The 243,793-nt window shown below is 41.8% G+C and overlaps 1 protein-coding gene across 2 annotated transcripts; it reads left to right on the top strand.

Annotated features, from left to right (window-relative positions):
• Positions 1 to 1,029: 1,029 nt before the first annotated feature.
• On the top strand, positions 1,030 to 126,216 carry ESRRB (estrogen related receptor beta). Of its 2 annotated transcripts, none has more exons than XM_050335330.1 (7): positions 1,030 to 1,140; positions 88,156 to 88,565; positions 97,950 to 98,066; positions 112,485 to 112,595; positions 113,207 to 113,368; positions 119,476 to 119,745; positions 125,869 to 126,216. In XM_050335330.1, coding segments are annotated over exons 1-7 (1,317 nt in total). In that variant the 5' UTR covers positions 1,030 to 1,138; the 3' UTR covers positions 126,114 to 126,216. The 2 variants fall into 2 exon arrangements, with proteins under 2 accessions (XP_050191287.1, XP_050191288.1); XM_050335331.1 differs by lacking the exon at positions 1,030 to 1,140 and adding an exon at positions 6,079 to 6,108.
• The last annotated feature ends 117,577 nt before the right edge of the window (positions 126,217 to 243,793 follow it).

The following is a 243,793-nucleotide window of genomic DNA, read 5'->3' as shown; positions in this document are numbered from 1 at the left end:
GTATTCATCAGAAGCTGCCTTGCCTTTGAGTCCTTTTACTATGAAACTACCTAGTCATTAAGGTTCTACTGGAGATCATGAATATCTAGAAGCTGATGCAGGCTTGGAGAATGAGCTGCAGGCTGGAAATGTTATTGGGCTTGCTTGACTGGGGATCTAAAGAACCTGTAGGGATTAAATATGGGAAAATCCAAGACCATTACCCCTACATCTCTTAATGGGAACCACGGCAGAAGCATTTGTGATGTGTTCTCTCAAGTCATTGTCCAGATGGTGGGCTCCCAGCTCAGCTTCTGTCTGTAAAAGAGCTTTTCTGGTATCTGTAACTCGTCATTTTCTCCTGGCAGCCAAGGACAGAAGCAGGAATGAGGGTTCAGGTCCTTGAGTGCTAAGTTACTTCTGCTGAGTCAATAGGGGAGGTACCATCACTGCCCTGAGTTTTGTTTGCATCAAATAGTGCTTGTAGGCAGAGACCCTAAGTAGACTGACAAGCTGTTAAATTACCAACCTATCCCCTAGTTTATTCTGCAGCAGAAATACAAGCATGCCTGGATCAAGCCCTGGAACTCATCTCTGAACTCCTCTCTCCTTCTGTCAGAATTTCCAACTTGTTTTTACAATGGCATTTATTTTTGTTAAATTGCAAAAGAGTTGGATGCAGTCTGCTAGTTGTACTTTCCCTCTCCTTTATGCATTGAATTCTGTTCATACGCTTTACATGCCTCAAGTTGCTGTAATGCTGCTGGGAAAGTAATTGCCTTGCACTTTCTCTTTCTGATGCCCACGGGTGACTGTGGGGGACTCCTCCCTGGGCACAGTGCAGAGTTAAAAGCCCAGCTTTTGCTGCCTTGCTTAAGACCTGGTTATTTCTTTTCTTTTTTTTTTTTTTCTTTCTCTCTCTTTTTTTTTTTTTTTTTTTTTTTTTTGTCAGCTGCCTGTTATATCAATCACAGAGCTGGGATCTATTTATAGGTTGGGACTCAGAGTACTGTGTCCTAGTCACAAAGAGAGGCAGAGACGCAGAGGGGACTGTCGGCTGGTGCAGGCAGAACCAAAAGATATTTAATCAGCAATTAGAAACACCTGAGGGCAAGGGAAATTCTACTCCAGCCTCGAGCCTCATCTCTCAGCCCGCAGCATGTAAGTAGTGAACTTCTACCTTTTATTGCATTTATGGGCTTGTTTTTTGGTTTGAGGTGGGTTTTTTTTTGATCCAAATGTTGCTCTGCATCAACCCTTTTATCTGGTCTAAAAGTTATGGCAGCATCTTGATACAGTTAAAGGTAATATTTTTTTTTCTATTTTCACACTGTCAAAGGAAGGTCAGTGTGACCCACAAGGAGAGGAGTTGGTTCAGAACTTTGTAGAAATCAGGCGGTTTCACTATTTGAGTGTGGCTTTTTCCTCTGGAAATAAGCAAATGAAAGTTTGAGTGGAACAGTTTTGTTTTGGGAATAGAAACGGTCAGGTTTGCTGGCATTCCAAAAAGGTCAATGTATAACATAACTCTGCTTAAGGGCTTACCAAGGACAGGTGCTATTTATCCCAGGCTGGTAAAGGCAAACCTGGAAACTTCAGCAGTCCTGTCTTAAAAGAATCAAGTGACACCCTTTCCTCTGTTAGTAAAAAATCCACCCCCCAGCTTCATATCAAATCTTCTCTTATCAGGGAGATGAAATGAAATTTTGCTTTTACTGAAAGCATTTACCATTGAGCAGTTGATGTTTCTTTAATTTTAAAAGTCCCAAAGCAACTGAAGTCTCTTCAATGACAAAAGAGGGGTGCAAGTCTTTGCAAAGTCGGTACAGTGACAATCAAAGAAGGAACTTACTCTCTCATTGTCAGCGAGGTGTTTGCTTTAAAGCAGCCAAGATGCAAAATGTTTGAACAATGATATATTTTTAGAGTATTTTTGTTAACACAAATATGAAGAGAGGGAGAAAATAATTAGTCAGCAATTGTGTATTTTAATAGCTTTTAGTATAATATTTTTGTCAAAATAAAAGAGCTCTTTTCTTCTTTCATATTTTTGCCTCAGATGTTTGTGTTACATCTTTTACAAAATGTAAGGGGTTTATTTATTTTTAAATATAGAAAAATGACCTTGATTTCCTGTGTTACATCTACCCCAAAACCCATAAATATTACAATTTTTGATTTCGGTATGTTAAGTTTTTTGTATAAATTTCTAATTAAATATATGTTCTAAAAAATTTCTCCCCTGCCAATTTACCATTTTTGAAAGTAACAACAAATAAAATGAAGCTAAACTTATAATAATTTGGAGGAATGAGTGTCTAATAAAAATAGGATAAGAAAACCAGAGCTGTCTCACAGTTAAAATATCAAGTCCTGAGAAAAACACAATAGATGAATTGCTTGGACTGCCTGTAGAAAGGTGACAAATAGGCTTGTTCTTTATTCCTTTATTTTGCATTTCTTTGATGTACATTTTGTAATGCTCAAAGCATTTAGGTTAAGTTCTGTACTGACCACAAATTAATGCTTTCTAAGTTTTTAACCATTGATATGGATACTGTATCGTTCAGCTAGAATTCCTATATAAGGAAGGCAATGTGGATAAACAAGGTGAATTAACATACCCAATTAACATACCCAAATAATGCCCCAGAAGATCATTACAACACACCGCTTGCTATGAAGCTTCCCTCCCCCAGATAAAACAAAACTGTGAGACTGATCATTCTTATCACATGAAACTTTATTTTGATTATTAAGGCTTTTTATTTGACTTAAAAATGAATGTATTTTAATTAAGTCCCTTTTTTGTTTGTTTTGCTATAATATTAAATTTATTTTTCTCTGATAATGCGATGTTATTATGCAATAAAGGGAGAGCAGATTTTTCTGAGAGGCATTAAGGAATAAAATTGCTGACTTTGTAACTAACAAACAATCTATCATATAGCTAGTCTGAGACCCCCTAAAAATTGAAAACTAAGAGACATCACTGAAAAAATACAAATTGAATCAGTTTCTTCTCTACACACAAAGAAATATCAGCATGACTATGCTTGGGAACTACTGCAAAAAGGCTCCCTCACTTACCATACATTTTTGCAGAAATCTGATCATTCCCAAAGAAGTCCTCCAAGTATAAGGCTATAAAGGATTCAGTCTTAAGAATTTGTTTGGATGATTCAATAGTTGTGTCCACATAATTGCTGGACTTTATCCTTCCCTTTCAACTGCATGGGGGTCTTTTGCCCTGACATATCTTTTTTTACTACATTGGAAAAAAAAAATAACCAAGCACCAACTGTCCTGTGGCATGCCAATCAGTGGCTTACAGGACCACTTATTTAGAGGGAGGGAGTTACCTGTGGTTAGAAGTAAGACTGATGCATTATGTGGTAGAAAGTGTTTGTTATTTAGTTTCTGCTTCACTAATGATTCACATTTTGTGGACTAAACACCCTATCAACCTCCAAACTGTGTTACTGAACACATGCTGTTGCATGATTTTTTTTTTCATTCCTTAAAAAGACAAACATCTTTTGTTTCATCCTAGTTTATTTGTTTCTTTGACTGCAAAGTAATGATTGACGTGCAGGTTCCCTTTTCCACGCCTCTCCTTTCATTGCTGAGTATGACATCTCTTGGGAATTATAAATAAAACCTGTGCCAAATCTGTTGCACAGGTGTCTGGAGTACAGCATGCTCAGGTGTCTCACTGTAAATCCCTGAGAATATGAAGTAAACACCAGCAGGATAAAAATACTCTTCTTGAAACAATTCTGTGTTTTGAGGGGCCTTCTGAATAAACCCCCCAAAGCCAGGAGACAGTTATTAAAGACTATGTAGCTATCTCTCTCTCTTACCTTTTTTTATCACTTCACCTGTACATCTGTCCATCTATTTCTCATCTCTCTATTTTTACATTTCATTATGCTATGCTTGCTCTCCAGCTCTCTTCTTTTCCTTTCCTGAAGACACATTTCTATCTGGCACAGAAAATAAACTCAGATTGCGGGTAGTTATGTTAATCTAATTCAATCCTCTGTGGGTTAGGAGTGAAATTCTAATAGTGGAGCTGTTGAGGGCTTTTTTGTTAATGGCTTGGGGATTACATTGAGTTAAAGGCTCATTTCCTAATCAAACAGAGAGGGAGAGAGTGACTCCGAATATTTATGAGTCTCCCAGCGAGAGTTAAACATTGAACTCCAAAAGCGGGATTTCAGTGCTGCAGAAAGAGTTAAACCCCCTCAGGGCTGCTGTGGAGAGGGGAAAAAAAAAAAAAGGAAACCAGTTAAGCCATCAGCATTTTCAACTGCTGTATAACTTCAGTTTGAGAGAAAATAATCATCTCACAGAGCTAAAATGGAAACTGTAGCAAGATATTTAAAACAAAGTCAAGTGATGCTTCAAAAAGGCTCTTCTTCAGTGAAGCAGGATGCACGCAATGCATGCAGCAGCCTAATAGAAACTCCAAATAAATACTCTTCTAAATGAGAAGGATTGGAGGGTGGGCTCTCTTTTTATTAATAATGCCTGGAAGATACACGATTTAATTTTTTAATGCTTTTTATTTTTGGTTCTACTTAACTCTTGGTTAACCTTTTCTTTAAAAAAAAAGTTAAAAAAAGAAAAAAGAAGAAAGAAGTATAGAAAGGTCAAGATCTAAATTGTTTTACTTCTGTTCTGTAAACTGGTGTCCTTTGAGGTATTTTTTCTGTCCTTCAGTTTATCTGGAGTCTTGCATCAAATCATATAGTTGGAGAACTGGATTCTCTGTGACAAGAATGATTGACCAAATTAATGCTTGATTGCTTTTGTGATGAGTTTATCATACATGTGTGGACAGCTTAGGTAGACCATGCTGTTGCTGAAAAAGAGCAGACCTGCCTGCCTGCAACAATCTGAGGACTTTGGTGTTGCTAAGGCCTGGTGTGTTGTGAACTAGCCAGCTGTAGACTCTTTTGCCCTAAGCTGGGGCTCAGAAAATCTGTCTGTGGTAGGTGAACTGCACAAAATCAAGACTGTGCCATGATCCTGCCTCTCTTCTGAAGAGAGGTCCTGGAAAGGAATGGAGATAGAAAAGTGCTGTCTTCTGACACATGGCCAAGTCATATCTTTGTGTTCCTCAGTTTTCCTGTCTGTAAAATGATACATAACTGCCATCAAAATAACTCCAAGATCTACAGAAAGCAACCTTATATAAATCCCAAGTGGCTGATTTGTCCATGGGAAAAACTGCAAATCACTGACATAGGTACATAGCTTGAAAACAAAATGGGTTTGTGCTGGAAACAAGAGTCACCCCACTTCACTTTATTTATTGTTGTTATTTATTTGTTTGAGGGGTTGTTTGTTTGGTTTTAGGGGGTTTTAGTACATTTTGTACAAACCACCAATAAGATTTTCTGATTTTGGCATGAGAAGCAGATAGAAATCTAATGTAATTCTCAGGTAACATTCAATGGTGTTGTCCCATATACTAGGTCTGAATTTAGTCTTGTTGACTCTTTGGAGATGAAGCTCCAGGTTTATTATTCAAAAGTCATAAATTCTGGCTAAAAAAGTAATTTACTGTTTCATTCTGGAGCCACGTGTATCAATGGTCATCCTGTATATACCAAACTTTTTGGTTTTGCTGACATGTCTATCTGGATGTAGCACCTTGAGGTAAGAATTGGCACTTTGCCCTAGTTTTAAAATTATTTAAAACTGTGACCTGATGTGAATGCCTGAGGCCCCGTTCTCTTTGTGCTCTGTGCCTGGACCTGCTGAGGAGAGCACCATCAGCTAGAGTGTACTTTATTAAATGCATTTGAAATACACAATAATTGTGTTCTTTCCCTCTAATAACTGGCACCTACAGCAGATCACTTTGAGACAGGAGCTTTCTGTGGCTGAGCTGAAAACTATATAATATTTTTTTCCTGCCTTCCTTTCTTTCCCATCCCCATTTTTGTTTGCCTCAGCCTTTTCCTCTCCTGCACTGTTCTGCTGTGGCCATGACCTAGCAGTTTGTACTTAGATCTCCCCTGTTGACCTTTCGGGCAAAATACACTTCCTTCACTTCTTTTTGTTCTTTTCAGTGCTATGCTGAATCCTACGAATGACCTGCTGCTGTTTACCCTGAAGGTACCAGCACTTCAGTGCAGCTTTGCCTTGCATATATACAGCATACGAAGAACTGGGGAATGAAAACTGATCCTCAACTTTCCCACAAGCTACATAGAAAGCTATTGTGTTCTTGCATGCCACAAGTACTCAAAAATATAGTAGTGTAGGAATTTCAGGAAAGGAAATACTGCAGCTCTAAACTTTTAAAACACACAGCTTTAAGACATGAAGTCTTCAAAGTAATGACAGTTTTAAAGTCTCAACAATCTTGAAAGTCTCCAGAAAAAGGACTGCATCTTTAGGGGAAATCACCTTTTCTAATGGGATAAATCTTGCAACTAAATCTTACTATTTAGATACTAGAAAGCATATATCCAGCAAGTATGACAGGAAAGCATAAATGGCTATTTTTATTCATTAAGGAGTTGCTGCCCTTTCCTTTCGCTCAGCCGCATGAGATATGAATGATCCTGCTCACAGGAGTTTCACACTGCTCTCAGAATGGATTCTCTTTCTCTTCATAATTGTGTTTGCTGGATCAGCAAGAAATATATTCCACAAGTTCTCATTTCCCCAGCCTCCTGTGATCACCTCTTTGTAGTAGGCCTGTGCCAATGACTGGTGGCTGTGTACTAAAATATAGGACATTTAATTGACATCCCTCTAAAGCTCACAGGACCTAGAGGGTGACTTTCTGGGTGAGCAGAGAGGGTATGTCTACCACCAGACTTGCCAGGCAGCTTTCTTTTTTTTTTTTTCTTCTTCTTTTTTCCTTTGTTATTCATCCTCAGGCCTCTCTTTTCCCACGGGCCCCCTGGACTTTTTATAATTGCAGTTACTCTCATTGGCAGCTTTTTCTACTGCTTCCCTTTAAACAAGAAGTTCTTCCCTGTTGCATCATGTCTCCATGGCCTAGCACGAGGGATTTCAACATTTCTCTGTTGGTGATGTGAACTAATGTAGATTGGTGAAGAGCTCACATGAATAAGATTTTCTCAGTCATATTTTTGAACCCACGGTCTGTAGCACTGAGAGTGTGGCAGCACTCAATTTATAACCATTGGCAAATACTGTCTTTGCATGGGAGAGGGAGCAAGGATTTTCTGTGTGAAAAATTGACTAGGAAAGGATTACTTGCATAAGCATCCTCTCTAATGTTTCACTTAAAAGTCATTCTAGGAGCCTATCCCAATCCCACTATTTTTTAGGTGGAAACATCTGTGTACAGGTTAAATTTGTTCATGGCCAATCTTTACACTGAGTTGTTTGTTTCACTGTTGTTCTTTTATTATAGCTCTAACACAGACTCCCTGTTCAGTCTGAGTCCCTTCCCAGTGAGATGTAGTTTCCCATTTTAAATGGGGTTCCTGCTTGCACTGTTCTCCATGGTCTATAGAGAACTGCATGACCACATAAAACTCTTCATCCTACTGCAAGCTCTGAGTACAGTCCTCTGCCTCTGGTAGCCTCTGTTCCCTTTTTTACATTACAAATAATCCCATGATCCATTCATTCTTCCTGAGCTTTCTCCCCACCTCTCTTACTGTCTTTCTGCTACATAGGATTAAACTTCATTTTTGTGGTCTCTAATTAGGTTCTACTCTTGTGACTCTCTGTAATGACTGTTCATGCCATCTACTGCCTATACAGCCCCTTGTGTGAGTGTCAGCCAGTGCTCTGGGACTGTCTTATATTCTCTGCACAGAGAAGTAGTGGGGGATAGAGAGCTACGGTTTCTTTGGGACCCTCTGTCCTGTACCAAGAAATCAGATGCAAGGATGCCTCCAAGTGCTCCAAGAGCAGTATATATAGACATGTTATTGCTGTGCTGAAGTACTGGGTCATACTGCTCAGCAATATTGTGTTTACCTGGATACATTACTTCTAGCTCTGTAATCTCTTGTGGTACATGGGCTTGTGGAATGTGTGTTTAAGGAGGACAGAATTAATGGGGCTGCTGCTGTGTTTGTGAAGGGTTAAATGATGGGGGATGGGAGCCACAGCTTCTCATGGGGAATAAGGACTAGCCAGAAGAATTGATTGTCTTGGCTTATTGATCCTTCAGGAAACAGCACTGAAGTGATAATGCTGTCCCTGCCACTTTGAGGCACTTCGTACCAGCAACATCCTCTGTTTATCTAGGATAGTGCAAAGGAAGAGCTGCTCTGTTGCTAACTCATTCCAGAAAAACCCCATGCTAGACGTGTTAAGTTTACCGCTTGTCTGTCTGCTCCCAGGGAAAGGTGGATGAGCAGAGGTAGTGTTGTTATTTTATAGTGCATAATGGAGATTGCTGCAAATGGTAGTTTGTGAGTTGCTATACTGAGTCTTTGCTGGCAGTGTCTTGGTCTGTAGCATTATATGAAGTCTCAGACTAACATGTCACAGGATATCCATCTCTCCCATCATTTCCCTCCCTTCATCTTTCTGGGCCAATTGACAGTCACTCCTCAGTTGGTCTTGCTTGTAAGTTGAAACAGGGTGGTTGAGTGCTTTTGGTCTTGTGATCCCAATGCTAACTTCTAGCCACCTGCATGGGCTGATCGGTAGTGGATGATAAAATATCCCACCTTCTTTGCACTGAAGTGTCAAACCTGCCCTGAGAAGTCAGGTGTGTATTTCTGGCCTCAGGGTGGCAGCAGGAGAAACACCCACCTGCTGCAGGAGCTGCTGGAGGAGAGCAGTGCTTTTTGTCTGCTCAGCTACACCACCCCTATAGATGCATGAAACATATTCAAAAGCACAGCAACACAGAATGTCAACCCCGAAGATCTGTTGGGTGCTTCTGCAACTATGGGCCTACAAGACGTGAAGGCCCTGACTGTTTCTGGCTCTCAGTTGTCCTTGTAGCACAGTAGGCTGGGGGAAGCCCTCTCACACTGTTGGCCCTGAGGCACCAGCTGCAAGCAGGTGATGAACTGGGCTTGGCTTACACCATTAGCTGGACCACTGCTGAGAAGTGCAAGATTTGGACTCTCACTTGTAGAAATAAATAAGCAGCTTGCTTATGGTGCTCCCTAACTCTTTTTCTCTCTGCTTTGTATTTGAACATGCTTTACACCATTTCTTTTTTTGGATGTGTTGCTGTGTTTTGTGGAATCTCAGGCAGGTCTCTGCAGCTTCCCATAGCCAGGTCAGTAGGCCAAGAAAGCTTGGGACCATTTGGAGGGTATTGCAAAATCTCACACAAAGCCAGGAGGGCCAAAAGGCTATTGTGAAATGCTTTTTTATTAACTTAGGCCAGCTTATATAGAGATATGCAAATAACATACAGAGCCATTTAAATACCCTATGTATCATTTCTATACTTTATCCTCTTTGATGTCGCCAACAAATTCATTGCCACGCTCGATGTTTGACTTTACATCTCCACCATGTGAAAGGGAATGATGAGAAAAATTGCAGTATTGTTTTAAGAGAAGAAAAGTGCCTAGACCATAGGGTTTCAAGGAACAACTGAAAACTAATTCCAACTATCTTTTTTTACCCCTGAAAAAAAAAATAGGGAGTGATATGAATAACCACCAATGCATACTAGAATATATAATTATGTTTATTTTGGGACTTGATCAGTGGTTGAACATTTGAGACTCACAATACTGAATTTAATATAGTATGCAAAATTATATATTATGTAATGTGAAATTATCATTTGCTACTTAATAAATCTCATGCTGTGACTGTTCTACTTCTTCTTAACTAGTTCTCAGACTATACTTATGAGTTTTACTGGCAGCTTTGGCTTTTGCTTCCATTTTGTTCTTGTTTGTATCATGACACTGTACTTGCCGCTGTTGCTGGGCTGCTGTGTTTAGCCATGAGACAGCTTCTGTCTGAAAGAGCTTCCAATGTGATTCAAGATAAGAGACTACCAGGGGGTAGAGTCAGTCCTGAAGTCTGTGGCTAGATGAAAGATGAGGGTAGCTGAGATAGGAATTAGTGGTAATGTACTGCTGAAAATGTGACTCTTTTGGAGTACAGGTGGCTTTACTTGATGCACACTGTACTAAAAGATACCAAAAAGGTCTTTATTTTCCTGTGTAAAACCTGCCTAATTCTTTGCTTTGCAAAATTAGCACCACCACTTTCTTAGCCAGGAAGACAGCTCTGATACATGTTTTCTGTATCTTTAGATTTGCATGTGTGTTTTTCTTATTTTTTCAATACAGTAGTTATCTTTTTGTCATTTAAAAAAAGTGCTTTATGTAAAACAAATCAAATATCCTTTCACATAAAAGGATGCCAAGATACTGATTGTGAGGTCTGCAAAGGTGCAGCAAGGTGAAGAGCAGGGAAAACATTATGTTTCTTATAGTCTTTCCCTGAGCACAGGTTAGTGTTTGATATCAGAGATAGAATATGAGACTAGGTGATAACTTCACCTGACATAGCTGTTCCCATAACTTTCTTGCAACTGGATCCAGAGTTGCCACTCTTCATAGTTAGTTGTTTACATGATACTCTGTTACAAACATGTAGTATCTGTATTTTGGGGTACCCAATCTTGCTTACTCTGAATGTTTTTCTATTGTTATGGGTAGTATTTCTAAAGCTGTGAAAGTCCCTAGGATAGATAAGCTATGCCACCTTGAAAGTAGCAGTGAAGACAAGATTGCAGCTATGGAGCAAGACTGAGCTAGGCAGAAATGATGCTTCCTGAATTTACCCTTTCTGAACGATACTGTGTTCCTTCCCACTGATGGAGTGGTTCTTGTGGTAGAATTTTCAGGGCAGAAATTAGGCCCAAAGGGAAAGAGGCAATAGGTTAGAGGATACTTTCATGTATTTATGTTTAAGACCACTTTATGCAGCAGTCGCGAGTTTGTTTCAATGTATAACACGAGTTGCTGCTGCAATGTGTAGCTCTGCAGAAGATTTGGTCACCAGATGGGTTTTGGTTTGGTGGCGTGTTGAGACAGAGGAGCATTGCATTACTTCATCAGCATTAGCTGATGAAGGTTTGTTGAAGTTAATGGTCACTACATTAGAACACCCAGCAAGGCCTTTGCCATGCTGGTACTTGTTCCTTTGTAACTTTGACGTTGGCTTCTGGCTTCAGCTTTCCCATGTGTGAGTGAGAGGGAGTGATGTGCCTGCAATACCTTCCTTCCACAGTGCAGCATGTGGCAACACCTTCCCACGTTTTACCTGACAGAGAAGCATTTGGACAAGCATGAGATATTTTGCTTTTTAGATGAGAATCCAGTGTGAGAAACAGGAAGGACCACAAACATTTCTGCACTCAGTAGTTATATGATGCAACCTGCTTATTGTATCCTGTGAGCCCGGAGCCCTGAAGAAGTGCCCTGTTACCTGTTGAAAACTGTAGCTTAGTGGTTTGGGTTTTTTTCCCTCCAGGATTTCATGGGCCTTCCTCAATACAACCATCTGTAAACCTTTAATTGTAAACCTGTGTAAACGTGGAAGCTCATGTAGTCCCATGTAGTTTTGCTGCTTAATGTATGTCTTCAGTAAAATGTGAATGCCTTGGGGCTTCTGAGCACGTTTACTTTCATGGCCCAGAATTCACCTCTGTGGTGAGGGGACAGCTTTGCACTACTTTTCGGGAGCTAGAAGAAGCCAGTCAAGGGACAGCAGTGCCTCTTATCTTGCTTCAAATGTAGATTGTAATCTTTTGCATATTTCAGTACTTTGCATTGGTAGGTACTGACATGCATGGGAATCAACCTCAAATCTTTTACACTGAAGTTTTGATAAGCCCTCTGACCTGAAAAACTCATGACAGGCCTGGAGTGTCAGGGAACCATGCTAGCTTTAGCTCTCCATCTCAGCCACAAATATTCCTAATATCCTTTTTTGTTTTGAGACCATCAATAATGTGGGGCAATAATGTGACTATGAAGACTGATTTGATATTGTACAAACATCTTTTTGTACCATTTTCTATTTAAAAGCAGAGCCAAGCAGGAATTTGTGCTGCTGGTTTCCCATTCATCTGGGAACTGCTGCAACTTTAGTAAAGGCACGTTTCTGTGGAGAGAGGACTCAAGCTGCTAATTTGACTGTCGGAGTTTATTTCTGGAATGCAGCAGTGTTTCACCAACAGAGCAGCTGTCCTGGAAACACTTACCACATGGGGTCATTTTCCTCTCTGTGTGTAATCGGCAAAGCCACCCCAGTTAATCTGAATCCTTTTAAGTCTCCTAAACTAGACCATAGGGAGTGCAGAGAGGTCTACAGGACTCTGACCTCCTTAACTTCCTTCTCCTGTCATTAGGGAAGAAAAAATAGTCCCATGCTTAAATGTCCCTTAAAGGCGAAACCTATAATCTCTTGTGAGCATGGTAAACTGTTTCTAACAGTAACATATTACTGATTTGGGGGGGAGATGTCGGTCCTCCATTTTCTATGGATATTTTGTGACAGTAGCTACACATCTCTGAGGTTTACTAGCTATTCCAGGTTGTGGAATTACAGCAGTCAGAGGTGGGAAAAGCTTCTTGGGTTATTGCATTCTTTTTCTTCTATTTGCTTTGCTTTGCTTGCACAGCTTTCTTCTATCCCTGTTCACTTCTGGGATGACAGTTCCTTCTGTTGTGAGAGAAATTTTCCTAGTTATTCAGTTTAAATGATTTCTTAATTTATTTTCCTTTTTATTCTCCCTCATTCTTTCTCATGTTGCCCAGTTCCTTCCTCACTGTTTAGACTCTTCAGTACTTTTTTTATATAAGTCCTGTCTCTGAAGCCTCCTTGCCTCTGGTAGGCTCTATGGGGTTTTCTTTTCCCTCTGCTATAACCTTGCATCAATTTCTTGAACTGCTGTATAATCTTTATTGTGGTTCTATTGAGAATGTTTCACTCTTTGAGTTTAGTGACTCCCTTCTTTGTTTTAAACCTGTCTTCTAGGCCAGGGTCCAAGGCCAGTCACAGGTAGCAATTCTTTGTGGGTAGGGGGACATTCTCTCTCAAGTCTGGACAAGTCCTTTTTCAAGAGGCTGCCACCTGGCAAGTCCTGCACCTGTGATCTGGGCCAGCCTTGCTGCAGCCCTCATGTGTGCATCACTGGAGCTCTGTGAGGGAAGCCTGCATCTGCCAGGATCCAGAGACTGCTCCAGTAAGGTACTTGAAACTGATAACACAAATTACTTTGATCATTGCTGTCTTCTCTTTCCCCAGGCTGTGCTAGTGTAGCTTTTCAAATGATGAAGTATGACTTGGACTTCCTAAAAATTAACACTGTCATCAAGATTTTTACCCCTACAATCAGTTGTTTCAGAAAGCGATTTCAAAAGACACCTCAGTTAATTCAGCTAGAATATTTAATAGTTTAATTTCAGAGTAAAGAAAACTCTAAAAAATATTCAGTGGATGTGTAATTTCTTTTTCTAAGTTCTTTGCCCTTCCATGTGAGTGATGAGGTGAACATAATTTGTCCTGCATCATCCTTATGGAAAGGTAGAATCCAGAAGGATGAAAAGGCTGGTGTGATCCCTTTAGAGGAAGGGCAATATAGCTTTTCCTTGTTAAGGGGCAGTAAGTTGTAATGGGAAGGTAAGACTTGATTATTTGAGAGATGTCACAGGAGGACAGGTAATCACTTTTTAAAAACAGCCTACTATGATGCAGATCTGAGAGGGGTTGGAGAACATCAATGCATGTCTTTGAGAAGCCTTCAGTAGGCAATAAAGTAGTAAATTCTCATGTAATGAAGAAGAATAGAAAAATATTTTCTCCAGTGCTATGAAAGAGTCTTTTTTGATGGAACATGGCTATGTTCACTTGAAATTAAATGATGGATTTGTGTTATCTGTTAAAACTAGAGTGCTGTTTGGTTAGCCAGAATATGTGAGAACTGGAAGAACAGGGATTTTCCTCTCTCTTTTATGAGCATGTTACATCAGAGTTCTCAGTTTGACTTCAGGCTTCCAGTGCACCCATACTAAAAATGAATACTCTAATAAAGGCAAACCTGGACAGTGGGGCAAACATATTGGGATTGACTGACTGACAAACAGCTCTCTTCACTCATTTTGTAACCATGATGTAATGAATTTATAGTATTTGTTCTCATTGTTAACCTGCTCTATGAAGCTTAAATAAAATTTCAGAACACTAAAGGAAATATTAAAAAAATTAAATCTCATTTTCCTCACCTCTAACCAACCCAAAGATTACTGAATTCAAGACATGGACAGATTTAAATGATCACCTTTCCTCTTTATGATTCATACACTGCACAGCAGTTGCCATTAGCCTTTATATGTTCTTTGTATATGCTTTATACTTCCTGGTAGATAAATAAAGCATATGTCCTCTGGGGAAAACGGTGTAGTTTTTTGTAGCAAGGTTAATATAATGTATAAGAAACTACCTTATAAAACCCATATATGACTCCTCTTAATTGAAGCTTATTGGGATCAAAAAAGTATTGGATGGTACATACAGCACAAACACGTCTCAGTGAACAGTTTCAGCAGACCAAAGCAGATGCTGTCTTTGTACACACTTGTCTTGCTTTCTACAACTCTTAAAGAACCATAAGGAATCTAAACAGATTTTAAGGCAGACCCATACTATGCATGCTCTAGGCCTAACTGCATTAAAATCTGAAATCCACCTAGTAACTCCTGCACTTTTGTAGGCAGCTTCTCAACATTGATTTAGAGACGCTGTGATAGAATATCCAACATGTCTCATGACAAGTGGTCCCAATGGCCAGTTCATGCTGTTTAAAAATGTCTTTATTGCTAAGTGAAATTTGTCTGGTTTTGGATACCAAGAATAGTCTTCTCTTACATCCTTTTAAAGCTAGATTAAAGAACTTTCCACTATTAAATTTTCCCCCACTTACAATTAGATCAGGTCACCTCTTAGCCTATTCTTGGAATTAAATTTATTATGCTTCTTAGATCTCTCACTGGATAGGTTTTGTTTCAGGCAGGTATTATTTGACAGCACAATGTTTTTCAGTTAAAAACTTCTGTCTTTCAATCTCCCTCTGTCTCAACCATGTCACCATTTATCTACAGAAGTGGGGACATTTTCAAAGAAAAATACTGCAGATATGAATGTTTTTAAGAAATCCTTTGACACTGCTAGTGGTTTCACAGCTTTCACAGCTGCTCTGATGTGGGGGTCGTGTCATATGCCATGTACAGGTATTTGTATACAGGTGGACTTACAGTAATCCTGCACGTGGTCAGTTTGCGTTAAACTAAGCTTTCAGCATTTTTAACACATATCAGCTCCTCAATCTGAGCTGTACAAACACATGTTAACACAAGGGAGGAGGCAGGACAAACGTGTCTCAGATGAGGACAGTGGGATCTCTGCTTTCTGCAACAGAGGTGTATTAAAGAGCCTATGTAGAGAGACTTAATTTTTTCTGCAATACAATTTGTAAAAATTGAACTCCTAAAGGAAGCAAAGAGGCATAAACAATATAGTTTTTATGCTCTTTGAATGTAATACATATATATTATTTGTGTCAAATTAAAGGAAAATCTACACTTCTGCAGAGGGCAGGAAGAGATGGGATTCTTTTATTGGTAATTTAAAATACAAAATCTTACTCTAAAATCCACCAAAGAAAGATACTCAACCCACTCTAAAAGCCTTTGGGCTTTGTGCATACTATATGTGGCAAAATGTGGTTGTGTTGCTCCAGGAAGAGTTTGGAGAAGAAATCCTGGTTTGTGGGCTTTTATTTTCATACTTTTCCCGCATTGCACAGGAATGGACGTTAAGAACACAGTTACTTAAGGAAGTTGAGCTCTGAAAGAAAATGAGTTGCACATGAGAACAGAACTAGTAGCCTGTTGCTGAGAGCACGATACAGTCAAACTGAAGGGAAAAGGGCTTTCTTCTCTCCTTCAGGATTTTAGAACATTTGAACATTTCTTCTGACATCTCCCCCTGCTATAATGCCATGAAAAGGCCACTTCCTTTCATCCCTCTTTGCTAGGATATTAAGGCTAGTCAAAATCAGACCCTGTTAATAGATGTAGTAATGAAGCACATTCATCAGTTTCAAATGCAGGTGGCCTGTACATCCATAATTTCACCACGAGTTTTATTCCTTTTCTGTTAAATTAGAATTTGGTTATCAAGAGAGCAATTGTAAGTGCTTTACCAGAGAATTCTAGAACCAGTTGTTAGGTATATTGAATTGCTTGTTCATTCAGTATGGCTGTATCCCTACAAAGAAAATATTTGGATTAGGAAATCAAGGTAAAGGGGCTTCATGCATCAGGATTACAGCTGCTACAGTGAAATACACCCTTCTTTGTACTTTGTCTGAATGTGATTGTTTCTGCTATGGGCAATCTAAAATTTATGGAAATAACTTCTCAGCTAGTGTAAACCGGTACAGCTGCAGTGAAACCAAACAAGCTCTGCCACTGTACACCACATTACAACTTGGCCCTTGGTGTCACTAGGTACATATTTCCTTGCTTTTAAGTGGTCAGGTTTTATATGTGCAGTAACTACAGGGTTGTCAGAACCTAAAACAATCCTAAGCATGGTTCTAGCAGAGGGTTTTACTTTCTGACTGTACCTAGACAAGGGGAAGTACTCCCATCAGGTAAGTGGAACACATAGGTGAGAACTGAATGAGAGAGTGTTGGGGGAATGGTAGTGGTGTCAAGTCTCATCTGAGTTGGCATTGTAGCATGACAGGCCAAGGGGATAAAGTGGGCAGGTTGCAAACGTTGCCCTGTGTATGAGACTTGATTGTGTTGTATGCAGGCAGGGCACCAGGAAGCAATGAGGTAGTGTTCTTCCTTGGTGCTGTTCTGGTGAGATATTCAGCTCTGGGCACTAGCAGCAAAAAATGCAGAGGAAACTTGGAAGGTAGTAAGAGAACAACAAAAATGATAACAGAGCTGGAGGGATTGTTTTTATGAGGGAAGATCAAAAGAACTAAATACGTGAAGCTTTGCTAAGTAATGACTAAGAAGGGAACGTGAAAACTACCTACAACTGTTTGAAAGATATAAACACTAGAGGTGAACAAACAGCAGGGAGAAATAGTCTGTGAATTTGAAAGTCATTTTCAGTTCATCTGTGTTTCTGCCCTTTAGTGATCACTTTCTGTTAAGACTGGTGCTTTGCTGAAAATATTTTCAGAAAAATTTTACTTATGTATTGAAGTGCTTCGGTATCTGCAAGGGAACTCTGAAATGTAAATTCAGCTTCAAATTTGAAATTTACTTTAGCTTACATAAGTCATCTAGCATATAGCACATCGTGCTAATCAACAATATGCAAATTTTTTGCATGGCAAGTGAAATATGTGCTTGAAAACTGTATTTTCAGTTTTAACATGGCACTTGCATGCTTCCCTGATGAAATTACTTAGTTAACTAAGTAATGCAGGATGGGTTCCAACTGCTTTCTGTAAACTTTGCACAAAAAGGTGGGGCATTTGCTTTTGTTGACGGACATACATTTTATAAACGGTAAGATTTGCTTGCTGAACTGTTGGGGAGGTATTTTTTCTTTGACAAGAGTTTAAAGTGACTAGAGCCCAAAAAAAAAGCATGCTATGTATATAATGGTTGTTACTACAATTTTATGAAGTTGTCCAGATGCACTCATACGCTGCAAGGGAGATCCTTTTGAAGTTTTTGGTGCACAGTTTGTCACCAGAGAAAGGGAATTTAGCTCCTGTGACCCTCCATGGACAGTTGGAAAAACTGAATTAAGAAGAAATTTCAGGATGAGTATAAGAAAATATTGTGTTAATTGTAAAATTTTCTTCTCATGGAGGTCCACTTATCATTTAAAGCTCTTGGGAAAAGCAGTGGAGATGGTTGCTGGGCAAGCTTCAGGTGAACTGACTAGTTTGGTAAGTCATTTTCAACTTCGGTGATTTGTGAATTCAGGCATGAAAATACTACGTTAACACTCATCAACAGGCTTTTCTAAGTATCTTTCCCTGTTAATGCAGCATTGATGTGTGCTGCCCAGTGAATAACAAGAAATGTATAGTCAGCTGTGTAGATACCCACAGTTGTTTCCAGAGGCATTTTCTTAAAGAGCGTATGTATGCACAAATGTGTCGATCCATACTGTACACACAAACTACAGGCTTTGACCTATGCAAACATACACCAAATTATTGCTTTCTATAAACAAATTAGCATGCTTTAAAAGGTGAAAAACTCCATAAAATTGTCTGCCCTGTTGTTTATGGTGTGAGTGGAGGATGCACTACATTACAGAGGGGTTCACATTTCTCTCTTCTCCCCCCCTCTCTAAATGGACGTGTGCTCCGTCCATTTCACCATTGTTCCTGCCAGCCTGATCCCAGCAGGGGTTCCCTAATTAGCAATCTCTTCATTTCCAATCAAAGCACAAAGCGGCCCCAAAAGCCTCTCTTTATGAGGGAGCTGAGCGGTGGCTGGGGACGTGGAGTAGGATAATTGCCTTCGCCACTGGCAGCAGTAAGCAGCCTGGCTAATTCATTATTGTAATAACTTTGCTTGTCCTTGGGGAGGGGGGGGTGAGGGTGAGGAGGACTGAGCCTGGCAGTGCTAGCTGAGGACAGGGGGAAGGGGGAATCCAGCCAGAACTGAGGTAGAAGATGGGGACAATTGGCAGGCATGGAGAAACTGTTCAGGCTTTTTCTGTCTGTCCCCCCAAATAATTTGAGGATTATGTCAATTTGTGGCACGCTAGCCAACACTCCCTGAGCATGACTTCTGTGAGCACCCGTCTGCTCTGCTCTTGTCATGTTCACAGAGAGGGCAGTCCGGTAAGGCATGTAACTTGGCCCCGGGAATGCTGGGGAAGCTGGGGCTTAGTGGATTAGGAAAACTCAGGGATTGCCTCTCAATCCAGTAGGAAAAGATGAGACTCAAGCATCCAGAGAAGGCTGAATGACTGAGGTACCCACAGTTTGCAGCTTTCAGTGATGCCCAAGAAGTCACCTGTCCTTGTGTGGAAATTGCATGTTATATAGCTTTGAAGGAGCCAGGAGCTGGCAAATCCTGTAGCAGAGCCTTCTTCCTATCTATTGTCTCTTTAAAATACCTTTAACCACTTGCCTGTCTTCATGTGGGCTGCAGATTTGAGTTTACTGGAGCTCCGTTGGCTTTCAGTAGCCATCAAGACTCTGCCCTTGTGAACAGACTGCTAAGCTAAGATGCCAGCAACTGCCTGAGCTGCTGAAGGGAACAGACAGTGGTAGCTACTTCCTCTTACTTGAAGGGAAATATCTGTGGTGTGGCACAGCAAGTTTACTAGGTTTTGAAAAGTGTACATATTTTAAGTAGGTAAGACCAGTCATATAATTCCAGACCCCCTGGTTCTTCTTTTATTTCTCTGCTTTTATCTCAAATTGGTGTGGCAGGGTTTTGTCCATTCCAGCTGATGGGACGGCCTCTCTTCCGAATTCCTTTGGACTATTATTGCTGTGTACATTCTTTGAGCCCATCACTTTGAGATGGTCACCATTCATGTTTCTGCACTGAGATGGCTGGAAATGTAGCTATGTGTTTTACTCTCAGATTTTTTTTACTGAAAATAATTATTTCTGACATAAAAGAAACAGTGACATCAAATGCAAGTGCCAAACATGCAAATTGTGTGTGGCAGGAGCAGTTTAACATTAAATTATGCCCTAGTATTAGTGAATGCTTCATTCTGGAGCTATTTGTATTGTATTTGTGTTATGGAGAGGCAGACAGAGCAAGTCCTCAGCCTGATGGGCATTTCAGTGATATGTAACTGATCCTTTGATTCCCAAACAGTTTAGCCACATAAGATGCAAAATACTTACTGGGACCAGATATTTGAGGTAGTTGAATAAGGCAATAGAGAATTAATAGACATTTGAAGCAGAATTTATAGTTGGCGTTGTCTGGATTCTTGTGATCAGTGATGTTTTCCCAGTTGCCTTATGACAGTTGCTTGTCTAGCAGGTTTCTCCACCTCTCAACTAGACATTGAACCTCTTGGACACTGTGCTGCCTACAGCGAAAGGAATGTCAGCTCAGTGAGTTGACAAGCAAGAACAAACTTCCTCTGCATGGTACCAATGTGAATGAGCAGTAAACAAAGGTGATGCTTAAGTCCCAAGAGAAAATATGCCTTTTCGTTTTTGTTCTATATGATCAGTGCTGTAGTCCTGACTGTGTTGTGCTTCTTGCTGTTTATGTAAACACCGTACAATGAGGAAAGTTCAAACAGGCCAGTGAATGCACATAATGACACTTACAGAGAATTTCAATCACTTGTTTTGTGTCCTGTGTAATTTCTATGCTTCTGGATTCTTTTTGTCAAAGGATCACTGTAGCAGTGATGAGGGATTTGCACATCTCTCACAGCTTACCCAGTTAATAAGTTGCAGCAGTAACAGCACATCGGGTTGATGTGAGCTTGTGTAGGTAACTCTCTGTTTGCTAGAAAATGAAGTATCACCCTTTGTACATTTGTGGAATTCTCCCTCGTGTGGTATGTCCTACCCTTGATTTGCATTTATCCCTTCAACCAAAATTTAGAATACTTTAATTGTGTGGAAAGTGTGGTGACCAAGAGTTAGAGCCACAAGTGGCTAGACTCTTAGAATGAATTGTTTTCTTTCCTTGTGTTTCCAACTGCTTAGGACTGAGGATAATCTTGAATCACATTTCTGATTGCTTAGGAGGCTATGGATCTTAAGAGGTTTTGGTAGATAATTTGGGAAAGGCAGTTCAAAGGACTGAAAGACATCTGATATGCAGAACACTGCCATAAGTTTGATGGGATGCCAGGATATGGACAACAATAGTAACAATAGGCAGTTTAGTCTTGACTTCGCTTTTAGTCTGAGACCCTAAATTGTTGCATTGTTAACAATTGCTTGAGGAGAGGTAAGAAATTGTGGCAATGGGCATGAGAAGGAATATTAATGATCCAATTTCCAGCTGGGTTCCACTCCAAGGCTTCGCTGGGTGATGTGCATTTTTAATCATAACAAACCAAACTGAGAAGGAGCTGTTTGCAGCAAAGCAGGCCTGTGTGTGGAGCCACAGTGTGCGACACTATCTCAGACCTCTGCCCCCTGCTCTAGGGAAGGCACAAGTCTGCTCTGCTTGAGTGCTGCCACAAACAAGGTTGGACTGTGACAGTAAAAGCTGGATAACCACTAGAAATGGATCCAGATAGGGAGTGCAGTAACTACCTTGAATAGCCTAAAGCTCTTGACCAGAAGAAATCACTGAATTCAGCTGGAACTTTTGATCAAAACTGGCCCTGACTCAAAAAGGGCAGAAATATAATTTCTAGATGCTAGAAAGCATTTTGCTATAGCCATACTGAATATCCTGCTAGCTACTTTTACGGTCTTGATGGTTTCTGCGATAGGGTCTTCTTACTTGTTTATGTTTCTGGAAAGTGATTTCTCTGACTTTCAAGGGCATGCAGTCTGGCTGAGTGGTACCCAACAGAGATACAGCTTTTGGTCTTAAGAGACACAGAATTTGGGAGAACCCTTGAGGTTTTCTTTACCTCTGAGGTGCTTTTCATTATGAACTTTCAGCCACAGAGAGCTTTGATGTACTACTTTGGGAGCCCATTGTCACATGGTTCAAGTAGCCAGTAGGAGTTGCTGTTGAAGGTCTGGCTTTCTCAATACAGGACTTCCAGCACACGCTAAGCAGGACAGTCATTCCATCTAGAAGTAGGCAGGGGTGCCACACTCTCTCACTATAGCGCAGGAGCTAAGGGAAGAAGAAATAGTTGTCTCACATCCCCTCAAGTATAAGTTAAGGCCAGAAGTAAAAACTGTCTTTCCTCTTCGAGTTTTCAGGAGCCATTTAGTTGCTTTTCTATATATTAGTGCTAACCCAAACCAGGGAAAAGGGCTGAAGTGCTGCATGCTTGGTCTTTGTAGCATCATGTTTTGTGTATCTGGCAGAGGAAAGGTGTCTGGTGGTTGATATCCCATGCTTCTGTTTATTATTTTCAAGTAAACAAGATGGGGAATCTGGAAGAGATATGGGAAAACTCCTGTCCTGCTTTTTATGCTATTAAACTGGGAGCTAGCATTCTCTGGGATAGTCTGTGCTGATGCAGCCATCTGTATTGTTCAGGCAAGGGTTAGAGGATCACTACAAAAAGATGGGACATTTTCTTTCAGAGAAGGAGTTTCTGAAAGATCATACACACCTGTAAAATCAGAACCAGTCAGGCTACTAGAGTCTGCTGCAGTGACAGGGAAATTCTAACAGCTTAAAGACTTGTGTTGTGCTTAGGAGTAAAAGTTACACGATTTGTGCAAGAGGAAGGGAATTCCCTGAGGTGGTTGAGGAGGGAGTGGGGAGGGGATAGCAGGACTTGCCTTTTACCATCCACAGTAGATACTGCCTCTGGCATAAGAGACATGGTTGGAGGACAGTGAGGGGTTTATTTGTGTTGGGGTCATGCAGCAAGTCAGGCCCTGAGAAAAGCACCTTTCCACTTGCAAAGCTGTCTCGTTGCTGCTGCTTGACACCAAAGCAGACAATACGCCTCCTCCGCAAAAGGCTTGAAATGTTGAAAACTGCAATTTTGTAAGGCTCTGGTCCCCTCCTGATGGGGGGAAGGGGCTGCAAAATGGATATAGCTTGCTGTGGTTTTAAAAATGCTTTTTTCGGGAAGATGAATACCATTTGCTGAGATAGGTGTTTGTTGCCCAGGCAAAACTCCCAGTGTATTTACCGCAGCTCTACAAGGTCTGTGTGTATGTGGTAGGTATGCGTGTGTGCATGTACATGCTTGTGTATGCCTTTATTTCCATGCTCCGGCTGCCTGCCTCTGATTTAAGGGCAGGTTTTATTCCCCAGCTGCCTCAGGGCTCCTCTTTTCTGATTGCATTAAAGTCTCCGTAATTCTCCCCTCATTAATGATTGGCATATTTTTACCTCTCACTAAAGGAGCTTGGAGGCAACTCCCGTGGGGCCCTGCTCGCCAAATGAAACAATTTCATCCTGCTCCAGAAACGCATTAAAAAGGGTTTGTCAGGATCTTATCGCTAGTTAGGGAAAGCTAATCAAATTACTTCTATTTATTAGCTGCTGCAGCAATGTGTCATTCCATCAAGTACAGGTAGTGGGACAGACAGGGATTGCACGGAGAGCTCTGTGCATCTAGCGCTGCTGCCTTGTTTTGCACAACAGCATCTCTTGCCAAGGGAGGCCAGGGGCCAAAAGAAGTTGTGAACTTTGCAGTGACACTGCTTCTGTCACCATTGCCACCAGGACCTCCTGTCTGCTGCCATTCTTCACTCGTCTTTTCCAGAGGATTCTCTGAAGACCCTTCCCAGTAGCATTCCTGAGCTTTTACCATTGAGTCTACTGCTTCTGTATTTGGTTGATCCCTTTGTGCTGTTGCTGATTGTATTTTGTTATAGACTATTTGCTTTAAGATGGTTTGGGGTTTTTGGCAAGTTTAATTCAGTATTAAACCAGTCCAGGAAGGATTTGGGCATGGGCTGACGAAGGGAACAGTGGGGAGAGATTATGGCAATTTGGAAAATAATAACTATCAGTATTTTTTTACTTTGTGAGACTTTTATAAAATATATTTTTTCTAAGCTGGTTTTTTTTCCCCCTCCAGTCCATGCAGTCTGGAAAAGTAATTACAGCTGAGGAAGTGGGAAAGAAAATAACAGTGTCTATTGGATAAACTAGGTCCCAAGGACCTAGATGGGACTCTGAAAAGAGCACCAACTTATTGCTGGACTGTTGCTGATTGTATGAGTAGTAGTGGTTTGTGAAGCAAGAGGTGTGAACTCAGATAGATAAAAGCTCACTTTTTTTATTGATTTCACATGTGGAATGTGCAGGTCCTTCATGCACATACACCGTGCACTTGTATTTGCAACTATGTGTGCACTCTTGCTCTTGCACATAATCTTAATTCCCAGGGTAGCTGTACCTTCTGTGGGCTTACTGAAAAGGGACATGGAGGCAGGTGCCTAACAAGCACTTTAAAACTTTAGAAAGTATAAATCTACTTCCATCTTTTTACTATTTCTTTCATCTTGAAACTAAGAGCAAGGAAATCTCAGGTGTTTCAGATAAACATGAATTTGACAGTGAATATAGGCTTGTTTCCAGGTAAAGCTGATCTCACATTAGAGAAAACCTCACAAGAATAAAACCATGTAGTGGATGTATTTGCATGAAGTGAAGTGTGTCTAAATATAGTTATAGTGATTCACAATGACGATATTGGTGTGCACTTCATGAAAATACATTTGCTGTTTCATTTTGTGCTTACCAACAATTTCACCTTAGCACACAATCGTGGTACAGCAGTGAAAACATACCATTCTCATGAATAAGTGTACATGTAAACACAAAGAGTGTGCACATTGTGTGTGGTGTTTGTTTCATTTAGGGAAGGTTTGTGTTGGTTCCCAGGTTTCTGCCGTTGAATGTACACAGATGCACACTCTGTGTTTGCATAGAAATGATGGAGTGGTTAGAGGTTTGACAGTGTTTTGACACTACAACCAATGGTATCTGGAGCTTGGATTGGTGGAGGGTGGGTAAGTGCCCCAGCTATTATAACTTTATGGATTCACTATATGGTGGGAGTGGCTGCCAGGCTTCAGGGACCCTGGAAGCAGCAGTGTAGCAGGATTAGGGAGGACTCCAGCCCTATCCATCCCATGCAGTGAGCCACGCTCCGGCATCCTCATTATCCACACAGTTCAAAAGGCAGTCCTGAATAGACCATCATGTTCCACAAAAGGCTGTATCGATTGGTCTGTTGAAGCGTTTCCCGGGGTCCTTTCTATGTCTCTGCTTCGTCGTCGGTAATGAAGAGGCCAAGTGCAGAGAGAGTCAGCAGACTCCCAGCTGCTGAGATTTCTTCATCTTCTCATCAGGATTTTAATTAGACACGTCCGAGAGGGCAGCACTGTGTGAGGGCAGGCAGGAGCTTTATCAAGCAGGCCACTTCTTTAATTACTGTTTACTGACAGATAACAGGGGAGGGGAGGGGAGGTGGCAGCAGAGATTGTTGTAGGGGGAAGCAGGGTAAGGACGGCAGTCGGCAATCCCCACAGAGCACGTACTCAGCAAGGAAGGCCTTCGCTTTCGAGCAGAAATTGTTCCACTCTCCCCATCCTGACATGCTGTTTACCTGTTGCGAGAGTGAGAAAGGTTCCCCTTGCACCTTTCCTGGGGGCAGAAGATAGATCTGAAAGGTGTTAAGGGGTAAGAGACAGAGACACAAGGAATGGAAAGTATAGGTTTGGTTAGAGAAAAATGAGAAAACTGTCTTCTCTAGGCTACCAGGATCCTCAGCTGAGCTGTCCTGTGTCTTCTTAGCCCTAGGCTGCCCTCTGGGTTTTCTGACACTGCACAGTAGGAAGCAAAATTATTTTCTTCTGCTTCTGTCTGGAACTGACAACCCTCCTCCCTCCCACTACCACCATTGCTGTTTTGTCTGAAAGAAACCTTCTTCTATCTTTCCATGTGTCCTCAGCATTGGTGGTATGACAGCAGTCTGCTCTGTGGCTGATGCTGTTGCGGACTTCATCCCTACTGTCTTGTGGGCCAACTCTGCGCCTGGTGTGAATAATACCTTCTGCCAATCTTCTATCTGGCCCCAGAATCCACAAATTCCTCCCACCTTTTGTCTCCTTTCTCTTAAGGTGTTTTTTGGTCACCATTTGTATCCCAACTGGATCATAGCCCTTTTTTAGTTTTGTGGAGCTTCATCCTGATGGTGTTGTATTATCACAGGGGAATGGTGATCACAGCCCCTCCCAAACAAGAGGCTGGGCCAGACTGGTGTGGTAGGTCCCTGCTCCCTGGTGCATCCAGCCCTTTGGGACATAGGAATGACTGCAGTGGAGTGCAGCAACTGGTGTCCACATAAACAATCCTTTGGTGAACTAAGCTCAGCAGCATGTCACTCTCCAGAAATTTGATTGGAAGTTCATGCCACAGTCTTGGCTGCATTTGTATCTACTATAAAGTAGTCTGATGCTTTCAAAATACTGTTGCCATCCCATAATGGAAGATGGTATGTGCCAGAGCTTGGTTTCCATTTTTGCCAACAGACTCCCACTGCTCTGAGCAGTACAAGATCTGGAAGATGTGCTTGGGATCAGCAAGGACTTGGTAATTGGACTGTTGTTCTTTCATTTTGCTACGCAGTAGCGAGCAGATTATAGAGCCCACACATTATAGATTTCCTGTCATCCCTCATGAATCAAACTCCACCGTCTTATTTACTGTCAGCCAAGGCCTGTGAATAACATCACTGAGGGATACACTCTCAAGCAGTTGTGCAAACACACAGTACAGAGCAGTTGCTTGTGCCTTTGAGCTGTCAGTTCACCTTCCCCCACCACAACACCTATGGTAGAGAAGGGCCTTCTGTTTCCTATCTGCATGGCTACTGGCTTCCCTGGGAGCTCACAGTTTGTAACACTGGAGGCAAATCTGTATTATCTAATTAATAATAAATCCCACATTTTTAACTTTCTGACATTTCTAGTTACACTTCAGGTCATTCTGTACACCCTCATACCCACATGCACCAAGGATGCAGGCTGCCAGTTTCTGGGGAGCTGATTCATATTAAATCTGGCTGGTTTGTACTCAAGGCACAGCACTGGAAAGAAGAACTATTGAAACAGCTCTCAGCTTCATCCAGGACTGCAAAGGAATTCACCTGTTCTACTACTTGTACAGTGAACAACCTTGTTCCTTGTTCTGGATGTTCATAAAAATTCTGTGGCCTTCCAAGTGATAAACTTGGAGACCTGGAAATGAAGTTAGAGGGGCTGAAGTGCTAATTTGTTTCTGATAGGTAGGTTAATATTTCTGTCTTGGAAATCTAAATATTAGGCAAGGTCTGGGGAATCTGTCTTCAGATAGTAAGAGTTTATCCAAGAGAAAGTGATTAAACTGTTTGCTATTTTCACTGTTGATAGAGCTGGAAGTAAATGGGCTTTGATTGCAATGTGGGAGATTTCAGTTTGATGTTACAAACTGGTATTTGCAGTGATACAGGAGCATTAGAACAGACTGTCTGAGACGGGCTAAAAGTTTTGACAGATGTTTTTCCAGCCTTTTCTGGAAAAATAATGCTGTTATAGCATTATCCATTGGGATGGGGGGATGCACCTGACCTTCTTCTAGCCCTATTTTTTGTGATTGTGAAATGTTAAGATATGTATGTCCAGCTGATGCAAGCTTGAGATGCATGCAAGCCTATGTATCAAATAAGCACTAGCCTCTATAAGGTACCAGGATAGCTTATGAAGGAGTACAAGTTCTCCAAATTCCTTTAAAGGCGTGCCATCCAAATGCTAATGTAACCAGGGTAAGTCTTAAAAAGAGATGGCAGCAGCACTCTTTCTTGCTCAACCAACTTTCTTAATTTTTATCCTAATTTTCACTGCCACATAGAACAAACAGACTAGTAGCACCACCTTTGTTGTAACTAGTGCATCCTGTAGAGTTTAGTTTCAGTTGTTCATACCAGTCCCAAACTTCATTGATTGCTGCAAACACTTTCTATGCCTCTGATTTTTTTGCAGAAAGTTTTGTGGAAATTTTTATTGAAACCAGCTATTTTTATTTTTTGAAGAAAAAGTCTTGAATGATGTCTTCTTTCCATTTACAAACAAATCAAGAAGATTCCTCTTTGTGAAGCTCTAAATCAGCTTGTATCAGGCAGTGTCAGCTTGTGTGAAACATGATGGAATGGAAAGACATGGCAAAGGGAGCTGGGCAAAAAGGAGAGGATGGGAAACAAATAGTTATAAGCAGTATAACAAGTTGCTAGGGCTGTGGAGTGTGGGGGATGGTGTTTGAAGGTATGAGAACCAAGGAAGGGATTGAGGTGAGAAGAAAAAGGCAGTGAAGAGAAGAAAGTGGGCTGGGATGGTCTGGAGAAGAGAGAGGCATGACTTGGATTGAGTGGTTGGAAGAGCTTCTGAATGATTATTCCTCAGCTGTCATCACTGTCTGATATTCACACAGTGTTTTGTGCTCCTCATGGAAGTTTTCACAAAGGAGGATGAGCTACCTCTGCAGCCCTTTTATTACCTTGGCTGTAGTGACCAATATGATGGATTTGTCCCTTCTGATAATCCACAAGAGTGTCACAAGACGCTTCACAAGGAAATTTCTTTGCTGTAAAAGTAACAACAGAATCTGAAAAGGGCACTTTGAATGGTACTAATGCAAAAACTGGAAGGTGGAGAAAGACTAGTTATCCTCTGTAAGCACTTCTGTTTGACTGACTGTCTTATACATCTCATGTTTTAGCTATGTCACTGCGTGCTGCTTCTTTCACAGGACCCCTACCTCATTCACTGCATGTGATGGACCTACTCTGAGATAAATCAGAGTTCCACAGTGAAAGAGACCATCTGTAGGACCCCTGCCTCATTTGTCAGGTGTGTACTGAGTGAGACAAGGGACTGCAGGAGAGAAAGGGAAGCTTTTATAGCTGAGGCAGTGAAATTCCAACCTGCCAGTTGACTTCTTTTCTGTATGTGACCATTTCTGTATGATAGTTTTCAGGTTTTTGAAGCAGTTGCTGTGCCAGTCATTGTTTAATTGTGTGTTCCTTATTTTATAGGGGACCTTTTTGATCCCAAAGGGCCTATTTTACAGAAACACTGAGAGCTTACAGCTGCAAATTAAGTGAACAGGAATCCACTGAACCCAAGGTGCTATACAAGCACAGATCAGTCAGGCTGTTGGTGTCTCAGAGTGGGCACCCAGAATTAGCAAATATGTTTTAACACAGTCTTCAGTCATTCACCCATAAAATGGGAATAAAAATGCCCTCTCCTCTCGTAGAGGTACGTGAAAATAAATGATCTTGGGCTAGTGAAGCTCTTGGACAGTGTAATGATAAGCCCATATAAAAACACATAAGGAAATGAATAAATCTCTAGAGCCAGGTTTGAATAATGTGTGGTAAATAAGGCCTGGGGCCACACACTGAACAATGAGCAGAAACCAGCATCTCAAGCAGCTGCTCATTACATAGGAACAATCCCTTCTGAGTGCAGTCTGAGAGGGGGTACTGTGGAAAAAATATGATCTTGTAATTATGGAGTATAAAATAATGAATATGTACATGAGGGCTAAGAGTATTTTTCACAAGTAAATAGAATTGTGGTGTTTCCTAATTCTTGATTTCATTTATAGTCTTCCCTATTTAACATACAGTTTTTGTTTCTCTTTGTTTCACGGGTCCTGTCAAGCTTTGCAGATTTATGTGCTGTAAGATGATTTTGTCCTAGCCTCTCCTTTTGGATTAAGTGTTGCCATTTCATGTTGTTGCAGATCAACTAAATGAGGTAGTCAAAACCTGCTCATCTTATACATTATGTATTCCACAAGTTGTAATCTCTGCTGAGGTGCAGTTTTGTGTGTATAAGGCAGATCTGACCCTGTAATTTGCCATCATGAGCAAAACTGACATCCAGATGCTGTTGTTCTTAATAGTGAAGGAATTTGGGATATTTGAGAACTTACAGCCTGTTAGCAGTAGTTAAAACAATAAAACCCCCAGTAACTTTTCCACACAGCAATAAGCTGGAGGAGAATGTCACTAGGGATATGAAATGACTGTAGAAGTCTTTGCTGTAACAACTGCAGGAAGAATGGCAAAGCTTAAGTTTTTAGTAAAAGTATGCAGAAATACAATGCTCAAAATACATAATTTAAATAACCCCACTTTTGATGAATACTTATGTGCCTGTTTAGGAACAAATATAAGAGGGGCTTTTTGCAAAGGCATATAGCAATAGGACAAGGGGAATGGCTTCAAACTGTAAGAGGGTAGATTTACATTAGGTACTAGGAAGAAATTCTTTACTGTGAGGTTGGTGAGGCACTAAAACAGATTGCCCAGAGTAGTTGTGGCTGCCCCATCCTTGGAAGTGTTCACAGCCAGGTTGGATGGGGCTTTGAGCAACCTGGTCTAGTGGAAGGTATCCTGCCCATGGTAGGGGGGTTGGAACTAGATGATCTTTAAGGTCCCCTCCAACACAAACCATTTGTTGATTCTATGAAATATGTAGTGCCTGTAATAGTAATGGAGAAGTGTTGAACTCTATCAAGCTGAGAAGTAGAAGGTTAAAGATGCTGGGATGATCAGTGTCCAAACCTAATGCTGGTTAACTTTCCATGACATGTCTGATATTTGCTATAATTTGAAGGGATAATGTTACGAATAGTACAGGAAGTGGATCTGTGTCATGTATCCCTGATATTTTGCTTGTAGGAAGTAGGATTGTCTGTTGCAGATGTCTAAGAGATATGCCATAAAATCTTTTTCTCTTATATTTTCTCCCTTTCCCCCCCATTCACATTCTCAAATATTGAAAGAAAAATTCATTGGCCTATTTAGGCTGTAGAATGTGATGCATCTCTCAAGGATGACAAGTATCACTGTTGGCTAGTTGATAGCTTGGAAACTGGTTCCCAAATGTGCTGAAGATAATGGTTCATTCTGGACATGAAGCAAACCAAACCTATTAAACACATTTTAGCCTGTGTAAGAGACTGAATGAGTGTCCTTTGTGCAGTGGTTTAACTGCTCAGTTTTAACAGTTTCATCAGATAAGTGTATGGTTTAAAGAGGACAGAAAAAAAGTGATGCCAAGGTACCCAAGAGTAGGAACTTTCACAAAAATGCCCGTAGGCAGAGCCTGGCATTACTGGCCAAAGGAAAGAGGAAAGAACAATTAAAAAAATGCAACAATCTGTTCTTGTAGGGGTCAGACAGCAAAATGCAGCACATGTGCTGGGTGGGAGCCATCAATGAGAGCTGGTTTCCCCATGGGATATACAGACCTGGACTATCAAACTAAACTGGGGCTAGGGCAAACAGATGTTATGCCAGACACGTTAGCAGAGCTAGTCTGTTTTGCGTAGGTGTCTGATCTTACTTGGCATGCTTTATACTGTCTTTTCTGAATCTCAGGGTGGAATATAACCATTATGACTTAATCCTAACTGCTCTATTCTCCACATATGATGCAACCCTCGGGTATTACTTCTAACCTTTGCAAACAGGAAGCTGAGGCACAAGGTGGTGTGTTGCACAGCTCCTGAGTGTACAACCTCAGTCACACGCCTCTGCTTCCCTTTGATGATAGAAGGGAGGCTGTGGGTGACTGCATTACCAAACTGAACAGTCTTTCCCTACAGGTGTCTTATTGATAGTTAGGTAGTGTCAGTTCCCCAAAACCAATGTTTTGAAAACACCATCCTGAAGCATCCCTGTACAACAGGCACTCTGCTCTCTGGAAATCCAGCTTAGGACAGAGCTGGGTAAATTGAACCTGAACAGAAGGGCCAGTGGCCCTCACATTATTGTGGCAGTGAGGGGGTAAGATCAGGCCTTAATTTGCAAAAAGTGCATCTGACCAGAGGGTATGATCCTAATCTTGCTCAGTGGCAGGCAAGTGGGAGTCTCACTTTTACAGACCTGCCAAACAGAAAATGTTTACTTCCTACTCTGGATCCAAAATCCAGGAGGAAAGAATAAAAGTAATTTAATCTTCAGTGTGAGGAAAATCACCTGATTGAGCAGGACACAGAGGACAAATGGGACAGGGGGCCTTTCCTTGCCCAGACGGGAGGGATGGAGGAAACAGAAGTGAGGCACAAGATTACAATCCTTAATTGTTATTTATTATTAATTTTCTAATTTTTTCCTTGCTCGGATTCCACAATTGCTGGAAATCAGGGCTCCTCTAGCCGTCTGGGTGCATCTGTGACATTGAATCTGTCTTTGAGATGGGGAGCACCCTCTGGTGGTTAAGGATATTCTGACATTTCCTTGGATTGGCACCCATCATCCCTGCAAGCCACCAGTTAAGGTGGAGAGGAGGCAATGCGGACTTTCCGTAGCTGTTGGGAAGGTTGTTTGGTGCACAAACACTTACTCTGACTTTCTGACCCAGGAATTCTGACCCTTGCGAATCCTTTTGGCCCTGTGAAAAAGGTGTAAGGTGTGTGTGTTCTCCCTGCCCTGCTGTTGTGAAAAGCTCATGCATCTCCTTCTTGCTTTCTCCTGGTGAGAGGGCAAGTAAAGCTCAGTTTCCTTCCTTAGTTCCCAGTGGACACAAAATCCTGCCCTGGCTCTCTCCCTAAGGGATGCTGTTTCCTGCCTCAGATCTTACTCATGTCTCCTAAAAGCACAGGTCTTGCACCCAGAGCTCTCCCCGGTCCATCTCCGTCTGGATTTGCTCTGCCTAGACTCTAAAGCCAGCACAGTACAGTCCCTTCCAGGGAACACAGGAATTCAGCTCAGGTTTCCCTTCTCCTTCCCTAAATGGATTAACAGGCTGAGGGGATCGTCTCTGCCTGCTTTACTCAATCTTCATTAGCTAACATGTTTCGTCAGCTGCAGTCACATCCTGGTCCAGAGAGCTGTTTGACAGGAGTGGCTTCTGGCCCCAGCCTCCCACAAAGGCTGTTGCATCTTCTGAGCGGTTTTTCTTGGTAACAAGGCTCTGTGGGCTGCCCTGGTGGTAGGGATGTAGGGCAGGACTGCTGCAAGATGTACATCCTTGCTCTGTGCGGTGCTCTCTTTACAACAGCTAATCCGCATCCTTTGCTGACTGAGTCACCTGCACCCCTATGTAATGCATGTGCTTTTTAAGTGTCGGAAGACATTCTGCAATTCTGAAAGTGATGTGCCTTCCCCCCCCCCCCCCTCAGGTTTTTCAGCCCAGGTAGGATCCTGAGTATATTGGGATACCCCTGAAACTTTTCTTAGATGGCTGTTGCTTCTGGGTGCCCTTTTCTGGGTGCTTGTAGGCAGTCAATTTGAATGCAGTATTTCCTAGCAAGCTATGTGTAAGCAAGTGACCCTGCCTCTCAGCCACTTCTCCCTGTTGCTTTGTGATAGTCATTAATGGGTGTTGCACCCTTGAACAGGGAGCCATTTATTTTACAAGTACTGCTGTTTCCTCAGTTCAAAGAAGATCTTTTCTACACAAGTAAGCTGAACACTTTAAATTGCATCGATTTTGGAACAATCCATTTAAACTACTGAAAATCCAAATTGTGGATGCTCTCCTGCCAGTTTGAGGATGCTTCATTTTTGCTCATTAGATGTCCTAACAGGTTTAGTTTCAATAGTAATGAGTGCCTTTTGCACCAGCTTAAGTTAATCTATTTCAAATTGTACCTTGAATTATACTGCAAAGAAAGCCTGCAAGGAGAGGAGGTGAACACCAGACATCACTAATACCATCGAGGGCTGCTTATGCCCAGCAGTAGGGAGGCAAATGTTCTTTTTTTTTTTTTTTTGTAACCTGACAATCGTGGCAGGGGAAGTTAGTGTGCCATGCTCTGAGCGCAAGGTCAAGTGGCCAGAACCAGAATCAAAATGGATTTTTTTTTTTTTTAGCAAGTTGGAAGGAAAATAAAAAAAGGCAAATGGGCATGAAGGGGCAAAGGACACTGCAGACTCTGAAGGATTTTAGAACATAAAGCTGTGTTTAGCAAATTAGGGACTGAATTTCCCAAACAATATGTGTTAAAGCACACAAATGAATAACCCCAGCACTTATAAACGAGCAGTGTATTTGTTTTGGCCCTGTAAAGCCACAAGTCAATGGCCAAAGCAGAACGGCTCCCTGGAGAGCCCTGGGTTGATGGTTCTAGCTCCCTGGGGAATGCAACCCTCTCTGGAGCAGTCCTCTGTCAGGGCTATGTAGCTGTCAGTGCTCACTGATGTGCTTCCCAGAGTGGGAAACAAAGGTTACACAAACCCTAAAAATGCAACCTGTCTCGGAATGGGCAGCAAACGAATTTTCCTTTAGAAGACCAAATAAGACCTGTTTTATTGTATGGAAAATGTATCCTTTTTTTACTGCTCTTTGTTTGGAGGAACATAAACTAAGAGAACACACCTGGTTTTATATATTTACAAGTAGCAGAAATCACTTTATGTTTGGGGAGGAGCAGACTGGGTAGGAGGCAGTCTGAGTTAGGACTTGCTGAAATACTCTCATGCTTAGATTCTGTGCCTCTTTGATGTTGAGGTTACCTTGGATCACCGATCTTGATGAAGAGGATACTCTCTTGTTCTTGAGTCCTTTCCTTTTTAAAGGTTTCCCAAAGCACTTCATGCATACTGAGTTATTTTGCTACCATGACTGGCTTTGCAGTAGCTTTAATGGCACAAAACAATGTACTGCTTTGAGACCAGAACTGAGGAAGAATATCATTGCTGTGAAGTAATGCAAAATACACTAGCAAGGTGGAGCAGAAATAAACTGGGATAGTTGAATGAGATGTGTCTAAAGCAGTACTTTGCTATCTGCTCCTACCCTTTTCATTTTAATCTCTGGTATCTCATCAGTAATGAATTGCAGGGAGACATGAATTGACACAGTGCAGGCTGTACCACTCACATAATCTGTTCAGTCCCTATCAGTGACCCTCTTGTAACGCTACTCTTGCAGCATCTTCCAGTGAAAAATTCTGATAGTGGTTGCTAGTTTCCAAGACCTGGTACTCCTCTGTCGCCCTCTGACCAAAGCCAGAACAACAGGATATTTGCCAGATCTGTCCATCTGGGCAGATGTCTTTTGATCTCCACAGCTTTTTTTAGTTAGTGATGAAGGAAGGGTCATCTCTGAATATTGATTCTGTGATTTTAGGGAATAACTCCTTGTCCTGCAACTTTGGGAAACAGTGAGAAACTGCATTGAGAAAGACAACAATGTATCTTGATATGAAATTCTTAATACCATATCAATAATTCTGTATTTCTGTGCTGACTTTTTCAATTCACATATTTCTTCACGTTTAATCTGTTAATCCTTCCCTCCTGGTAAGTTTAACATATTTAGATGAGCTTTGGATACAGACTAGGCTGATGTGCTTTCTGTGCAGTTAGGATTTGCCTGCATGTAACTTCAGAGTTGCTTTCTCAGATGTGGATTGAATTGAGGATGTCTATTGGGAGTTTCAGGTCTTGGTTTTCTCATTGGAGGTCCTTCCATCAGGCAGGTCTGTTAAATGCTTGCTGAGTCCCTAGAGACACTTGATCTGTGTTTAAAGGGAAGCAGCTGATCCATGAGAAGAGAGATACGGCTGTGTACTCAAGCGCTATTGCTCTGAAGGGATCTTGCTGAAAGCTGTGCAAAGCTTGCATGGCAGTCTAGGTGCCTGGGGCTCTCCATGTGCTTCATCCCAGCAGAGATCTGTGTGGTGCTCTTTCTGGCCTTTCCTGCTCTGAGAAAGGTAAGTTGATGGCTCCAGGATGCTTTGAGCATGAACTGCATTTAACTCTCCTGAGGCCCAGGCCAGGAAAACCTCTGGAGGATTCCAAGCAGCACCTGCCTCCTGCACCCCACTCTTCTTAAAGCTTCCCTAGTGGAGACATCCACTCCAGGAGAGCAGGAAGTCCATAAATAAACAATTCCCTCTGTCTCTCCTGATCAGCCCAAGCAGCTGTGATTGCTCCTGAATGCCTGGGTTGCTTTCTTCTTAATGGCTTTTAAACCACTTTTACCCTCATTTGATGACCCAGCTCCTTCTCCTACTTTTGGAGGAACAATTTCTTCTTTTAGAGAGAGGGTTTGGGGGGATATTTATATTATGTCAAGAGTTTTGGCTGAGGTGAAACAGTATCACAATGCAGGCAAAGCTACAGTTTACTGGTTCTACCAGGCTGCCCCGGGCCTTATTCTGACAAATTCTATAGGACATCTCCCAGGGTATTGGAACTAGCATTGGCTCTTGCTTGAGCGCACTGGACACATGTGATGCTCTTGGACATCCCACAAACATTAATAACTCCTATACCACTCTTAGACATTATGCTTTTCGGTTGTGTTTTACTGTTGGGAGATTTAATCACTAAGACATCCGAGTGCTTACCTTTTGCTCCATAGTGTGTAGGTAAAAATCTGGGAACATAAGTTATAAGTGTAGGCTCTCATTTGTCTATTCAGTTGACCTACAGCATCTCATGAATGGGCATTGACAGCTTGCCAAATATTTAGACCTTATACTGGTGCTTTTATACCTTGTATATATGAACTGTAGTAGCTAAAGAAAAAGAGTGGTCCTTAAATAGCAAGTATATTGCCAAATCTAAAGGTGTTTGGTTTGTATCCCAGTGTAACCCTTGGAGATATTTATTGTGCATCTGATGGGTGTCTATGCAGAAATATTAGCAGTATCTCCACCAGCAGATCCTACCTGCTGGGCAGCAGGGCATGCATATTCTGAGCATCCTTACAGTGCTGCTCAGGTATCCTGTGTGATGTGTAGTAGCACAGCCTTGTATTGTGTTGCAGGCTAGTGACTGTCCCCCACACTGCCTTTGGAAGAGGCTCTAGTCTATCTGAGTGGAATGCAGCTGCCATGCCTATGTTTATAATGCCAAGTGGGCTAACTCAGCCCAAATAATTGCTAGCTAATGATCTATGTTTTTTGTTTGTTTTAACCATGCTGCTTGACTGGTCAGTTTAATGACTATCCTCATGAAATAAGCCCATAGAAACAAAGTGGTCTCTCAAGGTGGTACTCTTGCCTAATACCTTCCATCTCATAAGCAAGGCGTGTCATTGGCTGGGTGCAATGTCATTGGCTGTTAATCAGACCTCTGTATCTGAAGCAGTGACAGTCTATCCTACCATCTTCCTTCTGTCCTGCTTCTGTCTAACTTCTTGGTATTCTGGAAAAGCAATGGGTTTAACAAGGAGAAGTGCTGTCCCCAGACTGAATGGTTCTCAGGACAAACCTGGTAGCAACAACTTCCGGAAGTTATGTCATAAATACCTACCCTTTGCTGAGTTGCTGACTGCATGAGTTATGAAGTACTGCCAAATGTTGAAGGGCAAGGTCTAAAAGATGAGTTGAGTACTACTAGCTGGCTGGACATGTTTAATGGAAGGTTGGTATGTTCAACAGAGGAACAGATAGGCGAGGAATTGCTAGTCTTTGATCATCACTGAAATAAAGGTGTTCAAGAGATTAGCAAAAGACCAAAACTGGATTTTCTTTTGTAAGCACTGTGGAGACCATGGGGACCTGTTGCTAGGAGGCTGCAGCACCAAAGTCACCCTCCGACCACATGGGACTGAGATTTGAGTTTGCCTTAACAATGATACTGAAAAGTAATCTTTTCTAATGCTGCCATAGGAACAGTGAAGCTGGCAACACATGACTTTGAAGAATTAAGGCATTTTTGCTGAAATCCAGTGGCACATGATCACATCTATGAGGAGAAGGCTCTACTGCTGCCCACAACTGCCTCTGCACCTAGAACTCTGAGTAATTTTAAGACTCAGAGCTCATGTCAATAAGACCTTTTCAAAGACATCCAGGGGCTTGTACTTTCTCTAGAGATTGCCATCCTTTGGAGTACACAGAGCTGCATAACAGAATTAGGACTAAGCTGATGAAACTTCTCTGCTCCTTTTTTATAGAAGTACTTTTTTCCCCTGGTAACTAGCATCTATCTTTTTGTGAGTGGCTACTCTCTTGATACTGCATGTGCATATATTGTGTAGCTCAAGTAGACATGTTTATATGGTCCAGAGTTACCCTGCCTCTTTTAAGTGATATTTTGCAGTATAAGCAAGGATTATTTTTCTCTTTATTTTTCTCTTTATTTTTTAAAGTGTACTGCAAAAACATGATCATTCATGGTCTATAGGCATAGTGTTTGAATGTTAATGACCTGTAGACAAAGCAGTGATTTCCTAATATGTTTTACTGCAGGTTTCTGAATGAGGTACAGACACACATCTCATGATGGAACTTAGAAGTTAAAAGTAAGTTAAGAAGACTGGGATAGGGTTTGTTGGCAAAGTTGTCTAATCAAATAATCTGTTACAGCAATTTCTCTTGTCCAACAAGTGAAATAAATGTAGTTCAAGTAATAAATAAATTCAAGAGGGAGCTGTGAAAAAAATTTGCATTGTTCTTCAAACACCAAAGTTAGTACAGAACAAATCTTAAAAAAGGTCGTGTGCTTAACTGAGCTGTTTAGAGATTCAGAGCAAAGGAGACTTGAGGTGGTTGTGCTGCTGATACACAGAGTATCAGAACAAAGCTGGGCTCTGTTGTTCGGCTCTAGCCAAAACCTGTAGCGTCTTACTGTTGAAAACTGGAGTATTCTGAGGCTGGAGAAGGTGACTAGGTGACTAGGAGAGCACTCCTGATCATCTGATATCTCTGCTTTTTCCAGACAGAAACTACATCAAGTTTGCTAATGTCACTTGGGACCTGCAGGTTCATCTCACTGTTAAATACTTTTGTATAGATCTGCTGTTGGTGAGCTCTTCTGTATTTGGCTTGGCTGACCTGGTGAAGTCAATAGTCTTCTATCAACAGTGCCCAGATGAGGCCAGATGGAGGTTCCTGCAGGGAAAGGAAGGTCTTTAATACTTGCTTTTTTCATCCCTTACATCCTGGATAGAAAAGTCCTTTCAGTGTTTTGCTTACCTATAACTGCCTACCTCATTTTCCAAAAGGACTCTGTTATCTACTCAGAGAACCCAGCTAAGAGCAAATTGCACACTTACTTACCCACTGTTTTTTGTCATATCATAGTATGAAAACTTTAGAGTCTGGGTCACTGGAGCCACCTCATTTCTGTTGCTGAAAAATAAGTTATCTTGCCTACCGTTTCCATCACAGACTTGGAAAAATTATCCTCCATCCTCACTGCCTAACCCTTGGTGGACATACTTTCTTAACATTAGTAACTCTGAATCATTTTGCTTCTTTAAGCCCCAGTCCTTTTCTGGTTGAGACACTTGTACATGCCAAACATGTTTTCATTTTTTGCTTCCAGTGTAACAGTAAGTAACTTATTTCTTTTGACAAGACAGATATTTCTTTTGATCAGTTCAGTAAATAAGCTGATACCATGAATATTATGGTTTTAGGGTGATTAGAACTGATGGGCTTAAAGTGCATGGACTTGAAGAGAGAGAATCAGCTAATCACCTCCCCAAATCAGAGCAATGAACAAGCATGCCCAGTTCTCCTGACCATCTTCCTTGGCCTTTTGCAATACAAGACTTGAAGCTAGTGTAATGAGGTAGAACAGTTAAAGTTGAAAAGATACTGGTTGACTTTATGTCCTTTATGACAGGATGAACCACCATATTAGGAAGGCCATGCTTGTGATGCCTCTATGCTGGAGCATTGGCAACAGCTAAGCAGACGTAAAGATTCCTTGATGCCTTGTGTTCTCTCCTTCCTCCTGGTAGCTAAGCAAATAGCCCAGCTACTGCCCTGTGGACATCTAGGGTCATGGATGGGAAAGGATTAATTTCTACTTTACTCCAGTTTGAAAAGAGGTTATGAAATAGCAGTGAGTGCGCTAGTAAATGATGTGTAGGTGTGAGTGTGAATAAAAGCACTTTCCAGTCAAGGTCTTGGTCACGTTCTGCCTGACCACTGTGGCTCAGCTGAGGGTTAGTGTAATACATCACAGAAAACAGATCAGCAACAGGTCAAAATCTGGAGCTAGATTGCAGCTCTCCATTAAGTCTTTGAAGTCTACAAGATCCACCTACCTCTGTAATTACATATCTTTTTTGAGGAAGGTTTCTGTCCGTTTAGTTAAACAAGAGTTAGGCAGAGACTGACTAAGAAATAAATTGCCTAAACATAAAAGAAGATACACTGCTGTCGTTCTGGGCAAGGAGGATAGAAGTTCATATCAAATACCCCAGCTAAGTGATGATGCAAGAGAGAGCAGAAGGCATAATCCCAGCTATATAATTTCCTCTCCTGTCTCTTTATATGTTTCTTATTACAAGTCCTTCCATAATCTGGAAAGAAATGTCTCTTCCCATTGTCTTTTTTTTTCTCATTTGGTAAAATACTCTGCACCTGCCTCTTACTCTGATGCCCTTTTTTAATTTTACAAAAGTTATTATAGCTTTGCCTTGTTTGTGCATGTGTGTCTCTGTAGTGCACTTTCATTTAAGATGTCAGCAGGAACATATTCTGCTCTGGAACTAGAATCCTTCTATTAACAGTGCAAAGACAAAAAAGGGTATAAAGGACAAAAAACTTCATTGACCCTACCAAAAAAAAAAAAAAAAAAAAAAGAGGGTTCTTAAATGAAAGCCTTGATCTTTCATTGGCAGTATAGGGACTATCTCTGTTTTATCTCGGAGCTCCTAACACAGTCGTGTCCAAGCACAGAATTTAATGAAAGCTCATGATTTTAAAGATGAGGTAATACTTGAAGCATGTTTAAGGATGTTCAGGTGGGTGTTCATTGTTGGTTAAAAATCACAATGCGAAAACTATTTTCTGCTTAAATAGATGTTGAGCTTCAGCAGTGATGGTGGTGATACTTTTTTGATGGAAGCATATTGTTCTTAAGGCCAATTTGTTTTTTTAGGAAAAAAACCCCTACTGGGGTTTGGTAGAAAACAAGGCATTACTTTTGGTGGGGAGAACAAGATGTTTTGTTTGGGTGTAGCAAGGGAATATAGAATAGAGCCCAAAATAAAGAAGGCTGGTCTGTCCTCATGGATTGAGTCTCTATCTGGGATAGCTGTTTATTAAGGCAGAGAATATATGTGCTGAAAGTCTACCAGCCATTAGGGGTCTATGCTCAGAGCACCTAAGTTTCTCTCCAGGGCTACTAGCCTTGCAAAGCAAAGGGATCAAGGCATGCAACTCTTAAGTCCAATCAGTTCTATTAGCCTCAAAAGTGTGAAAGGGTTGTCTTCTAAATTCACCCCAATGACCACTCTGTAACTCTTTCCTTAAATGAGGCAGGGACTGGTAAAGGTTTCTTGTCATCAAACTGCTGTTTTTCCAGCAGACAAGATAAAAATGTGTATACCCAAGTCTGTTCTGCCCAGTTTAGGTCTCCTAATTATTATTAATTTTTTTTTTTACTCTGTGCCAATACTATTTCACTGACTTCCTTCTGAGAATACAATAACAGGGCCTTCATAAAAGGGAAAAAAAATTCCAACCCCCCAAAAGTAACTAGATCTCTCCCTCTTCTGCATTTTCCTTATTCACAAAAAATAGCCTTATCAACAACTGAATCAAGTTTGTTTGGCATGATTTGCAGGTTACTCCTATATTAGACCAAATGAAATTTCAGCCAATCAATCAGTCAACTTGATGAAAAGTTGATCATTATTCCATGATAATTTTTTTGTAGCAAAAAATTAATTTATCAAAAGCAGATTAGTCATTAAAGGCCAGGGGAAAGTCTTCAAAGAAAGTCTCTATCCATTATCTCTTGGAAGAGCCAGCAAAATTAGAGGCATGTCTCACAATTCTTTTGTTTCTTTTTCTTTCTTTCTTTCTTTCTTTCCTTCTCTTTCTGTCTTTTTCATTTCTTTCTTTCTTTCTGTCTTTCTTTTCTTTTCTTTCTTTCTCTTTCTCTCTTTCTTTCTTTTCATTCTTTCTTTTTGTTCTTTTCTTTCTTCTCTCTCTCTTTCTTTCTTTCTTCCAAAGGGGTTTGCATGTCTCAAAAGAACTGATACTTGCCTATCACTCCATCAGCCTGTAGCACTCTGACTTTGAACTGTCCAAGGCTAACATTGATGGAACATCATTCCTCTGCATTGGGACAAGGTGTGAGGAGAGCTGGTGACCTTTCGAAGCCAGAGGCTGCCTTATGAAACTCATCCCAAAGGGTAGCATTTACTAGAGCACCTGTGGGTAGGCGCTGTTCAGAGCCCACAGGCTGAGTGGCTGGAACTGTTTCCTGCCCCTCCTGCAAGTGAGAGAGCAGCAGTTTCAGGGGAGGATTTGGTCAGGGCAGCAAACAAAGGCTGTGCTCACAAGGCAAGCTAGTGCTGCTGTTGTATGTGCAGTTCTGCCTTGGATTTACCCAGAGTTTTTTTGCTTCCAGATCTACCAGTTTAATCTTACAGTCCTTTCTAAGCTTGCCCTAGTACTGTTTTAAAAACACACATATTGGAAGAATGACCATGTTTACATTCAGTGTTTCCTTTATTTTTTGAGGAAAAGAAATCGGCTAAAGCTGTGAGATCTCAGCAAGTGCAGTGTGTGGAAAGGTTTGCAAAGGATGAAGCCTCCTGAAGTTCCAAAATCAGCCTTCAGGACTCTTGTTCTCTTTTTTAGGGAATTAAGTTTGGCAGATCAAACCCAGCCAGTAGAGACTATTCCTTTCTATCCTTATCAGAAAGGAAGAGCCAGATCTCTGCACAGACTTACTCTTGAGGCAGGGGAAGCTCCATTCATCCATTTGCAATGGGTCAGAAGAGATTAATATTATATTTCTGCACCACTCTGCAAATGCCCACGTCACCCAGGCAGTCCTCTGTCAGCAACAGCCCATTTCCAGAGTACAAACTCACTATTGTACTGTTTATATCAGTTAATTCAGACCTGTGGACCTTGTGCCAGGCAATCACATGGCTCCCTGCTTGCCTCACCTCAGTCTGGACAACAGTTAAAGTGCAAAATTAAAACATCAGCTTTGGGACAGCAGGATTTGCCTGCCAAGCCATTCCCACCCTTGCCTCCCATTCACTGAGAGCGTACACCAGAGTTAATTTCTGCACAGTCAGGATCCAGCCAGAGTGCATCTTTTTGGAGAAAATTGTTTTGTGTCAAAATCAGTGCACTGCTAACACCTTCACTTGCTCTTGAGCTGTAGTATGCCCAGGCCCTGACCCTGTGTGTCTCCTCCAGCCTCTCTTGCCTAGTGTACATCAGCAATCTTCTTTATGGGGCAACCAAGTCATCAGTGAGTTCCTCTCTGGTCTCAGATTTCTGTTGGAAACACAGTGGTGCTGGTTTTATTCTTCTTGCCTGTGCTTGGGTCAGGTGTTCTCTGATGTGGTTAGTGAGATTCCTAGCTTACAGTCTTGGGCTCTACTAATGCTAATGCCTTGCTAAGGCTTGTCTCTTGTCTTTTCATCATTTAAAGCATCTTAGAGTTTCTGCTTTGATGATCTATCACTTAATTGTACAAAGGTATATGTATATATCTTCCATTTGTATTAATTTTGTTTCATGGAAAGATGTATAATCTGGATTGTGTCACCTGCAACATTCAGGTAACCAGATTCTGCTGTACTCTTAAAACTGAATGAGTCTTCTCTGTGTCTCAATTTTCTAAACCTGTTTTCTGTGCTGTCTTCATGTGTACCTTTCACCATAAATGACCTCTGTCTTGACATCCTTAGGCTGTCCTGTCTCAAGGACAGTTGATCAGAATCACGTCCTCACACAGTCTGAGGACATGCTAGGGCACACCGTTAGTTTATATGACACTTGTTAAGACCTCTGGTAGAGGAGATAGTGAGGAAGTTGCACTGATAGACTTCAATAAAGCAATGACAGTTTACACTGGCTGTGAATTTTGCTCTTCCTCTTTTCTGAATATTCTCAAGTTTCTACAAATACTGGTTGTGTGAGAAGTTGTAGCCTAATTTAATCTGTGTTTATAGTTTATAGCTGAACCACACTGCATTTTCTTTTATGTTGTATCACCTCCATCATTCATAAAGCTCTAGTCTGCCCTTTGCTTCTCCTGGTATTGCCCACTCTTGCCTCAAATTAGATTCTATGTTTTATATTAAGAAATACTCTCTTAGTTTTTACATTTTTATTTTTGTTTGCCTGGCATAAGAGAACAAAGCTTTTATCCAGGTATGTTTGTGCGTATTTTTATTTTAACAAGGCCTCTAGTTTTTGTTTATCCGTTAAGGTTATTTTATGTATTTGAGCAATGAACGTGTAAACATGAAGTAGAAGCATAGGAGAGAGACAAGTCAGGTTTGTGAGTGCAGTTTGGAAAGTGGAGAGTAGGTAGCAAGGGACAAACAGACCCTTTAGTGCAGCTCTGTGCGAGTCAGGGGTTTAGTGCAAGACTGTGTGTGGTAGGCATATGCCCGAGAGGTTTGCGTGCTTATATGGAGAGGGACCTTCAGATAGGTGTTGGTATGTTGCTGTAAATATGCAGTGGAATTGTATGAGTGTGAAAATGCATGTGGGACCTGTGAAAGCACACAGATTCTACCAGCAGCCAGTACATATGCAGAGCTTTGAAAATGTCTTTCATTAAATTAGTTGTGTGTGCCAGTTTTGATGTTTGTGAAGATTGCAGAGGGTCTGTAGCTATGGTTTTTGTGCCTGGGAATATGTGCTGTTATCCTGAATGTCTGATTCTGATCTCATGTGCCAGGATTTATTCCAGTGTAGTTTCATCAACTGCATTGAAGTGACATCTGAATTACAGTGCTTTAAGATGGCATTTGGGCACTCTTCTGCACACGTTTGTGCGTGTATGGGAAAGCAGATGTCCGAGTGCAGCGATTAGGCTGTGCCGCTGTGAGACGCGGGTCTGTGCATGTGCACAAAGTGTGTGTTTGTGGGGTTGTGCGTTTGCATGGCACATGCATGTTCCAGTGCCACGCTGGTGCCCTGGGCCGTGGATGTGGGCTGCAGTGTGGGCGCACAGCCGCCCGCCGGCATGCCCGTGTAAACAGTGCACGGGGCACCCTTCCCCTCAAGTTTTTTCACAACCCTAAACTCTAGAGCCGGTGTCCACGAGAGGCAGATCACTGGGTGAGCGGGAAGGGGCGCGTGCGCTGCCGCTGCGCCCGTTCCCGCGGCGGGACCGAGCTGGAGCTGCGATTCCGTGTCACGGGCGCTGCCGGCGGCCCTGCCGCCCCGGGTCTGTGCCGGGGCCAGCCCGGTTGGCGGCCCGCACTGCATCCCACCGTACCCCAACTCCTCTGACCCCGGCTGGCCCTCCTGCCGGGCCGGGGCTGCGCGGGCACCGCCGGTAGCGCTGCGGTGCCGGTGCCAGGTCCGGCGGCCCCCCCGGCCGTGCCTCCCCCAGCCGCCCTCCAAGCCCAGCCCCTGCGCGGGAGCCAATAGCCTCCCTGCCGTCTCCATCCGTCTCCCGGCGTTAATGCTACAGCGGGGCTCGGGGCGGCGAAATCCCCCGTGGCCGTGTCCTGCGCGCCGCCCGCCTCCTGCCACCGTCAGTGTGTCCGCACGCGGGTGCGGGAGCGGAGCGGAGCGGCGCTGCCTCCCGCCCCGCCGCCTCTGCCCCGCCGCCGGGCTAGGGCCGGCTTCTCTTCCCGGCGCTCCCAGCCCTCCCAGCCCGCTGCAGTTTAGTTGTTCTCTTGTGTTTTTCTTTCCCTTTCCCCCTTTCTTCTTTTTTTCCTTTCTTTTTTTTTTTTTTTCTCCTCCAACCGGGAATGCTCAAACTGGACTGATGGACATTTCCGAGCTGTGCATCTCCGACCCGCTCGGCTACCACAACCAGTGAGTGTGCCGCGCCGCGACCGGGCGGGCCGAGGGCGGGCTGGGACCGGCTATGCGTCCCGCTGCGGGTGGGATGGGGTAGCGACCCCGCAGTCCCGCTGCCTTGCCTGCGGCAGAGCCGCCGCCTCCCGCCGCCGCGGGGCACGGCGTGTGCCGGCTGTGCGGGGCGGGCGGCCGCGGGCAGGGCAGGGCAGGACAGGGCGCACCTCCGCGCCGGCAGGTGCGGCGGAGTGCGCGGAACAGCACTTGGGGGGATGTCGGCGCTTTGGTATGTTTCTTTCTTGCTGTGTAACTTCTCCCTCTAATGCTTCATCTCCTAGGAACAGGCAGCTAACAGTGAGCGCTGGCAGTCCTTTCTGCGCAGTTTTACTTTCCGTCTGTGCTAGGATTTTTATTAGATGAATTACTAGGTGTCTACAAAGAGATGTGCATATAAAATTATACGAAGCAGATCTATTAAAGCACTGTATTTTAAGAAGTCTGTTTTTCACCTGAAATGCCCTATGGAAATTCAGTTTCCCGCAGCTTACTGTTTGGATAGCCTGCCCGGGGAAAGAGTGGAGTGAGTCGGAGGGCTGGCAAGCAGACATCCCGAGCTGGGACCGGTGGCTGATACCTTAGCACCTGCTCTTTGTATTCCGAAGTGGGCTGTGCCTGGTAATGCTGTGTTTAAAATCACTTCATCATGTTAAGTTTGATTTGATCCTGTTGGGGAAGTTAGGAAACAAGACAAAACCTTCTCAGCGTTTGTACACAGATGACTGGAACAATTAATTTGAAATGCAGTTCTCCTCTCCGATAAATCTCACCCTGAACAGAGTCCCCTTTTGTGTGTTTGCATGTTAATCCGTGTGTCACCTCTGCAGGTTTTGTAGTGTCATCAGAGGTGAGAATGAAGTAATTTTGCCCATTTCATTGCTTTTGTCTTAAGAACACATTGCATTTAGTAATATAATTTAGTAATATAATTTAGACCAAGCAAATCCCCCCACAAATACCACTCTTTCCTAATTTCAGCTTTTATTTGTCTTTCTGTCTCTTATTTCCCAATATTCCATCTGTCTTTACACTCATTTCTCCCTCCTTTAATCCCCAGCTTCCAGCAGTTTCATTAAAATGAGACTTAGTATTGTTAATAGAAATTAATAATCTAACCCTTGTGATTTTCTTTTCCCCACTGGTGCTTCACTTGTGGCTGCTCCATTTTGAATTAAAAATAAACAAACAATTTCTTAAGGGAAATGTGTTCTCTATGCTGCTGGGAGTCTTGTAAAATTAAGGCAAAAATAGAAAATGCATTTACCTTAATAAGAAAAAAAAAAAGAACAAAATGCCACAATCATAAGATATTTACTCTATTGTCTCTTAACTTTTTCCTTTTATTTTTTATGCTTTTGTAATTGAGAAAAGAATACCTAAAATATCATGAAAATAGGAAGAAGTAATCTGCACGTTGTATTACCATTCACCCTTTTTACTTTTTCATAGGCTCTCAGTCAGCTCTCAAAAATGTCAGGTGCACCTTACCTGTATTCACAACTCTTTGGCTACCGAGTAGACAGATGAAGATGGCCCTGGGGGAAGTGCCACTGAGCCCCTGTAGCTTTACAGTAGACAGAGAGTGCTGCTTTTTGAGACGAAAAACTGTTGGAGAGCTCTTTGTTTAAAGAATTGCTTGGTTCTGTGTGCCAACATACATTCTCTTTCACATTGTTGAGGCTGGGGAAGAAAGACAGAGAAATATAATTTAAAATATCTCAAGCTCAATTTTTTCTTTCTCTTTTTAATTAAAGGGGTACAGCGATGCAGGAAAGTCTAGGAAAAGTTATTGGTAGAAGTAAGCAGTGGGAAGCTTTAAAAATACAATATATTTAAAGGTATATGTGCAGCGCGTCAGGTACTGATTGGATCTACATTCGGGTTTTATTAAGGTTAGATTTCACATTACATTCCTGTAGGTAAGGATAAGAGTTGGCCTAGTAAATATCTGTTTAGCCATCTTTTCTCCCCCTGTAACATAATTACATTGTGAATATACAATGTAAATACAGGTGTTGCATTTGTGCCTCTATCCCTAACTAGCTGAGTGAACATATTATTCGTACTGTACTGATTTACTCTTCTGACTGCTAGCTCTTGAAATTATTTTAATAGTTATTTTCCTTTTTTTTTTTTTTTTTTAAATACTGCATTTAATTCTGTGGATGGCAATTTTTGTGAAATTAAACCTTAAATTCCCAGAGAATTTAAAAACATTGCAAACTTGTTCTTGTTTAGTTACCTGTTAAACTATAGGAAAAAATATGAGGAAGAGTAGAATGTCGGAAGAGAAGTGGATGTGGTCACTCAATACGTGATCCCTACAGTTCCCTGGAAAATGTATTTCACCTCACAATTATTGAAACAGAGAGAGAAGGAACAGGGCAAGGGAGAAGAGAGGTGACTCCCTTCACCTTGGAGTTTGAGGTGATCTTAATTTTTTTTAAGAGTCAGACTCAAGAAGAGTCTAAACAAAAATTAAGCAAAATAATTCCTTACCCCTAGTCCATTCTTCAGGTTTTGTATTTATCTTCCTCTGGCAGTGAAAGTTCCTTGTCCATTGCCTGTGTGTGTTGATCTGAGCGATTATACCAGGAACCCGCGGAAGTCCTGGTTAGCAGGTTGTGTGGTTTCCTTCAGTGCAGGATCTTGCAAGGAGAGTAAGAAAATGCATCTTGCTAATTTTGACCCTTTGTGCATGTGTTCTAAGCCTATGTATGTATTTAATTTCTTGAGTAGAAATCCACTCTTCAGCTTACTACATTTTGGTACTGACCTTGGGGAGAATTATTCCTGGGGTAGGTGATACAGCTCCAAGAAAGAAGCTTTTGTATGAGTTTGAATTGGGAAACTAACAAAGGCAAAGATTTGTACCTGCAGTTTGTCTCTCAGGTGAGGGCATATGGTGAGAATACTTTAGTTACATTGTACTGACAATGTCTGTCTCCAGTACAGAAGGAAGGGAATGTGTGTGCAGACACCACAAATGTACACTGACATATAAAAGATGTGATTATATTCACACACAAACACAGGTGTACATCTGTAAATATTTATATGCAGGTAGATACACATGCATATGTATGGTCATATGGAATATTGGTGTTGTGTCTCTCTCATATGCAAACCTAAGGCTGTTTCAAAGGAAGTGGAATATGGCATTTTTACTTTTCTGTGTTAACTTCCACATCCCATAGAATTTGTTTTTGCCTAGTTATAGTTGCCACCAGAAATGTTGATAGGACTGCAAAATAGCCATTTCTGTTTCTAATTAATATTCTACATGACAGACAGAAACTGACCAAGGAGCCATCATGAAGGTAAAATAAAAACCATTGACAAATGAGGGCATCCTGCCAGATGGTATGTCTCTCACACTGTTTCCTCTGATGTACAAGAAAGATGTGAGCCATTGATCTAATAAAAATAAAAATTATTTTATGAAGAGAAGGAAGAAGCTGAAACTAATAAATTACATATTAGATAGAGAGATGGAAAGATATAACATTAGAATTTTAAGGCTGTGAAGGAGCAAATTCTGGCCCTGTGGCAGAGAATTAACAAAGTTGCTGTCACCGACCCTAATGCACAGACTGAAGAAATGTGATTTGATTTCAGAAGTTATTGGAAATCTCCATATTGTGTGAATGGGAGTAAATCTGAGTCAGAACCTGGATGCAACTATCTGCTCTGAATATCTCTGGGAGGCTGGGATAGGGAGGAGTTGTTAATTGGGGAGAACAGGAGGGAGTTGTTTGTTTTGTTGACAGAATAAACTGAAAAACCTCTGTGAGGGAATTGTTGTAAGTACTGGGTTTCTGACAAGGTTCCCGTCATAAAATGGTGTCTCAGTACAGTAAGTTTAGTAAGCACGAGGCTGATGAGGAAATTAGTACCTTTAAAGTATTTGTATTAACTTTTCCCTCCTCTTCTGATTCCACTTGTAAAAGTAAACATGATCTAATCATTACCAATTATTGAGAAATATGGAAAGGTCAATATATTTAAAAAATAGGATTTTTTTTTCATTTTATTGATTTGAAGTAATCAATAAATATTGCATTTAGCCTGAAAGGGGAAAGACTTTGGAGAGATTACATCAGAGAAAGTTGCTGTGATAGAGATTTCACATCCCGTTTTCTTCCTCTCCAAGAGAACGTTCCTCTGCTTTCTGTGCCCTTTCTGCTGTTATTTCCCAGCCCTGTTTCTGTGCTGTCATTACTGCTCTGAATTTCATGTTGTTTGAAAATACCTATACTCTTCAAGTAATTTCAGTTCAGGAAGAAGTTTTGTGCATTGTGCCAGTGGGTCTCTTTACAAAATTTTTCAGAACTTGAAGGATACAAATTCTCTTGGGAAACACAAAAAGGGAGAAGGTAAAAGGTTTAAACCTGAAAGTATATGAACTTTAGGGGTTTCATTGGGAGCACGTTAGTATTTCTCCAAAGAGTGTAAAATGCCTAAGAGAGATTTAATTAAGAAATAGTAAAAGTAGAAATAAGTGGTGACAAAGCATGGCTATAAAAGCCAAAGTCCTTTTCCCAACTTATTCTAACTTACGCTTGTTGGTTTAGGAATTGGGGGTTGTAGCAGCAGCTAGTGTTGCATGTCAACAATTCCAGTGTAGACTGTAGAGACTTGGAAATTCTTCCCAGTCAGATCTGTTCTTTATTCCATGGAGCTACCGACATACAGCCAAGGAACACAACAGAATTTTTAGTTTGTGCAGTGTGAGCAAGTAAATTTAGCATCAGTCCAGAACCCAGCAGTGAGCTTCTTAGGTAATGCTGCTATAGAAACTAGGGGGAAAAAGGGGAAAAATCAGAGTTTCTATGGCAAACTGTGAGCCAGATAGTTGTTTGTTTAGTGAAGGGACTTAACGAAGAAGATATTACCAGTACACACTACGGTGACCTTGCCAAAAAAAACCCAAAACAAAACATGATTTCTGTCTTCCTGGTAACAACTGCATTTGAGTTGTGAATATAGTAATTTCTATGTAACTTGCATGTGTAAAGTGCTTTGTGCCTGTCATCAGGAACAGAACGTAATATAATATTATTTATTAGTAATAGCTATTGACCTGGTGAGTTTTACTTCTTAGGAATTAAATTGTAGTAACTTATTTTTTCCATTTATTTCCATCCTTGCTGTGCTGCCTCTCTCTAAAGCTTTACTCTGTCTCTTCAGAGCAATAGACATGCCCACAAAATGATGCTTGCAGCTGGACTTTGATTCTTCCAGTGCTTGAGAGTCTGGCTGCTGGCAGTGACTGTCCGTGAGGAGAAACATGTCTGCTCAAGGTGGAACGCACTGTATAATAATATATTTGTCATGTTTGTAATTGCAAATGTAATTAGCAAACAAGCTCTGGGGGATTGAGGCCTTGAAACTTTCACTGCACATCATCTGACCCTATCTTGACTGGACCGAGGCTTGTATGTTACCGTTAACCCTTGCTGTTCTTGCAGAGAAGTGTTCTTTCTAATCTGACTGCTGCTAAGTTTCCTGTCTTCCTCCACATTCCCACCCTGACCCCTCCTTTTTTCTCTGGTTATGAGCAGCATTGTACCTGTATTTGCTTATACCTTCCTTTAATTGTAATAGCAAACGCTTATGTTCCTCCTGTGACACATGCACTAATATTTCCTCTCCTAGCACTTCTGACACAGCCTGGAAAGCATTCTGCAATGTCCTTTGTGAAGAGCACTGTGTACCAGTAAGTGCTTTTGCATACTGAGCTGTTCAGTGCATTCCTATCACCACAGGCAACGTTACTACTCAGTGCCCCTTGCACTTCGCAGAGACAACTTGCGAAAAGCAGGTGGCAAGCTGTTATCACACAACCTGCGATGGCTCTCTGTCCCTGCTGAGCTGGAATTTTCTTGCAATCCCCTTTCTGAATGGGGGAGGAATAAATATCTAACAAATCCTGTTCACTTTGTGGAATCCTGGTAAATCTCAGTCTAGTCACCCTTAGGATGACTTTTTTTGTCCTACAAAGAATATTCCTGATTTAGTGAACAACAATATAGGATTTAATGAACAACACAGAATCTGTTTGTAAGGTCACAAACCTATGTGTGCATTGGAAGCTATAAGGGGCTACTTTGCTTTTTTATGTGAATATTATCTCTTTTTACTTTTTTGATTTCAAGTTAGGACAATTGCAATAAAATTTGTGATCGGACTGTTCTTGTTTTGGACAAGAATATTCTTGCATTTTTGTGTATGTGAAAGGAAATAGGTTAGAGTGGGGTAGCTGTTTTTATACAATTTTTTGTCATGACTGTAAGAACATCTTGCAAATATTGCATCCTGTTGAAGGCTTGGAAGGAAAAGGAAGCCTATTCCAGTTTCTTCTTGGTGGGGTAAGAGCCTCTGAGTTCCCCTTCTTTCAGTCCAAATTTTCCTTTTCCATTCACAGAAATTGTGTTTGATTTATCATGTATTTTAAGGGTCATATATTTTTCTTAAATTAAAATAGCCCACAATTTGGGTGATGGAATTGGGACCTCCAGCGTAGAGTATCCTGCATAACAGGAGAAAATTTCTTACAGCACCTTTTGTTTTGAATTGATTGTCTGTATTTTACTGCAGCTGTTTGTACTTGAAAATTACTTCTTGCTGTGTGTCTGCTGGTCTGAAAGGCTGTTTTTACATACAGCATATTTAGAAGTGTTATTTTCTAGTTCCTTCCCCTTTTTTTCATGGCTCTTTAAAGTTCGCTTTCATAATAATGGCCCTCAATCTCCGGTGATGGAGCCGTCACTGTGAACAATGCTGGTGAGTGTATTGTCTCAATGTCCTTTCACTCAAGACAAAGGTCAAAAGAACAGCTTTAAAAAAATGTTCAATTCTCCTGTTATGATTTTGCATATGAAGATGATAATTTTAAGAATGTGTAAGCACTTGTTTGAAAATAAGACAGAAATACAATTTTCTATCAGCAACCGCAAGTACTTTTTTTTTTTGATGTACTGACATGAATGATTACAAACCAAATTTCTCACTGAGATTTATATCATTTTTTATATTAAAAAATTAAACAGCTGAAGGACACTGAAGAGTTATTCTTCAACAGATTTTATTTTTCAGAAATCCTCTATATTGCTTTTATTTTTATTCAGTCAAGCTGACAAGTTTCTAATTCTCAGACATATTATTTGTTTCCTGATTTAAGAAATTATACTTATCTAGATGAGTTTTTCACAGATAGGGTAGCATAGCGGAGAACATAGGATGGTGCTGATTTCAGGAATTTGTTTAAAATTTATTTTTGGTGCACATAACCAGAATTAACCAATACACATTTTAAATGTGTACATTTTCTACATACTTTGTTTTTTATTTTTAAAACAATCTTTGATTTATACAGCAATTTTTAAGAGTTGCTGTAATTTTATTTTTCTTTGTTTCGGGAACATGTATGGCATAGGATTGTCATCTAGTTTTAACAGTTCAGAAAGTGCTGAAGGGGAAGAGCGATTTAATTTTTTAGAACACACGAGTTCAATCCTTCTTCAGTTCCTTTTCAGACGTATAGGATATTGCTTCCGCTTTTCTCTTTAAGAGTTTAATTCAGTTTCTTTGTAGTTTTTGTATTTCTGTTGACGGGGTTTTTTGTTTTTTTTGTCATTTTTGTATACTAAGGGGGTAATGGTACCGGGAGACACTTGAAACATTCTCCTATAATTCTAAAAGCTTTGGTGTGCACTGCCTGACACTTTAGTAGACAACTTTTGTTACCTGATTCATCAGTAGTGCAAAGGTATCTGGCTGGATCAGGGCTCTCCATACACCTGTGTTAAACAGCGATTTCCAAGCAATGATGTGCAGCCTGCAATGCAGCCTAACCAGGGACTGGGGTAGGGAGGGGACCATAGCTGTCTGATACAGTTGAAACTCACCTTCAAAGCCGAGGGCATCCTGACACAGGAACTTGCGTATTGGTGCTTGGGCATTGCGAAGAATGATGACTTTACCTCCTGTAGGCTCTCTTTGCCTTAATAGATTGTAGCAACTATGACCTTATGAAAACAATGTTTAAGTGTATCATGTGTCCGTATGTAGAATTTTACATAGATGATGCCAGATGCATCTCCTTTGGAATAATTGATACAATTTGCGTAGGGGCACCAAGCACGCTGTAGAGGACTAGAATGCATCGAAGTAGGAGAGAAAACAGTTTCCTTGCCTACAGCGATCTGTAAGTGCATGGATGAATGTCTGTTGGAGGGTGTACACCCTTAATTTTACATACTTGTGCCTATACTATGAATTAACAGAACACACATGTATATGAACTGTATAATTTTATGTATAGCCAAGTGTTCATTCAATACTGCGTAGTACTATTTCGCTTATCTGTATGTCTCGTTTTATGCATATGCAAACCTTTCTGCATGTGAATGCGTATTTCTGTGTGCATTAGTGTATAAATGTATATAAAAAAATAAGGATAGGTATGTCTGTCTTCATCACAAGGTTGTTCCGAGTCTTTATTAATTCAAGTTTGTAAATCTGTTCATAGCCTTACATAGAAGGAGTTTTGTAAATGTAAAATGCTGTACAAATATACCATATAGAACATTTGTACTTATAAAAACAATTGGATGTTTTTCTTGGAATATATGTAATTATGGATTATGTAGGGTTAGGTGCTACTAAATAACTGCGGTTAGATCTTCTGTTTATAAATCAATTAATCGGTGATTTTTAAAGAGGAACAGAGATTTTCTTTAAACAAAGTATCAGAGGGTAATTTTAAAAACAGTATGCAAACATATATCCAGCTATAACATTGTCCCGATAAAGATGGTCTCATGTACCAGAGCCGTAAAAGAAATTCCAAATCATTGACTTTTATCTATTTATTTAATTTTTGGTTATTTTGGAAACTTTTTTTAAATGTGATTTTGGTTTGGTAAGACAAAATATAGTGTGCTTCCCTTTACGGAATTGAATCTTAAAAGGTTATTTTAATTATAAGATATTTTGGGGTTTTTTGTTTGTTTTTTTATTTTTCTAGCAATTACAGTTAGAAGGCTGTCATTATAGAGGAACTATAAGCCCTAATCTCTGCCCATGATCATTACTTCTCTAATAATATGGACAGTCTTTGTTGAAATTTCCCTTCTCGATTTCCTATTGTAAGATAGACTTATTTTTAAAAATATGAACAAATTTAATTCCACAGCCTTTTTAAAATAACATTATTATGAAACAAGAACAAAAGCTCTCACGGTACAGTGATGTGATATCTATACATGTTTTAATACACTAACTTGCCTTAGAATTTTCCCCCAAGTGTTTATGGAAAAACAAATTCAGGTTCCCCCCCACACACTTTAATTGTTGGTTGAAAGAAGAAAAAATAGCTGCTTTAGGCTAGTTTACTTTTTCAACATACTATCACTTTGCTTCAGTCTCTGCAAAATGTTATAGATTCAATTCCCCTGTTGGACCAAGAGTTAAAAATTAATTCATGAATAATAAAAGCCAATCAGTCTTGTTGAGTTTAAGAAGGATTAGAAGAAAGGTTTTTGTACAGAAACAGTTATATATCTTGGTGGTGATGTTGTTGGACTAATAGGTATTGTACTAGGTCCCACTGGTTATCTGATAAAGGTAACTGATTTGTAAATAGGATTGTTATCCTGATGACTAACAAGTTTAATATTGGATGGATTAAAAGAGGTTGGGTGGCTGGTGTCTATTAAAAGTTCTTGACTCCCTCTTCTGAGACAATAATTTGATTCAGAGGCATAGGTTGGAAAGGGAGTAGGTAAATACATATGAAGAGACCGTTCGAGCTATCTTAATGCAACTGGAATTTTCAAGGAGAGTTATCTCCTGTGGGCATCAAATTCCGCTTAGTGTCAGTGGTGGGGAGCTGTCTGTAATGCGTTGAGAGACCTATACACCTATACAGACATCAGGCTATTCTGTACTCAAAGCATGTAACTGATAGAAGGTGGGCACAGAAAAACTCATGTATCCCTCCAGACAGATAGAGAATTTCACACAAAATTTTGTGATGTAAAACACCCTGTCCCTACACATATCTGTTGTGTAGCACTGGATAGAGGAGAAGGAAGTAGGAGACATGGCTTGGGGGAAGGAGGGCATCCAGAATGATGGAGAGCTCAATTTTTTTATATTTTTTTTTTTAAGGATTCAGAGCAAAAGGCAGAATTTAAGGGAAAGCCAGTGGACAAAGGTGGCTTGTTTCAGGAACAGTGCTTGAGCCTGACATGAGGTACAGGGGCAGCGCACTTAAGTGGAGGTCTGGGGAAGGGAGAAAGAATACGGCGTCATGAGCAAGAGAGGAATGGATACATCTTTTCAAATATCTGTTCCATTAGAGCTTCTTAGGACTGCAGACCCTTAGTAAGAAAAGCGACAAATTGTCCTCATGTATGAAGAGTTCTCTGTTGCTCGGCTTAAGAACTGCAGTGTCTCTGTCTTTCAGCTGTCGTCGTGGGAAAATTTGTAAATAGAGGATCTTTTAGAGGTTAAAGACAGTGATATTCAGCCTGCAGGTGACTGGCTGTTACATTTGGGTAGAAAAAAAGGCAGCATAGAGAGAAGTGTCCATCTTTTGAGAAAACAGTGTTGCTTCCTTCAGTGAGGGACCGGCCAGTGGCTTTGCTGCCAACTGCCCACTGCTCTAGCACAGGTAGGAGCTGAAAGAGCTCTGCAGCCATCTGCAGGGCTCTGCTGACAGTGCGCCAGGTTGCAAAAGGGGCTGCAGGGCTTGCCTGGAGAGCAGCCATTGCACCTTTCTATTCACAGACCACCTCTTCCAAAATGTTCAAATTACTCTGTCCTCTAAAATTACCTGTGGGTTTCTCCTGGGCATCTTGGTAGTGCTCTCATTACTGCATTAAGAGAGAGTTTCCATTTTCATGGACCTCGTGGAGCCTCCAGGGAGACACTGTCATCCCTGTTGTGTCCTACTCTGCACACTTCCTTCAGCATCTTACTAGTATAAGTTTGGATGCTGTCACCACATCCCCTGCAGAGTTATTCCACAGTCTATGAAGATCTCATGGTGAAGAATTTTAATAGGGAAAGAGAAACCTTAGTGTTTCACATATGAATTTCATGCAGTCTTTGAAAAATGCATTAATTTTTACTACTGCATCATTTGTGCATTTGTGCAGTTTTCTAAATAAAGCGATCTCTTGCTTTCTAACAGAATCACAGAATGGTTGAGGTTGGAAGGGACCTCTGGTGGTCATCTGGTCCAACCCCTTGCTCAGGATCAGGTCCAGACAGCTTTTGAATATCTCCACAGTGGGTGACTTCACAACCTCTCTGGGCAACCTGTGCAAGTACTTGGTCATCCACCACAGTGAAAAAGTGTTTGCTTATGTTCAGAAAGATGCTACTGTATTTCAGTTCATGCCTTCATGTTGTGTTCTTTGAGGCTTTTTACCTTATACTTGAGTTTACCCAGTTGTTTTATGGAGTCTAAAATTTCTGTCTAGTTTGTCAGTCTTTTCCTAATAAAGTGACACACAGAAATATATGTGGAAGAGAAGTATCCCTCTCCTGGTTTCCTGGGAGTATGAGTGTGTCATTGAGAACTGAATTGCTGGGCTCTTGCAGCCTGATTTAAGAATGAAAGGTATGTTGTCAATTTACAGTTGGTTCATCAAAAGCATCTATTGTGTGTAATTAGGAGATATAGAAATTTCTCATCTAGTTTAGATTATTGCTTATCCACATCACAGTATGATGAATACATACGGTATTTGTTTTAAATATCCTCTGTATCTTTTTCTGAGTCAGTAGCTGATTTATCAACTGGTTTATCAGCTACTCTGTCTTTTCTTAACAGGATAAATGAATAGCAATGAGCAACAATTAAATGCAGATTTAAAAGGAACAGTCCAATTATTTGAGGGTTGCCATTGTTCTGATCCCTGTTCTCAATCCTCATTGTCTCCGGTTTCTTCTGGGAGAATGACATCTGAGTGGTCCCACTGTAGCTTTGGTACCTCACCAATGTCAGAGCTAGGACAAGGATTTGACACTGTTCATGATGTGGACTACTGAACCAGTGAAAAAAACTTGCAATAGCCATACAGAAAAGTCTTTGAGGATAATGCCATATTAAAATGACTTTGACTGTAATAGAAAACCTTCCCTCTGTAATAATGTAGTTAGTACTTGCTGCCTTCTAGAAGTGACTACTCTGCTAACAGGTTCTGTTTCACTCGCAACAGTAGGTAATTTATATTGGATTACTCATTTTCTGAGAGCAGCTAACAACCATGAAATGCTGTCACTGCTGTTGAAGGAAGCGGCTGGTTTTGAGAATTTATATGGGAAACTAGACAAGCGGAAGCCACAGGATGAAGAAACCGTCTACAAGCTTTGAGTGTGTTTGGGAACTTTCTTTTTAAAACTGTCTTCTAAGGTACTTTGAATATGGATCTGCTGTCATTTTTGCTTGTGTAAATGACAAGTAACTGTGAAAATAGATGGGCTACACCAATGTAAAACTGGCACAAGATTAATAGTAGGTCATTCAGTTAAACATCACAGTAGAAGAAGATATACCTGGAACCAATATAAACATCACATTGAAGTGGAAGGACAGGAACCAACTAAAGCTTTGGATGGGGATGACAGAAATAAGTGATTTTGCTTCTGTAAAACTCTACCAGGTGCTGTTACCTCCTCAGATCACTGGCTGCTTCTTTCAGAGTTCAGGTTTCATACTTCTGATGCATGAAATGATTCTTTCAGCTCTTTGGGAAAAATAAGGAATATGTTGGAGAAGGCTACGTAGTGGTTAATTGAGGAGCAGTTTGATGCATTGCTAAAATGCACAGAGGACAAAATGCCAGATGAGGTATGAGAGGAGGTGAAGTGTGAACTCACTGAAGTTGCAAGGAATATTATCGGGATAAAAACACACCAGAGATGAATAAAGGAGGACTCCAAAGAAGGATTCCAACATGTGGAGAATTCCAGAGATCTCCAGAGGAGAATGGCCTTTGACAAATTTATGAGGATGAAACCCATGAAAGAAGTCCTGTGCAAAGAAGAAAGAAGACTGCAACAGGATAGCTGGGAAGAAGAGACCTAGACTCTGCTTTCAAGCTCCTTTTAAGGTATCTATATAATGCCATCAAACTGAGCAGCAATTGTATCTTTATAGCAATAGATAAAATTAAAATTAAGAAAAAGAAGAAGGCAAATGTAACAGAGAAATCTAAGAGGAAATCTAAGTTTAGCACCATCTGATTCTGAAGAATCCTGATAGCTATGATGCTGCAAGGAAATGAAGAATGCAATGCCAAACAACACTCTACTTCTCTACACAAGAGATCCAAAGAAGAGTTGATGATTCAGAATGATCTTGAGCATTTTGGATTGTAAATGGTATACTTCCACTGGACACTGTTTGAGCTGTGTTTGATCGTGAGCTGAAAGAAGGGCAAGCAAGGGTAGAGCCTGTGTCATGGAGGCTGAGATCAGGCTGGGATGGAGCAATGGTGGCCAAGGGCAGAAGTCCAGTCACTGTGGCTACATCTTGACATGTGGCTAAGGTTTTTGTCTGATGCATCTTAGGAAATATATATTTCTCACCCCTTTTTCATTTAACTTACTGAAAATTCACTGGCAGTGCTTCCTGCAAAAAGCTGGAATTTGAATGCAACAGCTTTAGGAGACATCACAGAGGAGGAAGAAAGATTTTGCTAGCACATCCACAGGTTTCTATTGCTAAAATTGAATGAGAATTGGCTTTAAAATTGTGGTCAAACCTTGCAAAACTATTGCTTTGTTTTTTCTTCCAGCTTTTTAATTCAGTATGCACTATGTGATCACTGCACTGGAAGTGGACTTTATTTCACGTTTGCAGACTGTCTTGTTTTGTCTTTCTGCTACAAGGTGAAAGTTGTCAGCAGGATCCCTGTGAGGTGAGGAAGAGGCAATATGTAAAGCTTGCCTGCAAAAACACACAGGTCCCTTCCACCTGACAGACCCATCATGGTCCCTGTCACTGGCTGAAAGCACAGCCTGGCTCCTGAACCTGTTGTGGGGAACCTGAAAGCCAGGCGGTGCTGGGAGCAAATTGCACTGGGAGAGGTGATGAGGCATAGAGCAGTGGGATATTTCAGAGGCAAAAGGAGCTTTGAAATAGAGCTTTTGACATTGAGAAGAGCTGCTGTGTGTAATGTTGTGGGGGGCCTGAAGAAAGGGAACTGTTCTCTTGGGATGGGGAGATTTATTACAGTGTGTTTAGTGTGCCTGCAACTAGAGAAGAAAGATGCATGTTAGCAGCTGCTAGGAGGCCTGTGCTGCACTTCTGCTCCGAGGGAATGGAGAAGGCAGGAATGATGCATTGCTGTGAGGTGGAATGGAAGTGGAATCCTGTGCTTCGGCTGGGGCAAGTTAGAGCAACACTGGCTTGGCATGGAAGAAGGAAAAGCTTAGCTGACCTTTTTAATTGAGATAGAGAGATATTACAGAATGTTTCCTGGAGAAAAAGCTCACAGTTGGTGAGCTGGAAAAGAGGGGGACTTGGGGACTACTACCAGTTTAAAAAAAATTTCTGGCCTGTTCTGCTGGTCACTGCTGGCTATTCATATGGTGTCAAGTCTTTATGCTGTGTTGCAGGATTATAGGTTACTTGCCTGTTGCCTTCTTGTTGGCTCCTGCACTGTGGTGCAGGAGATGGTTTCACTTTCTCCCAACTTTTACTTTTCTCTGGAGTCCTTTCTGCTGAGTGGGATGGGGGGAACAGAAAACAGCACATGGCAAACCTCTTCAGCTTGAGAAGTTCATGGGCTGATGGCATTGCTCCTGTTCTGGTGGCTCTTTACTGTTGTGCTGTTCTTGGTCTAGAAATTGTACATTGAGATGGGGAAGAAAAGGAAGGTTATGTGTTTTACCTGGTTTTGAGAAATACTTTGCATTGATATTCATATAAATACTTCATATGCCAATGAATATAAGGAGAGTTTCATAGTGTCTGCCTTCTACTTCTTGGTGTAAAATAATTTGCTACCTTACCTATGTGCCTTATGCATGCAACCTTTACACACCTCCTGTGTGTGTCCAATTGTACTAAAGCTTCATCTCTGTTACAGGAGATGCTTCTTGCTGCGCTGAGTCTCAGCATCTCCTCGGTCTAAGGAAGGTGCTGTTAGGATGACTCCTGTAAAGGTAGTACATAAAACATGAAACAACAGGAGCATGAACACATTAAATCCGTGAGAGAATCCCAGGAGGAGATATAGATTTGGGACTGGGGCTTTTGAGCCCAGCACTTATTTGAAGTGTCATCCAGATTAAAAGGTACTTTGTGGAGGTTGGCTGAACAGCATTTGTTCTGAGAAGCTACAGTTTTAATGGACAGGGAGCAATGTAGTGCTGGACAAGAGAGTCTATCATCTCAGAAATTAGTTTTGGAAAAGTTAGTCCATGACATTGCTTAAACAAGGTTGTTGCCTATCCCCTGCTTTCTGCAAGGATTTAAAGGAGCAGAGTGAAAGAACTTCACAGGATTAGGAGGTAGAAGGTGAGCCTTGTTTCCATCAGTGGTGCTGAACCTCTGTTACACATATCCTTTTCATGATGTGCATTCTGACATTTCCTTATCACTCGGGTAGCAAGGACGCACCTTTTGCCTCCAGCAGCCCAGCTGCCAGGATGGAGTAAATATTGCTTTATGGCCAAAGGGGCCTGTTAGCCTCCAGGAGGCACAAAATAGCAGCACTCAGAAAAATTAGCAGCAGTAAAAGTACATTATACAATTCATCAATCTTTTGTTTTCAACACTGAAGCAATGCTACTCGGGGCACGTGGGTTACACAAGGGTCAGCACTTTCATTAGGTGATCCCTGGTTCTCTGTCCTCCTCCCAGCACCCATCCCCAGGGGTGCAGCAGAATTGCTTCCAGCAGTGGGTGAAGGCAGTTGCCTGGCATGGGTGAGTGAGACTGGGAGCAGCTGCTCAGTTCTAGGCAGCGTGAAAAATCAAAGGCAGTTAGGTACGACTAAAAATATTATAAGTTTCCCTGGTGTCAGCACAGGCCAGTTCTGATTTTAAAAATGAAATATGGCAGCTAATTAATCTAGATCACAGCTTAATCGCCTGTGGTGGGTTTTAAAAAAAACATTTTTGTGTGAATTTAGCACTCATGAAAGTGAGAGGCTGGGATTACTGCACAGACCAAAGCACAGCATGGATAAGCTGTCTCCTGCTGGCTCTGTTCATGCTCCCCTGTAGTGGCCCGCAGTAGCCACTATTTCCTCTGGAGCTTGTCTTTCATGCCCTCCTCCTCTGCAGCAGCCATTCACCCAGTGTGACACACATCTCCCCTCTGCCTCCTCATGTCCTTTTGGGAACAGTCACAGAGGTTCAGACACACAGAGCAGCAGATCTGCAGGTTCACCCTAGGACAGCATGGGGAATGCCTCTTCCTGAGGCCCAGACTGCTGTGCACTCCCAGCTGTTAGAGGTGTGATGAAACATGGTACTGCCCTGGAAACTGTGGTGTGGATAGGGAAAGCAAAAGGAGCAGCAGAGAAAGCACTGAGGCAGAGATCAGAAAGCTGAGAAGATGAAGGATTTTCCAGCTTTATTCTTTTTTCCTAGACTGACAGCAGACCAGCACTTGGGAAAAGAAAAACAATCTATCCCATTTTATAGGCTGTGAGTGCATTTATGTTTTGTACAGATTTCAAAAAGACAGAGCATGAGTCCTTCATTGAACATCTCACCGACCATTAGCGAATTGCTTTCTGCCAGTGTTTTCAGTAGTTGTGGGTCTTGTAGAGGGATGCATTGCAGGCAGTGGTTGCAAGACAGTGTCAGCCAGCTGGTTGAGTGAAGTCAGTGATGGTATGGGGGAAGGCAGGTGCGTGTTTGAAAGACAAGCAAAACATATGGACCAAGCTGAGTGCATGTGATGGATCATGGAAAGGACCAGGACAATGTGAGACAAGACTGTCTATTAAATTTTGTGGAATGGCTTTAAAATAATCCATCAGCAAAATGAAAGCTTTCTACTCTGTCTGCCTTTTTTTTAACTGAATCTCTAGAGTTAGGAACAAACAATTTACTTTTTTCTTCCTCTTTCATTCATACTTATGCTAAATTGTGATCCTGACTGTTGTTGCAGGCTAGCAAGGCTTAGCAGGAGGCAACCAAGCAAACGTGGAAGGTGCAGAGCATGAGCTGGTGTTGCTTATGAAAAATTCTTTGCTCTGAGAGCTAGCACCTCAACCAGGCACCAGCATTGTGTCTGTGCCCCTGGCACCACATCGTGGCATTGCAGTATTGGTTATTTGGTAGATACCAATGTTCTGATTAAATTTCAGCTCTGGCATTTGCATTTTTCCTTATTTTCTATTATAGCTTAAATGGACAGACAAGTCTTTTTCTTGCTTCTTGAGCTCTGGCTGCAGAAGAGCTTCTGGGTTAGACTTCAGAGATGGGATGAGTGAAACAGTCCCTTAATGTGCATATAATTTTGAATAGCAGTTTGAAGTCCTTTTGGGTGAAAGATACACCTTGTTGGTTCTTATTCACTGTAAATTATCATTTTTAACATATTTATTACAGTGACCTGAGTGGATAAAAAAGGAAGTTTCCATTTTGTGAGGTAATAACTGTAACCTAGGCAAGATAAAATACAAAGCCAAAAGCTTTAAACAAAACTGAATTGTTAAATTTAATAAAACACAATAGTCCTTTTTTGCATCTGTAACCTTGAGTGCTTAGACTGACCTAAGTAGGAGCAAATACTTGGTGATTAATTTGAATAAAAATGTTATTTCATATTTTGTCATTTAGATTAATTGAGAAGATGAAACAGTCACATTTACTGAGGGTGTGGGGATAGTGAGTCCAGAGGGCAATAGAGATGTGAAGAATACAGTTCCCATTCAGTCAGTGTTAAGACCAGCAAAGAAAGTTCTGTCTCAGTGTAGCAGCTGGGGAACAACATGATTTTCAACTTGAAAACCAGATATTAGTGTATTGTATTTTGTTGTGTAATATTTGATCCATGAGGGCCCTCTGGCTGGAAGCCTGTAATGCAATTTGAAAAATGTAAGGAATGTGTAAAAAGTTAAGAACTAAGAGAAGAGACAAAGAATTCACAGCAATGTGGAACGGGTTGTAGTGGAAAAAAGGGAGAGTTGCACACATCAGAAAGCACTTCAAAATGATTGGAGATATGCACATGGTCAGAAACAAGGAGAATATGGTTTGTCCTCTATAATTCACCATCATTATTACGCAGCATGTATCCCCACAGCATCTCAAATCTCGATGTTTTGTCTGAGGAAGAGTAACAGATTCATGAGTTTTTTGAATACCTGTGATGTGTTCTTGCAAAAGAGAGCTTTAAGAAGCCTGTGGGCACAAAATTAACTCATTTTAATTCAGCCCTTGTGGGAAAGGGTCAGGGTCTTTCACTCTGTCTCTTTGAAATTGCTTTGTAAAGAAAAGGGTTAGTTAGCATCGACTGAGCATCTGCCGTAGAGGCTCAGTGAATAATCACACTCTGCAACAGAAGAGGAGAGAGAAATCAGACATGACTAAACACCAATGATTAGTTAGTTTTAGTGCAACTTGGGGATGCATGTGGTCTAGGCAGGATTTATTTGGTTTTCCCAGTTTTAATTTCTATGTTTCTCTGTGAGCTAGTCAAGACAAGGCAACCAACAATCCTGGAGGGAAAAATGCAGAGCTGATATCTCATTTTTATCTTACTTTTTTTTGTGGAAATTTTCCCCTTTTTTGTTTTCCTTCATTTGAGATTTTGGGTCACAGAAAGGTGAGAGCATCCCTGAAGATGGCAGCACAGGCTCCCCAGACCCTAGCTGCGGTGCTCACAGAGTGCAGAGTTAATGCTTTCTGGCCTGGCAGAGGGAACTTTTCCCTGTTTCCTTCATTCTCTTGCAGACACTCAAGTGGATGTTTCTCCTGCCCAGGGCTTCTGTTGTCTGGTTTGTGTTCCCAGTGAGTGGAGATTATTTCTAGGGCTTTAGGGGGTTTTTTAACTTCCCAAGGCAGTGGTAAAATTTTAGCTTGAGAAAATATTTTTTTCCCTAGCTGTGCTGAAGAAAAACTTTCACTGTTGTAATTTCTGAGAGAAAATGATCTTTCTCTTAAAATAACTGAAGCAAAATAAAAGCGAACATACCTCATGAAGGAAAAAAAAAAATTAATGAAAACTGTTCAAATGCACTTCATAGAGAAAGTTTTGGAGGAAATGCAGAAGTTTTTGAGGATGATATTTTTCATTAAAAAGAAATTTTTTGTTTCTGTGGTATTATGTCCCCACCAATAAATGAAGTACATATGTAGCTCTTGGAAGCACACAAAGTAACTCCTGTGATTAAGTAGCTTTCCCACTTTCTGTTTCATAAGGAGGCTGGGTGTTCTAAAGCTGGAATCAGGACTGGAGCCCAGTTCCCAACTCTTCTGTAACTTCCCTAGGTGAACTGAGCAAACACTTCAAGTCTCTGATTCTCTCCCTGTCTGTAAATTGTGAATAAAAACATTTTCTGTCTTTTACTCTGTCTCTGGAATGCAAGTTCTTATGGATGAAGACAGATCTTTAATACGTAGTACACTGCATAATACTTTGGGTCTGTGAAGTGCTTTTGTAATGAGAATAATGCCTTTAATAATACAACCTGTCCTATCCCAGTCACCATCACACAAATTATTTTGTTTTCCAGTTTTGCTTTGGTTGGAAAGAAGTTCCTGAAGATGGGTGCCCTGTGCTATGCCCTTTAGCTTGAATTTCTGTAGTCATAATGAAAGCTTATGTGCTGTCCAAATGCACCAGTGCTACTTTGTCACAGGTTTTTCAGTAAATACTACTTTACCTCTTCTTCTAAGTGTGTTCCTACATGTGTATGTGTAAACTTAAAATGAATATGGCAGTCCTGATTTGCACACTCAGATATTTGAGAATAGCACATTTTGTAGTTCTGGAAAACATCCTCCTTTGTGAGGAGGTCTCCATGTACTGCAATGTGTGCGTAAGCACTGATTTCAGAGACCTTTTTTCCCTAGCAGCATCTGTATTACACTGTCTGTGTCCTTCATCTGTTCATACTCTGTGCTGAAGTCATAAATGACAAAGTGTTTTTCTTACTTCTGCTTATCTGTTGACTTTCTCCTTTGGCGATGTATCTGCTTCAGTCTAATCCAGATTGCCTTTAATTTATGGTTCTTGGGACTTATTTTTCGGTTTTTCTTTTCTGTCACCTTTTAGAGTTTTCAGAATTATTTCTCTTCTACCTTCCCCTCCCCACCATGGTTCCCATCTTCTTCTGATTGTTTCTGTCTCACTAGTGAAATCCAGGGCTTCCCAGGACTGCATCACGTATCTTTTTGAGCCACTGAAGGTTTGCTTCTCCTTTCACCTCAGCCTAATCTGCAGTGTTGCTTTGCCCCAGACTGGATGAGTTAAAGTCTTTGAATTCTACCAGTGTGAATGCTATGTGGCTCTGTTATTCTGGGGAGCTTTGTAACTTGAAGAAGGGCAATATTGATGGGTTAATTACTTCCCAGGTCAGTAAATAGGGCAAAGTTATTAATCAGGTTTATCTCCTGGGCAATTCTGCAGTATCATCGTTTACTTCTCAAATTTAGGACCCAAATGGCCAAAGGCTCTTTAAAATGAAAGTTCCAATAAGGAAACTTTCCTTGGTACCAACACCAGACAAGGTGACCTGTGGATGGCTGATGCTGGAAGTCTCTGTACTAGGAGACTTCGTCTAGTCTCTGTTCACCATCTTTTTGTCTAATGTGCTCTGCAACCGTATGGCTCTGTTGACACCCAAGGAAAGCTTAATGGTATCCACAACAAAAATATTACTTCCTTGTTCCTTCCTTCACCACCTGTTGGCTGTGCTAACGTTGCATCTTCACCTGTCTGTAAACTGCCACCTCCAGCAGCACTTACCTTTATTGTGACAGGGTGCCATTCAGCAGGCTCCCTTCAATTTCCCAGGAAAATGGGAACCACAGATCACTGACCCTGAAGTGCAGCAATGAGAGTATGAAATGTTTTGTTTGGGGTTGTAGGAGATCCTTTTCCCTGTCTTGGATTCAGTTCCAGTTGTCCTGACTTACCCACTAGAGCTAAAATGTGACAGTCTGTTTCTGTAATAACAGGAGAGGAAATTGCTCTTTAAGAGCTGAGACATCACTGAACATGCCAGGTATGAGAACACTTCTTGCCCTTTCATGTGCACAGGTCTAAGTTTCTTCAACTCCCCTTTCCTATAACCAAAAGTTAAAAAAACCTCAGTGATCTCTATCCAAAGATTGTCATCTTGTATAATAATAGGCTCCAGACTGACCTCCATGGGAAGTAGATATTACTGGATATCCCATAGAATGTGCATAACCCCACATTGTGAAAGAGTTAACAATAATTAATTTTTTTTCAAAATGTGTTTTCCATATGCATGTTCTGTCTCCTGCCCTATTTCCTCTGCCTTTGAATATTGAGGTTCTTTGTGAAGTTTATCCTGTTCCATGAGGTCTAAAAAAACCCAAGAAAGCCTCCTAGTGGAAGGTGCACATGGACAACACATCTTAAAGCTCCTAAGGCCAGCAAGTTGGCAGCTCTTCTTTCTTTGTTTTCCAATGAGTGAGTATATGAAGAGGAACTAGAGTTTCATGTAGAACGTGGACTTGAGTTCTGAATGTGTCCTGGCTATATATTTATCACACTGGAACACTGAAATGTACACTGGGTGTTTGAAAAACACAGCAACAGTTTGTAAAGACAGTGAGGAAGGTGTGTGAAAATAATGATGCTAAACATTGCAAATGAAAGCAAACTATTGAAAGAAGAAAAGCAACAAATATGGAGAAAGGAGGACTCTGTAATCTTGCAATATTTGATGGGGCCTTTTTTTTTTTTTGAAGTGTAGTGATGCACCAGTTACGGTTTTGTTTCTTAATCCAAATTTTTTTCTCTCAGCATTGCAGAAGGAATTTGATATCATGGCTTGAGAACATGAAACAGAAGACAAGCAGTTTTTTTATTTGCAGGATTTTTGTTTTAATACCATTTTAATAATTTTAAGAGTATAATTTAGGTTCTAATGTTTTGAGTGCTTGAGTTTGGAGACCTCTGTGGCAGGTTTGAAATTAAGGAAGTGTGTTGGACTGAGCGCTGCAGGGTAAATCTCAACAGAGACTGTTAAAGTCATAGGCAAATGTGGGTCAGATTTACAGTATTGCAGAACTCCAAGACTGAAATCCCTGTGGGCTGTATTGTCAGGATGGCTTGATGTGCGAGTCGAAGGTACCCATTGCTTTCTCCACATGCCGTGCCTTTTTGGGGCCTTAGCATGTAATACCAGGTTTGCACAGCTCCCCTTCTCCTGTCTTGTCACATGCAGAAGTTCAACAGCTAGGAAGAAAGAAAGAGACTCCAAAGTGTCAGCTCTTAGGGTACAGTAGTTGCCACCTGCCCTTGGGAAGGCTGTTATGCCTGTCTTTCCAGCTGGAGAATAAAAGAGCACAAAATCTTGAGGCTCCATCACAGATCTGGTTCTTCCTAAGTCACAGAGAAGTGTGCTGCCTTTGTATCACCCCTGGGGTAGTCCATATGCTTTCCCATCTGAGGAAATTTCCTCTTCCTCCCAGCTGTGTGCTCCTGCTGCCCAGGGTATGTTCCTGGAATAACGCTGCCTGTGACATAGCAGATCAATGGGCACAGACCCAAGTCCCCTCTCCCAAGGATCAATATGATGTTGGACTATGATGCTGGGGCTGGCATTGCCTACTCCTTTCAGGTCTGGCATCAGCTAGCTGCAGCCTGCAAATAGAAGTGGAGCAGTAACGCTCTGCAACCTCGATAACCCATCCTCAGGAGCCTGCCAGAGTCAAGGGGCTCCTTGCTGCCACCACAGCCAATAGTGCCATTTCATTAGGCTGGAAAGGTTAATTGCATTGAAAACTGGCGTCATCCTCAGCACGTGACCGTTGTAGAACTCCACAATGGTGTGAGGCCTGAAGCTGTCTCAGGGAAAGTGGAGCCCCTCTGAGCTCTGAAATTTTACTCAGCAAAATTGTGTAGAGCAGTTAGACCCCATATCTGCCACAGCTCTCTTGCTGAACCCTTTTATTTTGTTTAGAGGAACCTGGTGAGGGGGTGAATGGTGAGTGTGGTAGCTGTGTCAGAAAGCGCTTGCTGCTTCATACAGCCTTTGGATTGTATCCTGTATGCATGCGCGCAGTAAATGTGGAGGAGCAGCTTATACAAACTATAGGTTTGACTCTGAGCCTTGCAACATGAAGAGAGACCTGGGAGTTGTGGTCTCTGCACATTGCTGCTTTTCACTGAAAAGGCGCTACAGATCCCTCTCTGCTGCAGAAGGCCACCTCTGTCCTTCCAAACTCTAGGAACTGTCACCCGTCTGAAAAAAATCCAAGGGGAAGGCTCCTTCTGTTGAAGGTTGGCCCTGTGAAAGTTCAAGTGGTCTCTTCCAGTGTGTTGTTAGGCTTGTATGCATGTTAGCTTGTTCTGGGTCAGAGAAATTTATTCTGTGGTTGACTTATTTTTGTCAGGATTTACTGGGGAGCCTACTGTGTATGTAGAATGTCACAATTCAATTTGCCAACGAGAGTTTCAGAAATGAAGAATATTCTGATCATCTGAAAACTTATGAGGATCTAAGGAGCATATTCCCTTATATCTAAAGAGGAATTTCTATTTTTGCAGTGATTTTTTTTTTTAATACAGATTTTCTGTAACCTTAGCCAGTATCCTCTTGTCCTTTTGTTAGGAACAACATCTTAGAAAGCAAATAAAGACTGGTGTTGGGTTCTAAGATTTGGCTTTCTATTGTGTTTGAAATGTTTAGAGGTGCTTTTACTGGAAATACAGAAACAGAGCAGAAGATTATTCCCCAGTCTGACACTGAAAACCTTGCAAAACTGGAGTATTTACAGATTGCCTTATTCTCTGGTTGGTGAGGACTAAGCAATGGTCGGTCTATTAAATAAGCAGTTGCAGCTTCTTTTATAAACTGTTCTGTCTTGCCTTTGTAGTCACCTTCTTGAGTAATCTTACTAATTTTTTTTTATTTTTCATGTCAGAACATTGGTTTCAGAGAAGAAAACCCATTGCCATAGATGAGAACTTCCTTGCTAAACAGAGAGGTGAGGGCAGAACATTGTGAAGATGCTGGGCGTGCATAGCAGTTGATCTCTAAAGGGAACCCCTTAGCATACACTTAGTCACATCTCTGCCAGGATGTGGCTGTTGTGGCATCCCAGTTATATGTGCCCAGCACCAGGGCAGTGCCTAGCATCTTGTGTGTGACTGCAAGGCACATGTGTGGGAATAGGAACTCCCCTTGAACCTCGTCAGCTGATTTTCCACTTTGCCCACTTCTTATAGATTCATGTGATGGTCCTAAAAGTCTTCACGTGTTCTCATTATGTCTAATTCCTAACACATATCAGGGCTCCTGTCTCCTCTGCCCTCTGTGCAAGGACCTTCTGCTGCAGCTTGACAGGAAGTGAATGAACAAAGGGACTTCAAGGTCTGAAGTAGAAAGACAAGAAAGGAGGAAACATCTCGGGTTCAGGAGAGCTTTATTGTGTTTTGAGGGGCTCTTCCAGTGTGCAGAGGGTTCTTGGTGGGAAGGGCACAGTGAAGAGCTTTCTCTTTAATACAGTGTGTGTTTTATCTCCGCAGACTTCTTGCAGACTTAGTTTAAAGATCTTAGCTCAATACCATTAGTGTATCTCTGCTGAAGGCCCTTTATAAAATTGATTAGAAAGTGGGCTTTTGCATGTGTGTGTGTGGGCTCTAATCTGATTTGAGTCCGAGATTGTATCTTTAATTCAGTGCATCGTGGCAACTAACTCACGAACTTCACCGAGAGTCAGAGCCCCTAATTTGGTTTGAGAATACATTAGCAAAACGAGCTCAGAAGGGTCCTTTTCTGGGAGAGGAGGAGGGGGTATCTTGAAGGGGGGCCTTGGGGAGGATGGGAAGAATTGGCTTGACAGAGAAGAATTGTGGATTTAAACAAGATCCTGGGCATGATATTCCTGCAATGGGTCCCAGGAAAAAAAGGAAGGAAAGAAAGATTGATTGATTGCTGGCCTTGCACAAGCTATGAACAACAAAGTGAAGCTCAAAGCAGGCTTAACCCTTTGCTCCCACGCAAAGAGAGAGAACTTGATGTGCTCTTTGTCCAAAGCTGTTTCTCCTCTTCCCATTCCTTTATCCTGCTCTGTGGGCTGGTGCTTAAAGCAGACACTAACATTGCAGGAGTACTAGTATGCTTTTGCTCTGGGAGATGATCCACACTATCAAAACTTTTCGGGACTAATCCAACTTGAAGTAAAAATTAAATCATGTGTGTCTCTTTCTTTCCTCCTTATTTCATGAAATAGAAAAGAAAATGTTAGAAAGAAATAGACAAGCACAGCTGGTCTTTGCAGTAGGGCAGTGAAAGTGGTGTTTTGCTCCAGGTGATATGTAAAAACCAACTCTAGGGATTGCTAGACTTAGCGGAATAGATATGTACATTCACCAATGGCTTTATAGCTAACCTTGACTCTTCAGATCCCATATTCCTATATGATATGAACTGGGGGTTGTGTAACATTCTATATGATCCATCAGTTGGAGGGGGAAGGGGAGGGGAAGAAACTCTCCAGATTCTCCCTGGACCCTTTTAAATAAGGAATTATTTTAATTTAAGAAATTGTTAAAGTAAATGGAAGAGTAACTCATCTGAGATGCTGTTGGGTGCTATAAAAATACTCAAGATAGGAGTAAATATTTAATTTTAAAATGTAATTAGTAAGCTGTTAAACATAAAATGTTTGCTGTGTTAATTCAGTTTTCTGGCTAAGCACACAGAGATGTCAGAAAACTCCAAGTTCTACCTTCTTCAGTAGCAGTATTGTATTCCTCTTGCAGCTGGGTACTATTTCCTCTTGCCAGGAATAGTGTTCTAGGACTTGTTGCCTACATTTTTTTAACTGGTACGATTCCATTTATTGCAAGGGAGCTTTACTGGGTTATACCCAGTCTAGCCATTAATATCATGTCTGACTTACATTTTCAAATGGTGGCTCTTAAATTGTGTTTGCAAAGTATTTACAAGATGTCCATTTGATTGCATAGGCAAGGCACTCATGGGCACAAATGACTAACATAACTGCAGCTCTGTGTTTGTGAGTGAAGTTGCCTGAGCCATTGGTTTTGCTGTAAAAGTGCATGTTTTTTAGTTACAATTCAATATTTGTGTTTGAGAATACGACTCTCTCTGTGCAATGGCATGTTATGGTTTGTTTAGGCAGAATAACACCAAATCCCCTGACTTAAATATATTGCAAAATGTTCAGTATAATAGTCCTTTATGATACATGTTTCCATAACATTGCTTGAGTGTAAAATCAGCCATGACCACAGCTGCACAGAGGACACAACATATTCAGAGAAGATCTAAGGCCCTTCCTCTCAAGCACTGCATTTTGGAAGAGAGAGCTGACTGTGCTTTCAGAAATTAGGAATCACAAAACCAGATACCTTAGAAATAGAAGACTCTGGCCGTAGGTCTTACTGCCATTATTTGAATATACATCTGGATTGATTCAATGCCTAAACTCAGCCATTGAGACACCTTCTAGTAATTATTTTAGTTAGCCTTCATACTCTGTAGATAGTATACCATATGCTTAGTTGAGGTTCCTTTTTCCACCTTCTCTGATGAACTGCTGAGGTCAGCAATTTTATTTCCTTAGCTTGCTCTGATGAATTTTATTTCTATACTAGCCTTCCCATCCAGACAACACTGCAGTGCAGAGAAATAATCCAATTTTACTTGATTATTAATAATTACTCTCAGCTGCTATTTTTACAGTTGATTGATTAGAATAAACACTGCTCTGATGGAATACACCAGAATCCATAACACCTCCTCCATGCTTTTCTGGGCACAATGTGAAGCAGGGGATTGTAATGCAAACTGGTATTTTAAAATGTGCCTTCTTGCTGTTTTTTAACTGGGTGTGACCAAAATTTATTTCTCTGGATTGGTGGAAGACAACAGGTCCTTAATAATGTCTCTGTTTTGAAATCCAGTACTTTTGCTAAACAGACATTTTTCCATTGTTCAATATTGAAGCTGGACAAAATAACTTCAGTTTTTGTTTTAGTCTTCCAAACTGATCATAGGCTATAGGTTTGAAGGAAATGTGCTTCATAGTTACAACCTCGTCCCTCTTCTGACTGGTTGTGTATCCCTCCACCAGGTTTACAGGCCATGAGTCTCTTTGGAGGGATCTCAGCTTGTAGTTCATTGAAGTTTGTGCTGTGCCAAATTTGACAGTTTCCTTTTTTTATTCAGAAGGAGCATATTACAAGGCACTCTCTCAACACCTCCTGGCCTGAAACCCTATCCAGCAGTTCTGCAGGGACAGAAGAACTTTAAAGTGCTTGCAGATTTCTCAAGAACTAAAACACCTCAGCTAAATTATGCACAAAAATGAACATTGATGTTCATGTTTGCACCAGCTTAGTGCACAGTCAGGAACAACCTTTCCTAGCACTGCAATCCAGTCACTGTAGCTTCCTTGCTGATCCAGTCTATTTTGTACCATATGCTGTGAATGCCAAGTGGTGAGCAGCACTGCAGCCAGTAGTTCAGGAAATCAGAATAGGCAGCTCAGGTGTAGCTGAGAAGAACAGTGATTTTCCTACAGAGTAGCCACTGTTTAACCCTGTGGACTGAAATTCCCTCTGGGAAAGTGGTCGGTGCAGCATGAGAGATGGTTAAGATACTTGTAACTGTTTTGATTTGCATTTTGTGTTCCTTAAATTCATCCTGTTTTGAGATCAATGCTATTTCCGGGTTGGGAAAGTGGGAAATGAGAAGATTCCTAGGACATGGACAGGACTTGTCTCCTCTTTGCAAGTGGGAAAGTTGTCAGGGGCATTTAGAGTGTTGATTTATCTGCTTAGGATGAATCCAAAGAAATCTCCTGTTGGAGAGAGGGTTTTAGGGAACCTGTTGTTGCTGAACTTCCTCTCTTGGAGAGAGGTGCACAGAGCAGACAGGCCTGCAACAGCTGGCAGCATATGACTTCCAAGGCATGCTCAGGCCAGTGAATATCACCCAGAGATGCAGATGTGTGAATGGATGCACTGTATTCTATGATTTGTGATGTTTGGTTAGGGCCATCAATCTGTCCGGTGTGTCTGGCAGAAGAATGTTTATTAGTGTAGGTGGGAATTTCTGGTTTACCTTGCTTTCCTTCCCAGGAACATTTGAAATAAAAGTGTGTTTGAAGGAGGAGTAGGTAAACACTAGAAGACAAGTCTCCAGAAATCCAGTGAAGGGCATGGGATAACTGCAGTGTTCAAAATTCAGGTGACTTTTCAGATCCTAAGGTCTGGTTTCTGTTCAGCTCCATAGAAATCACAATTTAATTTCAATAGGAGTTGGATGGAGGCTTAAATGACAAGCCAGGATACTGTCCCAGCTACTTCTGATTTATTTCCCTTGTAGCCACAAAATGCTGGGTAGGGTTCAAGTGGCAGGTAAGGTATTTACACTCAATTCCAACATTTTTTCCTCAGCAGGCTGTAAAATGAAGCATTCTTTTGGGGCTCACAGATGTGTTAAGGAGTAGCGCTCCTTGCCATGAGTGAATGAGAAAGAAGTTTCATTCAAGCTCTCATCAAAGTGGTTAGAATGTCCAGGTCAATTTTTGTCAACTGATAGGGAGCCAGGGTTTCAGAGCTTCTGATCACATGCCAGCAGTGATTTCACTGTGATGCAGAAGGAATAGGGTAAAGCTTAAATGGCACCAGATGGAAAAATAGAGCTGCATTTCTCTAGCAGCATTCAGCTTTCAAATCAGAGGGATTGATTTTTGGCTGCAGGATGCTCCTTGACACATGGTTAATCCCTGAGTAATACAGAATGACAATTTTATATGAGTTGATGGTGCAGATTCCATGGTACTCTTGAACTTCCAGAACTTTTATGTAGAGTTCCACCTTTTCAGATTATTTAGATGCAGTTTGTTTGCCAGTCCTTATCTCTCTATGATGATTAGCTAAAGGGGATAGCATGAAGTGTCAAAACATTTCTGTATATGTCAGAACATGTGTATATCTGAATGCAGATAAATAGGGAAAAGAGACCTGCTCAGTGAAGCACAAGCAGAGAACCTTCTAGAAGATACAGGGAGGGAGCTGCATGGAAATTAGAATTTTGGTTTGCAGAATATTTGTTGTTTGAAAATGTTATTTTATCTCAAACCTGACTGCAACATGGAATTTTAAGCAAACTAGAAATTCCAATAAAATTTATTTTGAAGAAAGTTCAAATATTTTGTTTCACTATGTTCCTGAAACACTGCATGATTGGTCAGTCAAACACATGTGGCAGCACATGACAGGCCAAGTAAAGTGCTAGGAACAAAGCAAAATTAAACATCTCATTTTCGTTTAGAGTTGTTTTGGAAATTCCACAGTTCAAAATATTGCCAAAATGGACTTAATTCTATATGAAACAGAATTGCATTTTTAAACAAAAATGAATTTTTGATTAAAAATTTGTAGTGAAGTATAATTGCAAAGGACAATGGAAAAATTAGTTGTTTGGAGGTGTGAGTAGGAGGCAGTTGGTGTGTGAAGTAGCATGTAGGGAGATGGAGATAGGATTAGGGAGTATTAGAGATTAGGTTATTGTGTAGATTTTGTCACAGGGCACTGGGTTTAAAGTACAGTCAGATATAGGAGGAGGTCAGAATTTGACTACGTTATAGAAACAGATTTGTGAAGCCAGTGTTTTATTCCTCTGGCTACCTTTAACACATGAAAACACTAGCTACTCACACTACTTACACAGGCAAATCTCAGAGCTGTGACGCTGAAGAAAGAGGTTCAAATTCTGCTGATAATCTGGAGCATAGGGTTTATATGTCCATCATTCTGTTTACCACACTCATCTGCACACTCCATTCTGTCAGCCATACTTGGTGGTCGATTGTCAAGGTGTTCTTGAGAGGTAAGTCCTTCAGGACCATATCAGTTGGGAAAGCAGTGACCTGGAGAGCTGCAGGGACTTGCTGAAGTCTGTAAGAAGATTAGCGTTGAGGCTGGAAATCAGACTTTGAGACATTCTGGCTGCATTTTAAGGCCTCAGTACTCTGTACTTCACTGCCCCATGTTGTAAGTACAGGGCAAGTGACTGGAGTCATAATGTGTATGGGTCCTTTGGCTGTGTATGGGGCATGGTTGCCTAGTGGTGATCTAGGTGTAGAATGGTTACCAGAAACTCTGCTCTCAAGAGTGAACTCAGAGAAAGGATGGGTACAGAGTTAGATCTGAGAGAGCAAGGTCTCCAGCACAGACTGATTATAGAGAGATGGGTGTGGGCTTAGTTTGCCAAGGGCAGAGGGAACTAGAAGGCTGGGCACATAGAACAGATGAAGTGTGAGCATGTGGAGTTATAGATCCTGTCTTTATGCATCACATTGATCTCATTCAGTGTGTTATACTTAGCATTTCGTTTATATAATCGCAGGGTGTTATAGGGGTTTGTTTATTTTTAACTCCTAAATGATAGTCTGAATGCTGTCTGGTAATGAAATGGGAGAAATTTGTCTAGGCCTGGCAAAAGATCTTTGTCAAAGGAAATTGAGAGAAATGATGTTTCTTGATTATTTATATTACCTTGTCACCTGGGAACTAACTCCAGACAGGCAAACTATAAATGGGGTGGTGAAAGCACTGACCACCATTTGCATGCATTGTTAAATGGTTGTGTCACTTTGTGATACGTTACATTTCATTTCAGAGTTTAGATAGGAAAAAAAAAAGGCCAAGGGGCATTCTGCATGGGCATTCTGCATGATGTAGGATGAGTCTAGTGCAAAACCAGCCACCTGGTGAAGTATGTCATATGACCATTTGGACTAGAATCTGTCTCATAACTGTATAGTCATTCCTGACCTTACTGCTGGTGGCCACTCACAGACTTACCATTTCTGTTGTGGTTCCTATTACAGATAGGGTTTGAGTGAAACCAGTTTGGGGATTTGGCAGAGGATTCCCTGATGTAAACAGAGTGCTGAATTAACAGAGATTAACACCTGCCAAAGATCTCTCTCTTACCACTATGTCTGGATGGCCTTTTCTTGCTGTATCACCACCAGATTCTCCAAAATCAGTCACATTGCCCAGAAGAATGCAGCAAGGACTAAGGGTTTCCTCCCTGCAAGTTAACACACAGCATTCTGCATCCATCTCTAGGGGCTCTTGGATACTGTTGAAGCTGGGCTCCAGAAATTGTTTTAGAAATGACCCTGTTTGCCCTGGGTTTGCAGTTCTGACTGCCAGCTTGTCATCAGACATTGATTTCTATTTCCCATTGCTCTGAACTCTTGCATAGCTTGCACACAGTGAGCTCAGCTGTTGGGGTTGTCCACTGGAGGGAAAGTCTTTATCTTTCAAGACCTCCTGCTGTCTAAATATTTGGTAAAGCTGTGTCATAAGTGAATTTGTGCTTCTGCCTATCTCCACCCTTTGTCCATCCAGGTTGCTCATCCTTCTCTTTGGCACGTGTCTGTTCCCCTTCAGCCCTGTACTGTCTGTCCACCTTCTTCTGTTTCTGTGCATCTAATGGAGGTTGGTAATCCCGTTAGGTGCTTGCAGCGGGCGCTGCCGAATTTGCTTGTGAACGCCTGTGCCAGGTCGAGTGTCATTGCCAGCAGCACTCTTGGCGGGATGAAGGTTGCATTAGCGAACAGTAATTGAAATGCAAAATAACATTTTGATCGAGCGAGCAGGCTGTTTATTTATCAGATCAATAGCCAAAATGCCCCATCTGGAGAAGTCAGCGTGATAACAAGTGATAGCATTCCAAGGGCAAAGGGAACAAGCACAGCGGGGAGGACATGCCGTCAGGGTGAGCTGGTTTGAGTTGGGTCACATCGGGCCGTCAGTTGCTGAAACTTGCTTCTTTTTAGGTCCCTTCTTTGAAGAGGGCAGTCCCTCTTCTAGTAGTGTGAGAGAAGGTTTGTTCTCTCTGGACAGAGAACAAACTGCTCTTAAATATGAGATCAGACAGAGTGCAGACATATGTAAAATCATGTAAGGTCTTCTTCCTCTCATGCTCTGGTAGAGATAGGACTATGACTCAAGGTGCAGACTGCAGATGATGTGGCTCAGTTAGGCAGTGGTTTTTTGATTGTTTGTTTTTGCTTTACTGCATTATGTTTGCTGTAAAGGTCTGAACACTCAGATGATGATCAGGAAATATGAAGTCATAGTTTGGCTTCTATACCAAAGCTGCTGGAATGGTATCTAGGTGCATCCACGTGATGAGGAAAGGAGGGATCTGGAAGGGTGGGTGTGAGAAAGGGGTTTGAGTATATTTGCACAATAAATTTATTGTATGTACGTATACCTGCTATACACAGATACCCAACAGAATAAAGCCTTGTAACACTTGTATCTTGGAAAGATGCTATATGAAAGTGTAAAAGCAGCTGTGTAGCTTCTTTGTGGGTGCCTGACTGTCTGTCTCTCTGCTTTGCTGTATCTGCCTGGTAGCTTCTGCTTGACCATTAGTAGGGATGCGAAAGACAAGGAACAGGAACTTAAACTGAGGTTGAAGAGCTTGCACACTTCTGTTTTTTTCTTTTGTGTTCCAAAATAGTAACAGGGAAAAGTGGAAACTTAATGGGATGAGGAAATAATATATTCACCATGACAGAAAGGAATATTTCTGTGGGGTTTTTGTAATCACATTTAGTTAAATTTTCCAACAGTGCTGCCAATTTGTGAGAAAAATTGAGGTCACTAAAAAGTATTTTGCTTTATAATTTGTTTGGGTTGAGTTGGGGGTTTTAGGGGTTTTATTTGGGGATTTTTTTGCTGTTGTTGTTGTGGAGTTTTTTGTGTGGTTTTTTTGTTGTTTGTTTGGTTTGTTTGGGGTTTTTTTCAGTCTAGAGAAAGGAACATGCAAAGTTTGCAGAATATTGGGGGAAATTACGTGTTTGTTCTGTTGTAGGGTTTTTTGTCTAAAGAGCAGTTAACTGGCCATGGTCTACTCCTCATCTCTGGGTTCAGACAAGTAAGAATACAGGATACTATGGGGCTTCAGATAGGTCTGGGCTTGAGTGGACTGGAAACTGCTTTGTCGGTCAAAGGATATGGGGACAGTCTGGAAGATGGATGAATGAAATGGATTTAGAATAAGTCATTAGGGTTAGAAGCTGAAATTTAGGTCAGATATAGCTACCTACTTAATATATGCAGTGTGTGATAAGAGATTTGCTAAATACCTACCAAGGGTGGGAGTTTAAAGACTCAGCAAAACCGAACCTTGAGGTTATTCTAAAGAGGTAGCTAAAGATAATCCTGTATGTTATAGCAGTCTGAGATGTGCAAAAGGAAAACAGTTTCCATGTGTCATCTATTTTCCTTACACCTGTGGTATTCATTAGCTTGAGAGGAGCCTGGTCTACAGTTAACTCTGTCATGTACTCACTTTCTTTTCTTTTTCAAGTGCTGTATCTCAGCCTCACTGTGTAGCACAGGTTTCTTGTCTGTTCTTGTCCCCATGTAGTTCTCTTCTGCTTCAGTCTGCTCTGACAGCCCAACTCACTCCAACTTCCACATTTTGCAGTGATTATGGAACTTTTTTACTGTGCCAGTGTTAATCTGACACTGCTATCTTGCTTTGCTACTGTATTATCTTAGAAATGCTTTCTGGAGAAAGCACTAATTGTCCATTGTTCTTTCCCATTCTGTAATTTACGTGGAACTAATTTCAGTCAGTTTTTTCAGAATCTGTCAGGTTTTGAGTAATGTTTCTAATGATGAGGCACTTAGTTATAGATTTCTCTGAGAGCTACAGGTGGAATCTAGGCAAAGCCCATCTATTCTGTCTGGATTTTCTTGGCAAGGGTGGGAGAAGGAGGCAGAGTCCCACTACAACTGTACATTTTGAAGCATAAGAAACAGAAACCTTCCCAAAAAATATTAACACCTCAAAAGCAGGGAACTTCTAAATGCATCCAGGTTGAAGAACACTCAGGTTCAGATTTTGTCTCAATAAACCTAGAGTCCTCCTTCAGTAAACTAGTATTCCTAAAGAATGGTTAATTATTAAGTCTCTTTTCATATTTGTTTCTAGAATTATGTCCTTGATGTGTAAGCATCTCCCATCCTAACTCCTTGCTCAAACACTTAGAAAAATTAGGCAATTCCTCTGGGTCTCTCTTTTTTTATGCCATTGTTCACTATGAATTGTAGGCAAGGTTGAAGAGAGGAATGCCTTCAATGAATAACTTGAAATGCAAGGAAGTGTAGGCTAAAGAATTCACACTGGTGGCAATATTCCCTCAGAAATCTAAGAGAGTAATGAGTGAAAGAAAAGGTCTGTGAGAGATGAGGTGTTGGATCAGGCTGGGATGCAAAAGTAAATGGTATATGAGTGGCAGTGCTTGAGGTTTTCCTTTCCTTGCTCATTGGAAAAGGTGGAAGGAAAATTCTGATGTACAGGAGTTTGAAGTATGCTTTACTGAGCCTCTTGTTGTGTGGGTCTCATTCACAAGTGTCTGAAGGACACTGAAGGTATTTAGAGAGATAGAGATTATAAGTGCTCTAGATAGGTTGAGTATAAAGACTCAAGAAGAAATGAAGGTCTAGCTGAGCATTTTAACAGGGATTGAGTTGCAGCTTTGCTGTGAGCAGGAAAAAATTGTTGAACTGCTGTGAGCCGTCCTCCAGATATAGAACTAGTGGGGGAAGAAGTGGAAATGTGGAACACAAAATGATAGCATGGTAGGGGGAAGGATAAATAGCAAACACCAAGTCAACCCTGGTCTTTGTTTCGTGGTGGTAACAACAGTAAGTATAAGCAAGAAGCATTAGCTCAAGTGCTAAAGCAATTCACTCTGGAGGGAGTGCCATTAAGTACACCAGAGGGCAAGGTACCTTCAAAAGGCGATGTGTTAATAAGAGAGTGAATTGATAATATGTGTCACACCTCCAGATTAATTGTTACTTCATCTGTGTAGTACTTCTTACCATTTACTAACAAGACTGTTGTCGTAAGGGTGAAGAGAAATTACAGTAATGAGGAGAGGGATGAAGGCTAGTAGGAAATCTATAATGTCTTCTGCCCATGAGAGCCTTTTTTATTTATTAAGCAGCCTGCAGACAGTTTGCTGCAGCAGCTTTTTTCAGCGTGAGCTAACTTGGGCTAGAGAAGATCTACTGATATGTAACTGGGCTCTGGTTGTGCAATGGGTCAAAGGGATAAAACATCTACTGGGCATTAGACAGCCAAGTACTATTTGTGTAAAAGCCTGAATATGAGCATTTGCTGTCTCCATCTCTTTAGCTTGCAGAAGAACCCACCTTGTGCCTCTGTCATCCTTGCTGACCAAGGAATATCTTCCTCAGTCTACGTGGCAAAACTGGTTTCATCCAGTGACACCCTTCAGTAGATCTCATACAACCCAGTTCTCTTCAGGAATATCAGGGGAACTGATCCTTGGAGACAGTTCTCTAGATAGGTTCTTGGAGTTGAGGAGCTCTGGGACTTTGCTGGCTTCCTTACATTTTTTCATTTTAGCTTCTTCAGGCTCCTGACTCAAAACTTCTTCCCCTGACCCACCATCAAATTATGAAGCAAATGAAAAAAATCTCTATCTCCCTTCAGGCTGCGGGTGAAAGGCAGGCCAAGTGTGATTCATTTTTACAAAATAAGCCAGGTCCAGATGCCCAGGAAAGCGAAAAACAACAGAAAATGGTTGTAATTGGAATGAGGATGGTGTAGCTCTTTTAGAATAAAATGCTGATAGTTGGACCTTGTCACAACCTGGCAGACCAGGGTGGTGAACTACAGATTGTTATTCGTGCTATGGAGTACAAGTCACACAGTGCTTTCCACCTCAAATTAGAGAGCAAGCTCTTCAGCCTTTTTGTAAGCTATGGTTTATGTTTCTTCCAAAGACAAGTAGGTAGTGTTTGAGTGGGCATATTATGGACAAATGCCTTAAAAACTGGCTGTCAGGGGCTTGCCCCATACTCTACGGAATAGGAGAATAGCCCATGAAAGCCAAAGGGAGCCATCACTAGGAAACATGGTAGAACCCTTAGAAATCAGATTTACACTCCAAAGAAAAATATTTAGATCAGTCTGAGGTTCTGACTCTTTTGTCCTTAAGAGCAATGATAAATAATGTGATTTAAACAAAAAAACCTCTAAAGTCTATGCACTGGTAACTTGGTGATTTATGTTTATGATCATGCCCATCATGCTTGTACTACTCAAGCTCTTGCCCACCCTCAGAGAGAAATTAAGTTTGTCCTGGGAACATGATATGTTTCTGTGGGATAGAATAAGCCCAGAAAAGACTCCTCAACTGTGGCTGATAATGACTGAGTTACCCACAGTTAGCCACTGTACAGGAGTAAAGCGGCACATTGGCAGATCCCACTGTTGTACGGAGAAGAGCTATCAGTATAGATAAAGAGTATCTAGATGGCGTGTCTCTCATACGGAGTAGAAGAGCAGGAGAAGCCAGTGTGGGTACTGACCCCTTGCCTCCCTAGCATGTTAGTGGGTGTTTTCACAGCAGAGAAGCAGGACTGGGAGCATGTGTGTGAGCTGTCCATGGTAAGAATAAGTTGACCAACAGGTGTGAGCATCTCAGCTCCATGACATTAACTCTTTGCACATGTGACCTAAAATTACATTGGCTGTTATTGCAGCTGTCACATCTAGCCTGTCACTTGGAAAACATTATTTATTTCTGTCTCCTGTATCTAAAAAAAGCCACCTGTCAAAGTTTGGCTTGTTACTGGAGTTGGAGACAGTGTTTGAGAAGCCGATCTACATTGTTTGTCCACCCACTGTGGGTTGCAAAGCTCTCTCATGTGGCCCACAAAAGACACAAAGTCCGTGTTACCTATGACGTGCACATTTCATTTGCACATGCAGTGCAGATTTATGTCATCTGAGCTAACAAATACTGATAGCAAAAATAGGCCTGTACCAGAGAAGAGGTTGGATGTTTTATCCCTGTTATCACTGGTGTTTCTGCAAATTAAAGCTTCTTTGGTCTTTCATGACTGGTTTAAAAATATCTGTACAATCCAGAGTGGGCTTTTGTCACAAGCTGGTGCCTGAAGTGAGCAGCTTTATACTGGCAGACTTCTCAGTAAAACTTCGATCTAATGTGAGGTTTTCAGGACTAAAGTGCGGTTCCACAAGCACAGCTGTATGGCACCTGGAAGTTACAAGCTGTACAGGGATCTTGCCTGCAGGGGTTTTCTGTTCTATGGTTCTTTAGAAAATCAAGATTTCGTTCTGTCTGGAATCCACATCCAGTGTGAAAACCACCCAAAAAAAGAGCTCATTTCTGACCTTCTATGTTTCTCCTTGTGCCCAGAATAGGGAAGACTTTGCCTGAGGAGGGCCTGAGTGTTTTCTCTCTCCCCTTCCATCAGTTGATACTAGTTCTACAGTTGTATTTCAGCTTTCATCTTAATGATAATTTCAACCATACTCTTGGAACAACATGCTGGCTCGATGACTTTGTAACTTTTTCAGACAAGATTGGTGAAGGGACTGACTACATGGCAGAACTTCTGGATGTTCAGATGCCCATTCCATACCTCCTCCAGGAAACTGGAATGCGAAACTGAGCTATCCTTGCATTTCCTATTAAAGATGAGGATTCAGCCACTAAGGAAGCTCAGCAGCATTGCCACTAAACTTTTTTTGAACCAGTTAGGAATATGGAGTGCTGCAATGGAGAAGGTGCAGAGTCATGTGCTTAGGTTTACACGAGCACTCAGATGCTCAAATGATATTAAGTTACTGAATTGTGGATGCTTTTAGCTGATAGACAATTCTTCTGATGAGAAGTTACCTTCTGTTACAAAGCTGGATATTGTTTTGGCTGTCTTGCTAAGCAGGTGTGAGTGGTGGGCCTTGCTTTTTCTTGGGTCAGGTGAAGGCTTGTAGATACAGACTACTGAATTATTGTAATTTCCATATCCAGAAGTGGGGTTAAAGAGGTGAATGTAGTTACAAATTATTATTTCTGGCAAAAATGACTTCCAAAGATGTGCAGTAAAATAGCCTTATCTGCACCAATTCCAAACTTGTAATCCTTGAAGTTTAAAAGAAAAAAAATTGAGGCCAATATTTACTGCCTTAATTTTGTAACACTAGTCTTTTGTCCCTTTCAGGTCCTGTCCATCTAGCAGTCTTTCCCTCTCTCATTATTACTGTTGTTCTCAAGAGAGCGCTAAACTCATAAACCATTAATGGCTAAATACCAGCCATTGTAGAGAAACAGCAAAAGATGAAAGGCTGGAGAAGAATTGGGGAAACTTGTAACATTAACCCAACATCACTGCCCAAGGGAGAGAACACTAATGGATAAAAACCGAAAGCACAATCTTGGCTTGGTCTAAATCTTTGTATTTACATCCAGAATCACTGAGATCAGAGCATGTTTGTCTGAGGGCAGTTGTAACCATATAAAGGCTAACAATATTGTTAGTGATAAATAGCAGTGAGTTTATGAAGCAAGAATACAGCAGACAATAACCTTTCTTGATACAATTAGATAATTAGCGAGCAAAAGTATGCAGTGAATAGACTGACTCTGGATCATGCATGGGTTTTTGACACAAAGCTGTGCAAAATCTTATTAGGGAAATTAGATCAAATTGGGTTTGATACAAATCCTGTGAAATGAATCATGGATTACATGACAGAGTGTAAACAGAAGGGTTAGAGATATTCTTTAGCCTTCTGCAAAGGTGATGTTCAAAAGGGCAGTGTTTTGACTGTAAATATTCATTAGTGGAGGAAAATGTAAAAGCAATCACTCTCAAATTTACAGTTAATAGACCTGAGAGGTACTAGAAAAAAGATCAGAGTGGAAAAAGAAGAGCTAGCCTGAAAAACTGAGTGTTATGAACAGGCTTTGGTAAAACAAGTGGCAATTAGCACTGTGTAGTTTAAAGATGATACTGGATCTACTTTGGAACAAGGAGAATCTCCAAATTTCATGTTGCGCAGAGCACAGTGGCAAAAGCAGCTTATGTTCAGAGAGGTCCCGGTGAGACAGTAGCTATCAAATGATGTGAGCTGACGTGCAACCTGATGTCTGGCAAAGCTACTGCTCAGTTGGTCCATATGTCTGCCCGGCTGTGTGCTTTCCAGAGTGACTCTCCCCTGTAGTGCTGTGGCATTGCGCTGTGCAATTCGGGGCACCTTGCTGCAAGAAAGACCCAGGCTAGTTGGAACAAATCCAGAGAAGGACCACAAAGATGCTAAAGGGATTAGAAAGAATGACCTATGATGAGGAAAGGTGAAAAGAACGAAATGTTTAGAACCTTTAAGCCTGTTACATGGGCACAGAAATAGTAACGGAGTTTCCTGTGCCAGCACGGAGGAGAGTTGGATCAAGTCTCTCTCCTTTTACATTCCTATTAAGGTAACTAGAGCCGAGCAAAATGACTGTTCATCACTTTGAACTCTTTGCAAGAAACATTTAGCTGTTCTTCTTGAAGTTCAAGATGTATCTCATTGCCAGGGGACACTCTGACTCTGTTTAAAAATCAGCACGGGATCTCCATGAGACTTGCAGAAAGTCAGAGACCAGAAAAGAAAAACACAAACTCTGAAATGGCTGAAGTCACCTTAGCTATAATTTTTGATCTGTCTTGGTATTAAGGGCTTCTGCCTCTCAAGCATGCATTCAGGTCTAACCAGCACTTGCTCCCTCCTGGAAGGGAACAGGAGGGTCCTCAGCTGGAAGGATGTAGGGGGTTTGTTACTTACTATCCCTGATTCACTATCAAACAGTCACTGTTTGCATGCCTTGGGAAGGAAAGCTCCTTAATTGAAGTTGTGAGTTGAGAAGACTGATATACCTTCCTTTTTTTTTTTCCCCTCCACTGGAGGGAAATATCTCAGTAAGTCCTGGGCTATTTAAGCAACAGAAGCTGGAATTTGGACTCGTCTGATGGAATTTGCCAGTACAGCTCATCTCCTTGTCATGCCTTTTTTGTAGTGTTGTCCTCTGTCTTCCTTTAAAATTACAATTCCAGCTCCTTTTACTGTGGAGTTCCTCAGTGCTGAATAGTGTTTTATGGTTCTTTTGCCTTCCATGTTGCTGTGTCCTGTGATCCTTATCCTTTACCACAAATGCACTTCTCAGGTAGGGAGAGGCTCCAGAACAAGGTCAGCACAGCAGCTTTCAGCTTTTCTATGAGATGCTAAGATCCACTCTCAGTTAGCAAAGCTTCGTCTTTGTCCACATGGTCAGCTGGCATTACCTCAGAAGTTCTGCAGTCTGTCTAGGAGCCCTGGGGGATTACAGACGAATGCACCTGCAGCAATTATTCCTGTAACTGCTCCATGACCTCTAGTTCGGTGTGGCCCTCTGGGCAAAAGCATGGGTATTTATCAACTCATCACAATGTCTCTGAGGTGGACCAAACTCTGGATTCCTCTCAGGTAACACCAGGCAAAGCAGCCGAGGAACATGAGATGCCTGCCCATACTCTCAAGGTCAACAGGCTTGCCAAATAACAAACTTGACTGATCGATCCCAGAGATAGGAGATGAGGTCAAACATTGAGGATGAAACAGAGAAGGGAGAATTAGGAGATACTTGGGTCAAGTGAGATCATAAGGATGCAGGATTGTGAATTTGCTGCATATCAAACATCTATATTCCTATCAACAGACACACAGATGTGATATATATATGTGTGCACTCCAGCCTTGCTGATTCACAGAATATTTTGTCCTTGTCCCCTGACATGTTTGACCTCTTGGCAGAAGGAGTTGCCACAAATACCAGATAAATAGGCTGAAACTGAAATAGAAATAGAAATTACCCACATGACCATGGTATGGTAACTTTAAACCAGCAGAGCTTCCAAAGAGAAAAGTCAAGCATCCTTAGTCAGTCAGAAATCTTTGGCCATGTCATCAGAAAAATGTATGTGTTTAGTTTTTCTTAAAGCCTTTGACAAATTATCTTGCTGAAGGGAAAATTTAACCTCTCAGGTTAATACTATTATCAATTAAAAAGTGTCAGAGACTGAAAGAAAGGGTAGACATATCCTACCCAGAGAAGAAAGAGAAGTCAATTTTCAGCATGATAAAGGTTAACACGAATCACCCACAAAGATCAGTATTGTGGTGTTTGATCCATGTGTTAATGATCTGGGAAGTGTGTGAACAATGAGACTGCAGATGACATCAAATTATCACGAAAGACTGAAGAACTCCAGAGGATCCTAATAAAGCTGAGTGTGTGGACTGCACAGCACAGTGGTAGATGAGATACGGTGTTGACCATTGTAAAACATTGCACAACAGAAGGCAATAATTTGATTTTTCATACATCCTAATGGATTCTAAATTAACTGCAGTGACTCAGGAAAAGATGAGGATTGCAGTAAGTAACTTTCTGATATTCTCTGCTGAAGAAATGGTAGCAATTTAGATTTTAATTTAAAGCAGGAAAAAAAGCAAACAGTGTAAGAAGTTTATATAATAGAGAGGCTGAAAATAACACTGAAAATATTGTAACATCACTACGTAATTGATGGCGTGCCTTTGTCTTTACTGTTGTCCAGACCTTCAGCTGGAGAAGTGATGGAGCAGTGCCAGTTTCATGCTGCTGAGGAGCTGGCTCATTGAACTCTGTTCTGGACCGAACAGAAATAGCCAGACTAGAGGAAGTTCAGAGATGGATGATGAAGCAGATAAGAGATGTGCAAAACTTCTGCATGAAGAGCAATTATATAGATAATGAAGAGCTGAATGAGGAGAACATGGCAAAACTACATTTCCTGAGGAGAGTCAGGACATGTTCAGGGAGTCTCAAAGGCTGCAAATACATTATAGGCAAATAAAAGTGGTGTTTTTTTTTTTTTACTTGTTTGTACACTGTACAAATAATCCCTGGAACTCATTGCTGTAGATATCATAAAAATTAGCAGTGTTCTAACAAAAAAGATTAAACATTTATATAAGGAATAAGACAATCTGTGAACTAAACTAAATAAGAATAGCTTGCAAATTTGGTAAAGATTCCATAAGCGTTAGAGTATAATCATCTCTTTAAAAAGGGGGAATTTGCGTGTCCACGCAAAAGCCCAATACTAGTAAATAGAAGAAAGATTAAGATTTAAGATTGAGCCAGAAGAAATTTTTGATCAGATTATTTTCCTTTATTTTCTAAGCTCCTCTTTTAGTGATGCTAGTGTGCTGTAGAGTGGAGGGTACAGTGGGGGGAGAAGACAAATTCAACTTGAAAATTAATCAAAGACTTCTGTATTACAGATGAAAAGTTGAAAATCCAGTCTGAACAGGTCCTTTCTGCGTGGTTTGTTCCAGAACTTTTTGCTTAAACCAGGGCAGCATATTCTCAACTAACCAAACATCTTTTTCACCTGGCCTGCCACAGGCAAGCTGATTTCTTTCTGGTGTCTCAGGGGTAGATTGTGCCTCATCAGCACTGATGCCCCTTCCCAGCACTGCATCCTGTCAACAGCCTGATAACATGATCTACACGAATATTCTTGTCTTTATTCTAATGTGAGTTTGTGGGGAGCAGGTGGGCTATTGTATTGATGTTCCTGAAGAAGAACCTGGATGGGGTTGAACTGTCTGAGCCAACTGGAGTTGAACTGAGGTGGGAAAAAGAGGGCTCTCTTTTGACTAACCTGGAGCTAGGTTTGTCCAGGAGGTCACTGAGTGCCTTTGCTCTCTCCCTGCAGGCTGCTCGGCAGAATGGCCACGGAGGAGCGGCACCTCTCCTCCAGCTGCGGGTCCTTCATCAAGACCGAGCCCTCCAGCCCATCTTCTGGCATCGACGCCATCAGCCACCACAGCCCGAGCGGCTCCTCTGATGCTAGCGGTGGCTATGGCATCACCATGGGTGGCCACCCCAATGGCCTAGACTCACCCCCCATGTTCAATGGCACGGGGATTAATGGTGGGTCCTGCCGTAAGCGTTACGACGACTGTGCCAGCGCCATCATGGAGGACTCACCCACCAAGTGCGAGTACATGCTCAATGCAATCCCCAAGCGGCTGTGCCTGGTGTGTGGGGACATTGCTTCTGGGTACCACTACGGCGTGGCTTCCTGTGAGGCATGCAAAGCCTTCTTCAAGAGGACTATTCAAGGTACGGTGGGAAGGAATGGAAACTTCAGCATTCACTCCATAGAAGTAGAGGGCCACGATCCCAGACGTTGCTGAGACTGCAATGTCGCATAAAAGGGGGAAGGGGAGAGTGCATGCAATGTACCTGAGTCTCCATCTTTTTGTATGCTTCCTCTCTTCCTAATCAGCTCTGGTCCTCCCAAATGAACATGGACACGAAGTTAGGCTATGTGGTGATAGGAACCTTTGCCAAGTTCCTAGCCTGGCTGGCTTTCATTAAGATGCAGCTTCTTTGAAGATAAAAACCTAGTCACTGAAGAAGATAAAGATACCCTGTTTGTGTCAGTCTTACTAAGGATGAGAAAATCCTCAGGTGATTTTGAAAACCTCAGTGTATGCATGAATAGTTGAATTGCAGTGCATTGCTCCTGCATGTACAATTCAGATATGAGGGGTATGGCTGTGTCCTGACTGCCAAAGGTGTGCTTGCAGATATGCACGTGCACAGCTACAATATAGCCAAAAGCAGTAGTGCATCCAGGTAACCTCCAATACCCGTGGATCCTTGGGTGCACTCGCTTACGCGTGCCCCATGTGAACGAACATGGCTGGGCATAGAGATGCTCCCTTTATTTCCTACTTTCTCTGACTGTAAAAAGGACAGGATCATTCATCTTCCAGTGGAAAGTGTATTCAGTTCACCCAACTAAGGTGGGTTGACTGGAGACAGGTGTCCCGTGAGCAAGCAGCTGTTCGTGTACTTGGCTGTTGGCTGGGGTCAATCCACCACGCCAATACTGCCTTGTCTCCTGTGAAATGAAACAAATGCACATGTGGAGAGAGCACTCATTTTGTTATTTAAATGAGTCTCATTGCACTCTGTTTCTGGGGATGTTCACCTCTGGAGCAGACAGAGCAGTCCAGGGTGCAGTTCATCCTAGGTCTCTGCAAAAGTCACAATTTCTAGCTTGGTTTCTTAGATTTTAGGTATCTCTCCTTCTATTATCCAGCTGTGGAAATAATCACTCTTCCCCACTGACATTTTCTTCTTTATTATGCCATGTGGAAATCAGTACCATCTCTAGGACATTGACCAGTTCTCTGACAGGGCTTTGTGTGATTTGTCATTGCTTAATCTCTGTGACTGATTGGAAATTTTTACTTGCACTTCTGACTGTCAGCACTAACTCCATCCCTCCTCCAGCACTGGACCCATTCCTAGTGTTTCTTTTAGGCATATTCAGGTGCTAAAGGAGAGACAGGGTAGCACTCTGAAGCAAAGTCCTAGGGGCTCCTAATACAGCAAGAAACAAGAAAACTAACTCCTCCTGGGAGCAATACTGGAGTACCTCCGTGGCAGAGCAGAAGAGACCTGGAGAAAGAGAAGAAGACCTAGGGACTTTTGAAGAGTTTTCAGAGGGAATCAAAAGAAAATGATGCAGGGTAGCAGTATCTAGAGCCTGTGTCAGCCTGAGTGACGTGTCAGCTGACTTAATCCCAAGAGGGGAGAGTGCGTCCTTCCCACCGCCTGTCCCCAGCACAGCCATATTCTTTCTCCCTGTGGTTCCCTAATTGATTGCCTGTTAACGTGTAACAGATGGGAGAAAGAAATAAGTGGAAATTTCTCTCACCCTGTCATCAGCTTGCGCTGGCGACTGAGGTACCAAAATGCTTTTATTCCAAAGAGTGTGAGAGTCAAGTGTGCTGTGCCTGAGGGTGAGCAATTTCATCTATGAAGCTGAAGGCTGAACCCACAGGAGTTGGCAGCAAATAGGGCTGCAGAGGTTGGTTGAGTCAAGGAAGTGCACCGTTCCTGGGGCTCTGCTGCAGTGCACGCGATATCCAAGTATAGTCCTGAGTGCACAGGGAAAAGGATTTAAGGATCATGTAAAAGAGAAGGCGAGTGGCAAGAGCATTTACAAAAGCTGTTTATCCTGCAGCTCATATTCAGTGTTAAGCATCTAACAGACAAAGTGAAAACATCTTCACTCAGTCTGCCTAACATTGCAGAAAGCTTGCAGATGTGTATGTTATAGTATTGGATTCCCTGCTAGTATCAAAAGACTTGCCGTGATTTGGTATTTGGGAGTGGCATTAACTCAACAGCTAGAACACAGAGATGGAGTGATGACCCCCAAATTCCCCAGATGCAGTAGGTAAATTCATCATCATCCTTTTGTGGTCTCAGACCAGCCGCTTCACTTCTCTGTGCTTGAGTATTGACAGATGAAAATCTAATGAATAATATGACAGTACTTGTTCTGCTGGCCCTATGTTAGGTATGCATGCTGCCATAAAATGGGTCTAAATCTATCCTGAATTATTACACTATCTAGATACCCCTGATCATGAAGGAGAAGCTTCATGTGAATTTCCCCTTCCAACTAGCCCCCACCCCCACTACAAATTACCCCAGTCTGCCTTTGGGATTCTTTTAGCTGCATTAACTTCTGTAAAACTTGCCTATCTTGGGACAGAAGCATCTTGCAATAGCCTCTTCCCCCTCTGCTGCTGTAGCAGAGCAGTGAGAAGAGTGGACATTCAAGCTGCAGACCTCATTTGAGCATGACAGCTCTGCAACTCACTTTCCCACTTAGCCAGATGAAGCCAGCCTGTCGTGGACAACACAAGGGCTGTTGTTTTTCAAATGATGGGGAGAAGATAGGCTAAAAGCCAGCATGGACGTGGCTGGTTATCTCTAAGGTAACTAATATTGCTATGTAAGAATTTTCTGTCAGTAGGATTTTTCCAAAGAAAAGCGGAATTTTTACAAAGTCAGATTTGACCAAGAAAAATTTTAATGATAGGAAAAAGAAGACAGGAAAATCCAAACCATTTATTCAGTTCAAGATGAATTGCAGTGTTTGGTTTTGCAGAACTAAGACAGGATCACACAACATATCCTAACCTGTCCCGCGGATTGTAGGGAGTGTCACACCTATGACCTCTCTCATGTTGTGTTACATGACCCAAAAGAAAGATCAAGGCTTGGAAACCTGTGTGTCATTTCCACTTTGCAGCACTGGAAATGCTTGAGATGGAAAAGCGAAAACCTGAGACAGGATGACAGAACATGCCACTGGCCTGCAGGGCTGTTCTCTCTGAACATGTTATTTTGAACCTAAGGTCTGGACTTCCCACGCTTTGAGGCAGAGCCAGAAGTTCTGAGGTGACCTGAAGCATTTTTGGTCAGCTAGGCTGTCTGACAAAATTTTAATCATGTTTCTTTATCATTGCATGGCATCATAAGATTATATTCTAGTGGCAATCTACATTTACCTCCATGGTGCAAGTGTGCTCACATTTGCCATGGATGTCACCTGACTGTGAGTATTTTGGAATGTGCAATCTAGTGCAGATAGGAGAGAATCTGAATTTCAAGCATGTTGAAGTGTGCTGCTATTGATGCTCAAGAGAGATCTGATTTGAAACCAAAAATTTCATATTAGCTGAATGTAATGGAACAGGTATGTTACATGATAGGTATTGTGTTTTGGATGTTTCTGTATTAAAACTTTTTGAATTTCTGTTCCATGGAAATCCTAAATAATCCTTTCATCCAAATTTAGGACAAAGGCAAATTCTGGCTTTCTTACAGACTAAAAATTCTTAATCTAACTCTACTCTCTTCCTTCTCTGAATAGTTTACTCAGTAGATAGAGCATTACATGTCAATCAGATGTATTGTCATTATCTTTTATTCATCAATCATTAGAACTAGTAGGTAGTTTTTCCTCTTTTGAATATTAACTGATTGCAGTGCTGTGTAACCATATGAATCCTTTATTATTCCACATATTCATGACTATGACTACCCTTCATCTATTTTTTGTCTTCAAATGGTGAAAATTGAGGCTATTTCTAAAATGACCTATTACTATAAAATAAAAGCTTAAGTCTCAGCAAAATAAATCTGAATTAAGATTTCTCTCTCTTTGTGAATCATCTCATTGTGTGCATGGAACTCATACCCATAAGGTGATGCAACAGGACTTGCGAGGAAGGATATTGGAAGAACTGGTTACTGAAGATTTAGAGAGAAGAGAAACATTTACCATCATCTTCTGGATAGGCTAGTGGTGTATCAGGCAAAGTTCCTGCATCTGTGGATTTTCTGTTGAGTCTTTCAAGCTTCAAACCCAGTGAGTGTAGCAACAGAACTGCCTTGTTGATATGCCTTTACATCAATAAGGGGCTTAAAATGTGGATAATGCGATTCAGAAGACTTCTAGGGATTTATAACAGGCTTGTAATAAAATCCATAGTCTTCTAGGGCTTCCTGGTTGTTACGGTGCTTGGAGTGGCTCGTGGGAAGGGAGCAACAATTGAGAGAGTTTTTCATGAGCAGAAGAGCATCGCCATCCACATGCATAAAGGAAGTTTTGTGTCCCTACAGTAGCAGCTGTGGAAGCCAAGCACTTTCCTATCCTTCTGTCCTTCCCAGAAACGTGCCTACTACTTTTCAGGTGAGAGTTCACAGCTTTCCAAATACTTTTGAAGCTTAACCAGGGAAAGTGCAGTATTTCAGCATCTAGCACCTGACTGCTGCTTACTATTCACAGATCTAGTGCTTGGATTTAAAAACCATCTCCAGTGCAACCTCAGCTCTGTTAGTGTTGTGTTTTCTGTTTGCCTCAGTGCACCTCTACAGAGAACTCTGTGCAGAAGGACCTTTTCTTTGCAACTTCCGTGAAGTATTTCTTTGTCTGAAACCCTACAGATAAACTTGCTGCTGGTAGCGAGCCCCAGGGCCCATACCCAGCTTCCCTGTGCAAGCAGGAAGCTGATTTGAGTGAGGTTGTACAAAATGTCCAAGTCCTCTTTTGTGGAGCAGGAGCCAGATGTTCCACTCTGAGGAGGCAAACAGTGCTGTTGTTACACCTCTATATATTCCCTTTTCCTCTCATGGTGTCAAGAGTTCTGAAGCCTTGATGATCACATTTCTGGGTTTTTTACTGTGTTAGCCACATGAAGTAAAATTTTGGTAATTCCAAGCACTAGGGCTCATCTCACCTGCTTTTCTGAAATCTCATTTTTCCTGCAAGTGATAAACATTTGTGGGGAGCTTTGTTTTTGTTGGAGTATTTTTCTTGGGGGAGGGGGTATTTTTTTGTTTTGTGGGGTTTTCTGGGGTTTTTTTGTGTTGATTTTTTTCCTTTCCAAAAATAAGAGCTTCTATTGATATTTGTATATACTCAGGCACCTAGATCAGGGACATGTCCCTTGAAGCATAGGACAACCCTGCTGAAGATCAGGTTGCTTATTCAAGTTCCTAAATGCAGCTTTACAGGTTCAATATTTTAATTCCTTTCTTTGACAACTGGGGCTTAAAAGTAACCTTTCTTACCTCATGCAGATCACTGGAGAGATTTTCCTCTGACTTTTACAAAGTACCTCTCCTCACACCAAGACTTGGGCTATGATGTCTCATTTAGAAGGGCTAATTTAAGTGAATAGCAATAAAGAAGAAACAAGAGAGATGGGTTTTCTTCAGCAATCAGATGCTGAACATTATTTAGCTTTAAGGACTTTCTGGGTTATTTCTATCTAGTCTTTCCTGAGTTTCCTTGTAGAAAGGCTTTCTAAAAGGTTAGAATCAGTAAGCGGGGAGTAGCTTATGCCCTCAGTGCTGTACTAATTCCAACCTCAACTCTTCTGAGAAGCCCTATCCATAATTTTAGAGGGAGCTGGGTGTGACTTTACTGTGCTCCCCAAGCTCAGGGAGGCATTCTCCTCTTCCCAGTCCCTCCTGTTCCAAAGAAGTAGGGTGAATATAGGATCTGTTGAATGATCAAGGTCTGGTGTACAATTTTCAGGTGCTCCTATTATGTGTGCACTGGAAATTATGTTCCAAATTGTTTAACAGTCAAAGGTCTAATTTTGCAGAAAATAGGGTAATTTTGCAGTTCTCCAGCATAAAAAACGTGATCTATCACTTTAATAGTCCTTCACTGTTTCTTAGTATCTCTCATCTAAAGACTTTAAAGTACAGTTAAACCTTAACGAATAAAGACTTGCAATCTTCCCAGAAGGTAGCTTTGCAGATGAGCAAACTAGGACACAGAGAAGTGATTTGCCCTCCAAGGGGACATATGAAGAAATCCAAACTCTGATCCTGTCATCCATCACTTGATTTTTTAAAGCCATTTTTAGGTAAATCTTGTGCCATGGTATCAGTGAGGTTCTACCAGTTTTTTTCAGATCAAATGTAAATATTATCTAGGTAAAGGAAATCTCTCTAATAAGCAACAGCTCAAAGCAAGGCCTTTGTTGTGTTTTTTCTGACCTTTCGTTCTGGGTCACATAATCTACTGTTCATGACACACAGAGACTTGACTCAAATATTGCATAGAGAGTTGCAAGTGCACCCTTATGTGCTGACACTCTTCTGCAGGACTTTGCAGCACCCCCAGCTGCAGCAGTGAAGGGGAATCTCTCTCTCAGCCCCCTGTGCTGGCAGCTGGGCTGGTGGTGTGACCGCCAGCCACTGGGAGGTTGTTGGAATTTCGATGAGTTAATCTCATCACTTTATCACAGGGCACTTACAGAAATTACAGGGAGCTGTGAGCAGCTCACTGTGCTGGCAGCCAGCCCCAGGACCCATAAAAGAAATTGAGACACACACAAAAAAAAAAGTCAGAGAACTTTGTTAAACTTTTGGAGATGATAGTTTTTCTTGATTGAGTTCTGCTTGGGTAATGCTGATTGTGCCTCCCCTGGTCATGTTGCTGCTTCCTGCAATAATGGCAGGAATTGCCGCCAGCTGTGGCTCTCAGTCCATGCAGCACACAGCATGTTTTTGGGCCTGGTATAAAATGCCATTTACTTTGGAAGCATTGTCTTACATGAAAAGGGTACAGTGAGCCTCACCTCTAGCATTTTCTAGAGGACTCTAGAGAGGACTGTAGGATGCAGCTGCTGGTGCTTTCTTGCTTTAGACTGGGCACAGTGTTTGGAAGAGGCACATGAGCCTGTGTTCAATGCGAAGGTAAACAAGCATGCTGAATGGGATGTCCCACCAGTGCTGAGTGTATTTTTTCATATGTGCTAACCAGCAGACTATGGGGCTGCTGCACTACATGGTGACCACTGCTTTGCTGTCAGGAAGGGGTACTTGCCTAGTGCACACTCTCCTCTGGCTCTGCTCCCTTAACAGTCATGATCCCAGTACAGAAATGCCTTTGAGAACTGCTTATGCAAGCTGTGCATCCGTCATGTGTATGGTAACTAGTACCTACACATACTCTGACACTACCCCATTTAGTTGTGATATATGTTTTGTAGACCCTTTCCAGTCTACAGTAGACCAGGGCCTGGAGGCGTGAGGAAGTTGGGGGATCTACTTGACACTATGGAGGGACCTTGAGCTGCCAGATGAGGGCTGTCACTGCCTTCAGCTGCTATAAAGGCTCAGTGCCGTTGGTGTAGTGTCTCTGTGTTAAGGGACAAATGTTTGGCCTTTGGACCACAATACATGAAATCTTGTGTCTCTCTAGAACTCTCATCCTGGGTTTGGTGAGAAAGGTCAACACTGAAACAAAGGCAAATCCTTAACAAAGTGAGACTCATAGTTTTATCCCAGATTTGTTCCTGCTGTGTTCCTTCCTGTGTGGGGCACAGCAGGTATCTGATCATGAAGTCATGGCCACCGTACTCATGGGTCTGTAACGTGCTGAAACTCTGTGTCTAGAGCAGGAGTTTGTTTATTACCTTGAGATCAAGCTTGAATCTCAATGTCCAGCTCTCTGAGAATGTTGATACGTGGCTGGCTATTAAAATTCAGCTGCTGCACAATGACAGAATACAGCCTGAATGGAAGCAACTTGTGCAGCACACTGTGCTCCTGCAGACAAACTGTATTTTGAGGTAGATGAGCAGTGGTAGATGAGCAGTGGGAGTAGATGAGCAGTGGTGAAGAATGGGGTGGCTGGGCTGGAGCTTAGGGTCAAGCTGCAAGTCTTGTGACAAAAAAAGAAGCAAGAGGTAGAATGTTCATAACTAACAGGCCAATCAACAGGCTTTGGGGTTTGTGTGCTCCTGGAGTTTCACCCAGCATGGGCCAAGAATACTTAAATAAACGGTGCTTTCTTTCTATTGAATCTGTGCTCTGCTTTTCCACTCAGATTTTCAAGGGGCTTTCCAACAGCTTAGTTAGCCCCAAGATCTAATCACCACACCCAAAGATTGATATGTATCAGACTGTTGATCTGTATTTAGAGAGGGAAGGATCTTGCACTAGAATATAAAAATCCATTACAGAAGTAGGAGCAGAAATCAAGTCCTCTCCCAGTGTTACTAAACTATAAACTCTGCTTCTAATCTGATGTTTTACAAAGTCCATACTGTGTGTTGCCTCAGCTCTTACCTACACCCCTCCCTACAGCTCTGATTGAATTCCTGAATCTCAGGTTCCTGCTTCCAATCATCAGACCAACTTTTCCATTCTCCTGAATTGACTGTAGACCTTAGATACTCTTTTCCAGTGCTGCCTGATTTACCAGTATCTAAACGGTCTTAAATGTATTGCCATTGTCAATGCATCACTGCCAAGCTTAGATTTCTAGTCCAGCTCCGCAGCAAACATTGAATAGCCCTCCTCAGAAATATCACCTCAAAATGAATGGCAGGATGGAGACAGCTGTTTCTGTTTGTTGTCTTCTAGTACTAAATAATTGTTACCTTACACTGTGATCCAACATAATTCCACTTACATCCTAATATCAGACCCTTGCTCCATGTTTCAGTTACTTGTCTCCCAGTACAGTACGATTTGACTAGAAATAAATTTGGGATGCTTCTTTCCCTGTTTTGTCTTGGGGACAGTGTTGCAAGATGATCATAAACGAAAAGGGAATGAGAAGCGATAATGCACTGTGCAGAAGGATGAGAGGCAGGTGCACAAGAACTAATAAAGTAACACTGTAAAGATTTGCACAGGTAACCTATGTTCATTTTACTTCTACCTGTAGTATGTCAGCTGGCAGGAGAAAGCAAAGGAGAAAACGCTGCCTCTTATCTCCCCGGTTCCCCAAGCAAGGCAAGAAAGGACAGGTGACATCCATCCCACAGATGTGGAGCAAGACTGGCAGCAAAGGAAGTGCTGCTAATGTCTGAACTGCTCCTGCGCTCAGCCCTGGACTTCAGAGAACAGGCCAGATTATAAGGGGTGCAGACAGGGTATGATGACACACCTAGAGGACACTGTGCCTGAAAGCCTAGCACTGCAGTCAGCCCCTAGGATAGGTCAGCTGGCTATAGTCTCAGAGGATGTGTGTGTGCAAATTAGTGAGCAAATGTACAACATACACAGACTGATGGTGATGGGAATATCTGGGCACTATAGCCTGTCCCTTGCTCAGTGGGGAAAACATGATTCCTGGGTGACCATCTCTGTGTTTGATTGCAGGGAATATTGAATACAGCTGCCCGGCTACCAATGAATGTGAGATCACGAAACGGAGGCGCAAATCCTGTCAGGCCTGTCGCTTCATGAAATGCCTCAAAGTGGGGATGCTAAAAGAAGGTAAGAGAGTCAGAATGAGAATTTTTCTCTGTCCTGACAGTGCCTGGGACTCCAGGCCTTGAAGGATCTCCTAGGCTACATGCTTGCCTACTCTGGCCTTCTGAAGGTATCTTTTTACAGGCTTTGTAAAAAAGTTAGGATGGGCCGTGACGAAGAGGACAGTCTAGAGAGGAGAGTGGTTCTAGTCAGGACCATTGTGCTAGCATATTATTTCTACTACTTGCAAATTTTACAAATAACTGGAAACTGGCTGTGCCAGACTGTTTCCTTTCCCAAACTAACCCTGCACTGGAGGTTTTTGCTCTTCTTGCCCCCAGGTCATTTTTCAATGTTCAGGAGGAGAGGCTCTTTTCTGATCATGACTGGGTTACCTGGACATCATAAGGGAAGGACAGAGGTAATGCACAGCTGTGGCACCCTGTGCAATGAAGGTCGGCCCATATTACCACTCAAGAGACTTTCTGAAGATGGTTGGTAGCACAAGTTTGTCCAGGAGCTGTGGGTTGCTGCCCTGCATGATCAACTGGTGTTGTGCTCAGCCTTTTGATGTATGCAGAGGTCTCTGAGTAGTGTTCAGCTTCTCTCTTGTGCTGTTTTTCCTCCTCCTCAATCCTTGTCCATTGAAGGTGAACCATAGGGAATTCAGTGGCAATTAAATATATTCTTATAGATTGACTTTAAAGCCGCAGGTCCCCTGGGAAGAGCAGTGAGGAGGAGGAGGAAGGAGAAGCATTGCATGTAACCTAGGGAGCCCCTGGTGGTCTAGTGGTAAGGGCGCGGTGCTGTCACTGCCGAGGCCCGGGTTGGATTCCTGGTCAGGGCCACTCCCGGGCAGGTGGAGCTCGTTAGCCCTTAAAGGCCCAGCCACATCCATCCTGGGGACCTCGCTGCCACCGTACCTGGCAGAGCATGGTCCCCTCAGTTTAACCACAAGGAACAGCAGCTGGCTGTGGACTGCAGAAGTCCTGTGTGCTGGAGCCAAGACACCAGCACACAACTCTGTTCCAAGTTATAACGTCATAGCAGCTGGTGATGAATTGTACAATGTCACTTGAGTGTGTATTGCTTCTCAGTAGGACTCTCTCATTTCCTGAGGGGCAGGTTGATGGCAGCCAGTATTGTAAAGAATGTAGATTAGGTGTTAAACCAGTTTTGTTCTTTGATGGATGTGTAGTTTCTGTGGTTAAAAATCTTCCTTGTAGAGCACACCAGTTACCAAAGGACGGAGATGCAGACTTGTGTAGTTTGGGTCACCCTGACCTAGGTGTAGAGGTGGTAGACTCAGAGGATCTTGATCTGCTGCTGGGAAGGAGGCACCTACTTTGTAGTTAGAGAGGGACCACTGAAAACCTGCTTCTGTTCATACGATAGTTTAGGGAGAGGATATATCCCCTTTCCCACATGCCAATACACACTAGTGACACTGGCTTTAGTGGGAGCGCAGGTTTATAATGCCCTGTAGCCTATTCATTTGAATCCCATAAAATAACTTTAAAAGCCTGTAGTGGCTCCAGTCACTCTTCAGAGCAGCATCATGGGTCCAGTCTTGCTGGCTGCCTGTATCTGTGCTGCCCTGCATCCAAGCAGTTGTCTCTCAGAGCTGGCAACTGTGGGAGCAGAATCACAGGAGCTGGTACTGGCATGCTGACTGTGTAGCCAAGGTGTCTTTTCCTTCCAATTCTGGAAGTTCAACACACTTCAGAGCAGGGTCCTGTGAAGTTTTCATGTCTTAGCTTCCAAACTGTGGGAAAACAGTTAACTCCTTCCACACCAGAGTTAGGCTGGAAAGCAGCATAGATTCACTCACACCATGCTGTGCATGAACTCCTGAACTCTATGGGATACTACTCATGGCAAACTGAAATTTGACTCTAAGGCTGCTTTTGTGCTGAAGTGTATTTAGTTATTCATATCGAGATTGATCTGGCATCATTAACATCTCTGGGGAAGGGTGGTTTGCTATTGACGTTAGTGTATCTGTGATCCTGCCCATAATGTTTAGTGCTGTGGAATATACAGCATAAAGATTTATTGATAGCAATGGGATACAAGAGCTCATGATAATATCAAGAGGAGAATACACTAGCAATCTGCAGATAGGACTCTTCTACCCTAACACAGAGTGGTCAAGTGATGTTGGGCAGGCATCTTTTTTTCTTTCTTTTGCTCAGTATTCCAAGCTGAGAAATAAGAGTCCTACTGCTTTGTTTTGCAAAAGGATTATGAGGACCTATTAGTTAACTTTATGTGAAGCCTGGTAGAAGCACAAGGTATTAATATACAGAATTCAATCAATACACATCTTTAAAAGCCAAATCCAAGAAGGAAGAAAAATGGTTTTACATTCTTTGGTCTCCAAGGAGTGAGGAGTTTCTAGAAAGAACAAATCCACAATTGTTTGATTTGTTCAAAATGCAGAACTGACAAGGAATTTTGGATTAGAAAGGGTTCGTTGATCTTTTCCATTGCTGATCTCTCATCTTATTAGCTCATCCATCCCTTTTCTTGTGCCAAGGCACAGGTGTTCTCAGCTGTACAGCTCTAATAGTTTAACTGTTTTTAAAAATCCCCAATGTCTTGGTTTCCCCAGAGAGTCTATTCTACAGTCTCCAAGCATTCATTAGGATAAGATGTGTCTTGATATTTGAGCTATGTTTTTTTTTTTCCTTTCAGTAGTTCCCCTTCCAACTTTGCCTTGGTGTATCTCTTCATCCCTGGGTTCATCCGTGGCAGAAGGTTGCTAAGCCATGTTTTTCCTCCTGCTTGATTATCACAAGTTTGGAGGAAAATAGTTTTTTGTTTAAAGGCAAGATCTAGAAACCAGTTCTTCTCTTGACATGTTTCTCCTTGATGTTCTTGGCAGAGGGTTTGTAACTTAGTGAGGATGTTTCTGGGTCAAGAAACTGTCCTTTTGTTCAAGAAGAAAAGTGTGATATTCCATTAGTAACTGATTAAGGACTTCATGATTTCTTCTCATTTTCCTGGTTATTCTCACCATATATGATGTACATACCATCTCCTGCCTGCTGGGCATGTGGCATGAGCCTGTTCTTCAAGCAGAAGGCACCAGTACTCAAAGATGGCAAAAACAAGTAGCCATGACTTCAAGTTCTGCCTAATACTTGAAGTGCTTGGCTTGATGCTGCAGGAGGTACTTAGGTCCTCCCCTTGGGGCCTGCATATAAGGTCACCAGACATCTCTCCTCCCTACACGGGCTACAGCTAGGCAAAGAGCTGTGAATGTAGCCCTTTAAGATCTGGGGAGACTTCCTCTAACACAGAAGTACAGGTTATTCAGGCAATGCTGAGTGAATGAGGATCAGGGCAGGAAGAGAGCCAATGGAGCAATCAATAGGTGTCTCAGATATCCAGACCACTTTCTTTGAGAGAGCTCTGATCAATGTATTGCAACAAGGGAACTGCACAGACACCAGAGCTTTGCTGTCTCAGATTCTCCTGTCGTGACGCTGCGGGGCAGGCAAGACTCACTGGGGAAAGTGGCAAGCAGAACACTCTGCCCACAGAGCCCAACTGGCTCAGATGTCTGAAGTGTTGGCCTGTCTGGCTGCTTGTCTCTCTCTTTCCCCTTCCATCTGGAATGTGCCCCCAGAGAGCATTAATTAGCCCTCACTATCAGGCTCATATAGGAAGCTGCTGAATCTGGAGTCCAGGATTCCAGCAGACTCCAGTCCCAGTGCCCCTGTGGAGAGGCACTGTCCCCAGAAAACCTGTGCTCTGCTGCTCTTGGCCTTGCTGAAGTACCAGTCTGCAGGCAGTGGGAAATGAGCATCTTCACAGTTCTGTCCAGTAGAAGAGCATGTCCCGCTGCTCTGCAAAAATCAGGGAAACCTAAGCAACCTGTGATAATGCTCACTCCAGATGGAGAAGATGATACCTACATTCATGTCTGACCAGTGGGGATGGCCAGTGAAAGAAAGCATGCCCTGCAACTTGCAAGGGAGAGGTATTTTTCAGAGCTAGGCATCCTTGGTTTTGTCCACTCCATTGCCCCTCTTTGCTCCCATCACTGTCTGTCTTGTGAATACAATGATCAAATGTAGCCCTTCAACTCTGGGCTCTACAGAGTAGATCTGGATCTCTCTGGCCTTCTGGAATGATGGATAGAGAAATTTCAGCACTTTGGCAGGTCTCTTTTAAAAACTCAATATACCTTGTCAGTTTTAGGGAGAATATGCCCTTGCCATTCACGCTCTAGCCACCCATGGCCTTTCTGTTCTACAGCAATTTGTTTGTCTTCAAGAGGCAGATGTAATTTCAGATGACACATGGCTTGTGTATATGGGTTCAGAGGTTTTATTTTGGACATTGGCTGGTTAAACATGACCTCACAGCTTTGCCCTCCACACCTCTGCTGCCTCTCTAAAGTTGCAGTCCTGTGTGTCACCTTGCAGAGTGGCATTGTGACAAGGCCAGTGATGTCAGTCCTTCTCAGTGTGTCAGTGTGGTGGATTGACCTTTGCTGGCCACCAGGTGCCCACCAAGTTGTTCTCTCACTCTCCTTCCTCAGCAGGACAGAGGCAGAAAATATGCTGAGAAAGCTTATGAGTTGAGATAGTGACAGGGAGATCATTCAGCAATTATTGTCATGGGCAAAACTCAACTTAGGGAAAATTAATTTAATTTATTGCCAGTTAATAAGAAAGTAGGATATTGAGAAATAAAAACCAAACCAAAACCACTTTCCTCCCATTTCTGATTCTTCTGAGGCTCAACTCACTCATGAGACCTATCTTCTCTGCCCCAAGCAGCACAGATGAACAGTGACTGGGAGTTTGTGGTCAGTGTATCACACTTCATCTGTGCTGTTCTTTCCTCCTCACACTGTTCTCCCACTGCAGTTTGGGGTTCCTCTCACAGGATACAGTCTTTCATGAACTTCTCCAAAGTGAGTACTTCTCATAGACTGCAGTTCTTCACAAACTGCTCCATCATGGGTCCTTTCCACAGAGTACAGTCCTTCAGGAACAAACTGCTCCAGTGTAGGTCCCCCACAGGCCACAGTTCCTTCTATAAAACCTACTTCTGCATGGACTCCTCTCGTGGTCTACAGCTCCTACCAGGAGCCTGCTCCACCACAGACTTTCCACAAGCTATACCTTCCTTCAGGGCATGTCCACCTGCTCCAGTGTGGGGTCTTCCAAGGGCTGCAGGGTGGATATCTACACTACTGTGGTCCTCCATGGGCTGCAGGAGGAAAACTTGCTTCACCATGATCTTCACAATGGACTGCAGTGTAATCTCTGCTCCAGCACCTGAAGCACCTCCTCTCCCTCCTTCTTCTCCGACCTTGGTATCTGTAGGGCTGTTTCTCCCATATTTTCTCACACCTCTAAGCTACCATACAGCATGGTTTTACCCTTTCTTGAATATGTTATCACAGAGACACCACCTGCATTGCTGATGGGCTGAGCTTTGGCCAGTGGTGGGTCTGTTTTGGATTGTATTGTTTCTAAAGCTGTGTTGCTCCCTGTTTTGTGCTGGCACATCTGCAGAGACCCAAATGGAACATAAACAGTTTGGAAAAAGAAGCAAAGCTGGGTCAGTAATTTCTTTCATGAAGTGCATGCACATGAAATCATGTGTTACATCACACAGTGACAAACCATACAGCAAAGAAAATAACTGTCTAAAAAAAATCTCATCCAGGCATTGAGGTGTCATCCATTATTCCACCAACCTTTGAGTCTTCTTTTCCTTCTTAATAAAAATAATGTTCATTATGTTGCTGAAGAACTGTTGTCTTCTGCTCTCTGCCAGTGCTGAAATTTGTCTTCTCAGAGTTCTGTTTATGGCTGAGTCCTAAGAGTAGCTTTCTGAGATATGTGAGTGGCTTCTGCCCAGTTTCTTGCAGACATCACTGGTTGGTTTCCAAGAAAGATGGTAAAGAGGGAAAGAGTCCTGGGGATGTGTCCTGTGATAGACAGGTATACCTTATCTCAGAAAGCAGAAGATAGAAGTCACCCAGATCTACATGCTTTTGATGTTCTAAAAGCAGGAGTGGGAATTCCCAGGGCAGGAAACATGCCCTGTATGAGGTGTTTTGCCCCAGTCTGAATGACTTTGAAGGCTTAGCCTCTTGGCTCTCCGAAGTCACTCAGCAAGCCATTTCTTGTGTGGTGAGAGTGAAGTCTACAAATGCAAGGAAGGAGGATAAAGGAAGATAGTCTTGACCTGGATGCAGAAAAAGGAGGCTTTTTAACAGCAAGACAGAGGTTGAGCAATCATCCAGTAAAGACATATGATTTCTCTTACCTAGACGACTCTCTTTCTTCCCAGAGCTGTATCTGTTGTGGTGTAGTAATCCCAGGTACCATTATTCCTTCCTGAGACTTTGTTTCTTTGTTCCTAGTGCATTTCCATAAGAAATGCTAGAGAACATATTAAAATTTAGCAGGGATCTAAAATTCTTTGTTACAAATCTCCCAAGCTGTTGGAGTCCTATCTGTCTAATATTATTTCTGATGTAAAGATTGCTGGAATGTATGGATACTGACACTGCACAGCCAGGTAGTGAAACAGGAAAGATAAGTCAGCATAAGAGAGCCCAAAGTTCATTCAGCTTATCTTCCTCTTAATTGTTCCCCTTTCCCTCCTGTCCCTGGTCTCTTTGGGAATATCCTGCTTCACAGAAATTTGCAATAACCTGGTAACCCTTGTGCTGCCCAAGTGCCTGCATCTCTGTGAATGTTGGCGGTGGTCCCCACTTCAGACATGGTGAGACTGCAATCTCCAAATTTTAGAAGCAGCTATCTTTTAAATCCATGCTTCTCCTGTTAAAGATCCTAGCTGATTAGAAAATCCCGTAGCCAGCAGAACTTTGCTGGTATTTAGTCCTAATTCTTCTGTTTCTCTTACCAGCTGCTAATATGAATTTTTCCCAGGGAATCAAATCTGTCATCCTGGACAGACATGGCCCTGTGATGTGATAAATTTGGTGCAGTCATCTAGTATCTGAATAAGGGTTTTCAAACACTGGCCATCTCAAACTAGTTCCACATAGTAACTTTGTCTTCATCCTCTACTGAAATCCAGATAACTGAATCAACAGCAGAGCTCCTTTTCAGCAATGTAACCAGATGGAAGGTGTTTCATTTCTGTTTTCAACTGAAAAAGTCTCTCAGTGGAGCAAAGTCTTTCAAGCAAACTCTCCCTCCTGTCCCCATTCCTGCTTCCAGACCATGTGTTCTCAAAAAGATATTTGATTTCAGTGAAAGCCCAGCTAACATCCCTGCAATATGCTTGGGTTCTTGCTTTGTGCTTCCTGGGAAGCATGAGGGCTCCTCCGGGGACCCTGGGTAATTGGGTTAGTGGCCAGCTTATGTCAAGAAATTAAAAGGTAGCCCTGATCAGGTTGCTGTTGTGTGCAATTTAATGCCTTTGTATTTATAGAGTATTCTGCCTCCAGCTGCTGCCAGAAATACCCCTATTGGAGGTATCCTAATGAAAAAAGAGAATGAAAAATTGTTTTTCTTTCTCTAAAATATCCTTATGTTTAAAAACAGGCAACCCCCTGTCCTTTGAAACAGGATATCCAGGAGCAGTGAGTGGCATCTTGATGTCTATACCATCCACACTCAGCTATTTTCCAAGGCATGAATTGAGTAATTCCAGTGTGGCTGGAGCTGAGCTGGGTAATGGTGTGACACAGAGCATGTGCTGCCTTTGTTAGGGTGATGGTAATTCTCCAAAGAGGAGGCTTCCAGTGGATGGGCTGTCCACAAAGGGCACATAAGGCCAATGGTGCACCAGTAACTCAGCTCTGCTGAGATTCTCAATCCCTTCCCCTTGCTCACCTTTGAAGACTGTGCCAGCCCTTGGGCTGCAGGGTATCCTGAGAGGGTCTTTACTCAAATTGCCTGGCACAGGTGTTCCAATTTAGAATTAAATAATAAGTGGACAATAGCTTTTACCATTAGAAAAGTCACTGCTGAGGTGAGAACTTCAGGAGAAGCTTCAAGGCTCCAAGGCTCAATCAGAGTTGCTTTAAGAGGATGGCCAAAGCAGCAGCATGCTGTGTTGGTGGGTCTAACTCCCTTGCCTCTGTGGATCTCTGTCACAAGCAGGTCTCTCTCCATGCACTGCTGGGAGCCTCTCCATTGTGTAACATATCTAAAAATTGTTCTTGATCCATGTTTTTCTACCTGTTCCAAAATATGCTCCGCCTAAATAGACTGAGACAGAAAACTGGACTGAGAAAGCATTGTTTTGACCCCTCAGGCATTCTCTTGGTAGTTAGTGCAGAGAAGTAGCTGTCATCACTCCTCCTCAGGTACGTGGCTAGCCAGTGAGATGAATGTGGAGGTGCCTTCTTCTCTCTGATGCATGTCAAGGGAGCCCAGATGCACAGAAGGGAGCTGTCAAACCCTAACTTAAGGGGAGTTAAATCACACCCAAGGATTGCTGATTCCTCTAGGAAGCAAACACCTCTTAGGGGCTTTATCTCTGAGCACTACCTCTTGGAAAACCAGTGTGGCTGGGGCTTTGTCATGCTTTATGTCCTCTTGCGAAAGGCAAGCTTGGTCTTTTCCTGGCAGGCATGTTCCTGTATCCCTTGTTTCACAGACTACCCCTCAGCCTGTTGCTGTGCAGGCATTGTGGCCATGGATGGCATAACCAATAGAGCTGCTGTCCTGCTTCAGACTGTTTAGAGGGCTGGGAGAGGAAGCAATCAAAGGAGAACATTTGCATGGACCATGGACATAGGGTGAATGTGTGGGTGTGGAGTTTACTACAGCGAACAAGGTACTGAGGTATTCTTTATTCCCGTTTGCCCTTGAAGACCTTGTTAATTCCTGAGTTTCCAAGGTGACTGTGGGAGCAAGGTGAGAGGGGCTCAGCATGGGAAGGAAGATGTGCATTTGAGACACAGCAATGGCTACTGCTGCAGAGGCAGCTCTGCAGAGCTGGCCCTCATGCAGCTGGCACTGGTGGAGGAGGAAGACTGGTTTTCAAGTTGTGTCAGTTACACCACACTCTATGCTTTGGACCAACCACTTGGGACATGCTGCTTGTGTTTCTGTATGTGAGGAGCTGACACCTTCTGTTACTGCTCCAAGGCATGTGAAGCCTCTGGTGCCAGGTATCATCAGGCATCTCAGGGCTAACCTGTCTCTGTGAGTCCAGGGATTCTTCAGTCAGCCAGGCAGAAAAGAAACTTTCCTACCTAACATAATCCTGAAAACATCAAAGGTGGAAGAGGCTGCAGCATCCTGCTTGAACTGATCTAATCTCTCTGTAGGGCCTTGCAACACGGGAGGTGGATTTTCATCTCCACTGCCTCCCTCCCCAGACTAGTTTCTACCCTCTCTTTCCAAGTGTATTTTCCAGGCTTGTTGACCTGCACCATGCTAGTTGCTGGGTTCTTCTGGCTGTGCTGATCTGCAACCCTCAAGTGCAAATGAGTTGGATAATTGAATCGGTCACCTACCAGAAGATTGTCATGAGGCTGACCTCTTTTTGCAGCAGTGTAAAAGCCTAATAGTATAAAAGGGTCTTTTCCCCTTCCCAAGCTGGAATCTGAGTAACAAAAGAGAGCCTAGTCAGGTTGCAGCCTCTCCATTCCTCTTAGGAAGAGATGCCTTTCCTTATAGTCTGTTCCTTCCCTGTCTTGGCAAGTCTGACTTCTATGGTCATCACTGCTCTCGTATTTCCTTGATAGCCTTCCTCCTGGTTCACTCATCCAAAAGCCACATCCTGCTGTCTCTCCTAAAGTTTAGAGCAGAAAGGAAGAGGGAAATTCTGTGGGAGACACCTTGGGCACAACCCTTCTCACTTTCTTTCTTGTCTGGTCTTAGCCTATACCTTCCAGCTTCCTTGGTCACAGCCAATCCATGAACTTAGGCTGCAGATCCTGGGGACAGGTGCATCTCTACAGATGTTAGCTACAGAGCACCACCCCAGCTCAGACCCTGGGAGAGCAAGCAGGCTGTATTGGTGGGGAAACTGCAGCTCAAGCATTATGTGGGCAGTGGGCACAGGATCTGGCTGATCTATCAGGGAAGCTCAGCAAAAGCAGCCCTTTTGCCATTGCTTCAGGCCCAGCACTTGCCCTGTGTTCCCTTTGGTTGTGTCCTTCTTGGTCTAAACTCATATTGTGCCATGCAAACCCTGTAGCTTGGCTCCTCTGTAAGCTCTTTGGCAAGGTAGATCTTTCCATTCCTATCAATTCATGGGCATGCGATAGGACTGGATGGAAAGTAAGGTGAGGCTAGTAATTTGATGCGACAGCTGATATTGGGCCTAGACTGCATTTACCACTGGCCAGGGCTTAGCTTCGTGGAGCTTTTAAGAGTATTTTTAGTCCCCAGAAAATAAAAGAGAAACTAAACCTGACTCTGTGTGCTGTCGCCTCTGCATACTCGGCTATTTTTACTTCCGACAGTCTCGGCCTGGGTCCAGCTTTTAAAAAAAGCTGGAATTATTTTACTTCCATTAAGAAAAAAACCCTAAAGCCCGATGTTATCAAGTCAGTAAGGGTACATCTGATCCCAAAGTTGTCAGGCAGACATCTCTCCAAGGGGCATGTCAGAGAAATGCAGGGAGCTGGAACAGATCAGCAGATCAGCTCTCCCACTGCAGAGGCTTGGTGCTGGCACAGACCTCTCTGCAAGAGCGCTTGGAACACGAGTGGCACCCACAGGACAGTTAGAAAACTGACATCCCTTCCCTAGGCAGGATGCTGAACCGAGAAGTCCTGCGCGAGTCCTGGCTCTGCACTCCTCCCTACTAGGTCAGAGTAGCTCAGGCAGGCAGGGATGCTGAGAGCGAGCTGCCGGTGAGCTGGAACTCAATCCCTATGGCATACACCACAGTCAGCTCCATATGTAGGTCAGATGGGGTGCCAGGACTCATTCAGGGTCCCTCCAAAAGTAACAAAATTCAATGAACAGCAGCATTTTCTTGAAATACATGGGAGTGGAAGGACCTGTCAGCAAGATAAGTTATCAAGGGGTGGTACTTTCCAAACTTTGCCCTGTACCATTGCATCTCACCTTCTTGCTGATAATGTCAAAAAGGGGGGTCCAGGAGTGCCTAGGGTGGTGACAGTTTTGTACAGTGAGTCACTTGTCTCCTTTGAATGGGTCAGTTGTGATCTTTGTGACAACAGGGTTTGTGTTGGAGCTGGAGGGCTTTCTTTTGCTGCTGTCTTATGAGGCTGCAGCACCAAATCATATTGAAAGGTCTTCAGTATAGACCAGCTACATCTTGTAAGTGGCTGCTGCACCTTACAGTTACTTAATGTTCAGGTGGCTGCACGTAATGTTCAGCTGTGAAACCTGCCCTTGTGATTCCAGTGTATGTACCACTCAGCCTTGCTCCAGCCCTCTCTCTTTCATCTTCCTTCTCCTTACACTTTCCCCCTTCCATTCATATCCCAGTTTATATCCCCATCCATCTCTTCTCTACTCAGTGCTTTCCTTCATGCTGCTTCTCTGATCTCACCCACCACACCTCGCCATTCCATTTTAATGTCCTTTAGTGTCCCTCTCAGAGCTGCATCATAATCACTCTACCTATCTTAAAATCAACCACAGAGGAAATCAAAGTAGAGCAGCAGACATTAACCTGAGTACCTAAGTACCACAGATACTGATTTTGGGCCATGCCCTTTCCTTCCATCTAGATCTGACCCATTAGGCTGTCAGATCTTTGGGAAAGGGATTTTACCATGATGGTTATGTCTGGAGTGTCACAGTCAGGGACTTGAGGGATTAAATGCTTTTGTTTACTGTAGCACCTGCAGGCCACTGCACTCAGCAGCTGGTGCAGGGATGTGCTACTGTGGGGGTCAGTCTATTCACCAGCTCTGTGGCTGGAGTGATGATGACAGGGTAGAACAGTGGCTCTGTGAGTGCTGATTGAAAATGTTTGCCTCAAGGAGTGTCGCACAGGAAAGGGGAACAAGAGGAGGACAAACAGTTGTTCAAAATTAACAAGCTGAAGTCCTTGGGCAAACAGACCTCTATCTGCTCAGTGAGGGAAGGAGGGATGGAGGGTAAATCTCTCTGCATCTTTCTTATCTTTTTTTAATGCACTTAAGTCCTTTGTGTCCTTATAATCTGATTGAGGGTCCCTAGTACCGCTGCAATCTGTGCAGCCATTCCTCTGCCAAGCACTGGAGGATGGCATGCTTCTCCTTGGGAGGAAGAAAAAAGCTCCTTCCCCCATTTTGTCCCTGCTCCTCCCAGTTCCCCCTCCCTGCTGCTTATCAAACTGCACAGTGAAAGCATCCTGGAAGGCTGTGTGTTAGTTTCTGCTGGGCTGAGAATGGCACCTCCCTGCATGGATGACATGACCACTGGTGCAAAGGAATGAATTCTTTTTCTGGGAGGGTCCTGGGAAACTGTGATTCAGTCCTGAAGTCTTGCAGCCTGTTCTGGATTCCTCTCTAATCTTTCAGCAGTGTATTTCTGACCCTTTTCATTTTCATACCTGGTTGCTTGGTTTACTGGCAGCTCCTGAAATTTGTGTATCTCCTATCTTTCCTGGCTTATAGGTAGATGACACACATTCAGCATAGCATGGAATAGAGGTCTTTCTATATTAGTGTTGTTCCTCAGGGATCTCCCTAGATAACCTCAGGTTTGGGATTCCCTGGCTGTTCTTTCTGAAATTGGTCTCTGGTGCGTGTTGGGGCACCCAGGAAGGAGTCTTGCCCACAGCCTGCCTGCTGCTGGGAATAGAGGTAAAAGAAGAAATAGGCATCATTTTCAGAAACAATACCGTGTAATGGAGGAGAAAGGTGGACTTATGCTTAGGGATGTCAGTGAATTCTCCATACAGAGTCAAAAACAGAAAATGGGATAGGGGAAGGAAATTACTCAGTGTGACCTGAGCTCAATGTCTGAGCTCATTGTATCAGCTTCGTGTCTTCCTCTCTAGTATCTGTGGTCCTCCCACAGCAGCCACCTGCAATGGCAGTTCCCTTGCTCTGCAGAGCTCCACACCTGCTCATTCCTATTTCTCCTGCTCAGTGGGAGATGTTGCTGCCAGACTGTATCCCTGAGTGTTGTTGGCCTGGTGTTCTTGCTGCTTAGGGGGCAGTTGGTACTGTCTGTCAGTCAAATCAGTTTGGGCGCTCTAGCCATAAAGAGTATCAGGATCTAGATGTTGTTGCAAGTAGCAGTTTCAGGTGGCATAGGTGTGGCTGGTGTGAGCTTTACAGTAAAAGTTTTTTCCTTTCCATGGCATAGTAAGCAAACATGGCACTGAAACACAGAGTGACAGACATGTGCCTCTTTCTAGGGTAGAATATTCACCAGAAGACTACAGGTTTTTTCAGGTGTACAAGTTGTTCCAAAAGCATCACTTCAAACCTAATGTGGAGTGTTTGTTTTCAGTTGTTTGTGTTTATGTATGGTATGATTGCAAAATATTAATAGCTCAGTGTGATTAGTATCACATAATTGGTTCCCATGATCAGACTAGATAAACTACTGTGTGTTTCTAAGGAAGTACTTGTATAGTGTACATTCAAAATTTTATTCTATTCGAATACTCCTACATTTGTCTTGAAAGATTTTTTTCCCCAAAAAGCTGTTTTTCCCAGAAGACTAAGTTATCCCAATTTCATAAGAACTGCTTACCACAGACCATATGGCTGGTCAGAAATAACTGATTTCTTTTTAACACTATATTTTGTACTAATAGCACAATTTAGTTGCTGTTCCTGGTCTATTGATGCTGCTATGGTTTTTTGCAAGGTGACAGTCACTGGTACTTCCTAGTCACTGGGGACTATTTTCAATGTGCATTTCCAGTTTGATTCACTGTATTTTGAAAGAGCTGCAACAAATTCTTCAGTGTCTCCCTAATTCATCTTTATCGTGGCTTTATTGTGGTAGAGGTTGTTTCTATTTATTTGGATTCTACTTTTATTACTGTTGCCTTACTTGATCAAGGCTGAAACATTTTTGTTGGATTCATAGTTCATTATCTGTTTGCTGTAGGTCACTTTTTTCAAATATAAACAGTGAGATGTCACAGAACATTTAACTTTTCATTTTTAAGAACAATCTAAAAGCTTAGTTTTATAACTGCAGGTTTGATTGACATTTAAAGTCTTTCTTTTTAAAAGCAAGATCATCTAGAGGGCATTGAGTTCTGAAGCTTTTCATTTGTCCATTAGATTGATGGTGATTTAAGAGTTTGAATGGGTTAATTTCTGTCTTCATTAATGTTTTGAATAAAAGTAAAGCTCACAGCAGCATGCTTAGAGCTGGAGGCAGTCTACTTAGTATTAAGATTGCTGGGTTCAGCTGAGATCTCAAGTGTTTGAGAGAGGGAATCTCCCTGGAGTACGGGGAACATCTTACTTAGCAAATTTAAGCATCTGAATGTCAAGGTTCCCTAAGGCACTAAGGAATCATGAGGATTTTGTTTTTGTTTTACCTGCAGGTGTTCGTCTGGATCGAGTCCGTGGAGGCCGACAGAAATATAAGAGGAGACTGGATTCTGAGAGCAGCACTTACCTGAGCTTACAGATCCCTCCCCCAGCTAAAAAGCCATGTATGTATTAGCCTTGAATTGCTGCCCCCTGAGCAGCCACTGTATTTCTTTTTATTGGTCTCCCAAAATGTACAGAGTAGCAGTTGTCACTTCAGATTCCTGTGTCAGTCAACAGCACTAGGATTTTCTCGTAGTGTAGAGGTAAATTAGGTGGGCCTAAGGTACAGCTCAGATGCTGTTATTCATTGTACCTAGGGTTAAATACAAGACCTTTCCTAGAAGATTATGTAAATCCATTTAGTGATAGTCTGATCTTTACCCAAGCTATGTTAACGAAACTAGTCCCATGCTTTCTCTTTTCAATACCACCCATAGTTCTTTAAACTTTTCCACATCCCTCCAACTCCTTTGTGTCTCCTTCTCCCCTTGTTGGACTCTATTGAGAAAATGGCTGACAACATTACAGCAGCTTCCTGCTTTTGTCATCCCTGTGCAGAGCTGGTTTGGCATAGGCAGATCACTACAGCTTGTGTAGCTGCAGTGTAGTCTTCTCCTGTTGTGATCAAAACCATTACTGACGTCCTATGGGCTCTGTAGTCATGTCTTATCCCAGGAGGGTTCACCTTTTATCATGAGAGCTATAACAACAACTTTTCCTTTGAAATGTGCAGTGACTAAGATCGTCTCCCACTTGCTGGTGGCTGAGCCAGAGAAGATTTATGCCATGCCTGATCCAACCATGCCAGAGAGTGACATCAAAGCCCTGACAACCCTCTGTGACCTGGCAGACAGGGAACTGGTGGTGATCATTGGCTGGGCAAAGCACATCCCAGGTAAACAGGGCATTACAAGGGTGTAACATGAACAGCAAAGGGAGCTATTATTTATCTCCGCACTTATCAGTTTTGTCTTCAACCAGGATTTTTTCATGTAGCGATGCATGAAAAGTACTGTCACAGAAAACTGCTTGTGGTGGGTTCTCATTGGTAACAAACTCCAATGCAGCCTATGATGTAGGTGCATGAAGTGATGACTCTGTATGCACGTGCCCTGGGATTATGCAGAAGGCTTTGATATGATACAGTGAAGTTCTCTGTTGTACCTGGCATTGAGTGGCCCAGTGAAAGCACTCAGGAAACAGCCTTTGGGATGGTATAGTGGACTTTTGTGATTTTATACTACATCAACATGACCTAGGTCTGTTGTGTTTATAGATGATTACATGTTATGGCTATGACTGGACTTTACTGCTAATAAAAAGGCAGGTACACCCCGTGTCTGCAGTGAATGTTACAGAATCACAGAATATTCTGAATCGGAAGGGACCCACAGGGATCATCAAGTCCAACTCATAAGTGAATAGCCCATACAGGGATCAAACCCACAGCCTTGACATTACTTGCAACAGACTCTAACCAACTTAGCTAATCTCAGGGTCATTCTTGCCCAGACTCAAAAAAGCTTTTGTCATAACGGATTCATCACAACAAGTCCCATTGTGATAGACAACATGCTATTGTCAGTGAATCTCCAGGCTTCTATGTTGACAAGTGATGAGGACAACTTATTGGCAGTGTTACTGGCCTTGAAAGGCTCATTGACTATATTCAGTGTGTGTCTGTGTGATTAAGTGGCATAACAAGTGCCTCACACCTGCAGGTAGGGTGGACCGAGGCTGAAGGAGCAGACATGGCCATCAAGGAAGTTCTGAGGACAAAGATTTGGACTGGGAAGGGAAAATGCCTCCCCTCTTTCTAGTCTCTCTCCAATCCCTCCATAAACATATAGGTTGGATTTGTGTGTAGAGAAGGCTGGCCAGGGAACTCAGGGGATATCCTTGGGGTTTACATGGCTGCTTTCCAAAGATTGCTTCAGACATTTACTATGAACAGCACGCTACAGCTATAAACAGCTTACTTCAGCTATCTCCTGCCTTCTGTCCCTCTTCCTTGTGTCAGGAGAATATCCAAGGCTCTGATACAGGATCACATGATTTATTGCATGTTGTCTCTGTCTTCCACTGCATGGGTCTGTGTTCTCTTTCTTTGCTTCTTGGCTTTAAGTTCTTTGTTTGGTGAGGCATCTTAACAAGAGTGATCAGAGAGTTTAGTTCTCCCATGTATTTTGCTTCTTTCTGTAGCTCCTCTTTGAGCTTTTTGGTAGCTGCTTCTCTTTTTCCAGAGGGAGTATTTCTCAAGTGATTCAAGAGTTAGTGGTTTTCTGAGCTATATGGAATATGGATTGTTATGAGGTGGGACTGTGAAGTCTGGAGAAACTTTTTCAGGACAGTGTTTCTGAGTAGAGGTTAATCTTGGTGGTGCCCTTCTTACAAGAGATCTGCAGTATCTGCAGGGATTATACCCATCACTAGTGCTGGAATCCATCTGGGGCTGATTCATCACAAGTGGGGTTACAGTGGTGATTAGGGAACTCAGCCTGGATTGCTCTACTAACCCAATACTTGGGGTGTTAACAGGAATGGCTTTAAGGCAATGGAATTAGCTGCTACAGCTCTCCAGTGAGGTGCCCATGTACATTCCTCTAACCTTGGCTATTTCTGTTTGCACAGAGTGCCCTGCTGTAGTTCCCCAGCTTGTGGCAGTGGGATGAGCATGGGATGCTCAGCTCTGAGTTCCTAACGAGTTTTCCAGCCTGGTGATATTATCTCAGAACGGGAGTATAGTAGAGATTGCTCTTGCACCTCTCCTTTCTGAAAGCAGGACATACCTGTTATTGTCTCAGATTTCTCTGTGTATTTTCTTCTCCTGCAACCCAGTAAACAGCCACAGCCTGGTACAGTTCAGACCAGCAGCAGTATTGTACAACGGGACTGTGTGCTTGTGAGAGAGCTCAGGGACTGTTGAACAAGAGAGCAGTACCGAGAAAAAAACATAATAAAAGACAGTTCATAAAATGGAACAAAATACTCCATAGTTCCAGAACAAGTATGAAACATACTGAGTTAGGCAGCAAGGGGGCAGAGCAGGGCAGGGCCATGAGACTGCCACATGTCTAAATTAAACATGCCCTGTAGTTCTGCCTTCCAAGGATTTTGAACAAAATGTGACATTGCTTCCTGTGTGCATGAACTCTTGGTCAGAGAAGGATGGAAAAAGGAGAAAAAGTCATATATTCCTGCCTTGTATTCACACTGAAATTAATAAAGAATGGTGTGTGTGACATTAAAGTCATACCAACCCTTTAGGATCCCAAGTATCAACACAAACTTCTGCCCTACAGTATTAGCAAATAAAATCAGTAAAGCTTAAACACACTCTCCTATGATGATAATAATAATAAAGCACGATTTAATGGTATTTAGAAAATGTTATTAGCTCAATAGCCTTATTAGCCATTAGCTCAAAAGTCACGCTTAGCCAGTGTGGAGTTGTACCCTTCTGCACGAGGCCCCCTCCCCACTAGTCACTCTCCCCCCATCCTAATTGTCTTTGAACAACATCCACCTTTTCTTCTTGCTTTGATGCAGGGTGACAAGACTTCTCTTGAGGGGTGACGATGAAGACTCTCCCAGGGTAGCTGTTGTGCTATTCTCACCAGGAAGACGATAGTACTAGCACAGAATGAAATATGGCAAGTGGAGTGACAGCAGCTGTGTCTGGAGTGGCCTCAGATCCTATAATTACATCTCCTTTTATTACCTCTGCTAATGGCCCTCCAGGATGACAGAAATGATAATAAATTAACAGATTATGAACTCCACTTGCCACAAATTATGTGACTTTTTTTTTTTTTTTTAATTTGGGAGCTCTCACTGCCAAACCACTGAAATAAAAAAGAAAATCACAAAAAAAAGAAAAAAAAGAAAGAAAAAAAAAGAGAAAAAAAAAGAAAAAAAAACCAAACTGAATGTCACATCAGCTATTGCAAATAAAGCAGCTTTTTTCAAACTGCACCTGGAAAGGAGGGACACATGCATGCAGCTCTGTGCTAGAGCCAGGGGCTTCTCTTTGGGGAGCCTAGGGATGGCAGTGGTGCATTAAGCACCTTTCAGGACCAGACTTGAGAAAAGCAGCAAGAAACAGATCACTAAGGGTATTTGCTGGATGCTGGGCCATCAGCAGCTCAGGAATGCAAAAGGGTTGGATTCTCACAATTCATGGGAGCTTAAGACAACCAGGCAGTTAAATTTCACAACTAGAGATTCCCCTGTGTTATAATCCTATAATAGCAAGCCTATGATTTTTGCCAGTTAAAATTAGCATTTACTTTTTCTGATCTCAACTTTGATAACGTGAGAGTTATATGATCTTCCCTTTACTGGAGTGATTCAGGCATAGTCCTTTAGCCCTTGCATTCCACATGTGTAAATACTGGAGGCAAAGGGTCCCAATTCTGTCAAACATGTCAAGTCCAGGCTTGACACCACAGCGCTCCCTCTTCACAGTCTCTCCTGGAGCTGAAGTCCTTGGCTACCTTGGAATGCTTCTGGCCAGGGGCTTTCCCAGGTGGGTGGGGCAATTGCAGCTGGCTCTGTTTTTCTCCTTGGCACAGGTCACATTCTCTTCTGTTCTCACCTATTGTAACAGCCTCTGGAAAAGGGTGATTAACCAAGATGCTGAATGTACGGGTTACTGCTAGGGTTAAGTAATTTTTTCTACTTTATTCTGTAGCAGAAAAGTATGAGCCATGCCTGTCCTGGATCCTCTTGCTCTACTATATGACAGTTTGTCAAACTTTAACAAATTTTGTTGGCAGACTGCATTGAGGCAATGGTGTAACCCCTTTTGTAATCCCAATAGGGAATGAAGATGCAGAAAGGCCCCATGACTGACCCAGAAAATGGACTTAAGGCAGCAGCCTAAATGCTGGACTGATATCCATGGTCAGAACTAGGAGAGGGGTGACCAAAGGAGGGAATTCATATTCTAAAGACTACAGCAGTGGCTGTGCACAGACAGCATCATTACCCCTGTCTCATGGCTAATCTCATCAGTTTAGTGTCCAGCAAGCACAACTGGGGAGACATGATCCCAAGCCTTTGAGCTGCATCACCCTACTCTTGGACTGAGTCAGGAGGGCTGCATTCTAGAGCAGCACAATTCTGTGTGCAGGGCAGAAGAGTGAGGCAAAGGATGAAGCACCCACTTCCCAGCCTGAGCAAGAGGTAGGGTTCACCAGGATTTAGGGCTACGTGGAGCACAGGCTGTGCTGTACAGGAATCAGTCTCACAGTCATGGAGCTGGATTTGCAGCTCTTCTCCCCAGTAGCCCGGACTCCTCTTTAGCTGTTCCCTCAGGCACTCCTCCCCAATGGTTTATTGATTCTTCCCTCCCACCCACTGCTCCCCTCAGACCTTGCACTCACAGCACGTGACAGCTGATTGGTATCTGTTAATTAATGTGGCCTGGGGCCACTTTTCTATTCAGTGGCCTGATAAGGGAAATTGGATGTCCAAGGGCTGCCAGGCCATTATCACCCTTTGCTTCCCCTGGCAACACAAACACAAAACATGGCGTAGAGATAAATAAATACCACTAACCCACCCTTCTGCCTTCCCATCCCCAGCTGAGATAGTGCAGATAGAAAAAGAGATCCCACAGTCAGTCAATATAGCAATCATCAGCTCTTTTGTTAATTGCCAACTTGATAACAAGAGAAATCAAATGATTATCATGGTGGCTGGCTACGTAGGCCCTGACGTGGGGCCAAGAACTGTGAGCAGAGGGGGCTGTGGGATAAAGGAGTCCAGCTTACCCTTGAATGCAGCCACTGGGTTGGGAGGCTTCTGCACAGAGGCTCATGAGCTCACAGGTCTCTTGGTGATCCCTGAGGCTTAATATGCATCTGGGGAGAAAACTGGCAGGGGAGGTTGGTGGAGCATCACTCTCCCAGCTGAGAGGTGTCTGGCTGTCCCATTCTCTCACACCCTAGGAACCTTTAGAAGAAAGGAGCTGTCAAAAAAGTCAGCTTCTGCCCGTCTGTGATGGGTAAAAGCTGCCTAGAGGGGACCAACACACTGTGCATAACATTGTTGTTTGTAATGGCTGTTATATTGCCCATCTCCCAGGATCTTTCATGATTTGGCCTTCAAGGGCATCTGGTATGGAGGGCATTATAGACACAGTTTTCCTTCCCATGCACTTTTTTTTTCCACCTTGAGGTGGAGAGAACCTCTATGTTTTGTCCTCTCTGCTTTCTCAAGTAGACTCTGGGGATGTCAGGGTCTATCTCCAGGTGGTGATGATTGCTGTTTCTGTATTTGACGAGAATATTTGGTTCATTGCTGGGTGCTGGTTCCACTGCTACCAGGTTTGGCTGTGATTTAGGTACTTGTAAGGCACCATAAAGGTATTTTTGTCACTGGGTAGGGTTGTTGGCAGAGCTACTAGTGTGGAGATCAGGGTGTGATGAGGAATAGAGGAGGATTCTGTTTACAAATATATTGAGCTTTTGAACACATTTCGGTGCTTTGTTGTGACTGGACCTTTTCTCCTGTTGGCCAAAATATGAAATTGTAGTTTACTTGCAATTCAGGCCTGTGTCATTCCCTCCTATAACATCATAAGCCCTCTTTGCTGCCATCTGGAGCTCTTCTCTGCTCTTTGGTCCAAGCTGCAATACAAACTACAAGAGGAACAGTGAGCAGGACAATGTGGTACAGAACAGTTGCTGCTATGAAAAAAGCAGTGATCATTGAAACGAGGTTGTCATTAACCTTGGGCTGCCACAAATGCAATCAGAGCATCAGAATTCCTGTTTGAGACTGTGGGTGGGCATGGGAGCAAACAGAAGGATAAGGTCCATGTGTGCTGATTGCTACAGAGATAGGGTCACTTTAGTGAGCTTTTTTTGTTTTTCTTGATGGCAGCAGGCCAGTAGGGAAGAGTGCTTGGTTTGAATCTCGGGACACTAAGGACCTTAGGCTCCTAGAGACTTTGCTGCACACTCATTTGACCCTGCTTGTCTTTTGCCCTGTCAGGGTTCTCCAACCTCTCCCTTGGGGACCAGATGAGCCTTCTTCAGAGTGCCTGGATGGAAATTCTCATCCTGGGCATTGTGTACCGCTCCCTGCCATACGAGGACAAGCTGGTTTATGCTGAGGACTACATAATGGATGAAGAGCACTCACGTCTGACGGGGCTGCTGGAGCTCTACCTGGCCATCCTTCAACTGGTGCGCCGCTACAAGAAGCTCAAGGTGGAAAAGGAGGAGTTTGTCACACTCAAAGCTCTGGCCCTTGCCAACTCAGGTACAGCCCTGGCCCAGCTAGCCTTGCAATCAGGGAGCCAAGGCTCATGCTGTTATTTGGGAAGAAACTAGAGCCTACTGCCTAAGACTGCTCTTATGTCATGCAACATTCTCAAAGCTCCTCTCTGTCTACAGAGTAGGACTTAAACTGGAAAGCAGGGAGAAACGAGGCTTACTGCTGCTGCAGCCCTAGCTGTGCTCTGGCCCTGTAGTAGAAAGTGGAAACAGACAGGGATGGGCTAGCTGCTGGTTTCTAGAAGTAAAAAAAGCCCTTCTTCACTAGCAAACCAACTCCAGTGCTATGAGTTCAGAAAAGGGGGTGTGGACCACACCTGCATCCACCTTGGTAGTGTTGGTCAGGTACAGCAAACAGGGAAACCCTGGTCCCAATTTCAAATGCCACCAAAAGCTGTGGGGTTGAAGCTGCCTGGTCCTGTCCTGGAGATGTTTGGTGGCCACAGACACTGAATTTCCCTTTAACTGGGAGACAGTGTGGATCTGGATTACAGCCCTCAGTCGATCAGGCTGCAGAGTACAAAAGCTGGACAGACACATATTTGCTGAGGAGTCCCATCTCAAAAGGAAACTGCTAAATCTACTGTGTGACGAGGGTTCCCTCTGCAACCCCTGAGTCTCATTGTCTCACACCATATCTCCTTGCCGAACCACATCATGCAGGTCACAGAATTCACCCTTGCAGCCCAGCCTTGAAACCAGTATCTGTGTTTGGCTAAAGCTGCCTTACAGAAAGACACCCTGTGTGAAGCTGGAAGACTAAAAGAGAGTGAATCTACATCTTCCACGGTAGCTGACTCTAATAATTAATTGTTGTCTCAGGTGGTTTTTTTTAAAGAAAAGGCACCATATCTTTAATGTCTGTTTGCCTGAGTTCAGCCTCCAGAGACGGGTATTTGTTGAGCTATGTCCTATGACTCCAGGTCTTTTTATACCTAACAGCTTGACACGATAAAAGTTCCTATTCCATAGTTGCATTCCTTGGCTATTGATATATTACTTCAAGTAAGGAAGTGGTCCAGGATTCTGTGAGGCTGCCCTATCCCACCATTTTACACCATTCTGTTCATCTTTGCCATCCATACGCTTCATCACAGTAGCAAGGTAAAAGAAAAAAAGAAAAGAAATAAATTTCTTACAGCTCATTGATAAAAATGTTGAGTAGCATCTGGCTTTTTTTACTGATCCCCTGAATTTCCACTAGGAAACTCCTCCTGCAGGGATGATTCACCACTGACAGATACTTTGAGATCTGTCATCTAGCCAGTTACTAATAATTGAAAGTGTTCTTTATTGATATTGTATAGTGCTAATTTTTTAATGAGAACGTCCTGTGGTCCTACGCCAAGGGCCTTATAAAACCCCAAGTCTATTATATCTGTGCAGTTAACTTTATCAACCAAACTTGTAATCTCATCAGAGAATGAAATCAAGTTTGTTTGACAAGACCTCTCTTCCAAAGTATCATGTTGACTGGCAGTAGAATGGTAGAATCATTTAGGTTGGAAAAGACCTTTAAGATCACCAAGTTCAACTGTTAACCCACCACAAAACCACGTTCCTAAGTGCCACATCTACACATCTTTCATAAATGACATCAGTCTTAATTGAACGTCACCTTTATTTTTTCCTTTATTTTTGCCCTGGTTCACATCAGGCTACCATAGAAATTATCAGATAAGACCCAGGAAAATATGTGCGTTATTAGAAATTTTTCAGTCATCTTGAATTTCTTAAAAATACCAAGACTTTTAATCATTCATCTGCCCTAGATGGCCCTCAGCCAGCAATTTTAGAACTGTTAAAGCCAAGATATCCAGCCCTCTTGATTTCTGTGAAGTTTGTCCTAATAGTTCTAATATAGTGTTGCATAAACAACAGACTAAGAAATCATCATCATATAACACAAGTACATAATGCTTCCTTTTTCTAAACAAGACAGAAATACTCATTGAGGACTTCTATCTCTGCTGCACTGCTATTAATAGTTTAATCACCTCAAGGTGAAACAATACCCCCTACAAATGATCATTTTTCTTCTATTTCTTAAATATTTATAAAACTTCTTTACTGTCCTTAGCCCTTCCAGCCATGGCTTTTCCTCCTATGTCCTTCACTTCCCTTATCGATTTTCTACACTTCATAACTTCTTATTCATATAAATTGCTATCTAGCTCCCTTTTTCAATTTCTCATATACTGCTTTTTTAGCTCTAATTGCTGCCTTCACTTCGCCACTGAACCAGGATGGGCAGATGGCCAAGGCTGGCGTCTCTCAACTGTGGAACGGTGGCTTTTGGTGATGTAATCAACTTGTTAAAGAACCTGTCTACCAGGAAGGTCATGGGATTAAACAGGAAGAAGGGCTCCTCAGAGAGGCCGAATTGCTAAGGTAGTGGTTGTGACAGAATAAGTGCCCCACATTTATCTGGCCCATGCTATGAGCAGAGACACTGCAGGACCTGAGCCTTGGTGCTGTCAAGTTCTTCACAGTGCAACAGAAGCACTCTCTGCTGTTGTTGCTTACTGTGCTTTCAGGACTAAACCCAGAGTAAGCCTTATGAGACAGTATCTATCAGGAATGGAGAGGCACTGAACAAAGAGCAGAACAACCAACACTCAGCAGATGCTTTAGGGTTCTGTTTCCAGTGCTATGGAGTAAAGAAACCAAGGTAAGGGTCAGGAAATACAGGCCAAAGCACGTTCTCAGCTGGATGGGAAAATCCTGTCTGACTTCACTGGTTTCTTCTACTGCAACTTGAAGTGCAGCTTTGTAGGAGCATAATCCACAAAAATACCGCTTGTTATTTGTATTAAAAGATATGAAAGTAAAGCACGAGATTTTGGTTTTCATGTAATTAAAGCTTCTCGCAACACACGCATAAGGAAGCTAGAACAGGGCGAGTGTTTTTCTAATGTAACTTCACATTCAACCTTCACATTCTTTTAATACCACTTCTTTTTCGTTGTGTATTTTTGATGTGGGTAAATGTTTGCATGTATGAGCTTGCATGCAAACAACTGATTCCTAAAATGGTAGGAAAGCAGTCTGGACCAGGCTTCAGCTCCCTTGAGTCAGAAATAGGGTTTAAAGATGAGCACTTAGATTAGCACCTGTGCTGTCTAAACCTGCTTTCTGCCTTCCTTCCCATATAGATAAATTCTTGAATTTTCCTTATCCCTGCTGGGTATAATTGTTCATGCAATCCAGGTTCAAGGGCCTTTCCTCTCTTCCATATGGCCCTGTGTATATTGACCCTTTGTTTCTAGGAATTCAAACAAATGAAAACAGAAGTGGGAGCTCACTTGTTCTTCACCAGGGAAGAAGCTGACAATAGGCTGATCTCTGAGTATTCAGTGATATACACCAAGGACACACCTGCTGGGAGTGGCAAAGATAATTCAAGGGAACTCTGTCTTTAGTAAGTGCATTTTAGAGATCTGAGCAATGAATTCTTAATGCCCAGAGCAGCAGGCAAGTCCCAACAATATGATCACCCATTTTTTGATAGAATAGAGGTTTTAAGACTTAAGTTGTTACCCTTCAGAGCCAGCAGTCCTTCTTTAAGCATTCCTAGGTCTTCTTTCCTTAGAAATAAAAACTGATCAACCTATGTATTGAAGAGCTCTCCAGCTTAACATACAGCACATGTTCATTTTAGGATATGCCAGACTGGCCAAACTTTATTTCCTTTTTTTTTTTTTTTTCTCCCAATGCATTTTAATGCTGAGATGGAATGAACAAGACCTGGATCTGGCAAGGGGATCTGTAACAATGGGTCCTGTGAGGTTCTTGCTATTGCCAGAAAACGCATGAGTTAGTTGAGGAGGCAGTGGGCCTTGTCCATTCTCACACCTGCCCTGTACCCCATGCCAGTAGTGCTGGAGAAGGGTTCCTGGCATGAAGCCTGGCTTCTAGGCCAGCTGACCCTCAGGGACATGGTCAGGCAGCCTTCCCCCATCTCAGTGCTCTGACAGCTGTAAAAATTCATAGCTATTGATTTCGTAATTAACAGTTTATCAATGCCATTGATAGCAGTTCACTGATGGATTGCAAGGAAATTAATCGTGCAATGTTGTTTTATTCTTTGCAGTCAGCTACCCATTTTGAGCTTCCTTCAGCAGAGTGGTGGGGGTGGGGCAGGCTTTGATCTTTATTTCCCAATTTCCTCTCGCTGTATACACTTTGACCCTCAGCATGGCTCATTGCCTGGTACTTCTAGCACCCGCTGGGATCTGCAAATTCTGACAGGCTGTGTCTACTTCTTCCCCTTCTGCCTCTAGCCAGAAGGACTTTAAAGGGAAAGGCTGGAGGACATTTCCCTCCAAGTTTCAGCTTTTGATACTTCCAGTCTCCAAAATGTCCTCTGCGACTGAGTGGGAAACAGATCCCACTCACTTTTCCTGGACTGTTCACGGAAATTTTTCAAACGTGCTACCTGGCTGGGAGAAGTTGCAAACTGACTTGGCAACACACTTCTTCCTCCCTAGTTTTCAGAATCGACCTCTGTGTCTAGCTCAGGTCACTGCAGTGACCTACCAGCCCTTCTCTGAGAAACTTTGCCTGATCTTTTGGGTACAAAGTGTAAATGTAGCAAGAACAATTCTTCCTCAGCAGGGAATACAAACCTTTAATATCCTCTAATTAGTGAATTCCTTCTAAATAGCTTCTTAAACAGCTTTCTTGCTAGACATAATATTTTCACAACTGTGGTAATACTTTATAAATCATGCATCATAAATATTTTTACCTTAAATGTGTCTTATGAAATTCATAGTCTCTAATTTGTGACTGTGTTCTCCATAGAGATGACACATGTTTCTAGAGAGATTTTGGCAGTTCAGATGGCTTTCCTCCCCTTCACTGCTGTCACACTGGGGAACCCATGTCCTCACATTTGTCTGTGAGTGGGCTAAGCCAGAGCACTGCCATACTGCAAAGCCCAGGCTGTGGTGTCAGGCAGTTCAACTACAGGTGGGCATGTGTGCTTGCTAAAGTGTCCCTTTGCTGTTCCTTCTGGATTCATTGCCCTGTGGCAGGAATCTTTATCAATGGGTTCAGTATTGATTAAAAGTCTCTGAATAATGAAGACATGGCAGCAGTGTTTCCAGCGCTGTCAGGGTTTTAAGAAAGCAGGAAGAGGAAAAAAGAGCAAACTTTTGGTGATGCTGTGCCTGGTTAGCTTTTCTGATCAAACCTCTCTGCTCTTTGGTGCTACCCTCTGGCAATATAACTTACCCACAAGTTTAGCAGCCTGTTCCACATGGTTTCCTAGCTTGACCCTGGACTCGGTCATTACCAGCTAACTACCTTTGCTTCGTAGACACACCAAGGAACTGTCTAGCTTCACAAACCCTGCTAGCCCCTCTGACAGCTTTCAGGAATCTAACTGGCAGCCTAAGAGAAGAGAAGGTGTAGGTTTCCTTTATTTAAGCAGGAAGCTCCCTGAGCAGCTGCTGGCAGTCTCTGAAAACAGGGGCATATGCACAAAGGTGGGCCTGGCAACACCCCTGGGCATGCTGGTTGTGACCTACTGGGGCTTTTCTGTCTTGCTGACACCCTGAGCAGCTGCAAGGCAATTAGGCAGTTTAGACAGATGAAGCGCTAGAGCAGTGTTAATTATTCTTAATGAGATTGCTCCCAAGCGGCAGCACAGCAGCTGCTGCCCCTTGCAGGGTGACTCTCACCATAAGGAGCATGGAGGGCAAGTAAATGTGCAAATCACAAAGGCCCCTGGCTGACCCCTGCACAGCCTTGTGGTGGCTGGCAAAATGGGCAGCACACAGGGCACATGTGTCACCTACCCCTGGCAACCTTACTGCCTCTGCACTGCTAGGGCCAACACATTGGGCTACTGCCAAACTTCATAGCAGCAGCACCAACACCTGCCAGCAAGGTGGTTTTTTTCCCCTTAAGAAACAAACCAAATCAGCAACAACCCCCCCATGCCCAATCCCGGGTGGGATGGGGGCAGGGGGGAATGACAAAACCAAGAAAACCAACAAATACAGAAAAGAAGGAAAGAAAACATCCTTAAGTTCAGAACCATAAAGGATTTCCTTCCTCATGTCTGACTTGTCTGTTTGCTGTCTTTTCTCCCTTCCCCCAGACTCCATGCACATAGAGGACATGGATGCAGTGCAGAAACTCCAGGACCTTCTCCATGAAGCCCTGCAGGACTACGAGCTGAGTCAGCGCAATGAGGAGCCCCGGCGAGCAGGCAAGCTGCTCCTGACCTTGCCCCTCCTGCGGCAGACGGCTGCCAAAGCTGTGCAGCACTTCTACAGCATCAAACTGCAGGGCAAGGTTCCCATGCATAAACTCTTCCTAGAAATGCTAGAGGCAAAGGTCTGACAGTCCTAGCGCCAGCCGACAGTGGCCGGGGAACAAACTAGAAACAAAGATGCAGACAACGGAGTAATCCAAACAGCAGCAGCAGCCACCGCCGGCTTTTATCTCCAATCATTTATTATGGAAGAATTATTTAATGTCTGTCGGCGTGACTGCAGAATCTTGTGTACAGGAGGGGGGAAACTTTTAATCAGTCACCTGTTTCTCTTTTTTTTGTTGTTTTCTCTGTGGGAAATACCAGAATATGCTCTTGCACTTGTTGAGGCGGTCATTGGGGCTCAGCCCCTCTGATCAGCGATGCTCTCAGCGCTGTCCAGGCCGCCTGCTCCCCAGCTCCCTCCGCCAGTGCTGGAGGGGGAGTGGGGACAGAAGCAGGAAGAAAGGAAGAATAGTCAATATAAACTTTATCTGCTGGTGTTACGAAGGGTCAGTTAGAAAGGGAAGCAGCCATGGTCCTTCTTTTTGTCACCTTTCTGCCTCTAACCATAGAGCAGATGCTCCTTTGGAGAAGAGCGCTGCTGGACCTCTCCTGAACAAAAAGGCTGCCTCCCGGGCTCCTCTAACACTTGTACATACAGGCCCCACTTCTTACCGGGAAAGATGCTCCTAACTGTGTAAGATATTCTGCGACCTTGTACAGTGTGTCATTACGCCTGGCTAGTCCATCCCATGTACAATCCCTGCAGGCCCCTGAACAGGTAGGATGTATGTCCCTGAGAAAATGCAAGTCTTTCCCAAGTGGTGAGAGAAAAGAGCCTGATGTTATGCTTCAGTGCTGGGTTGACTTCATAATCTCTGCATCCTCTCCTATGTGGTGCTAACTACAATTCTTCCACACTTTTCATCCTGTAGTGTACCAAACCTGCCTCTTCAGCTCAGCTGAGTACCATTCCCCACTTGTTCCTTGTGGCAGAGAACACAAGGCTTTGTCTGCATGGTTACTGCCCAAGTATCAATACACCCCAAACCAGATCTTTCCTAGACTTCACTAAATGATAGCTCTTTGCCTCTACAGAGACTTAGGCTTAATGCCAAATTCAAGTTAGGAATCAAGGGCACTGCTTTTCAGAGGAGGCAGCTCAAGAGCCTGAGAGATTACTTTTCGTGGCAGCCTAGGGAAATAAATTAGAGGGTGGCATGAAACTCCCGATACTCCAACTACTGTCTTCCCCTGCCTCATCCCATTATCCTCAACAGCAGGAAAAGAGCAAGCATAGATTATACCTGGGGCTGGTAAGAGGTTCTCTTCCTGATCAGAAAGCAAATACCTGACCTTGGGTTGGTGGAAGAAGAACTGGAGGGATGTCTTTTTACGCCTCTAATGTAACCAGGTTTCTGCTGTCTCCAAGGCCTGGTTTATCAGATCTGCTGCCTAAGCCATACCTGCTGCATTCTCAGTAGCCAGAGGGAAATGTAGCTGACTTACAGAACTGACTGCTGGCATTCTTTGAGACTTTATTTTCTAGGTCACTTAGTTTTAAGCCAGCCTGAGCTGACACAACCTGAGTGTCCTGTCTGTTTTGTGGTCAGAAGCAAGGCAGTAGAGGTGACAAAAAGCCCTTGATCTACATTTGAGACACCACTGACTCTATTACCTCTGTTCTCTTCAAGCTTCCATCCCTTCCTGGCTTCCCCAGGAGACAGGTGGTGTGGCAGAGGAGTAACTTGCCCCCAGAAGGAAGTCTTCCAAACCAGGGTTGCAGTGTGTGATCAGAGAGACACTGGCTGCTTGTTTTTTACTGGAGCAGAATGTGTCACAGCAGGGCTGTCAGTGCTGCAGAACCCTGCCCAGCAGACTCAGAGACAGGTGCTGACTGATGGTGATCTCTCAGCTCTTGTAGCCAGCCCTTACCTTGTACTTGAGTTAGTTCAGTTCCATCTCCTTTGAGTTCTTCCTATGCTACACAGTCGTAGCTACTCTCGCTCATTTTGTACTCCCTTGATAGAGGAATTCAGTCTTACTTCAGGCATATTAGTAAACCAACAGAGACTTAAGGGGCAGAAGGCACATGGTAACTGGAACTCATACAGCAGTAGCAATTACACAGTGGTCTTGTGCTTTGAGCAGGTAACTTGTGCTTCTCTCCCCAGCTCCCTCCCAGGGGCAGCTGGGGAGAAAATGAGAGGCTTTTGGTTGCACTCATGATCCCTGTACCCATCTGTGATTGAGGGACCAAAGTGAAATGCATGCCACTACTACAGAGCTGGTTTGCCATGTGCTGCACTCTGGTAACTCTTCCTGGCTGTGGCCACTCCTGAAGGAGTGTTTTCACAGATGTGTTGTGTTGCTCTATTATCTGTAAGTTTGACTTGCTTGACCACTGCTGCAATCTTGCCAAGTATGAAGTATGACCCAGCTCAGTCACAGCACATTGTGTCCCAACCTGCTGTGCAAAGATAGCTGTCCCAAAATGGGTTGAAAAAATCCTAAGAAGCAATTTGTACTCTGTTGGACCCTGCTGGAAAGGTCACTTACACACAAAAAAAAAACCCAACCAAAAAGACCCTACCAAAAACGCCCACCCAAAAAAACCTCAGTCTTCTATCTTTGATGTATTTGGACTCAGGCTGCTTTCCAGAACAGAGAGCAAGAACTATTTACAAAACACAATTATGGAAAGCTGCCGAGTTAGCTTCTAGCTCACAGAAACTGCTGGCTATTTAGAGTAGGGCTATGGTATGGAGGAAACTCCTGCCTTGACAGAGCAATATAAAGATACCAAATGCATTTTTTTCCAGGAACTTCTTTCTTCATTAAAGCTGCACAACCTTGGAGCCCATCTGAATATCCTCCATTGCTTGAAGATAATATGCAGGGAAATGTTTGCATTGCTTCTGAAATAGGATGGGAACTGAACCAGACAATATTTAGTGTATATTAATCTCTCTAAATAAGGAATGCAAACTCTCCCCAGGAATTGGGACAGAAACACCTGTCTAGATTTAACCCTTAAAAGGCTTGTACCATCCTAAATTGGGAACCAGGTCAGGTCTCTTGGGCCCTTCAGGCAAGTGCAGGAATCACATACACCTCTTCCCAGTTACTCTGATCTGCTGTGAATCGCTGGTATTATCACATGGTCTCTGAGGAGCATTTCCAGGATGGTGACATCTTAGTGTAGTCCTCTCAGTGCACTTTGAAGGAGGAAATGAATCTTCAGAAACTGCTTAGGTCTTTGAATGCTCACAGTCTCTTATGAAAAGGTCTGGAGATGTGGAAGGTGAGCCATGAACTAGGAAATGGGGTTTGGATCAATGTTCTTATGCTGCTCACTTGTAATATAGGAGTCACAGAGTCAGCTCCATATACCTTTCCTTCTTCACAAATCAAAAGATGATGGAGCTTGAGCCTTGGGACGCAAAGGGCTCTATAACTTAAAGAAAAGCAAAGAAGTATAGGTAAGTATATTGTGACAGTTAATAATATGAAGCCCACACCAGCAACTACAGTAAAAGCAGCTCCAGCCCCTGATTTGCATGTGTGGATAACAGAAACCACATACCTGTCAGCTACTACAAAAGGCAATTCTTCCCAAAAGACCAGCTCTTCTGTTTTAGGCACATTCTTCTCTGGGAACACCAGCGTCTGGCCTGTAATGCAAAACAAATTTCAGGGGGATCAATTAAAATAAAAGGTAAATTACCACACGAAATTTAGGCTTCTGAGGAAACTTGGGCATTACACCTCACAGCAAAACTGTGAAGCTACAAGAAATGCCCCCATAACAATCAGGACCTTGCAGTATTGCTCATGCTAAGGGGACATTATTTTTTTCTTCATAAGCTCTATAAAGTATATAAAATAAAACATGCTGCACCAGAAACATGTAAGCAGCTATTAGAGGGGAAAGTCATTGAGAAAGACCCTAGAATGTAACTTGTTGAGCTTATATTACCAATCGGAGCTAAGAAAAAAAGAGCTTCCAATTTGTATCCACAAGCTATAGTCAATCATATGGCCAAAGGTCATTCTGTTGTTCTTGTGGCTGGGTTATGTGGAGAAGTCGGAGAGAGACAGAGGCTGTGAGAATGATGCAGGGAGTCATAGACAGTGAAATAAACAGTATCTACTTAACTATTATCTGCTTCTAAAAAAAATAAAATAAATAAAATTAAAAAAAAAGGAAAAAAAAAGGAAAGAAAAACCTGTTAAATAAATTGTATTCCTGTGGTACAGGTAATTTCAATCAAAACAAGAAATAAAACACAGAAATGTAAAAACTAACCTAGACAGAGTAATGTTTATTGTGTTTAGGAGCTGCTCTATTCTGTCCCTTGGGATGCACATAGACCCACAGAAGGGGCCAGTGTGGGGGAAGGCATGATCTGTGCATGCTGCAGAAGGGTAGGAGACCACCAGTCCTCTCACTTAGAAATGCTCATTTGGTGTTTTCCCATATAAAAAAAACTTCTCAGCAAGCTTCTGAGTTTTTGTGAGATGAGCTTTGCCAAGGACTTGTTAAGATAGGCACTGCTGTCTCTGCCATGGACCAGTCTCTTCCACTCACTCATTTTCTTCCCACATTCTACACTTCACTGGTGCAAGGAATAATGAGGAGCTAGCAAGGAGAAAGTCTTGAAATTGTTCCAGTGAAAAATAAAACCTCTAATTGTAAAATAGACCCCTGGCTTAAACCCAGCAGTGACATCATGAATGTTGCAAGCGTAACAGCAGCTGTACGGTGCTGAAGTCGTGGCATTTGCATTGATCTGGTGGTCAAGTGGTGCAAGAGGGAAAGCTCATAGCCACTTGAGAAAACAGGAGGAAATGTGTTGTGGGAATTGGGGCAGAGATGTGAGAAACAAGGACCCAGGGTTTTACTCCACCTCTGATTCTACTGAATATAGACATCATCACACCCTGTTTAAGCACCTCCATCTCCACATGCCTCAGCCAATGCTGCGAAGGTCCTTCTGGGCAATGGCACTCACTGGGATGATGCCTCTAAACCAGGCAATAAAGAGGCCTCTTGGCCTACCCTCAGAAGGAGAGGGTAGCTGAATTATTGGTGGTCAGTAGCAAAGTCCATGGGCTAGAAATGAGCCTGAATGAAAAAAAAACACAAGATGAGCACAGAGCTGGAGAGGGAGGTGAAGCACAACAAGAGCTTACACTTACAAGAGCTACACCTGGCCCAGTCACCAGCACTCTGTAACAGGCTCAATCTTGGAACCAATACAATCCCCCTTCCAAGTTCACATAGGCAGCTCACAGCCCACCTACGTTGTGTGCATAGGTCCTCTGGATGTTGTATCTATTCACAGAAGGTTTGGACTTGGCCACCACGGTAGGACTTTAAAATGGACTGTACTTCAGGTTAAATATAGCACAGGGATGCTATATATATATGTGTGTGTATATATATATAATATATATATATTATATAGTTGATCTGTGGCTTTGCAAAAGGCTGTAGTTTTGGGCTCCAGAAAAGTGTATGCAGCACTGGAGCTGATGGTGTCAAGAGATTAGTAAGGGTAGCCAGAGGACTACAGAGAGCCTGGGCCCCACTCTTCACATACCAGTCAAGGATTGTAAGTTCCTTGGTCCCTTATTTCCAAAGTGGAAGCTGCCTTCCTGACATTTCCTAGGAGTCCTTCTTCTTTGTCTAGGTGTTTTGAGGCTTACCTTATTTTGCTTACTAGTGTTCACTCACACTGGAATTTAAAAAAAAAGGGTGAGAGAACTGTCTTCATGGTAACCACACAGAGCATTGGGAGAAGAAGAGGCCAACCTGGTATTTCCTCTTACAGAAGAACCTCTCAGGAAATACTAGGAAAATATTTTCTCTGATCAGCTGGGGAGGAAAGAAGGTTTATTTACTAATCAATGTAGAGTTTTCTAAACACATTTTTCTCCCCCAAGTTTAAGCCCTTCAACAGGCCTTGGGTGAGGCTAGAAAAGTCAGCTCTGAGAGTAGCAGCATCCAAATACTAAGCAGGAGTGAAGTCACAGGAAAGATCAGAACTGGCCAGAGGTTCAAAGTGTTTTTTGCAAGAAAAACGGAGAAGACAACAGCTACCATTGACTCATCACAGATTTGCTAGAGACTTCTGTGCTTCACAGAGCCCTTCATAAATGCAATGAGTCACAGGCCTACTGCAACCATCTCTTGGCAGCACATGCAGAAACATCTGTGTTGTTTCAGACCACAGACCCATTTATACCAGTGCCCCCTCTGCTAACATGGCTAGCAGAAGGAGATCAGAGAAGAATGTAAAAACATGGCAAAGAGGTAAAATTAAGTCTCCCAGCAATTTAAGGATCAAAGACTACCTGAGCTAGATATGTGGTCTTTGCATTTAATACCCCTCAATGACATTTCTTACATTAATTTCTCCAAATGCTGTTTTCAAACACAAGCATTCATCCTTCACAGAACCCTGTATCAGGGAGTTCCATGGATCAACACTCAAGGAAGTATCTCCTTTGCCTTCTCTGAGCATACCATCAGCTCATCCTATTTCATGCTCCTACAGCTTGTATTAGAAGACAAACAGTCCTCTACTCAGTTTTCCTTACCATGCACAGTCTTTTATGTCTCTTGATTTCACCCACAGTAACTTCTTTTCAGGGAGGAAGTACAGCTGCCAGCCTTACCCCTCCACTGGGTACACACTGCACCAATTAAGTTAGGAAAATGTGATAATGAGAAAGGCAAATGGCTGCCTTTCACCACCTGATCTTGATGCTTTGAAGACAAGTACCAAAACCCAGTCCCTATCTGAGATACAAAGACAGATATAGACCTTTCTGCGAGCTATCTATACACAAATGTACACATTCATTGCATCTCCTTTATGCTTTCATTCACAGCACTAATGGAGTTCACATTTACCTTCAAAATAAATTAGAAACAAGATTATCCTATTTAAACAACTTTTTGCTAACAATAACAACAATAACAGGTTGGAATCTATCCTCCTTCACATGGATCTAGTCTTTTTTCCCCAACAGATCTTTTTCTCTTTTTCATCCATCTGAAAAACAGAAGAAACTAAAAAGGCACCTTGGCCTTTCTCTGATATAAGCCTTTTACCATAACACAAATGAATATTTTAAAACCAGAAGATTTTAATGCATTCCTTGATGTATGGAATAAGAGAGTTTAATGTATTCCTTCCTATTGCACAATAAGAAGCTGATTTCTGTTTAGAAATCCCACCTTGCTTAATTCAGAAATGCCAAACTTACTTCTCTAAATGTTTCAAATCAGCACACTGACCACTCTACAAAAAAAATCTCATAATCAAGTGCATTCTTTTGATGGAATTATTTTTTTGATGAAATTATTTTGTTCTCTGATTTTAAGAAACTGGCATTTCATTTTCAATAAGCATTATCACACAACTCCAGTGTAACTGCAACTGTTGAATAATAAAAGGCAGGGCAGTGATCAGAAAAGGAGAAGCCAGGACAGTGAAAACTCAAATCACTTTGCCAAAATTGGCAAGAATCAACACAAAACAAAGATGCATTTAATAGATCAGTTAGAACAAAGCACAGAAATCATGTTTTTGAGACGGGTTAATTTACACCATGTGCCAATTAAGTCAAGTGCAATACGTAAATTATAAATAATCTCATTGGAGTGGAGAGTGGTATATTTGGAATAAAAACAATTTTACTGAAGCCAAAATTATAATCACCTTCATTAATTCCATTTCCAGCACTGTAAATTCTTCTCCATCTCAACACTGAAAGCAGTCAATGCTGCAAGTAATTTTCTATTACCATTTACATTATTAAACTCAAACACATTAACCAAATTCTTGTTTACATTTTTTGTCAGTGGTTAATGCTACTACAGATCAGTGATCCTTTGGGTCAGTCTTATGAAGTACAGTTTCATCAGATGTTTTTCAATCTAATGAACCCTTGTAACAAGCCTAGGTAATCACTTATTAATCCCATTGTTTTTATCATTGCATCATAAAAATTCATCAGTGTCCTAAGGGAGTAATGCTTCCAGCATTAGCACAGGTGTCAGCTTTTCGGGGTACTGTCCCCAGCTCTTCCACTGCCTTGAGCACTTCTAGCTCAGACTCACTTTTTCTAGCTACAGAAAATAGAAATCGCTAACGTTCCTTCTCCACATTTCTTCTTTCCATCACTGCTTGTTTCTCATTATGAGGTTCCTGCTATGATCTAGCCTGTTTCCCTTGATAATCTTTGATATATTTTTGTTTCTTTACTACTGGATGATCTCTCTCTCCTGGCTCTCTCCTCCTGTCCAATTTCTGACACAAAGACCATGTCGGTAAGGAGGCCACCAGTCAATATCCAGTCCCCTGTGGCAGCTGATCATACCAAGCTTCTCCAAACCCCTGGCAAGATAGACTGTTCCAGCTCTTTTGAAAACAAGGCCCCTGTGGCTAGCAGCCCGCTCACTGTTCTGGATTCCTTCCACTTGTAAGGAGGGTCACTCCAGCTAACTCCACTTTATTGTTCCCCATTGCTGAGGCTTTGCTAAGATGTCCTGGCTTTCCAGTCCTGCAAGGAATGCAATACCACCCAAACAACACTCATCAAACCAAGGGGAGGGCTACAGGACAGCATTTGTGAAATGACACTGTTGATGCCATTTGGGCCAGATTATCCTGCTCCATCATTCTCAAGCTTATGTTCGCAAACAGGAATGAAGTACAGGCCTGAGACACAGTGCATAGTCAGACTACATCACAGCAGTTTCTGCAGCAGCTCCAGTTAACTAGACAAATATGCCAAACCAGAGAAATATCACACTCAGGCTCCACTGCACAACCTGAGAGAACCTCATAATCCTGATGGCATAAGCCGGCAAGGCCATACAGCAGAGCAGCACACAGCGACATGGTGTTGCCGGTGCTTTAACTACAAAAGCTGCATTCACATGATGCTGTGTTCACCTGGCAAATAGTTATTAACTCAAACTGAGTTACAGCAATTACAGAAACACCACCAAATTCACATTCAGTGATCACAGAAAATAAAAATATTTTACAAATAAATCATAAACACCTTCTAAATGTGCCTAGAAATGTAAACATGAGAGAAACAACCAGCATAAAAGGACAAAGCGTGCCTGGACATACATTGAGCTCTGTTTCTCAACTTGCTTGAATCAAGAGACCACCTTGCCTCTTCAAAAGAAAAAGAAAATGCCTGGACTAACTTAGTGCCTGTGTACTCTGTCATCTGTAAATGAGCAAGTGGACAGGCAAATAAAATGTTTTAAGTTTACCAAAATGATAAAATTATTATCATAACTATAAAAATACTATGTAAAATTCTAATTGATATATAAGCAAAAACCTTTTTGCAGATCTTCTCCGAGCCCATCAACCTGTGCTGCAGGCAGAGTAAAACTGTGAGAGGAGTAGAAGCTTCCTACCCTGAATGTATTCTGAACTCTATAAGAGAGATTGCAGCTGGATAATGCCACTGCCCAGCACACTGAGTCATAACAGCTCAACACTTCCTTCTGCCACCCATTGCCTATTGCAAGCCTTTCGGGCAGGAGCCTCCTTTTCATTCCACGGCTGCTCACTGCACTCAAAACAGGCCCCTGGCTCACCTCTTCTTCCCCGGAACATGGAGCTTGCAATTAAGTATATCCTAAAAAGTGGCTGAAACCCAATATAAGTGATGTCTGAGACTTCTCAAATTGTGGGAGACTTAATTGGATTGGATGAATCAGCTTGGACTAGGACTTGAGAACTGTCTTGGGTTTTGCTTTTCACGTGGAACATGTCCACAAAAGAGGGCATCCATGACTTGTTCTAGAATTCATGATTACCCTGTGTCCCAGGGCATATTGCTAAGTTGCTCCTGTCAATTCTCTGGACATTCTCACAAAGATAGCTTTGGCTACCTACAGCTGCCTGACTGCTGTGCACGTTATTTATTCCAATACAAAGAATAAATAACTTACCCCCAAGATGTCAGTGAGATACCATGCAAAGCACAAATGCTGTCACCTCCTTGTGCCAGGTTCCATACTCTGCTGGTTACATTTATTCTCACACAGGTCATCACAACAAATGCCCATTTCACTGTATCTGGCTCTGCACCCTCCACAGCACAAGTTGTTCATCTTCAGATAAGTATTTCCCTTTTCAAAGATCAAGAGTCAAAGAACAAAAACTGCAATAGAAACTGTCTGGGCTATGAGTATGAGTAGCTGCAATTCAGCTGTGATATGCCAAAGGAGAAGGACTAACCTGCACTTGGACAGTGCTTCGTAAGGTGAGCAGGGCTGACTGGATGTCCTTCACAAAAGTGTCCTGGTGACTTCCCAGACGTGATAGAGAAACAAAATAATCTCTTCCATGTGCACTCATCATGTAACTAGTTGCCCAGCAAATCAGGAACACACAGTACCTCCAAAACAAACAGGAGAGAAAAAAATATGATATAATGATAACACAAAGGAAACATCGAGCAGCATTGCAACATCTCTGTGCTTCAGACTTTGCTGAGGAATCAAACAACTCCTGCAGTTAGCTTTATGCTTCCCAGTTACTGCTGCTAATCAGATTAAATAAAAAAGCTCTCTTCTGTTACTTCTCTCCTTTCACAGTCCTCAGTCCCCACTTCTTAATGGGAGCGGGAACACGTGGACACAATATTACTTTCCTGCCAGTCCACATCTTGGGGACCTTTTTTTTTTTCCTTCTGGATCATTTCTCATAATTAGGAAGGTTCCCACTCAGATATATTTTGAGCTTTCAAAGAGAAAAGAGTGAGAAAAGAGGGGCAAAGTTAAAAAAACATGATACAGTTTGTTTTTTACCTAGTTGGCATAGCTAGATTTGCTGCTTGTTTCCTTTTATCAGCCTGTCAGGAAACCATAGACAGGAAGAATTTTGCCCTACCCTCACCACCAACCCATGCATCAGTGAGAGTGCAGGGTGCAAATAGGAGGCCAGTGTGCTCCCGGAAAAAAAGGAGAGAAGCAAACATTAACAAAGGAAGACACTACTGTCAACTTGTTCCTCACCTCAGCCCTCAGTATGACTGCTCTGTTCCTTCTTTTCCTAGGGTGAATCTTGAATGATTTCTCCTGGTTTGCAGATGAAGGAAAGGAAATGGAAGAAAAAATACATAGCAAAAGGGAGAACCAGTCAATTCAGAGCTTCAGCATCAATGAAGCTTAAATACACCGCTGCATACAGAAGGGTTGGAAGGCAGATATTATGTGGGTTTACTGCATATTATTACTTCCAGATGAGACAGTAATTTTAAGTGGGATGAGAAAGTTTGTCTGAACAAGGCAGGTAGAGCCCTGCACTCTTCAAAACCAACAAAAAAGCTGAAATATATTTTTCCCCTTAGCAGGAGATTTCCCCATATCCTCACCACATTCTTTGTTCTTTGGGAATCACCATAGAATCATAGAATGGCCAGGGTTGGAAGGGACCTTAAAGATCATGTACTTCCAACTCACCTGCCAGGGACAGTGACACCTTCCACTAGACCAAGTTGCTCAGAGCCCCATCCAAACTGGCCATGAACACTTCCAGGGATGGGGCATCCATAACTTCTCTGGGCTACCTGCTCCAGTGCCTCACTACCCTTCCAGTAAAGAATTTCTTTGTAATATCTAATCTTCCTAATATCTAATCATCTTTTGAGAAGAAAAATTTAACCTATTGCCTCAAATCTGTGTTTTGATAGCCAGGAGAAAAAAAATTCAAAGCAGAAGGCATAAGGGGTGTTAGATTCAGAGTAAGGAAGTTCTGGGACTGCTTCCCAGCAGCGAAAATTGTGGCTGCCGAAATGCAGCTCAACCTGTATAAACCTGTATGAGACACAGGGTCCCTCCAGCTCCCACATTCATGTGTTCCTAGTACTCTTCTTTGTGGAGAGGAGAGAGCTATAAGTGTCTTTGCAGCACACAAGAAATTGAAGAAGCAGGCCTTAAAGGTGAGTATTTTTGCAAACATCAAAAGATGATAGCGCTTCTCTGTGCCAGACTGCACCAGAGAGAGATCCAGTGGAGACACCTCTGCTAAAATTACCCTTTTCAAGTAATGAAGATGAGACACCTTCTGAGATTGGAGTGTCAGGAGACAAGTTGCTGGAACAAACTGCTAAAGAACAAATAAATGACCAGCACAGTATATCATGTACATCCAAGAGATCTGTAGAGTTTGGAATGGAAGCTGAGCTGCTGAAGACATGAATACTCTCATTAAAGTCAGCTGTTATACTGGAGTAATGAAGGGTAGCAAATGCTGTAAGTTGTTCTAAAAAAGGCATTTGGGATGATCTGGGAAGTCACAGACCACTGAGCTTTACTTTGAATCAGGTAAATTGGTTGAATTATCAAGTAAAATTAAAATCACAGGGAAGGACTGGCACAAAGAATTCATTTAGCTTTGCTCCAGTGTCCTTGCCCTCTTTCCACTGTTCCTCACTACTTTAAAAGTCTTGTTGATTCTTCTGAAGTCTCCTGCTCATATCATTCCTCATTACTTTTTGTGCATTTGGCTATATCTTACAGAAAAATGGCTTTTCATCTTCCCTCATTCCTCCTAATTCTGCCCTGGGAAAAACTGCATAAGCAAATATTTGTTCATGTTATAACTGTATTGCCATTGTGGGCACTACAGAAAAAAAAGACAATAGCAGAAATCATACTTGATGTCCCAGTGATCCACCATTGGTCTCTTACTTGTCCCAGTCCTAACAGATGAGAACTGTATACTATACATATATATATATATATATATACCATATATTAGGAGGCCACTTGCTTAAACTACTTCAAACTATGCTTTACCATGTGAAAACCATGCAACAGCATGAAAGAACATTTAAGCAGAGAGTTTTCTACAGGAGCCCATATATGATGCCTGATACAGATGGAGCTCTAGGATGGAGGAAAAGGCCTGATGATATCTTCAGTTTCCTTGGCAAGCTACACTGAAAAGAATGATCCAGCAGGTGTCTCGGTTCTGTGCCTGATTCAGGATTTGCTTTTATATTGTAGTACAATGCTTTTTTCTACACTACTGAGAACAAGTAGTGGGGAGAAAGCAGCAACCTATGAAAGATGCTGGCCAAGGTATGGCCAGGCTATTGAGGGCACAGCCAGGATGTGATAAGCCAGGAGCAGAATGTGTGATAAATACAGACTGTGTTCCACTCAAGAAACTGGGAGCAGGGGAACTTGAAGCAGAAGACAGAAACCAGCATAGGCTTCTTCTGGGACAGCCAGGCAATGTGTCTAGGTTCCTAAATGTGGGGAAACATTAGAAGCTAAAGGCAGAGGGATCCCAACTAGAAAACCCAGAAGCTCTGTTATGTGTCCTGCGAAAACCTAGGCTGGAGGCACAGAGGCACCCAGCCTCAGCTGACATGCCCTAAAAGTGCACAGACAGACAGTACTACAGTTTCATGTCTTCTGTTTAGATCTTAGCCACATGAGTATTTGCAAATCTACCCTATCTTGAGTAGTAATTATTGACTTAGATTAGTTTAAGATTACATAGAGCCTAATAAACACTCATTACTTTGGCAGGTTTGCTCCTAGTACTGTAATTACTGCAGAAAAACACATTTATTTAGGTAGAAATGAAACAAGTTAAGTTTTAAGGGGTTTATTGTTCAAGCAGTGCAGATAGGATATTACTTAAGTAATACTTCTTTAGTCGGGTGTCTGGAAACACCACCCTGAAAAAGACACAAAAGAATCATGTTGATTCGGTACCAGTTTAGCTATTTTGCATATTCATGTTTTAAATAGTTAATGTCACTAACACCTAATACTGCAAGCACCAAATGTCACTAAGTGGTTACATTAATGAACATGTTAGACTGTAATTCATATTAATTATCATGTGGTTCAAACTAACTTCAGTGTTTACTTGGACACTACCACAGTTAAATTGCTATTATAATTCCACTCCACGTTTTTTTAAGCATTCTGACTTAAAAACTTTCATAACTATCATGACCTTATTTTTATTTCTAACTAATAAATGAGGGTCCCAGAATTTTTCTGAGTAGACATTGGCTTCCATTCATCCACGTGATGGCAATACAGTTCACTTTCAAACTCCTAAGATTTAAATTTGTCTGGATTTCTTCTGGATTTCTTCTGGAAAATTAGAAAATTAGAATGCTCTCTGCAAGGTCACTGCAATGCTTCCTTTTCACTGTAGTCCAAAGTCCAAGTGGATATTAAGATTTATAAAGCTTATGGCTTTTATGGCTTGGGAACTGGAGCATCTCTGTTCTTGCCTCTGAGTCATCATGCACCTGATGCCTCACTAATCCCCAAGAGGTTTGATGTACCACAGCACTGAACAGCTATAATTACTTCTGGAAGCCAGCTGCCACTCAAGTGACAGAGAAGCCTGCAGAGTCATTCCCCCAGCCCACGTCGCTGAGCACTTGGACCATTTGAATACAATATTAAATAGAACAAGACGTGGGCAATATGGTTTTTTTGCAAAGCTGAGCTTGTCACATTTGCAAAATTAATATGGTGTGGCAGGAGATGAAAGGGCCACCTTCACCATGGAGCTCCCATATCTATTGAGCCAGACAGCGTGAGCTCAATAATGAAGTGCCTACTTTTGCACAACCACGAAGTTTTCAGACACTAAATGGGCAACCAGCAGTACATTGCAAGTCCTCTGAGATAAGCAAAAAGATGAGGAGGTAATGATAGGAATGAGTGAAAACAGGTATTTCCTACTAAGCCTAAGCAAAACTTTTCTGAGTCTTGCTGGAGCACCTGGATCTTGCTGGAGCACTGCATCAACAGACCTCGAAGATTTGTTCAAAGTGTTAAACCCTCACAGTGCAGCAGCATGTGAGCATCTGCACGGCAAACAGCACTGGCAGCCCCTAGGAGCCACTCTTTCTGAGACCTTTAAGCAGTGTTATGTAAGAAATTTTCATTTATTTACCCTCCTCAACAATAGCTGCACCCCAGGGACAAAGGGAAGGACTGAGTGTCTGCTTGAAGGAACCAGCAGCCTAGATTACAAGTCCCTGCTGCTGTCTTAAAAGGGTTGCTTTTGGGGCAAATTTCCTTTTGTTTTGAAAGAAAGGGAACACTTAGGATATAAAAAAGATAAAACAACTCCCACTTTGCAAAGCAAGCTGCAGTACCAGCAGTATCACCACAGATTTAATTTTTTTCCTTTTGCCCTTCTTCAAATAGAAGTTAAACTCACCCATTTCCTCCCTTGCACTCTCCTCTTCAGAAAGATGTGGCTCAGGACACCACCTCCAAATCAGAACTCCACTTGGAAACATTCTGCTAATAAAATCCCCAGTACAAACTGTAATAAAGTGTGTCATCTGTTGCTTCTTTGGAATATATATATATATATATATATATATATACACAGTTCTGTGTATACACACATAATATATACATATAATACATACCCATAATATGCATAATACATGTGGATAATTATACACATATATTCAGTGCTCCATGGATGCCAGTCAGCTCATGCATTCCCAAGACAGAGATACACCGGTGAGGGTAGGAGGAGCCTACTCTGAGCCTGAAATCTGACGAGGAAAGACTGTTTCAAGGAAACACAGGAGGCTTCAGACTATGTACCCTACACAAGCTTGATCTTTTTCAGACCACTCGATTCTATGATTCTGTGATGCTATTCCTCCAAACATAAGGTGGAGTCAGCGACCTTCTCCTCACCTCACTTGAGTGTCCTCTTTGAGAATGAGAGTCCATTTTAAGAAAGGGAATGTACATCCTACACTGCTACTGGGAGTCCCACTGAGTGACAGGGAGCAGTTCTACAGCAATTGCTTTGTTTAAAATGCAAAATGTGGATGTGTTTAGAGGAGGTATCAGCATCAATCACTGTATGTAAATACCGTCTGTAGAGAAGAGCTTCCCCTGTAAGTCACTCCTCACTGCCCTAATCGAGTTAGCACTAGTGACTGAGGGCATGTTGAATTCTGATGGGCTGCTGATAGTGCTGTCCCAGGAGAAGATTAATAAAAGGCAGCAGGAGTGCTTAGCCCCAAGCTGAGCACCAAGTCAGAGAGGGGGACAAGGGGAAAGGACAAGGATATCTTTCTGTCTAGCAGCTGTTGCCCATTACCACAGATACACAAAAAAGCAAAACTTTGCAGCCCTCTTACACAATCACTAGCATGCTTGTGGAGGAAGGTCAGCACAGACCACATGCACTGACCTGAACAGGTGGCATTGCTGACTTGGGGTTTGTAGTCACAGAGGAATATGGATCCATAAATGAGAGATAAAAACCCATGCGACTCCACTGCTGTTAAGCTTAGATGTACCTAAAACAGGAGTCTGCATCCAGCCTAGAGACCCATAAACTGACACTGGAAACTAGAGCTGCAGAGAAATAATGAAGGCTTTCTGTATCATGTCATGACAGAAGAGCAAAATACATTGCACGTGGTCTCAACAATCACCAGGGAAAAAACATTGCAACTCTTGTGCCAGCTCTGCAAGATAGGTGGTAGCAACCCTTCAATGCCCATAGCCAGTACCTGGTGAGGTGACAGCATGAGTCTCAGCACTGGACTATCTGTGACTGCATGGGAATGGTTTTCAGGTGCTGGTGATCTTTACCCAAGCCACAAAGGCAAGGCTCTGGTTGGAGGGAGTAGTACCAACTACAGGTGAACTTCAGCCCTTGTCCCATCCTGGCAGATGAATTGTAAGTACTGCTAATGATGGTCATCAACATCATTCCCTCTCTGTCTTGGCAGCCAGAGCAGCAGGAGGAGAGTGGGGCAGGTGCAGATGTTCTCAGTCTTCTCAGTGCTGAGAGCAGAAAAGGAATGTAGAGCTGCTAGCTAGATTGCTTTTAATCCATTCGTTGACAGCAGCTTTACTGCCTGCAGTTCCCTCTTCTCTTACTAGTCAACTCCTAAGCCTTCTAACTTGTCACCTTCTCTCAGCTTCTCCCATCATCACCTTGGCCACATCACCCACACCTGCTATTGTCCCATCACTCCTATATATATGAGAAACTGTCAACATCTTGAGGAGGGATAATCTTCTCTTTTAGGTGTGTATAAAATGTAAGAACATTTATATTGCTGTATAAATAAGGATAGTAAGAGTCTAACTCTGGCAACTCTGGCAGATGTATAGAAAAAGAATGATGGCCTACCCATGGAATGAGATCATTCATTTTATGGGAAGATTTCATACCAAAACAGGCTTCTGCCTGAGGTCCAATACCTATCAAAATCCTTCTCAGTCCAGCAAGAGCAAAGCTAGCGCTGTGTTACAGAGCCGATTTAATGCAACAATTCTAAGCACTGCACATCTGACTGGCAAGAAATACAGAATTTCAAAGAGTTCATATGACAAATAATGTCCAGATGTGCCAGACAGTGAAGTGAACTTTTGCTTTCCTAGAAAACATCTAATAGCTTAGGGCCAACCTGGTCCATGAAGAGCTTGACATCAAAGAAGGTGCCACCATCCCAGCTGCAGATTTGTAATGCGTGCCCTTCTAAACCACTAAGAGGACACCAGACCCAGTTCTCCCACTAAAGGAGCTCACATCATTAAAAACCTCACAAATCTGGCGCTGCTGCAAGCATCCTCACCTTCGCAGTCTGACTCTTTAAGGTGGGTGAGGAGTCCCATACAGGGTGTACACAGTAATTCTAGAAACACAGTATAATGCTTGTAGGCTTCTAGAGATGAGACTTACCATTGCTGCTGAACCAGGGGTGAGACAGGGGAGGGAGGAGAAACAAATCCTTCAGCACAGTTCATGTTTACACCACAAATGTTGCAGTGTGCTGCATACCTCCAGCTCCAAACTACATTTTTGTACCTTCAGGTTGTTGTTATCTGAAAACATTGCCTTGAGCAGGAAGAAAGGGGTGAATGGTAAGTCTCCATTTTGTCATCTTCAAGACCCATCAGATATTTCTGATTCCTTCTGACTTATTTTAGCTTGTCTAGAGAAACTGATGTACCACTGATCTGCAGTTGAGAGGGCTATTTATGAATCATTTTGGGACATGGATACAAGATAGAAGATGGTAGGATGCTCTTTCAATTCTGCGCTAGCCCCACATATTCCACAGCTCTGACACAGGCATGTTATAGCCCAAGCAGCTTTGAGAGACTCAGCTGAAAGGTAGGAATTTTACACACTGCATCCCTTTCTTCATTTCTAGCATTTGAATGCTTATGTCTTTCCACAGACCCCAGCTGTATAAAAGTCCCAAGATTCAGGATCAGCTACCATTTCTGTGGGATAAAATAAGGTTACTATCAGCTCTCTACTCTGTGACTGGAGCTGCTCTTCCAAAGCCCAAGAGCTGAAACCCAGTCAAACCATCACCATTGCTCACAGCAGTAGTTTCAGGGGGCAGAAAGGATACTGTCTTTTCTAATACCCAGTGGACAGACAGTTTGTTTCTGGCATACAAGCGGTTTCCCTACTAGGGCAGGAGTGGAGTGGGAGCAGAAAACCTAACATAGGGGGAGGACGGGTGAGCAGTAGGTTCTGGCTTTACAAGAGGATGATAAATGATAACACCATTAGGAACAAAACCAAACATCTTTCATGCTGTCAGAGCAGTGAAACCATCACACAACAAGATAGGGGTACAGAGCAATGCAGTTGCTTTCCAGAGAAGCACATTACTATAAAGTTACTTCTGCTCTGAGTCAACAGACTGATTCATCTTCCCTTGGTTTCCACAGGAAAGGGTAGGGTAAAAATGGGTAATCATTTCTCTCCAGTTATCCAAGAGCTTCAGCTGCTTCACATTGCATTGAATTCAATAGACAGGGTCAGGCCGGCATTGGATGCTAGTGCAGAATATCTGTAAGAGGATGTGGATTTCACAGCATTAGATGATCATGAACTTCTTCCCACACTGCCCTAGTAATCATGAAAGGGTACTGTGGGACACTGTTGTAATACAGATAGGAGAGAGCACTACAGATGAGTACCACAGTGTCCAATATCATTGAGTGTTCCCCCAGATTCAGACTCCACAGAAAGCTTTGCCTTCCTGCAGAAAAGCATAAAAATTGCTTCCTGGGGCTCACCTGATCTTCACAGAAGGAGGTCATCAGGGCAATGTCGGTAGCTGGTGAAGGCAGGGTTGCCAAAGCAGCCACCTCTGTCAGGCTTTGTTAGGAGCAGGTTCAGTGAATTAGTGTTCTGCTCAGTGCATCTGTCCTTGTTGTAGTCCAAGGCTTGGCAGTGAGGAAAAGATTATTAGCCATCATAGAATTAAGAATGGGATGGGGTATCACGTCCCATTTTGCTCTTACCAGCTCCCTATCATGTCCTTCTATGCCAGAAACTGGCCCTGTTGCCACACTGAATCAAACAGAAAGCATGACACCCAGTGAACATGTGTGCATGAACCAGGAAGAACTTTCAAGCACTACTATTCTGACAGACCATTCCTCTCAATATTAGGTGATGCTGGAAAGTCATTCTTGCTAAACTCCAATGAAAGTAATTGCTGCTAAACTCCGATTTTCTTTAACAGAACAGGAACGATACTTAGTGATACTTCCTCTGACAACCACATCTCGTCTTCCTCCATTAATGGCTAGAGACACAGATAGCTGTTACTGTTCTTAGCTTGCATATGGGGAAACTGAGAACACTGCAAGGGAAGTGAGCTTCCAAAGTCAAATATAGCAAGGATTCAAATACAGGTTTTCACAACTCCCTATTCTGCATATTGTTTGCAATCTCCTTGTTTTGCAAATGTTCTCTCTCAAGCTGATCTAAAACCTTTAGCAACTGTCGTGGTTTCACCCTAGGCAGCAGCCAAGCCCCCTCCAGCCACTCACTCACTCCCCCACCAGCGAGACTGGGGAAAGAATTGGAAAAGTAAATGCTATAAAACTCATGAGTTGAGACAAAGACAGTTAATAGGGAAAGCAAAAGCCGAGCATACAAGCAAAGCAAAAAAAGGAAGTAATTCAGTACTTCCCATGGACAGACAAGTGTTCTGCCATCTCCAGGAGAGCAGGGTCCCACCACACATAATGGTTACTTGGGAAGACAAACGCTATCATTCCAAACATTCCCCCTCTTCCTTCTTCACCCCACTTTATATACTGACCATGATGTCATATGGTATGGAATATCCAACGGGATGAAGTTCAACAGGGCCAAGTGCCAGGTCCTGCACTTTGGCCACAACAACCCCCTGCAGCGCTACAGGCTGGGCACAGAGTGGCTGGAGAGCAGCCAGGTGGAAAGGGATCTGGGAGTGCCAATTGACAGGAAGCTGAACATGAGCCAGCAGTGTGCCCAGGTGGCCAAGAAGGCCAATGGCATCCTGGCCTGCATCAAGAACAGTGTGGCCAGCAGGAGCAGGGAAGTGATCCTTCCCCTGTACTCAGTGCTGGTGAGGCCACACCTTGAGTATTGTGTTCAGTTCTGGGCCCCTCAGTTCAGGAAGAACATTGAGGTGCTGGAGCAGGTCCAGAGAAGAGCAACCAGGCTGGTGAAGGGACTTGAGCACAAGTCCTATGAGGAGAGGCTGAGGGAGCTGGGATTGTTTAGTCTGGAGAAGAGGAGGCTCGGGGTGACCTCATCACTCTCTACAACTCCCTGAGAGGAGGTTGTAGCCAGGTGGGGGTTGGTCTCTTCTCCCAGGCAATCAGCAGTAGGACAAGAGGGCATGGGCTTAAGCTCTGCCAGGGGAGGTTTAGGTTGGATATTAGAAAGAAATTCTTTACAGAGAGAGTGATCAGGCATTGGAATGGCCTACCCTGAGAGGTGGTGGATTCACCATCCCTGGAGGTTTTTAAGACGAGGCTGGATGTGGCACTGAATGCCATGATCTGGTAATCACAGTGGGGTTGGATCAAGGATTGGACTTGATGATCTCAGAGATCTCTTCCAACTCAGTTGATTCTATGATTCTATGATCCTTTGGGTCAGTTGGTGTCAGCTGTCCAGGCTGTGTCTCCTCCCAACAGAATGCACTGCCTTGCAGAAGACACCCTGTGCCAAAGAGCACAAGCAAAATGGGAAAAGTGTGATTACTCCATGGAAAAGGCAAATCCAGTCTAGAAGAAAGCAATAGAAATGAATGTACAAATTCACACATTGGGTAGAACTGAACTGGGTATGTCTGAGGAATCCTGAAATCACCTACTTGAGCCCATGACAAGTACCTTTGTGAGCAGCGGGATGAATGAATCCTAACTTCCTATAGATTTGTGTCTCTGCTGAATTTACTATGCTGCATCTAAAAACAGGTAAACTCCAATCAGAGAACAGGCAGTCTGCTCACTTCAGCCTTGTTTCTTTTGGAAATTGGCCTTGAAGGAATTAAAATCTTCTCTGTATCTACTGGAAATAGCAAGTTTACTGGAAAATTGGTGAGTCTTTAAATTATAAGAAGATTTGCGTGATGAGATTAAGGAAGAAAACGACACTGTAAGAAAATAGTACTATTTCTTTAGCACCAAAAATTTTGAGCACATATTGAAGTTGGAATTATCATTTTCAGATTATAACGATGAAGCTTGGAAACAGCAGGAAGAACTGGGGAAAAAAATAAATTCAAAAGAAACAATCTCCCAGGATTTTATGTCATTTGTTTGCAACCTCCGAAGTAAATGAAGAATATAACAGCCTTGCTATTGAGACAAAACATATTATAGAAATAGAATTTGCTGCTCTACAGAGTTAATTCCAGCCACCTACTCAGCCTCTAGAGCATAGTGAAAAGACTGATGTCAGTGTAATTAGTGAGGGCAAGATCAGGCTGTTCCAAAAAGAAAGGAGCTTCCTCTGGAAGCCTAGCTGGTGATGTTCAGTATACCTGTGCATTTTGCACTGTTGGATACCTACCCATTTGTCAAACCACTCCTGGCCTTGTTAGTCCAAGTAAGGATGAATAACAATTAAAGTATCTCCTCTGACAGAGACCTGAAGCTTTGAATTGCTTTTTTTCATGCTGGGCTTGGCCCTTTTTTCCCCTTATACTTCAGCTGTCTTTTCTGCATCCTGTGTGGCTCCTGCTTTGGGGACATGCTTTCTCCCCAAGTCAAAGTGGATGATTCAAGCCCTGTGCCTGACATAGAATACCATGTGTTACTGCACTAACACCAACATTAGTACCCAATAAGGTCACACACTGAAGAGCTTAGAAAGCTCCTGAACTGCAAAACAAGGAGAAAGAGAGGAACTGAATAGTAAGGAATACTGATACTGTGGGATTATGAGGTGAACCACAGGCACCTTTAACTGTGATTGTAAATAAAACATCTGTGAAGAGAGTCAAAGTCTGGGGTGAAACGGTTGTTTGGGAAAGTAAGAAAAATCATCCAGCTGAACTGATCAAAATCTGGGATGTATAAAACCTGAAGCCAAAAGCCTATGACACAAACCATAAAGACATGTTATCTCTCAATAATGAAAGCATCTTCTATCAAAGCACCAGCCTCCTCCACAGGAAATATAGTAAATCTTGATCTAGTGTCCCCATTGCTATTCCCATGTCATTCCAGCCTAGACGGCTGTGTAATGCCCCACCATCTCTATTTTCAAGCAGTCAGATCTTCTAGTACCTGCCTACCTCTCAGTCCAATTCCACATCTTTCTTATCACATAAAATAGATTTTTAAAATGCATATTTAATTTCATGGAATTTATATGCCACTGAGGAGAAATTCATACCCTCCCCCCAAATGAAAGAAGGAAGAAATAAAATCCTATCCTTGACTTAACCTTTAACATGCAGTATCTCATCAAGGATGGAATTCATTCAGCAACGGTTCCTTGTAACTTTACTTCTAAACCACAAGTGACCAATGTCTGACCCACAGGCCAATTATAGCCTCCAGAACTGTACAGCAGTGTGGGATAGCCTGGTGACTCTTTTATCACTCAAATAGTTTACTGTGTTTCTTTCTAAATGTCCCAGTGTACAATGTTCACCATAGACCATATGAGTTCTATGAAAGACCACATCGTTTGCTATGTAGTTTTCCTGGCTTGTATCTCTTTGTCCTGACACGGGGGACTTTTAATTTGTTCCACTGGACCCTATCACCAATGTTTTTACAAGAAAAGAAGTGGGTTATAGTTCCAGCTATATGCAAGGTCCACAACTGTAAGGTCTCCATTAAGTGTTGTTCCCACCAGAGGTGTCGTGTACCCCACAGGAGCACACATAGGGTTAACATTCTTGAATTTCCTCCTAGAGACAAATGGTTTGTGTTGAGGAACTGCTGCTGGGAAGGAAGGAAAAAAAAAAAAAAAGACCCTTTTTTATTATTCCGAGGTGCATTTTAATTTGCACAAGCGACATTGTGTCTGTGATGGATTACACAAAGGGAAACATTACAGCCCAGCAAGCTTGGCAAGGAAAAAAATAGGGGAGGTATGGGGAGGATTAAAAACAACCTATTGCAATGCAGAATTCTGATAAGGGATCCATGGTGCCTTCAGAGAAGGAGCATGTATAGCTCAGGACACCAAGTGAAGTGGCATGGTATAGGGTGAGAGAAGGGGAGTGGAGTGAGAGCACAGACTGGAAGAGATTCCTTGGTCATACAGTCCACTCTTTTCCTCCTATCAGTGTCATCACAGAAGCCCTTTCAAGAAAGATCAGGTTCCATCTTAAAATGATTTTTTTTTCTTTTACCTTGGAAGTATGTTACAGAATCTCACTTCTCTTTCTGACAGTTAGAACCTTTGTTTAATTTCCAGACTAATTTATTCTTAGCCAGTTTATACCCATTTGTTCCTGTGCCAACATTGTCCTTAAGCTTAAATAGCTGTTCTCTCTCTTGAGGGTTTTGCGGTTTGATGTATTTGTAGGCAGAAACCATATCCCCTCTTTCCTCATTTTGCCTGACTGAACTAGCAAAGTTCTTAATATCCTGCAAAACACATTCCCCATATAACTGGTCACTCTACTACTTTTCTGTGTTCTGTTGCACTTTGTACCCAACCATTTGGGATGGTGGTGACTGTAATTGCATGTGCTATTTCAGGAGTGGTTGTAACAGGCTCTTGGAATATTGCACAAGAATGACATTTCTCTACTGGAAGCATCTGTGTGCTAAAAATGCCTCCTGGCTTTGGACCTTTCATCAGCACCATATCATAGAATCATAGAATTAACTGGGTTGGAAGAGACCTCTGAGATCATCAAGTCCAACCCTTGATCCAACCCCACTGTGATTACTAGATCATGGCATTCAGTGGCACATCCAGCCTCGTCTTAAAAACCTCCAGGGACGGTGAATCCACCACCTCTCAGGGCAGGCCATTCCAATGCCTGATCACTCTCTCTGTAAAGAACTTCTTTCTAATATCCAACCTAAACCTCCCTGGCAGAGCTTAAGCCCGTGCCCTCTTGTCCTACTGCTGATTGCCTGGGAGAAGAGACCGACCCCCCACCATACTGATCATTTGGCCAGGCCAATGGTCAAGACAAGATTGCTCCTGAGAAAACCTTCCTTTCAGCATAATACTTCGACTTTCAGCAGTACCTGTTGCTGTCCTCCCATTCAGCCACCCTTGTGATTCCTCCACTAATCACCTTGTGCCACCTTATCTAATGATTTTCTGAACTGGTGATAAACAAGCTCTAGCCAGTTATCTTATCAAAGCCAGCTATCTCATTGCTTTTTATCCCATCTTCATTTTCACTCTTGTGCAGGTCTTTTTCCTTTAAGAGTACAAAACTACTGTATAAGCTGCAGAAAAAACCCAATTGCCTGCTAATGGTATATGGTTTACAGCTCAGCATTAGATAATTATGTTCACTTGTTGGGGCAAGCAACAGTGATGTGCAGTAGTCTCTTTACTACTATATTATACTTTCTTACACACTCTTCAGGGTCTCAGCAACATAACCAGACTCTGTACTTCTTTTTTTTTTTTCAGCTAGCCTCTTCTTGTTTTGAACTGATATAAAAAAGCATTTCTCCAGAGATACTAGCGTCTTGAATTAAAGGAGATAGTTTCTAGCACTTAGGGATGAAGACATTTAATAACAATAAAAATGTAGCTTGATAGGTGGTCTGAGAAATGCCCTACCACAGCAGGAAAGACTCGAGAAAGTAAGCTGAATTAAGCAGACTTGGTAGACTGAAGCATCACATTTTTGTGCTGTGAACCATGGGGAGTATTTGAAGTGACCACAATAAACATGTTAATTTATAGAACATATCTTATTATAAAAATCCAGGCACGTCGATAGAAAGGAATGAAAAAAAAACCCATCCAGAACATCTTCATTAATAAGCACATCAATAAAAAGAGCCCGGCTACTCCAAAATTCAGTTAAGTTCCAATTCAGAATAAGACTGAGCACCTGGAAACACCAGCTACTTCCCTGAAAGCTACACAAGTTCAAAATTTTTCCTAATCAGAAGCTGAAAACCTATTACCATAAACCCTGTAGGCTTTTCCTCCAGAAGAAATAGATGAACCCTGTAGAATCACTAAGGTCATATAGCCATAGCTGGGCTCTGGTGCACCACAGGAGTGGTTTCTGCTGAAAGCTGTTGGCCATCAGTGCATGCTGCAATGTAAACACATAGCTATTTGTCTCTCCTGTACTTCTATAAATGAAACGGTGGTTAAACCCATATGGGAAGGTGTGAGTACTTGAAGCCTAATGACTCCAAAAATTATGTGCTTGTTTTCATAAAGGTATTATTACTTGTCATGAGTAAACTCAATCAGGTCTCACAAAATCATTCTGTATTCTGATTTTTTGTGCCTTATCAATAAGAAATGCTCTACTGCTTATATGTGTCTGGCCCTGACAAATACTATAGGCACAGGGCAACTCTTCTCCTGCCTCCCTCCATGTCTCTTCTGAAAAGTTACAGACTGGATCCATTCTGTTGGTAAGGGAGGAACTGAACCCTGCATCCTTTCCTTCTGCCTCAAACTATAATGCAAAAGATTACAAATGCTTCTTTTTGATTCAAAAGTCAATAAGGTTAATTCTGCATAACTGCCAACAAAAGCTAACATATAACATATTCAAAGTCAAGTTTCAAAAATGAATTTTTCATTTTCCCCATTATCTGTGGCTCTGGTGTCCCAGTACTCTCTGTTAATGAAGACCTTGACTGTTAACAGAACAGTGTTAAGCTCTGCTGCTCTAAGACTCTAGAAAGGTCAGTGTTAGATTTGTACCTCTCATATCCCAAAGCTAAGAAATCCCAGAGTCAGCTTTCAGAAAATGCTAAGTGAAAAATTTTCATGGTGTATGCCTTCTGAAATCTGTTTGTCTCTCTGTGCCTCACTGTCCTTCTGGCTAAAGCTTTGGCAAGTGGACACCTTACTGTATGCTTGAAGAAACCATGTCTCTCTCCTCAGAACACACATAAATTCCACTTCTTCCTCTGGGAGAGTAAAATGGGCTTCTTCAACTAAATTCATTGCAGAAAATTAATAAATATACAGTATTATTTGGAAAAATCAATGTCAGATAATTAGTAACCAGCAGGTAAGTGTTGATGTAGGAGGATACTGAATGCATTAGATGACTCATTCAAACTGAATGCTTTCATTCAAGTGTTAAGTCCTGTCCCTTTATGTTGTTATTGTCACTGAAAAACTAAGAAAGTAAAAAGGTACTGATGACTTTTTCTAGGCAGTGATTCTGAAATAGAGACATTTCCCTCTATCCCAGTGCATCCCTAATCCTGCCAGCTCCTTTCTCTCCTAAGCGAGGCATATGCAAGCAGGCAGTACAGACTAATTGGTTTCTTTGTTGTGACAGACATACGAGGGGATCAGATCAAGAGCTCCATGATAACCTTCCTCACTGAGATTTGTTTTCAAGACATAATGGATGTGGCAGGTAGCATGAGCCTGCAGATCTCTCAATATGGAAAGGGTCCTTTCTCACAGTGATAGTATCACAAACATTCAGTTTGTGATACCCAAGCAAGGCCCACCATCCTTCTGTGGAACAAACAGGAAGTTCTCAGTCCCCTTCCTGGTGCACAAACATGGACCACATGGATCCAGCTGGGGAGGGAGGGACAAACCTTCTCTTCAGATTCCTGAGCAAAATGCTCTGGCTGGAAGGTGACAGCACTGAGAACAAGAAGCAGGGAAAATCACTGATGGCCATTGTTCCTGCCATAGCTGCTCTGCAGATAAAGCCTTAGGCACATCCATGACCCCACATCAAACCTAGGTTTAAAAAAAAAAATACTCCTCCTCAAATTCATTAGTATTCTACCACTGAAGCTCTCAGATACGCTCTTGCTCCCAGCTAGCAAAGTTAGTGCTGCTTGAAGTGGGGAGTGGACAGCTGGTGTTACACAGAGGGCACGTTGGGAGCTGATCAAGAGAATGCCATCATCATGGCTGGGCTTCGTGAACGAAGATTTGAGAAGGGCTCTACCCACCCTTGCTGCAAGCGCGCTGATGGCTAAAAAGGCCAATGCGAGATAGACAAGTCCGGTTGCAGAAGGCACAGCAGAAAGACTCCCCAGGTGATATCGACGAGACACGATTCTTTCTGCGTTGTCTTTTCTCCTCGAGAGTGATCCTGCGTGTGTTCTCAAAAGCAGCAGCAGCGTTATAGATGGTGTGTCTCCAGGCCTCCCAATTGGAGGCCAGGGTAGACCAATGGTGATGATCGATATGGCCAAGGCTGAGGGATTGTTTCAGGCAGTCCTTGTATCTCCTCTCTTGTGGCAGCCAGTGGCAAGTTCCCCATAGAGCACGATCTTAGGGAGGCGGCAGTCCTGCATCCTGGAGATGTGCCCTGCCCAGCGCAGCTGTGTTCTCAGCAGCATGGCCTCAATGCTCGTGACTGCTGCCTGTTCAAGGACAGACGTGTTGGTCACATAGTCAGTCCAGTGGATGTTTAGAATTGTACGGAGGCAGCGCTGATGGAAGCGTTCTAAGAGACGCAAGTGGTGCCGGTAAATGACCCATGATTCAGACCAATATAAAAGAGTAGACAGTACAATGGCTCTGTAAATGCAGATCTTTGTACTTCTCTTCAGAATGCAACGCCCTTGCTTCTTGTATGGGGGGACCATGGGGACACTAACAGGTCCAAAGGAAAGTGAAATGGGGTGGGAGGCAGTCCAGGCAAGCCCAGCAGTAGTCTGACTGCAGTCTTAGAAAGCCCTGCCAGGTTTCAGAATACTCAACACAGCTCTCTGCTTGGACACAGAGCCTGCATGTCAGTGTTTTCCCACAAAACACAACCTACAGGAAGGAAATAGTGATTCCTAGCAGCCAAATATTGACAGCAGCACAAAAGAATCCTTTTAAAAGTTCCTTTCCTGTCAAATTTCATACTTCCATGAAACAATGTAGCTGTCAGAGCATCTAATAAACATAAGTTTAAAAATACTTGATTCAAGGCAAAATAAGGTCAGTGCCTTTTTCTCTAGAATGAGATTTTTTTGAAGCAATGAGTATTTCTAGGGAAACTCTGAACATTAAATCAGTCACACAGAGTTTTTCAACAATGAGTAGAGCAAGGTATGGATCTGTCATGTCACTGTTTAGCATATGCTAGGTCCTTGGGAGGAGCCAGATGGAAGATTAATCTACTATTGAACTACCACTTTAAAATTATGTTCAAAAAATACAGGTAAAGCTTCAAGGATCTTCACCTAAAAGAGACAGTGTCACCAGCCCTCTAGTGTGTCAGATGTTAAGCTAGTGCCCAAATACTTAGAGTGAATCTCAGTTATCCTGTAAGTCATGAAACAGTTATGGACTATTCCATGTGTAATGGATGACTTTGCCAAGATTCGGTCAAATGTTTTACATTACTAAAAACAAAGGTGTCAGGTTACAATTACTAAAGAAGTCTCAAGTCACACAAGACTTTAGATATTATATCCAAAATTTTATGGGGCAAAGTTTACATGTCCGTGGACTATTGTTCTTCTGAAAAGATAAGTTCAAAGATTTGCTCTCATTAACCCTTTAGGGACTTTCTGTCTCTCCCCAGCCCCTTAGAGAGCTGCACAAGCTCTACTTCTGCTGCACATTTCAGGAAATCTGACATGCTGGAAAAACCTTGCAGAAGTACCATTTGTTTAGCTTCCCCTTCTGATTCTATGCTGGCAACTTTCCTCCACAGTTTTATCAAAAGAGGATCACTGCAGTTATCTTCATGCCTACACAGGCCATAGGGACTAGGATACTCCCAAGTCAGGAATAATTCAGTTTAGTTTAGTAGTTTCCATTGTGATGTCAGCCCAGTGCTAGACACCTGGGATGTACTAGGCAGAGCATTGCCAGCAGGTCAAGGGAGGTATTGCTGCCCTTATACTTGGCCCTGGTGAAGCCACATCTGGAATGCTGTGTCCAGTTCTGGGCTCCTCCATGTTCTCAGAGACATGGAACTCCTGGAGCAAGTCCAGCAGAGAACTACAAAAATTAGAGAGAGGAGCATCTCTCTGATGAGGCTGAGGGAGCTGGGCCTGTTCAGCCTTGAGAAGAGATGACTGTCTTAAGTATCTGAAGGGAGGGTGTCAAGAGAAAGGATACAGGCTTTTCTCAGTGGTGTCAGGCAATAGGATAAGAGGCAATGGGCAGAAACTGAGGCACAGAAGTTCCACCTGAACTTGAATGAGGATGAAATTCTTTACTGTGCGAGTGAGCGTGAGTGAGCTCACACTGAAACAGATTGCCTAGAGAGGGTATGGAGTCTCCCTCTATGGAGATATTCAAGAACTGTCTGGATGCAATTCTGTGCAACGTGCTCTATGTGCTCTCCATGTGCTCTGTGACGACCCTGCCTGAGCCAGGAGGTTGGACCAGATGGCCCACAGTGGTCCCTTCCAACCTTACCCAGTCTGTGATTCTATGAATCTTCTCTCTTCAGCAAAAACAAATTTTTAAATAACAGTATCAATAACCCCTTTCTCCATAATGCTTTTAATTATAATAAAGTATTATTAATAAATACAGATAAACAGAACACACTTCACCCTGACAAGTCTGGACCTTGAGTCAGCAGCATTCCCTGCATGTCAGAAGCACGGCTTTCTTTTAGGCTCTATTTTCATGTGCACAGTCAACAGGAGAATTAAGAATTACTTTGTACTGCTCTTAATGGAAAAAGATTTCCGATGTAGAGTGCACCTGTGCACACTTTTTCAAGGTACTTAAAAGTGCCCCACTCTGATGGTTTGGACTTGGCTCCCTGCCAAATGCCCAAAGACTCAGTAGTAGCCCCCCCCTTCCCCCTCCTTTCTTCTCCTAGGGCAAAGGAAAAAAAACTATGCAAATTGAAGAACCCAAAAATCAAGCTAGTTATATAAAAAATATATATATATTTGATGTATTTTACAGTTAAGATGCTATGTACACAGCAAAAAGGAATCCAAACACCCCCCGAAGGGATAGGGAAAGGGGAAAAGGAACAAAAGGAGTCAAAGAAGGGACACCGAGCAGATATACACAATCAAACCTGAGAACTAGTAAAATAACTAGTAAAACAAATCTCACCACGTCCCTTAGGAAAAAGCAGGATTGGCACACACGGCCAGCACTCTGCTATCCTCCACGTGGCAGGCCAGCAGTCGCTGGAGGCCTCAGCATTAGATAAGCGAGACCAACACAAGGACCCACTGTTCCCGAACCTCGCTGAAAGAGAAGAGAGTGAAGGCCTCTCTTCCATTCTTATTTATACCCCGATTTACGTAAAAATCGTATGGAATACTGGGAGCACTGCCTCTTCCTTGGTTACAAACTGGTAACCAAGGAAGGCCTAGATTAAAACCACCACACCCACATAATATTGTCTTTTGAATCACTTGAAGAGGCTGTAGAATGAAGCCAATTTTCCACCATTTCCAAGTAACTCTCTTTTATGCATGGATTGCCCAGCCCAGAGTACAATGAGCTCAGAGTATTGTTGGTCTTTAGGGTGATGTGGAGTATTATTGATTACTGAGCTACATAGTGAGTGCCAGCAACCATTCTTTGCCTGACAGGATGGAGGGAGTATATATGAATCATGTGGGATAGGAATGACTTGAGTCATGCTCAGTTAGCTCCTCTATTTCTTTATTGAAAGATATCTGTGATAGTCCTTGGTCAGAAAACAGTACTTAGGGATTTAAAGAATGGGAATAAAGACAAAATCAGAATAGAGAGTGGAAATGAGAACAGAGAGGATTTCCTCAACTCTTTCCCTGAAGAGAAAAAAGATAAACTGCCAGATACACATGAAATGATGTGCTCCCTTTGCCACCCTTGTTTTGCTGTAAAGGCCTTATGTCAAGAAACTGCAGTATAATTAACTCCTGTTTTGTCTTACTGTTTATGCATAAAGGCTGCAGATCCTCAGATGGAGATGGCAATACCCACTGCAGAGCATGCCAGCTATTTCCTTGCTCCTGGGTTCTGGCACCAGCCAGTTTCTTTATGTGATTTATTGCCTGCTAATCCATCTTCTCCATCCATTATCCTGCACAAAAATCAGCTCTGGACAGCCACTTTCTCTGCAGCATAGCAGGCAGAGCTGTCACTGCCTACCCTGTTCTCAGCAGGGCAAGGGAATTTTCTCTTTTCATATTCAGTAAACCTCAAGGCAATTTGGTTGAATGTCTTACAGGTGGAAATAACAACTCTGCACATTAGGCCAGACTGATGACCTGTGTAAATGTTTCCCTTCAGTTAGGATGAGTTTTCCAACTTAGGAGTTGCCAGCATCTCTAGGATTCATGCAAGTTAGCCCTCCTGAACCTTTTTTACTTTCCACAGGCTAAGTCTTAATTAATTAAGCATCCAAAAACTATTTCACTAAAATCAAACAGCACTATTGCTTCTATGTTGAACTGATAAATGTGACATACAGTGATTTCAAATGCTCCAAGTGCAACTTGTGCACACATTCAGAAATAATTCATGTTGTAAAACAATATATATAAGCAAAACAATACATTATTGCATGACAATTCTTTGATGTTTGAAACCTATTTCTAGGATTTTTATATATGCAATCCATATCCATTCAGCATCTAAATAGTGCACCAGACTTACAATTCACTAGACTACCATTCATAAGGGGCATCAAAGGTTTTATATTAGAAAGGTGTAACTATATCAATAAATTCAACACATTCTCCCAAAGTAGACATTTGCTTATTAGTACAAGCTTGGTTTAAGTCAATTTCATGTATAGAATCATCAAAGCCAACAAAAGTTTCTAGTGTGGGCCTTATCTAAATTATCAGGGTTTCAGCACAGATCAGTTCCTCTATATTTGTATGACAGCTAGCTAGAAGTACTCCAGTGTAAATATTAGCAGTGGTGAAGCATATGCAGAAAAATAGCACAGCATAATATAAATTAAAATTCTCCTGCCTGCAGCTGTGAAGCTCAGAAAATATCTCTATTCTGCAAAAAAAGCTCTGTGTAAAAAAAAGGAAAAAGGAAAAAAAGGAAAAAATCGTGTTTTCCTTCAAAGACTCAACAAAAAGCAGCACATCCTTTCAAGAACAAGACTTTCACCTTTGATACAGCTATATGGGATCTAGAATTTGTCATGTGCTTAGGGAGAAGGCTCACAAACCCAAAGAGAGTTCAGGTTTGGGAAAATAATTAATTTCTATTCCTCTCCTTCAGCTCAGTCAACCTCATGGGGGGAGGTGCCAGAAAACATTACTGCCCTCCTTCTCTTCAAATTAAAAAAAAAAAAAAAGTAGATGAGGGGGGAAAGGGGAAACAAAGATACAGAAAGAAACTGGGGAGGGGAGGATTAGGGACAGGGAACTGAGAAGCAAGAAGAAAAAAGCATTTGTAAAATTAAAAGGCAGGGCCCCATCAGATTGTGTCGGGCAGGGGAAAGCGTGTCGTAGGCAGGAGTAATTGGTAATCGGAGCAGAAGTGAAGAAGGGGATGATTTATGGGAGCATGGAGACAGGGGTGGAATAATTTTTGGAGCAGAACGGGGAACTTACTGAACGCCTGAAACTCAGCTACTTATCCACTCGTTCTCGTGATAAATTAGCTCTTGTTTAAAGTAACCAGAGCTCCATTTTTCATTCTGATTACTACACTTGATATCTCTCTCTCTCCTTCTGTTTCTCTCTGACCACTGCCCCTTAGCAGTTTCTCTGAGCTGAGGCAATGGGTTTATGGAAACTCTTCACCCCTCCATTATACTGTTTCCCCCCTCCCTCTTTCAATTACTGTAGGGTTAACCCTTTAAGTTGCTGTGTGCTTCTCCAAGCTGCTTAAACTGTTTCTGAGGGTTGACCTGGGAGCATAGGGAACATGATCCTCCATGTATGCTGTGGTAGGGGGAAGGTGTGGGTAGGGGGTGCACAACGCTTGCCTGTGTACAGAATGAGCACAGTGGTATGTCATGGCTTCCAGTGTGTGTGCTTTCCATGTTTGGAAGGCAGCACCATGTCTGGCCTAGAGCACATCATTAGTAGGAATGATTTATTTTACAGTACCACTCAAAGCCACCACACCTCCCTCAGGGTCAAGGTCTAACTGTTCAGTTTACCACCTAAATCCAAGTGAAGACTCAGGTGAGACACAACAGGCAAGACTGAAATAAGTGGCAGAAAGAAGGTGAAATACAGTGACAGATTCACCACAAGCAAGAGGCTTTAAGAAAAAAAATAATTTAAAAATATGCTTCTATTAAAGAAATTGTAAGACAAATAAATATTAATAAACATCAAGTTTGTTACTGACCTCAGAACCATTTATTTTCCTAAAAGCATCAGGATACTGAAATGGATCACAAAGAAAGATTTGAAGCATGAAGTGATTTTGCCAGTCAGCTCAGGAAATACAAAAGACAAAGTATAAAGGATACCACAGGAGACAGACCAGCTAGGTTTCTGCTATCTTCCCTTATGAGTAAGAAAGACACAAAGAACAAATTGCTGAGAATACTGAGGAATAAAGAATATAAACAGACAAGATAAGAGTTGGGTCATTGTTTCCATTAGTCTAGAACTAGGATATAAAAGGAAGAGGGGATTGGCACTACAGTGAAAAGATAACAAAGTAATTTTTCCAAACACAAATAATTTAGCTGATGCAATCTTCACCTCAGTTGCTATTAATGCCAGGGGGTTGGCACAACTGAAAAAGATATGGCAGGTGTAAGGACATATCCAGACCTGTATAGGTTGGTGTGGAGACCAACAGCTAAGTACCTGCAAAAAAAGTCAGTTTCTAGATACACAGTCTCATCAGATGTGACCTTACAGTCCAGCTGTTTCTTAACTTCCCCCCTCCCTGGAGTCACTGCACCTTGTCAGCTGATTTTGTGTCAGTCACAACAAACAATAAGGTATCATGTGAGCAAAGGGTACCAGATCTGACACACCACAGCAGCACATGACCTCCCATATAAAGCAGCACAGTCATAAAGCCTTGTAGAACAAGTAGGTTGCCTGCCTGGCTACAGGAAAACTCCATCACATACAGAAGGACACAACATTGATTAAACCACACATTCAGTCCTAGCTCTTGTGAAGGAACCCTGTTCTGATGAGTCTTGATCTGTCTGATTTGCTGCTACTGTCTGCCCTGTGACACCTCACACACTGATGGACTGAATATAGTCTCCTAGGTATGGGGCAGCTAAATCACACTGAGGTACATTCAAAATTGAGCTAATTCTAGTAAAGCTGGTATAAGCTTAACACGGATTTCTCTTATGTTTCTAAAGGCAGCAGAAAATATAACTACACATCATCATCTTTATGCCAGAAAATATTAATATTATGGATAGGTACTTTTCCAAACGCAAAGATGGATCTCAACAAAAATGCTTTCATACTATGGTCTCTCAATACAAGGCTTTTTCTTATGGGCTTTCAATGCTTATGCTATAAATGTAATGATCTCCAAGTTCAAGCAGAGCAATCCCTTCTCCATTACCTCTTATTCATACTACTACAGAACTGTGTGTTACATGAACAGCCTGGGAGCACTGAACTCCTGCTATTACCTGTGTTAGTGTGAGAGGCATCCTTTGAATAAGTAATTACAGCTTGAGACATCTAGAAGGAAAGTCTAGTTAAAATAAAAGAATTAGGAAAAAAACTATAAGCCTTGTCATTACCAAACCCAGCAGTTTTTCCAACATTGCTTGGAAAAAATGATGGAGTCTCTGCCTTCAGTCTCAGACAGCATATGAGCCCAGACGCCCTGAACACATATTTACAAGTTCACAGCCTGATGTGGTTCTCACAGAGCTCACCAGAAAGGTATCTGTGGAAGATAAATGGGGCTACCATTACACCAGTAGTGTTTTGCCAGCGATGTCAACACAGCTACATTGCACAGGCAGGCACTACAATCCACGGCCTGGAGTAAAAAGCAGCTGCAGGAGAGGCAACAGGCAAGGACAAGGTGTGCAATAAAAGGATGAAGATAATGAACGTGAATTTACTTTGAGGTGAGTATACTGCACATCCTCTAACCTTGGAAGATCCCAGGGGGTTCTGGAAAGAGGATGAGGGTGGTTCACAGTTGCTAATACATTTTTATTATATATCTTATTATATTAAGTAGAGGGCAAACTGATCACTATGACCAGACAAGGACAGGGAGATTAGCCTTACTGCAGTGATGGGCAGTTTCTTACTTGGAGTCCAGAAAGCTGATCTACCCACCATGTTTCAGAAAGCACTCACTTTATCTGTGCTTGGCAGCCCAATCCCATCTCTCTTCCTCATACCTTTGATAGCAGTCAATTTCCAGAGATTTCAAAAAGCAATACATTTTTGGAGATTTCAAAAAGCCAAAGTGTATGAAGCAAACAAAGGCTCTGAAATTTTGCTTCTATGCACAGGAATTTCAATGCCTGAGCATCTAGCATATTCCCACAAGGGAAGAGTTACACCTGAAAATTCAAATCCATCTGTTTAAAATTTATTTAAACTTTCCCAGTTTGAGACAAATAAGTAGAGATCTGTATTTTCAAAGAGAGAATCTTCAGCTGTGGAATAGGAAATGTAGCTTATTTAATTTTTTTTATTTTAAAGGACCATTCAAAATTAACCCAGAACCAAAACTGTCAGATTCATAGGAAAAGCCAAAATCAGTAAAACAAAATGTTTGCTCCAGAAACTCCAGTATAAGGCACTAAGGGAATAGAACTGGTGGATTTCAAAGAACGGTACTGTTTTCCCTTACCCTGCTCAGTGGTACTTCACTAGAGCATGTTTTACACCAGAAGACTAGAGAGCACACAGCAGCTTTCATAAGTTTTGGAATACTTCAAGTTGAAAAACAGGAAGAAAGCATGTGCAATTTTACTCAAGGGTCCTAATGAGTTATATGGTTCAATTCCAACCTACATGAAATTTGGCACACCTATAGTTTTAAACTGGCATCTAGAGCTTCCATGAAAAACAAACCCACACTTATTTTATCTGAAGGACTTTTAAGTGCTAAAACCTTAATACAGTACAACCTTAATAAAGTACAGTAAAACCTTAATAAAGTACAACCTACTTTAGGCCATGTGGAGGGGATGCTGCTTTTGATAGACTGTGACATTTTTGCCTGATGATTATTTTCTAAATTACCACTGTCATAGTGGCTTATAGCCATGGCCCCTTTATTCTAGACCTATCCAACCAACACAATGTTAAGATATCTTATGGACAAACCAGAAGAAGCTGAGCAGAAAATGGTGTACTAATTACCTCTGGCATTCGACTGCCTTTTATGCCTTCTCTCCAGCCTACTCAACAAACTGCAGAATCAGAGTCAGAGGGTTTTTTGAACCTCAGCGTTCCTGATGAGAGTGCTAACAGGAAAACTTCCCATTGCAACTCTCAGCCATTTTCTCTGCAAAATAAGTAAGACACTAGTGCACTGACTCATAGTACATGACCATGACGTAGTACTGACTGGCTGTGTTACTACAAGGTGAACACTGCAGACTGAAGGACTACTCAATCCACAGCCAATCAACTGAGCAGCTTTTATATATTACACCTGATAAATACTGTAATCCAAAGGTTCACATATAGCAGCTGTTTCCCTCAGTGAGCAAGACTACAAGGATGCAAATATGACACAGTCCTTCGTGTGCTGGCAAACTCATTGAGTTTAGCCTAAGAGATCACATGAACAAGCAAGCATTATCTTTGCAGCCATCACCTTACTGCTCCTGTACTGCAAAACCAGTTGGCCTTCAGGGAAACATCTAGCACTCAGTGGAAAGGAGTAGATGAAATATTCAGATAATATTAAGACATCTCTTCCTTACAAAGAAAGAATGTATTCATTTATGGGAGAGAATTGAAATTCTGTGGCTTTGCTTTCCGGTCCTCTGAAGAGTTAGAGAAGCCCTTGTTACTCAGTGGACAATGAAAATTTTTCCCCATTTACTTCCAATGCCAAGTCAATGGAGGAAAACTTTTTGTAAACTTTTTTGAGCAAAACCTGAAGTTCTTAGAAGTTCTTCCATTTCTGTTGGCCTTCTAGACCACACTGGAATTCACATAACCTATCTGATTTATCTGGGGGGTTGTAAAATACCACAGGTAGAAGAGAGAGGAAAGTGGAGAACGGAATCCTAAGATACAATGGATATATCTTTATTTTTTTAAGAACTATTGTTGCTCTCTTCTATGCCCCCTCCCCTGGCAAAGGTGAACTGCATATCTTTAGTTAATAATTAACTTGTCATGAGCTCCATCAATATCCCATCATCTAAGTGACAGAGGGAAGGGAGGCAATGGGGGAGGTGATCAGCACGACGTGCCAGCTCTGCCCGCAGCCTGTGATCTCGTCTCGGCCATAATAAATAGGATGAAATGCGCTCCTGATAAATGCCCATGTCATGGAGAGATTTTACCTTCACTCAGAAACAATGTAATATCTCAGCTATTACCCAAAATAATTTATCAATGTGTAATAGCTTTGTGCAGAGCTCAGATAGGAGGGGAGCAGCGCTGCCCGAGATGGATGGATCCTACCTTCTGCTTTTAATTTTTAATGCTCGTAGGCAGCTTCACATTAAAGGCCAGGTGTCATATATAGACTTAATGTAAGAATGGAGTTCATGAATTCTAATCAGGAAAGAATCTCCCTCTCTCTTCTCTTGCTTTAGTCACTTCTCCTTTTTTTATTTATCAATTTTCCTCTCTTTCTCTACTCCCATCTTCTTTGCCTGTCTCTTTTAGTCCATTTCTTCCTCCCTGTTCTTCATATACATTTTACTCTCTGTCTCTGCAACATAACTATTTGGGTAGCTATTTACTACTTTAAAAAACTGTACTATCACTTAAGGAGAAACTACTTCTGCCTTGGTCCTGGTGTCATCTTTTTCACCTAGAAGAACAAACTCAGTTCAGGTACCAAGTCAGCAAATTAGCATTTTATATCCAGGCAAAAAAACCCCACAGTAGTAATCAAGAGTGTGAAAATCAGGACTGTGTCCATCAAAATTCATTGTGAATTATGTTACTGAAAATATCCTGTCTGTAAAGGGCCAGTGGAGAAGGCACATCCCATATATCAGCCAAATCACATATCCCTGCAGAGAAACATGTTCCTTCAACTGGCAAGAATACAGAGCTGGGATGTGTGGATCCAAAAACTACCACATCACAAGGTCTCATTCTCCCAGTATTTCTAACCTCCTTATAAGCCATGTCAGTCACACAAATATTCTCCTCTTCCCTTTCAACATTATGCATATAAACACAGCTGAAGCCCATCTCATCTGGTGGCCTGCATGGAAAGAACCTATTCAAGGACCTCTGTAGCAGTATGTACAGACAACTGGATAATGCCAAGAAGTGTCATTAAAACCACACCATTAGAACATTAGAAATACCATTTTTGTATCAATACACTCCATCAAAGCATGACGTACCGTCTGGGTGAGACACACCTGAAAGCAACAGCAATGCATGACAGCACTCCTAGCTCTGTGCAAAGAATGGAGCTGCAGGAAGGGGGGAGCACCACTTACTGGCCAGAATATGCAGTTAATACAAGCAGCAGACACAAAGATCAAAGAAGTGCCACAGGCTGCAAAAAGGAAAAGATCGACTATTTGGACTTCTGTTTGCACTCCAAAATGAAGGAAAATAAAAGCAACCAATGCAATATTGCCGACGGGAGGAGCACTGCCAGAGTTGTGGGCCCATTTACAACCACTTTGCTGACTTGCAAGTTACAAGGACACCAGTGCTGAGAGGAGCTTGGGCTTGATTTCCTTTCTTCTATTAACAAAGGTAATGTTAACTGCTCCATTTGTTGGTTGACAGTGCAGGGACCGCAGACTGAATGACTCTTGGGAATTCCATTAAAACAAAAGACTTCTCTTGCACCTAAAGACCAGAATGGCATAAAAAAACTCTACTGGTGCTGCTTCCTTGTTCCTTTTACACATAAACAGAGGACAATCACATTTAGGGACTACATTGTCTGTGAACTACTTCCGTTTCCCTCTTCACTCAGACATATTTCTTTCCAGAACATAAAGAATTTAGGACACAGGCCATTTATTCCCATTTGGTACTTAGCATATTCCTTAGCCTACCAGAGCATCACAGCAGAGTTCTGTTCTAAAGCACCAAATTCACTATACGAAAACACTCCATAGGAAACTTTCCTCTAATGTTTCTTGCTTTCCACAGGGACTGCTCTATGAACAATTCTCTATTTCCACCTTACTCCTCCCCAGCTCTGCCTGTCACACAGTTCAGGAGGTCAGATCTGACCCAGCTAAAACAAGTGCCATGTGCAAAACTTCATTGGCTTTGCACGGCTTCTCACTGGGTGGTTGATCAAGGGAGGCTGGCATCCCACTGTGACAAATCCTCTCTGCACACAAATAAGCCATCTCTATAAAATATGTAAAAAACAAGTTTTAAGAAAAATTCATTGCATAATTAATAAAAGACAAGATGTATCTTTGTATTCAGCTTTGTGAATCTCAGAATAAGAGACTGAGAATCTTCGGACAGTGTGGAACTTCAGGGTCCAGGGAATGTGTGGCTGTTTGTGGAAACTTCAAACTGTCTATAAAGAATCCCAACTTTTCTAGGAGCACTTTACAAAGACTGTCTGCATGCTCATGCCTTACCAAGCATGTTTTGCTCCTCTATGTCTGTGTATAAATGTAGCACTGTAAAGGCGAGACACTAGCATCCACTGGTGCAGCAGCCTTAGGACATCCTGTGTGATACAGAGTTATCTGAACTAATAAGGAAGAGAGCTGTTGTTTGAAGAGGACAGAAAGATCGCCTTACCTCCCCTGAATACCACTGACTTCGTGGCTGCGGTCTGGCTCCAGGCCAGGAGCAGAGCAGCGTGCCCTTGTCTGTGTTGAATGAAAGCCCATTGCCGGCTGCCAAATAGCCTCAGGCAGACAGTGACTCCAAGAACCAAACTAAGAGTTCTAAATTCATTCACTCATGGACCAAGATTCTTCCTAACCCCAGGAGGTGCAATAGAGAAGAGAGACTGTCCCCTAGGTACAGTCTCTTGCATCACGAAGCCAGAGCCTAATCAGGGTCTATTGCTGTCTTATTCTATTGCTAACACTGTGACTCTAACTGCCGTGTACTACAAATTAATTCATTCCTTCAGGCCTTGCTGTTCAGTAACTGGCTGTCACAGCAATCTCCCGAGGAGCTAATTGAGAGTTGTGATCCGTGCAGTATTTCCATTAGTGCTGTAATGACAGGCAGCCAGACACACACACACATGCATGCTCACACACACAGAGCACAGGTTCCTATGTCCCCACAAAGGGGAGCAGATAACAAGCCAGTACCTTCTCAAATGTTAAGTAGCAGCTAGGAGAAAGGAAAAACAGGAGGAACAACATCCATGCGATTCAGACTGAAGTCACCTAAATTTCACCTGAATGAGAGCAACTTGCTCTCAAGACAAGCTCCTAATTTACATTAGAGGAGTAAAATCTTCACACACTCCTCCTCTGTACAGTGGCACTGTTCCCAGGGACTATAAATCCCACTAACAAGTCACCTCTATCTGAATGGCCCACCTCATCGCATGGTGGGACCTGTAGTCTCCTTAAAGATGCATCTTGAGTAAGGGTGATTGCTATTGCAGTTGGGTAGCACTGCAGAAGACACTAATATTACAGTCTTACAGGTTCTACTTAACAAACTAGAAAAGGTGTTAATTTGGGATGAAAGTATTTGGGTGTGGTTCATTTGGGAACCTGGATAACTCAGGCATGAAGTCTGTTTGTTAATTTGGTCTCTTTTTTACTTGGTGTTTTTTTTTCTTTCATGCCTAGTTTCCACCAGATTAGAAGGAAAACACTGCATACAGCACCTCCTGTTGCTGTACTACCTGCTATTAAAGACTTATCCATCATAAAGGACACATTTTTAGGTTCTAACTGGACTATAGACTCATAGTTCTCATCCAGAAAGCAGAGGACATGTAATTCTGTGCTGTCACTGATGATTATTTAGCAGAGTCAGTTAAAAGCTGAAAAGTCTGTATTCTCTTGGGGGGTCGTCTACTTTTTTGGACTAACTCTAGAATCAACCCCATCATATCTGAAGACTTGTTTATGTACAGGCAAACATGTATCCATTTAATTTGTCTTAGAAGTTGGTCAGATAAATGTAGACTAGTTCAGTAGGCACTTCTCACTGAGTGCTTTATTAATTCCAAAGCTGTGACAGATTTCTTTATAAATGAAAGACAGTTTCAAAGTCCATTAACAATGGGGGAAATAATCACAACAATTATTTAGAATGACAACGAATTAATCCTTTAAAAATGTAGTTCTGATGTTGGTCTTGTTAGCTTTTAAAAAGAAAAAGAAATTACTTTAAATTTCCCTAGTAATTAAAATTCTGTGACATTTTAAGTATTTAAGCAAACCAGAGTGCATTTGCAAATTAATTAATTCAAAGTGATCAGTGTGATTATTGTAGCAGCCAAATAGATCTATTTTAATCACCCTTATATAGAGACTATTGCAATGGCAGAGATAACTCAGCCATGGGTACAGAGGTAGTTCATGCTGAGGAACTCTCAGCAGGTGAAGGTATCCTTGCTTGGTATTAGACTGCTCACACAGTCCCAGATTTCCAAAAACAGGTTTTTGTAAGGGAATGACCTGCAGGTACTTCAGAGCGTTCCAAAGAGCACAATTTGCTACTCTGACTGCCAGTGCAGTATGGATTTATAAAAATACCTAGGAAAGATACCTATTCAATGTATACAAACAGCCTTTAGGGCTGGGATAGGGGATTAAGTTACTGAGCCTTAAGAAGTCATGGCATATAATCTTAGTTTGATAATTGAGCATGTGCATGCTTCTGGCATGTGATAAATGCAAGGTCATTTGACTTAACCTAGGAGAAGACAGCGTTAAGTGAAATTAACCCATGTCTGCTGCAGGCTAGTTGTACACACAGCTGTTACTTCAGCTCAGCTGATACACAGCAATTTGTTCAGTTGTGCTAGATGTTGCTGCATGTACAAACCCCGATTCTGCCCTCTTGTGACAACATCACAGGAAAATTAGGTTATTCTAAAAGTCAGATGAATGGAGGAATCACAAAAATTTAAAAAACTTTCACAACTGTGAAGAGCCGCTGGAAAGTAGGTTAATATAGGATATTCCGAGATATTCCTGTACACCCATACTGTAATATGTTTGGCTCTCCTGCCTCCATAATTACAGTTTTCAGTAAGACATACCTGCAATAGACTATGATTAGAATAGATATGCCTCAGAGGGACAGAGCAGAAGGCGACAGATCAGGTACATGTGTCTCTTCTGCAGGCAATCACACTGAAAGCTCACACCACACCAAGAACAGACACTATCATCACTCATGGTGAGCTTCTGAAAAAACGTAAGAAGACGTCAGTGGAGAAAGTTCCAAATCCCAGGGTTAGACGAGATCCTGGAACAGGCCACACAGTCCGTTAGGGTATGGTGTGTCCTGAGACTGCATTTCAAGGATTATTCAGAACATGCCTAAGTAATATATAAAGCAGGCATAAAGCTTATCTCTGTTTTAAGTATTGAGAAAGCTGTGGTATAAATGAAAAAGGTCCCGAGTTCTGACCAATAACTTCATGTAACAACTTTATAATGTGCCACAGAATAGCTTTGGCTTCTGTGCAAAGTGTTAAGTCATGCCTTTTCCCTTAAAATGTGATACAAGATGGTTTCCAGCTGAGGGGTGCAGGTGGAGTGTAGACATACAAGGAGTGATTTATTCCAGACTACTTTCAACTGATTACTTGGAGGGAGTCTTCCAAAATGTAGTTATTGATTTAGTGAGCATGGCATGTATTTCAACACAAACTGATTTCTTTCATAAGTCTGCCATGCCAGCACACATATAGTTACATAGCTTGACAGGATCAGCCCAAACAACCTGAACCAATTCCTGTGGCCGTAATAAGTGAAAGAAGCCCCTCTTTATGTCAGTGTTTGACACCCTCATAGTCTCCATGTACAGTGTAATTTTGAGGGCTGACTGTTTTGCTGCCTCCAAGTCTCTGTGTCTGTGTTTCCTATAACACAATCCTGTCAATATTCAATTATTCAGTGACATTTCCATTGCCTCCCTTTGAAAGTTCCTGCAATAAGCAATGCAGTCACAAACAAAACAGCACGTGCTGTCGCACAGCTCTGTCATGGGCAGGGTTGGGCTGAAGGGAAAGCACACTTGGACTCACTTGGTACATAGGCACACAAAGAGCCCTTGCACACACAGCCTCATGGAAGTCTGTGAAGTTCTTGCAAGATGCAGAAGAAACCAGTTTCTAACAAGGTATTTTCAAGTTAGTGCAACACAGAGAACTCTGGGCTGTACCTCCAGAGATCTAGTGTGAAACCTGGGTAAGCCCTCAGCTAGTGTGTGCGCAGCTCCTGTAGATGACTAATGGGGCGTGTGGCCCTGCAGAGCTGTCATGTTTCCTCCTGGAAAGGTTTGGCATATCCTACACTGACACAATACTTCAGGGACAGCTTTGTAATGATACAATGTGGAAATGTTCAAAAGCAAAACAATGAAATAGGTCTTTGATACAGTAACTCATCTCATATGCACTGGTCTGTTGGGTACAGCAACATGAGGTCAGCCAGTCTCCTTAATTTTGTCTAGTAAACCCAAAAAGAGTAGCAGAACACAAGCCTATTTGCAGCCTTGGCAATACACCACAACAGTGAAGCTCATCTTGACAATTAATTTTCCATAAGCCAGGCAGCGACTGGTGAAACTTTTTCATTTGTATAAACCTAGCAGTAAAGTCTTGAAAATAATACACCAACACTTGCGTACATGAGAAAGCTTTACCAGTTCAACCAAAATCTCATTTTAAACCTGTTCTCTACCTTCACCAGCCAAAATGTAGGAAGCTGCTCTCACACTCAGACAAGGATGTTGTGGTGGAATCAACATTGATTTCCCTAAGCCAGTTTAGGGGTCATCTATCAGCTTAATTAGTTCAGTTGCCTCCAACAGACAGGCCTTAAGAGTTGTCCTGTTAGATATTCTATCTTCCGTGTAGCAGGGCTAGACAGTGCTGCAAGTGTCATCAGTTCTCTGTCAGGCTGGATGAACCTTACATTCATATTCTTCTTGCTCTCCAGCAGGGAAAAGGTTATTGCTCCCCACACAGTTTGATCTTTACAGGGCGGTTCTAAGCTTGAGGTAAAAATCTTCAGTGTGAAGTGTAAGAAAGGGCTGAGCTGTGCAAGTTTATGAGATACACACACTGCCTTCTCTAGCAATGCCCAGGTCTGCTGCTGGCTCCATACCTCTGACACACAGAGTGAGAGAACTAAGACAAGCTAATGTGGAGGTGCGGCAAGACAGGAGCTTCCCAGCAGAAAGCAGATATAGCAACTAAAGCCCCTTCATACCACAGCTTCTCCAGCAAACCTGGGCTAGCCCCGGGGTGCACCATACTACACCTGTCTCAGCTCAAGTGGTCCTTGCAGCTTGGGTTTGATATAAGACACTTCTCTACCCTGTGAACAGATCTGTTCCACTGAGAACAGAGGCCTTAGGAGAGGACGAGTTGCTCTGATGCAGTGACCTCGTCAAATCATTTAGAGGGAAACTTTGGGGGACATCTAGTCCAGTCATGGAGCGGGACCTCTACCACCACTAGAACATGTCAGCTGTGCCTTTTTCTAGCTGAGTCTTGAAAGTTTCCGAGGATGGAACTTCCAATGTATCTATGGGTGGTGTGTTTCACTGCAGCACAGGCCTCCCTCTGCCTAATTTGAATATCCCAAGACACAGTACTGCTAGCCATAGATGGCAGAAGACCAAGTCCTACCTAGACTATTTTAAAAATAGTATGCATAAAATGAGTAAAAATAAGCAAACATTTGGAAACAGGCTCACAAAACAAGTGTACAAATGCACTCCTCATGCTACCTGAAACTCAGCACTAACTACAGGAACTCCTTCAGGATTTCTGTTTTCAAAAGCTCTCTCAGTCAGCAGAACTGAAGAAAGATTATGGTACTCTGATACTCCCACTGACAGAATAAAGCTGCACAAAAACAATCAAGAACACATTAAACAATGTCTGACTGCAAGCCCAGCTTCCATGGCATTCTCTGTTCAGTAGGGCGTTTTACAGAGCCGGGACTTCAATCTCTGATTATGACTCCTATTTATGCTGCTTAGTTCTCCGAGGTAGTTATCAAGTGCCAATAAACTCACAGGGGCACACTTGTCTCCTCTAGTTCCAATTAATTAACCTCATCATTAGCTAGGTGCGTGAGGGCAGTTCATACTCACTCAACCATCTATCAAGAAACACGCATTGTATAATACCAAAAAAAGTCTCTGTTAACTTCAGGGACCCTTTTCTTCAGGGACCCTTTTCTTCAGGATATGCTTCTGATTCAGTTCAAGAGAAGACTAAAGCACTGAAACTGATGCACCTCATTTGGCTCTTTGCTCACTTCTCTGGCTAAAACAAGGAACTACTTTTATTCTAGTCTGCCATGTTCTAAGTTAACTCACTGCGTAATATAGAGTAGCTGTCTTACAAATCACAGTTAGAATTACAGAAAAGCAACCCTAGAGGTCTTCTGGTCCAAACCCCTACTCAAAACAGGCCCAGCTTCAAACTTAGATCAGGCTTCCCAGGGCAAATTGTGACTGTCTCTGAAGAAGACAGCCTCTCTGCAACCACTCCCATTATGAACAACGTTTTCCTCAGAGCTATCGTAACTGCCCTGTTGCAGGATGTATTCATTGCCTCTCATCTTTTTCTCTGACTCCTTCTGTCTTCTCTTTAACTATCCATTAGGCAGTTGAAGGCTACAACTAGATCTTCCTTAGATTTTTCTTCCCAGCTGAATAAACTCAGGTCATCCAGTCTCTCCTTTTATCTCTTGTGCTCCAGTCCTCTTACCATCTTTGCCATCAGTGGCTAGACTTGCTTCGCTTTGTCAACATCTTACCTATACTAAGCAGCCCAAAAATGAACATGGGAGTGAGGTACTCTTGCAGTTGCTGAATAGAGGGGAATAATCACTCCATGACTTGCTTGATAAAATCCTATTAATGCAATCTTGTATGTGCTCAGCCTTCACTACCTCAAAGTCACATTGTTGATTGATCTTCAACTTGTGTGTCAGGACTCCCAGGTCTTTTTCTGCAGAGCTGCTCTCTAACCAGAGCTAGGGGCCTAGACCACTACTTGGTGCAAAAAAATGAACAATATCTCTGTGACCCACTGTAGAACAAAAGCTGACACTTTTTATACAAAACCATTTTCTGTTCCATTTCCCAAGAGGAAAAAGAAAAGACAAAATCTGAAAAGCGTACCATGTTTTCTTAGTCTAGCTGTAGTGGATGTCTATATGGTCTACTGCTAGTGAGGAATCTTTCCTTCCCCTGCTAACACTCTGGCATCAACTCTACTGCTTGGGAAAAGCCCAGTCTTCCTGACTGAGATCACTATTTATACTGGATGCCCATTAATTGCATTGCTTGGAATGATTTGCTGTGGGTTTTCCTTTTTTATTCTAGTTGCATTATGTCATGAACTGATGACTGATTGGGTCCTGTGAACAATCATGAGCCCGAGCCTATTGCTTCTAGCTTGATAGAGTGTATATCTCTATTTCATATTCAATAATGATGAATGGTCATGGCTTACATTTATATAGCGCCTTTCATCCAGAAAGATCCCAAAGCGCTTTACAAATTGATTTACTGTGCAAACTATGGGGTTTATTCTCCGCTTCATAAGCTCGTATAAATCCCATTGAGTTACTTGCACTTCATCACAGTACTTGGTATTGCCCAAACAAAGCACAAGCACTCTTTATAACACACCTAGCAGAGAGTCAGGGAACACTTATAAAAATATGAAAGTATTCAGAACCTCAGTTTTATGTCATATTCAAAAGGTAAAATCTTTAGCAGCAGAGAATCCACCCAATCCTAGAAAAGTACTACTTTCTGCACTACTAACAGGGCTTCTTACAGCAAAGCATTCCTTGGAGAGGATACCACCAAGAGCCGAGTCTGCCTAGTCACATGACTGCACCCTCAGGCAGTAGCTGCTAAAAACAATCAGTTCCTTCTATTTTAAAAAATTAGTATTAAACAGAAAACTACCAGCAACTGCACATCAGCTGCCATCAATACATGTTCCATGTTTATCTCAAGGTTGCAAAAGAATGAAACAGGGGTAATACTCAGGCAACCTCCCTGCCAGTAATTTTGAGCAAATATTTAGCCACAGTATGATGATCTATACTAATGTATTGAAGTAAATTAACCAGTTGCCTTCTCCTCTATTTAACTTGGGGTGGGAAAGGAAATGCACCGGATATGTGCGGCTCAATACCACTAAAATCTTATGGACATCAAATGAGGTTTTAAGGAGGTTGTAGGTACAGAAGCCCTCCACTATCCACTGCTGTGAATGCCCTGCCCATTTGATCTCAGTGGAAGGTGGTTACAGTGAATGTCATGAAAAATGAGGCGCTGAAGCACAAGGAAGTCTTAGAAATTTCCTATGGTACATGCAGAGAGAATGTGACAAAGACCTTGCCCAGCAGTAGGTGCTGAGGCCAGTCAGATGCAGGGCACCTGTCCCTATGACTTACCTAGAACATGAGACCCCACTAGCCTGCCTTTCCTGAAGACTGCTCTCCCTCTTCAGTGAGCAGGATAGCATTTCTGTGTTCCCATTGTTACCTATATAAGTGACGACCTCAGTCATATTAAGGGCACAGTACAGTTAGCATGGAGTTTAGACGGAGTAGCCATTTTTCTTGGACATCTCCCCTCTTACACCTAGATATATCACAAACACTAAGAAATTTCTCTTCAAGATATCTACTTTTGAACTTAGGGTGTTAAAGAACTGCAAGATGGGGGATTGTGCTGGTTTCACCTGGGGTAGAGTTAATTTTCTTCACAGTGGCTGGTATGGAGCTGTGTTTTGGATTTGTCCTGAACACAGGAGAGATGTTTTTGTTATTGTTGAGCAGTGCTTTCACAGAGCCAAGGCCTTTTCTGCTTCTCATACTGTCACACTGGTGAGGAAGTTGCAGGTGCATGGGAAGTTGGGAAGAGACACAGCCTGGACAGGTGACCCAGAGGGATATTCCATACTATATGACATCATGTTCAGTATATAAAGCTGGGGGGAAGAAGAGGGAAGGGGGGGACATTTTGAGTGATGATATTTGTCTTCCAAAGTAACCGTTATGTGTGATGGGGCTCTGCTGTCCTGGAGATGGCTGAACACCCGCCTGCCCATGGAAAACACTGAATCAATTCCTTGTTTTTCTTTGCTTGTGTGCATGGCTTTTGCTCTCCCTGTTAAACTGCCTTTATCTCAACCTACAAGTTTTCCTTTGATTCTCCTCCCCATTCCACCAGATTAAGGAAGAGAGAGGGGTTAAGCTGCATGGTGCTCAATTTCTGCCTGGGCTTAAACCATGACAGGGATGCAGCCTAAAGCCCACATCACAGAATTATAGAAATCATATATTATTTCATTTTAGGGCACCACCATGGTGTGATGAAGGCCTAATTTATCAGCCTAGCTTTCACAGCTTTTGTGAGGTTAAATTTTAGCTCATTTTTACTTCAATTCAAATTCTTCAGTTTCCTCTCAACTTTACATCGTGTGATTTGTATTTGTACACACAAAGCAAGAAAATTAAGAACACTTTGATATAAATGTCCTGGAGGTTATTAAGATACAGCCAAAATCTTCATGGAGGAGACACTGCAGAAGAGAGAGAGGCTGTAGAATTAATTGCAAGGTGGGAGATTTAAATTGAAAATATGGAAGAACATTTTCACCATAAACAAGCAGATGAACATATTACCAACAGATACTGTAAAATCTCTGTCCTTAGAGGGTTTCAAGGTCCAGTCTGATCTTTCTTGCATACACTCCTCTGCCCATCCAGCACTTTTCCCAAGCCTTCTTCTGCCCCCCCCGTGTTCCCCCCGCCTCCCCCGCACCCAACTTGTTTAATACCTCATGTGTCTTATGTTCTGCATGGCAGTGTGACTTCTTTTCCTCCCTCTGACTTCAATGCCAATATGAGAGAAGAGATAATAAGAGCAGTGCTCCCAGTTCTGATCTGTAACAGTGACAGTGGTCTTCAGATGTTTGGAGAAACAATGACACAGAAGACCAGATCAAGGCCCACGGACCTAGGATAAAACATATAACTGCAACAATAGGAGAGCAAATGACTAGTTCCATAATGAGGGCTAGTACTTTCTTGTTACAGATAGCATTATTAGGATTCAGCTGCCAAACACTACAAGCAGCTATTTATTTCATATGACTTACTGGAAAAAAAAATCTCAATAAGTTATCTATTTTTCATAAGGTAAGGATACTGGAGAGAGTATAATAATAACCCTTTGCCTTATTTTAAATCATATAATCATAGAATGGTTTGGATTGGAAGGGACCTTAAAGATCATCTAGTTCTAACCCCCTTGCCATAGGCAGGGACACCTTCCTCTAAATCAGGTTGCTCAGAGCTCCATCCAGCCTGGCCTTGAACACTTCCCAGGATGGGGCAGCCACAACTTCTCTGGGCAATCTGTTCCAGTGTCACACCACCCTCATAGTACAGAATCCCTTATCTAATCTAAACCTACCCTCTTTTGTTTGAAGCCATACTCCCTTGTTCTATCACTACATGCCCTTGTAAAAAGTCCCTCTCCAGTTTTCTTGTAGACCCCCTTTAGGTACTGGAAGGCTGCTAGAAGGTCTCCCCAAAGCCTTCTCTTCTCCAGGATGAACAACCCCAAGTCTCTCAGCCTGTCTTGATAGGAGAGGTGTACCATCTCTCTAAACAGCTTTGTGGCCCTCCTCTGGACCTTCTCTAACAGGCCTGCATCTTTCTTGTGCTGAGGACCCCAGACCTGGATGCAGTACTCCAGGTGGGTTCTCAGGAGAGTAGAGTCCACACTTCTTGTGATGCAGCCCAGGATACATTTGGCTTTCCAAGCTACAAGCACAACTTTGCCAGGTCACATCAAGCTTCTCAGCTTGACATCCTTACCTCATTCCATTCATGCTATGGAGATTAGCCAATAATGTAAACGTTATTATACAGACAAAATACATGTTGCTGGCATATATTGTACAGCTCAGACAGGTTTTCCTAGCTGGATGGTCCCAGAGTGACACCATTTGAGTAGGGTACCAAATGGCAACATGAGGCCAAGCCAGGTTCCCTGTCACAGTTGCACCAGGAGTGCTAGGAACCTGAAGGCCATCACTAAAAATAAAACACACACACACAAACAAAAAACCCCAACAAAATAAAAAAAAACAAGCCACGAAAACAACAAACCCATCAAACAAACAAACAAACCAACCCCAAATTTACAACAACTTACCTTGGAACCAAGACCATCAGACTAGAAGGGAAAGAAACCCTGTACTTCTAGAAATCCTGGTAGATTACCAAGGACAGCAAAAGGAGCTCACTCCATGTGAGGAGACATTTTTGTTACAGCTGTTCAACAAGTAGTTGTAAAGATTTTAGTATTGTTTTTATCCTTAGAAAACTTGCTAACAATGACACCGCATCTCATCAACATTGAAGAGCAGGTGACTTGAAAAACAGAAAGTTATTGTAATTAAAGAAATCACATCTAATCGATTAAAATAACAGTGTCAGAATCCAATTCCTGGCAAAACAGAAGAAGAAACGCCAGCCAAAATGACATGGATTGGACTTTTACTGATGCTCAGCTGCAAAGCCAAGGACCAAGCAAATGCCAAGGACTGAAATGTTCCTGAACTAGGAGAATCCTGACCCTCCATAGCAACAGACACATTCACAGGGGCAGGGATGCCAGGGCAACCTGCATCACTTTCCAAAGCTTTATTTATCCCAGGGATAAAGATCCTGAGAGTCCTGCACATGCATCAGAATCTATGTTTGTTCACCAGCACTAAGCTCACATCACATCAGCACTGTAAAAAAGGAAGACATAGGCAATGTTTTTTGAAACAAAAACAAAGACTTCTAAAAACTTTGCAGGAAGAGAATATGACTGGTAGTGCTCAACAGCCTTAATTTTTATTACACACGAATAAGAATAAAGCAATGTGGTACAAAACTTTCAGATTTTTTGACCTTGCAGGTAGATCAGTTTAGAGAGATATAACAGTACCCAGCACATGCATACCAAAGATCTCAGTGTCCAGTCTCATGAGCCTGTAGTGTTTCCCATTTAGCCAACAAACTTTCCATCCTGCAGTTCCCCAGAGATGGTGTGGCATCTGGCTGCAGCCAGAGCAACACGTCTGGTAAGGACCTCCTACCTGAGGAGGACATGATAGTACCCAGGAAGGGAGTCCAAAAATATGCGAATCAGGGCCTGGGAAAACAGTGTTTTACAAGAGTTTGTTGCAAAAGCAAGCATCAAATTACTATGCTCCCAGGGCTTTTTCCTTTCCTAAAGCGAGCAAGTGCCAGAAAGCATGAGCTCTGTTTGTTTAGGAAAACACATGATCCTCTTCAGACTCCCAGTGTGGAGAAGCGTGTTGAACCACACCATCCCCCTGCAGCCCTCCCTCCCTCTCATCCACTGTAGATATACAAGGCTAAGTTGATGAGCTGTTCAGCTTAGTGTGAAATGTGTTACATTTTCCCCCCAGCTGCTTCCTGATTGCAGTATTTACTTTTAATCTCCTCTGCCTCAATGCCCGATAAAAACTTTGTCACATTAGATGGTGACAGATGGGAAAGAGAAGGGGGGGATCACTGCAAGGGAACGTCCTGGCTTCCCAATAATTTTTCACAACGCCAATTATGTCCTTCAGTGCTTCCCGGCATGTGCACCCATGTCAGCATAGAAGGAAATAGAAAGGCATAAATAAAGACAAAACCAGGCACTGCGTGGCTTTAATCTGCAGAATAACATTTCTCATTTGGGTGAAATATTGTTGGGTTCTCTCCTGTGCTGGAAATGGAGACACACACACATATATACACAGAGACACTGATGCGTAGAGTTCACAAGTGTTTTCCTCATGCATGGGTACCACCATCCTCACAAGCAGCACTTGGGAACAGGAAAGTGCAGACATCTCTTGAGGCACTGGGAAGAGGAAAGTTCCCAGCAGACATCTCCTGCTTTCTGAAAGGCATCCACGTCCAGTAAGCCAAATCTTATGACTTTTAATCCAACTACCATTGACTAGGTAGGGATAATGGAGAGATTCTCATCTTTAAGGTTTCAAAATGGTACTTAGAAAGTTTAAGATCATGATATATTATGTTGTACTTGAGGCTCCTGGCAAACATCAGTTGCCAAGGCTAATCCTGGATGAAACTACATTTGCCATGCTTACATGTTCTATCCAAGATGATGGACTACAAAGGAAAATCTTTTGAATCTGAGTTACTTCTTGCTTAGGTCTCTGAGAGAAATGAAAGGTAGCAGCAACAACCTGTATTGGCAGAGATATTTACAGTATCAGATGATGACAATTATGGAAGCAAAGGGAAAAAGCCCCAAGAGGAAGGTGAGAGACAGCTTTGACCTGGACTGAGATACAGCCAGTACTACCAGGACAAAAAAACCCTGTTTTTCTTTGCCCTTTACTTTATTCAAGAAATAAGCCTTTATGTACCTTTTTTGTAAACAAGAAAAACCCCCTCAAAATATATCATTTTTCTGGATATCTTTTCCTTTGAACTAAGAGAATCACATGTGCTTTGGATCACAGTTATTGCACTCTTCTTGATGACCCTGGCTCAGTCCTGAACAGGGACAAAAGCTCCAAGCAGAATGGACAGGCAGAAGAGTGCATAATGAAAGCAGAACAGCTGCTCTAAGGCACGATGGAAGCATAGAAACAAAGATGATGAAGAGAGAGGAGCCTCAATTGGAACAGAAGGAAAGGGTAACCTTCGTAACAAATAAATCCTATAATGATGGTGTACATGAATGTTCACAGGCAGGGCACAGTCAAGTATCTTCCATCAGGCCAGAACTTGGCCTGCAGGAGTCTTGGTAAAAGCCAAGACCCTTTCCAAATTAGATATAAAGTAAGATACATAAATATGTAATAAAGCTGGTACTCTCAAACGGGGAGATTTCCAGGTAGCTACAAACTGGGCATCAGCCAACAATTTACTCATTCTGTGTCTGTGGCAAAAAAAAAGAAAAAAAAAGGCATGAGAAATCAGGGCCCAGGGCTACAAGACTTAGTAGATATCAGGCAAAGGACTGTGAACAACAGAAATTATGAAGAAGCCAATGATAAAATGGACTGTGCTCTATAAGAATCTAGGGAAGAAATGGCTGGAGCTAGAACAGAAAAGATAAAGGACTGTTAGTAAGTTCTTTACGTTCTTTAACTGTAAATTTGCTCTACTGAAAGTAGCTAACTAGTAACAGAAACATCACGCTCTTAGACAAAATGTCCTTGCAGTTGTATATTATCGTATTTCAGTAGTCATGTCTGTATTTACACGCCCATCAGTATGGACATATTACAGGCAGGATGACAGAACTGATTATACCAATGAAACTCCTCCAGAAGCTCAACTACAGTGGGCTCAGCATATTATAGTAGCAGATAACAATGCCTTTTTCCCTACAGACAGAACCAGTGAGAAAATAAAGGTCCCTGAAGAACCTGTTGAATGAAAAGGGCACAACTTATCATCCCCAGGCCACCTAGACATCAATGAATACAGGAACAAGAACAGCCACTTACAAGAGAAAATTAATATGAAGCAAAAAGAAATGTCAAGGCAAATAGATTTAAGGAGAAGGGTAAAATTCAGATCTGAATAATTTTTAAAACCCTGTTGCCTTTCCAAAGGATAACTGCTGAAGGCTAAGAAAGGTACATGGGCCTTACATGGGTGTAACTCTGAGAAGTAAATCTGAGAGTAGAAGTTCTGACTAGCAGAGATGCTAAAAAATAGTATCATGTTTCCAATATAGCAAATATAGCAGACAACTGCTTCAGTGTGGAATCATGTTCTAGGACGAGATTCTTTGTTCCTTTCTATTTTTATAAATATATTGACCCAAATCCCTTGTTGACTGATACAGATTCTAAAAAATAAAATGAAGTTACATCCCAGTTATTTGTTTTCATCTATCCTTCAAATTAGTTACTTAGTAAATAATATTCTCGGCTCTTCATGGCATTATTTGTACAAATTAAATGAAAGTGTTTCTACAAAGAAAGAAAAAAATGCAGCTGTTTACTGTCCCAGGGTAAACTGATCTAGAAGTGTCTTTTTCTCAGGCAGAAGAGTTGAATTGCATTTTCTTTCTCTGATTCTCCCTGGAGATTGCCAATTGGCTTTACTTGAATTTATTCTGATTTGCAAATTACATTAGAGGAGTGGGACTGTCCTAGGAATCAGAGAAAGAAAAAACATGTTCCTACCTAAATTTTGGGTTCCTTCTAAATGAGAAGGATAAGAAGCCCAAATGCAAAGGGTTGTTTGTCTTCTTGCATCCCAAGTTTATCTAGCAATACTCAAGCCACAGTTCCTCCTCTCAGTTTAGCTGCCTTACCTTCCACACACTAGCACAACATGATCAAAGGATTTTTTGCCCATCTTTCTTAGAGCTCACCCTTAGACTGAGACTACTAAAGCACAACGAGCAAGACTTACAGAATTCTTACGTTTTTCCTGTTATGAAGTATGTACATTTTGTGTTCTTCCGCTCCCCCCAAAAAATCAGACTTTCCTTTGTTTAGGCACAGTAAACTTACTAATGATGAGAGGAAAACCACTGACAGATATTCAGTGACTGTGTTGTTGTGCACCAAGAGGTGCACATGCCACTTCACATGCCACCCCATTAACTTCAGTCTCTAGAGGAAAGACAGGAGCTCAGCTTCAATATGTGCTTGACTTTGCTCTGCCCTCACTTTTCTTAGTGAACATCAACAGTTCCTCAGGGGAAAACTCCAGCTCTTGAAAATACAAGAAAACTCATTTGGTTTCCCCAACCATGTGGTCCACCATAATATTGTAAGAAAAAAGGTGAGCTAACCTTCCAAGGCAAAGATCTATGTCTCTGTTTAACACAAAGCATTCAAGATTATATGAACAAGATGGTCACAATATAACACAATATAAACATGGAGGAAGGTCTTGCTTATTTTTTGACAGCAAACTGTTCTTGAAAGAAAAGAATATATAAAGCCAAACCTGCTAGCTAGCAGCCAACTCCAAGAAATATATGTCATATTTAAGGGTGTGGTAGTTCTGGCTGCAGTAGGGTTAATTTTCTTCACAGCAATTAGTATGGGGCTATGTTTTGGATTTGTGCTGGAAACAGTGTTGATAATTTTACCTCACTCTTACAATCTCAAAATCTCAGAATACTTACCATAGTCCCGTGGGAGTTGTCATGTGTTCCATTAGTCCCCCAGCCCCAAGGCACTCCCTGGGTTGCACTATTACAGTGCCAACCATACCAGTGATATGCTGTGTAGTAGCCAACTGGGCATAATGGGGCACAGCTGTGCAGGCCTTGTTAAAATTACCTGACCCTCAATTAAAATCAAGTGGTGGAGGCTCAGAGAACAAAGTATTCTTATCAGCACTTGCAATCATTTTCATAGTCATGCCTGCTTGATACCTGCCCTTTCAAAGGAAGTATATTCAGGTTAAAAGGATTTGTGATACTTTATTCAGCTGGTACTTTTGATATATTTAATATAGTGCCTAACAATTCCTGTCAAAGAACAAAAAACAATATTCTCCATGCCTGCATCATCCACACTAACAGTTCTCAGGTTACCATCTACATAATACTGAGATACCTAAAAATACTAACAAAAGAATCACAAAAGACATGCACGGGAAATCCTATTGTCAGAAAGCTCAGTGTCAGTAAAAAGGAGCCCACACATTTATGGAAAACTGTTTCAGAGGTCCAAAAACGTTTTTAAAAAAGGCTGAAAGACAGGATGAAAGACACAAGTGTGGCAAACACTACACAAACATTCAGCTGGTTTATTGAACAGGTATCAGTATGTGGGCACTATCACTAGATCTGCCATGAAGGTCCTTAAAGATAATAAGTGAAGCTCCTTCTCAGTAAATTCTATTGATTCAAAGGATAATAATAGATGTTTACAAACCTAAATAATACAATTATTTTGTTTCTTTTTTTTTAATTTTATTTTCTTAAAAGATGACTAAACTTATTTAGGAAGAAACCACAGTGATATTTCATGTGTTTCTCATTCAAAGTCTTTGTAGAAATAGCATATTTTCAAGACAAGCATATTTTTCCTTTCTGTTCTGCAGAAACTTAGCATGAAGAGCAATACATTTATCTGTAGGGGGAAATAATGCAATATAGCAACAGAAGCCAAGATATCTGTTTAGGGAGCAGTGATTCAGTGGAAAAGCCTTTAAAGAGCAGATACCAAATTGTTCAGCAGCATCAGGATGATTTTTTTACAAATGATGTTTTAATATTTATCCACAGACACAATTTTCATGAGACACATGGGTGACAATGGCTCCTTGTTATTCAACTTTAGTGAGAAGGTTTAGAGCTGTATTCAGTACTGCCCCCTTGCATGTCATAGAATCATGGAATCATAGAATTTTAAGGGGTTGGAATGGACCTTAAAGATCATCCGGTCCCAACCTCTCCCTGCCATGGGCAGGAACACCTTCCACTGGACGAGGTTGTTCAAGGCCTTGTCCAACCTGGCTTTGAATACTGCCAGCACTGGGGCATCCACAACCTCCTTGGGCAACCTATTCCATGGTCTCAGAGTAAAGAATTTCTTCCTATCTAACCTATATTTCCCCTCTTTCAATTTGTACCCAATTACTCCTTGTCCTATCACTACAACTCCTGATGAACCCTGGCTTCCCCGTAGGCCCCCTTAATATACTAGAAGGTTGCTATCAAGTCTCCAGGCAACCTCCTCTTCTCCAGGCTGAACAGCCCCAACTTTCTCAGCCTGTCTTCATAGGGGAGGTACTCCAGTCCTCTTATAAACTTCGTGGCCCTCCTCTGAACTTGCTCCAACACTTCCACATCCTTCTTATGTCTGAACATGGGAAAACTGGAGAGAGCCCAAGCAAGATCTCTGAATATGCTGGAGGGATTAGCTAGCATATTCCAAGCCACTCATCATGGAATAGGGGTATTACAGAGTACTTGGAAACATACCATAACTGTGAACAGGGCAAAAATGAAGAAAGGAAAAAAAACCCAAACAAAACAGATACACACACCAGGAATAAAAAAGTCAAAGAGTCTGTTGTTAATGTTTCTTATGGAATGGCCCAAACTGCTTTGAAACAATAACACAAAGTGTAACCAGTGGTCCTCAGATCATAGCAGCAGAGAGAAGCATCAGGAATGGACCTGTGTCCTCACCTCATACTGAACAGGAAGAAACAGCACAGGAAATTACTGGATATAGTTTCTGGATCTTAGGCAACCAGTTTACCACAGCTGAATAGAAGAGGGCTTATCTTAAAGCCTGCACCCTTCTCCCACAGCACCAATGAGCAGCAAGTCCACAGGCTTCAGCAGGATACAGCAGTGAGCTAACTCAGTGCAGGTCTGCAGCATTAATGTTATTATCTAGGACCTCCATCCCTCACCTTCAGGTGAGAAGAAAAACCTCATCTCTTTAAAAAAGTTTCAGAAATAGGTTTTGACCACACATTTTTGTCCACAGCTAGTTGAGGTGTGAATTTCAGCCCTGTGAAAGCAGAACAGGGGCCCAATTTGCTTCCCAGGGTTTGTGAAGGCAAGGGTAGCAGGTTTCAGAAAGATTATCTCACAGTTCAAACTCGTTAATGAAAGAAATAAATTAACCAAGCTCATTTTTCAGGGAATTCTTGTGTAAACTGGAAATTTTCCAGTCTGTGAGCCCCGCACTGTGCTAACCCATAAATCACAGCAAGCAGGTTGTCTGTATAGTGAGAGCAGCACGTTTGGAGATGGAGGGGTGGAGGAGTTGGGGGAGAAACCAGCATATGTTCATGAAGAAAAAAACCATAAGAGCAAAACAGAAAAAAAAAAAATCTCCCTTGCCCACCACTGGAACAAAATAAAAGGCTTGGCCTCAGGCACTGGAACATACGCTATCCTCAAAGAGCCCCCCAAACCAGGGGAAGGCACCTGAAACAGGTCAGCTTTTAATTGAATACAATATTAATTACCGCGTGCACCATTAACGGTTTGTGGGATTTGACTAATTAATGTAATAGTTTCTGAGTCACGCTCATTAAATATGAAAATTACGCTGGTGAAAGGTATCGGTTTCATTATCAATCTTGTATGGACAGGAGTGGGGGTGGGGAGAGGGTGCAGTGGAAAGATTCCCACCCCACGTTATTGTGTTATTAGCTCTCTCCTCTTGGATTTGGGTCAGGTGGGCAGATAGAAGAGCCAAAGAGAAAAGGAAAGAGACAAGGAGAAGAGGAAGCATTGCCTAGTGTCGTTAGCTAGTGGCTGCAAGTCAGGACCCAAAAGCTATCTGGCTCAGAGTGAATGTACACTTTTGCTAAGTGGAAAGAGCTGGCTGGTCTGCATGAGGCTACATGTCGTTGTCAATTCCTGTCATAATGCTTAGTTTCCTTCATTCCACTGGAACAAACACAGAGAGACTGATGTCACACTTTTACACATGCAAAGCATGCGGCTGCAGTTCCTAATTGGAAAATTACAGGGAAGGTAATTGTCACTGTGAAAAGTCAGCTCCAGAGCATAATGGTGCACTAAGGATATGCTGAGATAGAGTGCTGTGGGACACACCCCTCACATGGGGCAAAACTGTTACATAAGGGGGACCAGAGATCTTATATCTCCTGTTCCTATCCAGCAGTCCAGGGGAGGGGCAGCACTGATGTACTCTAGAGGGATGTACCATTAGTCCTGTATGGGAAGAATAGTCACCTGCATGCAGGATGTCTGGGAAAAGAAAGGAAAGAGAACAGGGTCCCCTTGTGCCCTACCCACAGCAACAGAGCAAAGCAGAGGTCACCATTTAGATTGAAATTTGAGAATAAGTACACAGTTGAAACAGCGGGGCGGGGGAGACTTCAAGAGTGAGATAAAAGTCTAAATCACTTAGGGGGACCATGTTTCCAAGCACCATAGAGGGAGGTAGGATCATCTTCCTGCTACCAGTAATGCTTATATAGTCCACAAGGAACCCTAGGGTGGTAGGAGGAGCAGAGATAATGCCAGTGCTATTTTCTTTTTGTAGCAGTCCTCTTGACTGATTCTTAACACATTTGGCACATGCATGGGGGTAAAGAGGGGAAAGGGGATGGCCCTGTGCCAGAGATGCATAACTTCACTTTCATGCTGCAATTATATGTTAGCCTGGAAGATCCAAATACAGAGAAGAGAAACCAGCCAGTGGGGAAGAAGCAAGAAGACAATAAGGCACATCCAAAACCCATCAAATTACTTCAATCCTTGATTCTCCTTCTCCTTAAAAGGTGTGGAGAGAGAACAAACAGTAAACGTGTAAGAAAGAGGAAATCTCATATACTATGTTTTTATCACTCTGTCTCACAAGTAATATCTTTGCGATTCATGTTCCTTCAAAAGAGATGCCAGTGTTCTTCCTAAATAGCATCTGCTTGCCAGGAATCTGTGGCTGAGACTGTTGAGAGTTGTTTGGATTGTGCACAGCCTATTCCTCTTTGGGCTTATAACATACACAACCAAGAACAGTAAAGGGTTCTGTACTGCATCTAAGGCATTATCCCTTCTCCACCATACATCTTCATCCCGGTCGCTCACACACAAATGTTCCTTCATACTCCAAGCTTCATGGCCCAGCACTGAGCAAGCAAGGCAGGTAGCTACAATCTGTTGTGTTTCATATAGAAACTGTGAGTGACACGGCCTCTGAGAAAACTGTAACAGTTGAAAAGTCCCTGGTATAATTAAATCCAAATTTTTATTTAACTGCAGGCCTCTTTGCAACCATATTAACCAGGCTACATTTGTCCTCCACAACAAGACAAAGTAATGACTCAGTCATGGAGTGAGAACAAGTTCCTCTTGTGATTTACATCCTATACAAAAAAAAACAAGAACTCTTCTGGCCTGAAACAATGCCCCGTACAGATGGTATTTGCTAGCCCTACCTTCAGCCAGGTCACAGGGTTTAATTCCAACCTATTTTAAAGATGAACTTTGTGTTTTAATCTGAGTTCATCAAAACAGCCAGCACACTACTGCCCTACAAGCTGCTCTGGGCAACTGAAAGTATTTTGGTTTCACCTTTGAGTACATTTCAGGGATCAAGAGAAGACCTAGTTCACACTGCTCCCCCTCTTGCTTTGCTAAATGTAGTTCAGCTTAGGTCCTTACAAAGACTTTTCATCAGAGTAGTTAATATGAAACGTTTGGGTTAGGAAGCCCCTAAACTGTTGGATTACCAAATACTACTGTTCTTCTCAAAGTGTTCAATAGGGCCGTTATCAAACAGGATACCAAGCTACATGAATTCTTGTTGAAACTTCTACAGCTTCTTCATACTGCCTTAGTTCCCATGGAGTTTTGCCAGTGGGGATAGAAAGGACAAAGAAAATTTCCCTACCAAAAGCAGAGTTAAAATATTCTCTTCTAGGAAGCGTGCTGAGTATTCATGTTCAGCCCCTTGCTTCTCACTAGCACTGCAACAGCTTTTATAAGCTCACACTCACTTTCAGCTCCACTGACAGTATCCCCTACAAACTATTTGACCCTTCTCAATTCCTCTCTCATTTTCCCCTGTTTTTTCATACATCTGCACTGATGAAACAGAAAGAACTTTTCAGACTGGAGAAAAGGCCATGATTCTATATACAGAAGTTCTGGTTGGAAAAAGAAAATCCACACCCAACACAGAGTAGTTTGTGTTAGGGGGAAAGCCTTCGCAACTATGAAAATATCCAGGTGACATACATGTAATCAATATACATTATGGTCTCCTGTATCTTCCATAACCTTACTAATAAGAATTAACAGTGTTTCATTAATTTAGGACTATATTGGTGAGATATGGTCTCACTGCCTGTTACCTCTTCCTATTTAATTTTAAATGTTTCCATAGCTCAAACGTATCTCTGAATGAAAGTCAGTGTTGCCAAATGAACATGACAGTAGACACTTTCAACTTCAGTTACAAGAAGAGCACAGAGTAAGAACATTCAAGATAATACTCAGTCAAATTTCAAGGTACACTGAAGCTGCAGAAAATTAAATTAATCCTTGAACACCAGATGAATGCAACAACACTGCCCTTCAGATCTATAATGTTCCATCAGACACCAGAAAGTGAACCACCAAAGAACAGGAGTTGATTTTTGCTATGTAATTTTGTTTTTTTCAGGTTGGTTTTTTTTTTTAAAGACATATCTTCTATCCCATCACCCATCACCCATCACAATTCTAGGTATGTGTGAGGACCTGCCAACAAATATACTTAGGAGACAACACCTACTTGCTGCCAGTAGCTAATTTAATTGTTAAAACTGCACAGACTTTATTTATGATAGCATGACAAAGGGGCACTTACCTAAGCAAAGTTATAAGTACTTTATTCATCACCTCCTCAGTACCAAACTTGACTGGATAAACTCAGACTGCCTTCAATTTACCCTTGAAACATCATTCTGGGCTTCTCTGGATTAAAACAGCACAAGAATTGGTCAATGTAACACGCAAAGAAAAGTATACTAAAGCTAAGGCAATAAACAGGGTTTTTTCCTACTGTAAGGACTTTCATGTTTAAAATAAGTGTCACTTATTCTGTTATAAGCTTTATGAGAAGGATAGTTTAACTTTTTTTTCCAAACAATAAGATATTAAGAAACCAGCAAGGGAATTTTTGAGTTTCTCCTTTATCATTCAGCCTAGCAGTTTACTCATAAAGCATTCTTTAGGGAGTTTGTCCTGCCTGAAGATTTTTGAGTGGTTTCAGAAGAAAGTTTTGCTGTCCCACCAAAAGTACAGGACAGAGACCAATAGCGAATTCTCCAGGGGACAGGAGTAAGCGGCAGAACTAGGAATACAAGCCCACAGCTGTAACACTAAAGCTAAAGCAAGCACATAATTCTAAACACAGGTATAACAATATATAAACACAGGTATAACATGGTTTGAGGGGTATATGTACCAAGTTTGGACTCCAACTTGCTTGGATAAGCTGATTATTGGAATTTCAATATGGAAGGGATATATTGATCACATCATGCGTTATGTGATGTATGAACTTATGCAAGGAACATTCTGTCCTAGCAAGACTGGGCAGCAGTGTGTAGAGCAGTGCACTCTACCTAAGCCAGATCTCTGGAGAGGAGCCTTCTCACTGCACAAACATGAGGTGTGAAAAGAAATTTAAGACAGGGAAGCAAGCCAAAGCCAGTGGGTCTTCAGTCAAAACAGTTTGGTATCCCATTTGCAAGACAGAAAAATCACCATTCATCTTTTAATTGGAAACAATATAAAAAAAGAAAGGAGAGTTTATTTGTAGCAAATAGCTTCTTATGTTGGAGAGGAAACCTAAAGTAGCAGCTATCAGTAGAACCAACACATGAGGGAAAAACTGGTGCTTCTTTCAAATGCTTCACTCTTTCTGTAACATATAACCCTTTCCCTAGTAGTGTTCAGCATCTGGGCAGAAAATTAACAGAGAGAACATTCCTTTCTGGGTTGAAAGTCCTTGCACAGGGTTGACTGGCAGCACTCCCTGAACTTATCCTCCAGCAGGAGTAATGCGTTCTCAGAGATTTGGGACATATGTTTTCTACCAAACTGAAAAAAACAGATTTAGGGCAAGACTCCAAGAATTAGAGTAGCTTCCCTTACCAGGCACAGGGCAGTACTTCAGTAAATAGAAAGAAGAGCACAAGGCAGCTTATAACCAGTCTATTCCCACTCCTGACAGTAGCTGTATGATGAGTGTCTCTCATGTAGCACTTTCACTCCAGTCAGTTCTTATCCCATAGACTCACAGATGGACACCCTTGGTGTTTGAGCCTATATGGAACATTTTCAGAGGTAAACAAGTGGGTGAGAGAACATTAAATTATGCTACATCTTACTGCATGTTCAATTTTTTTTCCCCACAAAATATATACAGATGGTGATGCTATCTTTGTTCCTTCTTACCAAATTGGGAGGCAAGCACAAAATATGGAACTGACCTGCTCTGCAGCACTCTCACCTGCACTTTGATTCCTCAGCACTCCTACTTCATTTTTTTCAATAACCCCACCTCCAAATAGCTTTGGACAGGAAATAAAAATATGGCAAATCACTACAGGTATCTGCAGGAATAGATCTTGACATGTAGAATCCAAAAGGCTCTCATGCAAATAGTTCATAAAAAACACATAGTTCACTGCTTCCACCAGATGCATATTTTCCAGAGATTTGTCCACTCTAGTTTTAAATTCATGCCAGACAGCACAGATGGTATCACTTGTCTTGAGGAATTGGTTTTTATGCTGGTCTTGGCTCAGATAGAGTTGTTCCTCACACCATCCCACCAGCAAGGAGTCTGGGGGTATGCAGCGGCCAAAGATGCACACACAGGAAGGTTAGCAGGCACAAACTGATCCTTTATTATCAACAACCATACATCTTCTATAGTATTTTCCTCTGTCCACACATACAGAAGTTATCCTTCATTGGCTGTGGGCCTCACTTGACACGTCCCAGCTCATCTTCTCATAGGTGGTCAGTACCAGTCCACACGCTTAGCACATCTCAAAACAAGACCTGGTATTTACTGCAGTTTTGGTCCTTTTTGCTTAGTCACTCTGACCGTTTACATAACTTTACAACTTCACAACTCAATTTCCCAGCCCAAGCTGCCCGCAGTTAGGCTGTTTCCCACAGGGGTACACAAGGAATTGGGAGTAGACACAGCCAGGACAGCTGACCCCAACTGACCAGAGGAATATCCCATACCATATAGCATCATGCTCAGCATATAAGGAGGGGGTTAGAAGAAGGAAGAGAGGATGTTTGGAGTTGTGGTATTTGTCTTCCCAAGTGTGATGGAGCCCTGCTTTCCTGGAGATGGCTGACACCTGCCTGCCCGTGGGAAGTGGTGAATTAATTCCTTGTTTTGCTTGCCTTGCATGCCTAGCTCTTCCTTTACCCGTTAAACTGTCTTTATCACAACCCACAAGTTTTTTCACTTTTCTAATTCTCTCTCTCATCCTGTTGTGGGGAGTGAGTGAGCGGCTGGGTGGTGCTTTGTTGCCAGCTGGGGTTAAGCCATGACACTTTTCCATCTCTGGTCCAATATTTTTCTTTAGTTCCAGTATCTCTCCCAAGACTTGACAAAAAGGGCCAAATGCCAGTGGGAACTGAAAACATTCCACCTGTTTGCAGACTGAACGCATTTGTCTCTCTCTCCAGCCCACTGGTCAGTTCTTAGGCATCCTACTTGGACACACTTAGTTTCTTGATCTGGAGAAGGAAGTACTGTATCTACACAGAGACAAGAGGGAGAAATAATAGCAGCCATTCAGTAGAGCAGTTGTATAAGGTAGATACTGATCTGAAAAAGTTCCAAGGAATATCCCTTTCCCCTGTTCACACAACAATCTTACCATTACAGTAACACATAATAGCACTTCTGTACCCAGCCAGGTGTGCTTGCTTGGGTTTAGCAAGCTGGTCTTGAGGACACTTAAACTATGAGGGGAAACACTACATGTTAGTGCTATTCTGCTAGAGAAATGCTCAAGAATACTTCTCTGCTTCGCTCCTAATTTGCTTAATTACAGACTACACCCCAAAATGGCAGCCTCTACCCATCAGGAGCCTTTCTGAGAAGCAACAAGAGGGTTTACTGACTGTGAGCTGCTGTACAAAGATATGTGGATCATTAACACAAGCAAGCCTCCAGCTTCACCATTCATCACTGGCTGGCTCGACACCTACTTTCTGCAGACAGCCTTCACTGGAGAAAGTTTACTGCTGGCCCAGCTCTGGCTGAGCTTTCTCATGCCCACTAACTATCTCTGCTCCCCATTTGTCAATTGTAAGTGATAATTTCTATTCAATCTGATACATATTATAAGAATATAAACAAATGCCTCTGCCTGTATCATGGCTGCGATCACTTCCCTTTATAGCCATCATTTATTACAGGCAGACAGGTGGCCGTTCTGTGGAATGCCGAAGAGGCTATCTCCTGGACAATCACCAGGAAACACAGGCACATTTACATTTGTCCCAAGCAGACAGGCAAAAGAGGTGTGTGATTTCTGAAAAAACTTAACTAGGCTCCAAAATTTCTTCCTTTCCCAGCCATGCAAGCCACAGGAACAAGTCTGAGTGTAACAAGCCTAGCCCATCAATGAACACCAGATTTCAAATTTAAACTTATTTAAGATTTTTGAAAATAGGGAAGGCGTCTGGGTAAGCTTTGCCCCCAGTTGCTTCATTTATGTCCTACAGTTTTGATAAAGGATACATGCTTTTTCTAAATATTTACAATTTTACTTCACAAATGTATATAAAACACTGAGATGCAGCAGATTTGTTTCTCAAATGGAGTTTGAAAGAAGGCTTATTATCTACTACTTCTAGGTTCATGTAATCTTCCATTTCAAAAAGACCTTGGAATTCATATATCGGAATCATTTCACCTTGCTTTAAAACGCTGTCACCTCTAAAACAAATATATGCCAAGTTACTTCACAACTCAGGCAGCAACAGTCAGGACAGAAAGTGAACAGTATTGCAGTAACAGCACTTAAGGAACATGGAATATATTAACACATTTGTCATATTCTAGAACAACAACGCTAGCTCTTGTATCAACAAAAAAAAGAACCTCAGCCTTAAATTGCCTCTGAAACACTGCAGTCTTACAAGCACAGCAGAACTGGAGATCATTGCAGGATATTCATACTTGCATATTCACAGGTTGATCAAGTCTCTACAGCCAATTCTGAGAGCAGCATCTGTGATCCTTATGTAGGCCCTGATACTCATCAACCTGTTAGAATGTAGAAAACTGGGCTTTTGCACAGAGTGCTGCAAGGACGGAGCAAGGAATATTGAAGCAGAAGAGTTGCTGTAGGACCTTGTCTTAGCTTTTAAGATTCCTAACTATCAATCATTCTCAAGATTAGAGTTTACATTGATTGTTATAGCACAATGTGCTGTAACAAGCACACTATCAAGTACATATGAGCAGACTAAAGGTCCATCACACCAAATATCCTGTCTCACCAACACTTGTGTTAGTGCCATGTGCTTGGGAAAGAGTCCACCTACTCTTCTATCACCTAGACCTTTGAGGAGTTGATAAGTCTGCCCTGGTGCATCAGGCAAAGCATCGCCAGCTGGTCAAGAGAAGAGATTGTCCCTGTCTGCTCTGCACTGGGATGGCCTCACCTGGAATATTGTGTGCAGGTTTGGGCACCACAATATAGGAAAGACATTAAGCTACTAGAAAGCATCCAAAGGAGAGCAAAGAAGATAGTGAAGGGTATGGAGGGGAAACCTTATGAGGAGTAGCTGAGGTCACTTGGATTGTTCATCCTAGAGAAGAGGAGACTGAAGGGAGACCTCATTGTGGTCTTCAGCATCCTCATTAGGGGAAGTGGAGGGGCAGGTACTAATCTCTTCATTCTCGTGACCATTAACAGGATTTGAGGAAACATCACGAAGCTGAGCCAGGGGAGATTTAGGTTCGATAACAGGAAAAAGTTTTTCATCCAGAGGGTGGCTGAGCATGGAACAGCCTGCCCAGGGAAGTGTCACAGCACCAAGACTGTCTGAATCCAAGCATCTGGACAATGCTCTCAGGCACGTTGTGTGACTCTTGGATTGTCCTGTGCAGGGCCAGGAGTTGGACTTGATGATCCTTGTGGATCCCTTCAAACTCAGCATATTCTGTGATTCTATGAAAACCGCTCCATTTATTAGTCATCAATGAACTTGAATACCTAATATCATTTTCTTGGTCATATTCTTGGTTGGCCACAACATCCAGTAAGAATAAATTCCACTGCTAAATTCAACTTGATACTTGAGAGTGTTTCCTTCTTCTGATCTTCATATAGCACCAAGTGAAACCTAGAGACTTATTCACCAGGTTATACAGCTTTGAAGGTCTCACAGTTGACCACCCATTTCCCATCATGCACATACACCTCTCCAGTGCTGTCCTCCCAATAGGTACAGATGAGAGTTCCTTTATTACTGCCCAGAATAGCAAAGTTATTAGTCAGTGATTTGTCCATCTATTAGCATATACAGTCATATTTTAGGGCACAAAGACAGGCATCAGACTTGAGATGTCAATGTCCAGCAGCTCTATCTGCACACCTGAGGAAAAGCCTTTGCCGCCTTCTACCTTTCCTTTTCTTCCTTCAAGTTAGACATAATTCTTCCTAATTTTAGCATCAGGATCTGAAAATACTGTAAAATTCCTGCAAAGCCTTTTATGAACATTTTTGAAAGGTAATCATAAATATATTAAACATAACTCTCAAATTTCCACACTGTATCCTATGAAAGGTCATTCTGAGAAGAGCTGGATACAGCTATAAGACATTCACTTGGAAAGAGAGAAGAAATACAGCAAACACCTTTTTTACTTCAGCATAAGACCTAGAGATGGAAGCAGGTTGTCTTAGAGCAGAGTTTCACACAAGCAGATGGCATATGACTTTCAGCATCACAGGCACCTATGATGGCACTATAATAGTATTTCTGCATTAACAACGTTCTCAGCATTTTGAGATGATCCTGTAAAACAAGTTTCTAGGATAAGCATGGAGCATGAATAGGTGCCATCTGTGATCATGTCACTGAGCTGAGAATCACTGCTGCTAGCATGCTCAGCAGAGCCTATTGCACATCAGTACTCATTGCTAAAGGGATGTTTTAAGAAGCAGGAGAAGCAGAAACCGCACAGTCTGTCCACAGTCTCCTGAGCCACAGAATAAGCTCTAGCTTTGGTGCACACACGTTGTGCACGTTGGTGCGCTGCTGAAGATACATTTTCATGGGGTTATGCTATTGGTGTCCATCCAGTTTCATCCACCAGCCAACCTGAGATATGTTAATCAGCACTTTATTTGAGGATATAAATAATACCGTCAGTCAGTATCACCCCAGGGAAACAACTCATTTGGTGCTACACCCACCTCATCGCCAGTAGAGATATTTGCTTTCACCTAAAACCTGTGCAGACCACTGGAATCACCAGCTCTTCTGGTATTTCTGTCCTCAGGTCACCTCACATTTAGTTCTGCCACACCAGTTTTCTGTCACACATAACACTCCAAAACAAAGCAAACTAAGCAGAGCCATGTAGCATCTCTCCTAAATCCTCCTTCAGCAACTCCAAATAAGGAGGCTCCAGCTCTCAAGACAGGCAGGCAGCAGGGGGACTGTAGAGAGAGTTGCACGTGAAGCCCAGAGGTAAGCAAATAGCTAAGCCAGTACTGCCTGTTGTGTACTGTGCATGGAAGGATCTCTGAATAGGGACACACTTAAACTCGATTGATTTAATAGTGCTGGGGAAGCCTTTGGCAATGAAGACATGCTCCATTGGTTGATGCTCCACTGGCTTTTCAACAAAGCACTTGCTCAGACTGCCTCAGTCCCAGTTCGAATTTCAATTTTGCGGGTAGGAAAGAGACCACTCTTTTGGGGGAAATGACAACACAGCTGTAATTAACCTATCCAGTGAAAGGAACCTAACTGTAATTAACCCAAACCTATCACTGAACAGAAATTAGTCCTGGTAGTTGATAAACAGTGTGTGGACTCCACTGATGTCTCTGTGCCTCTCTGGGATCTCTGTCATAAGCAGCAGTGAAGCATTTTCTTCCCTCCTCCCTTGTTCCCATAAGACAGTTTTCAAAGCCTCTGGACTACGTGGATGGCTATATGCTGTCCATCTGCACAGCTCTCCCCAGCTCACAGAATGGGGAAGAGAGGGATTCAGGAAAGGCAGGACCTTATCCAAGAAAAAAAAGTCCCTACCAAAACAACCCAGCCCAAATGCTCACAGATCAGGCAGGCTCACAACATCATCTTGGGTAGGTCACTGTTTTGGGTGATTGGTTCAGTGTGAAATTCCCTCATTACCCATCCAAGCTGAGTTTTCTGTGCCCTATCTGTGATACATGTGTTTCTGTCACAGTATTTTCAGTGCAGGACGAAGCAGTCCAGCTACAGCTGAGAACTGCTTTGCCAAAAGACAGCAAATGGTAGAAGCCATCCACTACAGCTGAGAACCCCATTTTGTATAGCTGTTCGGTTTTGTTTCCAAGGGTTTTGTATCTGTCCCTTTCCACATTTATTTTTTGCTCTCTGATATTTCAAAGCACAATAAGAATTCATGTACTATGACAATTAATATTTTACATACTGACAACTGAAAGTTCTTGCAAGCCTTCCTCTAAATTAATTACCTTTGACATATTTACAATTTTGGGAAATGTTTCTGCTTCCTGAGGAAACATCGTATTTTTTGTTTTAAAAACAAAAGATCTGCTGCAGTGCTCTGTAGTGGTGGCCTAAGTCCCCCCAAAGCTTCTCAGTGGAGCAGTGCATCAAAGGAGACACAATCCACCAAAATAGACCAGAAGAACAGAAAAAAAAAACCAAACCCATGAGCTGTAATTTCTAGGAAGAAGAATTTAAAAGTTCAAATCTACACAACTAGTTAAACTGGATTTCATTTGGCATGACAAATAAACTTTTCCAACATACTTTCATGGTCTTCTCCAAAGATTTACCTTCAGACGAAATAGCCTGTTTTTCCAAACAACTCGATCTGCTACATAGCTCTGAAATTCTTCTATTTCTGCAGTAGTCTGTGACAGGGGTGACCAGAGCTGAGCACAACACTCCTAGGCTACCATTCTACCATTTTTGTGTTATCTATAGTCTATAATTTTTTTACTCTGTTCTTAAACATTGGTTGGTGAAAAGTTAGGCTCTCTGCATTTTTAGTTGAAAGACTGATACTTAAACATTTTAAAGCATAAAATAAAATACAAAAAGAATTCCAAGATTGTTGGTTTTGTTGTCCTGGGGTCTTTTTTTTTTTTTTTGTCTGAAGTGATATTTGCAGTGCAGAAAATTTGGAGGTGCAATGTCCAGATCTGTAAAACATAGGGTCTGTAAAACTGCAGGGCAAAAGTGGGAAAAGATTCAGCTTTCCCCATAAAAAATAAGCACCTTGTAGGATAGCCCAAGAACTGAAGGTCAATAAAGACAAGCTCTGACAGTAATTTGGTATACAGTTTGACATCACATTGCAGGTTCATCCACAAGTCCACAAACTCTCTCTTATTTGCAGGCATTTTCTCCACTAAGGAAAATACATTGGATGAGAATAAACGTACAGACTGAGACCTTCACCCATTTTTTCACATATCTAAATACAATGTGTTTCACTTTGAACAGGCCACCTGGATTATATAGAAGTTAATTAAAACAATCCCTCATTTTTTGCTGTTTAAAACTTAAGACTTAGTAAAGGAGGGGTAAGACAGGACTTTTTATTACTCTTAGATGGTGCTAAGAGGACCCATAAATACATCTCTTCTTCCTGTGATCCCATTCATCTTGCTGCCTTTCCTACTCCTCTTTGCCAACAATCAGATCCCAGTAAACAACCTCAAGTGAAATTTGCAACTGTCAGATAAACATTAAAAATGCTTCTCTTGTCCTTTCCCATTGATAGTCCCATTAATATTGTAATAGAACAAAAAGTTATGAAAATCAACGCATGCTGGGTTTGGAAGTGAATTATGCAGACAACAGCTGTGAAATATATACACTTGAATATGCATAGACAAAGAGATACAGTGCACCCACAAAGAAGCATGTATACACTTACATGTAATATTTTATGATACAGGACTCGGTTCTAACCTCATGCTACTGTACACTGTGCAGCAATTCCATTGACTTTCATCTGGTGTAAATTCAACACAAGTAAAATCAGAATTAAACTGCCAAGACTTTGTTATGAAAAATATCCTATCTACACAATTTTTCAGTTCTGGGGTTTTTTGCCTTTGTTTTTAGACAGAGCCCAGTGTTATAATCTGCTTTTGCCTATTTACTACTTTCTTGAAGTATGCAAATCTCCCATATATCTACTGTTAATTTAAAAAAAATAAAAATCTGTACCTCAGACTTAAGTCACGAAGTCTGAAAAGAAATCATAACCTTTAAAGGCAAGTTTTTTATTCAAATTTGCCCATTAGACACATATTAATTCAAACAGCATCCACCAGAAATCTCAAAAAAGGAGCAGCCTAGTCCTCCCAGTTCCACAATGAAAATACTGTATCTGGTGTTCTCTATCCATCTGAACCTTCACTGCTCTACTTTGCACCAGAGCAGCCTCACCTTCAAAACTGTGTGCAGTTTTGGTCTCTGTAATATAAGAAAGATATAAGGCTGTTAGAGAGTGTACAAAGGAGGACAATGAAGATGCTGAAGGGCCTTGAGGGGAAGCCATATGAGGAGTGGCTGAGAGTACTCGGTCTATTCAGCTGGAGAAGAGGAGACTGAGGGGAGACCTCATTGCAGTCTACAACAAGGAGGGGCAGACACTGATCTCTGCTCTGTGGTGACCAGTGACAGGGCCTGAGGGAATGCCCTGAAGTTATGTCAGGGAAGGTTTAGGTTGGATATTAAAATGGGTTTCTTCACCCAGAGGGTGGTTGGGCACTGGAACAGACTCCTCAGGGAAGTGGTCACAGCACCAAGCCTGACAGAGTTCAAGAAGTGTTTGGATGATACTCTCAGGCACATGCTGTGACTCTTGAGGATGTGCAAGGCCTGTGCAGGGCCAGGAGTTGGACTTGATGATCCTTGTGGATTCCTTCCAGCTTGGCATATTCTGTGGTATCATTGATTAATTTTGAGTCTGTTCCAAAATAACCCCTTAAATGTCTTAAAACATCGTGAAGTACTGTTGAAATTTATATATATATATACACACACACATGTATTGAATTTTCCTGTCAGGGTTTTATGTTTTCTGAGCTATTATTATTCTACTGTTTCAAGCTTCTCTGAAGAGATAAAAGCTTTGCATGCTTTTAATAAAATAAGAATTCTTCAAGGGAAAGCAAAATTTCAGACTGGAGTTTTAGAAATACTCCCAGGTAGAGAGGCAGCTGTGGTGGGTTTGTAACCACGAAGAGAGACTCCACAGAGACAAAGTCTGCCTGAGAAGCTTTCCCTGCTTGAACAAGACCTTAGCTCTCCGAACAAAAACATGCTGCCAGTTGTATTGTTCTAATTCCCAATTCAGTGAAATATCGCTGGGTCATTTCATAATGTCAGGCTGCATTTAGACGCTTCCAGTCATCTATTTCTGAAGTCCCTTAATGTTACATGCCCAAAATTCTCTCTCTTCTGCATCTTGTACTTTTCAAATACAAGTCTTACATGCTTATACTTCTACATGCAAGCCAAAAGATTCTAAATTTGGAATACCAACTGGATCTTTCATGCTCATGGTTCTCCACTGTTCAGGTCACCTGTCACTTTGCACATAAATCATTCCCTCATTGACTTACACTTATGTTAAGCAAAGATGAAACAAAATAACAACAAAAAGAATGTTAATTTTATAGTGTTTTCTAACATCACAGAAACAGACTGTCAACATTCCCGAGTTGCCAACAATCTTGAAATGTGATATATTTTTACCTGTTTTGAAACATCACTGATAAAGCAAAATAGATTTTTGATATTTTCATCAAAGTCACAAAAAAGGTCAATAAGTCTTTAGTCTATTAGATTTCATCTGCTCTAGTGCCTTTTGAACTGAATTTTTTTTCCTTCATCCACTCTGATATGTTGATTATGGAAAAATTCCACTTTGGACTTTAGCAATTTTAACAATAGATCACAAAAAAATAATCAACTTCTGGAATATATATTAAAATTTTTCTGAGTAGCAGTCAAGTTAGGTATAAGCACTCCACATGGACGAAATTAAAAATTCACATGAGACTGTCTACATTGCAAACTGTAGTTTAAAGTAACTGAGAGCAAGGGACTGTCCCACAGATGTAAAATCTGGATACTCAAGAGGTACTGTGTGCCCTTCCACTTACAACATATTCTACTGATTTAACACAATTACAATGACTATAGACTTATGGAATATTTCCCCAAATACCTCACAGGAAATGTTCACCATGTTCTTGGTGCTTTGCTTTGTAATTTATTGCCATATAACCTTTGGGCTGATAGTATACTACACTTGAAATTAGATCATGGTCTTACAAACTTTACTGGATATCTTTCACAAGTCACCTGTGAGTACTACATTTCAACACCAACATTTACTGGAAGAACGTATACAAAGATGTCAATTTCCCTGAAATTAAATATTTTTTGGTAACAGTTTGTTCACAAAACAACTTTCCTGTTCTAATTGGTTTTGATTTAGATTTGTGACAATTTATATGAAGTCTTTACTCATATTCATTAATTTAGGGTTTGCATAATAGTTTTTCTTCCTGTATGATTACCTCTCTAAATTTTGTATGCCTTGTTACCACTGTAACAAAAATATTATTGTTGGAATGTTACCACTGTCACAGAACTGTTCTTTTCTGGTAAGGAGAACAGGTTACTCTGGCGTCTTGCACAGGTACCCCATGCTTCACTACCAACTAGATTCAGCTCATAAATTACTTTCTGTTCAAATGTTCACTGAAGCAGGTCAGTTGAAGTGTCATGGAGCATGGGATGAAAGATCTTTCCACTGACTTGTCCTCATGCTGTCATTTGCACAAGGGCAGTAGGGCTATAAGGAGTTCCTCTCCTCAGATGGGATTCTGTACCTATATAGCATTGGTGCCAATAGGAAAGAGACAAATCAGGAGCACCCTGCTGCTGAGGATGCCCAGGAGTAATAACCATGAGACTGTCATGGAGAGCCTTGGATAAGCAAAGGATTCCCCATGCCTTTAGGGAGATGGAAATGCAGCCCATGGCACCAACACAAAGTTCAGTCTAATTCTGACACTCTGTGCTTTGTGTTTTCTTGAGCCTCAGGGGAACAAGTGTGACAGAGTAGAGGCAGAATGTAGGCCAGAGCTGGAATCCTTCTTCCACTTACCAAAGCATCATCAGAGAACATCATCAATGAAACTAAGCACTGAAGTGATCCATGTATTAACTTCCTGCCCTCCAGGGTCAGCATTTCTTAAACCATACAGGGCATTACATTCTCTCTACAGTCTCCAGCCATTCAGCAATGGATGGCAAAGTAAGCTAAAGCTCTAATGGGATGAAGTGTCAAAGAGAGCTTTATTTAAAGAACTAGAGAAAAGAAAAGAAAATGGATATTTTAACTTTTATCTTGGAGTTAGTTAATATTCACACTTAACTGCTGAACTGGCTAAATTCTTTTCTTTTCTTAAAGACCTTTATAAATTTCATCATTAATAAAATCAGACATTCAATTAGCAGAGAATTTCTGATTGCTAACTGAGATTTCCCCCCCAACAGTTTCTCTTTTTCACTCTTTCTAGTCTCTCTTTTTATTTTCTCCTCCTACCCCTGTTGCCCCCCTTCCCTGAAAAACCAGGGGAAAGTGAAAACTGACTCCATTAACCTCTGTCATTACCTAAATCCATCTCTTAATTAATATGAGTTAATATGATTAATCAAAATAATGAGACAAACCTATTAAATTAGGGTGTTTAAATTACAAATGGAAGTGGTAAAGGCAAAGGAGCTGATAACGAATAGCTACAGTCAGAGATGGGGCTAGGTCTTGAATTGATATGTGACAAACAGCAGAGAGAATCAAGAATAAGGGGAAATCAGCAAGATCCATGTGAGAAAAATATTCTACATGCACAAAGAATGATGTTATTCAAATGCTCGGTAGAATTTCAGGGGATCAGGTGTGTTAGAGTAATAAATATTTTAATCCCTTTCATGGTGGAATAAAATAGAGATAACAATACAATATCTTTCAGCTTGCAGTTAGTTTACATAGGATGGTACAGATTTTGCCCAGTTAGAGATTCCCATTAACAGTTTGCTGGCAACTCTGAAGCATTTGCTAGTCACTGTCCCAGGGAGACAAAGCTGGACAGATTATACCTTTCTATACTGGAGGCACACAACCTAAGCAAAAGCCTGCAGTCACAATACTCCATCTCCAGTACTGACTTTCTTTGTGACCCCAGGCAAGCACCATGAACTCCTCTGTCTTGCTTGGCTGATTTAGAGACACCTTTCCTAAATATACTATCATATTTTCTCTAAACTAGAATCTTGAAATCTGGCAAGATCTGTCACTGCAGTCCTCTGAGTGCTATAGAGAAGTTAGCCAACAGTGACCTTTCCCTGAGAACTCACCGACAATTGGAGTTTGTCACTGGATTTCTATCACTCAGATACCTGCTTACACTACAGCCCTGAAACCTGCTTAACTCCCTTGTTAAGCCACCAATAAGCCACCAATTAAAGTAAAAATAATGCCTCTATCATAGGTCATTATAACAACAAAAGTGATATTCATTTGGGGAGGTGATTATGTGGAGTGGGAAGTCTTCCCTGTAGAAATCCATCAGCCCTTTCTATATCAGTCAAAACCATCAGCAAAGGAAATAAATGTAGCACAGGACTGATGCAGATAAAAAATTGCACTACAAACTACTGCCTAAACAGTTAGACATCAAACAGGGAGAGGTGATGCTGTAAATAAACATTTTTCAGGCACAAAGAACCACTACAATTAAAAAGAAGTGGGGAGAAAACAACCATTTAGATAGAACCATGTAGATAGAACATTTCAAGACCAGCCCAATCTTCTGTATCTTTAGTGTATCATTTGTGATCTATGCATAAAGTTGAGAGCACACCAGAGGTTGTGGGGTTAACAAAACAAAACTGAGGAAGATGCCTTGCAATATATGATTTGTAGGCCACTGCCTTTAAAAGGCTGCAAATGGCCAGGCAGGGCTCCAAAAAGCAAAAGAAGTCTCTACATGGCACTACACTAAAGTGGCAGCATGAGGGTAGTGAGATAAAAACAGGAGAAAGAGAGGGATCCAACAGGAACTCAGCAAGGGAGAAATAAGTTTAGAAATGGCTGCTTAAAGTGGCTAGCCAGGGGAGATGAGAGTGGCAGGAGAAGAAAGCACAAGTACATTTGTAGCCTTAAAACGTCCTTTCTTAGCTGGCTTTAAGCTGAATTCAGAAATGGTTTGGTGAGGTTATGACTGGCAGCATTATTTTGTGACCACTGATGCCTGATATATGAACAGACTGAGGAATGAGATGTTGGAAAGCAGTGCAGCTGAAAGGGATCTGGGGATCCTGGTCGATGGCAAGTTGAATATGAGTCAGTAGTGCCCTGGCAGCCAGCCAGTTGAGGGAGGGGATTGTCCGACTCTGCTCTGCACTGGTGCAGCCTCACCTTGAGTATTGTGGCAGTTTTGGTCTCTGCAATATTAGAAAGATATGAGGCTATTATCGAGTGTACAAAGGAGGACAATAAAGATCGTGAAGGGCCTTGAGGGGAAGCCATATGAGGAGTGGATGAGGGCACTTGGTCTGTTCAGCCTGAAGGAGACTGAGGGGAGATCTTATCGCAGTCTACAGCTTCCTCATGAGGGGAAGAGGAAAGGCAGGCACTGATCTCTTCTCTGTGGTGACCAGTAAAAAAACCCAAGGTAATGCCCTGAAGTTTTGTGAGGGGAGATTTAGGCTGGATATTAGAAAGGGGTTCTTCACCCAGAGAATAGTTGGGCACTGGAACAGACTCCTCAGGAAAGTGGTCACAGCACCAAGTCTGACAGAGTTCAAGAAGCATTTGGACAATATTCTCAGGCACATGGTGTGACTCTTGTAATGGTCCTGTGCAGGGCCAGAAGTTGGACTCGATGATCCTCGTGGATCTCTTGCAGCTTAGCATATTCTGTGATTCTGTGGAAAGCCAAGGAAAAGAGTGCTGAAGCAGCTAAGAAGGAGCTTCATTATTAATTAATAATCTTGTATTGTACATTATACTTTATTTACATTGTCCACCTTTTTAGCTCTGTCAGTGAAACAGGCAAAGGTGCAATCTTTCTCCAAGATGAAGCACAATTCCTCATGCCAGCAATACCCCATTAATATGGTCATGAACACATATAAAATGATGGAGAGGAAGAATAGGGAACACATAGAAGATCTGGAGTAGTAATAAACTGCAGCCGAGTCATTATTGCCACTTCCTTGTAGAACTTCCAACATCCTACATCAATGCCTTCATAAGAAGACATGAGCATTGAGAATGCTCACAAACATCCAAAGAAGCCTCATAAAAAAGTTTGGAAAGAGTATTTCTAGAAAACCATGCAGAAAAGCACAAGTATTTGGAGGCTGGGGGCTGAAAGGCAATATGATGAAATAAAAAGATAATCACAGATACTCCATGCTTGGAGGAATGACCAAGAGCTACCAGAATGTATGGTACAACTGGTGTCAGCAAAACACAAAGTGTGTTTCAATTGATGAAGGGAACAAATAAGCAATGTTTGAAATGCCCACTTCCACAGAATTGAACAGATGCTAATTACCATCTTCTTCTCAGCCCTCTTGAAAAGCAGTACAGCCATAGTGACAAAGTGCTATTCCATTTTCCTAGCCAATGCCTGCTTCAATAGTCACATTGCTAGGGATTGCTGGCACACTAATTCATAGGAGGAAAGAAAGTCTTTCATTGTCAAATCCTGCTTTTCTGAACAACAGTGTTTTAGAGCCATACTTCAGGTGGTACTATTTCTCACATTTTAAAGTAAATTTCTCCTCTTCATACACAAGCAGGTTACAATATAGTCTTCTTACAATATAGTCTTCCAGCAAGAACAACCTTCTAGACAGAAGGATCTAAATAGTGTAAATGGCATCTCATGGCCAGACTTACTTGTTGACACAGATGACAGCATGAGGAAAACAATGAAAGTTTTCTTTAAAACGAAAGTATAAAATTAATTCTATTGTCTCTGGGCAGAAAACATATCAAGATATTATTTTCCCTTCTTGGTGAAGGGTTGAATCGAGTTCTGTCGTGGTTTTGCCCACCAGCCAGCTCCTGGGGCTGAGTATGGTTTTGTCCAGGTGGATTTCTGGAGAAAAAGGCCAATCAAAAGTTTAGTAACACCTTTATTAATTACATATTTAAGAAAACGGAAGAGAAGGTAGTGGCGCAGTTGAAATTGGGAGCCATGTAGGAGAGGCAGCAGGCCCCAGGTGGGGGCCAGGCCTCCCTCCTCCCTCAGCCCTGGGCTGAGGGCAGGTGTGGCACTAAAGTCCCCCTTCTCTCCTGTAAGAGAATAGAGGAAAAAAAACATTAGAGAAGAGCTTGGACAAGATGTGCTGCAGAAGGAATCCGGCAGAGAGATAAGGGACCTCCAAGGTCGAAGCTGGCAGCAGGAGGAGAGAGAAGTTCGAAGAGGGGGGCCTGCTTCTCCCCCCTCTCTCACTCTTTCTCTCTCTCTCTGCCTTCAGCAGGGAAAAGACTGAAAAATAAATCCCTGCCACCTGTGGAAGATTGTTGGGATGAGGAGACCTCCATGAGGCTCATAAAGGAGCTTGTGGATGCATGAGGAAAACTGAGACTTCATGAGAAACCTGAAATGAAACAGAGTCCTGCTGGAGGCTTGTATGCCATAGAGAGACTTACGCCAGAGAGAGAACAGCTCGGGTAAGATGTTGGGATCCGAGTGTGGGATCCATGCTGCTGAAGATTTGTGACCCTGAGAGAGAGACTTATGCCGGAGCGAGAATGGCCCGGGTAAGATGTTGGGATCCAAGTGAGGGATCCATGCTAGACCCCTGTCGGAGAGGTCTATCAAGGACTGTTCTCCTGTGGGGAGGGACCCCCACAGGAAACAGGGGTGGACTCAAAAGCCATTATCCCCTGTGACTCTGTGGTGAAGACCCATGGTAGGCAAGTGTCCCCTTGCAGTCCATGGAAGAGAAGACCTTCAGGGCCTGGGTAACCTCCCAGCCTCCGGTCTTAGCCCAGGAGAAGGGTAGGCCCAGCCTTGAGGCCGACAAAGAGAGATAGAGTTCTAGCTGCGACGAGAAGGAATTGTCATCCTGAGATAACAGAAGAAGAGTTTTAGAGTGCTGCAGAGTTATTGAAAAGACCTGGAGCTCCGAGAATGGAGAAAGAGACTGCTTCTCCTCCTGGACTGATAAAAGGGGGGAGAGGTATTTCTGTAAATATATAGTACTTTTACCTAATTAGAATTATTGTAAATGTAGTTCTTTAGTTTTAGCTTGCTAGTAATAAATGTTAATATTATTTCCCCAATCAAGTCTCTTTTGTCTGCATAAACTTTCTCCTAACTTATAGTAATTGTGTGGAGGGTGTGAGAACAAATTGACCCAGAGCAAAACCACGACAAGTTCCTAAAGTGCTCATTGGATACAAGAGGCATTTAATGACACTTCTGCCAGAAAGAACTCAAATCCCATAGCCAGTCCTCCCTCTGCACCCTCAGGCAGCATGTGTATTACCAAGCTGAGGAAGTCATGTTCCCCCAAGTTGTTAGAAGCTCTTCCTTGAACAAGAATCTCCTTGGAGGGCCTTGACCAGACATCCTTGTCTGAACCACCTCTAGCAAGTGCTGATTGTGCACCGTGAAGCAAAGAAGGCTCTTATTTGTAACATTTATCATTCATTTCTCAATTCATAATTCACACAAGTGTCCTGACCTTTACTTCCAAATCAGTTTTGGGCCTGTTAGTCAGGTCTCCTTCTGGATTAGCTTTTCTTCATGTTACCAAACAGTAATAATAAGATGCTTAGTTTGTTCAAACCAGTTCTGGCCTGTGAAATGGTGCTAACACAGCACAGGCAAACACACTCTGATTTTGATAAGATTTTTAAGGTACTCCACACCAAAGCATCATTCAGGGCTATTCTGACAGGCTGTTGATGACCAATGACTTTATATTTCATCACAATTTACCAGATGAGCAGCAAACAGACACAAACACCTCTAGTTTAGGAATGTCTTCACTAAGAGGAAATATTTAAAGAAAATCCAGTTTCGCTTTACAGTGTTAGTTTCAAAATGCTGTATGTTTGTAGGCACAGCTTATTCACTTGCTCAGGAGAGAAACAGAGAAGAGGGGAAATGGAAAAGGTTGCTGTTGATCACTAAAAATATTGGTAAAATTGAAAAGGTTGAATGCAAGTGCTATGATCAATTCCTACCCCCTTTGTTTCCTTAGAAGAACAACTTCAATGTCAGATTTTCAGACATAAAACTCTCCACTTCTTTGTGCTCAACCTGAAGAACAGAAAAAAGAGATCTTAAGTTTCAGCTGAAACTTTACAGCTATACTCTCTCTGATTCCTCAACTAGCAATAGAAGACTGTGCAGGAGAAACATTTAATCATTATATGATGAACAAGCCCCAGAAAGATCCAGGCCTATCTCCTATAAACCTCCTGGTTTGCATGTCCCACCAGGAGTACAGAGCAGTTGATCAGGAAACTCAGCAGAACCTTACAACACACTCAGGGGTCAGAGAAAAGGAAACATTTTCAGAACTAATTTTACTCCTTTGGAGTTATTACTTCTAGGATTGCAAGAGGACCTCCTGCATGTGTTTCTTTAGGGTCATCGATTGTAAGTCACTGCAGTAGATTCTAATTATCTAATGGTCTGTTCAAAGCCCTGAGTTCTTTGCCAAGACTACTGTCAAGGAGGCTGGTCAATGCCAGCCATGACTCTGATCCGGATGTCCACTGGCAATAGACTGGGACTAACTCACACCAAAGCCCAAGCAGTTATTCAAGAATGCTTTACAAGCAGTAGAGCAGCTGGATGAAAACCAGTGTTGTAGAAGTGACCTTGCATTACATGAAGCAATACCAAGTGTCTGGAAGAAACAAATCCTTCCAGTTAAAAGCAAGCACAACAATAATTCTAGGAAGTGTATAGTGGTAAATTAAAGATCTACTCAGACATCTTTTGATAACACTGATTAGCAACCCTGCTCCAAGTGGGCAGAGAGGGGAAGCAGCCATGGATCTGAAACAAATGGCCCTAGGAACTGCTCGAAAACAATGTCTCTACAGGAAAAGTAGAGCAAATGTAATGGCAGGACTTGTCTCCATACAGGCCAAAATCCCAAAGTTCATGTCTGCACATGAAAGGACCACACATCAAAACACAGCTGCATTCTACTCCTACACACAGAAAGGAAACAGGCAAAGGAAAGGGTGTGTGGCATTTTACAGGCATACACTGCATTCAGGAGGCAATGATGCCAACCTGCCAATCTTCCTATGGCTCCAAGGAAAATTTGTTCGTTTGCCACATGCTGCAGCCCAAACACAGAAGACAGTTGTAAGAAGTCAAAAGAGAGACATGAGTTAAGCAGTTGCCACAAGTCTGCCCATGCTTCATCAACTGTCTAATTATCACCCTAACATCTCCCGCTCTACCTACTTGTCAGCACCAAATCTATGGAACTGCTTATGGTTTGTTTTTTAATTTCTGTCTTTAGCATAACCATCTTTGTTGGGAATTACTCAATTTGTTGAATGTACATGTTTTACAGGAATTCACTGTCTTGAGGAAACCTTGAGAAGGTTCCCTAATTTGCATTGAAGCCTGTGCATAGAAAGAGACCTACATGGGATATAAGGGATTTGGGCTCAAGTTCCTGGTCTACTTTTCTGGACCTGAAACTTGACCTTGGCTCTTCCCCAGCATAGCAAAATGCTTTGAATGGTGTAATTTCTTTTTCTGGGAACAGTCTCCCCTGTTGGAACTTTTTCACTCTGTGTGAATTAGTAAGTGCTTCTTTGGCAAGGGCTCAGTCCTACAGCTGCTATAGCACTAGCCTGTGGAAAAGTCCCACTCAGATTTGCTACAGTAAATGTTTGCAGTATCCCACATAAGAATCCTGACCACCTGGATATTGTCTATCCTACAAGTCAGATATTTTTCTTTCCTCTGATGAAACTTCACAGAGTGCTGACTTAATCACATGTGGAACAGCAAAAATATAACTCATGAAATAAGCAATTTCATTTGAGAAAATGAAACATATCTGAGAAAAAGTCTAGGTCCACAGAGACTCTGGCAGGCTTTGCTTTCTGCTACAGACACATAGCTTTCCTTGCCAACTGCAAAGTTTCTCAAGGCAGGTTCATTAGCAAGCAGCAAGAAAAGCTGCCATTTCTTCCAGCCAAATTAAGATAAAAGAGCAGGGCCAATGGAAGTAGAATGATCTGAGAAAGGCTTAAACATTAATGCTATTACATCAGTGGTACTGCCATTACAGAGAAAGAAGGCAAGGGTAAAGGACACACAGCTGTTGCAAGGGTCACTGACCCTGGCCACAACCACTGTGGGAATGCAGGGGTACTGCCAGGAAAGCATCACGAGTATTTACAATGGTATGGATTGTTGCCTTAGCTCAGTGAATCCAGCTCCATTGGAAGCACAAAACAGGAGGAGAGGACATAAACCCATGTCCATTATGAGAAAGAAACAAGATGGTGCTGCAGTTCTTTCATGAGAGGGACATATAAGCCTTTGGGTTTTCAAAACAGTACCTTTGGCTTCAAAAAAATTTGCTTATTCACCTGAAATCTTCTAATAAGAAACCTTACTATAAAGACCTCCCCTCAGCCTCCTCATAATGTTCTTTCTGATGCCTCTATCTCATATCTTCTTTTGCCTGTTTGGCTGTTCCCCATCTTTGCCCATTAATTTTTGTCAAGGCCTCTTTCCAACATTTCCTCTCCCCTGGATCTGCAAACTCATAGGTGCAAAGAAAGGGGAGGTAGCAGAGCTTTTTCTTACTTCACCCTACTGAGACTTCCTTAGTGCCCTTTTCATTTTCCACAGCTTCCCATATTGACTCCTCCAGCAGAGATGGCCAGAAATAGCCTACCTACATTCTAGGTTGAGGAAGAGGGATCTAGTGCAGTATGGACTGAGCACAGTCAGGAGCTCTAGGTGTAGGTTGAGGGGCCAGAAAATGAGAATGAAATACAACAGGCTGCCTGACTTGGCAAGCTGACTGAAGGTGCAGGTTGGAAATGCAGCATAAGCTGTTAACAAAAGGCTTTTTCTCATGGCTATAAACACACTCGTGTCTTGGGAGCACAAGAAGAAAGATGGGTTCTTGCAAGGTATAGACATATATAAAGAGAGAGTGTATACATATACACAATACATCATCTGGTCATGTGGTTTGTTCTTTTTGAATACTGGCACAGTGAGACTCAGCAGGGCTACATATGACCTCATATGATGCAAGGACAAAGATGATGCTTAGTCAAAAGGAAGCTATTTAGCATTTTGTTCACTTCACAGAGTCATAACTAAGGGCAGGAAGACCATGTGGATGGCCTCCTTTATATTTCAAACTACAAAATTACATTTTGAGCACAACATTAATAATGAGTTACAACAATTCTTTTGTTAAGTCACTGGGTAGATGCTGAGAATGTACAAAACAAAAAACATCCTTGCTAGTCTTTCCAGTATTTGATCTTTCTTCTATTGGAAGAAATCTATCTTATTTTTAATATAAACTACTCTATCAGTTTTAATATAAACTGTTCTAGCTTCCAGATTTCAGTTCCTGTTGCCATGAAAGGGTCCTCTGATCCTGGTGGGGAAAAAAAGAGCACCTGGCATTTTTTTCTCCATTAACGTACTTCTGCACTATCATTCTCAGTGCTTTTGAAACTAAATTATTTGAGCTCTGTTTTTCATTCCAAGTTATCTCAGTTCCTCTGCTTTGCTCTCATCAGTTTTCCTATCTTCCTTTGAAAACTCTGTACTAGAGCTACATGCTATATTCTGCTAGCAGTCTGTCAATGCGATATATGTAGTTTAAAAATCACTCCCACTTCCTAATCATGTGGTCAACTCTAAGGAATGCAATAGCTTTTTTCAATATAAAGCTGCAGAATGGAGGACTGAAACATACAGTACTTGTTCCCAAGTGTACTACTGTGAACATGACTGCTAATACATATTTTGTTATAATTACCTTCCTTGTGATGTTAATCACTTTATATTATAGTTTTTTCTCATTATTTATTATCCTATCTTGTGACATTGCAAAACTTAACACTCAACTACTTCCAAATCATGGACAAACCTGTTGAATAGAGTGAACTTGATATCAGCCCTTGCCAAATCCCCTGGACACACTCTCATTCAGTGATACTTCCCACAAATTATGCCTTTGAGCTCTCTTCACTAACCAGTTCCTAATCCATTTAACAGGCACTTTACTGATATCATGTAATACTAAAATTTTAGCCAGACTATCATGCAGTACTCAGTCAAATGCTTTATGAAAGTATAAGACATCACATCTATACAATTGCCTTTAACAATCCATTCTTTGAGATTACATTATCAAGATCAAGTTTGTTTGAAAAGACCTAGTTTCCATAAAATTATGTTGACTGGCATTAATTATATCCCTATTCTTTAGCAGCTGACTTCCATATCAGATTTTCCATTACTCCCCTGTTCTTTTTTGACTTTTGGTGTACAAAGGCAGGGCAGGATGCCGTCACAGCATGGCTGGGAATTGGAAAAGTGCAGAAGAGGAGATGTGTAGTGAGGTAGTCACCACCAAGCAATACCAATAGGAAATTACAGCCCTCCTAGCTGTCCTCCCTATCCAGGGTGAATCTTCTCCAGGTGATCTCACAGTCCTTGAAACAGTGAAGAAACGCCCAAATGGAACAAAAGCTAGTATCAGTAATTCAGAGATTTCCTAAGACCCATAATTTATTGATTGAAAAGGATTTTCTCACTTTGAATGTTGTTTAACACTCACTTGTGGTAACTAATGGTAACCAACGGACCTGAAAGGCCTATGGATCCTCATGTTGTACACAAGCACACTGTTCTTTTCAGATATAGAGCAAAAATATTTTTCACATGTCTCAGGTTCTGCAGAGGTTAAATAAACTACACAGGACTTAGCAGGATTTTTGTCTAGCATGTACAGCTTTGCAAGTCTCTTCCCATCATGAGTTAGATCTTCTACAGAGAAGCCTGCCCAGAGGAGATTTAATTGGTTTACATTAAATAAATAAATAAACAAACAAACAAATAAATAAATAAGGCAAAAATCACAGAGCCAGAGAATTGAAAAGGGATTTAAGCTCTGAAGCTTTGTAAAACCTTTAAAGTTTTAAGCCAGCAAATGGGAGCTGATAAACTAGTATGACCTTGTAACAATCATGTAACCCAGTTCTACGCCTTGGGGCCCCCATCAGTCAATCAGGACCTTAGACTCTGAACCAACTTGTAGGACAGTGAGACATTTAAAAATATAGCTAAGTACTTTGGGGTGCTCTGAGAAGGATACTACAGGACTGGAGGGTATCAGGATTCATGCATCAGGCAGCAAAAGAGTTTCCTGCGAGATCTATCTCTTGAATAGAGACCTATACTCTGGACTCAAACCTCTCACCATGTTTCTCAATTTACTCATCTAAGGGGAGGCCCTCAAAACTACGAAAATTGGTGTCATGAGATAGCTCCTGTAGGAGGATTGAAGCCACAAACTGCCCTTCCTGCTTCTCAGTTCTGTAGTCGCTGAAGCTTTTGACAGTTTCATCAAGAGATGAAGGAATTCTACTACTCTTTTGCAACTGAATACTCAGCATTTCCATGCCCATCTGTGACTATACGACTGTACAGCAAAGGTTTGGGAACCAAAACTTCCACTGAGGCAGAAAGCAAGACATAGAGCAGACAGGGCTACTTTGTAGGTACAGGAAGGCACTCACAACCTTGCTTGAGTATCAGGTTCTCTGTAAGTACCCATGAGTACATGCTTTTCAGTGCAGAAACCCCCACAATTACAAGCTGCTTTCTCACTAACATGCCGTCTATCTTTCACACTCTCCACTAGTGTCCAGAGATGTTTTTGTTCCTAAGTGCCTCCATACTCCCTCATTCACGGAGCAGCTCAGGTCTGAGGAGGCAAGGAGTACACTGGGCTAAACCTGGCTCAGGAGTACTCTGAGCTCAGCCCGTTCACCAGCACAAGCAGGAACACAATGTTCTGAGCTACACCCCCTGGTCAGTGTCACTGGAGACAGAGCATCAGCTGGGGAGCCTGAGCACCCCAAATTTTTTTGTGCAATAGAAAGATGTTTTATCAATACATTTTATGTTAGCTTGTCTTCTAGATAACCTCCATCAAGTGTGAGGGCCTGATCAATTCCCTACCTCAGTTACACAGCTAAAGAATCAAACTGTAATCAAGGATTCCCTTGACATCTTGCCTAACATGACCATCCATCAGTACCTCCTCCTGCCTCGCCACTGGCTGGCTACTGTACACTAAGCTGATGGCAGTAGGCACTCTATTTAGCAAAATGGTGGCCTTTAATGGAGGGAAATTACAAGACAGTGGTTTTCAAAGGTCTCCACTGCACATTTCAGTGTGCAATAGTCTCCAGAGTAGCCAACATTCAAATGTTCTGTTACATTCAGACACAGCACAGAACCAGGCCCTCTCAACTGTAGAGCTACAGGAGTGATACAGGCCAGATGTGTATCAGCAACCAGTCAATGAGTCTGTGCCATGAGTGACATGAAATAGCTGTGTAGTTGTTTCAACCCCTTGGAAGCCTGGATCGACCTTCATTGAGTGTCTGCTATTCTCAGATGAAAAGGAAGATTGTTTTAAGATGTGACTTTGAAAAGCTCTTCCAGATTTCTGAGGAATTTTGAAATGCGGCACCACAACACAAACGCGCAGAAGAGGTTGGCAGGAGGCGGCGGTACCCTGAGGGATGGTGGTGATGAGGGCAGTGCCCGAGTACTGTGTGGGGCGACGTGACAAACTTCCCAGGGAAGATACGCTGTCCCATTCAGCTTTTCTCCTCTCGGCCGCCGGGTAAGTAACCCAGCACAACTGCAGGGCTGCAGCTGGAGCTCGCAGCATTCCCTTAGCCCGGGCTCGACGCCGCAGGGAGCAGAGCAGGGAAGCGCGGGCAGCCGTGGGACCGCCGTCCCAGCAAGCTGCCAAAGCCCAGCGGCTGTGCCATCAGCAGCTGGCGGTGGTCCCTCCGCCAGCCCTGCCTCCCAGCCGGCTCTCGGCAGGGTGCGCGGAGCTCCCCCCGAGGGCAGACCCCGCACCCCTTCCCGCCGCTCTGCCGGGGACACCCCGCGGCGCCAACCGTGGTGTTGCGGCGCCGCCCCGTGGCCAGCGGCAGAACGGCAGGAGCAGCCTCGGGAGCTGCCGCGTGGAAACGCTCCCCGAGGAGCCGCAGGGAAAGGGAGAGCTCCCTCCCGCTTCTCATCGGGAGCAGATGCACAGAGCTCTAACTTTGCTCTAAGCGCAGGCGAGGGTATAAAAGGCGATAAAGAGGTTTTTTCCTGTTTAGGAGAAAGGGCTTCAACAACTCTGTTATGAGGGATGGTGAAAGCTCCCTGTCTCTTTTCGACTTCTCCGAAGGGCCCTCTGCTAGGAATCATAGCTGAGGATGCAATCTTTTTCCCTGGGAGTGGGGAGAGAGGGGAAAACACTTCTTCGTGAATGGTAGGCATTTATTCATCATAAAAAGAACAAGACTCACCAGCCTAATCTCCTTCAAATCACTCTTTAAACACACCTAGGGGAAAAACTTAAGGGAAAGCAGCTGACTGAATAGCTGACTGAAAAGAGCTCCAGGCATTAAATCAGAGAATTCAAAGAGAGCTGTGAGGAAAAAAAAAAGACACCAGTGTTACATACTCACTGGGGGTACCCAGCTTGGAAGCAGCAAGGATCTCTGGACAAAAGTGGAGCACAGAGGGAAGGAAGAGGGGGCTCCCAGTATAATGCAGGCACCCCTTGTTCAGGAGTACAGCCATTTCACTGTGAAGCAGAGAGACAGGCATCCATCTGCTGGGATTACTCCATGACTATTCACTGCTGGGTCCTGCTATTAACTGTTTGGCGGTACAGATTTATGAAGAGACAGGAAAAAAAGCTAAATTCAGATAATAGTTTTATGACCATGCAAGAGGGTGACCTGGCTGGTGACGAATAACACAGAAGAATGCAGGCTGCACTTTAAGAAAACCTGAACAGGCCCTCTCCCTTGGTATGAACCAGTTTAATCTTCTTTATGAATAGCTGAAGAGACACTGAAGTGGTCAGTCCTGGGCTGGTTTTACAAGTCAGGGGTCTGCAGGATTTGTACCATTTATTACCTTAATCCTTGCACACTAATTCTAATCTATTTTTTTACCAAATAAAGGCTTTTAATGTGCAATGGGTTTCCTAAGTCTATTCTCATGCTCTACAAGGGAGGGGAAAGACACAAAGTAGAATTAGCTCCTCAGACAGAAAGAATATAATGAAATTATGAACACATAACTTGCAGCAATAGTGTGATGGAGATTACATTTTTACTGTTTTCAGAATAACATGTATACATGCAACCTACTCAGTACCTGCTCCTTTCATCAGTCAATAGCCACTGCTGCTGTCAGAGGTACGCGTAGAAACTACCTACCAATATAGGTAGTTTAAACTTATGTTTGACTCTAAACCAGAGCAGCTGGAGTGCAGAAGCATATTCTCTTTGGGTTTTTTTCAATAATTTGTTTAAAATTCAACTTGAAAACATGACCTAGTACAGATTCTCAGCTGGCACTTTATACCAAACCACTAAATCCATATAACCTGTGGTCCAAACTTCTAGATTCATGGCTTGTTAAAACAGGAACCTTATTTTGACAACAGGAGTCTTTTTTCTCAGTACAGGGAGACATTTTGGTTTATTCAACTAGTTCAGTTCAAAGACTTGTTCACTGAAAGCTGAGAAATCAACTGGGAGCTGAGAAACCAGGAAAGCTCATTGTTATTATACAAAATATTAAGAAAAATAAGGTCTGAGAATGTAAATCAAACTAGTTTAAAATACTGAAAGACATGAACAAACAGAAACAATCTGTTCCATTCCCTAAGTATGGATGGATTTTTAATACTCAGTTTTCAGTAAAAAAATTTTCTTAAGCTTTAAGTAAAACTACCAACAACAGTCTGAATAGATAACTAATAAAAAAATTTAAAGCTATTTGTGCATCATAATTGAATTCCAATTTCAATCCAATTAGATCTTGACACAAATTAATCTTCTGATAAAAATGAGCCCATGATTTTCTAGTATAATAAAATGCAAAAATTAGGATCCTAAATGTGTGCACATTAAACTACATCATTGCTTGACTCAGACTGGTACAGATATAGTATATCCTCCCGGTCAGGAATACTGGCATACTTGGCATAACAGTATATATGTATTTCCAAAAAAAAAAAAAAAAAGTAATGTTGGACACCAAAATAAAATTAGTATTACCATCAAAATCCAAAGAACATGAGAATGAATGTGATGGATTACATTAATCTTCCTGGAGTTACATGTTGCTCAACAGTGAGAAAATTTAGTAAAAAAAAAAAAATACAGAGTCCATTTCCTTTCTTTACTTCAGACAACTGAGAATTTCTACTAAGTATGAACATCCTTCCTGATCCCTGGCACACAGGAAAGACAAGGAAATACTTTTCTGCCTTAAGTCTATGCATGTAAACATGTTGGAAAGTAAAATTCTACTACCTGACAGGCTGATCTCACAGATTGCTACAGCTAAAAAGGATTCCTTGAAATCACTTAGATGCAATTTTCACATAGCTGGCAGTTAAAATGAAATCATGTTATTGCTAAATATTAAAAATACCACCACACAACTCAAAAAGACATGACTTTGATTAAACAGAAAAATTCCATGAGGTAGTACATTTTTCAAATCATATTGAAAAATTATAAATTATACACTTCTAAGACTAGAACCATAGATAAGAACTTCCAGCTTCCACAAATTTCTTCATTCTGTATCCTAAACTGTCAAACCTTTAACAGTCAACTGCTATTCTTTCTCAGATCACGATTTAATATTTTAGGTCACAAATAGTATTCTAATGAAAGGTTTGATACCTCATTTACAACCAGATGGAAATACTGCTTTCAAAAAATGGTTATTTCTGTGTCTAAACTGTTATCTGTCAGACTAAATAATTTTCATTTCTCCATAGACTCCAAGAATAGTGAAGTGAAAACACTTATCAAACATCTACCCTTAACAAAGGCAGGGGGCTTTCATAATCAATTAAAGTAGTGGGCATCTAAGCACTGAAAGTTGAATTTTCTCTGAAAATATCAGCCTTACTAGTTAACTTGTCTTGTTCCCTGGTGCCTCCCTAGGCTTTACGGTGTCTCCAGCAGAGAGTGGCCCATCCTAGATTTCATCCAGCTGAAGCAAGGAGTACACATCAGCTCAGAAAATCAGGCAACTCCTTCAGAGCCTAGCAGATTCAAAAACTGACTCCAAGGGGCCAGGCTTGGTCAAGCATGCTCAAAATTTTTTTTACTGATAAGGATATTGGATCAAAACAGTTTGAAGATGACTGCTCCATAGAAAGAGACACTCAGAATACCTCACTGGAGCCATTTCTCTTTACCATAGACCCCAGATTCTTCACCTAGGGATCCTTTTGTCCATATTATCTATGTGCAAACACAAGCTGACGTTTAATAAAAGCCTAAATTCATGTGTTTGTGCTACTTTATTAGCAACTGCATTGATTACTGGGAGCTCTTCCCTGTCTTTTGTGAAAGCTGATCTCATATATTTAGTCTTTTCTCTTTGATGTTTTGTCCATGTGAGTTGAAAAAGATATAGTGATATCCTTAGCTAATATCATCCTTCTAATCTACTGAAGAATCTACTATTCCTTTGCCTTATAACTTTCTTACAGTATAAGTGGGTTTATTTTCCTCCACTCTTTATGCCAATTCTGCATGTTTGCAAGACTCATCTTTTCACTACATGTTTCAGGAACTCTTTCTTCATTTTTGGCTTAAAGTGTTGTGAGATACTGAAATTGTTAAGGGCTGAAACATTGTTAAGATCATCAAAAAACTTTTGTCCACTGTAACAAACTGCAAAGAAACAGCTGCTCATTAACTGAAGGCCAACCATCCCTGGATATGCCTAAGAATCTTGACTGGGAGAGGACCCTGAGATAAGATAAGGTGGTACTATTGTCCAGCTATCCCAGATGCAAAAGGGCATGCATACCTGAAGCTACAAACTGGATTTCCAGATAAGAGAAGAGGCTGATAAAAGGCAAATCCTGCAAGGTGGGATAGTCCTTCTTATCATGCCAGTGTCCTCTCTTACATGATGACTCAGCTGTGAAACCCCTCTAGGGAGCACCCAAGACATTCACACCAAGCCTGAGCTATTCATCTCGCATGATGGACCATAATGGGCCGTGATTGATTCAACTATGCTGAAGTAAGAGACAGTTGCAACACCTGGGAAGGTGTCAAAGACTCATGAAATGTCCCGTGATCCACTATCACATCATCCAGGGGAGGTACAGGGGGCGTTTCCACTTAGCTTCCACACAACATAAACCCCATGAAACAGGAGTTGTGTGGACTCCTTCCCCCCACCATTTGACAGATGCAGTCTGCAACCACCGAGAAGATCAGAAGAAGAGGACCAACGAGACATCATCAGAATCTACTAGGTGGGGATATCATTTTCCTACTTAATATAGTTAAATTTGTTGCAAGGCCAGAAAGCTACGTCTATGGTCAGGTCTACTAACATTTTATGGGATGCCTTTTGTGTTTGCTTTTCTGATTGATGTGCATTTGGTGTCTCCCAGAAAGAACAGATACTCTCTTGGGGTAGTGGTTCTGGCTATAATCCACTTGAACACCTGCCAGTTGCTATATTGGAGGAATTTTCTCTCCAAGGGTTCAAGCAAGTGAGCAGAACATGTATGACAACATAGAAATCAGGGGGTTTTGTCCCATATTACAATGCAGGAATTATTGAAGCTAGAGCAGTCACTGCAAAAAGCCTTCTTGGGACAGATCCAAGCAATGATCTTGGGTTATCAACGGCCTCTCCTTAGGTCCTGAGAGGAGAAGAGAAAGTATAGCCAGCCTGTCATTTCACTGACCATACTTTCCTATCTGAAGCCAAGTCAATAATTACAGATTGATTAAATGCACTTGCAAACTCCCTATTTCAACTTGGGACATGACATTATTCTCAGATGGCAACATCCCATGAAGAAAAATAAAAATCAATGGATATGACCTTTCTGGCCTCTGTTAGGGACACTGCCTCATTGTATTCTGCATTTAAAATTTAATTTTGCAACAAAGTTAATTTTTTAATGGCATTCCTTCTGTAACTGTGGGGAATTATGGAACTGCTTTGCTTATGCTCCCTTCAGAATTTCAGACTACACTACCATGGTCTAAATCATTTCTCACAGTCAAGCCCTAGTAATCACCCAGGGTGTTGCACAGCCAGGCATCATATTCTCCATTGATAATTCCATATATTTTTACAAAGCTGATAAAATCTTAAAATGTTTCAAACACTATGTGACAAATCATCCTTTTCTCATAGAAATCAACTCAGTTGCATATAAAGTAGCATATAAACAGTTGCATATAAAATAGCATCAGGGTAAGGGTCAATACCTTCTGTGGATCCGTAGTGACTGGATCCATGTGGTCATGGCTCATTCCTGTGGTTTCACCTCCTCTGCATGAGTAAGTAAATCAAAAGAATAAGTAACACACACATATTTCCATCTCACTGGACGTGTATAACCCATCTAGCTTCCCTTCTAAAAACAAGCAGGAAACACAGCTTTAAAATACAGGTTGATAGGAATGGCAGCAAAGCATAGATTCATTTCAAAACTCCAAGACAACCTGGCATCTTCCACATCCTGCCACCAAGCCCCTTTTCTGTTTTCTGCCTGCCCAAGGCCAACTCAGCTTGGAAGGCATAGTACTATAACACAAAGGAGCTTTCCATACATTCTCCACTTCTGGCCTTATAAGGCACAGGTAGTACCAAGCCTCAGGAATCAGCAGCTGGTGAGACGTGGTGCGTACTAAACACCTGTACAACAGCCATATGTACCCATGTTAATCAAAGCTGTAGCTGTAGCACCACTGCTAGGGAAGTAAAATGATTTCACATGACCCCATATCTGCCCTTTGGTCTCTCCTCAGTGAGGAGAAAACTGCCTGAAATACCCATCACATACCTGAGAGTTAGAAACACATACTGATGATAATTTCTACATTTCCTTGCCCAGATTTTTCTTTTCCTTCTCAAAGAGGAAAAATAAAAAGTATGAAAAGTATATCCCTTTCTGTTAGGTTCTCTTAGAGATGAAGTAGCATGGCTCGATAAGTATATGGCAGCATATTCCCCACTGGTTGGAAAGGGATAGGCCACCTTCCTTACTAAGAGAATATCAGCTGGTCCCTGCTTTGTAAGGTTGCTAGTTTACAAGGATCTGCAAGAATCTGACCTGTGAATCAGACAGCAGGTACCAACTTCTCTGGACTCTTTGTCTTGGGAAGAGCTCTCCACTTTCTGTGGAGAGCTCAGTGCTCTGTGCTGTCAGTAGGCTGAGGATACAACACTAGAGAAACCTCAAAGACTTACATGGCACACACTGAATAAAGGAAGCTCCCACTCTTAAGCAGATTGACACCTCTGGGGAACAGCAGAACAGACCATTTGATATAGGCTTATCACAGTGATTGCACAGTTGGAGAGATATCAAATACTCATGATCCATCACAATTAAAACAAGACAATGCAAATTCTGTAGATATCTTCTGACTATCTGAAGGGCCAAGCAACAGGAGAATGAACCTTCCATTTCTATCAGACAAATTATTACCAAGCAAGCTTGGAAGATGAGACAGTACAGAGCATTATGGTTGAGATGGATTTTTATTTTTAGTTAATGAGCATCGACTTTATCAAAAGCATATGCTGAGATGCCAGTGACTACTACTACTACGACTACTGGGAGTCATCTCTACATGAAAGAAATAGGCAAATTTTAGCACAAAATCAAGAAAGAAGGCAGAGGAAGTCCAGACATGCAATGGAGTTAGCAGACTCTGTCAAGAGCCTGATGGATCATGGCAGTCCCATCCCTCTATTGCTACTGATGGTATTTCTCCAACTCAGGGCATAAATAATACGGCTGCGTAGTGTGGGTATGCAGGGGTTATCATTCTCTGTTCCTTTATCAATGCATTAATAACACATTAAGTGAGTTTCAAAGGTGCATACTTTAGTGTCCTCCACCTGTGTTTAATTTATTTTAAGAGAGGAAATGCAACATTCTGAACAATGTTGCAGTATGGCAAAATGTCTTAAATAATAGTATTCAACTGTAAAATAGTGTAAGACTCCTCCCTGTTTGGGATTCAATATAATTTCCATTGCCCTGTCTATAGAGGTCACCTCCTTGTTATCAGTTCCTGCTAATTAAAAGATTAGGAGATCAGGAAAGTCACCCTGAAGAATCAGTTATTACTAGAACTAACAACAGCTGGCAAAGTAGTAGAGACATGTGACTAAATGTCCTAACCCCCTTCCCTCTACAGAGCTCTCAGGTTTATCAGAAACTGCAAGGGACTGATCCCAGTACATAGCATGATTGTTTTTAATTCTATGGCCTATGAAATTAATTGCCACTCTCCCACTGAGTTTGCTGCTAATTATTTTTCACCAAGAACTGCTTTACAAACGAATGGTGTATGCAAGTCCATTTCAAGTAGCAACCCTCATGTCCACTAAAAAATTTATAATCTCAGTTCAATGTTCAAATGCACTTACATATGCACAAAAAAGGTCACTTCTAGCCAAGTCTTAGGTCACTGTAACATATTTTTTTATTTTGCTGTTTCAAGGCAGTACTAGCTACTCTATATTTAGGCTTCATGGCCTCAGTATCATGATGGCAATGCTGTCTGTTCCTAGTGCCATAAGAGTCCTCACAGGCCTCTGATTGTTTTATCACTTAGGGTTGGAGAGGTCCTCATCTGCTAATGCTGTTGTTCCCTCATACTGAACAGTGCCCCCCTATCCAGCATTGCAACTCTCTCCTTAATGGTTCACAGCAGGGAGCAATAGCCAGAATTTAGACATGAATTAAGAGCTAGGACTCCTTAGACAAGTTCTGATAGTTTACTTAGAGCAATGAATACCCTATGTTTTTATGGGCTGTTTTATCATCCGAGGTGCTGATGATTGTTTCCTAAACAACTTTGCTCTCTGGATTTTCCAGTCACCTTGCCCTATTCAACATCCTACTCTGTGATTTTGTGAGCTTATTCCATGCAAAACAATAGCCCCTGTGTTAAAGACTTCTGACAGCATTAACCTTTCTTGAAAGAGCTTTGAGAGCCATGGATGACAAGTACTATGAATTGCAAAATACATGAAGTGCCTTGGAATCATTTCCACATGACTAAGTTCATAGTGGACCTTCTCTCAGACATCTACTGTAAAACACTCTTAGTCACAACCTATCTCAAACCAATTTCTAACATGAAATGTCCTGTAATGTTTCATGTTTCTACCACCCTCATCCACAATTACAGAAACATTGTAACAGTGACACATATGGCAAAATAAAGCACTTTTCACTGCTAGATAATGAGCAGTAAATTCTAAAGCTCTCAGTAGCTATGAAGAGATTTCTGAATACCACTTTCCACATTCCAGGCAACAACTACCTTACACCAAGGGTCCTGCTTGGAGCTGAAGTTTGCCATCCTGACATGAGAGGAGTTCCAAGTGCTCCAAATGGAATCATCCATAACAAAGCAGAGCTGAACCTGCCCAGCCATCTTCTGAGAGACCTGAAACAGGGAAGCATTTTAAAACCTCCTGGCAGCCTCTTGAAATCAGCATCCTCTTGGGAGATATAAAATACCATTTGAAGATGTACACAAAGCAATTTTGACAGCTCTTGCATACAGGATGCACTCTGAAAACACTAAATTATGGTTTCCTTAAAGAAGATCAAGGAAATGTGTGGAGAGCTTGTAATCCAGGGATATCCAAGATCACAAATGACATTACATGGTTATTTGAAATATGGACATTGTAGGAGGTGGAATTTTACTGCTCAGCCAAGACAATCCACTGTAGACTAAGCTCATGGCAATGAGGAGAAAGTTTAAAATGATGCAAAAAGAAATGCAGGCACAGGAGAAATAGCTGGTGACTTAGCGCAGGAAGCCTATGTTGAAACAATAGCATTAACAGCAGAGCAACAAAATTCTGAAAGGTTCCAAAATGTTTCCTTCTGAGGAGTTTATCAAAGAGAAAAGAAGATGTTCTCCTAGCAATAGAAAAATAATGAACAGTGTAGAGCAGGTAAGTGTGCTCTATACTCTCATAAAGTGAAAATAGATAGGCTTCTGCAGGAATTTAAATAACAATAACAATTAGAGTTCATAAATCCAAAGATAACAAAACCCTGTCCCTCCATTTTGCTACAAAAAAATAAGAAACCTAAACAGTTTAGCACAATTATTTCTATCACTATCCATGGTCAATTCTGTGCTCTATTTAAAGATCTTTGAAGCAACCAGACATAAAGATGGCCTGATTCTTCATCTTCCCCAAACTAAGAGGACAGGCTGATAGCCCTCTTGATAGAAAGACTGGCAGTCTTTTATAATAAAGACTTTATTTCTGGATCCTTAAATTAATTGCTGCAGCCACTGAATCAAAAGAATTTTGTTCTAGTAAAAATTGTCAAGTTGATAACTCTGGAGACTGAGGTGTCTCATTTATTCACAGAACAATTAAATTATAGAAGGCACTGTGCATATTCCTCTCAACTATGCCTTTCAGATGTTATTCCTCTGTTCTGAGGCCTCTCTGCTGTGGTGAGGGTGGATTTTTTCATGGCTGTCAATGGAAAAGGGCAATTAGTACAAATCCCAGACTGCTGATGTGCAGTGGGAAACATCTGTCTCAGCAGGAAAGAGGAACATCCAGACACTTTGCAAAAGCCAGAGAACAGGCAACAGATGGCAGCAATTTTCAGTCACCAGTGACTGGCTTGGACTCCTTTCTGGTTAACAAGTGTGAATGGCTCAATTATCTGTCCACTTCCCTCAGATTTCTGTATCTACCTAAAGCTGAGAGAACTGCACGTTTGGTGACAATTGTTTTTTAAATTACCTAATAAAAACAGAGCTAGTAACAACACTCAATACCTGGATGCTTAGCTGCTCACAGGCTCTGACTTCGTGTCCTGCCAGGGGCCAGAATGGTGGCATACATGCTCAATTAAAAAGCACGGGCTTTTCAGCGGGGTTCTGACTTTTTGCCACTGATCTGATAGAAGTATAGAGAGACTAACAAATGGACAATTCAGCCCCCAGAAAAACTGCAGAAAAAATTTTATTCCTCCATTTGTGCATGCATAATCAGCACATCCTATGCCTGGAAACATTAAAAAAGCACGTAAGAATATGAGCACTTGGTCTATGAACTGCTAAAACCGGCCTACTGCCTGAAAACCTCCCCCTGCCAAATCCACAGACCAAGACAAAGAAACATTTAGGATTCCTGTCAACCTACTCCTCTCCCAACACATGCTAAACAAAACCCTGCTATCTAACAGGGAGAGAGGATGAATTAACATAGCCACCTCTCCATACAGCAATTAGCAAATGAAATCAAAACAAAGGAAATGTCCTCCATTAATCTTTCCCTGCCAAAGAGCAACTGACTGCCTTATAATCCACAGCAATTAGCCAAATAATGAGAGCTCAAGAGATTTATCTTGAAGCAGGAATTAGGGAGGGCACGATTAATGTACTGTACATCGTGAGTGCAGGCAAAAGCTGGTGATCCTTCAGTGCAGGGTTGTTTGAGAAAACTGCAAAACTGCAACCTGAAACCAGGTTGCAACACATATGCCCCAGTATTCTCCTTTAACATATCCTGAATATGTCTGATTGGGAGTCACTACATATGGAAAGATGAGAACTCATCCCCAAATTTACACAAACAAACTTTAGTGGTGTCACTTTCAAGCCAAAGAAGACTGCAGCTTACATATGGCTGTTTCTGAAGAACTTTTTTAAATTAATTGAATGAGAAGATTCCAGGATACCAAGGAGTTTAGGTGATATGGCCCATCAGTATGCAAAGATCCAAAGAAGTACTGAGAGAAGTTCCACTGTTAATCATGATGTCTCCTCAGCTCTGCACGCTGTAGGAGCTGAAGCCAAGAAAACTCCAGAATAGCCTCTGTTTTTAGGTACAAACTTTGATAACAAAGTGAAATCACTCATGTGCTATTTTCTTTGCTGCTATTTAGACTTTTTGAAATCCCAATGCTCTGCTGCTTTTCACTTTGGGTTCTTACCTAAACCATTTCTTTCCTGCCCATTTACCTTGTTATTTTAGTGAGGATAGCTCAAGCAAACCTGCAAAGCAACTGGGAATTGAAGAAGATTGAATAGTACAGAGCTAGAAAAAAAAATGGTAAGTCTCAAGTAAATGGATCCTCCACTACAAGGCAGTTAGGGGATCAGGGAAGAGAAGTCTCAACACCCAAAATACATATAATTTACCATTAGCTGAATATTTCTTAAATTAGAAGACATACGTTTTTTTCTGCATTTTCCCTTCTCCATGGAACAGCTTCCAGGGACACTACAAAGCTCTTGCTTACATATGCATCAGAAATAGAGGAGAGAAAATTAAGAGGAAAAACTAATTATCTGAAGATAATCTTTGTTCTAAGCACCATTATTAGGCATCACAACCCTAAAGGATTGTGGTTATTTTAACATGGCACAGGAGAAGACATTTAGGGAGATTTACAAAGACTAAGACCTCTGTTATAAATATCTGTGCCAAATTTTTGCTATGAGACAGTAAACAATGTATAGCCCTGTGACACTAAGTGTAATTGAACAGGGGGTAGTAACAGAATTCAACAAAATACTTATTTCAAGGATATTTTTAACACTGCAAAAAAGGAGACTTTAGACAACTGGAATAAGAAGACTACAGTCTGCATGCTACTAAAATCTATGCTGAAGTGGTGTGCAAATACTTTCTTGTCATCAACTTAAATATGGACTTACTAGACAAGCCAACAGAGAATTTGCTTTGGGCAACTGATCCTATAGATGTCGCTGCCACTGGGGCTTTTAGGTATTCAGACAGCTCAAGAGGAACTCTGAGGGCTCTGTAATGAGATGTATTTTGAAACTATCAGATGTAGCCATAGACTGGAGCTTCACTCTACAGGAAGCCTGGTAACAGATTTAGCCCTTCTCCACTCAGAATCATGACTTCACAGTTTCCCATCAACTGCCATAAACAACGTACCTTATCTGTGCTCCAGACCTATGTCTGTTGTCTTCACACAGCATATGTAAGAGAAATAAATACAGAAATTCAAACAGGGTGAAGCCACAAGTCATTTCTGAAAACCATTGAATGGACTTACATTTCTAACCCTATAATCTTGCAGTTGATTTGTTTCTATAGAGTGGAAAAATTTGCTTCCAAAATCCAAAGTTTGACCCCTATTCCTAATTTGTCATACTTCTAACTAGAAAAAATAATGTACCTTTCTACCAAAGAATAGTGCCCGTAAGTGAGGAAAAAAATTATCAATGTTTGTCTAGAGGAGTTACTAAAATTTCATACAAGGGTTAAGAGCAATTTGGAAGATGTTACTCAGTAACAATGTTTCAGTTTAATTTTCTCTCCATCCATCTTCAATTTTATTTCTTCTCTTTTTCATTCCTTTCCTTCCTACCCCAGCCCTACTTCCTCCTCAGAAAATTCAAAAATGTTTTCTCTGTTATCATGTCCTTTAAGGTTCATGGGTAGGACATGTGCACTGCTGGAATATACTACATAGGTTTCCTGTATGTGCTTAGCATACTCAAAATGGGGCAATGAGGCGGCAAAAGTAAAGAAAGCAAGAAACTAGCTCCAGTGAAATAGTTACAGCTATATGACAACGGGTAGCTTCACCTCTCTCGAAGTTCTCAGAGATCTAATCCTTCTCATTTCCCAGAACTTTCATCAAATGACTCATGGGGGTCACTTTGCCCAAGCTTTGGCAATCTGGGTTTGTTTTCCACAAAATCACTTGAGCTGTTTCTCTAGCTCATGTAACACTGCCTTTTCCATTGCTCCCACGGGTCTCTTTCCTTCATTTGAACTGTTAATTTACTGCTTTTCATCAGTATTTTCACAAAGAACAGAACAGAGGATACCATTTCTGGTCTCCTCTTTCCAGCATATAGCAGTCACTTACCAGGCACTTAAGAGTAAAGAATCTGGAACTGTTTGCTACTCTCCAGAAATATTAGCATGTCTTGCCATCTCACATTGGGGATCTAGTTCTAAATGTGCATGAGAAGACAACAGCAACTGTCCCTTAGTTCTGCCTTCTGAGGAATCCTTAATAGCACCAACACAAAAAGATTGTGCCAAAGCATTCAAATCAAGCTCCCACAGATATAGAAAAATAATGAACATTCTAGAGCAGGTAAGTATGCTCTACACTCTCATAAAGAGAAAGCAGTCTGTCTCCTGCCCATTACAGCCCATACATTCCCATGACACAGAGATCAGCATAGACCTGCCAACACAACTCAGCAAATGCTACAGCTGCATCTCCATCTAGCCACTTACAGCAGTCTTTCTGACAGCACTTCTATCAAGGGAAATATGGCTAAAAAAGGAATCGTATTCAGCTGGTTTACCTGCCCCACTGCCTTACAAAATGGAAATGGAGGGCAGAACCTCAGAGATGAGCCAAGGTTCTGCTTATGGCTGCATGGCTAGTCTACCTAGCTGTTTTCCTGTTGATGGACAGATTGCAAAGAAGTTACTATTTGTCACCAATTTTTAGTCACTGGGGTACTAGTAGACTTCTCCCTTGATGCGTTCCTAATTCACATTTTTAATGCCTAATCACCTACATATGGTGAAATGCTGGAAGCCATAAGAGCATGCCCTGGCAGAATTCAGTCTAGTCTAGCTGAACAAAGTTGTAACCACACAGGGCATTCTTGGTCATCCGTACTCTGCCCCTAAGCAGGGACACTGTTATACCTTAATTTGACAGCCAGACAATAAAGAATGGTTTAAAATGAAAGGTGTTTGTCAAGGATTTCTTCATAACAGACAGATTTGGAAAGAACAAAATTCTCATTATACTGACTGTTGAGATTCTCCTTTGTGAAACTGTGACAAATCTAATAGTGCATGGGGGATACTTTTTAATAGAGTCAACGAGCAGATGGATGAGGATTTAGAGAGACAGAGACAGAAGTGTATAAACTTCAGCCAAATACAAAGAAAGAGAAACTGCCTGGGAACACGTAACTGAGAGTAACTCGCCATGGCTTGGTACTGGGAGCTGAACTTGCAGCTTTGACAAGGCTGACTTTAAGGCGACCTTCAGTGGAGCTCTTTAACAGTGTATGCTGGGCAATCGCTGGTAAATCTTTATTAATTTTAATTGGCGGCACCCATTTATAAGAACCATTAAAAAGGATAAATTGAGCCCATCCGGCGTAATGTCTTTTGTTAATTAGTTTGTCAGCACTGTTTTAATATCCCCTAATGACTTCATATTTCAGGCCTGACATTAAAGGAGACGCTGTGAGAAAGGAAATGGTCTTATCACCGTGTACATTTTTTTCTTTTTTTTGAACGAAAAGTGTCCTTCCAGGCCTGACCAAGGTTAGGTGTCATTTAACTCAGACAGACAGGTATGACAAGACTTGGAAGGGCCCTATCACCCTATCCAAACCTCACCTTGCTACTGACCAGCATGCTCTGCTAAAATTTTGTCTTTTTACAGACCCACACAACAGCAGAAGAAAATTAAAAGTCATTAGTCACCAAATTCCTACCCTCCATAGCACATCATGGAGTTGTCTTCAGTCTCAAAGCACAATCATGTGAGAAAAAAAATGGAAGAAACCTGAGATACAATTGCAGCAATGCCTCCCTTAAGTAAAACAGGTTAAACCCCACAGAGCTGAAGGTCTTTTGATTCACAAGGACATGCACAACATTGATATTTGTCTTGAGGACCACAAACGTAAGAACGAAAAGCTGATAGGGTAAGAGCATCAGGAAAGAATTCTTTATGTATGTATTTGATTTGTACAGGAACATGAAGGAGGAATTATTTCTCTAGGGATGATGCTTGGTCTGGAACAAAGGGGAGTGAGCAAATCTGTGATTTTGGTGTCAGCAGTTCTCTTCTTCTTGTGCTAATCTTGTATTTCTTGGAACAGCACGCTCAAACTGCAAGCCTGAAAGATGAGGAGCTTGAATTCAGTTACAGATGTTGGGAAAGCACGGCTTTTCTACTTCTAATGAGTATGGTATTTTAGACCTTTAGACTTCAAATAGGTTATAAAGATTTTAAATTAGGTTAAAAAAAAGCAACATTTAACACTTTTTCTTTAATATGTATGCACTTTATAATTTTTATTCAAGGAGGAAGTGTATAACAAAATGACCAGGAGAAGGACTAGCTGTGGTCATCACAGAAGATAATGCAACCCATCATTGTTCTAGAGCTCCCTTTATGGGGTTAAGCTGGTGTTCTTAGACACCTTGTCTCTCGTCACAGATCTGCCACATGTCTTTGAGCTGTGAACACTGGAATTATTCACCTAGGGGAAGAATTCCATCACCATGAGATCTGCAGCAAGTTTTATCCCTTCTCAGTTTCCTACAGTGATTTGATCAATCAGGGGGAAGATCCTGAATTAACACTGACTTTTTGTCAGTGAAGGGTTGTCTCATGAGTTCAATTCTATTAGGTTTTTTTCATTTAAGATTACAATAGGTGAGCAATAGAGGAAAATAATATCCCCCACTAGTTATTATCACATTTGATGCTTTGGTGCCTAGTGTTAGATTAATTCACATGAGGTTGAAGTGAATAAACGAGAAACACCTAATAGGAAAATTAGCTTTTCCTCTGTCTTGTACAGCTTTGCACATCATGAATAATTCCAGTAATTGTAAGATGTTTGCATTTATGCTGGTAATAGTAAAAGGAAAATTAAGTATTCAGCTAATAAAATAGAATATTTTTTCCCTGAAATTTTAAGGTTACCCATAAATGGCTCTTTATAAGGATCATGCTGAGAATTATAGAGTGACATGTTCCACTTTGCTAGATCACCTTTCAGCAAAACATAAACAAGTAATGACCGTAACAACTGAATCAGTTACTAGTTTTATTACTGAGCAAAATCCTTGCCTCAAAGTCAATTGAAATCTTGCTGTAAGGGTCTGGAGAACTAACAGGTTTTTCTTTTTCCATTAAAATTTAGGGTTAATGATTTCACCACAGACTTTTTTTTTTTTTTTGATGGATACACAGTCACAGCACTTGAATATTAAAAGGTGCTCTATGATCTCCTGAAAGCCATCCTACTGTCATTGCAAGCTTGTGCCATGTTTCATGCAGATTTAAAATTTTCAAGGGACTGCTAAAACTATGCCCTATGTGAAGCACACAATAAAAGCATGTCTAGGTTGAAATAGATATTCCCAGCAGGCTGAACACCTCTTTGAATGAACTGCCTTTGCAGGGAATAAAAGTCTTGAGTTTTTTCTCCAACCAGCCCGTCTCTTGTGCACTGGCGTGCTCTACAGAACTCAGCCTTTTATAATCAAAGGTCTGCATAACACTGGTAGCATAGCTGGTACTTAGTCTCCATTTTGCAGCTCTGACAAATACAAATTTACATATTAGTCTTTCTTTTCTATAAAACATCATTATTCATGACAAGCATATTTCTAGTCTTCACCACAGAACAAAAACTTGTATTTTCATTGTTCCAGTATTTTCAGCTCTTGTTGTACGAAAAATTATGCCTTAATTAGTTTCTCTATTGCTAGCTAGAAAGTGAAAAGAGACAATTTTCTTCAGATGCATTAACTCAGTGACAATTGAAACTCACCTGGGAACTGAGAATGAATGAAACTAATATTCTCATTTCCAGTCACATTTAAAAGCCAGAGAGCAGAGAATGATATCTACCACTTCCAAAATACGGCAAACTTAGGCCTTGCTTTTCCAGTCTATTTCAATATATATTCTAACACTATTTTCACTTGTTGATATCCTTCCTCCTTTCATATAAAACTTTCTGTCCTCCAGCATGTCATTCTTTCTTCTGGTCTTCATCTTGGTTTAGATATCCAATAATGAAACATCCAAATACTAATAAAATGCCTGCATTTTAATTTTTTTTTTCTTAAGTTAGTAGATGTGCTAACACATTTCAGGTACTTTAATACAATCTTAACGCTTTATTGCAAATTTTTAGCAAATTATAATTTCTATCCAACATCCAATTTACCAAATCAAACAAACAAACAAACAAACAATCAAACAAACCTCACATCTAAGTATCTAAGAAATGTGGCACCCACTGAAATAACCTGACCAGTCTAGATAAGCCTGTACAATTAATTTTATTAATGAATACGAACAGAATTACAGGAGGACCCCATTTATGACATACAGACCCTGTATGTGCCAGCTGAAGTACCCTGACTGGCCCTCCAGGCTTGTTCTGGCCTTACGACCTGCCGGGAATCACTGAGGAACTTAGACAGATTTACCTGTGTGCCTGGATTACTCAGTGCATATGTTAAAAATATCAGGTTGGAAGAAGAGAGAAATCATAACCCATATTTACAAGAACACTTTTTTTAAAAAAATAAAGCTGTTATTAATAATAAAATCAAGCTGTTAACATCAATAGCAGATAACTACATGCAATACATCCCCTTCACACAGCTCAGACCAACACACTAACGCAGAATTCCTGGATTGGAACAACCCCGTACATTACATTAGAAGCAGAAGATCCCACTGATACAAGGCTTTCTAGCAGGGATTCAGAAAGTGTTTCCAGTGATCCCTTGTTTCAGATGGTGATCAACCTGTAGTTCCTGTCCGCAGAGAGCAGAAACATTTTCTGAACCCCTGATGTCTTAGCACACTTTTTTACCCTCTTTGACCTTCTCTTTGACAGTAACACATGTTGGACACATATTCTGGTGTCCATTTATACCCCCACATTCAGAAATACCTACAGAATCCTTTCAAACTCACACAGAAGAGGCCTTTACAACATAAACACAGGAGATCTGACATTCAAGGGAAAAATCAGAGCTATTAAGTGGTACCATGTGTACTGTACTGCTATGTGCAGTGGCTGAAGGAGAGAAGTAATGTCAACAGACCTGTGAAAATCAGAGTAAAAGCTACAAATTGATTTGTTTACAATGAATGTGAATTTTTTTTAGGAAAACCACTAAGAACTATAAAGAAAACCACTAAGGAACTATTTAAAAAATGTAAGTTCAATTGTGTTTTTTATTTAGCATATTGTTTAAATAATAGATTAAAAACAAGTTCAAAATCACCTGCTTTGATCAATTATCAAGAGATCATAGGCTATTTTTTCATCAGAATCAGCTTTGTAGTTTATACCTCAGCACTGGAAAAAGCAATTGCCTGATTTTATCCCATGGGAAAAAAAAAAAAAACACAAAAGGAAACAGAATAAATCACATGAATTTTTGCAAAATCACAAATGTCATTGTTTGTGACAGTCATATGCCTCTATATCCCACCATCATTTAGTCAGCAACTTGTTAGTCCTGCATCACGGTGAGCATTCACCCTCAAAGGAGCACCCTGCTGTGTTAGCCTGCATTTACAGTTACAGCTCTCAAACCACTTTACAAAATCTGCCCAACATCCTTATCCTCATTTTGCAGAGAAGAGACTGTTACACAAAGACAATTTGGTTGATCTTGGTGGCAGAATCAGGATACATCTGCTAATATTTTTCCTGGAGGAGGTTGATTCTGGGGCCAGTAGTATTTTACACCTTCATTAATGCTCTAGACATTGGGACAGAGTGCGCCCTCTGCAATTTTGCTGAGAACTGGGAAGTTTGATTGACACACCAGGTGCTTGTGCTGCCATCAGAAGGACCCTGATCAATAGCTACCTCATGAAAATTAACAGAGTGAAATGCCAAATCCTGCATCGAGGTTGGAATAACACCACACATCAGTATAGACTGGGATTGACTAGCTGGAAAGCTGCTCTGAAGAAATAGGTCTAGGGATACTGACTGAACATGAGCCAGCAATGTGCCCTTGTGGCAAAGAACACAAATAGCATCCAGGACTGGATGAGGGACAGCATTGCCAAGCAGGTTGAGGAAAGTGATCCTTTCATTCTGCTCAGCACTGGTGAGATCCTACCCGGAATGTTGTGTCCAGGACTGAGCTTTCCAGCACAAGAGATGTGAACAAGCTCAGTACGAGGGCCTCGAAGATGACTTAGAGTTTGAAGCATCTATCATACAAGGAGAGGATGAGAGGTAGAATTGTTAACCTGGAGAGAAGAAGGTGCAAGGGGAATCTTCTTCATGTGGATAAATACCTGCTGGGAAAAAGGAAAGAAGACAGAACCATATTTTTCTCAGTTGTATCCAGCAATAGGACAGGAGACAATGGGCGCACAGTGAAAAACAGGAAGCTCCATTTAAACATATGAAAATTTTAGTGAGACGGTGGGCAAACACTGGAATACACTATTTCAACATGCATTTAATCAATGGCTGTGTATTGCTCCATGTATCTGTGTACTCTGTCTGTCACCTCCCTATGTGGTGAGCAGTAACAGAACCCAAGGGAATGGCTGGGAGTTGTGTTAGGGGAGGTTTAGTTTAGATATTAGAAAAAATGTTCTTCACCCAGAGGGTGGTTTGGGCACTGGAACAGGCTCCCCAGGGAAGTGGTCACAGCACCAAGCCTGACAGAGTTCAAGAAGTGTTTGGATGATACTCCCAGGCACTTGTTGTGACTCTTGGGGATGGTCCTATGCAGGGCCAGGAGTTGGACTTGATGATCCTTGTGGGTCTCTTCCAACTCAGCATATTCTATTATTCTGTGATATATTTTGATGTGCATTTAAGCACTTAGCAGTGTTCCAGATTCAACTTTTTAAGCCATCACAACCTTGTTCTCCCAGAGTACCAGAACATGAAATATCCATATAATGTTGACATCCGGCTAAATTTATGTCAGTTCTGGACTCACTGTATTCTTGAAGGTTATTCAGAAACAGAAAGAAGCAGATGCAACAATAAAGGAATCTTTATATCAGACCATAGTTTGTAAATTGGGTAGAAATAGCCCTTCAGCTACTTTGAGACATTATTTTTCCACTGTAAATCTAAAAGAAAACAAAATTCTCCAGGGACATGGGTTAATATTTTCACTTACTGATCAGTAAATTTTTCTTCATTTTCATATTTCCAGCAAACACAGCACTATTCTAAACAAAATTGCAGAGAAAACAAACCACCTACAAACTAAGTGTCTCCTTGGGCTGATATTACAGATCTTTTTGCTAACCACATATCCAAGCGCATATACCCTCAGCACCTGTCTTTGTAAGATCTTTTTTTATTATCAATGGACTCAATTCAGTATTTGTTTATTTTTCAGTCCACAGAATGTAAAAACTCCAGCAATGCAAAGTGGAAGGTGAACAAAACCAGACAGTGGATCTTTACTTGGGTAAACCTCTCCTGTCTGGAAAAACCAGATGGAAAGACTACAGCCATATTAGCAGAAATAAAATGACAAATGTCTGGGGACTACAAAGAGAAGGTTCTTTGTGATGGATCTTCAAATGAAACATTTCTCTTCTTTGGCTATACCTTCGGTTGACCTACAAGGTATTCTGCAAAATTCACCCAACAAAGAGAACAGATACAGAAGATACAAGAACTGTATTGGGCCAGACCAAAGACCAGTCTAGCCTGAAAACTTGTCTCCTACACTACCTAATAGTCACTGAATGTGCAGTCCCAGAACTGACTCAATTCTGGAACAGTTAGCCTGAATAGAGGCAAGTAAGGAACTCATATTGAAGTCTGTGCTGCTGTAAACAATGACCAGTGATAGATACCTAGAGAAAGGCATAAGAATAAGGCAGTCCTACACCCTGTACATGTGACAAAAGCCCGCTCTACCTTTCAAAGTAACCAGCTTGTGGAAGAAGATATTCCAGTGAGACTGTATTACACTTAAAAGGCATTAACTTCAAAGATTGAAGTTCCATTGATGTATTTAAAAGAAACCAATAACAGCAGCAATATCCTCTCCTATTCCAGATCCCATTATGATTATAAGCCAAGTAGAGCACCATAAAAATTTGCTGTTGTGCTCATAACCTGTAAGGAGTTCCCAACCTGCAGTGGAACCTGGAAATCTGTCAACAAGAAGTAGCTTTCTATGATGGAGGGACTACATCAGTGGACAAGGAAAGAGCTATTGATGTCACCTGGATATCTGTAAGGCCTTTGACACAGTCCCCCACAACATCCTTCTTTCTAAATTGGAGAGATATGGATTTGATGGATGGACTGTTTGGCAGATGAGGAATTGGTTGGAGGGTAGTGGTCAATGGCTTAATGTCCAGAGGGAGAGCAGTGACAAGTGGTGTCCCTTAGGGGTGTGTATCGGCACCAGTATTGTTTAATATCTTCATCGATGACATAGACAGCAGGATCAAGTGCAGCCTCAGAAAATTTGCAGATGACACCAAGCTGTGTGGAGCAGGTGACAAGCCTGAGGGATGGCATGCCATCCAGAGTGACCTGGACAAACTTGAGAAGTGGGCCCATGAGAATCTTTGTTTCAGACTTTTGAGGCTACTTGTACATTGAATGCATCTGGGTCATATGTGGAACCACAGCATTCTGAAGCTGCACTCCCCTAGGACAGTGCAGTTCACAAATACCAGGGCAAGTGACAAGGCAAGGAACTTGCAAGAGTTGAGTGTTCTTCCTACAGCATCTGCCTGGAAAACAGGCTTCAAGAGATCAAGTGGTTGCCGCATGACATTCCAGGAAACATTGCTTCCCTTTTAGAATGTCTTGTCTACCAGAAGAATCACATTAACAATACTGAGACACTTGTCTATCCTTTAAAAAACAAGTTTTCATGGAAGAAAGATAACGAAATAAACACAGTAAAAGCTAATAAAACCCACAAACTCAAAACCACTAAGGAATTATTAGCCTATTAGCTCTGTCTATGCTACATAGATACAAATGAGGAATTTTATTAACACTATCTGTGCTATATGGAGGGTTCTCAAGGAGCAGTGTATTTACTGTACATTAAAATCTGCTGAAAGTACTGGATGCTTCCATTTTCATTTAAGTCAAAAATTTCCTTGTGTAGTGCTGCTTCATAAAACCAAAACCCTAGAAATGTTGTATTTAAAATATGCATAAATATTATACTCTGTGGAATTAAAAATATTTAAAGTTATTTTACTGCTACAAAAATTTTATTTTTATGTTAATATTTATAAATATAAAAATGTCAATTTTTTTCACTGTTGTGACTAAAAAATTAATGTTCTGTTGTCTAAAGGACAGGGATTGAGGGCTTCTCAACATTTCTACCATGTACAAAGCATCAACACACAGCAACATAACTGTGTCACAGGAAATACAAAGCTGAATGACTACTGCAAGTGCAGAGCTTCTGGCAGGAGGATTACACAGCAGAGGGAGCAATTGCCAAGTCACTTTTTTCCTTACAGCATTAGCACTGCTGTAGCTGCAAATTATTTTGAGTTTGTAAACAAGTACAGTAGTTTTTATTAGATAAAAAATGATAATTAAAAAAAAAAAAAGCCTGCAAGAACAGAAATCTTTTCTGAGTACAGTTGAATACAGGAACTTTGCATTGACTTAGACAGACATTGGTAAAGAATCCAAGAGAAAAAGCAGCTGATTTGTTTCTGTTCAGGAAAAGAGATAGTGTGAAACAGCAAGAATTCGTGGTAAGGAAGATTATTATTCACTATGAAAACAGTAACTATGCTGAGTCTACAGTTTATGGTGACAGTTTTAGTTCCTAAGATGTAGAAAGTGTTTTGAGAACAAAAGATGTGAGATCAGGAGTAAACAAACTATGTATCTGTTTATTCTTCACTAGTTGTCTTTAAGAGTTTATTCTGGTATGTAGTAATTTCTTAGTTTGACCTATGAAGCTTCCAGGATACCATTTGGTGCAAAGGCTGAACAAGGTTACATTCTTGGCAGTGAGAATGCAGCAGCTAGAGATGTGGGAGATTGACTTGGGGGAGTATTACTCTTATTAAGAGACAGAAGGACACTCCAATACAGAATGTATCTAGGTGCTGCAGGTTTCACAGCACTGTGTTTATAGAATGTGATAGAGGAAATGCACTCCATGATTTACACAATTAGGGTGACTGCAATGCAAAATGTTGTAGCTCACACTATTTCCACACAAATATGGCAAAATCAACAATAAGAGGGGAATAGGTAGACACATTCAGTGATTTTTATTAATATTTAAATGGAACAATAGCTCTCATTCCATTCTTTAAATCTTTACTTTTCTAAAAGAGAAAAAAATACAGCAAATTTCCATTTGCAGTCTACTGCTTACCAGACTGGTCATACATGTTTAGTTAGGCCAACTACTAGTTTTAAATATCTTTGCTTTTACACCTTTTAATTCCTAACAATATAATAAAATTAAACATTTCAGCTGTTTTCACTATCCAATCAAATCAGTTACAGGACCTTAAACTGAGAAAAGGACCTTTGCTCAACATGGGTCCAAAAAAGAGCTACTCAGTCATCCATAAAAGAAATAACTCATCTATTTATTAAAATTGATTAAAACCAACTTATTTTTAATAAACCAAGACAACTTAATATATAATAAGCTGCTAGAAATCAAGAATGATAACATATAAGAACCAGTTTTATCATAACCACATCACTGGAATGTAACTTCTACCCTTTTTAGAGACCAGAGAACTAATAGATTCTGCCTGCAGCCTCAGCTTCCTCTAAAGATCCACTTCTCAGGATAGATTGCATAAGTGTCCCAGCCAAAATCAGTGTAAGTGCTTCCAAGTCTGGCTGCTACCTGTATCTCTCCTGCAGCTGACCACATTCTTAGCATGGGTATCCTGTCACATACAGCAAGTGTACTAACTACAAAGAAGTAAAAACTACTTTACTTGTTCAGCACTGAGAAAGGCAGGAACCACCACAAAAAGTACAAATGGGTGTCTGGCCGGCACTGTAACCCAAATGACCAGAAACTCCACAAGCAGCTAGTGAGAATCCGGCCCTTTTTAACAGCTGGTTTCAGGCCAAGAAAGCTAGATAACCATAGGGATGGGTGCGAATTGGCCTTTATCCACCCACAAACAGAGAAAGCTGCTGCAGTTCATCCCACAAGCGTTCTTGGAATTTGCTTGCTACAGCTTTAAAAAAGGTCAGATAGAAGGTGCTCAAAAAAGAGTTATGCTGTGAACACTCTGGCTGCTTTAACAGGGCAGCCAACTCTGCCTTGTGACAGACAGCTGGGACATGTAGCTACTGAGAGACTACTTGTATCCGCATTTAAGCACTTGTGTTTCATGCAAGCACAAAAACTGTACAACAGGAATTTAGGGGATGGAGCAGCTGCATTATGAGAGATTTCTTTCTTTAATTTGGAGACATGCAAGCTGAAAGGGATACAATTGAGAATTATGAAATCATGAAGGCGGTCAAGAACATGAGAGCAGGACTGTTACTCAACAAACCTCACAATGCTAGAACTATGGGCTCTCACTCAAACTATGTGAAAGATAGATTTCAAACAAACAAAAGCAATAATTTTATTTTGAAAACACAGCTGTAGTGAAATTCTGGTGATGTGAGACTGAGGAGACCAATAATATCAGCAGGCTACACAAAAAGTGCAGGCTATAAAAAGAGAACTTATTTATGGACAGCTGTTCCAAAACAGGTACAGGAATGGCCACAAGTGTACCTCCCAGAGATCTTGATCCAGTGACTTTGGATTCTCGGGCAGAATAAGGTGGATGTAAACATGAAGCCACAGCAGGAGAAAGTGAATGACACTACAGGCCCAAGAGGATGAACTCATTGCAGGAGAGGTAGCAGGCATGGCTTCACCTATAATTGCTGCCAGACCACATATACTTTAAAAACATGTGCAGAAGTTATAATGCAATAGGCACACATATTGAAGAACTTCTTCTGCCCTTTAGAGCACTGAAGCTAAATTCAGAAGGGTTTCTGTCATATTTCAGTAGCTGTAACTACTGAAGTTTTTGGAAAAGTTCCCTTGCTGTTCTACCCTACACGCAGCTCCTGTCTATAAGACTCCCCACTCTTGAGGAACTCTATGATGTCACCAGGCTTTGTCCCTGTTATAGTATGAACTCCTCCACAAGACTTGCAACAGAACAAGCTCAATATGGCTTCATAAAGGAGGTATTTAACAATGACATGCCTGTCTCTTTCTCACAGTATTAGAACACAGAATTTTAAAGGAAAAATCTGTCATTAGTGAGCATTCAAACACATGCTGGCCTCCTCTGAGCATAATAGATTTCACCTGCTTCCTTCCTTTTCTCTTCAGATCCCACAGCTGTGAGAGACGTGTTCCTAACACAGAGCATATGTGCCACATATCCCTTTATCTTCCTCTTTCCATTTCTGCACCCCTGAAGAACAGAAGGGAAATAGAGCTGGGCAGAGTCATACGGATACATGCGAGACCCTGTCAAAGAATCATGAGTCCGGACAGATTGACATATCCACTGCTCTTCCTAGTCACCTCTTTTCCCAAAGTTTTTCATCATCACATGTATTTATATACTATCCATCCCAGAGCCTTCTGGAGCACAGAATTTGCCAGATTACTTTAATTACTGGCTCAACTGCAGTGGTCAGTAGTCTAAACCTGATCAAGCAACTTACCCAACTTCATATAATGGGTCAGCAGGGGGATTTTCTGAGCATGCCTGTGACTTCCCAGGAAGCCAGACAAGAAAGATTGATCTAATTTCAGTGGAACCCACTCCTTTCTCAGGTCTGAGGAAATACCTGTTTCCATTTTCTCTGAAGCCTACCAGGCCAGTAGGAAGGCACAACATTTTTCATCACCAAAGTCTAAAAAAGTATGACCACACACTAGTTCATTTCTCAGCATACCAAATTTAACCAGAAATCATAGTGAAGCCAAGCACTGCCCTAGAGTGATAGAGATTTTATCTAGCTCCTGCTTCAATGGCAACTGGACAGCTGGAATTTGTCCCTAAATATTTACTTCATAGCAAGATTAGTTACACTCTTTCAGTTGCTTAGAAAAAGAGTCATTGGAAATTACAACAGGAAAGAACCTATTAAAGCCACCCATTTCCTCCACCAAGCATCATACAGGTGTAACCCACTCTGTACCCTTAGACAGAATCCATTCAACAAGGTTGCCCTGAGATAGTAGAGAACTCATCTGGATGTTGGAAGTCCAGTCCTGGACTAGAATCCTTCCAGTGGAAGTGAACTGTGAACAGTATCTTCTAACACTGAGAGCAACAAATAAGAGAGTTGGGTTCTCAACATTACAAAACAATTGATCACTTTCTCACAAGTGAGCAATTCACGAGATGGCCTCCCTCCAATGGCCTAAAAAAAAAAGTAATAATCACAAAATTATACGATCCTAAAGTCATTCTAGTTGTGGCAAAGGGAGAGCCATGTAAAAATATTCCTAAAAACAAACAAACAATGAAATGGGACAGAAACATAAGAAGACATTAGAATGTATTGAGGGTAACCAGGCCTTGGCACCAGATGTCAAATTCATTCCTTGACAATGGGCATCAAGCAGGAAAGTTACTGCTTACAGAGGCTGACAGAAGTTGCAGTGATGGGAACTCATCTCTAAATTTCAAGTTTTGTATACTCTAAGTTAATCTTAGGCCATTTTTTAGGAATTGTTTTACTTTTTATCGTCCTGTGAGAAAATCATGTGATCCTGCACATTTTCATTCCTGACCACTAGATGTCACTCCTCCCATTTCGGTCTCATGCCCACCACCACGGTAAATTTTCCCGGGGAAAAAAAAAAGCTAGATAATCACTACGGAGAAACAGACAAATTATCAAATAGGGCACAAAGTTTTCCCAAACACAGCCTCTTTATAAGCTTGAAGTAGCTTTCAAATACTCACACGTCAAGGTGAAACTTAGATTCATCACTACCTCCAGTTGGAGAGAGTGAAAAGATCAACTCCATAGTTAGAGGCACAGACTTATTAACAGCCCAATTAATTTCCAACTCAAACAGTATAAAGTTAACAACTTGGGTAGAAAGTAACATTGCTCAAGCCTCTTCAAAGTCCATTATACTCCCAGAGTGTGAGCCTTGATCCTTGCAGCATATTCCTTATCATAGATTGGTTTGGGTTGGAAAGGACCTTAGAGATCATCTAGTTCCAACCCATCGCCATGGCAGGGACACCTTCTACTCAGAGCCTGTCCTTTCTAAAGAGCCTGTATCCTTCTACTCCAACACTCCAATCATAGGATTCATCCCACCACATCTCTGTGATGACGATAAGATCATAGCCCTGCAGGCATGTGCACATCTCCAATTCCTCTTGTTTATTGCCCACACTGCGTGCAGTTGCAGAGAGGCATTGAAGTTGGGCACACCCCACAACCCTACCCCAATGAAGCAAACTTACCTGCCATCCCTCTTCATATAAGATATTCCCTTACAAAATGCACCTTTTCAGTCTACAGACAGCTAAAAAAAAAGTCAGCTCTTTGGACTACACCTTAACTTCCATGTAACCCCAAACCTACCTCCAAAATCCGCAGTGACAAAATCCCTCCTCTGTATGAACAGATGTCACTGTGTCATCAAGCATGTTCCATATGACACCTACAAAAAATGAAATTAATTAGTGAGTGTGAAAGCATAATTACTAGATTAGCAGGTTTCAGCAAACCAGGGAACATGTAACACAGTAAGTTGGGCACAATAGGACCATGAAGTAGTAACAGGAAAGTGGGGGGAAGGGGACATCAAGATACAGGAGATTAACACTGACAAAAAGAATGCACCGTTTCTTAATAGTAATAAATCCTTTTTTTCATGAAACGTTTTATTAATATTCTTCTAAAACATTCTTCAATGTATTAGAAGAATATTAATAAATTCCTACATTCCTTCCAGTCTATGACACAATAGATCAAAAGATCAATACAGTCCTACTGATTGATGCATTCCTACTCTAACTTCAGTAAAGCAAATCAAGATGGAAGTCCGATTTATCAAAATTTTATTTGCATTTCCAACTGTGAAAAAGAGTTTCCTTAGCATAACTAATCATATGGCAAAATCAATCCTCTCCAAACCTATCTTATTATAGGAATTAACCTACTTTCCCTAAAAAATATGGAAGAAGTTTTTCCATATGCACATAATTTTTATTCACTTAAAACTTAGGTAGCCTAGAAACAAAATTAAACCAGGTGTGCTTGCTGCTTAAAAGAAATCTCACATTATGTTCCTGTTCTGCCAGTGTCTTCCTGTGTGATCTTGGACAAGTCATTCAGGGCATGTTTCACCTCACAGCAGAGAACAGTGTAGAGTGCTCTGAGCTGCAGATTCTCAAGCCAGGGAACACACACGGCACAGCACTGCTGCACAGCACTGCTGCACCTGTATGAACCAGAGTCAGTGTTGGTGGCTCTCATATCATTGCATGGAGGTGGTTACCTGACTCATGAGGTCAGCAATCACCTCTGCTCATTTCACCTACAGTAACAGTACTTGCTGAAGCTCTTTATCTCATTTCTCCATTTGCAGAATGGGAAGAGTAGCACTATCACGTTTCACAAAGACGCTGCAGGTATTCAAACAAGAACACTTAGGAAGCATAGACGGAATCAGAGAGGAGGGAGTACAGTACAGAATCCTAAAATCCATGCAGCACTTTCCTGCAATAACTTTATCCTAGGCTTCAGGAGAAAAAAAGATAACATCTATTACTACTAAATGACAAAGTTGGAAATTACTACTAAATTACAAAGTTAAAATTGAAGACACTTAGGAACCAGCTGAGACGAGGAAACTGCTCAGGATCAATTTGACTTAGAAAAGTACCAAAAAATTCTTAAGGAAATACCTTTGCTCTTGGGAAGTGACAGTTTATTGAAATTTCTTGAAGAAGAGTAAATTTTTGCTAAGAAAAGTTATGAAGGTTCAAGGAGGATTTTCTGATCAAACCAAAAGGGAGAGGCAATAATTTCAGAATACACTGACAATCCATAGCATCAATGATAAGACAGATGAAAGTTCAAATTGCATGCATGACAAGGCTTGGCACAAGGAACTGAACCTAAGACTAAGTTCCTGACCTGAGTAGTCTGGGAGCGGTGTCTTTTGTATGTACAATTGAATGCTCACTTTGACCCATATAAGAAAGACACATTGTAGACCAAGCTCAGCACACTGTTCGGATGTGAGAAATGTAACATTTCAATTTCTACTTCTCACAAAGCATTGTTGGGATTCGAAGCTGGGATTTGAATTCTTAAAAAATTTTAATAAATACCCCATGTGTTGGTGTGTTTATTATTCTGGTCCCAGTTAAATCTTTCAGAAGTGTCTGTTCTGTACCAGTGTAGAACAGGAAAAAGGTTTTACAGGATCAAGCCTGTTTCCTCTCCATTTCTTGAAAGAAATATCAGACAGAAATTAAATTAATAATTTTATTATAAAATTCTAGCTTTATCCAAAAGCTAACTGGAGAAGATAATGAACTTTAAAGCAGGTACAACTATTTACAATTTTGTTCCATGATCTTTTTCTAATGTAACTTTAGGTTTTAACGATGTCTGTTAAGCACTCACATAGCAGAAAGCTCTTAACTTCTTTATGATTGCTAAAACTAGTTTTCCACTCACTTCAGAAAACAAAGACCCTTTTCCTTCCCAGCTAAGCAGAATGCTTTATACCTCTTAGCTGTTCAACTTCTTTTCACTGAAGCTTGATGCAAAACCATATTAGTCTATGGTTTTTCCCTTTCAGTACCTAGAGGAGGCTGGCTAGAAGAGAGCTGGAGAGGCACTTTTTCAAGGGCACATAATTACAAGATAATAGGGAATGGCTTCAAGTCGAAAGACTAAAGGCTACACGTTCGTTGTAGTCAAGTACCAGAAGCTTTGCTGCTATCTGCAGGGATAGTCCTGATTAGAGCCAAGGCAAGAGAAAACTTAGGGGCAAAGGTAGAATTCCTATGTGGGGCAAAGACCTACTGCAGCATAGCAAGCACTACACTGACTCATCAGGGTTTCTGCAGAGCAGAGAATTTCACTGCATATAAAGATGTTTGTAT

The sequence above is a fragment of the Myiozetetes cayanensis genome, unplaced genomic scaffold (assembly GCF_022539395.1).
Source record: "Myiozetetes cayanensis isolate MyiCay16 unplaced genomic scaffold, myiCay2020 scf6-25, whole genome shotgun sequence".
Lineage (NCBI taxonomy): Eukaryota > Metazoa > Chordata > Aves > Passeriformes > Tyrannidae > Myiozetetes > Myiozetetes cayanensis.
Note: the sequence above shows the minus strand (reverse complement) of the source record. Positions and strands in the feature narration are given on the sequence as shown.

Bases quoted from the DNA above. Each gene is read 5' to 3' on its own strand.
- ESRRB (XM_050335330.1), top strand. The intron at 88,566-97,949 runs GTACGGTGGGAA...GTTTGATTGCAG, and splicing joins CTTCAAGAGGACTATTCAAG to GGAATATTGAATACAGCTGC. The intron at 119,746-125,868 runs GTACAGCCCTGG...CCCTTCCCCCAG, and splicing joins TCTGGCCCTTGCCAACTCAG to ACTCCATGCACATAGAGGAC.